The sequence below is a fragment of the Rhinolophus sinicus genome, chromosome 4 (assembly GCF_057876585.1).
Source record: "Rhinolophus sinicus isolate RSI-liver-muscle chromosome 4, RSI-T2T, whole genome shotgun sequence".
Lineage (NCBI taxonomy): Eukaryota > Metazoa > Chordata > Mammalia > Chiroptera > Rhinolophidae > Rhinolophus > Rhinolophus sinicus.
In genome coordinates this window covers 111920453-112208810 of record NC_142504.1, presented here as the reverse complement: position 1 = coordinate 112208810, position 288358 = coordinate 111920453, and the positions used below count along the sequence as shown (strand labels likewise).

At 35.6% G+C, this 288358-nt stretch overlaps 1 protein-coding gene across 5 annotated transcripts; it reads right to left on the bottom strand.

The window, feature by feature from the left end:
• Window positions 1-64074: 64074 nt before the first annotated feature.
• CCDC102B (coiled-coil domain containing 102B) lies at window positions 64075-267652 on the bottom strand. 5 transcript variants are annotated; one of them, XR_016021211.1, is made up of 10 exons: window positions 267422-267647; window positions 237893-238514; window positions 235267-235487; window positions 228888-228996; window positions 207204-207320; window positions 181948-182157; window positions 116019-116186; window positions 95979-96082; window positions 67834-68630; window positions 64075-65643 (listed from the first exon to the last, which is right to left on the bottom strand). XR_016021211.1 is itself a non-coding variant. In XM_019729363.3 (9 exons), exons 2-9 carry the CDS (start codon window positions 238496-238498, stop codon window positions 68627-68629), a joined length of 1539 nt encoding a protein of 512 aa, XP_019584922.3. In that variant the 5' UTR covers window positions 238499-238514; window positions 267422-267647; the 3' UTR covers window positions 67127-68626. The 5 variants fall into 5 exon arrangements, 4 of the variants coding, with proteins under 4 accessions (XP_019584922.3, XP_019584921.3, XP_088654163.1 ...); XM_019729363.3 differs by lacking the exon at window positions 64075-65643 and having other exon boundaries at window positions 67127-68630; XM_019729362.3 differs by lacking the exons at window positions 64075-65643; window positions 67834-68630 and adding an exon at window positions 91466-91984 and having other exon boundaries at window positions 267422-267646.
• Between the last annotated feature and the right edge of the window lie 20706 nt (window positions 267653-288358).

The window sequence follows — 288358 nt, the reverse complement described above, 5'->3', positions numbered from 1 at the left end:
GTGTTATTTGCCAATATTTGCTTTTTATTTTCCAATCCTTGGTAACCCATTCAGATCATGACTGCAATCTAATTGAAAACTTTCCCTTCAAAGAATACGAGAAATATAAAATTTAACTGCTGTATATGTCTAAAAATTTTTTACACATTTCTTTTAATATATTTTCTCTAAATACAATATTTATATTACTGTTAAATCAGAGCTGTGATGCATGTGATTTGAAACAAGCTTTAGTTTAAATATGAGTATTGAAAATTTGAAAATATTTGCATTTGAAAGTTAGTTTAAATTTAAAACTAGCCTTAAGCATCAAAGAAAAAAAAATGCAACAGAATCAGTATTAGCTTGAAATAGGCCATGGATAAGAGTTTACTTCTTCTAAGTTGCTCTTTAGCGTAACGCATAAGGAGTTGGGCTTCTGAGCCAATGCAGTGATAACCTCAGGTCCATAGCTTCTCTGGGAGACCAAAAGAGGCTTCTTGGCAACCAAATGCCCACCACGACTCCATAAGGACTGCTGATCCTTCAAAAATATCGGACATGCCTCAGGAACTATTTACCTTTACTGCTTTCTTGGTCAATTGCGTTGAGATCTCTCCTTCTGCAAGTCGAAACATTCAGAGTCAATGTCTCTGGAATATTCTTCTATAAGCCTGCTTAGGCTTATTCCTTAGAACATCTTGGAGCCAGTGAAACTATGTGTTTTCAACAATTCCAGTTTTTTAAAATTAATTGGCTCACTTACTTTGCATGTATGATTCACTTGAACTATTTTAAGGGTAAAATATATTAATGTTGAATCCTTTAGGTCTAAGCAAAGTGGAAAATCAGAGGTAGAACAATGAGCAAAATTAAATGAAAAATGAAACATGACTCCAAGAGTGTGGAGTGTTTCTTCTCCTCTTTCTCTTCTTCTCCTTCTCCTTTTCTATTCCCTGTTACAGTACTTATTAAAAGAAGTAAAATGTTGTATAACACTCGAAAATATTTACTTAATGCAAAAGAAAGCAGTTAACGACAGAGGAACATAGATGACAGGAAAGGTTTGCCAAACACAAACTAAACTACAAGCCATAAAACCAACTACATATACAATAACATTAAATGTGAATAAATTAAATGATCTAATCCAAAGGCAGAGTTTGCCAGTATAGTTAAAATTAACAATATCTGATTGTATGCTGTCTACAGGAGACACACTGTGAAATTGAAAATACAAATGGATTGAAAGTAAAATGATATAAAAATATACAAGCAAGAAACCACAGGAAACTAGAGTGGCAATACTCATACTAGATAAAATCAACTATAAAACAACAACAAAAATGTTATTAGATATAAAGAAAAGCCACATGAAAAAATTTCATCTAAATATCCATGGGACAAGATGATAAAAATTGAACGTCAGAGCATACCTACGCATAAGTGGAAAATCTTGTTAAAACTCCTAGAATTTGTCTGGAAATGATTCGTCTAAAGATTATCACTGTAATAGGAATATACATGGCTCAAAGGGTTGAATCCAACTTAGAATCTTCTTAATAGTTGTGTGAATTAAGCTGATTCAGGGTAACCAGGGTCGCTGGCCTCTAATGTAGAATGAAACATGATTTAGGCCCTAACAATTGTTTTTATACATTTTTTCTTTGGCAATGTCTGCAGCTTATTAAAAAATCATGCACAAGTTGACAAGAGAGCATGAACAACCCAAGAGAGCCAATAGAGCAAGAGGAATATGATGTTACAAAAGTTTTAAGAGCATAGTTTAAGCCAATTTATAGCAATGTAAAGGAAAATTTGTATAAAAATCTAAAAATTACTGGTAGAATATTAGTTAGTAATAGTTAAGAAAGGAGAAGAAGGAAATCTGAATAACTAAAGTCAGATTCAATTCATAGTCAACAGTATTTCCATATTAAAAACTTCCAACACAGCTGGATTCACTGATGAATTCTATCAGACATCTGCATAAAAGTAATAAAAAATCATATACAAACTCTCAGATTTAGAATGAAAAAAAGAGTAAAATTTCCTCTAAATATTTTATAAGGCTAATCAGCACCTTGAAAAAAAACTTACCAAGGACAGAAAAATAAAAGAAAATCCCAAAGCCAATAAATTTTACGAATGTTCATACAAAAATCTTAGGCAAAATATTAGAGAGTGAAGTGAATGGTAATTCATCATGACCCACTTGGGTGAACACAAGGAATGTGTTAAATAATTAATGCAATTTGCCACATTGCAGATTAAAGCAAAGAAAATCGTATTATCACTTATATACACTTTTAATTGCTTCCTGTTCAGCCCGTTGTTAAGGAAGTAATTCCCACCCTAGGGTTATGGGGATGATGGCCAAACACAGCTGAGAGGGAGGAGGACCACACTATGCAGGGCCACTGGGAGCAAAGGGAGCACCGGGGCTGTGGGAGGTAAATTCTGCAGTGTCAAGAGGGTGCGGTTCCCACCCCCTGGTTCCCACCAGATTTAATTGGCGTCTTGAATAATTCCACGAACTGCCAAGGAACTGACACCCACTCTCCAGGATAGGCAGGAACTGTACTGCTACATTCGTGAAGGAGGGTTGTTTGGCTGGGGGACCCTTTCCTTGAGTGTAGAATGGGGAGGGGACCTTGCTGTTAGGCTGTCAGACACCCTTCTGACTGTACCAGATGGCAACACATAATATGGAACATCAATTTTAGGCCTTGCACCGCAGATATATGAAGACGGATGTTTATACAGAGAGCATACTTAGAGTCCTCTGTTTGTTTAGAGTGAATTTTCTCGTGCTGTGTTACTTTCAGCTGCAGTGTGAATAATCTTATAGCAACCCTACATCACTTAGTTTTATCCTGAAGTGAGTGAGAGGGTCCAAGTAAGGGTTAAGAGAAACATGTTAGGGTACAATAATAAAACCACACTTTGTGGTTGCTTCTTCCCTCTTTGCTCCTCCATCTCCATTTTTAGCCTTTACGACATGTGTCTGGTTTTATCAGTGTTTTCTGTAAAAATTCTTCTCATGAAGCACCTATAACTCATGTAATCTAAAGTGCGTGAAAATGAAAGCAGGCCGGGAAGGCAGACTGTGGTAATTTTGTTTCTCTGACCTGTAGGGAAATGCAGCATTACAACAACACATGTAATGCAGGCAAACCCACAGGCAGGTGTGAGCAAAAGATCGAAGGGGATCAAGTTTGAGTTTTCTCAATTATGCTAAATTGATCTCCTCAGGACACTCACTGCCGTGCCCCCACTCCAAGGCCTCTTCTCTTGACTACTGAGCTGCCTCACACTCATCCTTAAGGTAATCTCGTTTTCCCAGCTCCAAGTTCATTAATAAATTCGGGAGATGTGATTTGGAGGAGGAAGTGCTGGCATTTTCAAGATACTTTAATAATTTATGGGAGAGTGAATAAGACTACTTGAAATTTCTGTTATTTTAGAAGTATGGTACATGTATTAGTATTCCTGAATCCTGCCATTCTGCCTCTTTACCCATTGCTACCAAAAATTAGCTGACCTGAGATTATTAAAGTAGAAATTAATATGAATAGACAATCCTCAGTAAAGCTTATGGGTTGTCGGGGTTTTTAGAATGTTTAAAACATTTTGCCTATTAACCCTTCTAATTCTCTGATTTGTGCAATTTATAACAAAGTAGAGTTACAAAGCTATATTTTTCTGTGATGAAAGGTTGAAAGGTTTCCAAAGATAATATATTTTAATGGACTCCCCCAGTATAAATAGTTCCACTTAAAGGATGAGTTCTCCTTGAACCACAATTTTAAAACTCATCAAAGAATTTATCCATTAAATGCAGTTTTTAATTATTTTGTGTATAAATTCCTTTGATTTAATTCTTTTACAATCATAGACAGATCTTTAATGACTATCTAATTTTGCAAAAGTGAACTAGACTGTTTTTCTTCCATTTAATGGATGTTTTATATCTTCATTTGGAAAATAATTAGATCAGTAATTAAATATTAATATTTAAAATGTTCAGAGGAGTTCCACTGAGGTCTAGAACATGGTTTAATTTTTAAACAAGGACTTTCATATCTACTCTTGAGACAAAGAAGTATTATTCAATTTATTTTTACTGTCTATGAGGAAATTAAAATCACTTTGAGTAATCACCATGTACTGTTTATTTATAAAATATTCTATACCATGAATTGTTATCATGACTGGCAAAGACATATTCAAATATATTGTAGATTATGAGTCTCTGAAATTGCCTTGAATAGGGTGTGAAATGCCAGTTGAGGTTCATATAACATGTCACTATTAATTAGGTGAAAAATTCCTCCTGAGCACTTTATAGTAGGCAAAATAAATGGTTTTCATTAACTAGTAATTAACCTGGCTACAATATGAAGGTCAAAATTTAGTCAATGGCATACAACACTTTACCCACAGGTTTCAAAAGATAAATTTATCAATCTAAATACTCTCTGGATAATGCAGGTAATGGCAGAGGAAGAGTCACAGTAGGTCAGTAAAAGCAACCACAGCAAAATTTCAAATAGAATAGAGTTACATGTTATCTATAATCAGAAGAAAATAAACTTGTATTCACGACTCACTGTGTATCTTGTATTATCCCTTATGTCATTATCTTATTTAATTTTCAATAGAAATGTGAAAGATGATTCTATTACTACCAAGTTTAATCCAAGGAAATAGAGGTCCAAAGATGTCATTTTTCCTGTCACAAAAAACATAATAAGTAGAAAGGGAAATGATTTTTGGTCAGTCTATTGCCAAATTTGCACGTCCTAGTAGCCGGGAAAAAATAATTTAAAAAGAAATAGATGAAAAGACTAGTATATGACTACACAAATAATAGATTGAGCAATGAATAAATTAGCAAAATAGTTAATGTATATATTAATGTATAAGTAGACGACATATTTTTTTCATGACCAGTTTTAAAGAGTGGAAATTATAGTGGTGGACAAATCTAGAAAAACGGTGGAAGAGAGGGAATAAGAGTTAATGCCACAGTATTGCAACTAATTTTTAAAAAGTGAACGTTTGGGCGTTGTATGTAGGATTTAATTTTTTAAATGATGACTATAAATAACCTTAGGGTTAACTGGTTTCTTTATTGAGAATATAGGAAGCATGCGTATTTCTTAGGTTGGAGTAGAATTTTTTCATGATGTCAGTTAAAACATACAATTTTCCATTTTAAAAAAGTTTTTAATTGGGGAAAGAAATTAGAATGGAGGGGTTAGTTGTTTCCTGTAAGGTTAAGAAAGGTACTAAGTGTGTTCACTGATAAGGAGAGAGCTTAAATAATGTGATACCGTGTATGATCTAGCTACATATTCCTCTATCTGTGGGGGAAAGTGATAGCATCTTTAGGACATTATGTGTGTCAGTGCCTATAAGAGAAGCAGGTGTGGCAGCTACAGAAATATTACTCTGAACAGAGATTCAGCCCATATTGGACTATTCACCTTCGGGGTCATAGTATTGAAGTCCTTCAGCATCAATAGGACCAACTGGGCAGAGCATTAATGTTTGGCTATACTAGCACTCAGCATAATTTAAAAAATCAAAATGTAAGAAGTCCAAAATAATCAAAATATCAAAAATTTAAAAGTTGAAGCTAATGAAGATTTTATAAGTTAATTGCAGGCTAATATTTTAAAAGTACTTTGAAAAGTATTTCCTTCAGAAGAAAATAACATTATCCAGATCTCTATAATATATCATTCACAGTGTCAATGGTATAATCCATATTAGAGCTCTCCAGAGAAACAGACCCATAGGAGATATACAGAGGGTGCCAAAAAAATGTATACACATTTTAAGAAGGGAAAAAACTGTATTAAAATTACGCTGATGGTAACCACTTTGAGCACCTCTTGTAATTGCAGAAATCAGACGTGACTTGTATTCATCTTTTGTTATAGGTGTATATTGAGTATTACAATTTTAATACAGTTCTTTCCTTTCTTAAAATGTGTATATGTTTTCTCTATCTGTCTATCTATCTATCTATCTATCTATCTATCTATCTATCTATCTATCATCTATCTATCTATCTATCTATCTATCTATCTATCTATCTATCTATCTATCTATCTATTTGTTATGGGAATTAGCCCATGTGAATATGTATTCAATACGTTTTTAAGATTTGAATCTTCAAATATATATAATTTTCCAATCAGTTATTTACATTTTACCCTTTTAAATTTTACAGCTTAAAACACCAATTATTGGAGGTGTTAAACACATTGTAGCTCTTTCGCTCATGTCATCTCACTGACATGTCCAGGTTACAGTGCCAAATACGTTTTTATCAGGGAGAATGCTAATCTAAGATGAGCTATTTCCTCCTTCTCCTCTTTGCATGTTTTTCATCCTTTACACATGTAAGATGAGTGGAGTGAAGCAACTGTTTGTACGAGTCTTGAGCTACCTGAGGAGGAGGCATTAGGAACCTTGCAGTTCTAAAAAGCAGAGAAGAAATTCTCATTAGCAGGATTGCAGGTTGGGTCCATTACACTTGGAAAAACCTCACTGCTTTTTATTCGTTTATGAGGCAAAAGTAAAGGACATTTAAAGGAGAAACAACCTTTACTGAAACGACAGAGAGGAATGCTTTACAATGTTCCTTAGAAAAATTTACTATCTCCCAACTAGTTAGTTATGTGAAATTAATTATTCACTTGGCAATGACACAGAAGAGAATATATTATGAAGATACAATGTGCACGCCCCATTTTGTTTATCACACACATTTAGAAGCTTTAGAAGCAGAAAGTAATGACCCAGGAATTCGTCAACTAGAGAAAATGCACCCTTGAGAAAACTGTGTTCACCCATTTTAGGAGAGCTGCATAAACATTTCCAATCAGCATTGTTTTTAGTAGTAAAAATCTGGAAACAATCCGAATATTCATCCACTGAAGAATGGGTGAATTTAGTATAGTTAAACAATGGATTAAGCTAAAATAAATAAAGGGTACATCTATCAAAGCCAGGAAACTTCCAATAAATAATTTTAATAAAAAGCATGTTGCAAAATGATCAGACAGTGTAATGCTATATAACTTATGTAAAAATTACTGACAGTATATACTGTTTATAGAAACACATATATGTAAAAATATGTATGCACGTGCATGACCACGAATGGACGAAACATGTTCACTGGGCTTCTCTGGAGAAAGATGGCAGGGAGCGTGAAGGAGGTAGGGTATAATTTCTGCAGTATATCCGTAAAGCTTTTTATAACAGAGGAAAACTATATGAGAATACACATTATAGTAGCTGGATCTGGGTAATCATTATATGGGTTTCTGCGATATTAATCTCTGTACATTTTTTATCTTTGCAGAAGGCTCTTTGGGGAAGGAGAGTTGTAGCTACTAATTAGAGATATTTGCGTCAAATTAGGTCTTTCACAAAGGAAATCAACAACAGGCAACTCTGTTTTATTTTAAATCAACTCTACCTTCCTCCCTGAAAGAAATAATTTTGTTATCTATCAGAACCCCCTAAACTGTCTAAAAAGAAGAGCTATGGATGGTACAGAGATTCCCTGAAAAATATCAGTCTAACCGTTATACTTTTTGACATGAACTGAGTACGTTATGCTGAATGATAATGACAAAATAGTGATCAGTGTGCATCTGTGATTCAATAATACATTCAGGTGCACGTTAATATTTAATCTGATATATATCCTTACTTAAAACTCAAAAATCATAAGTATATTCAAAAACAGTGTAATGTTATTCTTATAAACACAGTCCAAAGGAAATGTTTTCAATGAAGAAGAGCTATTTAGAGCACGGTGCGTTCCCATAAGAGAGTGAAATTCTATAAATTGGAAGAAGAAAACCTACAATAATGGAACTAATAAAATCAGCTTGCCTGTGTAGTGTTGCCTATAGTGAATGAGAATTGAAGCCTTATTTCTCCTGCAAACATATACGTTGAAAATGGGATTACTTAAGAGCTCCCTGCTGCCCTTATTGGAAAGGCAGTTAGAAACCATACAAGTTCCACGTCATACTTATCTCTCATGTCACATTTAATAATATAATCTCAAATCAGGTCCCATAATGAGGCATGATTCTGTGCAGAATAAAGAAGTGTCATTTTAAGAAGATATTCACAATAAGCAAAGTGAAATTGCTCACAGATTCCCAAAGCTGGCTTTATGTGTGTTTTTTACCACTATCAAATAGAGTAGGCAGAGCTCAAGAAATCATCCAGAAGATGCAATCATTGGAAAGAAATAGGCATTTTCTTTGCAGACAAGATAAATTACTTAGAAATTTTATTAATGTGGCTATTCTACCACTGGGATTAACTTATTAATCATAATTTATTTGTATTTTCCGTGTAAACAAAATAATTCACCAGATTAGAATAATAGAATGGAGAAATGGAGAGAAAATAAATGGACAATAAACCAATAATTGGATTTTCCCAGCTGCTTTGACACATTTCTATGGAATAGTTTTGCAGTTAGAGAATATTTAGTAAAAACCCACCAGGAAATTCATAATCACACATAGTTTTTATGAAGTACTTATAATATGCTCTACCTTAGCTTCTAGACTAGAATATTAGATTTGGATGGAATCTCAATCATATCTGGTCATGTCTTTGATATACAGGCAAGGAAACTGAAGTCCACATAAGTCCATGGACTTAGCTATTTGGAAGGGGAGCTGAGAGCAAAAACGCCCCAGGTGTGTGTTCATTCTGGACCACCAGGGAAAGAGAAACAATGGAATAAAGGAACAATACAGCTCCATTAAAAACACACACACAAATAATTGCTGTGTTAGTAATGAGGATATTTTTTATATAACAAGGGAATAAAAGCTCCCATGTCAAATTATCATCTTAGAAAAGTATTTAAAAAAGACTAGCCGTCAGAAACAATCACAGAAGAGTCTTGAAAAGATCGTTCTTTCATTGTGTTTAATAACAATTTATAAAAGCTTTAATGTGAAAATAGTTTTATGCCAAGATTTGTGCTAGTGGTTGAGAATACAAAGATCGATAACACATTCTCTACTTTTAAGGCTGTCAAAAGCTTTTGTGAGAGAGAGCGACATGTAAAAATATAACAAGGGCAATGAGGAAAGTGCTATAATTCAATTTGGTAGAATTGCTATGGAATATTGTATTACAGGTGGAAATCAAGGGAAACTTCACAGGAGAAGTAACCTTTTAGTAGTCTTGAAAATGCTATGTGAAGGTTAAAGCAGAATATAAAGATGGCAGACAAAAGAGTGTTCTGCAAAAAGAGAGAAGAGAGAACAAGTAAGTTCTCTTCATGAGAGACTGTGAATTGGTGATGTGTCAATGGTTTGGGAATGGAGCACAGGCGATGGGAGATAGGACTGGAAACGGACAGGGGCATCACTTCATTAACTGTGTCTGATCCAGGGCACATGTCATTTCAGCCTGACTCCCAACACTGGGCACACAGGAGTGGAGAAGGGAGGCAAGGCTCCTCTTTCGCTTTGAAAATGTTGCCTGCCATATTGAAAATTGGAATTTATATTGTGATTTGGGAAGAAGGGTTGAAGGATTCTGAGCTGCGCAGTTACATGATCAGCTTTGAGTTTCAGAAAGCTGATTCCGGTAGTTTTGATACAGGTGAACTGAAGGGGGGTTCATATTCTAAGCAGAGGAACTCAGTTCTCAGACTGAGTATTTTTCAGTTTCCAGGAAGACTGACAGTGAAAGGGGTGCAGGAAATGTAGGCTATTTCTGCCCCACCCTCTGCACTACATCCCCACCCCCCAAAAAAAACACCTCCTTGTATTGAAGGAGCTACCTTTGCTAACATTCTCTAAGGTGTGTGAAAGAGGTAAAACTAGTTTCCTAAATGGGAAAAGACACTAAATGTTGGAGAAGAGATAAACAGGGGCACTGTCTGTATCAGCTCTGGTACTGAGGAATGTTCCCTCGCTCCCAGCAATGGGACATCCTACTGCGGTGTTAGTGGGATGCCTTTCCTGCCGTGTCAGTGGGTCAGTGCCTCCTGTGAGGCTTCACTTGGCCGTCCATCGGCCACCCCACTAAACCACACTCTCCGACAGAGCTTTGATTATTATGACAGAGCTTTCTATATTATTAAGTTATAGAGCGAAGTATTAGCCATCACGTGCTCATCTTTTGTATTTCTTAATGTGTTCAGAACCAAGGAAGGGGAATGCTATTTTCTGGTCTGTGGGAGCTTCCCACGCCTAGTAAAGAGTAGGTATTCACTAGATTTTTTGCTGAATGGAGATAACACTCAAACTCAAGAAGTGAGAGAAACATGTAATTTGCCTTCAAGTCTCATAAGTTCAGCTATATTTTTAAAACAGTGTGCTTGCAAAAGATGATGATGAGTCTTTTGCAATGGGCTTTGTGAACGTTTATCTCTTCAATATTATGTAGGAGGCAAATTAGGAAAATAATGGACCATGCAAGTTCAGTGGCAAAAATGGCAGGTAATTCAGAGGTTTAAAATGATTACAATCATAAGTGTAGGCAACTAGGAAAACCTACATGTTAAGTGAGAAAGGAGAAAAAAGTGTTGCCAATTTCAGTATAATCCAATCATGGGGTAAACTATGGTCTGTACTTTCACAAAATCTTTTGTGCCTCACCACCCAAAAGATCACTTTTAACCACACCTCGTGTTGCCAACACTGATTTTTAGCATACTCTAAAAGTTCATTTTACTTTCATGGTTGAAAAATTTGGAGGATATTTCTATTCACCCGTAACTGTTATTCACTGTTAGGATGTTTATGGTATTTTAGATGCTTACAGAGACAACTTGTATCACACAAACAATTTGAGGAAGGTTAACAGCAAAACTGAAGTGTTGCTTTTGCCGTAGGCACAAACTTTAAAATCCAGTTATTTTCCTCTTAAATAACACATTTCATTTTCACAACTTTGTTTTTTTTGTGTTGCCTTTTTTTTTTTTTTTTAGAAAATAAAAATGGGTGCTAGGTTGAAATTAAGATTTGTTTTAAGAAAATAACATTCATGGATTCACGGGAACTACATGTCACACTTGACGGATCACATTTTTCATCTATAAGCATGAAAATTCCGTGTGAATTTCCAAAGAATTAATCATTTTTTATGCTCAGTCTAACTCTGAGGTGTACTTTAGTTATCCCAGGTTGCTCTTCTCAGATATGTTTGTCTGCTTCACACACACACACACACACACACATATACACACACACCCTCTGCAGATGCCCTATGGACTGATTTTGGACAACTATTCCTCTTCATTTTCTGCTTCTATAGAATCCATACTGGTGATTTTGGTACTTAGCTTCAAACAGAGATTTTTGTCACTTTTCTGATCTCAAAAAAGGAGGGACATTGTGACAAACAGACTAAATACTAAAATCTAGAATAAATCAAAATGCTCTAAAGTAATACAAATAGGTAAGAACACTTTGTGCTTAAAGAATTAAGTACTATTTGAATGAGAATTACGTTTCAGGCAAAAGCTTCCAACCATGTACATGACTGGATATTTCCAGTAATTTCCTCCTGCTGAGAAGGTTTTCATTATTGTCCATACAATCGAGAAAACAGTTCATGGCTTCCGTTAATATAGGCTGACCAGGTGTCATTCTGTCTCCCCCACACTTACACATCCCCTAATCAGTGTCATTTCATAGAAGTGGCAGATGATCACAACGGTCATATTGAGCTCATAAAGGAGCTTCCTAGTTTAGAGCAGGGGTGTCCAAACTGCGGCCCGCGGGCCAACTGTGGCCCGCAATCCATTTTTTATTGGCCTGCAGCAAATTCCAAAAATATATTTAGTTTACTTAAATAAACCTGGTGAGGCAATACGTACTTCACCTCGAGTGAGTGGCCCGGCTGTTTGTGTATTTTACTGCATATGGTCCTTGGTAAAAAACGTTGAAAAAAGTTTGGACACCCCTGGTTTAGAGTATTGAAATTCTCCAGAATTATCGCATAACCAGATTCCCATTTTTTTTTTCAAATGGCTCAGACTTAGGATGTTTTTCAAGGACTGTTTCCCCTTCACCACTCTCGGGTCCCTGAGGTCTTACCTAAGGTCTTCATGGAAGAGACTGCTGTCTGTGGTACTATAGTCTGTGAAACCATTACCCTGTTAACGGGACACCTTATCAACTCCCAGGATGGTCAGTGTCATGCAGCTTGAATCAAGCACTGTGATGTCACAGCTCAACCTGTTTTTCATTGTGGTTGTTGTTGGTTTTGTTCATTCATTAAGCAAATACATGCTCAGAGTGCTCTGTAGTTCAGTGCACTTGTAGGCACCGGACGGTTTTCCCATGTTATGTAGATGAATTCTGAAATGAAGCCTTGTTTCCTCTGTCATGCCAGAGTGACATTTAAACATTTTAAGACCATAAGCTATATTGTCTCTAAAGCTGGCCCTTAGCTACCCCTCATTTCCTCTTCTACATTGTCACTGTGTGTGTGTGCCTATTCACATGCAGACAAATGACATGGACTTACTCATTGTAAATTTATCTTTCCTTCTAGGCTGTGAGTTATTCCAGAGCATGTACTTTTTATGCCCCAGATTTAATAGTTGTCCAAAAAATGTCTAGGAAAAGAATGAATAACTTCATTTAGTTAAGAATTTAAATATATAAACCTATTTTAATTAAAAATTAGATAAAGTGATATCCTAAAACCGTTAAATTTTTAAAAATCTATTAGATTTATTAGAATTTATATATGTTTCATAGTAATCCATTTTAAAAATGAGTAGAGCTGATTTGCAAATTACACAGGATTGGTCCCTAAAAGACTGATTTCTATAATTCAGTACAACTCATAGTTAATGTGTTTAATTAAGACATCTAGCAAAGTCACCAAAATATGTCCTAGAAAACTATATGAAAGCTTTAGTTTGCATTCCATTAATATTTGAACCGGTACCAGTCAATGGCAGGTGCTGATATGGAAATTAATTTCAAAGGCATCAGAGCTCAGCCTCCAAAACAATAAAATCCCAGATACATAGCACCAGTCATCCTCTTCCTTTTTGTCCAAGAGATGCAAAAAGTCATGGAGTTAAAAGGATAAGAGCCAACTGGAAACTGCGTAAAAAATGATATACCCCAAGTTCTAGCCAATGTTCTTCTTAGGATACAGGTACTCCATGTATTTCCAAGCAATTGCCATTCTCCCCCAACAACAATTCTAATTTAGTGTTAACACTCAGGCATTTTACACAATTGTTAGGTCTTTCTGGTTTAAAATCTCAGCTTAAGTTAATAAGTCCTCACAGGGGGTGGAGGGGAGATAAACATATATTTAGTGTCTCTGATTAGTAGAGACACAAATTAGTCTTAGTCAGGTTTCAGTATGGAGCTCTTAAATTCCTGAAAATGACATATGTTGCATTTTGAGAACCATTATTCTTGAAAGTCTTTAAATGTGTAGCAATTATAGGTAATTAAACTATGACATTCAGTTATAGGAAAACAAATAAATAAAAATTAGGAATTATGTTGGAAAGTAGTTCTGAGATAATCCATTTTATTTCGTTTGGGGGTAATTAATAGTGTAATGCATTGACTATACAGGAGTAAGTTTTCTGTCCCTTTTAACAAGATGAGACAGGGCCATTATCATAAAAAATACTCTTTATAAAAACATCCACACCTCTTCCAGAGAGTTGTGGGCACACATACTCATATACACAGTGTAAGCATGATTCATTTACTTATTTAGTCATTCAAAAATGTTTATGAAGTGCTGAGTCTGGGCCAATAATGGTTTTAGTTACTCAGCAAAAACAGACACACTCTGCTTTCGTGGCATTTACAGTCCGGTAAGCAAGATTGTGGGAGGGATATGTCATAACTTACCTGGTTTTTTTGCTGACACTACAAAACAAAATGCTTCTAGACATCAAGTATCATTCCACATGCCACCACCCTAGGCCATGCTGTAGGTGCACACCAAACTAGCCTTTCTAAAAATATTTTTTCTTAATATATTTGTTAAAAAAATATTTAGCTCCTTTCTTTGATGCTCAGACTAAAATCCCAACTTTGTTATTCTGGTCTTTAAGATCTTTCAAAATCTCATTACCCTCCCTGTCCTCTGACTACTCTCCTTTCTAACCTGTTACCTGTTTCTCCTCCTGTAAAGCACTTAACACCATCAGAAATGATTTCATTTACTAGAATGAGGCTTTTGAAGGCAGAAGCTGGGTTTGTCTTTTTCACCCTCTCCCCCCACCCCAAACACACATATACTTGCCAGCATCTAGGAGAGGATCAGGCAGACAGGTAAGGCTCTATAAATATGCTGACCAAACTCCTACTTTCCAAAACGTTTCCTCCAGGTGGCTAATTGTTGTCCTTGAAAATATTTTGCTGCCTGAACTTTCGTGCTCACTGTAACTGCCTGGAAAACCTATGCAGTGATTCTCACCTTGTTACTTTATTCAGTCTATCAAGTGTTTTCTCAGTCTCTCTCTGAAATCACATCATCTTTAATTAGTATTTCACCATTAATATTATCCCCGCTCATGAAAACTTTCATTGTTTTTTTTTTTTTTTCTTTTTTTTTTCAGTTGTTACTTAAATATGCTCTGGCTTTATCCTTTGTCTGATTATGTTTTGGCTTCCTAACAAGACTATAAGCCCTTAAAGTAGGGATAAGATACCACTTTATTGTAGTATTGAAAACAAAACTAATAGTAATAAAATGATTGCAATATTGTATTTATTGTGTGACTGCTCTATATCAGAGCCATAGGTCGTCTTCAAAATGGATCCCTAAGTGTTTGGCTCATTACATCATAGCATCTTCTAGTTTGTATTTCCTCTTGTCTCAAGTAAATATGTCATAAGGATTGATTTTATTTCCAAATAATATAGCAGAAGACCTATTGACAGTAGAAAAAAGTAGCAGCTAAGAGGTGGCTAAATGGAGTTATATAATAAGAGCTACTTTGGACTATTAGGGCAGGGGACATATTTGCCTCTCATTATGGCACAAGTATCGTGATACCACAATTATTAATGTGAAAGGTGGCTCTGCAGCATTGGCCATTCTGGCCACCAGTTAGTGTGGTCTCCTTGAGGTCTTGGGATTGTGGAACATACTTTTGAAGTTTTCCATTAAATAAAATTTAACATACAAAGAAACAGGTAGTAAAGATTTAGGAGATTACGAACTACAAGGTTGGCAAAACAAAAAACGCGTGCAATGAGCAGTCGTGCAGTCATGAATACCAACGACGACATGCAACAACGGTCACACAATATTGCCAAGTGGGACAACTCACGTCTGGACAGGTTTGATTTGCCAGTTATTTGTTCCTCTCAGCTTCAACCCCCACTTCTCTGTCCTACTTAGTGACACGGGGCCTGGATTCTGCAAACTCAGTCTTTCCTTTGCCTGCTGGCTCCTTGTGTCTGCCTCTAGGGGTCCTCTGGGGAGACTGTGGGCGGAAGGAGGTAGCAAAAGCTTTCTTTTCTTCTTCCGGTTTGTTTTTGTTTTAGCTCTTTTCCTGTGGTGGCTTTTGAGTGCTTCTGAACTATTAGCATCCTGGTGGCGCTAGTCTGCTCTGGGGGCAGCCCCTGCCATGGCAACAACACCCCAGCAGTGGGGCTGTGTTCTCACAGCAGCCATGCCACCACAGGAGACTCAGTGTCTAATAAATTTAGGAGACTCAGGTGTCCAGTAAATCTCCATCTTTGGGTCCTCCTCTAAGTTTCTTAGAATCTTTCTTGTTCAGTTTTGCAAGTTGGTAAAATAGGACCTCTTGGTGGTCTTACTCTCAGAAGCCATTCTTAGAACCGGTTGTTTGTTTGTTTGTTTTAGCCTGCATTCTCAGTCCCCCTGGCGTTGGACTCCCAAACTAGACATTGAAAATGGCGCTTATTTTCCAAACAGTGAGTTAAGAAAGAAACAGCCTGTCACTTGTTCATCCTGTGCCCACATAGCAAATTATGGCATATCTCCTTCTTTTCCTCCTCTCAGTCTCATGAGGCAAAGACAGATTCAAGAAGATCCTGTCTGGGTCTAAAATCTCCTCCCGTCTCTTGCAAATAACAGGATGGTAATTTCTGAGTCCCGTTAATTCATGCATTCTGAATACTTTGTAAAGGGATATTTGTTCAGATTAGTAAATTTAAGAACTTCTTTTAGTACTTTACGTCTTGGAATACAAGGATTAAAGAGAGGGCTTTATATTATAATATAATGTAACATGGGCAGCAATTAAAGAACTAAGTAGCTTTTATCTTCTAATTTTAAAATTGCATTCATGCCAAAAGACTATATTTTTAGTAACTGCTTAGAAGGAGATGCAAAGTAAACAGAACAGAATTCCTGACACAATTTGATGCCAATCAAAGAACAGCATGTAAAATGGCCAGGAGTAAGTCTTTGTGTAGAGAAAGGGTTTCTAGTTACATCTTCCTATTAAAGCTGGCAGAAGATTAATAGTAATTAATTGTTAAACAAGTTCAGGATGACAGAGCACCACCAATGAGGCAAAATATCAGATGTCTTCCAATATTCAGGTACTATGAGGTCATTAGAAGAGTGATAAGGTGCAACCATACAGCGTCCAGTTGTAAAATGGCACATTTGCTGCCTAACTGTGAATCTCAGTGTTCTCATAAGCTAAAACCACTGATACATTTTTATTGCCACTTGTGAATGTGTAAATATGGACTTAGTGTTCAAGTGAACTCTCAAATTACTTACTTCATTACTGATCACTATCATAAAATCATTTTAAGGGATATGAATATAGACTTTCATAAATTGAAAAACTTTAAAAGTAATCAAAATAGCTAATATTTATTGAATTTTCTCTAAGTGTTGCTCAGTATTACAATTGCTTTAAATCTGTAAACACAATTTTCATGAGTATCATTATTGCCCTAGACTTGCAGAAATAAAAAACGGAAGTAAGTTGTCCATGGTTACATTTACTAAGTGGAAGAGCTGAGATTCAATTTCAAATATTCTTATTTATAAAGGTCATGAATTTTCTGCTATACTATCTTCTGCTATACCATTTATGTATTACAGATATTTTAAAAAATAAATTGCAGCATCTATGAAAACAAAACATACTATGTACAATAATTTTGCACTATTTCTGGTAATTGAAATAAGAAGTAAGTTGAAAATAATTTACTCTTGGTGATGGTTTTTAAGACATTAACAAATTCTTTGATACATCTCCCTTCAAGAGGGGGATAATTTCTTTATTCTTAAGTGTAGACTGTACTTAGTGACTTATATGTAGAAAAAGCAAAAATGATAGGATGTCGCTCCTGAGATTAGGTTATAAATAGACTGTGGCTTTCACCTTGAGTGCCCCCTCTCCCTCTCTCGTTCTTTCCCTGGGATCACTAACTCAGAGGGAGCCCATGTAATCTGCAGGAAAGATCCACATGGCAAGGAAATGAAGCATCTGGCTAACAGTTACTTAATTGATCTTGGAAGCAGAACTTCATTAGCAAACTCTGAGGTGTTGAGACTGCAGCTCAGACCTACAGTTTGCAACCTCCTGAGAGGTCCTTAGTGAGATAATCTCCATCTAGATTCCTTAGCCTCATTAACTGAATGAAGTAATAAATGTTTGAGTTCTTTAAAATGTTAAATTTTAAGGCAATTCTTGCACAGCAATGTTCAGTAGTATACTCTGTGTAGAAATTAAGATTTACCTCAACATAAATGAGTTTGTGATTGAATAAATGAATGAATGTATAAATGAAAGCCCAGGTCATTGGAGAGAGTTAGCTTTTAAATTACTAATATGCAGAATGCATTCTTTTTATGAGGATGTTATATAAAGAATATATATCAATATATCTGTTGATTTGTCACAGATATCAGTTATATTTTAATATCTCAGAAGAGATGAGAAGGAATTTAGCAAAGTCTTTTTCTGTGCAGTCACTGTCCACCATCCATTGTTTTGCTTTCCTCAGTTTCCGTTACCGACACTCACTGTGTTCCAAAAATATGAAATAGAAAATCCCAGAAATAAACAATTCAAAAATTTGAATCGCATGCCATTCTGGAGTAGCTTGATGAAATCTCGTGCCATCGTACTCCATTCCACCCTGGACGTGAATCATCCCTTTATACAGCTTATGCACATTGTATACACTACCTGCCTGTTAGTCACTTAGCAGCTGTCGGTTATCAGTGATGCTGGCAATTCAGATTCGCCAAAGAGAAACCATAAAGTGCTTCATTTAAGTGAAAAGGTATGTCTATATAGGAAAAACAAACCATAGTACATGTAGGGTTTGGTACTCTCTAGGGTATCAGGCATCCACTGGGGTTTTTGGAATGTGTCCCCTGAAGATAAGGAGGAACTACTGTATTTCATGTTCACTAACGGGGATGACTAACTAACTTATTGAAGATATAACTTAGGTGACTATTGATGATATAAACTAGTAAATAAGTAATCTGTGTAAAGCTCTGTGCTAGGGACTGAATTGTGTCCCTCTCAAAATTCATATTTTGAAGCCCTAACCCCTCAATGTGATGATCTTTGGATATGGTACCTTTTGGAGGTAACTGGGGTTAGATAAGGTCATGAGAGTGGGAACCTCCTGACAGGAGTTGTGCCCTTATAAGAAGAGGCACCAGAGGGCAGGTTGCTCTCTCTCTCTCTCTCTCTCTCATCCTCCCACTCCCTCTCTGCTATGTGAGGAAAAATTGAGAAGGTGGCTATCTGCAAGCCAGTAAAAGGGTCCTCACCAGAACCGAACAAAGCTGACACCCTGTCTTGAACTTTCAGGATCCAAAACTGAGAGAATAAATGTTTGACGTTTAAGCCACTCAGTCTATGGTGTTTTGTTATAGCAGCCTGAGCTGATTAAGACACTCTAAGCATGATTTTTGACACATAGTAAGTAGATTAAGTGATGTTAGTAGTATTATTAGTAGTATTAACCATTTTAATAGTGGAATTAATATTAGTAGGATTAGCAGTATTAGTATAGAAATAGTAGTAGTAGTATTAATAGTATTAGTAGTAGAATTCGTAGTAGTAGTATCATTATTGTTATTATATGCCATTCCTCCACTAATGGAACAAATTCTGGCAGAAAGATACCGGGGGTGCCAAAGAAACATATACAAGTGGATATTTTGGTCACTGTTGCTGAAGCAGCAGTTCGCCATAATCAGAAATGCCTGCACACTGATGGTAACCACTTTGAGCACCTCTTGTAATTGCAGAAGTCAGACGTGACTTGTATTCATCTTTTGTTATTGGCATATATTATTACAATTTTAATAGTATTTTCCTTTCTTAAAATGTGTATACATATTTGGGGCCCCCTCTGTATATGTCAAATAAGTTATATCCCCTACCTCTCTCACTCAGTTTTTTCCTAAGTTTCATAACTCTGCTGATACATACATTTCCAAAACCTCACTTACCCACATGGCTTGGTCTCTCCAAAGGCTCAGGAAACACCTACTGCTAACCCCCACACCCTCACCCAGTGTATACCTCTTAGTTTGTTTTGTTTTTCTCTATAGAACTGATTAGCATTTGAACGATTATGTGTATGTGTGTTTCATGTCACCCCTCACTAATACATAGAGAATTTTTTGAAGAATCCAGACAGTTTCTCTTTTGTTCACTGCAGTTGCCTCAGTGCCTAGAATGTGCATAGCATCCATTACCAATGTGTAAATTAATAACATCTGGAAGATCTTTAAAATTCTGAACAATCTAGATCTACTTTATTCATTTTTAATGGTTTTACATTTTATGGCTATATATTCATTTATTTACGTATATTAATTTGGGGGTCATTTGTTTTTATTACTAACTTTAACTGAATTGTACAATGTATTTGAGTTGATATTTTCATATTTCAAAGCTGTTTCCTACTTCAGCCTTCCCATTTCTAGTTCGTACTTTCCAGAAACAACTGTTTCAATTTCTTAGCTTTTTCATTTGGTATTTATTTCCATTGTCCCCGATAATTTACTTATATTGATATTTTCATTTAATTTTTCATTTTCAATGTTATCATGAAAAATTGTTATCACACACACACGTACACACACACACACACACACACACACACACACACACAGCACCATTCTATCTACTTGGCAGTTGGTGCTCTGAATTTATGTGACCGAGCAGAATTCTAAAGCTTTTTTCTTACATCAACACATACATTTATATGTATACATGGAGAAATATTTGGGGAAGTGAAATATTTTTCTCCCACTCCCATTAGGTTTTTGATAAGAGGGCAATGAAAAGTAAATCCTTCTAAATCTTCCAGTAGACAGAACATTCAAAGTCAACATCATAGAAAGTCTCTACAGACATTACCTATGACTTTTTTAAATTAGTTTCAGGTGTATACAACAATGTGATAGTTAGACATTTACACCCCTCACAAAGTGATAAGCTGCCCACCCCAGTCTACTATCCCTCTGACATCAATGAGATACCACCTCACCCCAGTCAGAATGGCCATCATTACTACATCAACAAACAACAAGTGCTGGCGAGGATGTGGAGAAAAGGGAACCTTCGTGCACTGTTGGTGGGATTGCAGATTGGTGCAGCCACTATGGAAAACAGTATGGAGGTTCCTCAAAAAACTGCAAATAGAACTACCTTATGACTTATACCTATGACTTATAATATACAGTCCTGGACATGATTTCAAAGAACAAATGTCAAACTCTATCCACATGTCACCCAGTAAGATCCCGGGAAGAACTTAAGGACATGAGGTAAAGATGATGTGATCATGCTGCTTTATCTACACTGTCCATTAAAAGACCGTACCTTTGCAAAACATAAGAGAAGCCTATGTGCCTCATGTTTTTATTCTGTATGTGCAGACCTTGAGTACAGGTGCTATTACCATGCCCATTCTTCTTCTACGTGACTCCTTGATTTTCATATTCATGGAAACTACAAATACTATTATCTTGTATTTGCCATCATTTGGTAACAAAGAAGGCTCAAACAGAAAAAGGACTTTCAAGTATAGCATCTGTCTAACTGATAAAACCTGCCCTGCTTATGATTGTAGCCTTGAAATTATCATTGCATTTGGCACTTCTGACATGGACTGACTGGGTGAATCACTTTTTTTTTTTAACTTGAAGAAATCACTGACTTCCAGGTCAGGTTCACATTCTGACAAGTATAATTGTGTTTTCAAAATGGTAAACTGGCCTTCTTTACATTTTTCTGTAGCTTACCATGGAATCAAACCTTTTATTTGATATACAGTAATTGGAACAAGACAGATGACAGTTGCAACATTTTTTTGTATAGAAATGTGCTGTGTGGGCTCAGTGCCACTCAGCCTCCCACCTGGCTTAGCTATCTCTCCAGCTCACATGCTTCTTTTCTTAATTAGAACTCAAACATGCCGACAGTTTTCCTTGCTGTAAAATTGCCTCTTTCTTTCTTCTTAGTGTGGGCATCTGCATGTTAATTTATTATGAAATAAAATCTTGGACATTTTACTAAAATAGGGTCTCTTTGACAAGGAAATTGCTTGCCTACCCAGCAACATATCATCTCATTATTTCAGGTATCTTAGTTAATAATGATATACCCTTTTGCATTTCTATTGAATATTGAGGGTTTTTTCCCCCTTAATGACAAAATCAAACAAAAGGAAAGATATTTATATTCCTCTCACCTAAATATAGTTTTCATAAACTTGAAATGAGTTAGATGTCAGGAGAGAAAAACACATAGCATCCATTTTCTAGAGTCCTTTAATTTAAGGTAAATGCAGCTGAAAAAGAAAAACAGAAAAATGGTTAAAAACAAAAGTGTATAAGCACATTTTTGTTCATTAGTATTTAGTAAGAAACAGTGACATAACAAAAAAATCTGATTTCTGGCTTAATCATGGAACAATAATAGAAGAACCTTTTGTAAACCAAAAAACTAAATCTAAATAATGTAGCTGAATGCCTTTCGTAGAACTGAAGGCTTTTTTTTTCTCTAGAAGTAATTGCATAACAACATGGAAATGTCAAGTGGTAAATGATATATAAACTCACATGTGGATCAGAGGTTCTTTTTGATGAGACTTAGTCATTAGGTACTTCAATATTGGGTCACATGTTTTCTGAAAACTAGAGTATGTACCTTCCACTAAGATGAATCCTCAAGAAAAGTGATCCTAAACCAAGCTTAAAAACAAAGCATAACCTTTGGAAATGACACCGTTGCTCCACTTTTTAACCCAACTGCAACAGAGAGTGCATTATCTCAATCAATTTTGAGAAGCGGTGACTATAATATCAGCTGCCACCTTGTGAGTTCTTGGGCAGAATGAAGTGTGGGCATCATTTTCAGAACTGGTTTTCGGGAGCACAGATCTGCAAAGCCTAGCTCAGTCCGTAAGTAGAGAAAGGCATTAAATCCAATCAGCTCTCCATCAGTGTCTCTCCTGAGGAAGAAGAACAAGAAACAGGCAAGAGCAGCTTTAAGAAGGCATCTCCACAGCCATAATAACCTCGCAAAATTGGAATGGAATTAATTGATGGACACTTTCAGTCCTAAAGACCAACTGAGAAAAGCTTTTAAAAAAGAGAGGCAACTAAAGTCAGCCCTACTGAAATGGTAGGCATCAGTAAATGTTTGAAGTGCTTAATGTATGCAAACATACTAAAATATCCTTGTTCCTAACAGGAGAAAGGCATATATAATTGTCTTCATTAGGCATAAGAATAATACACCAAATTGATCTGTTTTTCTTGGTCCTCTAAGAAGAAACTGGGGGCATTCAGTATTCTGAGACTTCACAAAGATGACGTTCGGGAGGGATACCCCTGTGTCATTAAATTGATAAAACAGGAAAGTCCTTTTTTTTTTTTTTTTTAGTCATGTTACCCTCCTCATTCTGTATTTCAGTTCAGACTGTGCCAACGATCCGGTTGCATGTCTGGTCTAATGAAACTTGCTTTCAATTAAGTGGCTGGTGACAGCTTGAGAGTCATTGTCCTGTGATGCAGAAAATGACCCACTTTTAAATGGGTTCATGATCAAACATTAATGAGAAAACTAATTGAGAGCAAGCCAGCTTCTATTAGTACTATTGACCATACAATGGTAATTGCCTCCTTCCCACCTTTTGAAATAAAATGCTTCTTTTTAATTTTAGAACACTTAATTCTAAAATCTGCACCTTCCAGAATACTGTCCATTCCATCCCTGTTGTAAATACTAGCTGCTCTACAGTTTTACCCCGACCGACTGAGTTGTGCTCTTCTTCCCTCACACATACACTCACGTCCTTGGGGACCGCCTGCTCTCCACCATGTTGCACAGGTCAGTCTCTTCTGAATCTTTCTAAGTTGACTCTTCTCTGTACTTGCACATCTGCCTCTTTTAGCACCTTCGTGTGTTGGCTTTCCTAAGGAGCAGTACCACAGTTTGACTCCCAGGCTCTCCTTCTGTCCCTTGGATCCAGCCATTTGGCTGCACAGCTACCAGCCTGGAGAAGAAGCTCACACTGCTTCGATATGGCCAGTGTTGATGGCTCTAAGTGTCAGTGTGTTTCTCATTTGCATTAACACCATAAACACACAATGGAAGCTTTTTTATTTTTTTCAAACTTGCCATATTTTATAGATTCAAACATGGTGTTCTCCCAACACACACCCCTTCACCGTTTTCCTTCAAAAGCCTTTTTTAGAGCAAAAGACCTGGTGCGACGGAAAAGGGGTTCTTAGTTGGGCTGCTGGTGCATTTAGGCTGTGTGGAAGAATTTAAGAAGTACAAGGTGGGGCAAAAAAATAAGTAAGAGCCCCCCCTTTTTTTTTTTAGAGCAAATGAACAATGAAAAAACACCCTTCCTTGATTCTATCTAGGATGATATTTGAAAATGCTGTTGTTTAAATGGCATCCTTCACCGAGAGAATTTCTTAGGCTGCGCTGTGCTGAGAATATCAGTATTACAGTAACTCCATTCTTCTGGGTGCCTAAAATACAGCAATCTGACTTTCAAATGGACTTCCTTTCATTAATAGATTTCAAAGTGAAACCAGTGCACATATTTTAATTAAATGCACCACGATGCAAAGTGTTTTAGTATCTGAACTTATGATTTTGCCTTTATAAAAATCATGCATACATGACCTCTGAATCACAGCTATTTTTCAATTCTCACTCTGTATTCCAGAAGCTATCTTCACCAGATGTGTAGTTATTTGCATCATAGAATATATATTCAAGACTAGCTAAAATATGTTAGTAGATCCAAGTCTTACATTTCCTGCTAAATATTTACTTCCTTGGATTTTGGGGTAAGAATAAATAGACTCAGCTCTGATTCTTGGTTGTAAATATCCGATCCCTATTTTGGCTATTGTAAGCAGATAGAATTTATGTTGAGGGTATCAAGATGCTCACAAAATCAGCAGAAAGCTGGAAAATCATGTTCAGAAAATGGGGAAAACCAAACAAACAAGGGACACTGGGATACAGAACCACAGTCATCTCCTGCTTCAGGAAACATCTGAGGGCACTAGTGTTGGCATGCTGGCCCAGCGGCACTCCTGGTGGACATGGTCAATGGGCTTTGGGCACGAGTACCTTTGACTGCAGAGTGTAGATGACGTAGACACAGCCTGGCCACCAGGGGGAGAGAGAGGCGTTACAGTTCATGGCAGAAAAAAAAAGTGGAAAACTCTTCTGTCACTACGTCTGTCTGATATGAGATAACCGCATCTATGAAAGGAGTTTACATGATGGACAGCAAACAGTACACTTCGCCAGTGAATAGTTTCTAAACAATGGGAACCCTCAGGGCTTTCCCCCAAACGATGATACAAATTATATTTCCTGTTCATTGTACACCACGTTAAGAGAGTCCTGGTTATCATCTTTGACAACTCACAGCTTTTCTGTAGATACTCTTCAAATGAGTATTTGAAAATATATGCATGATGAATTTATTTATCTTCAAAAATCTCTGATTCTAGAATAGGAAATTAAAATGATTTCTTGTGGTGATGGGCAGAATAATGCCCACCACCCCATCCCCCAAATGCCTACATTCTAATCTCGGTAACTAGTGATTTCTTACCTGCAAAAGGGACTTTGCAAATGAGATCAATGTTAAGGCCTTCCATAGAGGGAGATTATCCTGGATTATCTGACTTTCCCTCATCAAAGAAAAGTAAACATATAGATGAAATATTTACAGGTCAACTCCATCCTTAATACAAAAACTAGCTTTCATTTGAAAAATCAAATTCCATTTAACAAAAGCTCACTTCAGTATAACTGAGAATAAATCCATAGAAATTTGATGAAATGTACCAAAAGACGATTACCTCCACATGTTTTTCCCACTATAACAAATGTACTGTCTCATGTTTCAAACCAACTTCCACGACATTGAAATAAATAATATTTTTAACACATAGAGGTCTCCATACAGAAACTACAACTTTTTTTCCTCTGTACTGTTTGACCTAATTATACCATTAGTTCGATTGTCTTTTCTAGTTAATTGATTTAAAGGAATTTTAAAAGAGCTCTTATATATAAATTCTGAAGACCAATCCTATTTTCCTCTGAGATACAGAATGCAAAGCACTTCATAGCCTCATATTTTAATAATCTTTTCTTGGAGATGTGATATACATATATAGACACAAGAGCAGACATGATGGCTGTATAGCTCAAACAATTTTAGCCACGAAAACACCATCTGGATCAAGGAAGAGAGTATTTTCAGCATCACGGACCATCCCCCACACTTTCTCTCAATTGCCATGTTTCTCTTCAATAAAGGTACCCACCATCCTGATTTCTAACACCAGGGATGAATTTTGCTGATGTTTGAATTTTGCATATGTCATACATGTTTCCTCTCTCATATCTGTCACCTTCTATGGAATACTGCTTGAGACATCATGTTGTTGTTGCTTGTAGCAGTTTATTTCATTTTTATTGTTATTAGTCTGTTTTATGAATGCACCAAAATGTATTTACCCATTCTACCTTGAAAGGATTTGGTAGTGTCTTCTGCTCTTGCTGTATAGTGTTCTCATTCAGTTATGTCTTTTGGTACATATAACATATATGTGTGTGCATTTGAGACCAGGAGTACAATTGCCGGGTCATAGGGTATGTGTTAGTTCAGGTTTAGAAGATATGGCTGACAGCTTCCTAAAATGGATACAGGAATTTACATTTCAATAGCAGTGCATGTGATTTCCATTACCCATTCCTGAACCGACACATAGATTCTGTCTTTTTAATTTAGTCATTCTTTGGGTTGCATAGTGGTATTTTGTTATGAATTTAACTTACCCAATGGCTGAGTTTGAATACTATTTCTTATTTAAAAGTATTGAGCAAAGATTATTTGATTCAAGCAACATAGTGGGTCACACAAGTCTGAAGAAGGTGCTTCAAGGAAGTCTGCATGTTTGAATTCAACATGGAAGAGTAATTGTACAGTTTGTTTAGTAGATAAAAGTGAATTGAGGTTGAGAGAGGTGCAAGCATCTAAATCCTAGATATTAGGTGGCAGAGTAGTGATAACTGCTGTGAAAAGAAACATAGGCCTGCAAATATATTAATCCATAAGAACTTCTGATGAAACCAACATTTCTAGGGCATAGAATAAATGGAAGGGAGGAATGGAAGAAAAGATTATGGAAGAAGATTCGAGCTACATTGGGAAAAAGACTTAAATGTCATGAGTAAGGAGATGGGGCTCTGTTATTTATGAAATAAATATATGAATTTTGATGTAGTGGTAGATAGCATTGATTACAAAAATTATCATAATAATTAAAACCTGTTAAGATTTCTAAATAACATAGAACACATTTTATGTTCCTGAGTGATTAGATTTATTTCGCTTATTTTTGCCTTACCATGTAACACTCTCGACTTGTAAAAATCTCTGCACGCCCATAAGGAAGACAGATTTAGATACCATTAATGATTAATATTGTTTCAAAATTGAAATCCATGATTCATTGTTTGTACAGAAGTGAGCTCTAATATCATGAATGAATAATAGAAAATATTACACAAAGGAATTCATATTCATTCTATGAATAATACGGTAGACAGCTTTTGGATATGCTGCACAAGTTATTTTTCTAAGAAATCAGTGTGTATACAAAAAGGAAAACTGAGTTGAGGGCAATAGATTAAAATTATGAATGCAATGGAATTTTATGTTTTAAGAACATTTGGGTGAATCCTGCTTCCAGAACCAACATTATTTCACTTCAATTTGTCATGAACCTGGAGTTAGACCATCATGGTTCTAAATGGCTATTTATAGGTTTATGACCTTCACAAATTTATTTAAACCACCTGAGCCTCATTAGTCCTATCTAAAATATCAGAATAGCTCCATATACAGAATTTTCAAAAAATTTAAAGAAGGGATATCTGGTACAGAATAATATTATCACATTAGTTGATGGGTTAGTTTTCTAATTGCCACTTATTTTCTCTGATTCTTCAGGCCACCTCTTGTTCACTTTCAAGTATTTGGGGATTGGCTGAAAGGAAAACAACTGTATGTTTCTACAATGTTAGTGACAGACTTGATACGTTGAAAATTGGGGGCTTTTTATAAAATTCTATAATTTATTTAAGTCTGCCATGGAAACACTGTAAAGTTAAACACATCTGTGGATATTTGCCTGAACTTAGAGGATTTATAAAGTTCTATGCAATCAATGTTTACTCACATCCTTAAAATTCTTGACTAGTCAAGTATAGCTGATGCTTAGTATTATAAATTGATAAACTGACTATAGATTTTCGTTTTAAATTGTCAGTGACAGGGCTCTTTATTTAAAACAAATGTGATGAAATGCTTCTTTTTTTTTAAACCACTGGCTTGTATCAGGCTTAGGATCACATAGGTCTTAATTTTTTTTAAACCAACTTAATCTTTAATAAGTAAAAGTGACTTTTGGTGATACATAGCAATTTTTATTGTTTCCTCATCATTGACACACCTCATTAGGTTTGTTTCTTTTCAATTCTGTAACATGCCTTCTGTGTTGTTCTTCAGACCTTCTTTCTATATTTGCCTCTTCAGAATTTGTATTCTTACTTTACACTACCCTATGCAATCTTTTAGCCACAAATACATTTAATATCTAAATACTGATGACCCTCAAAAACGCACACGACACCCAGTCCTTTCCCCTGACCCCCAGTCTTTATATCTACGTTTTTCATACCTCCACCTGGGCAGAAGAGTCAAGTCTAAATGAGCGTGTCCACAACAGAGAGTATGGCCTTTGCACTTGTTGGTGAACATCTTTACCCAACCTGCACGTTTTCCTGGTTGAGTAAAGGACATCGGTGTACATCATGTGATTCAACATAGAAACCTGTGTGCCACCTTTAACCTACCACTCTCCGCCTTGCCCTGCTCATCGCCATCAGCTTTATTTTGTGAATTACTAAATCCTGGGTGCCTGCCTCATCCATCCACGTCTCTTAGACCTCACTGTGATTCTCCTGGTCTTTACTATACAACCCTTATTGAGACTTTGCAACAGCATCCTGCTCGTTACTTGTATCCCCACCTGGCACTCCACCCATATATCATCCTGTCAGTATCCTAAGTGGCAGTTATTACAGAATTAATCTATGATCACTGTTCTGTTTAAAATCATTTTAAATTTATTGTGAAATATGACTAGTGTACAACACATGGGATAGAGGTAAAGAGCAACAATCAAACAGCTGTGTACCTACCACCCAATCAAGACGTAGAACAGGAAGGGCCGTTTCCAGAACCCGCTCTTCGACATCTTGTTTTCCCCCTCCTTCCCAAAGCACCATCTTGGAACCTAGACCCATGACTTCCGACATTTTCTATCTTTCTTGTTATCCAACGATGCATCCCCAATTAGCACGCTATCAAGTGTTGTGTGTTTTAAACTCCATAAAACTGGAAACATAACATGTTTATCTTCTGAGACACATTTGGCTGTACTTGATATTATGCTTTTGAGTGGGCGATTTCTGTTTTTTCGTCTGTAAAAAGTTGTTTCGTGTTTCGTGCCTGAAATTGTATAGGTTTATTTATTGTGCTCTTTTTAAATTGGTTGGTAGAAAATATTTATATTTTCTTAAAAAATTCTTTGACAGAATATACATGTTTATCTAGTCTTCAGAGTTCTGCCCTGTTCCTAGGTTGTAAAATGCCCTTCTCCCTTAAATTATAAATTTTATCAATTGTGTGGAGACAAGAGCATCTATTGAGTTGATTAAATGGCTTTCCCCTTAATTCTCAATGTACTCTTAACATTTTAAAATTGAATAATTTTAAATAATTTTTGAATAAGCCCTCTATTCTCAAGCCATATTATTTGACTGTACAACTGAATTTATTTGCTAATAATGAATTTAGTAAATTTGCATCTATTGCTTTGAAGTATGTTTATACTTTTCTGTGTTTATGTGTGACTTTGCTGTTGCTCAGTTATTATAATATTTTCTTTTTTTACTGCAGAAAGCTTTTATTCTATATTTTAAGAAAATATTTTCCTATGTGAAAGAGTTTGTTTTGAAGGTAGTGCAGTCAAACAGTTAAGCCTACATTATAAGAAACATTCTAACTCACTAGGCACAAATCCTAGCTTGTTATTTGCTGGCGGTGTAACCTTCAGCCATGAATATGTTAGCGGTATATGTTAATTGTTCCACATGAGGTTTTCTCATTTGCTCATTCTTGAAAGAGCAAGCAAAGCTATAATCTGGCACAATTTAGCCGTGACTCTGTAGCAGTAACATGGCAGAAGTTAAGGCTATGGATAGTGGAGACACAGTGCTTGATTTCAAATCCTGTCTCTGGTAGTTACTGGCTGTGTGATCTTGGGAAGCTCATTGTGCCTCTGCCTCAGTTTCCTCATCTGTAAGATATACAAGATGACAGTGGCCACCTCATAGGATTGCTCTGTAGCTTAAATGAGCTCATAGTTGCAAAGCACGTAAAGTGCTCTTGGTACCTAGAAAGTGCTGTGTAAAGGGTTACTGAATAACTAACAAAGAGGATGCATGGATCCCTTTTCATGTCCCTTGCCTCCTGATCTGTTGATGCCAGCGCCACTTTCTCAAATCCTGACTGGAAAGTAATTTCAAATGTGTGGCGCTTACCTACATGTCAAGTTCTATGGGTACACCCATAGTACAGATTTTGTTTTTTCTGTATCTAGATGAGTTGCTTTCTGATGTTGCTTTTTGTTTTTTAAGTACTTTAGAGGTAAAAATAACTTCTTTCTTAAATGATGCTTTTCTTCTCCTTTCTGCCATTATTTGTCACTGATGCTATTATTTCTGGGTGGTTATTCTCCCCTACTCTTTCTCACTTTCCTCCATGACTGACACAATGAAAGTATCTCGCCCTTCTCCTGACTTGAGTGTTGACAGATACCTTGGTGCTGACGAGCACAGCTGAGTTGGAGAGAGACCCACATGTGTCCTATAAGGCTGCATCTCTGTCCATCTCCATTTTGTTTCCTTCCCAATTTGGGGGAAGGCATCATGGGATGCATTATAATTCTTCATCTCGGTGTTGCTTTCTACTGCGGCATTGAAAACATTGCTTGAATGTTCTGTCACTTTGACCCTTGTGCAAAGCACCTCGACCATGAATAATGCATAGGAAATGCACAGACACGCCGACACTAGCAAAAGGTGTGTAAAATACTGTTTTTTATATCGGTTTCTCATTACAAAGGACTAGGTCTGATGGTGTATGCAGATGAAATTTGTACCTAATATATATGGAAAAGGAAATCTTTATTTCCTAGTAACTAACTGCCATGCTTCGTTTCAACCTGAATATGCACGAGCTGTTGTCAATCACAGTAGCAATATTCTTTGTTATCTGATGTCCTAACTCTCAATAGAGAAATGACATGATCACATGGAGTGTATGGCTCCCGTTGTATAGCCCTGTAACTCACATTGTTATAAACTCATCCTAAGGCTTCTTGACATGTGTTTGATCCCAAGAATAGAAATATAGCACATGAAAAATACCTTGCCTACATTAGGCATTTGCAGTAAGGTATAATTATCTTCCATTGTCTCTTTCGTGAATAAAAATAGGTTCAGCGCATCTATACAATCTCCAGAAATTTCCACTTGTAAAGGTCAGTGAGACAACTGAAGGAGAGGGACTTAGAACAAAAACAAAAACCTTTTTCATAGAGGATAATAATCAAAATTTTCTGTGATGCCAGTGGTTATAGAAAAAAAGAAATCTATTTTGAAAATGAAAAAAAGAGAAACTTCATCATTTCAGTTTTTACATGGTACATTATATTCTCAAGACTTTTACAAAGTGTTTTGCCAAAGTTCATTTTAATCTTTAGTCTAGATTTCAGTATTAGTTTCATCGTTCTGGCCTTTTGGGGCCCTTTCTTCATTCTCAGCCCTAAAAATAGAGTTGTCAGAACAGAGCATCCTTAAGTTATAAAACTATCCTCGGAATCCCCTTGAATGAAACTCTCTCAGGCTGCACCAGGAAGGGAACACTGGGGGCTCCCCCATTACATGTTACAGAGAAGGCATTTGAGTTATCTCTGAGATACATTTGATATTTAGATAGCCATTGCCATTGCTTTTGGTCTGAAATCCAAAAAAAATTATCCCCAAGACTGATGTCAAGAAGCTTACTGCCTATGTTTTCTTCTGAGAGTTTTATGGTTTCAGGTCTTATGTTCAAGTCTTCAATCCATTTTCAGTTAGTTTTTCTATGGGGTAAGATATCCAGTTTCATTCTTCTGCATGTGGCTGTATCTCCAGACATTATGTACTAAGAAGGACACAATATAATTTCAGAATTATTTCTGTCAAAAAAGCATAACTTGAATATAATCATTTTAATTTTGGGATAATTTGTAAATTACTATAATCTGAAAAATATCAATAAGCACAAAAAATGCTTAAGAACTATTTCATACAGGAGCCTTTAAAGACATGTCAATTAAATGCAGTGTTGGATGTCAGTTGGATCCTGAGCTAGGAAAAATGACTGTTGTTGAAGCAGAGAATATACATCTCACAAGAAAAAGGATATCCCATGCCATGACCACAATGCAGTTATCAATTTCAGAAAACGTAACATTGATACAATTACTATGTACCTCACAGTCCATATTTAAATTCCATCAGTTGTTGTAATACTATCTTTTATAGTCACTTTTCAGTCATTTTTAATTTGTAGTAATATACCAGGGGTGCCAAAAAAATGTATATACATGACTAGTATTCATCTTTTGTTATCGGTATATATTGAGTATTACAATTTTAATACAGTTTTTCCTTTCCTAAAATGCATATACATATTTTTGGCAACCTTTTTATATATGAGTAGAGGCATGATGCCTCCAATTTACTCTCATTTGATACTACAGACATTTAATATGTATATATTGTATATGTTTGCGTTTATGTATATGATAGTGTGTGTATAGAGAGAATAATGAACAAAATAGAAATAACTGATGAATTCTGTTAATGTGTATATAAGAGTTCCTTTTATTATACATACAAGTTATCTGTAAGTTTCAAATGATAACAATGTATAAAAGTTCATATTAAAAAATATCAATTTCAACAATATGTAAAAAGAATAATACATCATAACAAGCTGGGTTTGTTCTAAGCAGACAAGGTTGGTTTACCATTTTTACCACAATCAAAGGAATTCACTATGTTAAGAGATTAAAGGAGAAAATAAATTAACACTTTAATATATACTGAAAAGGCTTGTGATCAAATCCAGTAGTCATTCCCAATAGAATTTAGAGCAACTAGGATTCAAATGCAACTTCTAAAGGATAGCTTCAAGTCTAAGGTAAATCTTGTATTTCTTGATGAACTGGTAATTGTTTGAGGAAGACCAAATCGACCAATGTAACAAAGGTCCCAGAAACAGTCACTTGCACGTGTGTGTGCATGTATGTACACATGTTTGACAGTGACATTGGAGGCATGGTAGAGCACTGATGAAAGCATGTTCTTTTCAATAAATTGTGCTATTACAGCTGCTTGTTTTTCTGGGAAAATAACTCTTGACCTTGACTTCACACCATACACAAGTTTAAATTCCAATTGAATTACAGATCTAAACTTGAATGAGAAACAATAAAGCTCTTAAAAGATAATGTAAAAAACTATTTTCATGGCCTTAGATTAGGAAAGTAATTCTTAGGAGAAAAAAAAAGCACTATCCAATTCCAAAAGAGATTGATAACTGTTATAATATCAAATTAAAACTTCTCTTTATCCAAAAGCACCACGTACAGAGTCAAAAGGCAAGCAACAGATTGGGAGAAAATGTTTGCAATTAGTAATCTGTTAAAAAATAAAATAAAAAACACCCACATATCAATAAGAAAGTGATACAAAAAATTAGGAAAATGGGCAGAAGACTTGAAATTACGTTTCATAAAATTATAAAATATATAAAAATGTGCTCAATCCCATCAGTAAACTGGGAAATCAAACTGTACCATAATGATAGAGCACCACAAAAACACCAGGACGGCTAATACTAAAGAGATTGCAAGACTTTGTGCAGAGGCAGAGTAATAGGAACTGTCCTTCGGTGAGTTGGAAAACTGATGGGCCTCATTTTCCAGTGTTAAATATCCATACCGCTGACCCTGCTGTCTCCTGCTTGCTGTACATCCAACAGAAATGTGTGTGCTCACGGACCAAGGGACCTGTACGAGAACTCTCATAGCACAATTATTCCAGAAGTCCAGACTGGGAGCAAATCAAAAAAGCATCAACTGTAGAATATATAAATAAATTGTGATACCGTTATACACTGGGATGCTCTCTAGCAAAATCAATGAAAGAATTCCAGCTACATACAGTGCTGGTTCATTCTTATAGAGATATTGAACAGAAGAAATAACTCCAATGAATATGTAGTGTTTCATTCATGTTTATATGAAGCTCGAAAGATACGAAATGAAAGGCTGGGGATACATACTTAAGTGATACAAATATAAGAAGAAGCCAGCAAGTGATCTCTGTAAAGGCTTAGGAGGGTGACTGTACTCAGCAGGGGCAGGCTGTAATATTCTGGAAGGGAAACGGTATGTAATCTGGACTTGGGTCCTGTGCTAATGACGTTCTCTGTACTAATTGGTTAAGCTGTACATTTTTACTTTGTTTTCCTTTGTTCATGGTATTTGCCCAGTTATAATTTTAATAGTAACAAAAGATTGCCTTAGCATAAAAATTCAAATAAATGCAGAAGCAAAAGAAAGATAAAAATGTTGATTGCAAGTTAGAGTATTTTGATTAAAAATTTAAAAAAAAGAACAAGCTCATAGATGCAGAAAACAGATTGACGATTTTGAGAAGTGGGAGAAATGAGTGTACTTTTTTTTTTAGGTTTAAATCAATTGAATAAAAATTAAAAAACAAAAAACAAAAAACACACAGCCAGCCTCCAGGCCCTGCCCTAGCAAGGCAGTCCAGTAAGCTGTTCATTCAGGGGAAATATCACCTATTTAGTGGGTTAGCGTTTGTAAGTTGGCATATGCCTGTTACCCCCGTCCCCCCATACAAATAAGTAGATAGATAAATAGCATAGCGATACTTAGATAAAATTGACAGTTACGTTTAATTTTAAAGAACAGGAAAAGTAATCTAATGCTCTTCCTATTCCAATTCTGGCTGATCTTTAAAATGGAATTGAAAAGTCAAAATTATAGCTAAAGAACTGATAGAAAACAGAATCATTATGATGTGTATATGAGATGTATGTGCCAGACTGGAATTATGGGCAATAATAGAAATGATTTTTGTTAAGAGAAGGATCGCTAATTATACTTTGAACCCCAAGTCAAAGAAGCTTAAATTTAAGCAAATTTTGATCAATATTTGTAAAAGCTTGTTGACTTAACAAGCTTTTACAAAAACATCAGTTTTCTAGGAGCTAAACTAGAAATTCTCAAAAATGTTTATATTTGTTTTCAAATGTTTTTTCAATAATTATAACTTTAAACAGACACTATTACATTAGATCACATGACTGATTAATAAAGAACACTGTAGATTGCATTTCTAAATGTATACATACTTTCTAGATTGAATTTACAGTAGAAGTTCTTGGTTCATTTAATTAGTTCTTGCGTTGGATTGATATTTATGTTGCATATGTTATGAATTATTATTGATATCAAAATAGCTCAACAGTTTAGAAGGAAAACGTAGAAGCAATGGTTTGTGACAATTTAGACGTTAAATATTTTGAAAATTAATGATTATCTCCTGTTTAGAGTCAAAGAGTAGGGCACGCTTTCCTTGGCTGACTCTGGTCCGTGTCATTGCCTTATGATTGGAAGCCATAATGAACTCCTGTAGGATTTGTAAAAGACGGTGAGGGAAACACAGTATTTATACTTACGCATTTCAGGTTATTCCTCCAACCTCTAGTATATTTCACTAGATATTCATTTAGGTGGAACTTTGGGGTAAGAATTTTTAAGTGAATTAAATAATCTAAATTCAATATATTAATTCCTTTTAAAGGTATTTGATTATATCATTAGTATGGACATAAAAAAACAAAAACAACAACAACAACAACAAAAACCCAACCTCAAATTAATTACTAAAGAAACCAGTTAAGTCTTTTTGGCTATTGCTACAATTCTCAAGATAAAAATGAACTCTGAACACATTTTGAGAAAGGTTCACGTGGGACACTTTTTTCTAGTTTCATCCACAAACATAAGAAATAAGAAATGATCAGAAAAAAAGAAGTTTTTATCCCTGTGTTGAGTGAAGATTTTTCCCAAAATAAAAATAGTGTTTTTATTTCCACTTGAAAAAACAATCTCCATGTCTTTAGTACAAAAATTAAGAGAAAACAAGAAGAGACATTTCAAGGTATCATTTAAACTGCCTAATACAACAGCAACTCCTAAAAGTTAATTTGTATGAAGGGAAAGAAAGAATTTGTCTTGAGTCAATTCCGAGATGTTTCAGCGGAGATGAAAGAATGTCCCTGTCTGAGACGTCACACTTAGAGGATACAGCTCCCTCATTACCTGCATCGCACATCCCAGGAGCAGTGAAATTGTAAGAGGGATGCTTACCTTGGTCTAGAGCAGGGGTGTCCAAACTTTTTTCAACGTTTTTCACCAAGGGCCATATGCGGTAAAATACACAAACAGCCAGGCCACTCACTCGAGGTGAAGTACGTATTGCCTCACCTGGTTTATTTAAGTAAACTAAATATATTTTTGGAATTTAAAAAATGGAATAAAAAATGGATTGCAGGCCGCAGTTGGCCCGCGGGCTGCAGTTTGGGCACCCCTGGTCTAGAGTGAGGGAGTACTTGGTCCATGAGCTCACACATTTCTGTTGGATGCATAACAACGAGGAGACAGCAGGGTCAGCGGTATGGATATTTAACACAGGAAAATGAGGCCCATCAGTTTTCCAACTCATCGAAGGGCAGTTCCTATTACTCTCTGCCTCTGTACGAAGTCTTGCAATCATTTTAGTGTTTGCTGTCCTGGTGTTTTTGTGGTGCTCTCTCATTATGGTAGAGTTTGATTTCGCAGTTTACTGATGGGATTGAGCACATTTTCATATATTTTATGAAATGTAATTTCAAGTCTTCTGCCCATTTTCCTAATTTTTCGTATCACTTTCCTATTGGTATGTGGGTGTTTTCTTTTTATTTGTTAACATATTACTAATTGCAAACATTTCCTCCCAATCGGTAGCTTGCCTTTTGACTCCTCAAAAGACATGAATGGCGTTTATTTTTTCCATGCTTGTATATTCTTTCAAAATCATGGCCATTAACACTACCAAGGTAATAAATGCAAAAAGCTTGCACCTAAAGAGAAGAGGTTTTTTTTAATATAGCAAAATGGATGTGAGATGGTGCTGAGATTTATCTTATTGTTTTGAATTAGTTCTTCAATAATTGTCTAAATCCTTTCATTGCTACTCTTAACCCTATATGGCTGGTATCCCTGTGAGAGGGGAGGCAGACTCAGGGCAGCTGAGGATGGAAGATGGAGGAAGAGATTAGATTGAGGCACGTACAGGCCAGGGACGATGGGGATGGCAGTGACCACCAGAAGCCAGGGGGAGGCAAGGAAGGAGCCTTCCCCAGAGCCATCAGAGAAGGAACCAACCCCGCCGATGTTCTTATCTGAGGCTGCTAACCTCCAGAATGGGGAGACAACACCATCCTGTTGTTTGAAGACATTGGGGTTTGGTACTTTGCCTTTTTCTCCTCGTGGTGTGACATATGAAAGTAACCGAGAACTGACGTGGCAACCACAGGAAACTAATACAACGTATATGCGAAGGTCACACTTGTGAGTGAAAGGGCCTAGTAGGATTGCCCCTTCGCCCTCTTGGTCAGGCAGTAATGACGGGGAGAAAACTGTCCTTGCTCTTTCAGCCCCACCCAAATGCTTATGATTCTGAGCTCCCCACAACTTGAGCAATGTTGTGAGAAGGTTTTGTATTAAGTAGATGCTCTGATATTTGCACCTGTCTGTTCTTGTTCTGAGTTTTGGAGCTACAGGGCACAGATTTGCTACCCATCAACATCACGGCTCTTACACTATTTGAAGGAGCAGGTTCCCTATGCCCTGCATCTTCTCCTCTTCTCAGATACTTGGAATACAAAGGACTAAAATGTTCATAGTCACTTAGTAAAAGATATAACCCACTCCATAGCTATTATAATTGTGTGCACGCACACACACACACACACACACACACACACACACACACACATCTGTCTGCTTTGTAAAGCAGGTTTTTTTGGGGGAAAAAATCCATTCAGTCTTAATAAGCAGTATGGTAAAGTCTGAAGGGACAGCAAGAAGAGGCTTCAGTCGTGAAATCAATTCCTAAAGGATGTTTCCAGTTACAAGGAGCTGCTGCCAGACTGAACAGCGCAGAGTCAAGCTGAAGGAAAGCCTTTGCATAGCCCTCGGTGAGAGTGTCACGGCTTGAACTGAATGAGTTCTGCATAAACACTAATTCAAATTGATTATTATTTGGGTCATAGTTTGGCAAAAAGAAATGCAAAGTCGTATTTACCCTTTCTTTTGCATGGCTGTTTGTTAGAATCTATAAAGAATGAAACTCATTCAAAAATAATCACAACACCCCTAAAACGTCTGGCTATGGAAGTGCCACCAAGGCAAATCAGAGCCACATTCCTTCTCATTGTCCTCAGTGCCAGCAGCTGGTCCTCCGCCGTGTGGCTTGTCCAGATGCAGAAACATAAAGTGTGAATGAGCATTAACTACCAGATGGCGTTTCTTCCCATACTTTTCATGTTTCTGTTTGAGATTCATGACATGTTCTCTCTTACTACATTAATCTCCTGTAAAAGATCTTCCACTTAAGAAGAAAGAGAAACTGTGTTTGTGTGGGGGTTGGATGGATGGATGGATGGATGGATGGATGTGTTTGTGTTTATATAATGAATAGTCAGCTGGACTTCGTTCCGAGCATTTCCCTGTAGGTTTATTTTAGGGCAGTTTGACTTGTGATCCGACCACTGGAGGAATCTGTGGTTGAATGTCACTTGCTCTAATATTTGCCCTGTCTTGCTTTCATACGGTCGCCTACTCCATTCTTAGGTGATGCATTTTGACACTCCATCTGGTGCTAAAAGCCTTCACAGAGCTCATGATAGAACAGTTTGTCTTTTTGGTAGCTGGAAGTCTTGAATAATCCGTGTCTTCCCTTCAATCATTTGAATATTTGTCCCGCATTTTCATAATAGTAGTCAGCCCTTGATAGCAATGCATGAGAATGGTACCTCCAGGGCCTCCACAGCCCTCTGTCCCCCTGGAAACAGCAGTTACCAACCTACCTTGGACACTGTGAGGAAGCCCAGAGACATTGAAGGGGAGGCAGTCAACCAGGTATACACTGTGAGATTTATCCTAACGCTTCATATGTATGGCGTAATGGAAGTTATTTCTCAACTATGTTAGATATGTATTAGCTACAGGAAAAGTATTTGTTTTAGAAGCTTTACTTCTGAACTGGGATTGTAGATTATAATTTAGACTGCTGATGCATATGAGTGACAAACTTCATTCATATGTATGAAACCTGATGTTTTTTGGCTATTTTCTTCTAGTATTAAAATATATGGGATGCATAATGTTTATAACGCTCATTTTTTCTTTAATTCATTGCTTACTTTTAAATTTTAAGACACATTAATCAACTCTTCGAAATCATAAGTTGCAATTTGGGATTTTTTTATAATACACATTGAAATTTATTTTTTCTTATTACCCTTTTCACCTTTGTCCATTGAATCAATTATCACACTGAATCACTATTGTAATATGTTTTGCAAGCACTTGGTTAGGATTTCTTTCTTTTTTTTAATTAAAGTTTATTGGGGTGACAAATGTTAGTAAAGTTTAGGATTTCAATAAATAAGTTGATTATAAAAATGTTGCATGTGAATTTGTTTCTATTTAAAAATTGTTTTAAAACGCTGAAGGTACCCTTATTCTAGTTTAGGTGAATAAAATCAGAGTTTACCTCTTTATGGATTTTATATTTTAACCTTTAACCAAATAAAAGGCTACATGAACTTCCTCAGATTTTAGGTGTTCAATATACAGACAATAATAAAAATAAATCAAAGATCAAATGTATGTTTCAAAAGATAAAGTACATTTATTATTTTATTATGTTTTTTTCTGATTGTAAAATGTAACTTCAGATATGCAGATGGCATAAGTAAAAATCACACTGCTTAGTACCATTCACTGTTAACCTCTATTAATCTTTTAGAACAGTGTTTATTTTAATTGTATACAAACACGTGTGTATCTCTGTCTACATGTAATCAGCACTCTTCTGATCGCTTTAAAAATGTTCAGTTATAGGGCTAAAAGCAGAATTTACTCCAGAAAGCCTAAGACTAGAGATTTTGTACACATCAACCATCAATAATGTGTCTTCAGGTCATTTATTTTCTTTCAATTTCACTCTTGGGATGTTCATCTTAATTTAAAAAAATAATTTTTGTAGTTCATACTTTCAGTGGCTAGATAAACCCAAACATGTACACACAGTAATGTAGACCATCAGTAGCTGAAACCATCTGAATGCACTTCTTGGGGACTCGCTAGTGTCTGTTTAGTTAATGGTAAGTGTGAAGGAGCACTGGCGTCGCTATTATCTCAGGAATCAGGAAGACCTCCTGAGATGAAGCAAGTACTAGAGCCGTGTTTCCTAAACCTATGAATCACAGGGTGATTTTGTTAGAGTGTAGGTTTTGCTTCAGTGGGTCTGGGGTGGGATTGCCGTTCTCACAGCTCTGAGGTGCTATGATGCTGCTGGTTCGGGGACCACATTTTAATAACAAGGTGCTAAAGCGAGAAGGCCTGTTGGGTGGACCCAGGCTAGGCCTGCCATGCTCAGCTCTTCTTTGGCCAATTCATAAAGAAGAAAATTATCCGTGGTCGTAGTTTTATAGGTGTACTATGCATACACAAGTAAATGTGAAGCATAGTGATATTTCCCCATTTTATTACAAGCTATATACCATGTAGTAAGTTGGTGCAGATGACACAGTATGAAACATGGAAGTTAGATGTAGGTTTTATGGCTTTTAAAGGCAGATTGTGTACCCTTATATGCTAATTTTGCTGAATTTTCAAGAAGATGTAGTTTGGATCATAGGAGGTCTAGCAGATGCCCCATCAGTGCTTTTCGTTTATCTGGTACGTCTTCCTGGTGCATAGACAGAACACCACTGGGATCAACACCAGCCTTTCTCCTGAGAGTAACTAGGAATACTTGAAACATTACGTACTATCCTCCACCTTAATGGCATTTGAAAGAATGTAACCTTTGAGCTTATCACAGGCAAGAGTAACTTCTGTAGATTTGCATGCCAGATGCTCAGTTTGGGCAGGACTTAAATCCAGTTATTCACGGCACTCTTCGCTAGAAAACCAAAAGTGATCTCTTGGTTCAAGCACTCACAGGCTAACAGCAGGGAGGTGGCCTCCCAATTTTCTCAATGGACACGAGTCTGAGACTGCTGATAGTTCAGGATCGTAGGGCCTTATTGCAGCCATTTAGTGTGGAAAAAAGTGTGTATAGGTCATTAGACTAGAGGTCAGTGTGCTTGTTAACACGGGTGTTCCGATTTAATATCCATAACAGACATATGGACTTCATTCTTTTTTTCTTTTCTGATGAGGATCGTGGAGTCAGTCAGATTAAGTTACTTGTCCAAACAGCGTGGCAGGAATTAAGAGAGCTAGAACTTGATTCTCTGACTCAATGTTCCATATCACACATGCTTGTGCTTCTGTAAATACATCATTCATTCATTCAATCATTTGCTTGCTTGTCAGATATTTGTTTATTTATCTGTTGGTGTGTATTAAGCGTTGGGGCTTTCCCAATATAATGATTGAACAATCTTTGATGATATAGAGTACCACTAGGGTAGTGGTGTGGTAGTCAGGTTCAGTTAGAAGGAAATTATAGTCTGTAAATCCCAAAGGGATGCCTATCCCCAAATATACACATGTTATAATATATTGTGTCTAGTTAGAATGTGTAGGCTGCTTGGTTAAAGGTTTTCAGATAATCTGTTGAGAGATTCCATCCCTGTGTAAGACATCTAGAATAGCTATTTAGGGAGAAATCATCAGGAAGCTTGTCAGAGTTCCTTGGGCACCAGCTATTAGCCAATGTGGTGAGAAAACCAGGCGCTGTCATCAGAGAGGTACCTCTGTGCCACTCAACCGTATCCTGACATAAATAAAGTGCAGCTGGAACGTGAAGCAAGGGTTGTGTGTGGGTGCCTCGTCATCAGTGTGTTGTCTAAGACTCAGACCAACTCTGCCCCATTTCTACTAGTTTCCTCGGTAACATTTAATGGTGCCGTAGTTAAAATGTGTTCAGTGAAACTTACACCAAGGGGCTATATGCTCATTGTGGAGTTGAGGGGAGGCGAGGGAACACTTTACAGAATCTGATACACAGAAGAAAAAGCAGATACAACTTGAATTCAACCATTCTGACATCTATTGTTATCTAGTAATGAAGATGAATGACAAAGTGAATTTTAGATATTCTATGGCTATCAATTTGAAATGAGTGGAAGAAATAATTCCTTTAAGTCAATTTAGAAAAGAATATTGGATAATAAAATAAGCAATAATATATTTCATATTTTTCATCAGTGCTGCTAAGAAGTCAACTCAAGTGAATGTTGCTACCTGTGGTTTGTGTCTGCACATAGGGATTCAGGCATCTGTTGTTTACAGCCAAGATATTTTTACTCAATATTAACAAAGTTGGTATTTCTTAAAAAATAAATTAGTACAGTTGTAAACATTTCATTTTATACTGCCATATCAGTTTTATACTTCTCAATAGTAAAAAAACACAAAACAAAGCAAATGAAAAAAACTGTCAAAGTGATTTCCAAAAATATTGATTATTTTTCTTACTGCAAAGAAGCACTTGCCTAGGCAATAAAAACTTTTGATTTTTAGTATTAATTCTAATGAGTAAGTAAAGAAATTAGGGCACAAAAGTTCAAAAAGTAATATGTTAGCAAGGAAGCACTGTGTTTAAATAAGGGACTGCAGTGGCTCCTAAAATACCGAGCAACAACGTTATGTATCACTAAAGGCTGTACGATCTCCATTGTATAGCCTAGGAACCCTGTGATGACGGCTGTGTGGTAGGAAATGACTGATCACGTGATAACCTCTCCTCCATTTAGAAACAATGGTTTCATTTACGTAAATATATTTTTCCTACTTTGATGAGATATAATTGACATATAATATTGTGGAAGTTTAAGGTGGACAATGTGATGATTCGATTCATGTATGTACTCTGAAATGATTACCATAGTCACATCAGTGAACCCATCCCAATGGATGTTTCAACTGTCATTAAAACACGGTATTATGGCGTGAGCTAGTCCATTGTGTTCCAGTGGCTATAAAACAATTGTCTCCCAAATTAGTTTCGTAAAACAGCCACTCATTTTGCTCAGAGTCCATCGGTTAGACATTCAAGGAGGAGTCAATAGAATGAGTTGTCTGTGCCTCACAGTGTCCAGGGGCTCACGGAAATGCATGAAACGAAGGCATGGGATAATCTAAAGGCTCACTCATTCAGGAATTTGGTGTCTGGCAGTTGATGCTGGGAAGACTGAAACAGCTGGAAGCAGGGCTGTGTGGGCATCTATCCTTATTCAGTGTAGTCTTATGATCGCTCCAACAAGATGGCTTCAGGCTAGCCAGATACCTTGTATAGTAACTCAGGGCTCCAGGTCACATGTTGCAAAAGAATGGAACCTGTATCTCCTTTTCTAACCTGGTATACCAGCCATACACAATCACTTCCAATGCTTTGTCTTTGTTAAAAGTGAGGTACTTAGGCTGTCCCATATTCCAGGGGTGGGGAGATGGGGGAGTGACTCTATCTCTTTACGAAGGGTGGGTCAGAGATTTTGTGGAATATTTTCCAGCTACCATATATTGTTAGGAGAAAAATTCATCTATAATTACAGAAAACATGGGAACAAAGACATGAAATATTTTTCAGTCTTTGTAACATGTGCTCTTTCACTCCATGGAAAAAGCAAAAGTAATTGCATGACATCACTGACAATCTTCTTGAGTTAAAAGAGAGAGGCAAGTTATTTTGAGAGCAGAAAGCTGTGATTAGATCACACACAGGGAGAGGAATGCATTTCTGTCACTCCCTCCTAATAGGACTTGTGTGGAAGGATGGGTGGGGATCGCCAAATTCTGCCAGAAAATTTTCCAAACATTTCAAGGAAAGCAGAGGCCCGAGAAGTCAGGAGATGTAACAGAACATAATGGCAATTTATTCAGAAACCCTCTGTAACTCCTGCCTTTCTGCCTTTTTTATTCATTGACTTAAAGACTATATATCAATTAATTTGTGGCCTGCAAACTAGATGGGCGTATCTCCTGATCTTCGGTGATAAATTCCCATAAAAATGAGCGAGACACATGTAGCAAGAATTTGTCTCTAAAACCAGACAGGCCTGTAAGTCATTTTCACCTGTCCCAGACTTCACCTTTTCTACGCAGCAGGTGGTCTTAAGTCCAAGTTATGTTCAGGAAAAGATGTAGAAAAGGATATTCGGTCTACATCCTGGTCACTTCAAAGTACGCATGTGCCAACACTCTTTGGTTGATTTATATCTCAAACAAAATAAGCAATAATGTCTGGGAAGGGCCACAAGGAAATGGAAGCTTAAAAATTCAAAAATTGCAAAGGCACTGCAACTAAAACAAAGCTTAAATATAGCTACATGTGCATTTGCACAATTTAAAATATGATAACATCAATTATATGCCTTGGTAAAAGAATAAGAGTTTATATAAGTTAATATCTTCAGACAATTTGTTAAGAACAAATTTCACCTAAAAGTGAAATTCTATTACACAAATATTACAAGTTAGAAAAGGGATGCTTATTTAAATACAATTATCAGTGAAGTATCAGAGCTGTTACATGAATACAGTTTTTTTATTTTTAATTTGCATATATGAACTATTTCTAATGTGTTATATGACCTCTGACATTCTAAATTAAATATCACAGACTTGGGTAATTTGAGTCAGTTTTACTAAAACAATAATGTGTACACATGCAGTGTCCAAATGTGCATCTATATGTCAATTTGCATTATATTTGTTTAAGGGAGTTTAGATTTATAAACAATTCTGTATTTTTTTCTTTTTTATTAAAACATATTTGACAAATAACTGTGTAAATTTCAGGTGTACAGCATTCACACACATTGTATGAGTTCATTTCACACACAAAATAAGTAATAACCTCATAAGTGCTCTGTTGTATAGGTATTAAGTCATGGCAGGAAAAAGAAGGGGCTATTAATGGGGAAATAATCAATAAAGAAATATTGCAAGTGCTGATGGATTACAAGGACCCCGATTTTTAACACATCTAAATCTGTGTAAATTATTTTTCTCCAACCTCCATCTATGTCTGTGAAAACACCCACAGTAGCCCCTCACTTACCTTTGAGTAAAAGTCAAATTTTGGCATATCCTTGCTTTCACCTATGTGAGTTTTTGCAATAATATAGTTAGACCTGACAGAACAATTTTATCAAATATGAAAAAAAAAGAAGAATCTTAAGCAAGGTTGAATAGCCAGTATCCTTTCCACCAGATGAGATTTATTATTTTGTACTTTTCAGGTGCACTGAAACAAAGCAGAAACATAACGACTTTCAGAGAATTCTCTCACCTTGCCCATGGATGAACAGAAGAGTTCATGATGCAAATTCATTCACTTTTGATTGCATTAAGTATTTTCCCCCTGAAAGCAGAACCCTGAAAGCTAGTTTAAAGCCATTAATGATGTCCTGGTTCTAATAACTTTCCCAAGAAAATGTTATAGAATCAATGATTTATTAACAGAATGCAAGGATGAAATCAGTACTCATTGGAATTAATGTAGCTTTTACTTAACACTTCTCCTTTGTCTTGTAAAAAGTTTGGGGATTTGTAGCTACAGGGTCATTTAGGTCAGCACAATTACATGGAGGCAAAAATGAAGCACTGAAATGGAAATATCAAACTAGGGTAGAAAGCCTTAATAGAAAAATTGAACGTGACTTTTAGATTTGTTTACCTCTTCTGTATTATGAAGGTATAAAGGAAGGAGTAAGACAAATGCCAGCTTATTTGTGTAAAGTAGAATTTATCTTCCTTAATTTCCATCTAGTTACGTCTCTACACACACATGTGCACACATACATGTGTTGATACTCATATGTGCAAGAAGTAAAGATCAAAACTGGAAAGAATGAAATTTCCTTCAACAAGTGTAATTTCATAGGGTCATGTCAAGGGCTGATGCGTACGGCACAAAACCACACTCAATTTTGTCTATACTTTTGACTCACCCGCTTTTCAAAATTATTCATTCCCATAATCAAATGATTGCAATAGAACAACAAAACCAAAATACACATGAGAAACACCGAATAGTTAAAACACCTTTACTATGCTCATGTGGACAGTGTGGTTTCATTGAGATGTGGGACTTTTAAAGGGCTAATGGCCGTCACCTTTGATGCGTGAGACTGCACGGAGGGCTTTCACTTCTGAGTTCACAGGGTATTTTTTTAAACCTGTGGAACCATGGATGATTTTGCATTCTATTTTTGCTTTTCTGTGTTTTTGAAATACAATTTTAAAAAGCCATCCCCTAATTCGATTAAGTTTTCTAAGTCTTGGAGAGGTGAGCCATTTCTTTATCCAGGGTGTTTTATGTCTGTCGAAGTCGATCTATACTGTAGAATAGATGAGTCATGGGAAAATGGTCTCGTACACATGTTTTCAGTTTTGTTTCATTTTCAATGAGAAGTTAGATGACTCCTAATGTTGATAATTAAGGAAGAGTGAACGAGCACCAGAGTCCAGTTGAAATAAAGTGGCATTCATGAAATCTGCACAGGTCATTTCATTTGCCCTGGCCTTTTTCTTTCTTACTGATAAACCTTAGACAGTGAGGAACAGATAGTCTCTGTGGTCCCGTTCAGCTGGAATACCCAAAAGTGTGTGATTGTGTTGTATGTAGCCTGCCACTGATACCAGCTGTGCTGTCTCCCCTGCATTTTAGCCCTCAGTGTGCCCGGAGAGGTCTCTGAATTCCTGGGGTCCTCTTCTTTCCTTGTGATCATTCTGATCAGGGTCAGAGCACCTCAGCAGTGATGCCAGAAGATATCCAGGCTATTTTTTTATTGCTTTCAAAAAGATTGCTTACTATTATGGGAAATGAGGGCATGGAGTTGATAGAATGATAGAATTCTATCTCTGAGTTAGAAAAGCATTGTTTATGTGTCTGGATAAGGCTTTTTAAAAAAAAATACAAATCTTCACATTTATGTACATCATTTTCAGACAATCCACACTCCCTATTGTGTCAATGTCACAGATTGAAAAGCATTCTTATTATTGGCTCATCTGTTTCAAGACCTATTATATTCAAAATATAAAGAAGTATAAACCTGATTGTCCAAAAAGGATGTGCAATGTAGTTAAATTTTAGAGATTTTGTATATCAATCCAGTGTGTCTGCAGAAATAACAAAATCACAAGAAGTACTTTTTTTTGTTTCACTAAAATGATGGTGTTTTTAACAGTTGACACATCCTTAGAGGAAGTAGGTGCTGAAGACATGCTGTAATTCCATCTAGTGACACTGTTTCAAATGGAAATGGACTTTGTCTGAGTTCAATATACATAGTGAAGAGTTATTTTACAAACAATTATAACAGGTTCTCAATTAAAATCCTAGTCTGTACTCACTTTCTGAAATTAGATGGCTATCTCAATAAGACATCAAGAACGTTTCAAAATCATCCGTAGTAAGCCAGTCTCCCTCATTGTGCAAACTGGAAAACAGGCTCCAAGACATAACAGCAACTGCCTTAGACAGCTTGTTCCAGGAGTGTGGGTTAGAACTTGTCCAGAGACCTTGCTAGTGCAGTCTCTGCACATACACATACACACACACCACACTTACACTCACACTCACACACACACTCTTCTCCTTGGGTATTTTTCCCATGTTTCATCTGCTTTTTTATCTACTTGCTACATATTTTATCTACATCTATAGCTTTAGTTCCCTATTCAATAAATACATTAAATATATCTAATTATGCTTACAGGATTATGTATTTATCTCTTTACTATTCACCTATTTTCTAAAAGACACATTTGACTTATAGGTTTAATATTTACCAGGAGAGTATCCTTGACAGAAACATCTAAGTCACCTGCAAGTATAAGCTGACATAATATACCCTGGATTTGAATACATATTAAATGTGCATTATATATAACGTACCTGTGCCTGTGTGTATACACATATACACATGAATGCACTCATAGTTATGAATCAACTATGAAGAAGAGTAATAAAAATGCTTGATGAAAGCAAACAGCTCTCTGTATCAAGATACATATTCTTAAATGCTTAAATTAAACTCACACAGATATTTACAGTCTCTTCTACTGACTTAAAACGCTGTAGCCTCACGGCAGAGCTACATGTGCTCTGAGGTGTTACTTGGCTTAGTAGGTTTACTTTACCTGCTTGGACATCCCACAGACCCTGTGGCACTGTCTTCCCCACACAAGAAGGACACACAATGGATTCCCTGGACTTCAGTGCTGAGAGTGAAAATAAAACAAGTGAAGCCCTGTTCACCTCTTCTGTTTTGTTCTATTAAAACTGAGCGTAGCAATGCAAAATACTCTCGGTTCTGTTACCACGCCAGCAGCACAGATCTGAAGGAATCAGGAATTCCATCCCTGGCTGTTCAGAGAGATGGGCAAGATGGTTCTGGGTCCATTCATTTCCAGAAGAAAGGGCAAGAAAAAGCATTGAAAAATGTCAACCTTGCTACTTCCCCAAAGTCAATTACCTTCTCTTGCTGAAACATCCAGAGGGAAGAGGAGGCCTAGAAAAGCATACAGGGCATAGCCTGGCTGCTAGAGAAAGGTATCCAGAAAGATGGTGACAAAGACTTGGCATTCCCTTGCTAAGGAGGACATTGGGGAAGTTATTTATGTGGAACAGTGAAATTCTTTGGTAATAACAAAATGTGGATTCTTTGTGATCCGGCAAAATTAGGAACAATATAAAATGTTAATTGTAATTGGTGTGCTTTAATATTAATTTTAAATGTGCCCAAATGGAAAAAAAAAATATGTCATTGGGGATTTGATAAAGATGAACTCTATGTAATCAAAGGGGATACACATTTGGATACGTCCAAGACTGCTGGTACCTCTCAATATCCATTTTCACTCTCTTCTCACTAATACTGTCCCAGTTTTTATTGCTGTCCTTTGCCACTTGTAGTGAAGACTAGAAGCTCCTTTGTTGCTACATGTGGCCCTGCGCCTAAAATCTGGCCAAAGACATGTCTGCAGTTTTGTCAGGTTTTGTCAGTTGTCCATTTTGTCAGCATCACTTCCGGGATGTCGCCTTAGAATGGGGCACCTTCTTCTTGGGCTTCCAACCCCTGTCTCTGTAAAGCAGGTATATGACACACAGCTCAGTGTCGAGTGCTTATCAGAGAGTATAAAGATGCAGACATTTAGAAACATGGGTTCCTGCCAACAACAGGAAACCACTTATCAGGACTGGACTGCGTCCTAGAGATTCCTTTTCATTGTAGAACAAATGACACTTCTTTCTTGTTTAAGGAGCTTTCTCTTGTCTCTCTCTCTCTGCAGGCAGACATATCCTAATTAGGTGTTATTGTTTACATCTGAAAAGATAAAACAACACTTTGCTCACGGTGACAATTCTCTAACAACACCATAGAAGCATAAGGATAATGTGGTAACAATCTATATTTTTATGGAACCTCAGAATTTTACAGTTAGGGTATATCTCACATATTCAAATTCCAAATTTAGTCACTACGGGGAATTGGCGGATGCATACATTTATGAAAACATAATAAAATTTACAGACTCTGTTTCCTTGGTGAAGAGACTTATCAGAAGGGGGTCGCAACCCAAATCCTAATTTGTGGTGTTAAGTGGATTCACTCTAGCAGGTAAACACCAGTTATCACAACTAGGACTTCTTGAATGTACTAAAAAACCCCAGTCTCCATACCATTGATAATTTCATTTAATTGTCAGTAGCAAATTCCTACAGAAAGAGAGAATTGTCATTCCCTGTAGGTACAGATAACATCTTTGGGTCTCATGTAGAACAAAATACCATTTATTTACATAACTGAGATTAACAAAACAGGATGAATCTTGGGAGAAAACTCTCGGCAGTATTATTTTTATGCCTGCACAGTCCATATAATCATGAGACATAAGATACAATGTAAAAAAATATAGCTTTGAAGCAAATGGGATTGGCTGAGTGATTTATGTAGTTATATGCAATTTGCCTTCTCCTGGTAGAGAACTATTTTGCTTGAAATTTGTTTTGGTTCAAAGCAAAAGATAAAAAGGAACTTTCATATTTGATTACAATGAAATCTCCCTGTATTATATAGTACATTAACCATCATCACTGTGGTTGTTTTTAATACCTAGCACAGAAAATTATTATCTTTGCTGGATCTACAAAGGAGAACAATACAGATGCTCCTTGACTTACAATGGGGATATGTACCAGGAAACCCGTCGTCAGTTGCCAACATAAGCTGAAAAGGCATTTCATACTACACTGTAGAGTACCACTTGTTTACCACTGTGGTCCCCTGGCTGAGACTGGGAGCTGCAGCTCACAGCCACTGCCCGGCCTCAGGAGAGAGTATCACACTGCACATCAGTCCAGGGAAAGATCAAAACTCCAAATTTGAAGTACAGTTTCTACTGAATGTGTAGTGATTGCTTTTGTATCATTGCAAAATCAAAAAGAAGTCTAACGCTTGTAAGTCGGGGACCAGCTGAATTGTGGGTGCATATTTACATTTAATTGACATTATCACCACGCAAGTATTGCTTTTACTAAAACTCTTGTTTTCTCCTTTTAATTACCATGGCTTCTGTGCTATTAGGAAAGTAGGACAGGGAATTAATTACTGGCATACCTCAGAGATACTGTGAGTTGGCTTACAGACCACCACAATAAAGCAAGGAGTAATCTTTTTGCTGGTGGAGGATCTTGTCTTCCATTTGTAAAAAAAAAAAAAAAAAAAAAAAGCAACACCTGTGAAACACAATAAAATGAGGTATACCTGTAATCATTTTAATAAAGTATGACTTTCTTAAAAGATAATTATTAAATGGAAATTATGGCTTATCAGGAAAATATTAGCTTTTCCTCTTGACATTAATTTCAAATTGATTTGTCTTAATAAAAGACAGTTGAAACTTTTCATGTTCTTATGCATTAGATCTACTGTATAATAATTTCCATTCTAAAATTAGATTAGCTTTTTTTTAATCCCCCTAATACCAATTCAAAGGATTTAAAACTACTTAAAGACATGTAAGTAAAACTACTTAAAGACATACGCACATTCAATCTCCTGTATCTTTATATTACTGGATGTTTATGTTTACAGTTGAACTAAAGTAAACTTTCCAGAAAAAACAATGATGGGGCAATAGGCATAATACTTTTTCTGTGGCTCTTGAAAATAAAGTTAATTTAAAAATTTTTGCCAAGTGAAAATCTAAATTCCTTAACTTTCAAAGATTTGTTTCTGGCCATTCCAGTGATTATGAATGCATATCTACATTTAGGGAAAAAAATAATTGTTACATAAAATTAAACACTGACTTTCCAAACCAGTGAAGCATAATATTTAAAGAGAATAAAAATATACACTGATTGTATATCCAACTACATTTGTCTAGTTCTTTACTTTCTTCAACAATATTATTGAGGTAAAATTTACATACCATAAATTTTCCTATTTTAAGAAAAACAATTCAATGATATTTAGTAAATGTATAGAGTCATACAATCATTTCCACGATCTGATTTTATGTACCAACCCAAATAGATAGAAGTAATAAGCCAGCAAGGGAGCTAGATGGTCGGAAGCCCTGTTAAAGCAAAGTATAGTCCTGGAGAGACAAGAAGTAATTCTCACTGGATCAATCAACATTTCTAAATAATTGGAAATATTACTTCAGTTAATGATGCCAACTTTAAAAAAAGAAAAAATTCATTATAAAAAAGTTAGCAAATAAGTTTCATTTAAAGATTAAAATTTTAAAAATGAACAATCAAATGATGGGCTTCGATTTCCAGTTCCTCATGTAAGAATCTTGGAAGCTGCTACTCTATCCTCACAAGTGAAAACCTGCACAGACTGAAAATTCAGTAACTCTTCTTGCATCTGTAAAGAAGGACACAGGTCAAACCAGTGTCCCCAAGATTGAAGAAAGCGTCAGTGTTCACCAGTGATGGGGTAGGAAAACCAGAACTGTAATTGATGAATTGTTGGATGCTCAGTGCAGGTAACTAACTCTGAGAGTTACAAACTCAAGGACATCCCAGTCACTGGAGAGTACCAACAAGATTCTGAGATTTATCTCCAGGAGCTTAACCAAGTTCCCACAGGAAATATTGGAGAAAAATCCCCTTGACCTTCTAGCAGGGAAAGGAAAAAAAAGGAACCATACATTCTGGCCTCAGGGGAAACAACTTATCCGGAGCCTAAGTGACCTGGGGAAGAACTATATGCAAACTCCAGCTCATGCTAGCCACCTTCTCCCCATTAAGGGGAGAAAAATGACCCTGAGAAACGTTATGAAGTTCACAGTCCAGAGGCACAGGCTCACTAATGACGGAGACCTAATCTCAGGACTACAGAACACTTCCCCTCTCCCACCCCTCACCACATCATTACAAGGCTATTTACAGAGTTCCTTTTACCAGTGCATCATGCATGGCTCTCAAGAAAGAAAGTACAAGGCAAACCAAAAGGCAAAAACACAATTTGAAAAGACAGAACAAGCATCAGGTAATTTAAAACAACTGTGATTAATATAGTGTGGATTCTAATGGATAAAGTAGACAGCATCCAAGAACAGAGGGTTGTTTGATCAGAGAGATGAGAGTTCTAAGAAAGAACCAAAAATAAATGCTAGACATCATAATAATAATAATAAAAAGAAACTAACAGAAATGAAGAACGCCTTTGATAAATTGATTAGTAGACTGGACACCATTGAGGAAAGAATCTCTGAGCTAGAGATGATATCAAGTGAATCCTCGTAAACCAAAAAACAAAGAGAACAAAAACTGAAAAAAAAAGAAAATGAAAACAAAACAAAACAATTTGGAATAGAATGTCCAAGGACTGAGGGGTAGCTATAAAATGTGTAACTTACGAGTAATGGGCATACCAGAAGGAGAAGAAAGAGAGAAAGAAACAGAAGAAATGTAGGAGACAATAATGACTGAGAATTTCTCCAAATTAATGTCAGACACCAAACCACAGATCCAGGAAGCTCAAAGAACACCACACAGGCTAAAGGGAAACAAACATTGAAACCCAGAAAATTACACACACCTTAAAGCATAATAAACTTACATAGACAAAAATAGGAAAATACTGATTTTCCGTTATTTAACGTCACATCCCCATTTTAGAATGGTACATTTAATTTTATATAATAAAATTAAACCAAAAATCTTAAAATACTGAACAGTAGCATAATTTAATTAAACTTCACTACTTTTAAATGATCACATTAAAATGGGGATGAATAAGTACCTTTTCTGAGCAGTTTCTCTTCTGGTTTCTTCTTTCAGTGAGACTCCATGGATGTTGATAAATTAAATGGCATTCATGTACTTTTAATTGATTATACTTGAGAGGGTTTTGTGCACCTGGTGAAATTCTAAGCAGCGTTTAAATGATGTGAATCTTCAAGGATATAAATTGACAACCAGCTGCCTCCAAACACTAGTTATTAAACAGACTCTTTTACAGATTCCTAACACTGCCACTCTTACCCAGTTTTTCTGCTTGTCATTTATTCTCTTTATAGTAGATAAAAATAAATTAACACTTCATCTTCTAAATTTGAATGTATAGGCTCTGTCCATGTGTGTCGTGTACTATTTGGATCACCTCTATTTTAACATGTTGCATAAAACATAAACTGAATAGATACATAAGGAATTTAAACAGAATGTTACATATAGCCTCTTCCTCAATTGTATGTGGACAATTTTTGCTATAGTTGTTAATTTTCAAACAGATGAATGTATCTGTGTTTATTTAAATGTGATTATAAGTAGAATCAGAAGATATTTATGTGCCTGCCATCTTGGCTAGATTGGGCAGGGAAATCGCAAAGAGAATTAGAAGTGTAAGTAGTTAGAGGAAAAACAAAATGGACTGCTTTGATATGGGTTGAGTCACAGAGAAAATCTTGAAAAGAAAGACTGGGTGTAACGGGAAAAATAACCTTCAGACAGTTGACCTAGACTGTATACGTGGAAAAAAGATGTCAGAGCATAGAAAAGGAAGAATAAAGGAAGGTGCTGTAGGGTTAGGCTGGTTGTTTGAACACAAAGTAGTGGCAGAAAGCAACCACAAAAGATTGTATTCCTAAGAAAGGAAGGATGGAGTGACTTGATTGAAAGTCAAGGCACAGAAAGGATTTCAAAAGACTATCTTTACCAGCTGAACCTAAGCAAGCAGGTCTCTCTGACTAAAATGTGTGTACTTTTTGGTTCGTAGTGCAGTTTGTATAGCAAGAAAATGGTTTCTTAGACTAAAAATAAAATCTGCATGAAAGATAAAAATAAATTGCACACCTTCTGAATTTGAATTTATAAATTTCATTGTATATCATAGATTATTTAGACATTCCTATATTAAAATGTGAACTGAATGAACCTCTGAGGAGAACTGAGGCAGAGATTGTATTCTTTGTTTTCAGATTTCTCACAGCGACGGTGAGTAGAGAGAGAGTTCTGTGTGAAAGCAGCCCTCATGCTTCCTAACTTAGGGAAACCACGTCTATGTGATTGCTTGCGAGGCTGCCATCCATTACAGGCTTGAAGCTTTTTAGCATTCAATTAGACAGGTATACAAATGAAGGATATGGGAGTGTATTGCCTGATGGCTATTATTGGATGTTCTTATATACCATTCAGGGAAATGATAGAAAAGCAGCGAAATTTCAGAAATGATCTGTTAGGACCTCATGAAAGGAACAGATGGCAGGTACTGCGTGGATTCATACCGACACTTCTGAGCATTGACAGTGACTGCTCAGCTTCAGGTTTTGAGGTAAACAATCATCTAATTACCAAAAATGCCTGCCCATTAAAATAGGAGGATAAAGTGCAATGAGACAGAGCCACCTCATTTTCAGTAACAGCTGCAAAGGCTGATCAAACCAAGCAATGCTAATTAAAAGTGGGAAAGAATACAGCAGTAACAGACAGCAAACAGATTCTATAGGATAACGGCCACTGAAAACTGGACTCCATCTGACAAAGACATGGCCAACAATACCACATACTACAGGAGAAGGGGCGAGAAAGCACTGGCTTTATGAGAACTCATGAAAGGGATGCAGTAGTAGTCTACAAGTGGGAAATTCTTTCAAAGAAAACATTATGTTCATTAGAGGAGAAATTTTGAAGATTCAAACGGAATTTAAACTAGTTAAAGCCAGAATTCCATAAGCAGTGAATGATGTCATCAGAGGTCTCCTCGGATTAGTGGGAAGAGAGCTTCAGGAGAATCACACCGGGGAGTCTGAAGTCTTCAATAAACACCAGTGCGATTCGTACTTCTTAGATTCTCTGAAAGCGCTATTCAAATTATGGCCTCCAAATGGGTCCTGGTCCTTCAACAAGATAAGGAATTTGTGCCAGAATGGACAGCAACTATAGATAGAGCACTAAGTGTAGTGTTGACTTCAGCTTTTTAAAATGACATGTACACACATATAATCGATAGCAAGACGTTTTAGCAGATCCAGATTTTGCCAAAGACAAGTTTCAAAGCAGGTACATTTGTAGTACATCTAGAATTCATTTTGCTGAGTAATGACAGTAATAAATGGTACTAACATAATACTCCCACTAAAATACAGTTTTTATTTTGAAATAGGCCCATTAATAATTTAGATATTATAGCTTTTGTTACTATGAGAATTTATTTCAAGGGCCCTGCCATTTATCTATCTATCTATCTATCTATCTATCTATCTATCTATCTATCTATCTGTTAGAGTCCAGTCAAGAGACAAAAAACCATACCAGTATTTGAACAGGGAATTTAGAAATTCTAAATATAGAATATAGCCATAGAAATAACAGCTGTTTGGGCAATGTAAAAGAAAATGAAATAAATTTTGATATCTCATTAATTTAATTTTATAAGAAAACTTTCACCATAGAATTTAATCATTACCTATGTTTCTAATACTTTTAATTACAAAGATAAACATCATTGTAAAGTAAATACTCAACTTTTCAGAGAAAACCAAGGTGACACCATTTCCAGTACTGTTCCCAGGGTAAAATTTGGTGGTTAACTGATTTACGATTTTTCTGTATGCCATAGGTTGTCCTCTGTGCCGCCATATGTTGAGCTTCACATTTACTGCATGGTATCTCCCAGCCTCGTAGTTGTTTCTCCATGCGCAGTTTGCTTTAGTTGGAAGTAAAGACACTGACAGCAGACCATGCAGATCATTCTGGATGCAGCAATGACATCACTGTAGGCACTCAACTCTCCGTCTATTCTAAAACAACCCATGACTTTCTAACTCAGTCCTTATACTTCTTAATCGCCCCAGATTTTGTACTGGAGCAGATAATTTATTCATAACAGACAACCTTCCACATATTTGTTGTAATAAAACCAGTAAGCCATATAAAATGAGTTTTCTATGACAAGGTTTTCTGACAGAAATATCCATCATGTTTAATTTATCCTCTTAGATTAGAAATTATCAAGTAAAAGTTATGCATATCAAATGAAGTAGAAAACTCTCATTTTAAATATACAGCCATTAATTATCACAGTGTATATATATAATACCTGCTTTTTAACTAAGATGTCTGTAGAATTAGATCACTAGGCTTTCTTTTAAAGTCAGTTACTAAATTAATATACAAATCTGTAACTCAATCTCATGGACTCATTTAAACCACACTTAAGAATGGTGTCCACTATTTCATAATAAAAATAGGAACCCATGGGGTAGCTTCCTTGTTCCAATCCACTTGTCCAAGGCTCACTCTGTGTTTCAGCACCAGTTAAATTATTTACTCTTTATTGATCCTTGTCTGAGTTCATCAGTCCTTAACAATTTACCATCCCCTCACACTTCTTGCAATTATTTTTAGCTTTCGAAAAAGTACCGCGTTTTACTTATCAGACTAGATCACAAACTTTTTAAGTCTAGGGATAATGTTATATGTCACATTGTCCCCCAAGGAACTGTGCTCTATTTGGTTCATATATGGTAACCATTATAGTGCAAAGCCTTGAGCAGGCTCTACCACACAACTAAGCTACAAACTCAGTATGAACAGACCCTTTGATTCCCATACTGACATTCAGAGACACTGTATGAGGGGAGATGCTATCTTTATCGTAGCCAATGAGATATGTTTTTTTGTTTTCACACAGTGATCTATACATAGCTACTGCCACAGGCATTATAAGTGCACTACAGAGAGAGAAACTGCTGTGTGTCAGTAATTATAGTACATGCATCTGAAGAATAGCAGTAGAAAAAGACAAGCATAGAGGTAATTGTCTCTGTGTAATCGAGGCAAAGAACTCCTGTGCTCAGTAATGAATTCTGAGCCTTTAAACAATTTCTGGAACATTCTCATCCGAGAGACTCCTCAAAGCATCCTATTATACACAAATCTGTTACCTTTTCTAAACACAACCAAACTTAGAGTATTATTTTGAACTGCTTTTGATACATGTTAGGTGCTATATAAACAAACATATCAAAGCAACATGTTATTTTACTTTTTACAAAAAAAAAAAAAAAATTCACATAAAACCAAGTTTATTTATGTTAGATATTGGAAATCTAAACCAACCAATAAAGAAAACAAACACAAAATATTTACTGGCTGCCATCATGGCATGGTACCCACTGATCACGCACTGTTGCACTGTGGTTTTCCGGTGGCCATGGCAGCCATGGCAGTATATTTCAAGTCTGCTGCTACAAGTTTGGAAACTTGGAAAAGACATTATAAACATCTGGTTTCTTTTTCCTGAAAAAATATACCAGGGGTGCCAAAAAAATGTATACAAGTGAGCACTTTGCTCAATGTTGCACAAGCAATAGTTTACTGTAATCAGAAGTTTCTGGACACAGATGGGAGCCACTATGAGCACCTCTTGTAATTACAGGAGTCAAACGTGACTTGTATTCATCTTTTGTTGTCAGTATATATTGAGTATTGCAATTTCAATACAGTTTTCCTTTCTTAAAATGTGTATACATTTTATTTTTTTTTGGCATTTTCTGTGTTTTGGGATCAGAAAACAGTAGTGATCTCCAGTTTGAGCTTTGCAGCTTCAAGTTCATGTACCATTTATAGTGACAAAATCTATCACTTTATGGACTTATAAAAAAATTAAAAACCTAATACCTCTCCTGCACTCTGAGAAAACATGTGGGGTATGCCTGCAGGAAATATATAGCTCATAAAATGGACTACATCGCATCCCCAAATAATCTCCTCTCTGCTCTTGGGTCCTATATATACTTCCAGTTGAATGCTGGTAATATTTGTAGATAGCACAAATTGACATTTTTGATATAAAGTCATTATATATTTGTCCATTCTCCACATAAAACTTGCTCCACTTCCTTTACAAACACACACACACACACACACACACACACACACACACACACACAGTACAATTGTGAAATGGGTGAATTATATCTAATGAAGACTTCTCCCTCTTGTTCTCATCACTGTCTCTAAATTCAGTGGTAATAGAGTTCAGGGAAATTCAAACCCTAAATATTTTCTGGACCCTATTTCTAAAACCCGACCATCTCTCACCTAGAGTCGTGTAACCATCTTCTAAATGCATCCCTAGCTTTAAGTTCCCCTACTTTCCTTAAACTCTCATCATGCTAAACTTTTCCAGTCCTCAGTCTGGTATAGCCTAGACTACGTATCATATTTTTCCAATTTCGAGGGTGCACAGAAAGTCAAATGAAAATCAAAATGTGTCTTAGATGTTTAACTGGCCTAAAATATAGGTTAAAGTCAATTTGATACATCGCTCAGTGTTGTCATGTTAGAGTTTTTTGAAATCAGTTGAGTCAGAATTTATTGATGGAGGTAGCAAATACAAACAAGTGTATTGTTTTTTAATTAATCCATCTAAATTAATTATAGCAGGGGTGACTTCCAGCCACACAAGAATTACCTGTTTTCCCTTTTATAAACTTTACGTTGTACTACTGGGACCAAGGTCTAGAGATTGGATAACTTCTTATAACCGAATCACGTCAGTGATATGGGGATAAATTGTTTGTCATTATTAAAGATGTAATACAGCCATGTGAAAAACGGTTGATTTAGAACATTATATATATTTAATCAGAGACATACATATATTTGCTTAACGGGCATTGCAATATGAGGTCAGACAATTAAGTTTGTGAACTCATCCTAGAAAAAGTGCTACGTACCTCATTACTGAATATCACTACAGTCACCTTATAGTCACTACTCTCCTTGGGAAGCTATGCACCGATGTCAGTGTCTTGTCCACCCTGCAAAGCAATTTTGAAACTCTTTTTCTGGAATGGCCATCAGAGCCATCGTCATATTACCCTTGATGTCTTGAATGTCATCAAAATGTCTCCCTTTCAATATTTCCTTTGTCTTTGGGTACAGAAAGAAGTCATTGGGGGCCAGATCAGGTGAGCAGAGAGGGTGTTTCAATACAGTCATTTGTTTACTGGCTAAAAACTCCCTTGCAGACAATGCTGTGTGAGCTGGTGCACTGTCGTGATGCAAGAGCCATGAATTGTGGGTGAAAAGTTCAGGTCATCTAACTTTTTCACGCAGCCTTTTCAGCACTTTGAAACAGTAAATCGATTAACTGTTTTTCCAGTTGGTACAAATTCATAATGAATAATCCCTTTGATATTGAAAAAGGTTAATAACATCGTTGCATCACGTTCGTGAACTTAATTGTCATACCTCGTATAAGGTTGGAGTCTGGTGTTGGTCAGGTATATAATTCTGAAAACTATGAAGAACTAGGGAAAATATATCCTACTTGGGGATATCTGGGATCATGATAATGAGTGGAAATAATGGAAATGTTTACCGTGTTCCTCAATTCCTTCACAGACATTGTTTTCCTCCCAAAGAATATTAGGTGAATCCATAAAGTTCATCTACAGATAAAAATTATGTGTTATACGAGTATTAAATGTTAAAATAATAGTTTAAACTATAATTACTATTTGAGCAATGTGGTTTAATTTCACATGAGTTTAAATATTATCAGACATGTTGCACCACAGCAACGAACTTTAAAGGATAGAGCATCTATTATAAGAAAATAATGAAACATCTTTAAAAAGAAAAGATACCATTAATATTGTAATTACTACTAATTTGTGCTTATTGTTAGAGAAAGGAATTCAAAACCTGAGGAAAATAATCCCCAAATCATTGATTACATCTTCTGCCAAGTGTACCTATATGTGTAATATTTTATGAACTCCTGTCACTGGCTTTTGCACCTTAATTTGAGTTAATCATATTTAAACACAAAGGATAAAACAAAATTCCTTAAGTTACTTCATTTGCTGATTCCACTTACGTCCAAATATATGGTGATGCTTATAACATGATTATTTTGTTGAATTAAATCTCTGGGGAGGAATGTTCTCCGTCACTAAGCAGTTTATACAGACCTGGGTGTGGAGAAAGAACTTCCTAACGGAAAAGGTATGGAGTACATACAAACATCTTGTGCGTAACTGAAAACACACAATTCAGGCCCATAATATTCTGTGCAGATTTCTGTCACAGTTTACTGAAAATTTAAGTTCATATCTATCTTCTTCTTTCACTAGAAGTTCTAACGCGCCAAAATGTGTCACTGTTTGTTCACTGTTCATTCCCTTGTGTCTAGAAAAATATTTGGCTTATCGTAATCAGACAATAAATCACCAAAGAATGAAGGAAGGCTGAATGAATGAATGAATGAATGAAGTGTATCATGATTTATTTGTAATCTACTTGCTTCCCACACATTAAGTGTCCAATAAACGTTATTGGAGTTGACTGACACTTGTATCCAAAATTGAAGACTCCCAGGTTCATTAGAAAATACTGAGCAGGACATCAAAGCACAGCTTTAATTTAGTTTAATTGTTTACTTATTTAATGTTAATTTGAATTTCTTGGGAAAATTTTGCAGTAACAATGTATATTTTTAGTACATGTACATTACCATTGGTGCTATTGAGTTTGATATCTATCACTTATTCCCTTTGTGACATCAATTCGTTCATTTTAATCTCTAATTTGGAAGGCATGACGATTAAAATTGACAGTTCACAAATGTTTTTGAAAGAAGATTTTAGGTGTTGAAATAATTTATATATACATATGTTTTTAAATTTTGCTTTACCGGGTTCCTTTTTTTTTTTAACTCATTTACTTCAGTTGGGAGAATAGACAGTATGTATTTAGAAAATTATGGAACTATATAGATAAATATATATTTCCATAATTTTGATTCATATTAGAGATTAAAATAAGGAACAGAAGATTGTACAAGTTTTATTGTATCTGATCAAAAATTGGATTTCGTACTCATTTCCATTTCCACATATTCTAAACAATATATCTGCAGCCAAATTGTGATTCTGCGCCAAGCAAGTACCGTAGCGCAAAGGTCATCCTGTAGAAATACTAGTGTTTTAACTTCCTCTTCTATGAGTGGGTTAATGCCATGATACAGATGCCTTCCCCGTGTAGGTAAGAGAAGATAAAGGAAACTGTATTGAAATTTTAATGTTTTCTTTGTCACTGGAATAAAATCCATTGACGTGAGGGCTTTTTTTCAAAACTGTTCTATGTGAATAGAAAATACAGACAGGTTATTAACCAAATGTAATTGCCTGTTGATAACAGACTCTTTGAGTCTCTATTGGACCCATATTTAACTTAAAAAAAAAACAACACACGAAAAAAGGCTACCAATTAGGACATCACATTTATAGCGAGTAGGAAAATTATGCGTGGACACTTTAAACAAAAAGGTGACACTTTTATAAAAATAGAACTTATTATTTTGGAATACCAAACTCTTACTTTATATTGTTTAAAAATGAAAGAATGTAATACTTTTTTTTTTTTTTTTTTTTTTTTGGTTCCCTGGTGCCAAAAAGCATGAGGTAACTGAATATGCCCAGGCATCAGATGCTGTAGAATACCTGTCCACAGGTCATGTTGCCCTAATCCTGGTGAATCTGTCCAGACAATTGAGGTGATGACTGTAAAATACAGTGTGTGTGTGTGTGTGTGTGTGTGTGTGTGTGTGTGCAGTGTGTGTGTGTTCTGTGTTCCTAGCAATGAAACGTGCTAATTAGAACACTCAAGGTGAAAACATCATTCATTGGCTTTGTAAATCTGATACTTAATTTTGAAGTCTTACATCCAGAGCATTTTGTGTTCAGTGATGTCATCATATTTGCATTCTGGGTGGAGGTAGGGGAGCTCCCGTGAAGGAGGCAGCAGTGATTAATGGAAGAACACTGACACAAATCAGAGCCCAACTCCTAGCTCTACAGAATGACTTTTTTAAGATAATAGTTTTGAGGGCTTCCCCGCTGGGACAGGCATCCTTCTAAACACATAATAGATATTTACCTCATGAGTTTAGGAAATCATTTAATCTTCCTAAGTATCTAAACACATGTATAACAAAACACTTAGGGGAGAAGTACTCATGAGTCCTGCTCAACATGGTTCTTCTGCTTTTCAGGGTTTTCTTGTTTTTGTTTTTGATTTTTGCATGAAAAAGGGAACTTAACTTGGTCAGTATGATGGGAAAACCCCATATTCAGTAGAGACACTATATCTTTTTTTTCTTCAGATTTTTTTAAATTAAAGTTCCTTGGGGTGACAATGGTTAATACAGTTACATAGGTTTCAAGTGTACAATTCTGTATTACATCATCTATATATCACATTGTGTGTTTACCACCCAGAGTCAGTTTTCCTTCCGTCACCATATATTTGATCCCATTTGCCCTAATCTACCATCCTCTTCACCCCTTACCCTCTGGTAACCACTGAACTATTGTCTATGTCTATGAGTTTTTGTTTCTTTGTTTGTTTGTCTTGTTCCTTTGTTACTTTATATCACACATATCAGTGAAATCATATGGTTCTGGACTTTTTCTGTCTGACTTATTTCGCTTAGCATCATACTCTCAAGATCCATCCATGTTGTCACAAAGGGTATTATTTCATCTTTTATTACCGCCGAATAGCATTCCATTGTGTATATATACCAAACTTCTTTATCCATTCATCTATCAAAGGACATTTTGGTTTCCATGTCTTGGCCACCATAAATAAAGCTGCAATGAACATTGGAGCACATATATCTTTACAGATAAATATTTTCAGATTTTTTGGGTAGATACCCAGGAGAGGGATTGCTGGGTCATACGGTAATTCTATTCGTAATTTTTTGAGGAACATCCACACTGCCTTCCATAACGGCTGCACCAGTCTGCATTCCCACCAACAGTGTATGAGGGTTCCTTTTGCTCCACAGCCTCTCCAACACTTGTTATTATTTGTCTTGTTGATGATACTGTAACCATTCTAACTTGAGTGAGGTGGTATCTCATTGTGGTTGTTATTTGCATTTTTCTGATGGTTAGTGATGTTGAGCATCTTTTCATATGTCTACTGGCCATCTGTATGTTCTCTTTGGAGAAATGAGACACTATCTCGAGAGATCAGCTTGAGATGGTGACTTCTCTTCCAATTGTGCTACTTACTCCATTTATTGTTGCTTCCTTCTGGGCCGAGCATCATGCTTACCATTAGATGAAGTGTGATGAACAAGATAATGGGTCCTTGTTCTCATATATCTAAGAGTCTCCCTGACTTACAACCGGATTAGTAAACTGACACCTGAATTGTTCCTTTGGGACAGACCTTGCAGTATTTTTCTGTCCATCCCATTCAACGAGAAACAAAACAAAACAAAACAAAGCAAAAACTGAAGGCCGCTGCTTTGTCATATGCTCTTTTCACTTTCCATGGGCCAGATCATGAAAAATAAATCTGAGAATTGTTATTTTGGTCAGGTTCAACAAAAAATATATGAATTTCTTAAATATTTTATGTTTGAAATTGGTATCGTTTTCTCAAGCTATAAAAATTATTTATTTCTTAGCATTCATTTGAGCTACATTTTATTGCAAAATCATTTTATGTTATGCTTTCCTTTTGAACTCTAAGTTCAGATTGGTGCAATGTTTTCATTTTCTAAGAGAGATAACAGGGGCTGCGTTTTTGCAGCTGACAGCCTGTGATTTGAACAGATGGGAAAGTAGTCTCTGGTGATATCTAGAGCACCTTTTGGGGCTAGGCAGAATAGCCCCAAGTCTGAAAGGAGTTGGATACAGCTTCTGCCACAGATGATTAGCATTATAATATTCTAGGACTAGGCTGGGTCCAACTGTACACCATTCCAGCCTGCCTATTTTCAGAGGAGGCAGCCCTCCTTCCCTTCCTACAAGCCTGTGGACAGATGCCCGGATCAAACTTAGAAGCCGAATGACCTGGGACCTCCAGCACCTGCCTTCAATGTCCTGTCCCTCCAAAAGCATGGCCGACTATTTTCCCAACACCACCCTGTAACTGCCTTTTGTCCCCTGGTCATGCCTTGTGCATTCTCTCCTCATGTCTTTGCTCATGGTCCCATCTTTTTATCCAAAGCTTGTTGCTGCTGAAGTGCACATCTCACGCTCACATCCTCCCTACATCCCTCCTGGAACTGTTTATCCTACATAGATTATCCTGTTTGGAACTCCTATGACATCCATTCCATGTATGTGACATGCAACTATGTCTCTGTGGTAGCTCTTCTCTTTCTGTCTCGTGGCAGAGCGGCTGCCCTGTGATGGAAACTTACACATCAGTGGATCTCCTCTATTATCAACGAAACTCTTGGGATGCTTCAAATAAGTGTCCAGAGTACGTGACACCACTGATAGTGATTCCAGACAACAAATTTCCAAATCTTTTTGATAAGCCAACTTCATTATTTATGTTTTGCATGTGAGTCTCATGGGAGGGTCAGGTGCAAATTCTCATAGTCAACATAGGGACAGAATCGATGCATGTCTGTTAGTTATACACTAAGACAATACACTTCTTTAAACATTAACAGTAAGAGCTAACATTTATTGAAAAGAGACAATGGGTCAAACTATTCCTCATTTTTAGGGTGAGGAATCTGAAGCTTAATGAAGTTTTAAGTCATTTCTCCAAGTCACACAAGTAAAGGAAGAGTCAGGACTCAAACCCAGGCCAGACTTCCTCCAATTTGCTTCTTCTTAAACATAGTTATCTAGGGAATAAGTATGTTGATCGTTAGAACACAGGGCACCAGGTTTCCCATTAATACTTCAATCCATTAAATCTGTTTACTCAAAATTATGACATTGCATGAGATGGAAACGCATCTGACATAGCATCTAAAATTCAAGATAATTTTTACAATCTTGGCTTTTACTTACTGGTAACATGAAAAACTATTGTAACCCAGTTTTATGGAGGAGGAAACTAAGTCATCACATAGTTAACGAATGTGCATACTGTGACTTCCCTATTGAGATCTTTCCATGATCTGGGCAATTTTTCCAACAAACTGATGTACTGTACTTCCTATTTCTCTGATGCTTCTGCCAACCTTGCTTACCCAGCAATTGTCTCTTCATCCCCAAATGACTAACCAGGTATCATTTTCATTATGGAGTTTTTCCTGAATACTTCCTCTGCAAAAAAAAAAAAAAAAAAAAAAAATGTGCTTTATTTATTTTTCTATTGTCAGCATATAGTAATTTTATAATAATGTCTTTGGGTTAAACATGACCCTGTAATTTCAAAATTATATGTTTCTTTAAAGTTCACATTTTTCTTTTCTTATTTTTCTTATCTTTTTATTTTTATGGCAAAATCTGTCAGCTTTCAAATTTGGATTAAGGCTGTTATTTCCCTTTAAACATTACTAACATTTTATTCAGGGATATATTCCCTTAGTGAGAAAAAGCAGAATTTGGCATAATAACAAGTAGCTGATTCAGCAAGAATGCACCTGGCAAACTGAGTTGATTTTGTTTTATACATACTTTTAGGTTTTCTGCTGTGAAAAGCTGCAATGGGTCACAGAGTAGCTGAAGACAGAAGGCTCATGCAAATTAGATTTTAATTCCTTATAGTATTATATCACCTATGTTGATTGCGTTGATTAGAAGCTTTACATAACATATATCTTGGCTATATAAGTCATGTAAGACCTGTTTTATTTTAATTATCTCCCTATATAAGTTCTTCCATTTGTAGAATTAAAATTAAGAATTAAAAATTAAACCTGCACATATGAGTCAATGATGTAGCCAGGTCATTATAGGCAGTTTATTTTTAAAATAGAAACAGTTTTATAAATATAGAATTAAATTCAATAAGAGATCATGAATGCTTTAAAATATATAGCCATATTCTAGAAGTAAAGACCTTAAAAAAAACATAATCTAGCATAACTACATAAAATGTTTCAAAGATTTTTACCAGCTCTTGGCTGAGATATGAGTGGTAATTGTCCCCAAAATAATCAATAGCAAACTAAAATTGATTGAGTTTCTGCAGTGTCCTAGGAATTATGCCCAAATTTGTACATTTTAAGCATATTTTACTATCAAAATAATTTGATGTAGTAGATATGATATCCTTATTAGAGATATGGAAGTGGAGGTTAAGATTAACTTTTCAAAATCACACATCGTGTATGTAAGAAACCAGGGGAGTTAAGCTCCCAAATCTATACTACATTATGTCCTCAGTTTAGCAGTGAAAATGTAGCACAGTTATTTGACTATTAGAATAAGCTTTAGTTTTTTTATTTTTAAAATTTATTTATTTACTGTTTTTTTCTGTTTATTTTGAATGACTGTGAGAGTGTGGAGAACATTAAGAGGGGTTCACGTTAGTATCGGAAACAGCAGGTCACTCTTTACCATAGTGAAGAGAGGGTTTATATCAGCTGAATGTAACTGGAATATAATTTCACAGTTTTTGCTAAATTCTATTTAAAAAAATTACCTTTATTTAATAAACTACCTTTATTGAATTAACAAACTCCCTTTGTTAAAATCCTATGCTTTTAAACAGATCATATATAAAAATAATAAGGAATGTGAGGTTTTAAAAATAAAATGAAATTTAGTATAAATTAATGCAACACACCAAAGATGAACAATGTAGAGAATAATAAAATGCCATTTATTAAAAATACTAGTCATAAAAATGAAGTCTATGCTGTTTACATTGTAATGGTTAAAATTTCAAGCCAGAAAATCATTTTTCAGTTGTAGTGTTGAAAGAGTGCGTGGATTTGGTATGTTTAAATATTGAATGTAAATTTTGTAGTTTTAAAAGAAAAAGAAAAAACAAAATCCTAGGTTAAGGATCCAAGTCTAATTCTAATGGAGGGTCATTTCTATGACAAGATGTTTGCAATAATTACAAAATATTCTGAATCAGAAGTAGATTTCCTTAATTCAATGGTTACCATGTCACAGGGGCACCTCTCATGGAAATAAAATGCAGCATCCGACGTCCCACTATTCTCCTTCAAATATGGCAACATCCTTGGGGCAGGGCCCAGAGTGGTAGTGTAACAAGTGGATGGGAAATGGACTATGGGAGCTGGGCATAACGGGCTTGAAAGTCAGACCCACTTTGTTCTACCACCCATCTGCCACTGGACAAATTACATCACATGTGTGGAACTGGATTTATCTGCCCACCGATAGTAACCAATAGTAACCTCTCCCCATGAAACCCACCGAGTACCGTGGACAGTGCACAGGAGGAATTAAATGCGGTGGCTATTTAAAAAGTAATAATTCACTGCGTAGTGGTGTGGTTGTGTGATGAGGTCTCCTTGCCTCATACGCACATCGCACCTATGTCAGGTGTGAAGCATACAGAGGACGAAGCTGGTGTCCAGGCAAGTTCTTAATAAGAAGTCCTGTTTCTAAGCCTTGCCATATAAATAAGGTTTTTGTGAGTCTTTCGAGTAGAATATTATAAGTATACAGAGAACCTTATGCTGATATTTGACATATGTAGGTGGAGACAACTTCCAGAAACATCTCTGGGTCAGCTCAACTCAGCATCAAATGATCCAGTGGGAAAGCAGAGAAATGGAATGCATGGTTATCCACTGATTAAGCCATATACATACACACACACAATCAAACACAGAGTCAACCATAGTCTGTTTTTGAAGCAATATAAGAACAGGTTTAAAATTATTTAAATATTATATAAATGTGATATGTCACATGAAACAGGACAGAATATCTCCTCTCCCAAGCAGACTAAATTGAGTATAAACCAATTAAATATGATAATACTATGGTACCTTAGATAAAATAAGATAGAAAAGTGAGATAAAATAATAACAATAAAGTTAATTATTGAGACACTAATATAAACCATTAAACACACAGAAAAAACTCAACATGTAATTGATCACAATACGACCTAAATGCTTAGGCTGTGTGAGGAGAGGGAAACGTTTGTGTGAAAGAATGACATTATTCAACACTCATGATCTACAAACGGTGATCTTGGAAAGGTTGCAATGCCATCGGGCAGATGATGATAGCCGGTTACAATCACAGAATGAACAGCATCCCAGCTTTCTATTCCGTTTTTAAACTTCGCAGGATGACAGTCTCGTAACCAAAGTCATCATCTACAATAAGAGAAAGAAAAAATGAACATTAAGACATGTAAGAAGCAAAAATATTAGCAATAAAGTGGACGGAAATGTCATTTCTTCCCTTTATTGCCTTTATGAGTCAAAGTCAAAGTGAATTTTACTGGAGCTTTAGCATACATATGCTCATAGGAACAACTATTACCCCGATCTAGAAAATGTCCCCCGACTGAGAATCTTACACAAATAACCTGAGACACGGAGACGTTGCTGAATATATTAATTCACAATTGCCATGTTTCCCCAAAAATAAGACCTAGACGGACAATCAGATCTAATGCGTCTTTTGGAGCAAAAATTAATATAAGACCCGGCTTTATGTTACATTATGTTAGATAATACCCGGTCTTATAGTAAAATAAGACCAGGTCTTTATTAATTTTTCCTCCAAAAGACGCATTAGAGCTGATGGGCCGGCTAGGTCTTATTTTCAGGAAAACAAGGTATATAGTTTGTAAATAACTGTATCTAACTTTGGATGTTAACTCTCTCTAAAATCATGTGTCAGACCAGAACATAATCTTACCTCCACATACCAAGAGACCAGTTGAACTGTTTTTTTCTTTTTTTTTCTCGTAAAGACAGGAGTAAAGCTATTAGAACCTGGGCCCAGGCCTCTGACAGCAGCAGAGGCTTCTGGCGGCTTTGCTAGAACGATGCTAATGCAGGGGCAGTCGTGTGGGACTATGGCGGGAGTTTGCTCAGCTACACGTACGCATCTCCATAGGGAACCTCAATGAGTCCTATTTACCTTAACCCTTCAATGACATTTGTGGCCTTTTAGGAACCGCTCTGCTTAATGCTGGTGCCACAAGGTGAGACCGCAGAACAAAGAAGAAGCGGTACAAGGAGGGTATTGCTGGGGTCTCAGTGTCTGTGTGTCCCTAGAAACTCACGTGAGAATCCCGGGCCCAGTGTGGTACTGTTAGAAGGTGGGGCCCACGGGAGGTGATTAGGTCACCAGGGTGGAGCCCTCATGAGTGGGATTAGTGCCCTCAGAAAAGACCCCACAGAGCTTCCCAGGTGCTTCCACCCTGTGAAGATACAGAGAGAAGTCGGCCATCAAAAGAGAACCCTCACCTGGTTATGCTGGCAGGCTGCTCTCAGACTCCCAGACACTACAACTGTGACACATAACTGGTTTTCTTGTTGTTTATAAGCCACCCGGTCTGTGGTAATTTGTTACAGGTAATTTGTATATCTGAAAAGGCTAAGAGAGCTATAGATAGAGGTGGGATTGAACTGATTTTCAGGAATGAAAGCAGAAGGAAAATAAGATGGGATATAATTTGTGCTAGCTGGTCCCTCCCCGCAACCCCTGCCTGCCCTAGGAGAGAAACAAACAAAATCAAGGTAAAGGAAAAATGGTATATTTTTAATGATACTAATGTTTTATCAGTTTTCACCTTTTTTCTTTACTTTTCTTTTGATTAAAGGAAAATCCATATTGTCACTAGGATTTTCTTAACCCTCTAAGTAAATAATATCTTTTGATACAAGAAATCTTAAAATGTACAGGTATTTCTGATGTTAAGGCTATATGTTTTAGACAAAGAAAATACACCTGGGAAAGGGCTCATTAGTAACGCGACTGATCATGGAAGGCTGAATGCGTGAGTTTATAAACATGAACAATGCGATCCTGGGTTCTCCTGGGATGTCCACAAGCTGTTGCTTCCTCTGGTTTGATCCAGGAGGTCTCTGTAGTGGCCTCCCTCTCTCCTTCCTTCCCTCTCCCCCTCTCTCTCTGTCTCCCTCTCTCCCTCCCTCCTCTTCCCTGTTTCTGCCTCTCTGAAAAATAATTTCTGTAGGTTCACTCATGACACAATGTAATTTCCTTACAGATGGAAGCTTGTCGTCTGAAGAAATTAAAACACATTCAGCAGATTCTCACCTGTAATAAAAAGCTGTCAGAATGTCTAACTGCAATAATATACTTAAGGAAATGGATAAAGCATATGTATCTTTTTCCAGTTTAGATATAAGTATCAGGCATAGTTTCTTGTTGTTTACAAGCCACCCAGTCTGTGGTAATTCTACATAATTCTGAACATAAACACCATGTTTCCCTTTATAGAAGAAGAAGCATATTAAGTAAAAACCATCACTTTTCAAAAAAATTTTTTGTGGTGAATGTTTTACTAGTCCTTCAATGAATGTTTTACTTCCCTTAAATTATGTAACCACTTTCAGGGGATTTGGAAATAATTATTTCAGTAAAAGGCTGTAGAGCTCCTGAACATGCATAATTTCCCTTAAGAAAAATTAAATCAGGATTATATAAGTATATCACTACAAATCCATTTGGCCCCAAGGCAGTACGTGGAAGAAGTAAGAATGCAGCAAGCCACAAAAATCAGGTTGGCCTCTAGCTCTGCTTATCCTCAGCAGTCTTCCTTCAGTGACCATTTGGAGGAAGACCAAAGGTGAATAAACAGTCCATGGCCTTGGAAAGATTCAACAATGAAAAGCAGTAGAGTATTTTAGCAAGAACCCCACACCTAGTAAGAAAATGAAGGGGAAGAAATACACTGTATTGAAGGGAAGAGAGGTTACATAGTATCTACGGAATATAGGATTGACCTCGTCTGTGAAGCCAAGTGATTCACAGAAGAAATCAAAATTAGCAGTGAGACAAGTTGATGTGAATGAGAAGTTTGCATTTATCAAATTCTTTGTATGAATGGGAATTTCTCCTTTTCAAACATAGGTCATTTGAAGGGGTTTTTAGAAGCCTGTGGGAATATTTAAGAGGTCATGAGATGTCCTGGTCAAACTATATTCTCAGCCATGATATTCTTTATGTTATTACAAATATTATAAACCATAAAGTAGCCCCAACCATCTCACTATTATCTATGCAATATTCTGACATTTCCTGTTGAGCACGCAACATTGTATGTCATTTTAATCATATTTGCATCCATGTGCTGTTGCCCTGATGCCCACACATACAGTCACACCCAAACATCAATAACCATGTCTGTCTAATGTGTCCCCAGATAGAGTACAGTGTCTGCACCTTGCTAGATGCCAATTATATATTTGTTTATTTGATGAATGGTCACATGATAGATCGAGGGTTAATGCCCTAACAGCCATTGAGATACCTTTTCATGAGGGACTATAGATAACACATGTCATAACGTATTAGCTGCTCCACACTTCAACTCAGAGTTTCTATTTTTAAGGAGTTTCTCTTAAGTTAACAATGAGAAATCAGAACAGAAATTTGTATGCATAGATATTTACTGCAATGATATTTATAATATGTAAAGATTTGACAGCAGAAAAGAGTTTCACAATAGGGGAATGACTTGAGATAATAGTATATTCATACCTTAGAATATTATAAATCCATTAAAATGGTATTTTAAAAATATTTTTAAATAGAAAAATATTCCAAATATAATTTTGGTGGAAAAGTGGGCTCAAATCTGCATAAACATCATAACTGTGGTTATAAATATAGATAGAGTCATGTACTTAGCATATAGGTATATATTTAGTATATGTATGAGACGGAGAGAGGGAGAGTGCGTGTGTATGTCTATGTGTGTGTGAGTGTGTATGTGTGTGTGAATGTGTGTGTATGTGTGTGTGTGAGTGTGTGTATGTGTATGTGTGTGTGATTGTGTGTGTGATTGTGTGTGAGTGTGAGTGTGTGTGAATGTGTGTGTGGGTGTGTGTGTCTGTGTGTGTGTGAGTGTGTATGTGTATGTGTGTATTGTGTGTGTGAGTGTGTGTGTATGTGTGTGTGTGTATAGAAGAAACATTACCAGTCAGGCTGCCTGAATGTGATTCCCACGTAATGAGATTTGCCATGTAACAAGCAAATTACTTACCCTCTTTTCCTCAGTTTCCTCCTTTGTGAAATAGGGAAAATAAAAATAGGGTTGATGTTAGGATTATATGAGTATTTGCTTGAAACAATGCATAACAAAGAGTCACATCCAATTCTTAGCTCTTATGATTATCTAAGTATACACACGTTATATGTACACAAAATGGACCCAGGTACATACACAAACATTCACAAAACTATGTAAAATTGAGAAGAATGCTTTCAGTGAGTAGTTTTGGCTTTTGGATACCTTTTGAGTTTTACTTTACATGTTTTTCTATTTTCTAAGTTTTTCTAGAATGAGCAAATATTGCTTTTATAATGAGAAACCAAAATATTTTGCATGGTGTATAAGAACAGATGGATTGAGTCACATATAATGCATATGTTTAAAACATAATACTGTCTTAAAAACACAGTAGCACTTAAAACAGGGCTCAGTACACAGTATGCATTGCAGGAGGGTTTATTAAATTAATGTAAATGGTAGTTGAGGGATTGGATAATTATTAGTAATTAATTACTTTTATTAGTAATTAAAGTATATTCAACCCAAGAGATTTTCAAGAAAAGAAGTTATAGAAAAAAATTAGGGTTGTAAGAGAAATTAATATCAGTTTAGCCACGTTTGGATTCTATAATTCTTTCTAAGCCTTAAGTATATTTGATAGGCAACATTGGAAAAGCCCACAAAAAGGGAAAGCTAGAAAATCCACAGAAAGTGAAAATAAGTGTTATGGCCAAGTCCAGATTCTAGATAAGCTGGAGAAAATAATATCAGGGCAAAATAGAATAACTTTGTTTTAAGGAGGAAAATCTTTTGAATGATCCTGGAGTAGGGAAGGGAGGGCTGGATATAGGTATACAGAAAGTTTTCTTTAAAAAAGCAAAGAATGTACCAATTCAAGAATTGATGGCTTTATAGACTCTGAAATCAGAAGTAAGGTGGTCACTAAGAAAGGGAGGCTCTGCAGAGAATGCTGATGGCTTCAAGTAATAATACCGGGGGGAGCGGGCTCCATAGTGGCAACGACCTGGGTCTGCTGTGACGTTCCAGTGCAGCAGGCACTAGTCTAAAGGGAGCTGCTATAGAAATGATCATTCAGATATATACATATATATGTCTAATCCGGAGAATTAGAGACAATTGTAGTAAAGACAGCTAATTGTAACTGAAGTTATTGAACAGTCATAGATATGGTAGGAAAATATCTTATAAAAATTTATGGAATTTCAGCTTAATTTTAAGACAATATACTGTAATTAAAAGAAGTTCACAAATATTATACAATATAACAGACTACAATTTAATAACTCACATTCTATATTCCTTAAAGAATGGTCAAATATACTTGGGTGTAAATTGTTTATTTTACATTAGAATTGAAAAGCAATACAAAATCAATGTTTCATTACCCTGCATAATTTTCAATTAGCTTAATCTGGTTACTGTGAAGAGCTAGAGATCCTTACATTCAAGGCTAATTCTCTTATCTTTGGAAATCATTGTGGCTAAAACAAGGGGACGGTATTCCTTTAAATAGATCATACTCCCTGCTTTGACTTTCTAAAACATATTTCTTTTTTTTCAGTTAAAGTTTATTGGTGTGACAATCGTTAGTAAAGTTACATAGGTTTCAGGTGTACAATTCAGGTGTACAATATAGACATCATCTATATATCACATTGTGTGTTCACCAGGCAGAGTCAGTTCTCCTTCCATCACCATGTATTTGACCCCCTTTACCCTCATCTACCACCCCTGCCCCCTACCCTCTGGCAACCATTGAACTATTGTTTATATCTATGACTTTTTGTCTAAAATATATTTCTATGTAAAAACCTAGCAATAAACTAAGATATTACTTGACGGACTGATATTAGTACAGTATTTAGAGGACATAAGTTAAAAGGAATATCATATAAGGCAATAATCCAAATAATAAATTATATTTATCTTTCCACATAAATATACATTTTACCTGCCTCCTATCCTTTAATTCTTTTGACCAAATGCTATTTAATTTTATATGTTAGAAGACTATACGAATGCTGTTATTAAAAAGTGTAGCTGTGTTGTAACTCTGTGAGTTATCTGGCTATACTATAACATAGAAATTATATAAGATTTAATAAACAATGTGATTATTCATTCATGAGGTGATTACATTTTTGTATTGTCTCTTTTCATGAAAATATAGTTAACATACAATGAATATTATATTAGTTTCAGGTGTACAGCATAGTTATTCAACACTTAGGTACCTCAGGATGTGATCACAAAAATTAACAACCAACTATCACTGTATAAAGATATTATATTATTGATTATATTTGCTAAGTTGTACATTATATCCCCATGACTTATTTATTTTATAACTGGAACTGTGTATTTCCTATTCCCCTTCACTTTTTTTGTCCGTCCTCTGTTTCTCTCCCCTCTGGCAATCATCAGTTTGTTCTCTGTATCTACAAGTCTGTTTCTCTTTTATTTGTTTTTTAGATTTCACCTACAAGTGAAATTGTGTGGTATTTATCCTTCTCTGTCGGACTTATTTCACTTCTCATAACACTCTGTAGGTCCATCCATGTTTTTGCAAGTGGCAAGAGTTCAATCTTTTTTGTGGCTGAGTAATATTCCATTGTGTATATGTGTGTACATATGTATATATATATGTGTACACACACACACACACACACATTACTAAATGAATAACCACACTGTCTGTTATAACTGGTACCTACTTTCTATGTTACAGTATGCCAAATATCTCACACAGTTACAATGTAGCTACAATTTTAATAGCATTCTTATAGTCTTAAATCTGTTTCTTAAGACTTTGATAAAACTCACCTATAAAACTCAACTATAAAACTTGGTTTATCTGTTTCAAGGAAGAATAAGGAATCTGATGTATGATTAAAGTATTTAATAATAATTATGAGGTTACTCGTATTTTTTATGTATTAAATATGGAAAATTATTTTGTGGAAAATTTTAAATATCTAAATTTATAATTTTAGGGAGTTAAAGTTTTCCATAATCTTTAACTGTATTTCTTTTTAATGTCAATTATACTGGTAGTTATGTTCTATTTTCAAATGTTTTTAAAGTTACTTTGGTATGTTTCCTCTTTTTGTAGTGATCAATTTTGATAACACACTTTTGATTTGATGAGAAATTTGGGGGATTGTGTGGTTGTCATGAGTGTCTTTTCTCTCCTCCCTCACTCTGCTTTCTAAGAGAGGATTTGGGTTCTTAATACTCTTAGCGGCATACTTTCACTCCTCATGGCCCAGATTTGGATGCAGAGTCAGGCAAAACCCTGGCTGCAGCTACACTGTTGTTTTGTGTTTCTTTTGGCTAATGGAGAGTCTTATTTGTACCACTAAACCTTGCTATGTTTCTTAGTGACTTTTTAGAAATAGGTTTTACTTCTCATTGCTATGTTTAGAGCAGATAAATAATGCATAATCCTACACTATTTTCTTGACAAGGATTGCTTACATCGTCTTATGTCAACAATCATTTTATATATGCATGTAAAAATGATTTTCCCAATAAGATGTTAGTGTAATGTCTAAAACACCATTAAATCACATTTGGTTTATGTTTTTATTCAGCCAGAATCTTAAAAGGATCAGATATATAATTAGACCCCAAACACTTCCATTTTCCTAGATTAATGTGCTCTATAGGCAGCAATTTGGAAACAGTAATTTATTGTGCTGAAACAATAACTCATTTCATGGGATCTGAGTGACCCATAAAAGTTAATGCAATTTTAGAGGTGTCTAGAATAGTCACAAAGAATAGCTAAGAGAAAGTGGGTCACTGTGCAAGCAGACCTCTATATCCCAAAGAATAGTGGTGATAAAAATGATTCAGGAATAGGGACCAAAGAACCACAATAACAAAATAATTCAATTTTGCACATTGCTTCATGCATATAAAAGCAAATAGCTGTGTCTGTGAGTGGTGTCTCATTTTATTTATTTCAAAAAATGTATACCAGTTCTATAAAATTATTTATTACAATGGGCAGTATTAGAACACTTTACTTAAATATTTTTAAAAAGATTCCAAATATATTTTCTCCTTTTATCATGTTACAACCTGAGATAAAGTACAGATGTTTCTAAATCGCACACACACGCGCGCGCATGCTGAGATAAAGTAGGTGAGTGGATTTTCCATGTGACATATGAGTCTACTAATTCAAAAGAGTTACTGTATTTCCTGTCATGCATACTTATACACTCAAAATTTTCCTTTCATTTTTGATAATAAGATAATTAATGGGAAAATTAACACTATAAAGGTTTAATTTTTTGACACATCTTTCTTAACGTTAACTAAAATAGAAGACTTCTTTGTTTATATGAAGTTGGTTTTTAATCGGTTATTTTCACTTGGCTTTAAATCAAAATTTCTTATTTGTAGTGCATGCAAATGTGAGTCATTAATAAGTATAGGGATAAATAAATCCATCCAGTATATAGCTTAAAGAATTCCAATGATGATAAAGCATTCAAAAATGGAATGTCATTCCTTAACATTTATTACAATATAAGAATAATTTTTGTTTTTAATTGTATCTTTGAGTGGTTTAATTTCAGAAGGAACTGCAAAAGGAAAGAAAATGTATGTATGATTGTTTTCAGAATTGTGTTGGAAAAGTGAGAGAACTATTGGTATACGATTATAGGTAAAACAATCCAATATAAGAATTACAGTTTTCTTAAATAATCGGAAGTTTCTGTAAACAGAATAGAATTCTTTGTGAGGTAGTGAGTTCCCTAACACTGGAATGATTTAAGTGCAGGCAATGGTATCAGAGGGATTATTACAACCACATGATCAACAGATTGGTGTCTTCATGGTTTCTTCCAGTTCTAGTTCCCTAGGATGCTTTGCAAATTTTGATTCTCTATTAAGCCTCCAAATGTTGACTTTTAAAACTCCTTCATTTCCTCAGAAATTCAATGAATATTAGTTTAACAACTATGATGTTGCCACATACCATGTGGAAGCACTAGGCATAGAGTGGTAAATAAAATAAAGACATGACTCCTGTCTTCACGATGCTTACAGCAGTAGGAAATATGGACGTTAGACAAAAGCATGTACTGGTTTATCAGTAGGAGGTCGTATCTCGGGATATGACATGAACCAAAACCTCAGGAGCTATGAGATTAAGGGTCAAGTTCTATGTGATCAGGGAATGCCCACTGAGGAAGTAACATTGAAGCTGTCACCTAAAACAAGAGAAAGAAGTCAGGGGAAGAATGATGACCATAATGTCATGCCCATAAAAACAGATGGTGCTAAAGTAGAGTTGTGGGTAGAACTTCGCAGTTTCAGGAAATTAAAAAAAAAAATGCTGCTGAAGCATAAAGAAGGAACCGAGATGAGCATAGAAAACCATTAAGCAGGCTTACATCAGCCTAAGTTTTATAGGTCATTGTAAGGAGTTCAAATATTTATTTTAGTTTAATGAGAAGCTATTAAAAAGTTTTCACCTGGAGAATGACATAATATAAATTGTATTTACGGAAAACCTCTTTAATGTAGAATATGCACTGGAACTGGAGATGTGAGTAGAAAGCTCGTGTAGGAATCCACAGAAAAGACCATGGTAATCTAGACCAGAACAGTAGCCCGGAAGAAGGTGTAAAGTGAAAAGAAGATTTAATCTCATTTTCAGATTCATTGGGGAGTGGATGAAGTAGATGACAAAAACTTGAGTTTCTAAACAAGAAAAAATAGCTGGTATCATATTTATCCAACTGCCTTAAATAATTATTAAAGTGGGGCAAAATGTATAAAAACACATTTGAAAGCATTGGACTATGATACAAATTTTAAGAGAAGGAAAATACATGAAGAGAGACCCATGCTAACCTTGGATTTCTCACTGGGGGAGTTTTTCAAAATGCTGCCCCGAGAAATAGAGCCAGATGGCAAACACTGGTCTCACTATGTGGACAAACAGAGCAAATGAAAAAGCAAGACCAGAAATTCAAGATGTACAGGAAAGGAAAATACTCATAGTTGTGGCTGAGAACGTGGCTCAAGTCTGACTCACATATATAGTCATGTTAATATGAAGTGTGGATAATGAAATATCCAAATTGTCAGTGAAACTGCATTGAGAGGAGGCTGTGGTATTCAGGGAGGAAAAAATGCATGTGTGTGTCTGGTGGAGAAGAAAGAATTAAATTGTATCTTCCATAGTGACAAGTCAACAGATACTGTAAAGCGTGGGGGTGGGGGTGGAAACCACGACAGTTAGAGCTTAGAAGAAAAGATCAAATGAAGCAAATAATATGCCAATAGTCGGGAATACTGTTTATGTCAACAAACTTGAAGGAATAGTTAATTCTATAAAATATGTGCATATTTAACTTTGATTAAAAAACAAAATTTGAGAGTAATATGCTTTGTATAGGTACGGTTTTCAGAACATATTATTTCACAAATGCTTCTAATGACTCTAAAAAAAAAAATCCACTGAATGATGTAGACTTTTAAGAGGTGTGTACCAATAAAATTAATCTACAAAAGAGTGCATATTGTCTTGCAAATCGGAAATTTTAAGGTACTTCTAAAACTTATGCATGGTATAACTTTCCAAATTGGCTCATAATGTGTGAATGTAACAAAATTTGAGAGGTGCACAACAAAACGATGAAATGCAAAATACAGTTAAATTTGCATAACTCAGATTTAAATGGTCATTCTTCTTTTAAGATTTGTAATCAATGTAATGTAAAATGCTATTGACAATGGATACCTTCCTTTTCCACACAACATATTTCTTTTATTCTGAAAAAAAATTTATACTCCAGAAAGTAACTGGCAATAAGAAAACAATTAGAACAGCGTGATGACTGATACTATTTTTCAATATAAATGTAAATAATCACAGAATTCATTTACGTGCTCAAATTTTAGACAGAGAACAGTAAAGACAAAGCATAGGAGAACAGTGGTGGAGATTTTTAACTTGTGGCTTGAGGTAAAAATGACCATTTTAAGTGGTCCAGATGAAGCGAAAATAATAACAACAATAATGATAATAATAATAATAGGAACATGTACGGTGATGGCAGGAGACTAGACTGGGCGGTGAGTATACAATGCAATATACAAATGGTGTATTACAGAATTATGCACCTGAAACTTATATAACATTATTAATCAATGTCACACCCAATACATTTAATTTAAAAAATAAATAATAAAGGAACATAAAATTTTAGAAGGCTGTCATAGCTGATAAACTCCCCAAATACAAATGATCAGAGTGCCAGGCTGTGGGCCTCCATCTTTCACTCCCCCAGTTCTTAAGACAAAGGTCAGTTGAATCATAGAAATAATTCAACAGGAATGATATATTTTCACTTCATATCTTAGCAATGTCCACTTAATATTAGTGCAGATGCACTGTCAACAGGACATAATCAAGGTAAAAATCTATAACATGATATCCAAAGATATATTCCTATTAGGTTCAGTAATTATTGACCTAAAGACTTTCACTCCACATAAATAAAACATAAAAAGAAGGAAGCATAAATGTATTTCATAAATTATTTCTAAACAGAAATAGTGTTTTAAAGAATTTAAATTGTGGAGGTTATGAAAGTTAATATATGTGAAGACATTGTTTCACTGGTTTAATAATTAACAATAAGTAATTTCTTTCACTTCCTTTATTATATTTTCCCAGAGACTCCCTTATGACAATAAGCCATTTGTCAAGTTGCATTTTGATATTGTCTATTCTTTATGTAAGGTTTTGTGGTGTAAGAGGAACTTGTTATTATGTTAATTATAAAGTCAGTGCCAGGGATTATGCCGATGCTTGTGGATATATTTTTTCCAACCTCCATAACAACCATAATATCACTAGTATTACATTTTTAAAGTAATTTTTCCAAGATCTAATAATGGTAACTGATAGAATTAAAATTGAAATTAAACTGAGATTCCACCAATAGAGCCTGTCATGTAAAAAGGAAGGTAAAATAAAGTTATTTCAAAGGGTTACAAGTCAACTATTTATATCAATTAATTATACATACATGAGATTTAAATATGTGTGTTTACCTATTAGAAATGCCTACAATATGTCAGAAAACCATTTAGTTAATTGAGTTTATCTAGAATAGACAATGACTGCATTTTTTGCTGTTCTCTTTTGTAAATTATAATCTTTTAAATAGATAACTTTATATGGAAAGTATTAGTATAAAAATAAACCTTGCTTTTCCCCCAATTTTTATTACTATAAAGGAAAGAATTTAAATATTATCTACCTCACAGCTCACTCCTGTACTTTCCAAGATGGTAGCCATTAGCCACATATGGTCACTGAGCAGTGTGGCTAGTACAAACAGAGATGTGCTGCACTAAGTATAAAATAAATACAAATTGAAAAAAATATATTTCCTTTTTACTGAGATGTAATTGCCGTGACATTAGTTTCAGGTGTACAACATAATGATTCACTATTTGTATATATTGCAAAATGATCACTGTGTAAGTCTAGTTAACACTCGTCACCGTATAGTTACAAAAAAATTTTTTTCTTGTGTTGACAACTTTTAAGATTTACTCTTTTAGCAACTTTCAAATATGCAATACAGCATTATTAACTATGGTCACCATACTGCACATTACATCCCCATGACTTACTGACTTCATGACAAAGTTGGTACCTTTTGATCCTCTTCACCCATTTTGCCCACCCTCTACCAACCACCCTCTCCCTCTGGCAACCACCAGTTTGTTTTCCTTATCTATGAGCTTGTTTAATTTTAAGATTGCACATCTAAGTGAGATCATATGGTATTTGTCTTTCTCTGAGTTATTTCACTTAGCATAATGCCCTTACACTCCGTCCATGTTGTCACAAAAGGCAAGATTTTATTTTTTTATGGCTAAATATAGCCCATGGGGTGTGTGTGTGTGTGTGTATGTGTGTGTGTCTGACATTTTCTTTCTCCATTCATCTATCAATAGACAGGTTGTTTTCCATGTCTGGGCTATTGTCAATAATGTTCCAATGAACATGGGGTGGCAAATAACTTTTCAAATTAGTGTTATCATTTCCTTTGGATAAATACCCAGATGTGGAATTGCTGGATCATATGGTAGTTCTATTTTATATGCTTGGAGGATTCTCCATACTATTTTCCATGGTGGCTGCACCAATTTACATTCCCACCAATAGTGCACAAGGTTTCCCTTTCCTCTATATCCTCTCCAACACTTATTTCTTGTCTTTTTGATAGCAGCCATTCTAACTTGTGTGAGGTCATATCTCATTGTTATTTTGATTTACATTTTCCCTGATTATTAGTGATGTTGAGAATCTTTTAATGTGTCTGTCAGCCAACGGTATATATTCTTTGGAAACATGTCTATTCAGAGTTTTAGTTGGATTGTTTGTTTTTTGCTACTGATTTGTTTGAGTTTACTTTATATACAGAGGGTGCCAAAAAATGATACACATTTTAAGAAAGGAAAAACAAACAAACTGTAATAAGACTGTAATACTCAATATATACTGAAAAAAATGATGAATACAAGTAATGTGTATACATTTATTTGGCAGCCCCAGTATTTTGGATATTAACCGATTATATGATTTGCAAATATTCTCTCCCACTCAGTAGGTTACCTTTTCATTTGTTGTTGATATTCTTTCTGTGCAGAAGTTTTTTAGTTAGATCTAGTCCCCCATTCATTTATTTTTGCTATTGTTGCCTTTGCTTTAGGAGTCAGATCCAAAAAATCAGCACCACAACCAATATCAAGGAGTTACCAGCTATGCTTTCTTTTAGGAGTTTCATGGTTTCAGGACTTACATTAAAATCTTTCAGCCATTTTGAGTTCGTTTTTGTTTGTGGTATTAGATAACGGACCAGTTCATTCTTTTGCATGTCCAATTTTCCCAGCACCATTAATTGAAGAGACTGTCATTTCCTCAATTATACTCATATATTCTTGGCTCCTTTGCTGTAAATTAATTGACCATATGTGTGTGGGTTTATTTCTGGGCTCTTTATTCTATTCCACTGATCTGTGCATCTGTTTTTACTCCAATATCCTGCTATTTTGATTATTACAGCATTGCAATATAGTTTGAAATCAGGAGTGTGTAGCCTCCAGCTTTGACCTTTCTTAAGATTGCTTTGCCTTTTGTGGTTCCATAAAGATTTTAGGGTGTTTTTATTTCCATTTCTGTGAAAAATGTCATTGGAATTTTGATTGGTGTTGGACTGAATCTATAGATTGCTTTGAGTCATATGGACATTTTAACAATATTAATTTTTCCATCCATAAGCATGGAATATCATTCCATTTATTTGTTTATCTTGCATGTCAGAAATGTCGAGCTAAACTATATTATTACAGTTAATTTCATCAACTTCTTTTTTTTTTTAATGTGCCTTGTATCTGCCTCATATTGTATTTCTGTGAATCAATGCTGTTTGAAACTTTAATTTTCAAAGCTGGAAAATGAGTAGAAGAGAGAGTGAATATTTCTTCTGGTCAGCTCCCTGTTTAGAAAGCCCTTCATATTCTGGAGTAATACAAATATGCTGATCTAATCCATTGTAAAAGCCACAGGGAAAATCTTAGAAATGAAAGATTATTCTGTACATTAAATAATTTTTATTTATTTTTAAGATAACATATTACACTGTTTTATTATCAATTATTCTCTATTTGTTATACACTATATTAAATCCCAGGTAACATTTAAATGACCTATAGCAACTACAGCACAATTCCAGACCATAAACAATTGAGAAAACATGTTAGCAGTTACCTATCTTTGCATAACTTTACGACTTTGTGGCTATACAAGACACAAAGTACAGAAGTTGGATTATAATGGATAGTATAGAAATTGTGGTATAAAACATACCACAATCAGGGCCAAGCAGAAAACTTTTAACACATAGGGTCAGAAGTCAGCTATTTATGCCATATATCCCAAAGTAGTTTATATTCTTACTCTTTTTCTTCTCTACCAAGAGTTCCTGGTGGAACAGGAGGAGAGAATTTGGCAGAAAATGGTAGAGAGCAAAGGTATTATAGAAAAGTGGAAACCATTCATTTAGTGATATAAGAGCTGCCAGCAAAATGCACACTCTTCTGAACTAAAGGTCAAAGAGAAATGAAAGTAGGACAGAAAGCAGACAAAGTAGGGATGTATGTGGGACAGAACTAGAGAGAAGGAAACAAAGACCCAGGTGAAGCTAAAGATGGGAAGTCAGGTCCTGGCACTTCCTGACAGGAATTCTGTTCATTCTCCATACCACACAATTATAGCATACTATTTTCCACTGCTGCTGAAACGTTTTAAGATTTTGGCACTGTTTAATAGGTATTTTAATAGGAAGGTGTCGGAGCATTTCAAATATGACTAACTGCCACATTGCTCTAGACCTCATTGCTTGAAAATCAACAGCTGGAACAAATTTTATTCTTATCTCTAGTCCCTATGACTCACTGTCTAAACTGTCAGGCTAACTGTCATTTTTCTTACAAGTTTGAGCTAGTCATGTTTTCTCTATTCTATTAGGATCACATATCATGAATTCTACAAAAAATTCAGTAGGTAATTTGACCTGAGTAAATATATCCTCATATAAGAAAGATTAAATCAACAAAACAATTAACAGGAAAAAATTAACAGCAAGGACATTTGATCAAAGAAAAATATGAGACTAGGAAAGGAAGTCAGAACGTTCAAAGAAAACGTAAATTTTGAAATTGTGCATTTCTAATTCTGTTAGGCATCGCCTACAAGATGCAATGAGAAATGGCCTTTGTGATGGAGACATGAGGCCTTATAAGGAGAGGCTATGTTTAAATGAAAAAGAAAAAAAAAAAAGACTGAAATGAAAAAAAAAAAGCTAATTTAAGAGGAACATAAAAGAAAACCTGTAAAACAGACTTCATAATTGTCTTGAATCAGAGTACTAGCAGCAATAAAAATGTAACAAACTTGAAAAGCTCTCTCACAATTCAGAGGGAAGAAAAAAATCTAAGAGTTTAAAATTATTGGAGAGAATGTTAAATGATACAGAAAAAAAGGAAGCACAAACATATATTGGCATTGCTGAAAGAATAATTCATGATCATGAGGTGGGAAGAAAATACAGAAAAGTAAAAAGATATAAATAAATAATAATTCATCTAAAATCTTCCTGAGCTGAAATATAAAGACTTGAACATACAGACTGAATGTACTTTTCCTAATTATATTCAAGTTACTAACTACATACTTACATTAGGATTTTTCTGTGTACAAAGTTCAAGAATAAGATAAATTTTAGCACTTTGGTAGGAAACAAAAGTATACTTTCAAGGGGAAAACATTAAACTGATGACAGATACCTTTTCTGTAATATCAAGATAATAGAACGGTGTTTGTTGATGGCAAACGTGTTAAGAATTGTCTGTAATCCATGTTCTTCCCTGGTAAAAGCAACAGTGCTTGTTTACTGTTCATGGAGAAAATTACTGAAGTATGTATACCCAATTACTAAGGGAGGAACTAAAACAAAGTGGTCAAAAGCAGGCAGAGCTAGCTCAAAAATGTCAATAAAGATTTAAAACTAAGAATTCAAAATATTTAAATATGCTTTCATTTTATAATTAAAAATACCAAAAACACTGTAAAAATATGTATGTCAAAAAATACCAATTGGTCTAATATGGGTCTAAGTTAATAAATATGAATTAGGAGTATGAGCCTTATTAGAAGTTTACATGTATATAAAATTATGACTATTTAGCTGGAGGGTAAGGATAAAAAAGTGCTCACAGAACTGTCCCCACCCACAAATAGATTTCAATCACCGGAACAGTGACATAAATTTAGGGATTCAAGAATATGGACATTGTAGTATAGATTGCCTGTTTATTAACATCAAAAAATGATTTATCATTGTTTTCAGTCTGAAGCATACCAGTCACAAACCGCGTCAGGGTCAAATAAAATTTACTTAATAAAACTATGAATTTATATCTCCATCTATTTTTACTTGCCTAGTTTCTAGAAGGGCAAGACGAACAAGAGCATTTGTTTTTTCACATGGGGGATATTTAAAACGTAATTGTATTCTTAACATTAATTACAGAGATGTAATTCAGAGATTCAGGATTTTAAAAAGAACTGAAATGATTCTTAGTGGCAACAAAATCGGTACGTGGCACCGAAACCACGTGCAGAGGAAGCGCAGCCGAAGCCCTGCAGGAAAACAGGGACTGGACCGCGACGTCCAGCGCGCACAGCAACGAGGGAAGGCAGCGCACTCATGTTTCATTTATGACATTGTCGTGTTAACATTTTAGACCCTTTTTATAAAAGACAAAACTCTCAGGTTGCCTTAAAGTAACACCCATGTATAGTCGTGTAAAAGAGGCCCAGGAGTGAACGTGGAACAAGGGAAGACGGCAGTTTGAGCGTGGCCCCCCCGCCTGGTCCCTGCCCTGCATCTGCTCTCCCCCCCAGAACCGCACCCCATCTCTGCGATCACACAGCATCGCGGAAACAGATGGGCAGCTCTGAGGGCTGCTTCCCAAGTTGTGATTTCCACCGGAATCGTGGGAGGGAAGACCAGTGTGAGATCACCTGTCGATGGAACTGCGTAGGTGCCGCAGGAACAGATGCAACCCGCCTCCCCGGGGGCCTTGAGTTCCCGGTAGGAAGTCCCAGCTCAGCCACCCATGTCCCTTAGTGGACACTGTGTGCCGCACTGTGGTTCTGACGCCAAACAGCCCCTTCTAACCCTGAGGATCTGGTGAGTTTAGGACATGGCACTGGTTGTGTGCCCGTCTCCAAGGCTCCATGGTGGGGAGAGAGATACCACTGGATACACAGGGGATGCGAGCAGCGAGCTTTCTCCCTGCAAGTGTGTGTCAGCAGTATGTGTCCCGGCATCTCCAACATGACACACTGTTAGAGCAGAAACTGGTGGGCCTTCCAAGACCATCTGGTTTGCTGCAGCTGAGGGATCAGCTGAGGGACTCACATCCTCAAAAGAATAGCGACTGAGGGAACCGAAAAATCATAACCAAAATGATCCACAATGGTACGTGGGTCAGTCGACAGGATAATCCTATGGGGATGAAATGAGAGTGTGAAAAGTACGTTTTGTAACTCACAAAAGTGACATCATAGTATCCTTTTCGATTTAATTCATGGGACCGCCACTTCAAAACAAGAGAAAATCGATGGCCCTAGGCCAATGCTACTGCCAACAGCTAGAAGAAAAATGGCCAAATTGCAAAATCATATTTTTAAAGCCATCTGAAATGTTTAGATGAAACAGAACTAGATGCCACCAGTCCTTTTTTATTGTTTTGTTTTCCTGGAGAAGATGCCAGTTCTGAGGATGGCTTGGCTCAGGCAGAGAACCACTGTTAGGGTTGGGGAGGGGCAGGAAATGTGCCATCCTTTTAGGGACCACAAGGACAGAAGCGACAAACTAGAGACTCGAAGGCCAGCTTTCCAAGACGTTGGTGAATTCTGAGTCTATTTGGGAGCCAAAAGTTCCTGAAAAGAAAAGTCTCCCACAATCCCACTAGAGAACAAGGACCAGAAATACCACAAATCAGAGATGACAGCCTCAGAGAATGCTGAGATGCACCCGAGGGCAGCTCCAATCCTGGGTGAAGCCAGAGGCATGAGAATAGTAAATGTTGAAACCAACAAACAAGACCGTTGTACTGGGGAAGAAACAAGAAAACAACAACAACAACAAACCAGAATGAAAGTAAATATTTACCTATTATCTTCAAAGATGTCAAAAAGGACATTGCATCCGCAATACGCAGATACTTTTCAAAAAACAGAGAACAGGCTTAAAATTAAAGGACTAAAATTTTTACCTCGAATCATGTCATTTTTATTACATTATGAGTGATATACTACAATGAATAGGGAATCAAGCACAAAAGCTAAGGACAAATAATTTAGGAATATTGGAAAATAGATATTCCAAGGTGATGAGTGCTGCCAAAATAGGGATCACTCCAGATTACTTTATCACTTATCGTTGTTCATATGGAATTAATTTATAGAGTAATAAAAGTAGTCTGAAGGAAAAAATAATTAAATGGGCGCATAGAAAATTAAAGAAGAAAATAAAAATGAGAGGCAATGATTTCCATGATTTAGAAATGGATCGTGTTGAGAGAGAAAAATGTATGAAAATAGAAATAACTATGCTCACGCTTTCCTCTCTACCTGGTGTGATGTCCCCAACGTTCAGCCACGACGAGGAGAGCTGCACAGCTACGGGGGCGAGGATGCTCTGGAGATTATTTGATTTCCCATGTCAATGACAGTCTATATTTTCATTCCTAGAAATGAGCAAGGGCCAGGCCAGGCCAGGACCAGAAGGATTTTGCATTTTGGGGGACAATGTGCAGAATGCATGATAGGGCTGCACTCTTGTTTAAAGTCTGTGCAACAGCCCCTCTTGGCATGTGGAGACAAGCCTGTATTTTCAACAGCCTGACTTCAAATCAACTGTCTTAACAGCTCCTTTCTTTCATATATTTTTATTAACCTCTATAACAGCCATGTCATAAGACAGGCAGCCATTATTGAAAACAAGAATAAAGACAGGAAAACTATTTTCTGTGTATATTGCTTCACATTTTACATAAATAAATCTGTGGCACTTTGCAATAAAATATTAACTTTCCCTATTGCAATCTTTTTCTTTAGGTTGTTCAATATAAACTACGCTGTAGTCAATATAAAGTGACTACATTTCTATTTTTAAATATTTATATTTGAACTCAGTTGATTTACCAAATAATGCATAGGGGGTATTTTTAGAACCTTGGTGTTTCTTCATTAATGTAGTTATGAGTTTTAATTCTCATTTAAGGAAAATATTTAGATTTCAATTTTCTTTTTTTCTGAGATTTTTCAAGTATTTATAATTTAAAAAATGTCCTTAAAATGACAGATAATAACATTTAAAGGGAAAACTTCAGATTTTTTTCATTTATTGGTAAATCCCTGTATTTTCCTATCAAAATATTGTGTCCCTGATATAGTTTTTTTTAGTTTAATATACAAGAGTTTCAGGTGCGTGATGTCAACATTATTATTATGAAATTGTTTAGCATAAATGTGAATAATTTTATCAAGAGATTTCAAAAGAGGTAAGAACACATACCCAGCAAGAGACTACAGGTTTAAGTAGTTGAAATTGAGGGCATAATTACAGTCTTAAAATTATCTGTAAGGCATTTCCAAGATTTCTTTAAAAGTGCACTTTGCTTTTTCCACAAAAAATTTACCTTATAAATGTATTTGCTCTGCAGAAAATTGATCTCTAAAAAGTAGAGTGAGATAAACTAATATTTGTTGCATGTTTATTCATGTCAGGTGCTGTGTCAGATGTTTCATTATTTCATCCAATTTTTGAGGGAGTATATGGAGTTCCATTATAAGCAACATGCTCAAAGTCACAGAGCTGATACATAGCAAAGCCCATCTTCTGATTTAGCTGGAGGGATATGGGCACGAGTAAAGGCCAATCAAAAGTTAGTTTTGGGGGTGAATTGTCTGCAAAAAGGGAGGGCGACACCATCTGGGATATTCCTACACATGCACATGGCTCTTTCCATAAATCCGTGGGTTAAATTTCTTCTCCTCTTGAATTAAGTCACATCCTCACAAGGGATGGCCCTGTGAGCTGCTTCGACCAGTAGCATCTGGAGAAAGGGGCTGTGGGAGTCCCCAGAAATCCTCTGGAAAGCCACCACCCACGTGAAGAACCTCCAGACTGACCACTCAATGGTTACACGGCACAAAGGAGAAGCCCAGCCCGTGATGGCCATTCTCAGCCCAGCTGAGGTGCAGAGTCGTGAGGGAGCTCATCTGGGACATTCCAGCGCAGTGACCACTCTATGGAATGTGGCTGCAAGAGTAACCTCGGCCACTTCTATTTAAAGTAGAATGAACACCCAAGAAACCCAGAGAACTGTGATGAGCCATTTGTAAAGGTTTTAGACAATTAAGTATTTGGGTAATTCATCTTGTAGTCATAGATATCTCAAACATACACTGGAAGTGAGGTGCCTGGAAGTGAGGTGCTGCCATAACAAAACCCTAACTTTTGGTTTAGGGACTGGTTTAGGGACCCTGGAGAAGCAGACACGGGAAGCGCTGAAGAGACTGTCAGTCTGGCTGTAAGAAAGTGAGGAGATAGTTAGTGGAGGCTGGAGAAAGGGAGACCCACATGGGCCCTGGGTCAACAATTAGCAGTAGTGTCACGGGTGAGAATATGGAAAACATAAGCATGGAATAAATCTGTGCATCTAACGAAGACGTCCAAGCAAAACGTCAAAGTGTCAAATGTCTTCTTTTAGTTTATGGATGACAAGCAATTGTAAGAGAAAAGTAACTTGAAATATTATTCAATTTTCAAGCACATTTTAGGGGAAATAGAGGAGGTAAAGTTGTCTCCAGGTAAAGATAAAATCAAATTGGCCATAACACAACTAAGAAAGAATTGAGACAGGGCTTAATAGCAGTTCATAGGTAGAGAAAGAATATAAAAATATTAAGAGTATAATGCACACTAACCTGAGAAGCACAAAGAAAAGAGACGTCTGCTTTAAAGGAATATAGATGTGATTTGTGGGTCACGGATGTACCGTGTTTCCCCGAGAATAAGCCCTAGCCGGACAATCAGCTCTACTGTGTCTTTTGGAGCAAAAATTAATATGACCTGGTCTTATTTAATTATAAGACAGTGTCTAATATAATATAATATAATATAATATAATACAATACAATATAATATAATATAATATAATATAATATAATATAATATAATATAATATAATATAATATATATAATATAATATAATGTAATATTATTTAATTATTAAATAGCCAGTCTTATTTTACTATAAGACCAGGTCATATAATATATAATATAATATATAATATAAAATATACCGGGTCTTCTATTAATTTTTGCTCCAAAAGACGCATTTGAGCTGATTGTCCAGCTAGGTCTTATTTTTTGGGAAACAGGGTAGTACATTCCGGTAAGATTCATACAAAACTCTCAAAGATTTAAAGAAAGTTCTACCAGGAAAATCTCCAATAGTGTGTACTAAAATTAACTGAGTTAAAACTGAAAGGAGGCCTCTTTTTCCCCAATATTCTATGGCTAAGATGCAGGAGAAGAGAGCTAACTGACAGCCAGTGTGACCATTTAAAAAAAATTTTTTTTCAGCTTTATTGTGATGAATTGACAAATATTGAATGCAGTCTTTTGATGAAGTCTAGTATTCTGTTTTTGACATTCAATATTATATTAGTTTCAGGTGTACAGCATAGTGATTAGACATGTATATAATTTATGCAGGGATATCCCTAAGTTTAGTAGCTACCTGGCACCATACATAGTTGTTAAAACATTATTGACTATATTCTCTGTGCAGTACTCTACCTACATCCACGTGACTATTTTGCAACTACAAATTTCTACTTCTTAATCCCTGTACCTTTTTCACCTACCCCTCGAACACCTTCCCATCTGGTAACCATCAGTTCTCTGCATCTATGAGTCTATTTTGTTTGTTCTGCAGATTCCACATATAAATGAGATCATATGTTATTTGTTTTTCTCAGTCTGACTTATTTCACTTAGCATAATACCCTCTAGATCCATGCATGTTTTTGCAAATGGTAAGATTTCATTTTTTTAATAGACCAGTAAAATTCCATTGTTTACTCGTATATGTACCAAATATTCTTTATCCACTCATCTATTGACAAACATTTGGGTTGCTTCTATATCTTGACTATTGTAAAAAACATGGCACTGAATATAGAGGTGCACATATCTTTTAAAATTAGTGTTTTGAATTTCTTCAGATAAACACACGGAAGTAGAATTGCTGGGTCATAAGGTAGTTTTATTTTTAATTTTTTGAGAAACCTCCAAACCATTTTCCATAGTGGCTGCACCAACTTACAATCCCACCAACAGTGCATAAGGGTTCCCTTTTCTCCACATCCTCACCAGCACTTGTTTGTTGATTTATTGATGATAGCCATTCTGAGAGGTGTGAGGTGCTTTATCATTTTGGTTTTAATTTGCATTTCTCCGATGATTAGTGACATTGAGCATCATTTCATATGTCCATTGGCCATCTATATGTCCTCTTTGGAGAAATGTCTATTCAGGTCCTCTGCCCATTTTTAAATTGGAGTGTTTTTTTTTTTAAGTGTAAAATTATCTGAGTTCCTTATATATTTTGGATATTAACCCTTTATCAGATGTATCACTGGCAAATAGCTGCTCCTATTTAGTAGGTTGTCTTCTTGTTTTGATGATTTCCTTCAGTCTGCAAACTTTTTACTTTGATGTAGTTCCATTTGTTGTTGTTTTTTTTTCCTTTTGTTTCTCTTGCCTGAGGAGACATATCAAAAAATATTGGTAAGAGCAATGTTAAAGAGCTTACTGCCTATGTTTTCTTCTAGGACATTTATGGTTTCAGGTTTTACGTTTAAGTCCTTAATCCATTTTAAGTTTATTCTTGTATATGGTGTGAGAATGTGGTCTATTTTCATTTTTTGGCATTTATCTATCCAGTTTCCCCAACACCATTTATTGAAGAGACCACCTTTACCCCATTGTATATTCTTTCTACCTTTGTCATAGGTTAGTCGACCAGGTAGATGTAGGTTTATTTCTGGACTCTCTATTATGTTCAGTTGATCTCTGTATCTGTTTTTATGCCAATATCATGCTGTTTTGATTACTTTGGCCTTGTACTATAGTTTGATATCAAGTAGTATGATATCTCCAAATTTGTTTTTTTTCCTCAATATTTCTTTGGCTATTCGAGGTCTTTTTTGGTTTCATATAAACTTCAAGATTATTTGCTATATTTCTGTGAAAAGTGTCATTGGTATTTGATAGGGATTACACTAAATCTGTAGATTGCTTTAGGTAATAAGGACATTTTAATTATATTCTTCCAATCCATGATCATAATATATCGTTACATTTATTTGTATCTTCTTCAATTTCTTTCTTCAGTGGCATAGTTTTCCAAGTACAAGTCTTTTACTTCCTTGGTTAAGTTTATTCCTGGGTATTTTATTCTTTTTGATAAAATTGTAAATGAGATTCTTTTCTTAATTTCTCTTTCTGATAGTTTGTTATTGGTGTAAAAATGCAAATGATATCTGAATACTAACTTTATATCCTGCCTCCTTACTGAATTATTAGTTCTAATAGTTGTGTGTGTGTGTGTGTGTGTGCAATCTTTAGCATTCTCTCCATATAGTATCATGTCATTTGCAAATAAAATTTTACTTCCTCCTTTCCAATTTGGATGCTTTTAATTTCTTTTTCTTATTTGACTGCTGTGGCTAGGACTTGCAATACAATGTTGAATAATAGTGGTGAAAGGAGACATATTTGTCTTATTCCTGATCTTATAGAAAAAGCGTTCAGCTTTTCCCCACTGAGTATGATATCAGTTGTGGATTTGTCATACGGGTACGGTATCTGGACTTTTATTATATTGAGGTATGTACCCTGTACCCCACTTTACTGAGAGGTTTTTTTTTTTATCATAAATGGATGTTGGATTTTGTCAAGTGTGTTTTCTGCATCTATTGAGATGATCATATGATTTTTGTCAATCATTTTGTTTATGTGGTGTACCATGTTAATTGACTTGTGGATATTGAAACAACCTTGCATCCCAGGAATAAATCCCACTTGATCATGGTGTACGATTTTTCTAATGTATTGGTAGATTTGGTTTGCTAATATTTTGTTGAGGATTTTTGCATCTGTGTTTATAAGGATATTGGCCTATAATTATTTTTTGTAGTGTCATTGTATGGTTTTGGTATATGACTATTATTTTGAAGGAAGAGTGACAAGCAGGGATCCAGAGGGTAAAGCTAAAATTCATTTTATTTACACTCTTGGGAACCTGCTGACATTAAAGCAGTATGGGCTTCTCTATTGCATAATGAGAAACTAACTACATGGAGAAAAGGCCCATGACACAGACATCCCAGCCCATCCAGACCTCTCAGTAAAACCATCTTGGACATCCCAGCCCCAGTCACTCTCCCAGTTTGATGTAATCTCAAGAGTGGCCCAGCCAATATCACACACAGCAGAACCAATTTCTCAAGCACAGTCAACCCACAGGATCTTGAATAGTAAAAATCATTGTTCTTTCAGCCACTAAGTTTTGGCATAATTTACTGCACAGCAAGCCATAACTGAAGCAACATTTTTGTTCCCGACATTTGATTGGGTAGTCATTGAAGCAAGTTACAGTCTTAAACCATTACCTATATAAACCAAATGTCCGCTAAGTAAATCCCATTCCTGCAAGAGGATTGATTAATCCGATTCTAGAGCTTTCTTCCACAATCCTGTCTGTTTAACCCACTGCCTTGATTTCCTCTTTTGGTTTTGGAGGGTAGCAGTAGGCCACATCACAGGTCTCATGAGGATTAAATGAGTAAATATATGCGAAGCACCTAGAATAATGCTTTGCATTCATAGCCCCGTAAGTGGCAGCTGTCAACAAGAGTCTGTGTGGAGATCATGGAGGGAGCTACCCCACGTGCCTTCACAATAGTGAAACTCTAGAGCGGACACGGCATAATAAGAATATCAGAGGTCACTCCTTTTTGGCTCTGGGATTGTGAAGAGCAAACATTCCAGAAGAGTTTTTCATTTCCCCTTTATGTGTCTCAGTCTGGAGATGGGTTGTGTACAAGGAATTTCTACAGATGGTAAGTTAGGTGTTGAGGGATAGGGGCAGGCAGACTTTGTTTTCCACTGTATTTGGAATCTTGGGAGGAAGATGCCTCTCATTGCCCCATACCCATATGGGGCAGAGCCACCAAAAAGCGGAGGAACATGGGCCGGCAGGGGGAGGTGCTAATATGGAGTTTCTCGAAGCTGCACTCAGTTCTCATTTGTGGCTGAGATGAGAGCCCATCCTGGGGTCCACACTGAAGGTCCCGGCAGGCGACTCTCTCAGTCTGTTGGTTTGTAGGGGATGGGAAGGGAGACAACTGAGGCTACACCAGAAAGAGCCAAGCTATCAAGAGGAAGGTGAGGCAAAAAGAAGAGGGTTCACCTTTCATTGCGGGAACGCAGCCAAGTACACAGTGACAACATGGACTAGACATTATACAGACTCGTAGACACTCAGCAGTGCGTACTCAGGGGCCAGCATAAGGCCAGCAGCTGGCCACTTTTCCCCCAGTCCTCCAATACCTATTAGGCAGACTTCCCTCCAAGTTAGAGAAAGCAACAGGCAATGGAGGGGCTCAGTGAATGACAAAGACTTTTAGAAAAGGAAGCTTAGTTATCATATAAAAGGAAGCTTTATTCACTACTCAATTAGTAAGCTTTCACTTTTCCCACTAATCAGTGGGGGGATGAGGAAAACCAGGTATGTCACTAAGGACATACCTGACTTCATTTGGAAATAGCTACGTGCATTTATATAGTGTCTTTTTAAAAGTAAATTTCTTTCTTAATAACTAAAATATGAAGCAGTATATTACACCAAACGTTTCAAGGAAATATTCCTCTAAGTACAATTTAATACTTTGTTCATACCACTAAGAGGGAAATCACAGCTTTATTTCAGCCTGATTTGTATCTCGATACCACTTTCCAATGGTTTACTGCAAACTGTCTACCCAGATAAAACTCGAAAGCCCTTTTAGTTTTCCACAGGTGCTTAATGCTTTTCCTTAGCTTTAATCACAATCTACTTACTTTTCTGAGAATATTTATATAAATTAGAGTGACATCTTGGCTTGCCTTTTCAGTCTCCTTACAATACAAATCACATTATTTGACACCTCTGCCCACTTTTGTCTTATATCAAGAATTACATCATGTTTATTGTTACCTCTTTAGGGTGAAAACGTTTTTCACACAACATGTCATCCCACCGCGTAGATAAAAAACACATATGCACAATCTATCAATTACTTAAACAAACCATTACTTTCACTTAAATACTGTGGTTCTCTTTATCAACTACCCAGCAAATTGTATGGTTTACAAGTTTTTCCTCACCGATAATATAATTCTTTCAGCTTTATGTGAAATGTATTCTGGAAGCTCCTTTTGCCTTTCAGAAATTTCATACCTTTTATAACAAAAGTTGTTTCTTAAATGACATTTAAATTGCCTTTACCATAACATACAACATCTATTAAGCAAAAAATAATAAAAGCTAAGAAGTCCATCGATTCAAGTATTGAATATCTGTAAGTTCCTTTCATTAATATTTCTAGTTAACAAAAATATTACTGATATTTAAGAAAATATGAAACAAGATATAAAAAATTTTTAATCTAAGTTCCCAATCTTGAATTCAACATATTTTGTGAAATAATTACCTGTTTTGTAAGTGCCTGAGTTCAATTTCCAAATTTTCATTTGCTTCTTTCTGTTCATCCAGACATCTTTGGAGCTTATGGATCTGATTCAGGAAATCATCAAGCTGAAAGCAAAGTAGAAAAATGCTTGAGTTAAAATGATTAAGATGAGACAATCTTTTGTAAAACAAGCTCTATTCCTTGCATGGTACATTCTTATCATGCGTTAGTTTCATATACGGGGTGCCAAAAAATGTATACCCATGACTTCTGTTCATCTTTTGTTATTGGTATATATTATCACAATTTTAATTTCGTTTTTCCTTTCTTAAAATGTGTGTACAATTTTTTGGCACCGTGTGTGTGTGTGTGTGTGTGTGTGTGTGTGTGTGTGTGTGTGTATATACACACATATGAGAATAATCATTTGTTTTCAACAATAGACTTAATGCATATATTCAAAATAAAATAAACATCTACATGGACTGTAGAATAGTTGGCAAAGTCTTTTCTATCTAAGCCGCTTGCCCGATTTCTACCCCTGCCTCCCTCCCTGTGTGAGTGACGTACTGATCCTGTGCTTATCATTCCCATGACGTTGAAAATGTAGTTTTAATACATACATGTAAATTCATGTAAATATTTAAGTATAAGATACGAGTATATGTGTATATATACATATACATATGCCAAGTGTGTATGTATATAGATAGATAGATAGATAGATAGTATATTGGTGCAAATATTTTTTAAATGTATGGTTATTTTTGTTGTGTTTTACTTAAACAAAACAAATGGGTATATGCTAACACTAGCTTTTTAAACTCAATTGCTAAGACACATCTGTGCTGGCATCTCACTGCGGTGTGTTAGCTGTTTTCCATTATGGCATTACATAAACAAGCCGTGACATTACACTACCCGTCTGCCCTGGAGGATTAAAGTGTTTGCACCCTTATGCTGCTCTGGGCATTCTTGTATGTGTCCCCCGATGCATATGTACAAAATGTTCTCTTGAGACATATCTAGGAGGAGAACTGCCACGTTACCCCTTTTTAATGTTTAATTTTACAAGACAATGCTAAATGTCTCCCCCAAACGTTTTACTAACTTAATCTCTGAAAGGCAGTTAGAAGGGGTCCTGTGTGCCAACACTGATGCCATGAGATACTAAACTTTGCCAATCTCTGAGCAATAACGTTGTTTGGTACCTCTTTATGTTTTCATTGGTGTAATGTTTTTCCTCTTTTGTGCCTATTCAGGTCTTCTGTTCATTCTTCTTTTTGGAGCTATCATTTTTCATCTGTAATTTTTTTGTGACAATCTTGATAATAATTCTTTGTCAGTTATAAGTGTTTGAGGTATCTTCACTAAGTATAGATCAGGTTCATAACTTATTTTTCCATTTAAGAGAGCTTTGGATGAATAATTATTAAATACAATTTATCAATACTTTATATCAATATCGATATTTAGGATGTGTTTAATAATGCGAAAAAATACTTCTCTGCTCAAAGTTTAGAGAAATATTAATTTGTATTTTCAACTAAAATTTGTTAGTTTTGCATTTGTCACTTAAGTCCTCAAACAAGCTGGAGATAGTTTTTACATATGATGTGAAATTAATGCCAATTTTATTTTTTCTATGTAAAAACATTTTAATAGATGCATATATTGAATAAATTGTTTTCCCTATTGATCTGACACATCAATCTGTCATACATTAAAATTCCATATATTCTATGCATAGTTTCTTTTATAAAGACTACTTTGGGGTTAATTTATTTGACTCTTCATACTGAATTACTAGAGCTTTAATCATAAATCTTGACATAACATAGGCAAGCTCCATTCCCCCCAGCTCTTTTTTCTCAGAAGTAGTAAGGATATTCTTGTTTACTCATAATTTTAGAAATAGTATCGTAAATCCCACAAAGAAGCCTATTTGTATTTAGCCTCAAATTTCATTAATTCTATAATAAAGTATATTTGACATCATTTTGATATTTAGTGTTTTTGTCCATGAATATGGTATATTTTAAACTTTGCAGGTCATTCCTAAAGTCACAAGTATATTACTTAATTCATTAGAAGTTTTACACTATACTTTATTTGATTTTTTTTAGGACTTTTATATTTATGGTATTAAAAGGGAAATTTTATAGTTGTTTTTCTAAATTTTGTTTATGGATAGTAATTAGATTCTTATTAATTGAACTAGTATTCTATAAAACTTATGTCTTCCTAAATACTCCTTGTATTCCTAAAAATTACTCTGTATTGTCCTTTTTTTTTTTGACGTAAGTAGTTATTTTAAAATAAGTTCTATTTTATTTTGAAGTGTGACTTTAAGTTTTGAAATCAAACAATTAGGGTCCATTTTGCAGTTTTTCAATTTGTGTCTTAAGGCAAGTTTCTTATCCACAGTCTCAAATCCCTGACCTTTAAAATAGTTGTAATTCCAGTACTTATTTTACAGGCTTGTTGAAAACATGAGATAATATATAGAGAGCATATTGTGTGGCACTGGATATGTAGTGAGGAGCCAATATATGTTAACGAAACTTGTTTTATTAGAAGGATAATGAGAATTAAAGTCTAGGGTGACTCTTGGTACTGCGATGACGGGTGACGCTTCACAGTGAAGGTACCATCATGACGAGGAATGCTAATACAACCAAATGAGCACATACACCTACAATGTGGAAGTCACTTAAAAGGTAGATTATTCAGCAAAAGTAGAAAGGGCAACAACTGACTTCATCTAAGGTGGTAACTAAAATGTAACAGAATCAAAAGTTAGATGTTTCCAACAAGTGCGGTGCACATGAAGGTCTAATCTTATTGAAATGACATTTTCTCTCTATATTAACAAGTTGAAATGTTGCAAGCTTGGTGAGTTGGAGTAGCACATACCTGTCTGCAAGGTGCTCCTTCACCTCGTGGTCCCTAGACGGTATCATGTTTCTGGAAATGCAAGTGTAAGCAACCGACCCTGGCACACTCTGAACAAGCTGAGGTCGTGGCGTTGAACTCCCCTTCTTAGGAAAAATTATCTTCCTCAAGTACTATTAATTGTATTATTCTAACTTAACCATTAAATGTTTTTAAAAGTATTTTCTTCTTTTAAAGAATGTTCCATGGAGTAGGATAGTTTTACTCTCCTCACTCACAATTTTTACTGTCTTCCTCACAATTTTCTTCTCAGCCTGGGTAGAGGATACATGGCATAGAATAGTTTTACTCTCTTCCTCACAATTTCTAGCAACCATATTCCTCTAGGTAAATATTTCAAAATCTTACAGTAATATCCATAATTTTGAAAATCTCAAGCCTCAAGACAAAAATCTTGCCTCTCCTACAGATTATTTTACTACAGTGCCTATGGCACTACAGTAAAATAAAATCAGTAATTTCAATATTTAATAAAACTATAAGGATAATGAAATCTTCCTTACTATGTACAAAGTCAAACTGCTGCTAAAGATGACCCCCAATTCCAGTTCCCTGATCCCTCGGCCAGTATTATAAAGTTAAATCACTTTAAATATTAGAAACAACTTGATAGAGTTAAGTTGCTGCCATTATTTTCCAGGGAGAAAAAACGTTATTTTTCTTCATACACCCATGGAGTAATACCTCTCTATAAACCCTTCTCATCAATTGTTTCTGTCTATGAAATGAACAATTTATTAAAGTCTATCAAAATTGACACCCAAATATGAATTGATTTCTGAGTTTCTAATATATGGACATTTTTAGTAATACCCACATTTTGGAAGCCACAATTTTTACTCGTATACACCTCATAGATTAATTTTATATAAATAGTCCAAGTTTACTTTCTTAGTATAAAACTTCTCCCTTCTCAAACTTGTGCAGGTCTTTGTAGGCCTCACTTTTCTTAGTTTCCTCCTTATATATGTAAATGTTGAAATTAAAAAAAAAAAAGCAGATCTTCTACATTCCTCTAGTTCTATTTTTCCTCATTTGTTAATATATTAGGCTTAGCTTTCATTTTAATCATATTTCACTTGAAGTTATTCAAATCAATAGAGTGATGTCAGCTATTAGATGAATGTTACCAAATTATTTATTAGTGTACAATTATATCCTATATATTACATAAAATATTTCATAAAATTTTAGGCTGAAGATACAGATTGTTTTTTGCTTCTTGTATATAGTCTTAGATATTTTCATTATTTGGGGAGGAGTCAGAATACTCAACATTTATGTCTCATTAAAGATTAATTTTCAGAAATATTACAATCCTATTCTATATGATCAAGGTAAATATTAGAATAAAGTAATGGGCTAATAATGTTTGACTAATATTATTCTAGAACCTCAGATTATTTCACGTTTTCATCTTCTTTCCCAAATATCTTTCCCAAAACAAAACAATACAAAACAAAACACTTATTTGGCATTAGTGTCAGTTCGTAAACGTTTAATTCTTAATAATGTTATCTTTTAAATATTTTTCAATTTATACATTTTCAGTTTTTCTGCCATTTTGGATTTTAATACACCAGTATGGAATATATAATAAATATTTGGAAAGCTTAATCATAGACTATTAGATATTTAAGTAATAGTCTCGTCTAACTATATGAAAAACACCAGAGTTTGAATAGAATATAATACTGAAAATAAATAAAAGTTATTTTAATATAATCAAAATTGGAGTAATCAAAGTATATAAATTTTGTAATGCATCTTGGAGATGTATACCAAAATTCTTAACATTCATATATTTTTATTTATCATGTATTGAAATGTCTGAAAAAACAATCAGAAACATGTACTAACCCTTTTTGTACAAATGTTTTTTATTATGACCATGAAAAAGTCGAGTTGACCTGAATGGTTACTAACAGCATTATATTTAATTTTTGTCCATCACTCTGATAAAACAGTCTGCAGACATTAAAATCTTTATTTAGCTTTTAATAATGCTTTCTGATGTTATTTAACAAAAAATCCTTACAACATTGTAAGTAGTGCATAATATTTCTTATGTAAGATTATAAAGAGACAAAACAAAACCAAACATGCCCAAATACTGGTGGAGGTATTTAGATGGCTTGCTATTTTCTAAATTGGTGGCAAGCTTTTATAAACTTTACAATAAAAAATAAATGAACTTTTAACTTTAAGAGTGGTTTAAGTGCCATGCAAAGTGCTGAAGGTGCAAATAATGATTCAGTCAGTCTCAGAGGGGGCTCAAGGCTTTTGCATTTCACCAAGTTTCTGGGTGACGGTGACGCTGCTGGTCCTTGGAACACACTGAGCAGAAGTCAGCAGCGTTACAAGGCCTGCATGATGGCGCTTCCCTTAGGTTCTCCATCAAGTACTGCTGCTTACCTGTACCAATCTATCCAACTACATTATAGTAGTCACTTTCGGTCTGTATCTCTCACCAGCTATGTAAATGATTCATTTTCTTGAACATCTTTAATGTCCTGACTCACATCTGAGGCCAGACACCATATCTAGTACTGCAACCTGTACCCAAAGAAAGAACACTGATATATATATATATATATATATATATATATATATATATATATATATATATATATATATATATATATTTTTTTTTTTTTTTTTTTTTCCACCAGTTACGTGATTTATGTACGAACTGTCTTGGTCTCTCACTTAAGGGATATTTCTTTTATTCATGTATGTATTTCAAGTGCTTGGAAGAGTGATTGCATGTTAAAAAAAAGAAAGAGAAAGAAAGAAAGAAAGAAAGAAAGAAAGAAAGAAAGAAAGAAAGAAAGAAAGAAAGAAAGAAAGAAAGAAAGAAAGAAAGAAACAGATGCTGCATCAGCTAAGGCAACATGCCCTTCCACTTTTGTTAAAAAATCTTCACCAAAAAAGCAGACATAATTTGTAAAGTTCTATATTATTAGTATCCTAAAACATATATATGCCAGATAAATCCATGTCAGTATTTACTGTGAATACAGAATAATTGCTTTGTCCCTATTGGTATTCTGGTGAGGCCCCAGGGAATCTGGCTAAAATCTATGAAGGTTCCCAAAACTTTGTAATTCAAGAAAAATATATTCAAGACATAACTTATAATCTGATAAAACTGGCAACATGACGAGGTCCCAGCTATAACTTAAGCGTTGGTGATACAGAGACAATGACTTGAACTGAAAAGGAGCTGAGATTTCTGGAAAATATCAATTCCTATCATTGGGGGGAAAAAAAAAGGAAAATGAAATGAAAAGAAAGGCCGGGTAGATGCGGCAGACGACAGCACATAAATTTCATTTTGATTTGTATTATAAATCCATCGCAATCTAACTGGAAACACTTGATAATCAGTTTTGATACAACTTCCCATTAGCCATTGAACAGAACCAATTCCTGTCACAGAAATTGAAGTGACATGTTGAGCGGTGGGCACTCTGGCAAGTCCTTCTGGCCAGTCTGCTGCAGGGCATCTGCTGCCCGGTGTCTGTCATCTTTCCCGCTTGGAATGTGATTAGGCTAATGAGGAATGATGGCACAGAGTCAGTTGAGGTTCCTGCTCACCCATTTCCTAAACCCGGCTCATGTAACCCAACCCAATGCAGCCTTTAGAAGAAATGAGCGGGCATGACAACTTGCCAACTTCAAATAATTAAGAATAATATTTGTACAGCTATTTACCATTGACACTGAAATATTCTAAACAATTTTGTGAAGGATTATACCGCAACATGCTCTTCACCTGGAAAAAAAAATCAGCAAAGTCAGTGCGAACATTTTCCTAAAACTTCTCGGTGATCTCTGATGGAAAGTGGTAGCCTTTTGAGAAATTTGCCAACTATATAGTTTGCTGTACATGATTTCTATTTAGTTTTCAATGTCAGAATCATTTCAAGTCTTTATAATCTCTTACTACTCCCTATGTGGAAATGATTGGATCATTTAAATTTAGTGGCTCCAAGTAATTATTACGTAGATATTCAAAATTAAAATGTGATCTCATTTTGACAGGATATGAAATGTCTTGTAACCCTTGGTGATACGTGTGATTTACCAGAATTATTTGTTTCCTTACTGGCCTTCTTTTTTGTATATATGTCATTGGCTGTCACAAGACTTTCAAGCTTTTGTGAAACTGACTACTAGATTTCTACCAAGTACTTTCCATTTAAAGTAAGTAGCTTTATTGTCTACTGGACAACTGTTAAAATGTTTAAGAAACAGTAAAGAAGCAAGCACTGGATACATGAATTGCTGAAATGAGTTATTGACTTTTGAGGTCTATAAACTCTAATTTTCTAATGAGCTGAGGTAACAATGCAATTGCTGTAGGTATAGGGTTAATACAAGTAATGAGTGTGGCTTAGGTAAATAACTCCATCTGTGAGTTAAATTCTTTAGAACAGAAGGTATAATGTTCGCTTACAATTGAATTGGTTTAATTAGTAATTCTACAAAGAATGACAGAGGTTCAGATTTGAGAGATTCTCTTTTTGATGAAACTATATTTTTGGAAACCTGGAATGAATGGAATGATGACAGTTACATTCCCAATGACTTGAACCAATTATTTCCCAAATTCTTTACTGTCATCTTAGTAACCAAAAACCAGAATAATTTTTCAAGTGGCTATGCTGTAGTGCTAGTGTTTCTTTCCTTTGGGAATACATGTGGGTAACTGTGTGATGAAGCTCAACATTCTTAACCAAAGAAAGTATAAAAACAGGAATAAAAGAATTAGAAAAAATTAATTTGGAGAACTGATACTTTCTGATTAAAATGCTTATGTAAAAACTAGAGTAATAAAGACAAGGTTTTACTGGCATAAGGATACATATTTAAATCAATGGAATAAAACTGTCCAGAGTCCAGAAATAAACTATTACATTTATGATCAATGGGATTTTGGTTTGGGTGCCAATACATTGCAATGGGAAAAGAATAACTTTTTTAACAAATAGTCTTGGGACAACTATAATAGATATCCACAAGCAAAAGATTGAAGCTGAACCTCTGCCTTGCTTCATCTATAAAAATCAACCCAAAATGGACCAGAGATCTAAATATAAGAACTAAAAGTATAAAACACTTAGAGGAAAACAACAGAAGTAAATCTTCATGTCACTGAATCAGGCAATATTCTTTATATACAACACTGAAACCACAAGCAACAAAATAAACAAATTGGACTTCATCAAAATTATTTTTTAAAGCTTTATGCTCCAAATAAACCCGTCAATAAATTGAAAAGACTGTCTACATAATGAGAGAAAATATTTTCAAATCATGTATCTCAGATGGGATTTAGAACACACAAAAGACAAAACTTAAAAAAAAAGTCCCAATTAAAAAATGGGAAGAAGATCTGAATATATACTTCTACCAAGAAAATATACAAGTGGCCAATTAGTACATGAAAACATGATTAGCACCATAAGTCATTAGTGAGATTCAAATGAAAACCACAATGAGATACCACTTCATCCCCATGAGGATGGCAATAATCAAAAGATGGACTCTAACAAGTACTGCTGAGAATGTGGGGAAATTGGAACTCTGACATTGCTTGTGAGAATGTAAAATGGTACAGCCACTTTAAAAACAAGTCTGGCATCCTTAGAAATGTAAGCATGGAGTTCCCATATAATCCAGAAATTCCAAGGGAATTAAAAACATTCTACACAAAAGCTTGTATATGAATGTTCATACTGTGTTTCCCTGAAAATGAGACCTAGCTGGACAATCCGCTCTAATGCATCTTTTGGAGCAAAAATTAACATAAGACTGAGATTATATTATATATTATATTTATTATATTATATTATATATTATATTTATTATATTATATTAATATTATCTTATGTTAATTTTTGCTCCAAAAGATGCATTAGAGCTGATTTTCCTGCTAGGTCTTATTTTCTGGGGAACACGGTAGTAGCTTTACAGCCAAAAAGTGGAAGCAACCCAAATACCAACCAACTGAAGAATGAAGAAAAAATGTGGTATATCCATACAATTGTATATTATTTGGCCATAAAAAGAATGAAATATTGATCCATGATACAATATAGAAGAACCTTGAAAACATTATACTAAGTGAAAGAAGGCAGTCACAAATGGCCCTATCTTCAATGATTCTGTTTATTTGAAATGTCCAAAATAGATAACTCCATAGAGACAGAAAGTAGATTAGTGGTTGTCAAGTGCTGGGGGTAAAAGGAGATTGAGGAATGACTGCTAAGAGTGTATAGTTTCTTTTTGGGAATATGAAAATGCTTTTAAAATTAGATTGTAATTGTTGCGCTAGTCTATGATTTTACTACAAACCACTGAATGAAATCAAACACTTTAACTGGGTGAATTTTACAGTTTATGAATTAGATTTCGATAAGGCTTAAAATAAACAGGGCATGCATTTCAGTTACTATAATATTCATATCTTAAGCCAAATTGAAACCAATTCTTTGTAGACACCCTAAAATTAAGTCAATTGAATATATCCGGTGATTCCAAAGTTCTTAGGATGTTCTCTTAAATAATCACATCACTTGAATCAATATTTCTTTGCTTTATGACTATATAATGAACTTTTAAATGTTCTTTAAAATTGGATGATGAATGGACACTGGTGCCTTAGTAAGTCTAAACAGCATCGGCATTGCTTTAAAATGTATTACCCTAGATAATCTTATATGGTTATTGATATTTATATACAAAGCATCCTATTAAACAGTTTATTCCAGCTCAGAGCTGTTTTCCTGCTCAGTAAATTAGACCAGCATCATGAGCAGTGGAAGTGAAGTGCCTGACATCCTACAATGCTGGTGACTTTTAATTTGTGCCCTGAGGGACTAATACTGAGAATTGGTTCAGGGTACCATAGCAACTGCAGAATCGATACAATGATATATCATGTGGCAAATTTGCAGCTGAGAGAACACTTCAGATTGATGGGTCACCTGGGCAGCAATGTTACCGGTGTTTATGGGGTGGCATCTTGATAAGGAACATTAATTGGTGTTAATTTTATCGAAATCAAAGACAGCTATAGAGTATCTCTTTCCATAGCGTAGAATATTCTCATCAGATGTGTGGCAAAAGGGTGATTAAATTGTAACCAGTGTCTCACAGGGTTTTGATATGGACCTTTACTAAAACTGACTTCAAGTTGCATTAACCTGTGTCATGTGCTAAAGCGTGTGTGCAAAGAATAACAATACCTTGGCTGACATCAAAGAAAGACAAAACATCGTCAAATGATATTAATTTTAATGACAACAGCATTTGTGTTTGATCATCACAAGATGTACATATTTCCACTTGCCTCTTAGAGAAACTGCATAGCAGAGAACACCAATAAAGTACCCAGGGAACAAACAATCTTTCCTTCTGTGTTTTACCCAGTTAACACACAACAGATATCTGCTTTCAGAAGGAAGCTTTTTAGGAGCACTGGGCTTAGGTGCCTCTTTGCCTCTGGATATTGGAATGAATTCCAACATCATGAAACTCAGTGGAAGAAATAAAAGTGGCATTTGTGTCCCAAATTTCAATCTGTTTTCACACATCATGAACCATCTGGCTTAATCTCCAACTAGTACTGAATATGGGTCTAAAAATCCAGTTACTCTTCTTCATCATTTTAACCGAAAGAAAAGGAGATGGCAGAAACATCAGTTAGAGAAATGCAAAGATGAAAGGAGATTACAGTTATAAAACTCTCTTAAAGGAATTTAAACATTAAGAAGAGAATTCAATACAAAATGACTCTATTTTATTTATTATAACTTGATATGGAAACTCGTCCTCAACGCTCTGCATTCTAGCAATTCAGCCCAATTATTAAGCCAGTGACTGCCACACCATAGGCCATTTACAGAGGTGACAATCTACTAGTGAGTCAGAGAAATCTGCTTCCACAAAACACAGGAAACGGCAATTTTGTTAAGAGCCACATGACCGGTCATCATCCACAAAAATGAAATTTTTAAAAAACAGTGAATACTCTCAGTTAATTGATTATAACTAAGGCTCAACCGCTCATTAAAAAAACAATTAGAATTTCCAAATTAGAAAGAGAACCAATGTTATTTCAAAATAAAATTCATGAAAAGAATAAGTAGAAAAGAAACACACAAAAAATCTTCAAAAAGCTGTTCTATAAATAAGCAGATTACGAAAAGTAATACAATAAATACAAACTATGTGAAGGGAAAGCAAGTGATAATTTATGATTGACTAATAAAGCCAAGGATTAAATACTTAATTCCCCACAGAGAAAAGGGAGGACATTATAATTTAATATTTTTTTAAATATAGAAGTGAACCCCTAAGTTTCTAAAAAGGACTTCAATGATGAGAGGGGTAACGCATGACAACAAGAATAAATGTTTCCCTCTACAATACAAGTGGCTGTCTGGAGTACAATTTCCATAATGACAAAAATATATGCAAATTACTTTTCCTGCACCTTCTCCTTCATGAAGATCCTTGGTTCATAGGCCTTCATGTGGGATTCTTCTCTGGGGTAGACCACCGTGTTTCCCCAAAATAAGACCTAGCCGGACAATCAGTTGTAACGCATCTTTTGGAGCAAAAATTAATATAAGACCTGGTATATTATATTATGTTATGTTGTATTGTATTATATTATATTGTATTATATTATATTATATTATATTATATTATAGACTCGGTCTTATAGTAAAATAAGACTGGGTCTTATATTAATTTTTGCTCCAAAAGACGCATTAGAGCTAATGGTCCTGCTAGATCTTATTTTCGGAGAAACACGATATGAGCATAGAACAAAACAAACTAAATCCTTATTTTATTGAATAAGGTTCAAATAGAAAAGCATATAATAAAAAAAAGTATACTCTTCCATTTAAAGAGAAGATACATACTGACTGGTGTATGAATTTTGCATACCTATAAGCATGGCTTTTGGCCACATTGTTAGTTTCAAAGAAACTGAAGGGATGCCAAAAGTGCAATGTTTCTAACAATGTTTCTGAAACAGAAATGGGTCCCTCATTATTTGTTGAATTATATTTAATCTTCTGAGTTCCAAACTTCCTGCATTTGTCTACTATAATTTTAGTAGTGATTTTGTACCTGGACTGATGGCCGTATCTTTCCTGATATCTCTCCACCAGGAAGCTTTAATGTCCTCTGAATAATTTTGATGACTATTATTTGAAATAATCAGCATTTACAGCAGTAACTGAATTGCTTAATATAAGAGAAGAAAGGAATTAACTGCACATTAAGAGAAGTGTTTAAAATATGGTAAAAATATTTAAGTATTTTATTTTACATATTTCCTAGTAAAAATAAGTTTATGATCAACTTAGGTTCTTCCGTATCATCAAGTTAAGCAACTCTGAATAGCAGGAAGGGAATAGTAAATGGAAATGTCATGCTTTACAAAATGTACACAGTATTGAAATATAAAGAAAACATTTCTTTCACTAAATAGTAAGTAGATGAAAGCTGGCAGACTTTTAGTTTAATTTAATTCCAACACATCACTTCCAGTCATAGTGTTAGTGATATTACAAAAGTCAAAGGAGACTTATTAGTGCCGATGGGATAAAGACAGATAACCAATATTTAAAGCACATTCCTTAACATAGAAATCCCATTCTCATCCTCAAACTGAGAAGATAGTAAGCATTCTTTCAGTAGAGCAACATTCAGATTCCAACATTTTAAAATATTTCTCTGCACCTTTCTTTGAACATAATTGTTGCCTACCATCTCAGTCACTGGAACCAACTGTAAACAGTTTTACCTGCCATTTATTTTGTATATCAATACAAAGTCCATATGGTAAAAATGGCCAAAAAAAATCTGAAAATTATTATGAAAGTAATTCTGACCTCACAGACCTCCAGAAAGATTCTCTGGGACCTTCAGAATTGAACACTTCTGGTTTAAAGAATGTTTTCTTAATAGAGTGCATTCCAAGCTGAATGCGCTCATGATATGACTGGTTTACTTTGCATTTGGCTAGAAGTTTCTAGAAACATACCAAAAAACACATTATCTGACATATATCTCCTTCATATAAGTTACATTTAATTCGGAAAGTGCATCATCCAACATGGTAGAGAATGAAGGGCTTCTCATTTAGAATGTCACATAACAATATATGCTGTAAGAGCTACCAGCTTGGAATGCTTCTGTTCATTCTTTTAAGACTATCTGTAAATAGTTTTAGAGATTTATTTTGCTAATATTGCACAAGTTCTAGCACATTTAGCCTCCCAATAAGGAAATATTAGGTAAGTGAATAAACGAAAGCAAACAAACATGCCTTAAATGCATATAAATGAGTCAAGTGAAAAATGGAAGGAAAAATTTGTGAATGCTATTGGCCATCCAACAGGGTAATTACTGCTTTCCTTTACAACACACCCATTTTTTTCCCTCCACACAGGCCAGCACGTGAACCCATTTCATGCAGAGAGGTCAGGGAAAGACCTTGGACATCTATGTGATGCGATAAAGATCATGCAACTCCTTGGAGTTCCTATTTTTCCTACATTTGGGTAAGTGTAATCTCATTTAACTATTAACATCTTAAAATATTTTATATTAAGATGACCAAGGACATTATATTTAATAGAAAGGAAATTGTGATTTAGAAAAAAAGAAACTGTACCCATCAAAGAAATGTTGCATTTCTAAGGGTTACTTGTTCACTCTGTTACTCAAGGAATTTTGTGAAAAACTGCCACCATGATAGGCTACCAGTTACTACTTTTATAAGAAAACTCTACTTACCATATACCTAAATTTAGGAATGTAATTATACTCCTTTTGAATATTTTTATGTAAGCTTTTTTTTCCCCCAAAGACTATATTCTAACAGACAATATGCTGCAAAATATTTAATTTTGTATACTTAGTACTTAAAAGGAAATGCAATTTTGGGGGGTACTATGGATACTGAAATTAAACGCTATAACACTAGAGATGTTTAATTGACTACACATTTAAGAGACTTGTAGCATGTGGGCATTTAAGAGACTTTTAATAGACTTTGTGTAAATGTGAAACGCTCTAGAGAATAAACATTTAAGGGACAGCAAAGAGTTCCCACGTACCCCTGCACCCCCCATCCCCACCTCAGCTACACCAAGTATTTTATTAGCATAGAACGAAGGATAATGGTGACATGAGCAAGGCTGGCAGTCATGAGGGTGGAAATAAGTGGTCACACTTGTGATGTATTAGGAATATAAGACAAAGAAGGTGAAGCTTAATCTTATATGGAGTGAGGGAGGAAGAGACGAGTCAAAATGTCTCCTGAGCAATGGAATAGCTAGAGGAGCAGGTTTAAAGATAAATTTGGGAGTTGTCAGCAGAGAGATGGCATCTAGAGCCACGAGGCTTAACGCCATCCCCATTGGGATGAGTCAGCTTGGTACAGGTAAGTGAAAGGATACTGTGGAGACACTCGCACATGTGGAATTGGAGACGTGAGGAGAAATCAACAAAATTGAGATCAAGAAGGTGAAGGTGAAACCCCAGAAATGCTGATTCTTCTAAGAGCCTGGTGAGTAAATTACTTTCAGAATGGAACTTACTGGCTGTGTCAAATTACTATGATATGTTGAAAAAGATGAACACTCAGAATCGACCGCTGGCCTTAAAAGTGTGGAGTACAGTTGTGACTTTGACAATTTTTCTTTTGGTAAAGAGGTGGTGGTCAGAATACCACTACTGTGATTAGAGAGAGAATGAAGGTTGTGAAGAAGTAAAATTTTGTAATAGGGGCAATGGAATGTGTGCTGAAAGGAAGTTGGTTTATTTTAAACACTTTATATATAAAAATCTTTAAATATACATGTATGTACACACACAGTTTCCCACACTATCCGAATTTAGAGCATTTCTATGAAAACTTTCATAAGCCAAAATGGCGTAAAGCAGAGTAGCCCACTTTCTGAAAGTTCCTGTGTGGGGACTGAGTCCCAGAGAGCAGTTTCCGGGCTCTCGGTCTCACGTGGAAAGGTGCTGGCATCGGTTATTAGATGGCCATCAGCTGTAATCAGATGGCCATTCGCTGTGGTTGGGTTGCCATCAGCTGTTACCAGTTAGCCACTAGCCACTGATATAACTGCTATGGCTACGCTGGCAAGGGGGTTGGTTGGTTGGCAGAGAAGCAGATGGTGGATTGTGGCTAACAAGTGGGGTTAGCAAGTGTGGGTGGAGGACTGCGGATCATGTGGATCCTACTTCCTGTGTCTCGCCCGGCCGCCAGCGAGACTGGGGTGCAGGAAGACCCCTTGTTGGGGTACTGGCAGATGTTTGGATTTGTGTCTCAACCAGCCACCAGCGAGAATATAGTGGTATGACTCCCCTATCTATGGCTCCATTGTTGTTCCTCTTTGGCTTTGCCATAGCCTGCGCTTTTGTGCGGGAGCGGGAGCTGAGGCCCTACATTACATCCTGCTCCACCACTTGGCTTTGAGGAAAGACCTACTTTAGTGGTGTAACAGCTTTGTTTCCCCAGGGAAATTCTCACACGAAAGACCCACATCAGTACCTGTTTTCGCTAACCGCAAGAAATCCAAAGAGGATTCTCACTTTTACAAAGAAAGCAAAGCCAAAAGTTAGACAAGAAAAAGCTCACAAAAGATTGTGGTGTAAGTCATTCCATATAAAGGCCTTAAAACTTCTTGGTTTTACTCACGTCCTATCTCAGCCTACATTTTCTACTCACACACAACTTAAACACGAGTTTTGGCTGAGAAGATGGCTGCATGATGATGGGTTTGGTCTATTCCTAAGTTCTGACGCAGAGCGGAAGTGCTGGACAGTGGAGGTGGCTGGTGAAGTGAAGAGAGAGCAAGGCCATGATACATGATTGTGGGAAATGGTCGCCTTCAAATTATCCATGAACGTGGAATGAGATTATTAGAATGATTTCGATTAGAAATACGGGAACACTGGGTTGCTGGATTTTTACCGTGCTGTTGTGACTATGGTGGCATCATTTTAGACACATCCAAGACAGCTCTACTGAACGCTGGCACTGTAGGGGCATAGTTGGAGCTGGTCCTTGCTCATCTATTGTAGTTAGGGTGTCAGACAATAAATAATTAAAACAAACACGTAATTACAAATGGCCCTCATGCAACTGGAAGGAAAAGAAACAGGGCAAATTGTTTCTAGGAACCCTGTGAATATGACCATCTTGACATTTAGTTACGTTTAAGTACATCTATTTGTGTTTGAATACCCTCTGCTACGATAAAAACCACTTAAGAACACAAATACTAAATATTAAATGAACTGGGAGGTTTTGACAGTTTCGTTCATATCCTGGGTCTGTGCTTAATGCCTGTCTCTGGGTGAACTTGCAGCTGGCCTCTTTCTTTGTTATTTCTTTCTAATTTTACCTGAAACACTTACCACATCTTTTTCATAGATAAATGTGAACTTCAGTTCTTAAAATTAGCAGGGTGTAAATTAATGAGATTTTACCAAAATACATTTAGGTCTAGGAAAGGATTTCTGCGTCCTTCCAAATAAAGACTTGTTTAAAAATCAGCTAATTTAGATAATTAATGTTCTGTGGGTTTAAGCAAAGTGTCTCTCACATTCATCATTGCTGATGATATCAGACTTTTGCAAAGATTCACCTTTTTGACACCAGAATGCATTACAATGTGAGGCCAGAATTAGCTAAGCTGAACAAATAAGGTGATAATTGCTAAGTGTAAAGCCATACTAGCAATGCATTTAGCAAAACACTGAGTTTCCATGTGAACTTACAGCACCCACGAGTATCTTATTCTTTCTGTTTAAGTGATTTTCCATCTCTTGAAATTCTATCAAAAGTAGAAGGCTTATATTAATTTTGCATATTACAATTCTAACAGGTACCAATTATAATGGGGTTCTCAGTGGCTAGCCATTGTATTTTCTACTGGTAAAATCTGTTATCACAAATGTGTGTTCAGTGGAGACCAAAATTATGGATTTGAAACGTAATGGTGGTAGCCTTTTCTCATTAGACCAGTGCTTCTGACATTTGACTGAGCATTAGAATCATCTGAGAAGCTTTTAAATGATACTCATATACAGGCCCCATCCATACAAATTGACTCGAATTCTGGAGATGAGACTTACATATGAGTATTTTAAAATCTTCCAAAGTGTTTCTATATGCAGCTTGGTTAGAAAATCATTGCTTTAGACGTTAACTGGGAATATATGTTATCTATCTTTATTAATCTTATATCTAGAATTGTACTTAGCACCTAAATCAATAAACACTAGTTTAATGAAGAAATCTATGAATTACTTAAAGCATAAATGTCATCTAAAAGGTAGCGATTCTTCTCCTTGCCATAGACCTTTTATTTTGCAATTACTATGAGCTAACTCTCATCCTCTGTAGCCTGGTTTGTGAATTATACGCATTACAGGCTAGGCACTACTTTACCCCTGATTTACATTTCTTTTAACACAAAACTATTCACAATTTTGAAAGTCCACGTATTTATAGAAGCTATTACTAAAAAATAGAGAAAAGTCAAGAGTAAGCATAGAAAATGGGTAATACTGTACATATGAAAAGATATATTATATTCATATCCTTTAACCAAAGAATTCCACTGACAAAACTTTTTTTTCCCAATAAGAAAAGTGGTCTCTACATAAAAGTAGTCATAGTAGAGTCATATTGGGAAAATAAAATCCAAATGACTTTCAATGAGGGAGGATTAATTGATTAAATAAATTTACATCCAAGGAATCAAATAGTACTGCATCACAACATGAAAACTGGTTATATTGACAAAGCAGAGTACATTATTTGCAAACAATGATGGCAATTATGCATAAAAGTACCTAAGTGTTGGAAGTTAATATATTGAAGTAATATAATACCACGGTGCGGTGATAGTTGAATTTTTCCCTTTATTTTTCCTTCTTTATGTGATGTGATATTGTTTCACAAAATTTAAAAGATTCTTTGGCAAAGCTTATCTCATTCTGTCCTTTAGCCTTCCCAAAACTAGTGCTACAGAGCAGAACACCCATTACACATTACTAAGACTAGTAATAGTGTATATTATACACCTTACTTCTACAGACATAAACTTGTGAGCTCAGTTTGCATCTGTTCTAACAACTTTGCTTATTGCATTATATTATTTACTAGACATATTTATTAAAGTGGTCAGTTATTTTGGTATTTAAATGTGGGTACATGAGTATATGTAATGGGTCCTGCACCATGGTATTTGTTTCAATTAAATTTTGTCATTATATGTGATATACAAGATGTGACTATTTTAAATTTAAAAAATCTACTATAGTAAAAAACATTTTGAATTTGTTTGTTACTACAGGAACACTTAATGGTCTATGATGGTCATTAAAACAACAACAAAAATTTAAATTACATGAAATTGGCTCCAGTGCCAAAAGTAGATGGTAAGGAAACTTACTGGAGGTTGGAATGATGGCACCCCATTTGATGGAGTCTTGAAACATCTGGCACATTAGTTTCCCACAATACCCTGGGAGACAGATAACGTACAGAAAGAGGTTGTGGTTTGTAGGAGAAGAGGTATGTAGCTGGTATTTCCTGCTTGCTATTGGTGCATTTGACAAGTATATAAAAGAAAGATAACTCAAAAGAATAGTCGAGTTTTCGAAGCGATATGAAAGGTATTACAGACATTTAAGCAGTACTGTGAGTTCTAGGGTCTGATTTTCATTTTCAAATGGTAAAATATAAAACTAAGAATACCTTTGAACACTAACGGTCAATTAAAGCTGAGCTTTCTGGCAAGGACCGCATCTATGGTGTGGCCATCAAGCCTGTTAAAAGTTCTGCATCTGTTAAGGTCTTTCCCTGTAAATTCTTTAAGCTAAATAAAATGGCACCAGGGAGAAGAAAATGAGATTGTGCGCCTACCAGAATACCTTATAAATTCAAGGGAATGCACATAACGCAGACAGTGGAATGTCTCCAAAAGAATTGTAGATATGACAGTAGACCTGTGGAATTTACTGGAATCAAATAGAAAAAAAAGACTTCTACGTTTTTGTGAAAATTACAGGTGGCATAAAAGAGACTGGTTTCTCAAGATTGGAAATAGTCTTTCATTCCTCCATATGTGCCCATGGCAGGGAGGTGACTGAACACGCTCTCAGCCTCCTGAGAGGGAATCTCCACTGCCATATTCAAATATGGCTATGGTATGTAATAATCATATAATAAAGGACCTCCTGGAGAGGAGAACCAAGGACCACAGGAAACTACAGAACAGACAGCTATTTTCAGGGAGCAGAACCTGGGCCAAATAAAGAAGCATTTTCCACGGGCAGAATAGGAACCCCTTGCAACATCTGCCAAGTTAGATTTCATAAATATTTTGTATTTATTCCTTCCTTTTCTTCAATATATTTTTTGTCAATTGCAGTTGACATATAATATTATTAGGTTCCCTGAGCAGACAGAACCAGTTTAGTCACACAAACAAAGCTTAATTTAGCTTATTTTCCAAGACTAACTTAATCTTGGTCATTTCTTGCTTATGTGAGATCATGGACAGAACTTGAACTATTTCCTAAGGTCAATATGATGTAACCACTAAAAATTCTAACATTGTAACCAATCACTATAAAGAATAAACAGCCCCCCCCCCCCCTCTAGAAGCTGCTTTATAACTGTAAACTCCTGAGCCTCATTCCATGTTGGCTTTGAGTACCCCTGGTTGACAAACTATGTTTTTGGTGCACGCATGATAAATTTTTACAAATTCCTACCTCAGTGATTCATTGGTTCTACTTTGGCTATTTCTGAAACTTTGATAGAAGCTGTAGGACATGCATTAAAAAATACACTGTTTGCACCACAGAAGTGAGCACATTCATTGTCTATGTAACATTTTTCTCTTCCCTGACAGTCATAATTTTTTATTAGTGTTTAAAATGGATCCCAATTAATGGTATATGCGAATAAAGGAGGGACTTGTTTCCTATATGCTATAAAACATTATTTTGAAGTTGTCTAGCATAGGTTGCCTTATAAGGTACCTTGTCTTCTTTTTGGCTGAGCCTCTGTTTTAGTTCTTCTACTCGGAATCTCAGTTTCTTTACTTCGCCTTCATTTGGATCCCCGCGGTTGTTTGCATGAGTCTGCTCTGTTTTCGCCTGGCACTGTCTGCTTAGTTCATGGTGGGCATTTTGAAGGCCCAACAGTTCCTTTCAAAAGAACACAAGGATTCCATTGTTTATAATTTACCGTGATAAAGTCAGACGAGTAGCGACTTCTTTTGACAAAGGAGAAAAGCATTTCAGGAAGAATTCAGACGATGGCTCTCTTCATCTGGAACGCACGCATTTCTGCAATTAACTGTTATGATTATCAGACAACTATAAATGAAGATGAATTTGTACATGGCTAAAACACAATGCAAACTCTTTGTGTTCTTAAGTGAATGATCCATTTTGCATGTTATGGAAATTTAAGTTTGATGTATGTTTTCCAAAAGAGGACATCACATCTCCATAAATGCAGAATATAATAATACTAAGTGCAAGAAGAGCTGTTCATCTGCTAAATCAGCAGAAGGATTAAGAGTTAGCAGACTGTCTGCTTTTAATTATTCTTCTAAGAGAAAGGTTTTGTGTTGCTGTGGTCATGTTATTCCTGACACCCTTCTGAGAGCATGTGGATGCAGCACAGAGACTTGGAGTGAGCGGCCTGTCCTGTGCAGAAGCAGATTTATCATGAAGTGATTGGCTCTTGAATCCATCTTGTTATAATTAACACCATACAAGATATGAATTAACAGGCTACATTAATTGGTCTCAGATTATTAATGTTGCTTCTCATTTTTAGTTAAAATTTTCTGTACGAATTAACTGTACTGTCATTGTAGAAAGCATCTTTATTAAAACTATAAAGAAAAACACTTCTAGTTCCTCATAATAATACTTTAAAAAAAATCCAAGGATATTTAATTTCCTGAAAAATACAAATCAAAACCACAATGAGAAATCACCCCACACCTGTCAGAGTGACTATTATCAAAAAGATCAGAAATAGCAAGTATTGGCGAGGGTGTGGAGAAAAGGGAACCCTTATGCACTGATGTGGGAATGTAAATCGGTGCAGCCATTATGGAAAAGAGTATGTTCTTCAAAAAATGAAACTAGAACTACCACATGATCCAGCAATTCCACTTGTGGGTATTTATCCAAAGGAAATGAAAACACTAACTCGAAAAGATATCTGCACCCCATGTTCATTGCCAAGATATGGAAACAACCTGAATGTCCACTGATGGATGAATGAGTAAAGAAATTGTGATAGATTATATATATATATATATATATATATATATATATATATATATATATATACACACACACACAGTGGAATATTCAGCCATAAAAAAAAATCTGCCATTTGTATGATCTCACTTATATGTGGAATATAAAAACAGAAAACATTTCATAAAGAAAATAGATGGTGGTTACTAGAGGTTGGGGGTAGAGAATAGGGGTGAAATGGGTGAAGATGACCAAAAGTACAAACTTTCAGTTATAAAATAAATAAATTCTGGGGTTATAATCTACAGTATGGTGACTGTAGTTAATAATACAGTATTATATATTGAAAGTTGTTAAGAGAGTCGATCTTAAAAGTTCTCATCACAAGAAAATAAAATTGTAACTGTGTGGTGATGGATGTTAACTAGACTTATTGTGGAGACCATTTCACAAAATATACAAATGTTGAATCATTATGTCATTCGCCTGAAACTAATATAATGTTATACGTCAATGATTAAAAAAAAAAAAAAAAAAAAAGACTAAGCATAAAGGATTGACCAACAGGGCCACAGGAAAGGAGGCTATTGTGATGAGTCAGGTGAAAGTCAAGGGCCTGGCTAAGGAAGTAGCAGCAGAGAACAGAGGTAGTGACCCAGTCAAAGCTATTAAGGGTTAAGAACCCACAGAATTTCTCCATTGGTAGGATGGGGATGGTAAGAAAAGGGATGCAGTTAAGAACAACCCATATTTCTGCTTCAGCCCTGAGTGGTGGTGGAGTCCTTCACCAAATTAGGACGTACCGGAAGAGGAGGGGCTTGGAAGAGGAGACACATTCAGTTTGCAAAAGCTGAGATGTATGTGCTTGTGGAACACCAGGGACAACTCAGTAAGTCACGGAATATTCTAGTCTGTACTGGCTAGGCAGAGAGAAACATGGAAGAACTCGGGTTAGAGGTGAAGTTTGCAGTTTACAGTTATAAAAGTCAGTAAAATTCCACTGAAAAGTAAAAAGAATTGAGGTTACGATCCCAAGATCACCAACCTCAAAGGAATTGAAAGAGAAAAATGAATCCACACTGTTCAAAGGCAGGGCTGCTCCAGAGACGGGAGAACAACAGAGTACTGTGAAATATAACAAGAAATTTAAGAAAATGGAATATAATAAGAAATTCAAGAAAGAAGAAATGACTGACAGTATGAAATGCTTAAGTGAAGTGAAAAGAATCAAAATAGATCTGTTAAATTTAACATTTAGATCATTGTTGCTCTAACCAAAACACTTCAGTGGTTGAGCACAGACAAAGATTAGAGTCCAGTGAGTTGAGAAATATATAGAAAGGAAATAGAGACAAAGAGCATAGGCATTTATTTTAATTCCAGAAGGTTGACTGTAAAGAAAGAGAAAGACACACAAATAACCAGGTAACACAAACTTAAGGAATGAGAGAGACACAATTGTGTTTCTAATGGAGAGAATTACACTTTATCTTGTATCATGGATTTTAAAAAAATGCACATAATCTCTGACCCAGACATTCTATTTCCGAATACACATGCAATTGTGCAAAATGCTGTATATATACGGGGTATTCACTGTAGTGTTTTTTTTTTGTTGTTGTTGATAGGGAATGATTGGATACTAATCTATCATAGGGAGTTAAGTAAAGAACTATTACCATTAAGTATAATACGGCAGCCTTTCTGTATATTGTTATGATAGCTCCACAATATTCTATTAAGTAAAGGAAAATGCAAGAGTGTGAAGCATGTGTTACTATAGGAAAAAAGCTGATGTATAGTGAATTTTAATAAGATATCATTAGTGACCAGCAAGCTCATGGCCTTTGTGAAACTCATAATTCCAACCAGAACACGTAGACATGCTGGGGCGGAGAGAGGGGTGTGGAATGGAGGGCAGGACCCGGTGAGAAGCTGCTGGCCACCACTCTTCTCTCAGGAAGCCAGGGGGTCTCCAATGCGGACCACCACCGCCCCCACCATCCAAAGAATGCACCTCCCAATATCCTTTGACAATGTGAGTGTCAAGAAACTAGGACTTCCCTGGAATCTTGCAGCTGCCCTGCAAACCCCAGCCCCCCAAAGGAGTCAGAATCACAACCACGGTGTTTAAATCTGAAGAATGATGAAGGGAAGCTGGGAACTAGGAGATTTGGCTGGGCAGGCTTGCCGCGGATCCTTCAATGTCCTGACAGCAACATGCGAGCTCATGCCCTCACTGCAGTGTTTTACAGAATTACATCACAAATCACATTTAGAAATGTGAACATATTTTTCATTTCTTCTCTTCAGGATACAGTTTTTCAAAGATGAAGATATATACCTTATTCTTTTACAGAGAAATTAATAGGGAACGGAATTCTATTATTTGGAATGACAATGGAGCATTTAATTAAAGATTTTCTTGATCTGTCACATAAAAATAATTTGCCACCAAAAAAAAAAAAAAGCAGAACTTATTGAAAGAGTTGTAACAAATTTGCAAATTTCTTAGGAATTATGCACCTAGTTAGAACTATTTAAACACATTTTTCTTTTTTAAATTTTGTTTTATTAAATTTATTGGGGTGACAATTGTTAGTAAAATTACATAGATTTCAGGTGTACCATTCTGTATTACATCATCTATAAATCCCATTGTGTGTTCATCACCCAGAGTCAGTTCTCCTTCCATCACCATATATTCGATCCCCCTTACCCTCATCTCCCGCCCCCCACTCTCCGCCCCCCTTACCCTCTGGCAACCACTAAACTATTGTCTGTGTCTATGAGTTTCTGTTTCTCATTTGTTTGTCTTGTTCTTTTGTTGTTTTTGGTTTATATACCACATATCAGTGAAATCACATGGTTCTCTGCTTTTTCTGTCTGACTTGTTTCGCTCAGCATTACTCTCTCAAGATCCATCTATGTTGTCACAAATGTTCCTATATCATCTTTTCTTACCGCCGAATAGTATTCCATTGTGTATATATACCACAACTTCTTTATCCATTCATCTATCGAAGGACATTTTGGTTGTTTCCATGTCTTGGCCACCGTAAACAAAGCTGCAATGAACATTGGAGCACACGTGTCTTTATCTCTAAATGTTTTCAGATTTTTTGGGTAGATACCCAGGAGAGGGATTGCTGGGTCATATGGCAATTCTATTCGTAATTCTTTGAGGAACCTCCACACTGCCTTCCATAACGGCTGCACCAGTCTGCATTCCCACCAACAGTGTATGAGGGTTCCTTTTTCTCCACAGCCTCTCCAACATTTGTTATTATTTGTCTTGTTGATGATAGCCATTCTGACTTATTTAAACACATTTTTGATTTAGCAAAATTACTTCTCTGAAGGTCAGCGCTTAGTCAGTAGGCATGTACAATTCTCTTAGACTGGTTTAAATGGAGTTAAGTAAAAACAACCATTGAGGTGTATATATAGAAAGACAGACAGACAGACAGAAAAGAGGGAGGTAGGAAGGAAGGAAACCTTGTGTCACCCTTGTAGGTAGACCCCTAGCATTCTTGCTCTACTGCTTGACCAATTGCTCTGGGAAGGTCGCCTTATTCTCAGGCCCAGGAGTTGGATACCGTGTTTCCCTGAAAATAAGACCTAGCTGGACCAGTTCTAATGTGTCTTTTAGAGCAAAAATTAATATAAGACCTGGTATATTATATTACATTAATTATGCTGTATTATATTATATTACATTATATTATACTATACTATATCATATTATATTATTTAAGACCCGGTCTTATATTATAGTAAAATAAGACCGGGTCTTATATCAATTTTTGCTCCAAAAGATGCATTAGATCTGATGGTCTGGCTAGGTCTTATTTTCGAGGAAACACGGTATGTATTAGTCAAAGTCTGTTCTCAGCGCATGGTTGCCAAGACTTCAGCAGCACCTGGGAACTCCATCCAAGACCTACTTGGGGCCCAGCAACGTTGGGTTTAAGAAGCTTTCCTAATGTCTCTGATTCAGCATAAAATTTGAGGACCACTAGTATATGCCAAGTGTAGTAAGCTTTACTCTTGCCAGTAACTGTCGTTTAAGAAAGTAGAAGGGAACCAAACTGATCAATGAAATATGAGAAGTCTCCCTGAGTGGGAAGAGATGGTCTAGAATTTTTTTTTTAGCGCTTAAAAATACACAAGGAATATATATGCTGGCGGGTACGGGGTGAGGGTGGCACAACATTCTGGGCCAGTTGGGGCGTCCTGTTTACAGCTGAGGTTTGCTAACCTGGCCTGGCCATGTTTTGTTACTTGAGAAAATATATCATATTTTATCTATATATAGCCAAACATTTTAATTATGTTCACAGGACACCTTTACTTTCTAGAAAGTCTAATAAAGGTGAAAACTGGGTATCACTTTAGGAGAAAAAATATTTTATCAATACAAAGATTTTTCTTTTTTTAATCAGTTTGGAGTGAAAGGAATTAGCCAAATACCTACTATACACTAAATTCTTCACACACCTACTCTCTACTGTTTTTTCTATCTTCCCGATTCAGTCTCCGTTTACACAAATTGCTTATGGCCAACCTAGCTACACTTTTCATTTTATCAGAACAATATACCATGGCTGGCTTTAATCTTCTTTTCAGGCATTATCTTCCAAGGCTTCACAAATTCTTTAACGTTTTAATTCATTAACTCACCACCACCCCCATTTTACTCTCTGGAGAGAGATGGGTTTCTTCTTTAATTCTCAAAAACACATGGTACTTCAGATTACCTGTCAGTGTATAATCCTCCGTAAATCAAAAGCTATACAACCTGACAGTACACACGACTCACAGTCCTTTTATAAGTGGCTATGAATAATATTGGGTCTCGATATAGAAAATAAACATATACAATGTTTATATACAAATATTTTTGATAGGATAATGTTAGTTTCTCAAATAGACTGATTCTCTAATGATGTATAGGATTTGACAGCAGGCTTTACATTTGTATATGGCTGATAAACTCATGTATTAGTTCATGCTCTTCTAAGTAAGGATATTGCTTTCTACCTAGAATTAATTTTTTTAGCTGCTACATAAAGTATTGAGACTTAAACGATTTTGATTGTAGGAAGCTGAAGGGACTAAAATACATTTTCTTATAACTTAAAGTGATACAATGAGAGGCTGGTAAAAATGAATCAAATAAGTTTATGTGTATCTATTTGAAGGAAAAGCAAAATGGCATACAGGAAATATTAAAGTATTATAATACATGTTATTTCTTAACTTCAATCTTTTGCAATTATCATTCAGGTCCTAGTTTAAATATAATTTCTTCTGAGATGCTTTCTTGATTAACCAAATGTAAACAATGATTCATAGTATTATTTTAAAATTATCTTTCATCTGACTTTTTCATTTCCTTCATAGCCTTTATCACAGGTTGAAATTTATACCTATTTATGCATTTAAGGTTCTATTTTCCTACGAGGCAGTCAGTAGACAATGAATGCACCTATATATGAAAAGTAAAAGCAATTTAAAATTGTGTGGGGATGTGAAAATTAACCTAACTAGTTGTCAGGTCTGTAGGAAATTGGACCTCTAATTGTAGAATTTGGGAAATAATACTGAAAATACTGTAAAGACCTTAGAAAGATAGTCAAACCTGTTACTAACAGAAAAGATGTGACCTCGATTTACCTATAAAACATGTGTGTGTGTACACACATGTTTAATTTGCAAGCACCAAATACATCAAACAATTTTTCTAAGGATGATCACTTTTCCAATTTGCCAACACATCATTTAATATTATTTTCTAAAATATTATTAGGTTTTTAAACTAAACTTACCCTTCTTAAATTTTAATTCTATCAATTTTTAATTATCTTAAGTTTAGGATTAACTAAAAAAAAGATTAAAATCCATGACTGTCCACAATTACTTGAAATATGTATTTTTTCCCAGTGTTTAAAATATAAGTAACATTTTAAATACATTTTTAGGGGTAGAAAATTGATAGGATTTTTCAAATGACAAATAAAAAGAATAATCGTGTTGTTTAAAATATGTCCTTTGTGTACACATCACTTACATCATCATAAATTGTTGAATTACTACTAAATGATAAGAGCATAAGATTTATTTATTCTTATATATCAACTGCTATTTATTTTTATTTTGTTCTGGTTAATCTGATAGATCTAAAATACTATCTTCGTGAAAATATATGTGGAGACATGCTTGGGGGAATATTACTTCATATATTTTTTATGGACAGACTTTTATTAGAAAGTAAAAGACAAAGATAACATTGAACGCAAGATGACATGAAGGTGACATATCGGAGGGAGGAAGGCATGGGCATGTGGGAGAGCTTTTAACAAAGTGAAAAATGGAGCGTTAAGTATGGAGGAATGGGTGGGGGAGGAGCAAGGTGATATGGGCAGACTGGGTAAAGATCTTAAAGTCCTGGTATACAGAGATTGAAATTCTAAGTTTTGTTTTAAATGGTGGAAGAGGGGCATGGAAAGTAAAGGAAAACATTGATCAAGAGAGTGAAAGATAGAGTTTCTAAAAGGAAAAGTAACTTCTGTCTCACTTGAATGACAGAAATAGAGAAACCAATAAGGAGAAGATTACAATGAGGCTGAATCAGTTAATATCTTTCCTGCAACTAACAGGAAACAAAACAAAACAAGAACACGTTTCACCTTACATAAAAAAATCCTGGAAGTGACTTCATTAGTTGGTTAATTTAGCAGTTCGAGAACTTCATCAGGGACTGGGCTCTTTCCATATTTCTGCCTTGCAAACTTTGGTAGCCTGTATTGTTTTTCACAAATGTTTGATGCTCCTCTCTAAAAGGGTGATTATGCATCCCCCTGACAAACTAAGGTATGGCCATGTGACTTTCTTTGGGCAATGTAATTAAGTAGAAGGGATGTTGGTTACCTTCGGGCATTTGAAGTGCACTGTTCACTATGCCTTCTTTTTTATGCCTCTGCAATTGTGTTGAAATGAACCCTTTGTACCATTGGGTTCCTGAGTCACTGTGTCATTGGATGGACATGTAGAGTGAACAAGAAATAAACTGTGTTCTTTGAAGCCACTGTGATTTTTCAGGCATATTGTTACTGTAGCATAACCCAGCCTGTTCTAAATGATATACTCTTCTTAGTGTGTGGGTTTTTCTTGAGCTAGAAATCACATGTAGTTATGATAACATCAAGAGGGAAAGGGGAATTCCCTTCTTGTAGGATCTTCTCAACAGTGAAAAAAAGAATTCTAGTATCTTCCCAGAATTCCATTTCACGTTTAAATGGCTAAAATTGTGCCATGTGTTAATGCTTACACCCATCACTGATCAAAAAAGGTAAGCCTACATGACTGGATTAGCTTAAATAGATTCAGGTTATGGGGCTGAAGATAGACCCCCGCCCCCGCCCCCACAGATGAAGGTCAGCAAAGTAAGGTGAAGGGAGAATACATGAAAAATTCGAGTTCCATCAAGAAAGGGACACTGAACAAGGGGACAGACACTGAGAAACCAAGATTGCCTGCTATTCAAAGTACCATTTCTTCATATTTCCTGCCTTCCTTCTTTCATTCCTCCCCTCTATTTCATTCATTCATTGAACAAATATTTGTTAACAAACGTCTATGGACTTGATACTCTAAGCACCAAGGGCATAGATATAAAATCAACCTGCAGTATTGTTTGCAGAGAAAAAAATTAAACCTGGAGAAAGTAGGTACCCATCTTGGAAAAGACTGTGTTAGAGGCATGCTCAAGGGGAGATATATAAAGCAGCTAACAGCATGGAGGAAAGGAAGCAATATTTCCAAGACAAAGGAACAATGAATCTGAAATTCGATGGTTCAGTAAAAATTACTATATGAGGAAGAGAGATTGAGAGAAAGTCTCTCCAGGCAAAAGTATGAGCATATGTGAAGGCCAGAAGTGACGGAGATTGTGGTATATTGTGGAGAGGATTGGACAGTAGAGAGAGAGGGAGAGAGAGGGACAGCGAGCTTGGTATACATAATCATGAACGTATTTAATAATAAAACACTCAAATGAAGTAGAAAGGATTAGTGTCCAAATAAACTATTGAATATATACATATCACCAGACATTATGGAGATTGTTCAGCATAAGAAAAGCATTAACATGGAGATACAGCAATTCTAGTTATATAAAAATAAGTATTGTGCTTTATTCACAAACAACCAATCACAAATTTAAATATCAAATTTAATATCATAGGTTCTCAGACTACGGAAATAGGGCCAGAAACAAGGATTTGCAGTAGAATAAGGATAATTCTCTTGTTTCAGTCCTAATGTAGTAATGTGTTTATTTTATGATCACCTTATGTGCACAATGGGACTTTACCATGTGTAATAACTAGGAGCTATTGATATCGCAAACTGAAGTGAGAGAACAAATGGGAAGACGACACTGGGCATGTCTAGAACAGTTTACTCCAGGGCAGTGACTCAGCATCTGTGTTTAATGCTGCTCTCTGGGAACAAGGCATTGGCTTAGACATCTACTGATAACGTGAGACCACTAATAGAACACTTACTAACATTACCTGGATAGGCCATGCTAGCTTAGGGTCAATGCAGCTCAAATTGAACAATAGATTTCAGCATTTCACCCCAGGAGAATTGACATCCATGATAGTAAAGATTTGTTCCTACTGTATTAACTATAGTAAATAATAGCACCTCCCTCCAAGGACTGTTGTATATATGTATATGTGTGTGTGTGTGTGTGTGTGTGTGTGTGTGTGTGTGTGTGTATATATATATATATATATATATATCATACGATATATACATATATATATGTGTGTGTGTGTTTTATTCATAGCTGCTGCTTATTATTATCACAAGAATATACTGTCCTCACTATACTCTAATCACTGGCTGCACATGGAAGAACATGGAGGAACATGCACAGTAAGCAGTCAATGTATTAATGTCTGTTTAAGTTCTGTAGTGAGTAAATAGAATGTCATTCCACGTATTACATTTTTACTGTTCCCAAAACGTATGTACCATATCAATAGTAAAATAATACATACTCTTTGTCTCCAACCTTAAACAATCTACCTGTTAAAGTGATTTTAAAAACCACCTTTGCCCTTGTGCAGCATTCTGATACACTACAAGTTGCTGGTGGTTAGTGTGAACTAAACAGTCACTGTTTCTACCCTCATAGATGAAGTTTTAGATGTAGGCAACTGAACAACTAATAGGAACAGAGTTTAGTCAGTGCAAGAATATGTGTGATAGGGGCACATTTGAAGGTAACACAAGACAAAAATGAAAGATTTGAAAAGACTTAGATATTAACTAATTGTAAAAGTCAAGGACTTTGCATAAAAAAGAAAGAAAGAAAAATAAACAAAAAAACAAACAGAAACCTTTTTGATTCTATGACCAATTTAAGATATAGCATATCTCTAGTCCCCTTCAAAGTAAAACTTTCTGACAGAATTTTCTGTAGTTGTTTTATCCACGACTCCATCCTCAATTATTTATTTAATTCTATTCATTAGTACTTATTCATGTGATTCCAGAAAACTAGTCTTCTTTCTCAAGGTCACTAATGACCTCTAGAAAGTCAAACACATCACTCACCTACCATATCTCTACCCCAATTGAACTCTCAACAGGGTTCTCTATTTTATAAGGATTATGATCACACACACACACACACACACACACACACACACACAATTCAATTGAATACTGAGGTCTAGAGTTGCATACCCAACTATCTACTTGATATCTACATTTGGATGTCTAATAGACATTATAAATGTAACAAGATTTATTGCACTAATAATTCCAATGACATAGAAAACTTAAACAATGCTTTTCGCTACAAATGCATACAAATATCATTACAACCTGAGAAAGTAAGAAATAGGACAAAGATATAAGCCCTAACATGTAGTGCTTATGTTTTAATGTTCATGTTAGTTCAGTAGATGTGATATTACACCCAAGTGAAAAAGCAAGCTTGCTTCTTCCCATGACAGAGTATAAACAAATTACTCTCACAAAAAAAAAAAAAAAAAAAAAAAAAAAATCACAACTCAAAGACTGGCAAGCCCTGCTATAGAGGAGCTAGGTAACCACCAAGTTGCAAGCTCAACCTAATTGCCAAGTGAAACCTTTGGAATACATGGAACAAACAAACTCCAAATGACTCAAGAGCCTGGAGTTCATGGGCCCACAGAAAAATCAATCTAAGGGCAAAACTAGCTCAAAAACAAAGTTTCAAACCATAACAAGTAATGATTCAATGTGAAGGGGAATAAACAAAAATAGGAAAAGTAGCATCCCAAGAATTTGAGCTACAGAAATCTGAAAATGCTATAAAACAATCATATCATTAAAAGATTAAAGGAACATAAATTATAAGAAAATAACAATACACTGAGACAACAGAAAGCAGATTTGGAAAAGAACCAAGTAGAACTTCTTGAAAAGCCAAATGCAGTTCTAGAAATTAAAAGTTCAACGGATGGATTAAATAGGTTAGACGTTATTGAGGAGGAAACTAATGAACTAAACAACAGATCAGAATTAGATTATATGAAATACAGCAAAGAATTACGAAAAGACTCCAACTATGATAAAGGATTAAAAGACAGATACTGAAGTCCAGGCTTGCATATACACTGTCTACTTGACACGTACACTAGAATATTACTTCACTTCACAAGTCCACAATGACCAGCCCTGAAGTGCAGCCATCACTTTCACCCACATTCCTTTGGCCACGACTTATACATATGGTCACCAATAAGTGAATGGTGACTGGGAAAGCCACACACATATGTGCCCAGGAAGAAGAGGAAGTAGATTCCTCATGTACCCATCTCTGCCAAAAGAACAGCTAAATTCAAACAGTGTGTGTGTGTGTGTGTGTGTGTGTGTGTGTGTGTGTGTGTATTCATGTATATGTATATGAGGTGTGATAAAAAAATACGGTGAATGTTTAAATTAAAATAATATATTACAGTAAAAGACACATTGCTATTAATCTCCCTCAAAATATTCCCCCTCACTTTGAACACACTTATCCCATCGTTCTTGCCACTTTCTGAAGCAGTTCTGGAAGTCCTCTTTTGTGAGCCCCTCTACTTCATCCTCCATCAGGACAATACTGCATGTCACACATTGCTTCTGGTATATGGCAATTTCTGTCAAATAAAAACATTATGGTGTGTCCTCATCCACCTAGTCACTGTATCTGGCACTGTGCGAGTTCTAGCTCTTCCCCAAAGTTAAAATGACCATGAAAGGTAAACGTTTTGAATTGATTCAGGACATCAAGGCAGCCACGACAGCACAACTAAAGACACTCATGAAAGAGGACTTCCAGAACTGCTTCAGAAAGTGGCAAGAATGATGGGATAAGTGTGTTTAAGCGAGGGGTAGTATTTTGAGGGATTAATGGCAATGTGTCTTTTACTGTAATATTTTTTTTAAATTTAAACATTCACCATATTTTATGATTCCATCTCATACACTATGCAAGATTCAGCTAGACCAATGCTTAGAGGCCAATTTATAGTATTAGATACATTTAATAAATAAAATGATTGAAAATAAATTAATTAAATTACAAATCATGCAACTTGGGACAGTTAAGCAGATTTTTAAAAACTGAAAGCAAAACAAAAAGAATTAACAAAAATAAAGAAATGAAGAGAAAACATGTTCCTTTTAAAATTACATATAAAAATGGGTAAAAGTCTAAGAAGATTGATTTGAAAAATGACAGGAGGAAAAAATTAGTAATACCAGGAATGGATGGAGATAGAGTAGATAATTTATAAATGATTTAAGAACCCTAAGAAATATATTATAGCAACATATACAAAGACAAAAGAAATTGAGTTTTTTAAATATACTTTATCAAAAACTGAACTGAGAAAAATTAGAAAAATAGAATGAATGATCATTAAAAAGTTGAACAAAAAAGGCTCAGAAAACATTTGAGATAAGTTTTCCCAAACCTTAGAGGAATCTATAATCTGGCTCCTATATAAAGTATTTCAGAGCATACCCAGCCATCAAGAACATCTATTTAAAACCCAAGCAGTGTGGCAGCACACTGCAGGAAGTAAGTGGGCACGGACACTGGACAGCAGGTTGGCAACGTCCCTCAAATGTGAAGAAAGACATTCACAGCAGTCCCCAGGCCCAAGTGAAAAGAAGTGGAAGAAGCAGGAATGGACCTGCAGAGTCCAGCCACAAGGCTTCTGAGCCTAAGAGGTGACTCTGACCTTCTCCATGAACCCACTGTCAATACAGATCTTATTTGGATTGGCAGAAGGACAGTGGCTGATACTCATTATCTGTACGAATGCAACAATGAATGAGCATAATGCAAGTATTCAGGGCCCTGTTCTATATAACAGGGTTGCCATGGGAGGCCTGAACTTCTTTGTCAAGCAATTGTATGGATTATTTAGATGTTGATACGTAGTGACGACTGGTTATTTCAGAGAACTGAATCAAGAGGAAAGTAAAAGGAAAAATGATCAAGGTCTTCTAACTCTAGACTGGCGTTCAAATGTACCTGGAAATATTAAAGAGAAAAATTACAGGGACTAATCGGCAAGCTTATATATGTTTTTACCTCATATTTATATACGTGTTTGTATATGTACTTAGTGAGTATACCTCACGTGTATCTCATGCACAGATGTAAATTAGTCTGATGAGATAGGCTAAATAAAACTAATGTCCCTTTAGACTCCATTTCATAGCAGGCATTAATCACTAATTAAATCTACAAGTAACAAAGTTCTACAACAGCAGGCAAACCATTTCATCTCTTATAACACATGTCCTGACTGCGTAATATTTAAAGATTTCTAAAGAATTGCAAATATGGCTATTAACCCTGTAGCTAAACCGTAACTGTAAGTTTCAAATGTAATTTAGTATTCGTACAGCCTTCTCTCTCTCTAAAGAACATAAAAATATTAAGTTAAACCCTTAATGGTTAGTCACTAAAATTGTAGATGGAATCACAAGTTCTTTTCTATTTTACAGGCCCCCATGGGGACTTGAAAGAGAGCTCACTGACTCATTCTCAGCGGGGAGTGTATTACTCCTACACAGTTTTTCTTAAAGCCATGCCCACTTAGCCAAGTAGCACTCTATAACTAAAGTTCCCAGCCTTCCCCTACCCACACTCAGCGCTCTGTAATTGCAAAGCTACAAATGTTCAGAGGAAATGTTTTTTTTTGGTTGAAATTGCTTAATATCATTTGATAAATCAGAACTTCCTGAGTCCTCCCTGCAGCCCTTTTATGTGACAGTGGTTCTGCCCACAGCAAACTCTCCTGATGGATAAGGCTATTGCTTTTGCTCATAGTTCTAGGAAATAAATAATTTAAATGAAATGAATAGACTTGTGTGCTGAGTTTACAGACCCGACATCCAAACGATTCCTAGTTTCACTTATGGAAGAGAAAGAGCAGAAAGACCAACAGAGGAGAGAATAAGGGAGCAGTCAGAAAGGCAAATAGAAATAAAACGATAGTAAGTGTTCGCAAACATGAAATTAGGAAATAATCCAGAAGTTAAGATCAAGATATACAAAGAAAGAAAACTCACGGAAAAGGGAACACAACAACCCAAAGAATTTTTTTAAATGAACAAGAATATTCATATAGAAATGGTTAAAATGACAGTCTCGTACATTGCTGAAGGAAAATGTAAATGTATTGCGGTGAATTTTAATTTTACTTTTTATATGTTAATCTTCATTTTTAAAGTATTACAGGAGAGCAAAAAATTCAACATATTTTTGTCCAAGGATGTATGTCTTTCCAAGGGAGTCAATAATTGCCAATAATCCAGAAATGTAGAGAAATATAAAAACTAAATAATGGAGCTTGTCTCTGACAAATAAGCATTCATTAGTGAATTGTGAAAGAATCCTTTTCGTGACTTTTTTGGGAGAGGATAATTTACCAAAATGTAACACCAGTTCTTAAAATCTATCCTATATATCATAACAATTATTCTAGGAAAATACCAAGGTATATATGAAAGTATATTTAGGTTCAAAAATATTCACTCTGTTATTTCTTCTAATAAGTATTGAAAATAATCTATATAATCAGGCCCTCATTGAATAAATTATAATTAGTCCTTAGAGTATAATATTGTATGACTTTAAATTATATGGGAAAAATTTTTATGACACAAAAAAAATGAGGCTAATATAATGGGGAATAAAAATATACAATTTTATGTGCATAATGATTTCAAGTATGTATGTGTACACACAGTAACAAGATGTACAAGAAATAGGGGTTTTCCTCTTGTCCAGTTTTACCTAAGGCATCAACACTGTAAACAAAGGAATTTTAGCTTCCTCTCATCCTAAAACAAACACATAAAATAACTAGAAAGAAAAATAAAAGGGTTGGGATACGGAGAAATCTGGTCCTGGCCATTAGACCCTGCCCCACCTGGGGGGTGTGTAATGGGTGAATGGCCTGATACCTGAGCCCTTTGAGACAACAGGCGTGATACTTGAGCCCTTTGGCCCCGTTTCTCTGCCTTGGGAAAGAGGGGGAGGTTACCTGCCCCACGTGAAGCCAAATCAAGGGGGCTCAGAGAAACCATAACATGTGTCAGCTGTATTGTGGGACAGATGGGTGCCTCACTCACGCTGGGAAAAGTCAAAGCACCCTGCTGCCACAGGGCAGGGAGGTCCTCACTGGTAATTGCCTGCATGTTCAGAATTTGTTCCAATAAGCAGCAGTCATTAGGATGAGTCATGAGTGGGCCCTGCAGAGAGGGGCTGAACTTCACCATTAAGGGGAAAAAAAATACCCCATCTGAAGGACCAGTTGGCTGGGGGAGAAGATGCCAAGGACGCCATGTGAAAGGGGCTGTAGAAGAAGGCAGCGTGGGGAGGTCAGTGGGTAACGGGGAGAGGATCCCAGTGGCAGACACAGCCTTTGAGCATCTAGCGGCCCCTGGAGTCCCAAGGTCTGAACATCCATGCCAGAGCCTAGGACTTTTCCTTTCTTTCCTCTTTTCCAGCCATCTACTCCAGCCCTGAAAAAGCCAGAGGCAGCCTAGTGGGGGCAGGCGTGTGAGAGCAAAGTGGGAATGAGAGACACAGACACTGCCAGTCCCACTGCAGGCTTCCCTGCCTAGGGCCAAACCCAACATATGCAGGGGCTTTGACCCGGATGAGAGACTGAAACTTTGATTATTGATGGCCTGGATTTCTTAGGCACTCATAAATAGACCTTACGTTAACATCTGGTAATAACGCAGACATGCTCTACTATTCCTAGATTTTAAGTTTGAATGAAGGATGGAATTCTTTTTAGGCAGTCAGATGAAGAAAATATAACTGCTTTCTTTCCCATGTGCAACTTGTTGGATTAATCAAACAGTCCAAAGTGTAGACAGTTTTTTTTTTCTATCAATTTAGAATTGAGGTGATTTTTAATTTTACTTTTTATATGTTAATCTTCATTTTTAAAATATTACAGGAGAGCAAGAAATTCAACATATTTTTGTCCAAGGATGTATATCTTTCCAAGGGAGTCAGTAATTGCCAATAATCCAGAAATGTAGAGAAATATAAAAACTAAATAATGGAGCTTGTCTCTGACAAATAAGCATTCATTAGTGAATTGTGAAAGAATCCTTTCAGAAGAATGGAATAAGGTACACTATGGATTTCCAAGGATTAAACATTGATTGCCAAGTAAGTAAAAAGGAATACTCAGTAAGCACAGTGTGTAGGAGTCCAGAAATGGCCATGAGACGAACAAGAGTCTGACCAAGGAGAAAGAAGTGATTAAAACTGCTTTATCTGCCTTGTTTACTTGGCCTCTCTTAAACATGTCTATATTGTCAATGTAGATATAATGTCAATAGATTCAATTTTGATCATTGATTGTGGATTGAATATATTTATTCCATAATTTTAATGAAATTCTGTCCATAATTTTTAAATAAGTAAGATATATTATTGGTTATTTCTGTCCGCGTAAGCCCAGATGTTACACACACCAATACTGTCTAATTGGCTACTGCAATGACAAGAAAAAGTTCGTTCCGGCCTAAAAATGGCGTATTTTTGCCAAGGGCACAAATGCATTTACAAACATAAAAGTCAACGTTAAATGCAATTCTATTAAACAAGAAGGCAATTTCCTTCTAAATTCCTTTCTATGGAATTTTTTTCTTGAAACAGCTATAAAATCAGTAGCACTGGAATTTACTTTGTTATTTTGATGTTATTCTCCAGAAAAAATTTTTCATTCCTTAAAACATATAGCTGTAATCATTACCCAGTAAATAACTGCAAAAGATCAGCTTCATACCTTCTAAAATTCAGATGACTAATTATCTAACATTTTATTAAATTTACTTCAACCTGCTAATATGAGATAAAGTTCATCTTCAGCTTAAAATAAAATTCAGTGAAATAGCTTTCTCTGAGTTATTCATCAATAATAAATGTCATCAATAATAAATGTTACTCAAACACTGTGTAATGAGTAGTCTAGCTGATACCTCCATAAATAAAAGTTTTTAGACTTTTCACTTCAAATTATGATAGTAGAAGACTCTGTTATTACCATGTTTCCCCAAAATAAAACCAGGTCTTATATTAATTTTTGCTCCAAAAGACGCATTAGGGCTTGTGTTCAGGGGATGTTATCCTGAAAAATCATGCTAGGGCTTATTTTCTGGTTAGGTCTTATTTTTGGGGAAACACAGTATGTTGTTGGCATATGTAGTTCGGAAAAAAATATGCATATGGTTGCATACGTAGTTGAGACGGATCCAATCCCCCTGCTCACACGCTTGCAAATAATTAAAGTTGAAAAGGTTTGCTTGAGTTCCTATGTCCAACTCCTCCCATTTCTGTGGATTTTACAGGGTCAGTTCATACAAGGTAACTGAACTAGCCCTGTAGTTGCATCAAACCATTTGGTCCATTAAGACTTGACTTAAGCTGCCAAGTGACATTTTTCCTGCATAATATTGTTTGTCATCTGCATTGATCAAATTAACTGGTCACTTGCCAAATGTCCACTTCACTCTGGCATGCAGAGAAAGATTATGGGAGTGAAAGAATGATTTATTTAATGTCTGAAATTTACTAAATATCTGAAAGAGTTCATATATTCATCCAAATTATATAAATTATACTTAAAAATTACTTAGTCACGCCTTAGGATACCTCCCAAATTAATGAATACTTCCAATTATAGAATAAAAAATTACTAAGAATGGAAACTGAATAATATACGTACATAATTAGATGACAAAAGTACTTCAAAAACTATATTTTAGGTGAAAATGTTTGTGGTTTGTGATGCTAACTAGAAAAAAAGTGAATACATTTAAAAATTTCTATCTACAGGATAGTTATGTACAATTGTGAAACAAAATAGACATGTATGATACATTATAAAATTCAGAAATCTGTTATTAAATTGTTTCTGTGGTATTTCCCTAGATTCTTAGTCATTTAAAGAATATTTTTCATCAGTTATTACTCCCCAAAAAACTGTTTATTTCTTACGGAAGGAGATTATAATCTAGAAGGAAAGACAACGTATTCTAATCACTAAACTACAATGATTAAAAACAAACTGGCTTTATAACAAAAAATGGTACCTAATTGCCAGTGTCATCCATATAAAATTAAAATATAATGCCATTATTTTTTTTAATAAAAATTTTAAAATGTACTAGAAAATGAAAACTACATTTTTATTGTTGGAAAAGAGAATTAGATATATCTGTTGTCTTTAAAGAGAGATATGCATGCCAAATGAGTGAGCCCGGATATAGTTGGAGGAACAAAATATCACATTTTAATGTGTTTAGATATGTCCTGGTATATGTATGTGTACTCCTTAAATATATATCTATCTTTATGTGTGACACACACACACACACACACACACACAAACAGACATATGTATCTATTAACTCTAATACACAAACTATTGATTCTAATACATCATGAATAAAAATATTCATACATTGGGCTTCATTTTTTTACATTGTTAAGGATGAATGAAGATAACATTCTTGAGACTATTGGACTACAGCGATTGAGTCATACATCTTAATCTGAGAAATTCTGCATGGAATTTTTTTTAGAATAGGCTATGCAATCTTATCAACAGGTAAATGTGCTATGTCACACCACGTTATCTCTAGCTCACAGGCTTTGTTTCTCATCCTCAAAAGAATCTCCTTCTGTGTGAAAAGTTGTTTTCTGATCTCCCCACTTTTTTTTCTAACTGATTCTAGAGCCTACTCAATCTAGAGCTCCATTTTAAAGGTCCATTTTTCATCTCCTTAGTAGCAGGAACAAGTTATGATATAACCTCAGAAACCTCTGTATTGGTCCCTTAATAATTAATTCAACATCCCCATGAGGCCAAAGATCTGGTGTGTTTCTTTCAGGGCCATGAATCTGGCACCTAACACAGAAATAATTACAATACTCTTAAGTCAACACATATTGCTATGATTTTTTTCTTCAGAAATTTATCAACCTACATGTATACTTTATTGTACGATTACCACTACTGATAGCATTTTGACCATATTCTACACAGTTTTAAATTATTTATAAAATATAGCATAAAGTATACTAATTATACTGTTTAATAAATTTTTAAAAAGTGGATATGCATATGAACCCACCACCCAGATCAAGATACAAAATGTCACCAACATGGCAGAAGCCACTTGTGTCCCTTCTCCTCACCATATTAAACGCTGGTTTGCCTCCTGTCATGGTAGGTCAATTAGGCCTGTTTGTAAATTTTCTCTAAATGAAACCACATGGACTACATTCTTTTATATCTGTTTCTTTCATTCTACATGATATCTGTGAAGTGCATCCACATTCTTCAGTGCTTTGCTTTGGTTCTTTTTTATTCCTACTGTGTTTCCCTGAAAATAAGACTGTGTCTTATATTAATTTTTGCTCCAAATGATGCATTAGGGCTTATGTTCAGGGGATGTTATCCTGAAAAATCATGCTAGGGCTTATTTTCAGGTTAGATCTTATTTGGGGGAAACACGGTATATAGTTTTTCATCCAAGAAATAACACAACTAATTTAACAATATTATTATTGCCAATGAAAATTTTTATTATTTCTAGATTTGGGCCATTATAAAAAAAATGCTAATCTCTTTCAGAATAATTATTTGATGAATAATTTTCTTTTCTGATACAGTTACATATTTAGGAGGATGATTTGAATATCTACTTCATAGACTTTATTGTATAAATATTTGTTGTTAAATTCTGCTGCATTACGGCCTACATAATTCTGACTGAAAATATTTGAGATTTAATTTTCAATTTTTGAGATTTATTTCTGGAAAATTATTTTGTATTTAGATTTTATTTTAAACAATTATGTTTATGATTGTTCCCTTTGTACACAAAAACCTCATTCTTAGTTTGAAATATAAACACTGATACATGAGTATAGTTACCAATTTTAAGCACAAATCAACATATTTTAACATCTAAAGACTCAGCCTATTTTTATGCCCCATTCTTTCATCTCCAATTTTCTGATATATGCTGATTTAATCTAGGATTATAGATACTAATAATTGTTTTTATAATATAGTTTAAAATTTAGCTTTTATATTTGTTTCACTGTTCAGCATATTTTATTTTCTGTTGGAAACAGCGTATTTATTTCTCTAGAAAATATGGAAACAAGATGCTAGTAACTGTTTGTTAGCCTGATGTCAAATTAAGTAAGTTGCAAGTAGATTTTTTTAATCATCAGAAAAAGTTACCATCTTCCTGCGAGTTCAGTAGGCAATGTGGTACTCAGGCCTCTCCAGAGAAGAGGTGAGAATAATGTAACTGAAGAAGGAGTTACTAACAGGAATATTAATACCAGCAACTATTTATTAAACAAGTAATTGTGTTGGAGTCACATCGCGTGCTTCATTGTCTGACAAGGCTTGCACTGTTAACTCCACATTATGCTTCTGAAAGTAGATGATTCAGGGGTTTCTGTAGGTAGAAAGGGACTTAACAGCTCAGGTTTGTATATGTCGGTACCTGCAAGGTGATGGCTTCCACTATTTCCATTTATGCTGAGCTTGACCAAACAAAGATTGACAGACTGTAAGACATGTGCTTTCACTAGATAAACAAATGAAAAGACCCTTTCAAAGCCCATGTTGAATGTTACATAATTTCAGAGTTTAACTGCACCTGTATTTTCACCTAAACCAATAAGTTCCCAAGACCAGAAGCCAATCATAATAGAATCTAAAGAAAGCCATATTGTACTGATTCACTAATTTATATAAAACCGAAGCATAACTCTCCTTTTCACAAAGCAATCAAGTACATTTAGAGATTAGTGGATATAGTGATATACATGTTCCTACATCCAGAGTACATTTGGCTGTCAATGTAATGATAAAATGCATTTTCTAAGCTAGTCAACAAATATTTGAAATGAAAATAAACTTTGCAACTGTGTATGAAAGCAAATTAACTATAAATTGATCAATTCTACATTACAATTTTCATTAGAATTTGGGAGTTCTTTATAATAATCCTTCCTGTAAAACACTAAATGTAAGGAAGAAAACCGAGTCTTCTTAATATAAGCCCAAAACGTATTTGATTAAAATTTAAAAACTTAGTGTAAAACATAAAAATTCAGTAAATTAGAAAAAGCAGGATATTCATAGACTCATATAAGTCTCCAGAATCAATCAACCATCAATATCATCATCTTCATTATCATATTTGTAAAATATTACACCATGCCTATAAGATCAGGAAAAAGCCTAGGATGCTTGTTTGCAACCGTATTTTTCAGTGTTGCTATATAAATTTTGGGTAAGTCAACATTTTAGAATATTTAAAAGTCACAAATATTAAAAATATGAGGATAAAAGTCAGCATTCTTTGTGTAAGTGTATTAATAATCTCACCCCAAGATTATAAATGGAAAATATGAAAACATATTAGGTCTCAATCTGGTTAAATGTTACAAAATAAGTAAATATAAAACATAGCATTTCTTATAGATCAGAATGACCTGAAAGGAACTATAATAAAAAGGAGATCCAATTAATGTTAGCCAAAAAAGGTATAAAATATCTACAAATAAACTGAATAGGAAATTCATAGGAAGTATATGAACAAAATAAGGAAACTTTCTAAAGGGGTGAAAAAGATGTGGCTAGTGTGACCAGTTACCAATGATGTATAGTGCCAACCTCACAAATTTAATGTCATCCATATCGACGGATTTTTCTTTAGGAAAATAGAACAATAATTTAGAAAATTATCTACTAATATGAGTGTGATAACAGAGCCAATAAAATTTGAAAAAGATACACACTGCAGTCCTTGCTTTGTGAATTAAAATATAGCAAAGTTACAATACTAAGACCAGGTGGTGTTATGGCAGAAAGAGACAAACAGATGAGTTCAAAGAAGGCAAAAACCCAGAAATACGTCTAAAGAGTCATAAGATTTATAAGTTAGTTGTTCATTGCTAGTGAAAGTAAATTGATACTATTTTTTTAGAGACAATGTTGGCAACACAAATATAATGAAAATGAGCCCAATTTTGAACTAGTGACTGCAAAAGAAATAAGGTATGTGCTAAAAACAACCTAAATATCACTTACTGAGCTTCAGTTAAATGCATTATTCTGTACACATCATAATGTATCCATTAAAAACTGTTTTGCGGAATTCAATTATTTTATAAAATGTTTCTTTTAATGTTTGTGATATTTTCCAAATTTTCCACATGAATCCACATCATTTTTGATATAAAAGACCAGTAAGACCTGTTTTTACTATGCTAGACATACTTAGCTAATTTTTTAATATTGACACTTAATATTTGTGGAAGTGTATTAGATTTTTAGTGTAATTTTGAATCTCATTCGTTGAACAGTTGTTTTTGTATAGATTATGTACAAATAGGAGTCTAAATATCAATTACTTGAAACCCAAACCAAACCCAAGAGAATATTTTATACTTTTTAAACTTTGATATCATTTTAGCAACAAAGAAATAATGTCATCTTACTGAGAATAAGGAATTTTCTACTGGTAATGTCTCTTCAGAGCAAACTTCTCTGAAAGGTGTCTGGATTTCTATTGAATCCTGTGAATGTGAAACTACAGTTATTGCTACACGTACAAATAAAGGCGAAATGTCCCAGAGAGAGGAAAATTATTGATTGTGAAGAGGTCTGAAGAGCCTGAGGTCCAATGGGACTGGTCTACCGATATCATTTAGGGAAATTAAAAAAAAAATAAAATAAATAAGAGCCACTTTAGGAGAAGGGATGTGCTTTTTTCCTCTGCACATAACAGGTGAGAAAATGATCAAATGAAAGAAATTACTTGTAAAATGGCCCAGGACAAGAGTGCAAATTCTTGAGGCAACTGATTATGAAATTATACTAGGTAAAAATGATGGGACATAGGAAAGCAGGTCAAAGTTAGAAAATATCCCCAAAGCACACACTTCAACTTGGACATGGACCTGAAATTCAGCCTTATCATTTACGGGTTCTGTCAATACAATAAATATCCAAAATGACACTCCTCTAACGACGAGAAACAGTTTGACTATATCTATGATAAAAAAGGCTGGAGGTAAAATTAATTCACAAAGAATTCTCCAACATGCTTGTGGACTGCACAATAGGAACCAGCTTCCTTCCTCAAATATTTGGTGAGATTTCACATGTACGATGAATTGCTCTATAATCTCATTATTGTTTTCTTAAGACAAAAAGAATAACTATTTAATAATTGAACTGCTTTCCCTTGACCTATGGAATGCTCATGAAAAAAGAATGGTTAGAAATTTTAGCCATAAGAAGGAAGAGGCTTGCAAAATTTCCAGAATAATCAATCCTGAAAATTTAATTTCATAGTATATGTAAGCGTAGATGGAGTTGACATTGGTGACTAAGGTAGGTACGTATACTGCCCATCTGACTTTAGGCGTTGCTTCTTGCAATGTAATCACGTTGACACGTTTTAAATTCTCAACTAATTGTCCCTTGAGGTATGTGATGTTTTACAGTTCCTTAAATTTCTCATAACATTTAGCACAATTTTTCAACATAGTATAGGATTGAAGGACATAATTTTGATAGACTTATATTTTCCCAAGTATTAAAAAAGTCCTATCTAAATGTTATTTTTTAAATAAGTTTTTCTTTTAATAATGATTGGGGGAAAGAGACACATATGTAAAGATGTCATGTGGTTTCTCTCACAGATCATAGAGGTTTTCTTTCTCTATTCTTGCACCATATTCTACCTCTCTTTTCTCTTTACTGAGAGTCTACTTATAGTTTTAGTATTTGAAGTATAATCTCATGATTATATGGAGAAATTATGAAATATCAAGGTTAAAAAGCATTCAAGAAAATCAGCTGTTGTGTGTTTAAGAGATTTTCTATGTATAAATAACCATATGCAAAAAGAATCACTTTTTCTTCTGTGGATAAATGAGAAAATACCCCTCCCCCAAAAAAGATGGCGTCCAACAGCTGGCCTGTAATATTTAAAAAAAAAAAAAAGGTGTTCAGTAGTTGAATTTTATTTTACACCTCACTAATAAAATGTCTAAATATAAATCAAATTGCCAACATAATTGCTTATAAAATCACCAAGGATTCATAGTTAGTTGCTTTATATCAGCTTGAGTATTTTTTTATATAATTTGTATAGAGAGTGGCTCGACACTTGCATAGATTTGAGGCTAAAGCAGTTAAAAATGCAATGGGTTCAATGTTTCTGGATTTTGCACAATAGTGCAAGCAGACCTGTGACTATTTTTGTGTTACGAAAATAATTAGTCAGCGTTTAAAAACCTAGTTCCAAACAATAAGCACCTTTGCCATAATTTTGAAGTCTTCTTTCTGAAACAATGTTCTCTGTGAAAGAAAATATGTTATTTATGCAAAAATTAAAGGGCTGAAAGAATCATTATATATTTGTGAAAGCTAGCAATTTAATGTTGTTAAAAATAGTAAATAAGTGTTTAAAGACACTGTATATTAAATAGGGTAGCCAAAATCAGCTTTAAGCATCCCAGACTGATATCAGATACCATGCCTTTGGTTGCTCAGCTTAGTACATTATTTTCTGCTTCGATCTAAAGCAGACACACTGTTGAACAAACAAGTATGTCAGCCTTGGGAGTAGTGTGGGTTAACCCCAGACAACTACATCCTACAATATCATGATCGCAGTGAAGAAAACAAAAACGATTTACTATTTTGTGGCTGCGTAACCATTTATGTATTGCCCTGGATTGTATTTCACCTTATCTTCTAGTTTGCTTTGTATTCAGAATTAGACATGGCCTCAAATAACAGGTTTGTTTTCAATTACATGGCTATTATATAAAAACACTAGAAGAGCTCTGCTGATCAAACAAGGAACAAAATGCAATCCTTAAATTACTGCAACATTCCATTATGTATCTGGCCTGGCTATTTAAGGATTAAGGACTCCATGCTCACTGCAGCAAAATGCAAATCAGGAAGGAGATGCAGGGATGTGAATGTTTTACCACTAGACCACCTCCTGCCCAGATCTCACTAAAAGAACATTAGAAATCTGCTGCCTGTATATGTAATCCTTTCTAAATGAAAGCATCCCGTGAGGAATGAATTCATAAATATACTATATGAAATGGCAAATACATGTTCCTTTTCCTTTACTACTGTAGATCTTTAAAAGTTAACTATAACCTTGAAACAAAGAGAAAACATTTTTGTTCAAAGAGCTAAGAAAACTACACAAAGAAGAAAGATAATTGCTTTAAAAAAGTAGAGCAAAAACTCACCATGTCATTACTTTTTAATTAAATTTGAATAGAATCATTAAAGAATCCCTAAAATCTTCATCGTGAACATTCAGTTAAACTTATAGTAATATGTATTATGTCATTAATATCTAATTTTTTCCATGCATCTTTCTGAAATCAAAGGTCAATTTACTAAAAATGTATTAATTTGTTCAGAAATATTTACTGAGCACCTATTATGTCAACTCTGTACTGGGATTTTAAGGGCCCGAAGAAATAACAAACCTTTTCCCAATAGTTCAGAGCCAGTTGAGATAGACGGATTTGAACAGATAGAAATCAAAATGTTAGAGAAGCTGGTTTACTTGCAAGGCAATAATGGAATTCGTAAAATTGGTGGACACACAGAAGCACATGTGTCCAGCGCACTCAGAGAAGTGTGTAGACATGCTGCTCCAGGATCCCCACTGGGAGCTCAGAAGGTGGGGTGTGTCCTGCCTGCAGATCAGAGGACAGAGGCAGGGACACACATGCCTGCTTCCTGCTGCCAAAAATATCCATCAGATCACTTCCTCCTGCTTCTGTGATCAAAGGAGCTCACCTGGAAACAGGAAGCAAGGATCAATAGTCCAGGCCCCAGATTCCAACGTCATCTTTGAAGAAAAAAGTTCAGGATGCAGTTCCAAAATTGAGTGTTGGTATTTTTTGTTTTGTTTTCTTTTTTTTTTTTTTTTAAGAAAAGAGATACCTTCCTAAGTATTATTCTAACACTTCTACTGACTTTCACCTTGTGACTGAAGACGTGCTTTACATGCATGTTGTAACACCTTGGCCTGGGGCTCTGGACATTTGTTTTTATCAGGTACCTTTGCAGGAGACAAGATGGTGCAGGCACACTTTCAGTGCTATGTTGAAGGGGACAGAAAAAGGGGAGAAAGATGGAGGGAGAGTGACAGGAAAAACAGTTTTACAGTGGATACCCATATATTTTAATAATGGGAGCAGTAAAAGTTCACAGTATTGACTTTTTTTATAGAAGTATTTTTATATATGTATATATGAATGTAATTTCATTAGATAATTGCTGGGGACGGGGGAGACCACATGGATGAATGTGTGAAAAAGGGAGATTGCAAGGAAGTAGAACTGCACATAAATCTGCAAAGTAACAATGAGTGAAAACCAAGCCCATAAAACAACAGTAAGATGGAGAAATGGTTTGGAAAATACTTTTGCAGGCACACTTTCAGGTCTACATACCAGGGATAGAATTGAGTATGAAAAATTGGAGCTAATCAAAACGAGTTTGATTAAAATCTCATTAAGAATAAATTTTGATAAAAGGTTTTTAAATGAGTTATTATTATTCCTAAAGACAGTATTCTCCCTGAAAGTAATGTTTTTGTATTCCAGATTTCACTGTGTTTTTCTTGAACACTACTACCTTGAGTTAACCAAATATTTGTTTTCAGATTCATATATATATATATATATATATATATGTGTGTGTGTGTGTGTGTGTGTGTATATATTCTACATGTATATTCTACATATATAATATATATTATATATGATATATATGATATATATCATACATATATATTGTGTGTGTATATATATATATATATATATATATATATATATCATATGTATCATATATATATACACACACACACTGTGTTTCCCCGAAAATAAGACCTAGCTGGATAACCAGTTCTAATGCGTCTTTTGGAACAAAAATTAATATAAGACCCAGTCTTATTTTGGGGGAAACATGATAGATAGATAGATAGATGATAGATAGGTAGATAGCTCACAATAAAATCACCTTTAGTTTATTTACCCCTTGAGTCAAATTTGGAGAGTCATATTCACAGCAAAACATTTTTCAACACAGCACCTATGATCCAGGATACAAGCACTACCCTAGGTACCTACTACTAAAATTATTACAGATTCCACACGTGCTGTATTTAACTTCCTAAAGTGTTTCAGGTTAGACAATTTTATTCAAAAAAGAATGACCAGGCATATTGCGTTTGGAAAATAATAATATCAGTACATTATGAATTACTTCTGGGCTAGAGGCTCTTCTATGTTATTAACAAAGGTGAAATCATCTAATTCTGTCAACAATCCTGGTAACTGTGATATTGCCATTTTACAGATGAGGAAACGGAGGTAAAAACAAGTTCAATATTCCCAAAGGTACACTGCACACATGTGGGAAGACTAGGGAGGAAAAAATAAAAGTACATGAGACAATTGGAATACACGCACATAAATAATTTTAAAGACTATAAGAATAGGTAATTCTCTAAGCATATCATTTCCCCAAGTTTGGCACTGAAACATAAATATCAGTTGTTTTACTGACAAGGTATGGACAAATATCTTTAAACGAAGAATTATGTAAGATAAAAATCATGAATATTTATGCTACTTCTAATTTATAGAAGTTCTTGTTCTTTATATTTTGATTTATTTCATCTAAAAATAAATTCCTAGTTATATTCTTCCCGTAGGCAATAAGTGATATCCAAAGTACTTGAAAAATAAAGAAATAAGTGCTCTTTAAAGATTTACTACTAATATTGCATCTCTGTTTACTATTGAAATACAGTCAGTTTATGATTACCATAGCAATAAATATGCTAAATATTTTTCATTTGCTGGTATATTTTATGAAACTCTCTCTTTCTGACAGCTTAAAAGGAACCTAAATTTCTCATTCTCAAATTCAATAAGGAAAATAGCCAAGCCTAACGGATGTTTACATGATGTAAGATTTGCTGAAAAGTAATGAAATTCTATTTCAAGGCTATATAATTTGCTCTTACCAGAAGAAATATGTATATGTTACACTTTTTTTTTTAGCCTTGGTTAACTAAGTAATTTTATAACTATTGATAATGGGGGCACTAACATTTTTGATGATTATATACTTCTCACATTGGTAGATTAAAAAGGAAAGACCATCAAAAAAAGTCCCGTAATAAAATTGATAATTCAGAAAAAAAAAAAGATTATAGTTTAAAGTACTGAGAATAGCTTTTGTCAACCTGTATGTTGGAAAAAATCAAGACCCTGAAAAATAACACCCCAAAACAAAAAAAGTGAAATTTGTGGCACATATTTTATCACTGTATATATTGTGGTAACTCAGATACACTATTGAGTCCAAAACAAATAGTATTTGGACAACTACTCTGTACTAGGTCCTGTATAGTTATGAACAAAACATAGGAATTAACCTTATAGAGCTAGCGGTTGCTGATAGGAAATCGGGCGGGGTGGGGAAGGAAGAAAAAGAAGACACTACTTTTGAGTGTCTCACAGACACTACTGTGAGAGAGGCAGGGATCCATGCTCGGTCCAGATTTATATCTGAGAAAGGGCAAGGACACTTGAGCAGACCACTTCCCTGATGCCCAGCTCACAGTGGCTGCCTAAGATTGATGACCAATCAGAACATCAGGGAATAGAGGGATGAACTAAAGTCAAGGGGTAATAAGATATTGAGATGAACCCTCGGACATTAACCAGTACCTCAAACACCCCAAATCTGATTAGATTAACATGATCTCATAATCTAAAGGCCTAACAGAAGGAAAGGCTTGCTCATTTCTAGACATTAAAAAAAAAAAAAAAAAAAAAAGTTAAATCTAAAGTATTTATTGTGCTATGAAACTTATCCAGCTTTCAACAAAAGATTATGAGCTATCTCAAATGTCAAGAAGACAATCTGGGGAGAAAGCAGTCATCAGAGCCTGACTCAGCTGTGATACAGTTGTAGGAAGTGTCAGACAGAGATCACTAGTAGACGCGCAAGTCATGGAAAGAGTCATGAATCTGAAGATAAGTCATTGAAAGTTAACCAAATTGAAACAGTAAGATAAAAGAAAGTGGAAAAACAGAACAGAGTATCCAAGAGGTATAGGAAAGTATCAAACAGTGGAAAACCACACCAAAGTGTCAGTGGAGCCCATGTGGGGGTAGTAACCAGGTACCCCCCATCTCTGTGTCACGATACCAGGAAAGGCCCAGCGGTGGGCTGAACTCCTCCCCATGCCCAGCAGTACCAAGGAGTCTCACCCAGGGGTTAGAAAGGCTGAGTGGGGAAATGGGACTTTCATCAAAACCTGAAAGTCCCAAGGTGTGTACCCTTTCACCTCCTGGGGTGGTGTCAGGAAAAGCCAGATAAAGCAACAGCTTTAAATGAGCTCCAGAGTCTCATAACATACCACCCCAAGTTCAGATTTCAATAGAAAACCACTCATTATACCACAAACCTGGAAAATCTCAACTTGAATGAGAAAAGATCATCAGCAGATATCAGTACTGGGATGCCACAGATGTTAGGCATATCTGACAGGGATTTTAAAGATACCGTCATAAAAATACTTCAAACAAGCAATTACAAACACTTGAAACAAACAAAAGTAGAAACTCTCAGTAAGAAATAGAAACTCTCAATAAGGAAATAAAAGATATAAGAAGCATCAAATAGAAATTTTAGAAGTGAAAAGTAAAATAACCAAAATATATATTTTTTTTAATCAATGGATTGGGCTCAATAGCAGAATAGAGAAGATGGGGGTGGCGGAGGGAGAATCATTGCATTTGAAGAAGAAGAATATAAATTTCCCAAGGAATAACTGATAGAAAATAGACTGGAAAATATGAAGAGTCTCTGGGACTTGTGGAACTAGTACAAAAGGTTTAACACTCCTCTCAGTGGAGTCCTGTATAAGAGGAGCAAGATATCAGGGCTGAAAAAGCAGTAGAAGGAATAATAACAGTCATCAGTTTATAGATTCAAGAAGGTGAGAAGACACCAAGATACCCTCAAAGCAATTCATGTCATGACACATCATAGAGAAACTCCTGGTAATTAAAGACAAAGAGAAAATCTTAAAAGCAGCCAGAGTCAATAACCACTTACCTATAGGTGGAAAAAAAATCAGATGACAGCAGGTATCTGATAAGAAACCATTAAATGTGATAGGATAGGGTTAAACATTTTTCAAGAGCTGAGGGGAAAAATTGTCAGTCCAGAATTCTGTATCAAGCAAAACTATCCTTCAGGAATGAGTAGGAAATGAAGACATTTTCACATGAAAGAAAACTGAGAATTTGTCAGCAGCAGACCTATGCTAAAACACTGGCTAAGGGAACTTCTCTAAAAAGAAAGATGATGAAAGAAGGAATCTTGAAACATGAAGAAAGAAAAAAATAAAAGGTAAAAATCAAAGACTTTCCTTCTTCACTTGAGTTTTCTAAATTATGCTTGATATTTAGGCAAAGATCATAATTCTTTCTGATACGGTCCTCAAGGTATGTAGGGGAAATACGTAGTAAGATAGTTCTATCAGAGATGGAGAAAAGTACAGATGTAAAGGAGGTTTCTATACCAGTTGAACTGATTAAATAGTGATGCCTGTAGCCTGTGTTATGTATACATAAGATGATTTCACTAGACGTGCCCAGTTTTCTCCAAATCAGGTAGTTCCCATTTCTTTAAATTCTTCTCATATGTGTACTGTTCGACTTTTCATGTTTGTCAATCTACTGTGTTTCCCCGAAAATAAGACCTAGTCGGTCAATCAGCTCTCATGTGTCTTTTGGAGCAAAAATTAATATGACCCAGTCTTATTTTACTATAGACTGGGTCTTATCTAACATAAGACTAGGTCTTATATTAATTTTTGATCCAAAAGATGCATTGGAGCTGATTAGGCTAGGTCTTATTTTTGGGGAAACACGGTAGTAAGTGTGGAAAGGTATTGAATATCATTTGAATGTCCCAGATGACCAGGACAGTTGGGCATCTTTTCAGGCGTTGATTCGAGTTTCCTCTCATGCAAATGCCTGTTCAATATTCCACTTTCCAAAACATGGTGAAAGGGTGTTTAGTGCCTCGATGTGTGAATGCACTACTAGCTCTAGGACCTGAAAAAGAAGTTTGGGATTATTAAATAGAATTTGCATGAAGTTCACGGGTCCCTGAACACAAGATTACTGTACATCAAGGTGGAGTCCACAGGAGCATTGATTTTCCTGATGAAACTAATGTTATTTCCAGGTTACACGTCCCTATTGGTGAATGCATTATTTTTGTCCTGTGCAAATTATAGTCCAACCCATGATTAATGATCCTGAAGTAAATGAAGTAGTGGAAGCCCTGAACAGCCATGGTAAATGGCCTCTGCTTATGAATTAAAAGGCAAATATTGTTAGACTGGTTAGAAAAGCAGGTCCTAAGTACATGCTATCTCCAAGAAAGTCACATTAAATATAAAGAGGTAGGTTTTGGTTTTTAAAAAAGAAGAGGATAGAGAAAGAATGTCAGGATACAACTGAGCAAAGGAAAATGGTTCAGCTATATTCCTTTCATCCATATACAATTGTTGTGGTCTCAAAATTTGTACCGCCCCAAAAAATCGTACATTGAAGCTCTAACTCCTAATGTTCTGGTATTTGGAGAAGAGGCCTTTGGAAGGTAATTTTATTTAAATTTTAAAAAGTAAAAACAAACAAAATAATATGTCATTAGAGTGATGGGATCGGTGTCCTTATAAGAAAAGGAAGATATGCCCCCGCTTCCTGTTTTCCCTCCTCTTCTCCTTTCTCTCCCCCATCCCTCTGTCTCTACTTAGTCTCCCTCTAAACCATTCTAATGTGTAAGGCTAACACCTAGTTTCTTTACATTTACAACTGCTTGGCTCCTGGGAGCTCTCCATTACCTCCTGACTTGTTTAAGTCATAGCACTCTCTTCACATCTTCCAAGCTGGCTATTCTCACACCAGACTGGGAGTTTCCTGCAAAACTGCGAGCTCCCTGAGGGTAAGACTGAGTCTCAATCATTGCCAGTCGTGACATTGCAGAAGTGTAGTGCCTGATGTATGTAGCAAGTGACTATATAAGGACACGTGAATAAAGGAGTGAATCAACGAATCTATGCCTTAAAAGTAGAATGAATAGTTTAGATTCCTGTGTAATAGGAAAAGGGGAGTCATACAATGTCTTTGGAGGGGGGGGAACAGCTGCTGAGGTCAGTGTGTAGCAACCATTGGAAGCCAACCTAGAGACTGCTACAGTACATGGCCAGGATTACTGATGGCAAAATAATGGAAACTTGGGTGATGATATCAGACATATTCATAAGGAAAACATCAACAGGATTTGAATGGCATCCCTTATTTACTTGACTCTAAGCTCCATGAAGGCAATAGTCTTGTTGGATTTACTACGGTATATCCAATGCCTAGCCAGGACCTAAACATAAGTGGTCAATATATAATTACTGAACATCGACTAGGAGAATGGATTGACTGGAAGATGGATAAAATAATAATCAGTAAGTCAATTAAAAAATCAATATTCGAACATAGGCAGTGATATAAACTGATGGTATAATAACTAAAATGTTTTGAGTACAAAATAAAGGAGAATATTACTGCAACCCAAAATCATGATTTGTCTGGAAATAGAAATAAAAAGTGGATGCCATTTTGAGGTGTTGGTAGGTCATCCAAGATCATTCACTCCTTGGATAGTTGCAGGTAGAAGGCTGAAGAAGCATAAGATAACCGAATACACAGATTTGTGAGGTGCCACGCAGAGTTCAGAGCTAAATCCAAGAGACTCCAGAGAGTACATGGAGCAAAGCTTTGCTTTTTAAAACCGTATCACAAAACCAAGGAAACTTATTGCCTCAGCTTAATTAAAAGAAAATAAAGTGAAGCAAATCAAAGGATGGAATACATTTTAGAATATATTAGAAAATATTACCTTTCTTAGGATGACATTTCTAAATACCAGTTTGGCTGCTCTTTGGAAAAGTAAGAACTAATTCCCCAGGATCCATTAGCAAAAACATCTAGTGAAAAAATGTTTACTTTATAAGACATATACTCAATACACAAAAATAGTATCTGCAGTGAAATGTTCAGAGATCTTACATCTTATGAAATTTAAAAATAAATTTACAGAGTCCCACAAAGGATGAATATATAAAAGCACATATAATTCTATTCAGATCCATAAAGTGGTATGTTAGTTGGTATCAAGTTATATACCCTTTTGGAGAACTTGAATTACAATAACATTTCTACAAAAATGATATTTTTATATGTGCACATATAAAATCACAGGCACAGAATATTCAATATAAAAAAAGCTACTATACAGTTGGTAGAATGAGAAAGTATAAAGATGAATTTAAAGCCTCCTATTGATTTCAAATAATTTTGTTGGCAGCATAGGTTGATTATTTTATAGGTACATTCTAAATTTTTACACTGAATGATATCTCCCAAATTCCTATAAATTTAATTATACTCGTACACTCAGAAAGTACTATATAAAAGAATATTACTGTAAATTCATTTTAAAGACATGTAATGTTTTGTCTTATTACCAAAGGAAAGTATGATTTTATATCTAAGATAGAAAATTCTAATACCATATGTAATGTAGTTTGAGACATAATATCACCATTGTTTCCATGTTAATGTGAATAATTTTGTATAGAAAGCAATTTCATATGAAAAATAATCACTTATTTCATACTTTAAGAGTCCTGAGAAAATAAATACAAATTTACATTTATTATGCATGTCTGTGTGGCAATTTAACACATTCATTTAAGTTAACATTAAAATGCATTTGTTTTACAACATTAATAAAGTAGTAATACATTTGTTTTCTAATATTTCAAACCCAGATTTAAAAACAAAACAAAATAAAACAAACATTCACATCTTAAAAAGCAATGGGATGTTTTTGTTACTTGGCTTAGTTCAGTGAGGTGAAGTTTGCAAAAGGAAAATGGTTTGTCATCATGTTTTCCTCCCCTAATGGAAAATATGGTCTTGTATTCCTGTGATGAGTGGCAGGTGAGGGTCAGTGTCGAGGAGAAAACCCAAAGTCAGACACTTCTGCCAAGATCCAGGGCTGTCACAGCATTCATTACTGAAGGACCCGTAACTCAATTAGCTTGTCACTCTGAAGATGTTTCAAAAACTCAATCAAATCCATGAGAACATTTCCCATTTCAATAAAAACTTTAAAATTACAAAAAACACACACGTCTAAATAAAACTTCTATTATGTATTATATTCAAATATGGAATGTTGGGGCTAGAGACATGGAAGGAGGAATTCTTTCCTCCATAAGCAGCCAACTGGAATCCATACAGCTTCTACAGGAAACCTAACATGTATAGCCTATTGCACAAAATGAATTAACTGGGAATACACAACACAAATGTACAGTTTTTATTTTAGTCATATAAAAAAGCAGACTTTACGGAGTCCAAACTTGAAGACTATTTCTCTTTGAGCTTACATGTATTACCTCCATTATTCTGGATATAGACACGCTTCTCAAGTAGCTATGAAAGCGTTACAGATGTAGAATTCACACTTCCAAAATAGTACTACAGTATGAAAAATGTTACATGCATTTAGCTCTATTGTACAACAGCTTAAATTTACTGAGGATTGGTTTTCCAAAGAAATGATTTCCTGTTCTCAGAGACAATAATTCTAACCTGCCAATAGAGGGCGTATAAAGTGTGCAAATGCAGACGCATTAAGAGATTTAGCAGCAAGACAAATTGTCCTTCGTCTATGTGGACGCTCATGGTTTACCTTTAGCACAAAGTGACTGAGGGGCCACGACTTAATCTTTTCAGTTACATAAAACATAAAAGAAAGAAAATTAATACTGCTGTTTCCAGCATAGAGGGGCAGAGTGTAGCAGAATAAATGGAGAGAACTGGTAGACATGAAGAAGCAAAAATAGAAGGAAACACACTTGACTACTAGAAAAGTAATGACTGTATTTAAGTCCTCCAATTTACTGAAACACACTTCATTGACTTTCCTACATGTGAGGGTCAAAGGGGAATCAAATGTATGGTGACAGAAGAACTGACTCTGGGTGGTGAACGCACAATGCAATACACAGATGATGGATTATAGAATGTACACTTAAAACCTACATAATTTTACTAACCAATGTCACCCCAATAAATTTAATTAAAAAATAAAGTAAAATGGAAAGCAATCACTTGTCTGCCGCCCTGTGCATTCTTCTGAATACAGATTTTCATGCATTGTTTTCTTAAGCTGAGGTATACTGTGTGGTTGTCTGTCTCTACTCTCCCTGTGAAGTAAGCTCATTTAAAAATACTGTTGATTTTCAACAATTAATAATGTAGCACCGTTTGCTTTAAGAATAAGTTTCTAAGTTGACATTTGCTTTACAAACAAGTGATTTTTCTGATTCCAAATTCAAAGCCCTGTGCTATAGGGCACTGCTTTTCTGATGGAAAAGGAGAGACAGAGATAAGTCTGACTTTGCAGGAGTCATCTTGTGTTACATAAACGTAAACTGATCTCAAGTAGAGACTCAGGAACGTATGCTATGCGGCTACAATATTTTCACAACATACAAAAGGAAGATATGGAAATGTTGGTCACTAATATTAACATCTCTGTAGATAAATTATAAAGGCTTTTCTCTTATCAGCAACCTTTGGAAATGCTGAGCTTTAACAAATGGTTACTGTGGGAGGGCGGATGGTAACTCAAGCATGAAAAAAATGCTGAAGGAACGCGAATTTCTGAATTCCTTAATCAGAAGTGAATTCCAGCAACCTGCACATCATGCTCATAGAAATGGCCAGACTGCTATCTGGGTCCAGTCTCCTCCAACAATGGCATGAACATGTCAAATCCTAATTAGTTTTGGTAGGAAAGATGTCATTCAAATTATTTTTCTCCTGTATGAGTGCTGTTGGCAGAGCCCATTTAACGTTTCTAAATATGAAGTCTTCCCTTTGTAAATCAGACTCTTAACAATGGTTCTACAGGTGTGTTGTAAATTCATAAATATTAAATTATGTAACATATGCAGAATGCTTAGCACAAAATATAGAAAATAATGGATATCTGAAAATGTGCTCTTCCTATTTTTTCCTTTCTTCCACGTGATTATTATTTTTGTATTACCCAAATGTAAATTTGAATTTCTTATAGTCACGCCTACAAAAAGGAATAAATTAAGATTCGTATATTAATTTTTTAAACTAAATATAACTGCATACACTACTTGAGAGTAATCTAGCTAACCATGTTTAGTGCTATAGATACTGCCTAGAGCATTGTCATTAGTTTTTAGATAAGTGAAAATGTGAAATAAAACTGTGAGAGTTTTATTCTTTATTTGAACAGCTGGGAAGATAGTCCCATAGGTCAGCATTTCCTGGAGACGTGGTGTCACTGCTATCAAGCAGCACATCATGTGGCCTCTGTCATTGAAGTGACTGCACTCGAGCATTGCTTCCATACTGAGAAAGTATGTGACACCGCAAATAGTCAAGTGAAGAATGAGAAAGATGAAGCAATGCAGTAGCAGGTCAAACATAGGCACTAATTACTTATTCATTTCACTAATTCCACAACAGCAAATAAAGGTATACAAAACAAGATTTTTTACACAAAAATAATGAGTCCAATCGGTCTAAGCGAAGCATAAAATAGATCCCCAAATAAGCTTTCTAATTGCTTGCTTCATTCTATTTCTTTCTTAGGACAGGAAAATTAGTCATTTAAACAAAAATCAATTCCTAAATTTAAACATGACTTCCCTTTGGTAAAGACTATTACCCAGGAAATGGAATTCTCCTTTCTCATATAAAGTGTTACATACTCGTAAATATAACAGTCTCTCTCGTGACATTTATTGTGGCCACTAAATAGATATTTACTCTAAACTCATGTGATATTTCATCTAACTTTTAATGTAGTGTTAGATGCATTTAAGTATATGAGAGCTGTGAAACACATACTGAAATGAACACCCGCCAACCCACAACAGACTTTAGAACTAGAACGTTATCAGTACTGTTATGTCCACCTGGGTGTTTGGCTCACCTCCCATTTGTCTGCCTTCTCCCCAAAGTAAACACAAACCCGAACTTTATGCTTACTATCTTTCATATTTTTAAACACCAATTTATCCCATGCCTATATTAGATGTTACTAACTATAATATACACACACATATGTGTATATATATATATATATATATATATATATATATATATATATATATATAGTTTGGATCTTTGTCTTTGATATTTGTAAGAACAGAATTATTCTGGGTATGGTACTCAGACTTGTTTTTTTCTCTCAACGTTATGTTTCTAAGATTCACTGACGTGTCTCATGCAGCTCTACTTTACTCATTTTCATTCCTTTAAAATATCCCATTGTGTGTCTGTATCAAAATGTATTCGTCCACTGTCTTTTATGGGAGTTTGGATTGCGTGTGTTTTGCTACTTCATATGGTCTTTCTACGTCTTCAGTCTACATGGACAAGAGTGTCAGTATGAGTTGATGTTTCGTGCTAGGGTGGTTGACCGCTGAGTAATGCAAACTCAAGCAAGATAACGCCAAACTTTTTCCAAAGTGGTTACATCAACTTAGCTTCCCAACAACAACATATAGTAGTTTTTGTTGACGCAAATCCTTGATGGTACTTGGCATGACCAAGCTGTAGAATTTTTGCCAAGTAGTGATGATAACGCTGTATTCTCACTGGGGTTGCTTAGGGCTTAACATTGCCCGTTACTTATCCAATAAACTTTGGCTTCAGCACACTCCAGTCCAGCTTCTCTCCTCACTACAGCTCCTAAACTCGGGCTTGTCACCAAGTTTGATCAAGCAGTAAAGCACCCCCACCACCATCAGTTCATTCTGAGAACTTGACTTCTTTCTTCCTGGTTCACTTATCCCAGAGAGAGATATCAACTCTACAATCTATTTCTGCCCATTCTTGCCAATTTTCAACATGTTTTAATTACTTACTAGATTGTCGAAATTTTGAAGAGTAAAATTAGTGGTGATTAAAGAGGAGCATGCAATTCGCCATCTTTAAAATTTATGTAATGTAGCAAAAATCACTTCATGGGTCATGGAGAAGAACAAAAATCAACTCGCCCATCTCCTAATCCAATCCATCTCCTATAGAGTGGTATAATATGGAAGAATTTGTTTTTAAAGTTCACATACGTCTATGGAAACTGATGTAAAATAAATTAAATGATAGGAATCAGTATCTTCCTCTGACCAAAACCCAGAACTCCAGTAAATTCCTAAAGAAATCACGTGCACGTGCCATGTTGTTTTTACAAGCAGGAAAATACCTGCTGATTTTATAGGGTAAAAAAGGGAAAACATTAAATACTTGTTTTATTATAGACATATTTAATTTTTTCAAAATGGGTGAGTAAGGAGACTTACAATCACTCTTGTTTTAAAAGATTTTACACTTTGCCGGTGAAATATATTAAGTGATGTATTCATTACGTGAACAACTGAAAATCAGAGGTCTGCTTACCACTCAATTTTAATTTCTCAAGATGGACTCTGAATCCTTAGCTAGAATCAAACAGTCAACTGCTTCCCAAATACTCTGTCTGAATTCTCATTTCTGCTTCTTTCTCTGTATTGTAAATTATTGTCCCAGGATCCTCTTCCCCTCATCTGTGTTTAATGAGGTTCTATTCATCCCCCTAAGACAGCAAAATTGCATCCCCCACAAAATCTTGCATCTCACTCTTTTGATGCCCATTCCTTCCACACCATGTTTGAACCCTACACTATCAATCTCTCCATCTGACTAATTCCCTGAAAAAGTTAACTCTCGCCTGCACATGTTTACATTTCCAGGACTAAGATAGTCCCTTCACTTAGTTGATATGATGTTTTCCATAATACATTTTACTACGTGGAAGCCTATAAATAACTTGACTAACTTATCTTTTATGTCTATGCCTGGTCATCAGCATGTTTAATTTTCACATGCAAACATACTCCTAAGAAAGCAGGTTTATTCTCTTAGGTGATTAACACATCTCTCCTGTAATAAATTAGCAAACCTAGAATTTGTTGCTATATTTGTGAACCTCTGAGGTTTATGCATAATGATTTTTCAGAAAGTGAACAGGCTGCAACTTTGGGGTTATTTCTTCCTTCACATCCAACACACTTCTATACTTTTTTAAAAAGTATAATCTATATACTGGAGGTGTTGGCTTCTGATGGGAGAAGGGTTCTTCGCTCACTGTAGCAGGAGGCAAAGAGGAAAGTGGGTGAAGTCACATCATAAACTTGGGAGATGAAAAGATGACTAAGTACTTAGTATTCTGTTTCATGGAGGAAACAGAATACCTATCCTCACAGAAACCAAGCATGGCCCTGCCTCATAGTATTAGTACTTGCTGCTTCTTCCACACGAAACCTCCCTTCCCTGGGTACGTGCATGGGTCCCTCCCTCCCTCACATCTATACTCAGTGCCAGGTGCTTTCCCTAACCCTCCTGTCCAAAAAGCACAGTAACAATAGTCATTTCCTACCCCGCATAACTTGTTTTAGTTTTCATTGACTTATCACCACCTGGCATACTAACGACTCTTTATTTGTGGACGACAATCTGTGTAAGAAAAAGGTCTCTGCATGTTTTGTTCACAGTAACCAGTGCCTGGCTTGTAGGTGCTCAGTAAATCCATGTAAAAAGACCTATGTTGATTCTGGTAGTGGTGGTGGGGACCCAGGGGGGCGGGAAGACAGAGCAGGCACATCAGAGGTTTCAGAAGAGTTGAAAGATTTGGAATGAAAAGGGGTGAGAGTGCAAAAGCAGGATGGCCAGAGAGCTGAGGCCATTTGCAGACCCATTTGTGGACTCCTGAGGATGCAGTGTCATGAATTCATGGTAACAGCATTTTCCATCTTTCATTAATTTCTCCAGATGTATTTCAGTTATTTGGCCCAGCATGGAAAAGGCCAGATAGTGAAGAAAATAACAAAAATATAACACAAGATAGCATATGTTACATATTAGCAAATAAAAGAGAAATAGCATATTGAACAATAAGGCTTCAATAAAGCTTGTAGAGTGGGTAAAATTAAAGGAGTGCCTGAAAGGGAATTATCTGTCTTAGTACAACAGACGGGGGGGGATTGGGAATCTAGACTTAAGGGGAAAAAAAATAAACAGGTGCAAAGCAATTACCCTATATATCAACAATGTGTTTCAATTGTAATTCTAATTTATTTTCATTATTGTTATCATGGAAAAAATGTGTTAACTTCTTTCATATTGTCATATGACATTTCAGAAACCATGAATTTCTAATTAATTAGCTTACGCGCACACGCACAGGCACTAATTAATCAAAAAGAAGTTAAGACATGTCAAGTTCCCCTTCTTGAAGAATGAGAAAAATAAGTATGTGTGGAGTTGTGGGGGTGGCGGGGAAAACTTGCAGAGGAAAGGCTAGAAAATTGAATTTATCTATTACTTAAGAGGAAACCACTTTAGCAAATACATCACACTTAGTTTCCTGGCTTTTATATGAACAATGGGGAAATGTGAAATGAACACAGAGCAAGACAACTACTGGATCCACTACAAAATAAAGAGACATAACCACATCTCTTTCTCTCCATGTCCTTATTTTGAAGATGAAGGGTTAATTAGATGCTCCCTAAGATAATTATAATGCACGTGCAGACATTATATTTGGGGCCGTGTAAGTAAGTTTAGGAATACTGCAAATATGAGCTTCAAATTCTAGTCAGAGGCTCTAACTTTAAGTCTTTTTACTTTGATTATTCTATGACTTGGTCACCTGTATCAAGAAATGCAAGCGATGGGTAACTAATTAGATGAGACAGCTGTTCCAGAAATTGTAGGCCATTCATAGTCCTCTGTCTAATGTGATGCAAGAATACATCACCCCAAGTTGGTGGAGAAATAAATGCTTCACTCCCCATAAAAATGTCACAACCATACTCACTGCTTAGCCCAAATTCTTTTGAAAATTAACGTTAAGGCATTTCGATATTATGGTTAAATAATACTGTGATTTTTGTCCTGGAACATACATTATATATCCAATTCTCCATTCCTATAAAAATACAGCATCTTGTGTATTGTAAGACCTTTGCTGGTCCGTGGGCATTATTATTGTAGAAAGTAATGTACAGAAACAAAATTACTGAAGCATGATTGCAGCCACAAATAACACAATTTTCCTGGAAATGGTGTGTGATTACACAGTCCACTTTGGGATAGAAATCTTCATCCTCGTAGTTAAATTAGTTTTAAGAAATCATATTGAAGTATAATTGAACAGCTATTTTACATTCACAGCTCTTATTTTATGTTCATAACTCAGGGAATGCGAACCAGAATACCCAAAATGTAATTTTGCCATGCCTCAAATAATCAAAACCTGGTTTTGATCGATTATGTGAAAAATTGAGAAATTCTTCTACCGTACTTAGCGATACACAATCTGTAATTTATAGATTGAGATGACAGAAAATTATTTCAAATGATATTAAAAGATGTCAGATCAATTTATGTCTACATATATTTATGGGCGTGCGAGTGTATGTCTGAGGATGTGGTCGCATAGCCGTGAACATGAATATGTGCTGCTAAGTAGAAAACGGAGGCTCAGCCTTACAGGTCTTGTTGAGTACACGGGTACGTGCGGGAGAGATCACGTATGCATCAGTGCAGGAAAAGGCCTAAAAGCACAGCACAAGATGAACAGCGGTTTTGTCCAGGTGGTGGAACAATAGATGAGCTTCAGGGTCGTTTCAATAGATTTTCATTTTTGCGTTTGCTGTAATTTTGGAATATGAAAAATAATGAAGCTACAAAGAAAAGTTACAAAGTACTGAGCAGCGAAAGATATGTAAAATTAACCAAGCCACTAAACCAAAAACTCAATGAAATATATTAGAAAAGAACAAAAATAGGAAAATGAATACACAGTGTATGTGAGAGAAGTAGAAAATGAATTGATCATTTTAGGGAAAGCCTGTCTTTAAAAACGCTCCCCTCCACCCCCCAAAGCCAACAACAATACGCAAGGTCAATTGTTTTAATGTCTCAGATCAGAAAATGCAGTGGCAATAGCAAGCCACAATTACAAAATCAACATTTGAAAGCACAATTCTTAAAGGATCCTATCATAGGAACAAAGTGTATGGGCACGCTCTCCTGGGAATAAACAAGGGCAAATTGTTTTATTGCTGTTCTACAAGAGATTTTCCACAACATTGATGAGGGATACCTGGAGGTTACATTGTAATAGCATGCTTCAGTAACCAACACTATTAAAAACAGTTCCAATCCATTATCTACTGGAAATCAACACACTATAAAATACTTTGCCAACCAGCAAAACAAAGTCAGGTCAAGTGAACTAGGTGGCTAACTTTGACATGAGTCTTTGTTAATTGGGGAATTTCAATTGTCGATAAGAAATTCTTTGTTTTGCAGCATAGACGTAGGTGGATAAAGGAAGATTGCTTCTAAAATTGTGATTTGCTCATGATAAGCTCTGTGACTAAGGGCAAGTTTCCTAACCTTGCTAGAACTCTTATTTCACATCTAATATTCATCGTGCAGTTATTATTAATATGATTAATATTAGATGATTGGATCTACATAATATACTAATTCAATAGCTGGTGTTCAGTAAACTGTTAAAGGAATGGCAGCTTTCATTTATGTGCATGACTTAAAATGTCTGTTTTGTTCTACTTTTTGAATGAATCCATGTCATGATGTTACAAAAAATCCCTCCCCCCCAAATTTTATTTACCATAGCTATAAAATAAACAGGAAAATGTGCTCTGACTGCAGAAACAGTCTAGAACTGAGTAAAGTGCCACAAGGGCATTCAATAAAAGTATGAGAAGTGACCACAAAATTATTTGCACAAGGATGTAGATAATTACCCACCCAGCAATACAACAGTTAGCATAGTCAATTAAAAATCAACTTAATATGTATTTTGATTCTATCAGAAACTTTATAAGTCAATACGTACATAGACTCTTAAAGTTGAAATACTATTATTTGGTACAAAAATCTGTCCCCACAAAGTCAAGATATCTCTAATGGAAATAGAAGTTGCCTTCTGGCTTTTAAATATTATGTCTACAGAATCATTTCATGCCTACGGAGTTCACTCCACTGTGAATGTATAGTTATTTTAACAAATAGTAAGTGACCTTTTTCAGTATGAGCTGGCAAGTTTCAGGGTCTTCTATTATTGTAAGAGGCAAGATAATGAATGACATTATCCTTGTTTTAAGTAACCCCATACCATTGGGACAGAGGAAAAATATGTACTACAAATGTTTAATGTATAATGTATTTAAAATCAAGACACAGTACATAGAGGAGATATGAAATTTTTCCTTCCACAAAACATCCTATTAAGTATAAAAATCCTGTTATATTTGTTAAAAACAAATTCTTAAAAACAAAAACAAACAAAACGGTCAGTTCCTCCATACTTTTCACTTACCTTACAATATCATTACGCATTACATTTTAATGTTTTTTGCATATAGTCCATGATTTCTCAGAAATATTCATGCTTTCTACTGAGTCATCAACAAGTATGTCACTAAGCATCTATGTATATATTAAAACTCACTTAAAACAGTGACTTAAATAGCAAAGAGGCCTCCATTCACTGTCAAGTACTATAGTGACCAAGGAGTTTTGCCACCTTGTGATTCAATATAAGGAACAAATATATAAGTGGGAACTGGCTGACTTAGAGCAAACAGACATTTTAAAATTTATTATTCTTATACCTTGATTATTATAAGATGTTTGGGAACAATGAATTTAGATTCAGCTTTCACCAGGTACTCTAAGTCTTGGTCCCCATCTTCAATAAATAAGATAAATCCTAATTTAATTAACAAGTTAAATATTTCTGATTTGGCTGTCAAATAAATATTTAATTATTTGACTAAATAAACGTGCTTTAAATTTCTGAGTTCTTTGACTGTTCATCTCACCATAGTAATAAATGAATTTCCTCCTTTGTTTCCCTCACCTCTCCAACACCTACTTGAAAAGTCGTATGTTTTCCTAAATAAAGGTTAGCTATTAATAATAGGTGCATGTTCCTGAATTTTATTTCTTCTATTAAAATACATATCATATATTATATATGTAAATATATATTACATATGTAAATATAATATAATCAACGCTAAGTGTTTGGCACAGTAACTGGTGTTACAATTTGATGTAAAAGAGGATCGCAGATATTTCCTCTCTTTACCTAAGTTTCAGAATTTATTTGTTAAATATGATTATAATACTTTGGTCAGAAGAGTTGACTCTTAATAGTTGCTCTCACCTGGCTGAATCATTAATCCCTTGAAAATAAGGTTCACATTGGGAAATACACTGATCTCTGAAGTAAGTTTACTTCTGGTGAATTTAATCACCTGTGCTTTCTAGTTTCAGTAAAGGCACATCGTTAACTACTAATGCCAAAGCAATGACCAGATTCATAATGTAATGTGATAAAGTTGCATTGCATACATTGATTCCAGCCCTTTAGCTTGTTTGTTTGTTTTAAGTGCCTTGTATACATTTTTTGTTATTATAAAGGCCAGTGCATTATCCTGCTTTAAATACTGGCTTATCTACAAAGCTCGTTTTCAAATGTCTATATGAAATAAATAATAGTTAGGCTTTTCTCCAAGCTCGTAAAGACAAAGAAAATTCTCATGTATTGAGAAATGTGATCACTCCTAATGAGAATTCATTAACTTGTATATCACAAGCTTTTCTGAAATTTTCTAGAGCAAATGTATATATAATCAAAGAGTGAGTAAGCATTTCATGTAATAGACCGTGAAATAATGTTAGCTTTCATAAGATTTTCCCTATGTGCAAATGATTCATTAATGTAAATAAATAGTCTGAGCATAAAGACAGAGTCACAAAGTCAGGATACTTTGGGCTGTCGAGAACAAAAGAAAAACAAGTATGACAAGTATGTTCTCTGCTTTACTTGTAACACATTTGAGAATTCAAGCATTTAACAAATACACACTTCCAAATAACACATATTTATGATAATAAAGGCTTACTATCTAAAATTATATTTCATATGCCACGCACGTGTCCAATAAATCATGATTACATATACTTAAGAAGACATTATGCCTCTGTGTAGATGTCTGATTTCACTATTCTTCCCAAATATTTCTAAATCCCCTTAATACTTAGTGTCATCTAACGTTTTTCTTTCTCTATTTTCCAGAGATCATAATATCTAAAAGATGGAACACTGAAAAAATGGGTGTTGGAATTTTGACCTGGAAAATATGGAAAACAAACTTAAATCAGGTTATGTTAGAAATGATGTTGTCAATGTAACTGAATAGACATAATTTATAGTAGGCAAAAAAATACATCAGAATTGGCAGGCCCATATGTTCAAATGATTCATTATTACTCATGGGTTTATGTGCCTTAATGGAGTGAATTATCTCATAATGCCACTTAATCATAAACTATTAAGAGTCTCCATGAGTGCATTGGGTTAATTTCATTCGAGTTTTAATCTGTTAAAAAGGAAAGAAAAAATAGATGAGACATTTCACTGAAATGCCAAAAGAAAACAAATAAAAAAATATGTATTATTTGTGACATCTACTATCTATTCTAACTTTGTATAACTTATTTTATTCTAGCAGTAACTTCTAGCATGTATGTGTTTTCTATAGTAAAAACAGCTTTCCTTTCCACTAAAAAATTAAAAATAGCCTTTATTTTAGCCATCGAATGGAAACTCTGAGTAAAGATGGCAAGTTCTTGGGTTATAAACTTGACTTTATAGATATATCTGAATCAACAGGTTATCTTCATCAAGAATAATCTTTAGTAGAGTATAAATATGTTGTTTTCCCCTTAATTTATGACAAGAGTATGTAAAAAGTACCCCTGAAAGAGTAGTAAAAATAGATAGCATTTAAAAATATAGAGAGAGATATCTAATAATACACAGTCTTTTCCTTTTTAAAAAGGTTAATCAACAGAACTAAGGTCCCCAAAATGAGAATAACCAAAGGCAACAACACTTGATAGGCAAAAACATTTGTTACTTCACATCTGTACACTCAAGAGTATCAATTACTTACTGGGGTGACGTATGTTGGTTAATATCTGTATATAATGAGGAGTAGGATTAATTGCTGATTTGTGTTATTCCAGTTTAAATATAGCTTCCTCCTTTAAAGAGAACATATCCATGCTATAAGAGAAGACTACTTTTGAAAACAAATTTCAAAAATTATTAAAGATTTTCATTCCTTATTTAAAAGATACATCTAGTCAGTTCATCATAGAAACCAAGAAAGCTAAATTTATCAGACAATTTTCTAATGATCAAAAAACAAGAACAAAATTTTCAGCCTCCTCAAAGCTTGCCAACAACTATCTTAGTAAGTAAGTCATCTTAATTTAAAATTTGCAACTTAAAGCATCTCCTAAATTATTTCCCGCTACACCAAAACATTCAGTTAAATTACCTCTCTACTCTAAGAATAGAGCCTGCATAGTTGGTCAGTTCCTGCTGATGAAGAATGTGGGCACAGCAGAAATCAGCTGTTTTGGTGACAATTCTTCATCAGTAATAACTAAACATAGGTGAAAGGACATTTATCTAGTGACATGTGAAAAAACTCATTGCCTCATTTAAAAAGACTGATTTTAGTTGCAATGTATAAATAGCTCTCTCTGGCTGTCAAATGTTCCTTTAGAATACACTGGTAGTAAGAAATAGCATTCTTACGAATTTGGTTTGTTTCACTTGTTCTGCTTGTTATGTAATGTTTTTTTTTTAAATTCAAAATTAAGGAATTAGAAGAGTTTCAGCTAATGACAAGTATCCTAATTATATTTATATTGTCATATTGTAAGAATCACAACACATGAGCTTCTGCTATAATTTGCTATGATTGTAATAAAGCCTGACACTGTATAATACAACAGTGAGTTTTCAAACTGATATTCAGTTCCACTAACTCATTACAGAATATTCTTGAACAATCTAAGGGAATTAGAGCTCCACAATGAACAATTATACACATACTCATCAAGTATTTTGCCCATAAGTCTTCAAATTCATGAAGGACCGCCCCAATATCAAGGTCCTATTGATTTGGCTACAGATCCCATCAAGATTATCTACTTTCCCAAGAAAGTCAAATGTTACCAGTTAAAATGTTAAGATATCTGGAAATATTTTATGGAGAAAATGAAAATTATACATTATATCTAAAATTAAGAATTCTCTAGAAACTTTGGAAAAAATTAGAAATGATAGGTACAAATAAATTCATTTCCTTAAAATTTGACTTCAAATTGTGAACAAACAAGCAAGAAGATATATGAGAGCTCCCTTTGTTAAATGTTTCTGGCCAGGTTATGGAGTAATCATTCAGAGGTATGGTGGGTTGACCCCTGGAGTCAGCCAATCCTGCATCCAAACCTAGTTCTTCACTGGCAAGCTTTGGGTCTTCCTTCTACCTCAATTTTCTCCTTTGAAAAATGGAAATGGTAAAAGAACAATCTCTTCAGGAGATTTTTGTGAGGAGTAAATAAAATAATACTTTTAAAGTGCTTAACATGGAGTTGAGAAAATCATAATTACTCAACATACTTTGGACAGGAATACACAATAAAAAATGAATGTGCACTACATTTTCAGTTGAAAATAGTGAAATAGATACCACTTCTACAAATAAAACTCAGCATCTGTTCTCAAGATGCCATTGAACTTACTTGTATGTCCTTCAAGAGCAGAAAAGAGATTTACAAAAAGGAACTATTGTGTATCATTTGTCACTAAAGTGGAAGGGATTATAAAGTCCACTTAAAGAAGGCCCTCTATTTACTCATGAAGAAATAAGACCAAGAGTGGTTTACTGACCAATAGGTTTCAAAGTGAGGGCAGGTCTGGAACAAAGGTTTTTGATGTCTTAGAATAGTGTTAATTTTTTTCCTCCCCAAACCATATTACCTTAAATCTAATCCTGAACTAAACCTTTTTGGAAAAGAATAGCTTTAGTCTTTAGAATTCGTTTTTTCCAGAGGACTGTGTTAAGTGGAATTAAAAACAAAACAAAACACTAATCCAGTGAATACAATAAAATTAATTGTATGTTCCAAGATTGCATTTTAAGGTTGTCCAGGTGTCTTTCTCTATAATCTTTTCCAAATAAGCAATCCAAAACTACACTGTGGTATACAAAATTTGACACGTGGTTATTGTAAAGCAAAGTACTGCTTCTTCATTCAAAATGACTTATATGCCTATACAAATAATCATTCAAAGAGAAATTAAAAATTTAAGACGTTTATAGATTAGTAATGAGCCATTTTATATAAGTTCATATTTAAATGTCAAAATATCATACAAAAAGAAGCGACATAGAAAAAGCCTAGACTAGATGCACAGAAATACTGGTAGGTTATGTAATGCCAACACTGAATAAGAACCCCATAAACGTGAAATGGACTCACAATTCTCCATAATTGGTCAAAAATCCACTGACATGATCTACAGAGCTGGGATCTGAGTTAGAAGGAGCTGACACAGGTCCATACATCAGCTCAACAAACAGTTCAGGAAACAATCACTGAATGTACACTCTGTGATAGGTACACACATATTAATTGGAACGTAAAGATCACTAGCTATTCACCAAAATGCCTTTGTCTTGTTCCTGGACACACAACTAGATGACATTTCCCAGTTTCCCTGATAGTTAGCTATAGTCATGTGACTCCATTTTAGCCAATGGTTATGGATGAGAATGTTTCAGGACACTTCCATGCTTGATCATAAAGTGCTTCTACACATATCCTTCTGCTATCATCTTCTGCTAGATAGAAGCCACACACAAATGCAAGGCCCTAGGACAGTATATCTCAAACCTTCCTGCCCATTAATACCATCCTTAAGGAGCCTTTTTAGACATTTTATTCCCTAATTTCCTTCCCCGTGAAATTTTAATACTCTGGATATACTATATATATGTTTACATACTGTGGCCTTTTTTGGGGGGACCACAGACTATTATAATTTCTCAAATTGTTTTCACCCTTGCCCCCTTAAAAAATCTATTTTACCCCTGTGGATGATATGGCCCATGTTGAGAATGCACGCCCAGGAGAATCATGAAATGGCAGAATGCAAGGTTTCAGCATCCAAGTTAGACGACTAGGAGCACAATATAAATTCCAGTATGTTGACTCATTACACATTTTGGGTCCAATGCGTTATAGCAGTTTAGTCTGTCCTAAGAAATATGAATGTTTTAAAATGTGTTTATAGAAAGTTTAATCATATGTTTTGCCTGTTTAGCTAAAGAATCCAATAGTTGGCAAAAGTCAAGAGCAAACCGTAAAGCCCCTACTATTCAAAACAAAACAAACAAAATTCCCTAGATAATGCACTAGTGACTTACAGATGATATTCCCCTTTAAAAGATAAAGTCTACTCACAAGGTCGTTAGGATGTTAGTGTATCCATTCAATCACAGACCTCTCTCCAAAACAGACATAAGAGTGGGGTAATGAGGGGCTTAATTACTAAATAACCTCATTAATCTCACCGTCCTTGGAGCTGTCTCTCTAGAAAACTACTCATCATTTTATAGGATATCCAAAGGCCAGATATTTCTTACTTTGCACACATAGCATAAAGCATAATAATAAAAATATTCTGCAGTCCAAATAGTCCACTTTCATGTTTCCACAAAAGTACAAAAGCTTATCAAAATGAAATAAAGTTAGAACCCTCAAAGTTCACATTTACATTAATTAGTTTTCAAATGTAAAATGTAACATTTTACATAATTATGTAATGCAAAATAACTTATTTTAAAATTTTAAATTGTATGATATAAACACAATGAATGCTGCCTGAATATAAATTGCCCTCTGATATATTTAATTAGGTAATATAAATTCTTATTACTTTCAACAATTAAATTTCTGTTGTTTCCTTCCAACCGTTTTAATTTTTCAAATATATAAGCAACTGAAGGTTCAGTTGAAATTCTGTCAAGTAATGACAATTTATGCCCTTTTTTTTTTAATTGGAAGAGAGGGATGGCAGATTTCCCAATTCATCTATTATGGCTTCATGAGTGTGAAAAACAACCAGCTTAATAGCATGTGTCACTTAAGGGACCAGACTTATTGAATAAAAGCAATTTCTTCAAGTATACAGTAGTGGTATTAGATTAAAAGAAGCAGAATAAAAATCTTTTTCCTATTACACAAAAGTGGTGTCAGAGTAAAATAAGCATTAAAAAAATCTCTAACCAAGAATTTGTATTATGACTAAGAAACTTGATACTCTTAAAAAAATAAAATTGTAAAACCTACTTACATATCAAGGTGTCCGAATTATTGAAATGTAAAAAAAAAAGCACTAAATGTATTGATCATGCCTCTAAATGAGATGTGGTACAAAGTAAAATCAGAATAATTGAAGGGTTCTCTAGCAGCGGAAATGAGATAAACTTTTCAAATAAATCACTTGTTCATTTGAAATAAATGTCTGTGCATCTACAATTGCTATGGTACCTTGTGTGTCCTATAAATTACTTGGCATTGCACCTTAATAATATTTAATTCTTAGTCAGGCTTTCCTAATGCAACATCCCTACATTTAACCTAAGAGCCATTTGTGAAAATAGAAAATTACAGTATCCACCCAAAATGCGAATTCCTGGCGATTTTCAAAGGAAATCCCCCTGTCGCTGCTACATTTGGACCCTTCCATTTACCCAATGTGCCAGTGATGGCACGTGGCTTCCATGATGCCTTCACATAGATTTAGCAAGTTATTCCCCAGCAGACACAGAGTGGGGGAACAGAGCCCATGACACGAAGAATGTGGCACAACCTTCGTTTCAGCCCTGGTTCAGGTAACCTTCAGCAGAACCCAACCTGCAGGGCCACATGTAACAAACATGAACGCGTGGCTCGTTCACTCATGCATCACTGTTCTGCCACGGTGCCATTCACGGATTCTCTTCCTTGTGACGTTTACTATTAATGATTTATCGTATACCAAATTAGTAAGGGAGTAAGTCAGGAAGTTCTGCCTTAACTAGCATCCTTAGAACACCTGCTCTAAAGAATAGCCTATAAAAAAGGTTGATACATCTTACATACTTATCTAGTTGTTAGTCAAAGTATCTGGGCCCCTTAGAGACGGCTTTGCCCTATGGTTGCCTATAGACCTTTCCAGCAAGGTCCGTGATGATCAAAATCCCATTCTTTGAAACTTCTAATGACAGAAGAAAAAGGAGAGAACAACAAAGTGAAAAACATACACCAAAGAATCTAATGCTGCTATAGATGGTAGCGTGATTACTGTTTTGATTTGTACGACTGTGTGGTAATTATAGCAATACATTTTGCCATAATATTAAAGATATGAGTAGGGTCAATTTGGTGATTTGAGATATATTACCTGCACGGTCACACATACAATTTGTTCACTTTTCATAGCCAAATTGCGTTCCATATAATCCACCTCTACTTGGTCTAAAAACGGTAGACTAAGGAAATTTTATCAAATTATTAGAAACTCATTCTCTCAGATACTAAGAGACTCTGGAGGTGTTTGAGAATTTAAAATCAGATGAAGTTGATGAAATGGACCCGTTAACTTAAAGAAATTGTTAAGCAAGATGGAAAAGACTTTAGGTTGAGACACTGACTTAACCACTGCACTGTTTTCAATGCTTAACAGACTCGGGTCTTCCGGTGTTTCTGCCCTGCAGAGGGGGAAACTGAAGCTTCCAGGAGTCCGCCAGCAGGGACTTCCCGAAAAGCCATTTTTTGTCCCCAGTAAAACCAATGCAAATGTAGTCTGTTGAAAAACTCAGCAGAAGGATAAAATTGTTCCATTTCAGGTAGAAAACTCTTTATACAGACTATCTATCCATTTGCTCAAAACGGAATTTTTTAGTTCTGAGAGATACTGAAGGTTGAAATGAAGGCTTTACTAGCTTTGACACCCAGCTGTGTGGAAGTTCGGAAAGAAAAGGCCTCTGATGGGCCCTATTTTCTGCTCCAATTTTTAAAACTTCTGTTCTAATCCAAAAAAAGTGGACATGGAGTTTGTAGGTGTGAAAAATATATAACTTTATATCTACTAATCTTTAGTTGTGATGATTTAAAATATATTTGATTTAAACCCTAAATAACTCATTGGGCACAAATGCCTAATCTTCCAGCTGATCTGTTTTATTGCTCCCGTCACCACCACCTGAAGACACCTGTCCTGCTACTTCATCATGACCTCCAGCCCTTCACCCTATAATTTCTCCACCACTTACTACTATTGAGCTTAGAAACCACGATTCATCATTTCAACTACTTTCTTGTCCTACAATAACCTATTGCTCCCCTCTACTCAAAATCCACCTGCCCAAAAATATATCAGTTTTACTGTTGAAAGAAAAAGATCCCAGCATCCCCATGTCTGGTCTTCCTCCCATCTTATTGCAATAGAAGAGGTGACCCCCTCCTATTGCAGCCAATTCAGAAAACCTGAATTATTGTTTCTCTTTTCTGCCATAATTTCAAACTCTACCTCCTTACTCATCAGCGTTAAAAAGGTTCACGTCCCTAATAAAAATAAAAAAATTACTCCACTACCCAATATAATCATTATTCTCATTTTGTGAAATTTCCCAGTCAAGTATTTTAAATAGTCTTTAACAGTTTCTTCATTCTCTTCCCCTTTCCCTCCAATCTATTCCTGTTCCATTGCAATCTGGCTTCTGTCCCCTGTTACCATTCTGAAAAGCTCTCTACAACTAGCTCATCAACTCCCATGTCACTAACTGTTGAAACAGATATGTAAAAAAGGCAGTGCCACAAAGACAGTCATTATATAATGAGATTTAATAAGTCATTTATGGAAATGCTGGCAATCATAGTCATTATGGAAATATTTTCATACTACCTTTGGTATTCATGACTTGTAATGTACGTGAAATAACACTCAGACATTTACTATCTTTAAGTCAACTGAACAATTATGTCTATTGTAGTTGTTCTAAAAGATAATTATTTTCAACTTAGCTCCTATCTCCTTTAAAATTATACTGTTTTTTAATATTAGATAGCGAAGAACAAATAGAACATTTAAAATCTGTTTTGCCCTAATGTATGTTTTTAAAATAATTATACATGTTTGGTCTCATAATCTGATTCAGCAATTCTGGTCCAAAGAAACAAACAAAGAAACAAACAAAAAACATTTTAAAAAGCAGATGCACACATAATTTTAAATATGGAACCATATTTGATGAAACAGTTTAAAATTTTTCTTTAAATATATTTATATTCTTTTGTTAGTTACCTTTCCATGTTAGATTTAGAAATTTTCCTAGCCCTTACACGTGTAAAACTAATCTACACTGATAGTTATTATTATAGCCAATATTTAAGAAAATACCATGAAATATTCCTGTACTGTCTTTCTCACCACATGTTAGCAAAAACCATAATATATCCATCTTGGCTTTCTTTCTTTTCATCCTGATTTTTCATCCAATTTTAACAATATTTTGATAATATATTATGCCTGTCAATGAAAACTCTAAAATTAATTTGTAAATGTCATATCAATCAGAATATTTCTGAGGATTTGTTTATAAAAAGCAATGTGTGAAGTAATATGTCGGTGTATTATTAATCCAGTCTTTAAAAAACGTCTCCTAGATTTTGTGTAGCTAACACAACCCCAAACAACTGAACGATTCGAACGAATAGGTGTCCCCAGTAATGATGCACCCCGATTTAACTGCTCACCAGTGGGCTTTGAGGTAGGGGGATGCCAACTGATTGGGAGGTATGTTTAAGGAGCGCTGAGGTATCTTCCAGACACACATTGGCCCCACTACGTAAACATCACTGCTGCTTATGTGAATTAGCAATCAAATGTAAATACTACAAATACAAGATGAAATACTTGATGCAATAGCCTGGGGAAGTAGTGACACATAATAGATGCTCATCAAACAATAACAGAGATGCTACCAACAATATAAAAGGGAAAAAAGCAACTCAAAGGAGGAAAAAGCGCCTGGAGGAAGCTTACCTGAGAGGAGGTTCAGAGGGAGGAGGAAAACAGCTACTTGCTTCATCAATGCTCTTCCACACCCATCTGCACTTCACTTCCAAGGCTATTTATGGGTGTTCTGGCGGGTGTGGCATTGTAATTGTTAAAATCAAAAACAAATGGAGGCTCATACATTCCACGCAGACAAAACCAAGTCAGTCATGCAAACAAAGTGTAATTCAGCCCTCAGTGCTAGATGAAGCTGACCTGACTCATTTTTTGCTGATGCCTCTGGAAATCATGAGGAAAACTTACACTGTTTCCCAAAATGGATAAGAGGTAACCACTAGTGTCCTATCCTTTAAGGAAATTCTAATATAGCCAATCACTGTGAAGAATAAACAGGCCCCGCCTCCTTGCTCTAGAAGCTGCCCTGTAACTATATACCCGAGCCTCATTCCATGTTTGCTCTGAGTGCTCCTGGTTTGTAAACTGTCATTTGGTGTGCGCACGATAAACTTTTACCGCCGTGTTTCCCTGAAAATAAGACCTAGCAGGACCATCAGCTCTAATGTGTCTTTTGGAGCAAAAATTAATATAAGACACGGTTTATTTTACTATAAAATAAGACCGGGTCTTTAATTTCATATCATATCATATATCATATCATATCATATCATATCATATCAATATAATACCGGGTATTATATTAATTTTTGCTCCAAAAGATGCATTAGAGCTGATTGTCTGGCTAGGTCTTATTTTCGGGGAAATAGGGTAATTCCTACTTTGGTGATTCATTGGTTTTACTTTTGCTATATCTGAACTGTTGACTTTTGCTATGTCTGAACTGTGTGGTTACATATTCTTAGGTTAGCTATGCACTGAGCAGAAGGGCAGGGTCTCATTTTGAAGTCATTCATTGTCATCATTTGGGGAAGATACTTGCTAGGTGAGAAGGAAGAAACAGGTGAAATGAACTTCAGTTTGGTGAAACCTTGGTTGTCTGGGCCGTTGGGATGGGGGAGACCTATGAAAGTGCATCCAGGATATAGGAATGAGAGGGGTAGTTGCTGGATGCATGCAAATTTGGGCTTTCCCCCCCTTTTGGGCTTGCAGTGGTACTATACCCTGGCTACGCATTACAATCACATGGGCATGAGGGTGGGGCAGGGAGTGGGGGTGGGAACAGTGGGTGTGGAGGGGAGTGAGGCTTGGGGGAGGGAGCCTGGAGGGTAAAGGGGGCGTGTCAAAAATAATGATACCCTGCAGCAGGCCGGACTGATTTAATCAAGCTGTCTGCTGTGTGGCATCTGAGTATTCCTGATTCTTGCCATGTGATTAACACTTGAGAAACACTGGCATCAGAGAGGTGTTGTTACAACTCAGTTAAGTTAAAGGGTGCGGGGTGGTCAAGAGAAGAATTTCTTTCTCTGCTGCTTGAGAAGTATCTTCTGTGGACTAGCCTGGGCCAGCATGCAGATGGCAGTGGGAACTCAGTAAGAGGGCAAGGCTCGGGGACGTGGATGGGTAGTCAGGTGACCTACCTGCTTCCTCTCACAGGGATGTTTTTTCTCCCATTTGAAAACCTGTGAATCCAGCCTGTTTTGATTTGCACTTTTATTGAGGTCTCCAACCACATCTGGGTGTGTAAGGAAAACGTGGGGAGAGTCAGGAGAAAAACGTGGGGAGAGTCAGGTACTTCCTGTCTTTATCATCTCAGATTTATCAAGTTTGGCCTACCACATTGTCAGACACATCTCGCATATTTGGTATGTAGCTCTACAAGTCTGTGTGTAAAAAGAGAAAAAAATGTAGTGTGTGTGTGTGTGTGTGTGTGTGTGTGTGTGTGTGTGTGTGTTTGTGCATATTTCTATTGTGTGCACATATATGGCAAACAAAATGGTTGGGCATATTCTTACATAACTGGTGTCACCCTGCCCATTTTCTACTTGAAGTGAGATTATTTTCAGGTTGTATCCCAATAACAATAACTGATTATAGCGTAGAACATTTGGAATAAAAAAAGAGAAAGATACAGAGCAAAACATAGCCATTCTTAGGTAAAGCAGTAATGAACAAGTATTTTACAGAGGATGCTAACAGAAAGCTTCCAAAATAATAATTTGACACAGACTTGCTAATTAAAGAGACTAAGCTGTATCATTAGCATACACAGAAAAGAATCTGAATCAATGAATCAAGTACTTAAAACAAGTATAATTTCAGTGTAAATAATTTGGACAGAGAGGAACAACAGGCTCCAAAGAGAAAGCAACTAGAAAAGGTCACACCATGACAATTCCTTTTGCTACACTGGTATAGCCACCAGATGCTTCAAGGGGAGTAGTTAGGAGATTACTTTAGATGACGCCATGCCTGCTTTTTTTATGCTTTCCCCACCATGTCCACAGCACATGAACCTTTGCTGAGCATGTCTCCTCCCTCGTCTCACCAGCAGTCATCACATCCTTCCTGGGAATTCTGTCACCAACCCAAGGACTTGTGAGGTAGCCGACGCAGATGGTAGCATCTCAGAACCTCGGCTTTCTTCCAAGTATCTCTGCCCCAAAGCCACTGCTCTTCCCCGTCCCAAGATAATTTAAATGATCTCATAGAAAGGAAAATTCATGCTTTTCAAGAAACTTGCTTTCCCCCAAGAAGTACAAACCTTACCGGAGGTAAATGAGTCCTTGTTCTTACTCACCTGGTGTGGGATGCTCTTCGATGGCTCTTTTCCAGGTAGCGCTCTACTTTCATCTTTCTGATCTCAATCTGAACCTTCCTTTCCCAGGAGGAAGCAACGACATGAATCTACTAATTTGCAGCATTTAGCAGAGTTGCCATCATCGACTGTCGGTGTTTTGATCTGAGTGCAGGCTTCATGAGGGCAGCTCTTACACTGCGTGTCTCGCCAGGCTTATGCCCCATATCTACACTGGGTGTGTCTGAAACACACAGCAACTCGGCTATCTCCACATCTATTCCAGATCCCTTCTAGTTTACCCTCTTGGAATGCTAACCATCTACGTTTTCCTGAGTCTTTAGAGCTCCAGATAAGATTTAGATGCCGGAAAAGAGAGGCACTCAAACGAGGCCTGGACTTGGAGCTGATTTCGGTGGGAAAAGAGGCCATGAGGAGTTATGGAGCCAGCAGGCCTCGTCCTAGGGAAGACCTCCTTGTCCCCTGCTTGCATCTAACGTGGGATGGGCATGGAGGCAGTCGCTAGCAAAGGGGCATCCACCCCCAGCGCTTCCTGATACCTTCCCAGAAGGAACCCACTCTTTAGTTAGACCCGTTCCCTGCCTCTACCAGGAGTCATTCCTGTACAGCCAATGTAGTCTGGTCCCCCAATCCTTCCAAATCGCCTGACTCCGTGTGTCACATACCTTACTGGTATTTATCCACCTTCTGATACCTACAATCAAACTCTGAAAACACGGTATTCAGTGTTTGTTGAATAAAGTATGAGACAAACAAGAGTAGACACAACTGACTTTAAGTGAATTTTCTTGTCCCTACAATAGATGAGATAACTTGCACCTTTTACAAAATTAGGTCTTAACAGTCTTCTTTTGTTCTTTGTAAATTATGCGTTATAAACATTTGTGAAATAAGTAATGCAGTGGATTGCAACATTGGAAAACTCATACTGCCTACATCACAGAAAAACTCTGAAAATCCTTTTATATCATTTTGAAAAGAATTCTTAATTTATACTTCCTTTACAACTATTAAAACTAAAAACTGACTGAAATTGATTTTTTTCTTTAAATGTATTACACGCTAGAAAGCAAAAGGTGGGTAAGACAAATCTAATAAGAAGGAAAGAGGTATTTCTCATATGGTAAAAGTTAGGCTAATAAGCAGTGATTCATACAAATATAAAGACTAGAAAACTTTACAACTCAGAGAATTATCTGGAGAGAAGAGCACATTGGGTTTAAAAATTAGTAAATCCAAATTATCTTTCTTTTTTTTTCCTATATGGTACATCCAGCCAAAGGACATAGTATTAATTATGAGATGCTCATTAATATGGGGGAAAAAAAAACCACACAAAAACACTCCATCTACATAAGCCCAAATAGTTTCTTTGAGAGAAACTAGATTAATTCTATCTGGCGTAAGGTAGGATAATTAGTTTTAACTGTATTAAGGTAAAATTATTCTAGTAATGGCGACCCCGACGGCTAATTATTCCTCCGTAAGTTACTAGCAGCTCCTCCACACCTGCCCAACCTCGGCATAGCAGACCTCTCACCTGTCACTGCTCTTTCCCACAATGTCAAAGACATGCCACGAACACAGCCACCAACCTGCCCCCAGCACAAAGAGAACCAGATTTTCAAACATCAGTGTAGTAAATTGGAAAATAAATCTCATTTGTGATATTTATTCAAATTTACTATGAAGTGTATAAAACACCCTTGAAAATAATTAATATGAAATTACAATTAACAAAAGATATTTATCCTAATCAATGTTCTCCCTAAAGATACACATGTACAAACACACACACACACACACACACACACACACACACACACACTTCAATAAAGCCAAGTCAGAAATAACCTGAAGTCATTTACAGTTATTGCAAAGGGTATAACAATGTATTTAGGGAACAATGGTATTGATTTGTGATTTTCCAAATTTTAGTACACGTAAAATTCACCTAGATACTTATTTTAAAATATATGCATTCCTAGTTCCCAAGTTACATGCCTACTAATTCAGAATTTTTATTTTAAGGTAGAGATAGAACCATTTTCCAACTTGAAGAAACACTGCTCTAGGAGATAAGAACATCTAATTTATTTTTAAATTCCTTCTCTTCACCATGTAAATTCTACAGAACATACATGGAATAAACTCCTTTCAGAATAATAGAAAAGAAACTGAATGTGAAATATGAATGTGATTTGTAATTATTCTTTCTTGATTGACTTCCTAATCATTTGCACTAGAATAGAACCACCCTCACAAAAGAAAAAAAAAGGAACGCTGTAATAGAAAATTAAATCAAAGTTGGTTAAAAGCAAAGAGATGATTTTTGTTAGTTACTGATGTATTGATGCTTCCTCTCCTTTGTTTTCCTAGAATTTACAGAGAATTAGAAAGGCTGCCAAATGCTGTGGGGATTTAAACTCCATTAAATTAAGCATAACAAAATGATAGGGAAACAGAAAGTGATGGCCAGTAGCAGAAAAATATGAAATGAAAAAATCTCTCAATTATGTCAACAACCATATTAAATTTAACTGTGTGAATTAAAAAGAAATAAATTCAGCATGTGGAAAGAGTACACTAAGCTGTATCAGGAGGCAACAGCTATTTTAGTGAAAATAAACAAATTCTAAAGAAATATTGCATTGTCCTCATGGACACAATTTATGTCTTTATTTAAACCTAGTAGCTATGTTTTGGAAAATGTAATAGGTTCATGGAATTTGGATCCTGGAAGAATCTTGGCTACTTATTCCAAGCTCTTCTTTGAAAAATTAGGAAACTAAAGCACAAGGAGTATTACTTGGCTAAGATCGTTCAAAGATTGAGCATGGACCCAGGATAAGTTTCGTTCTTCCATTCTCTAATCTCTGGTCCCATTTTCCTGTTATATATGAGTGGAATCATACATTTAGCAGTTACCACTCTCTTTAAATAAAAATGTGGCATGCTCTCTGCAGCCTCTTTTATAACGGCACTGGTTCCATACGTGAGGGCTCCACTTTAGACCTAACCACCTCCCAAAGATCTCACCTTTAATCACCATCACATTAGGGATGAGGTTTCAATACATGAATTTTGGAGGGACACAAGCATTCAGCTCTCAGTACTCCCAAAACTTATCTACAAATTCAATATAGTCTCTATAAAAATCCCTGTGGCAATTTGTGCAGAAATGAAAAAGTTGATGGCCAAATTCATATGAAGTTTCAATGGCGCTGAATATCCAAAATTATATTGAAAAAGAACAAGAAGTTGGAGAATTCACGTTTCCTGATTTCAAAACTTACTACAAAGTTATTAATCAAGACAATGTGACACTGGCATAGTGGTAAATGTGGCAACAAATGGGATAGATTGAGAGTCCAGAAATAAACCCATAGTCTATGAATAACTGATTTTCAATAAAGGTGCCCAGGCTATTCAATAGGGGAAAACAGTCTCTTCAACAAATGGTGCTGGGGCAACAGGATATCCACATGGAAAATAATGAAGTTGAACCCCTATCTTACACCATATAGAAAAATTTACTCAAAATGGATCAATGATCCTAATATAACAGATAAAACTATAAAAGTCTTAGAAGAAAGCATAGGGATGAATCTTCATAACCTTGGATTTACCAATGGATTCTTAGAAATGAAACCTTAAAATCACAAGCAACAAAAGAAAGGATAGATAAAAACCATGTGCATCAGACGACATAATCAAGAAAGTGAAAAGACAATCTAAAGAATGGCGGAATATGTATGCAAATCATATATCTGATAAGGGTTTAGTACCCAGAATATAAAAATAACTCTTACAACTCAACAGCAAAAAGGCAAACAACCCTATTACAAATAAGCACAGGGTTTGAATAGATATTTCTCCGAAGAAGATATATAAGTGGCCAACAGCACATCAAAAGTGTTATCATCATCATCAGATATGAAGGAAATGCAAATGGAAATCACAATAAGATACGAATTCACACCCATTAGGATAGGTATAATTTTAAAAAGACACAAAACCAGAAAAGGACAAGTGTTGCTGAGGATATGGAGCAATAGGAACTCTGATACATTGTGTTGGGAATGTAATGGTCCAGGCAATGTGGAAAAAATTGTGTTGGTCCCTCCAAAAGTTAAACATAGGACTACCATACGACCCAGAAAATTTTATAATTTATAATACTGAAAAACGGGTACTCAAATAAATACGTGTTCATGCCTGTTCATAATAGCACTATTCAAAAGAGCCAAAAGATGGAAACCACCCAAGATGCATCAGTGCATGAATGGATGAAAAATCCATAGTGACTGTCTCAGATCTATTAAAGTTAGTTGAGTTTGTCACTAATCTTACAGTAGCATTTTCAATTTGAATTTCAGTTATTTTAAAGAAATATTATAACCACATCCTTTTGTCATTTTAAATGAGAAACTAAATATTATTTTTATCGCTGCTTTAATCAAGCTAATATAAATCAACTGATAACAGATATGTGAACTGCCAATCATTTTATAATAATATAGTGGATTATTAGTAGGATGCTAGTTATATCAAACATAAAATAATATAATTTCATATCTGAATGACAATTTATATTATAAAATTCCATAAAGTTCTAATTATGTAAAAGGTAAGTGACATAAAGTGTCAAAATTTGCATCTTCATTTTAATTGGCTATGGGATCAAGTATCATTTATCTGATACACAGGAATGAGATATTAAAGGGTAATATAAGCCTCTAATAACCTCATAGACTTTGGTACCCTCTAACATTTGCCTCGTAATGGGAAAAAAAAGGAGAGTATCAAAATTAAAGCTAAATCAAAATATACAATGAAATTTAAATAATGAAAATGGAAGCATAAATACATACATTTATGTATTCATTTAGCATACATTTATGAAAATGTGCCAAACACTGTAGTAGGGTCTGAGAGTTAATATTCATAATTTTAATTTAACAAGACATGACAGCATTTGGTGTTTTAGCAAAAGGAAGTGAAACCCCACCCAGCAATATTTACTCCTAGAAATAATGGTTCATATATACAAAATCATATTTGCATACCTTTGCTCCAGTGGGGAATCGCAAAACAAGAAGAAAAAGAAAACTCTCAGTTTAGAATAAAATTTGTAAAAATCTGTTCGCTGTATGTGTGCATGCAAGCACGTGCATGTGTGTGTATTGCAGAGTGCGTGAGAGCAATCATATTATATTAGAGTAAATACCACCCAATTTTGCAGTATATTGATTTATTTCTATCTAGTGAGGAACTTTAAGTAAATACCTTCCTTATGACATTAATAAATGATACTTAAGAGTGGGTCTGCTAACTTCAGAAATTCTTAAGCAAAAGAATACTGTTCTGCTCAACCCATACAATCCCATTCACTTCTGTTTAAATGCATACAAAACCATGGATGTGTTTCTAAATTTTATTAAGAAACTAAATTATCAATTCCAAAGACATCTAGCCTACTATTTTGCTACAAACAAAATATTCTTCAAAATCAATTATTTTCATTTTTATAAACTAAATATAACATATTGTACATGCAAAAAGGTTTAATTTTCCATATAGCTGAAAGTCTCCATAGTAATATAAATTTTTACTAATAGGTATATTGAAAATTTAAATTTCTAGTATACATCATAACAAAATATGTAAAAAAAGTAAAAGAAAAACATGAAATGATCCCATATTATTTTATATTTAAATTATTGCTACTTTATAACAGTAAAATAATAGATATAATTAATTTTTATTCTTATGTAATAATTTTATGAGTGAAAAAGGATTTGGAAGAAAAATAATGAGTGGAGAAAACTTAATAAAACCATAGGTTTGCCTGCTAAATCACTGAATGGAAATAAAATATATTTGAAGACAAAGTTCTAAACAAATTAAATATAATGTCATTTACTGACAGTAAAACAAATTCATTAGGAATTGGCTTTGATGGCCTTTCCACTTTCAGATTAATTCATCATTTTCCTGAGACACATCAATTACCACTCTGTCACAATAATTTTCTGAAAATGACCCATTATGTGACCTGAATGAAGGGATTCAGTTGCCAGAATGATTTAAGAAAACAAGCTTCCAGAGCATTTCATGAGGTGCATGTTGACGAGTTCACGGGGCTTAACCCAACAGAACACTGACGACTTTCCCTAGGAACTTTTCACTTTAAAAAGGGAATCTCTGCCTTTCAATTCATAGTGCAATTTAAAATGTGAATCTTGACATCTTGACCTTCTGTGGGGATGTCTAGGGCACAAGGATTTTGACCTGCAGCTACTCCGTGATAAGAGATTATTTTGATTCGTGTAGTGAGTCTGAATTCTTAATGCCACCAAAAAGATAAACACTTAAAGAATAGTCTTCTGACTGATGTGCATGCCCATTGATTTTGCCAGACATTCCAGAATCTTCCCAGTGTCCAAGTTCTGTCTATTCTAGGCTGAAGAACAACATTGGTTCCAAAGAGCCCAGCTGTGAGTTCCATGTACCCTGTTGACAGGACATGCCAATTGGCACAAATGCCAGCTCCAGACAGGCCCCAATTAGCCCTCAGATTTCCTAACTGACATACTTTGCTGTCATGACATTTTGATACAACTAGAAAGGCATAAAAAGGAAATAGAATAAATTACTTCTTTATCTGTGTTCCCATTCTACTTTATTCTTAGCAATCATCACAATGTATTATTGATGATAATGTACTTGTATATCTTCCTATGTGGGCTCTAAGCACATGGTGGGCAGGACTGATGAGTCACCAGTCTTCACAAGGCCAGCATTTAGGGCAGTGACTGACACGGAGTATAACATAAGTAAGTGCTTGCTCTGGCTGAGTGAATCACAGGGAAACAGATATTTTGATGATCAAAACTTGTTTCTTAATTGAAATAATTCTATGGTTTCACAAGAAGAAATCTGTAAAAAGTTGTCTGTATATTTATCGTGTATGTGTGTGTTTGTGTGTGTCAGAATCAAATACAGTACTATGGATGGTTATGAATCCATGTAATAGTAAATTATGACTATGACATTCAACTTTAGGTATCTGTATTGCCAAGTCATGAAACACTATTGCAATTTTATCTTGCATTTGCAATAAATCCCTAGAATCACAAAAAATAAGGAAAAGTGAGATGGATTTCAATTTTTCTGGACATTTAGTGTTTAGAGTTCATATGAGTATGAACTACTTATATAACTCAAAAATATGAACTTATCAGACTCACTATTAACTCACTGTTAAAGGCATTGAGTGAAAACACATAATTGTGCATTAAAACACTATAGGTTCATTAAGGTAATAAATAGAAACAAGATGTACATGTTTTGCAGCATACTGACACTAGAACACATAAATTACAACTTCCACTAAGAGAATATTTTTAAAAATCTACAAACTACTTATCAAAAAAATCCCAGCGGGAACAGTAACTATGTCTATTGGCTTTAGGATAAAACAATTCCAAATGACCCAAGTTTCCTGAAGTCAAATTTGAATTTGATTCTAGTTTTAACATTTATGTCACAGCCTATTAAAACCTATTTGCATTCATTTGACTCAAAAATAATTTCCTGAAACTAAAAAGGAGCCAAAGTAGAGTGTACTTCAGCTGAATCTAAATGTTTACGCAGATACCATAGTACTTACCACTGCCATCGACACATGCAATTGTAAGGTCACTCCAACGAATGGAGAAATACACTCATTTAAAATAAGATCAATTATTTGGACAACACTGAGACAAAGCTGTAACAGGAAACCCAAAACACAAAGGTCCATCCCTCACTGCATTTCGTTCTTCTTATGGAAAATCTTGAAATTGTCAGATTTGTTTTATTCTAACATTATCTTATGAAATTTGTCATACTCTGTTTTCCCATACATGAACATTATTTTGTGTTACAATAAGAAAAAGAGCAAGTCATCAGAGTGAAAGGAAGTATTCAGATTTGGAGGTCTGTACAAATTAAAACAGTATCCACCTCCACACTAGGAAGGGACTCTACCGGGAAAACATTTGCCTCCGACGGGCACCCATACCTTGTTTTTTTCCTGCAGTTCAATTTGTGATGTCTTGAAATCAGGACCTTGAGAGCTTGCACTTAATCTGTCTTTCCTCTTGAGGAGCTCTTCCATTTCTTTCACCTGGACCTTTAGCCTTCTATTTTCTCTCTCCAATCCTTGTTTTTCTGTTTCAAGTATTTCTTTCTTGTCCCGTTCTGATGTATTTTCAGCCTGCAGTTTCTCTAGCTAAACAGAAAAGACAAAGAAGCAGCATATAGCATTTATAATTGCTAAAAGGCCAGGCACACAGCAGAGTTCTCCACTAAGCAAGGTTCACGGGTATGTCCATTTTCACACTTACTGAAAAGAAAACTATTTGTCTGAAAAGCTGAGAGAAACACAAGTGTCCTACGACCAGGCCATGACCTGCATTAATACACTGTTCCTCTTGGTTCATTTGACTATCTCAGTACCCATATGGACTATATTTGTCAAATATGTTCAGTGAAAAACTGATGCTATTTTGCCAACAATCTTCACTCAACTGATGAACATTTATCAGTTGAGAAAGCACAAAATCATTCCACGGGTGATTTTGATTGGATGGGTATAGCCCAGGTATTCTTTCACTATTCATTTATTTATTTCCTATACCTCAACTTCCAGGCACTATGCAAATCACTGCGATTAAAGACAAGTGACTGTAATAAAATATTATAAATTCTGTGGTTCACATACTATAAAACATAATCGAAGTCACATGAGTGAGTGGCCAAATTGATTTTCAGCGAATAGAGGTTGGCAAACCATGGCCAGAGAGCCAAATCTGGCCCCCCTATTTTAGTATGTTCCATAGTAATGGTGTCCTTTTTCTAATAGCTGAAAAAAGGTCAAAAGAATATTATTTCTGACACGTTAACATTATTTAAATTAAAAATTTCAGCTTCACAGGTAATGTTGTATTGGAACACAGCCATGCTCATTTGTTTACATGTTACTTCTGGCTGCTTTCACACTGTGATGGAGAGTTGAGCTGTGGGGACAGAGGCCATAGGGCCAGTAAAGGGGAAAATATTTCCTACCCAGGCCCTTTCAGAAAACGTTTGCGCACCTCTGCCTTTTTTGTTCTGAATTTTAATCCTGAGCCCTGAGTTCTACTTCTGACTTCATCAATTATTCTTATGAAGCTCTGGCAGGTAACTTCATCTGTGCAGTGTGGACAATTTATTTTCCAATCTTACAAGATTTGTGAGAAGTGAAATGAATTCAATTGATAGAAAGCCCTTCGTATCTAAATCCACGACTCAGATTAGGAAGCTTGTGGTGATACAATTTCCGACAAAGAATTCTGTATGCGTTTATCCCATTTGGGCACATGTATATCTAAATGGCAAAGACACTGGTGACATTACTCTGTAGAGTGAAGCCGCTCTTAGTAGAAAAGCTAGCAGAACCCAGTCCTGGTTCTGTCACTTACTCATTGGTTGACTCTGGACAAGATACTCTGTCTGTGCCTCTGTTTTCTTAACAAAATTAGAATGAGAACTCTAGACTCACCAAATCTGTGGTATTGTAAGGACATAATGAGCTCCATTACTCAAAATGTTTTGGAAACTATGTAACATGATTAAAATATGAAGCATTTTAAAATTATTTGTTAAGGATGAAAATTCCCTTTTTTTATATCGTTAGTTTTAAGTGACTGGATTGCAAAGTGTTAAATAGTATTATATGATTATAAATTATTTTTCATTATATTTTAAATACCAAAAGAAAAATCAACTTAGCATTAAGAAAAATGTTAGACTTCAATAATATCTTTGAACATGAGTTTTTATTTTAAAAAGTCTAAAAAATGATTTCTCATATACATATAATTTTACCATTATTGTAGAAAATGTTCTGTTCCCAAATCTAAGAGAGGCTCTGGCTTATAAAAAAGAGAAAACCCAAATTATACTCTTGGCACTAGACCTTGTTTATCAATTAAACATAATAAACTAAGGAATTGAATTTTAGGTAATGTGGTTTGACATTTGGGGGTGCCTGTTTGGGGATATGAGGTGAAAAAAGTATTTCACAGTCTGATTTAGAACATGATATTACTTTAATTATTAAGATTAATGGTTAAACTTTTGACTGTCATCACATCCCATATCAGAATGAAAATAATAAAGTTGTAATAAAAAGTCATCGAAGAAAAATGAAAAACTTTTCATGTCTTTCCACTGTGTTCATTTAATCATTATACTACATGTAGACGAGGATAATATAAGAAAAATTATAGTCAATCTCACTCATAAATATAGTAGAAAAAATATTAACCAAATACAAGTATTAAAATCAGTGAATAAAAAAATTGATTTGTCATAGGAATGAAAGGTATACGATAACATTAGATTATCTATTATGCAAATCAGTACACTAAACCCCGTACTAGGAAAAAAAAATCAAATCAATTATGTGGTTAAAGTCACATAAAAAACAGTTGCTACAACTCCATTCATGATTATAGGGAAAAACATTTTGGCACTAGAAATCAAAGTGGATTTTGTAAACCTGACAGATTTAGCAAAATTATGGAACAAATATTTTGTTAGAAGTGTTTTAATTCATTAATTTTAATTTACTTTATTGCTTTCCATTTCTACAAGACTCATTGGGTAAGTTATATTTTTATGGTGAAAATTCATTTTATGTAAGATTTTATTTTTGTTAGTGTCATCTCTTCATAGTGTTTGCATATTTTGTAAATCTCTTCTCTATCGAAAGCTGCATCCCTTTTTTATTACTAGTATTTTCTAATTAATTTTGCCTGAAATTCACTTGGGTTTTTGTTGTTGTTGTTGTTTTTGTTGTTTTTTATAAAACAACTCTGGCTTTGCTGACAATCTCTATTAATTTTCTTTTTGTATTTTATTGATGCCTAATATTTTCTTTCTTTCCCTCTTTCTACATTCATTTTTTTTCTCTCTGCTAGAATATTAGCTCATTAATTTTGGGGGGAGTGTCTCTGTTATTTTGTTATTCTGGATATTCCAAGAAGCAACTCTACACTGGGATTAAAAATGCAATAAATGTGTTAGGGGGATGCATCTGAGAGAAAATGAAGAGGCAGTCAGGACTGACAAAGCAGTCAGGACAGACTTGGAGTGAGTGCGAGACACGGAAGGAAGGGAGGCTGAGTGTTATTGCACATCGGTGCTATCCAAGGAAAGTTCGGGAATGCCATGGAAGAGCTTGAGTCAAAGTCGCTAGTGAGGAACACTGCACTTCCCAGAAACAAGGAGCCCTTCTCCTGCTGTGGGAAGCCTGGTCTCAAAGCCTGATTTCAGAATACAGCAGCTGGCAATCTGGATTAATTCCCCTCCCTGTAAGTGAGATTTGAGAAGCAGGGGGGACTGTTTCCTAGTACAATCATTGATGTCACAAATACCCCCTAAATTTTGCAGCATTCCTCAAGATTTCTGTGTCTTTATCTTTCAGTCTTAAATTCCATTAAATTTCTTTCTCTGACCTGTGAGTTACTTATATGTGTTTCCAATACCCAAATAAATGATTTCTTCATGTTACTTTCTGTAATCAAGGCTATCATAAATGACCATCTATTGTCAGAAAATAGTACCCTTTCAGAATCACACAGTTTAGAACAAGACCACAGATTAAATCTCTCTCTCTCAATGCAGCCTCCAAAATCATAAAGGAAAAGAAATAAAATGATCCATTCTACAAACATGAGTAAGAGACTTACTGTAATAGAAACCTTGATTCACATGTAAGAGGGAACATAAATAAATAAACAAACAAACAACGGAGAAAAAAGAAAAGAAATATAGGAAGCAGCAGAGTGTTCACTAGAGACAACATGGGAGCAGTCACATGGGAATTGTCCAGATGAGGAGACACAAACCAGGGCGGGCAACCTCCACAAGTCACATCACCCGACAGAGGGAAATGCTGAGAACAGAGCTGAGACCTGCAGGTTCAGAACACTAGCTACTATAAGAAATGTCATACAGGAGTTTATAAAATACAGGGGATTCGAGTTTTCAGTCTTGGGGTGGTACCACTAATGAAAGAAGGGGTGCCATTTGCATATTTCAAGGTAAAGGGAGATAGTAAAGCAAGAAGTTGATATTAAGGCCGCTATCAAAAAACATCAGAAGATAGATTGATCTACATTCTTCTCCCCAAGAGTCTGAATTAAAATCCAACAACCCAACCCCTTCACTGTATCAACAAAAGGGGACACTCTGGAACTAAGAAATTAAGTATACAACACACACTCTGGATTATTCCACCTTCCTGCATAGAACTGCTTGTCATTGTGTATTCTTGCTCATCTACGAAAAACCCTACCCACTTTATCACAAATATATATAAAAAGAAATGCAACATCCATACAAAACTACTAGAAGTAGAAAATAAAATGAGAATCAAAACTTTTCAGCTGCTGAATATGCTGCTCTTAAAACCACATGACAAAGAAAAACGACACCACCACACTCCCACATGAATTAGATTAAGTACAAAAGAGAAAAATCAGTAAACCCTAAAACTGGATGCACCTGGACTTAACAAATTGTACATCAGTTACATAACCCAGGATAAAGCTTTTTAAGTGATTTTTTAACATGGAACTCTCATTTACTATCCAGTGGGATGTATTCTCAGAACAAGAAGGATTGCACTCAAATTTTATACTTCACTCAAGAGGATTATTGTGGATAGTAACACTGAGTTGTAAGTTGTAACAATTCTATGTATATTTGAAGGTATCGTAAATAATTATATGCATCAACATTATTAGGGAACACAATTTCAAAGAGAGACAAATAAACAATTTTAAAATTGGGACAATCACTTTGGAAATTGCTTTGGCAGTTTTCTAAAACAAAAATAACTTTTATGCCTATATGATGAACCAATTATTCCAGTCCTAGAGAAATAAATTCCACTCCAAAGATTAATAAAAACATGACCACATAACTACATTAAAAGCTTTATTTATTATACTCAAAACTTGAAAACAAACAACAAACCAAACAAAAAAACAAATCTTCATCAACAAGAGAATGGATAAACCACTTCCAGCACATTCACACAATGAAGCACTATTATATTGTTGCTAAATAAGAAGGAACACACCATTATTGATTAAAAAATAAAAACAAAACACACACACAAAACAAAATATGATGAACAAAAGGCTGGCACAATTGAGTATTTATGATGTGTTTCCACATGAGGTTCTAGAATAGGCAAAAATATTCTATGGTGCTCTAATATAGGGAATTGACTGGGAAGGGGCATTAGTAATCTTGAGAACTGTTCAAGGTCATGGAAATACTCCCCATCTTGGTATGAATGCACATTATACAGATGCTGGCATATCTCATGATGCATGGACCAGTATCACTCAATATCTGCGCATTATGTTGTGAGGAAATTACACCTAACTAGAAAAGGTCAGCAATAAATACTTAATGCTAAATTCAAATGGGAAATTTGAAATAGGAATGTGAATGTAGTTTTCTATCTCTGTCCACTGAAAGAACGTGGCAGAAATTATACTGCCAGGGAAACGAACATGCCCAGCACGCAATTCTTTCCAATACGATAAACCTGGTCTTTGAGAAATGTTTGACTCCAGTCCTGCAATAAGCATGTACACAATAAACCCAGAATGTAATCATGTCTGAAAACAATTAAGCACTCAGTGATTAATGGAAAAATGTCACAAGGACACCAGTCCCAGCTTCAAAGGGTTCCAAGTGGCTAAACTGGGAACAATTCAAACATCAAAAATGAAAACAGTATCAATTTATAATGCAACGAATAAAAACAAATTCACGAGTCTATAATATAACCAAAGAGAGGAAAAAAGACAAAGAGAAAAAACATTTTTAAAACGATTCTTTTTTTTTTTCTGCAGAAAAATGACAGTTTAAAAATGTAAAGGGATAGTAGAATTAGAACTTTTGCAACCACCCATTATAATAATTAAAATCAGTTCAAATAGATATTATCAATAGGTGCCAAAATCATTAGATAAAAGGTTTTGGAAAACAGGATACTGTGAGGATGTCAGAGAATTATCCCAAAGATCGCTTACTAATTTCAAAGTGAATATTATATTGGAAAAACTTGGCAGGCCAGGCCCGAACCAAGTGACTGCATTCAGCGTCACTAATAGTAGAACGATACGGCATTTTGTTCATCTTGATGTGAAGCATAAGGAATCATCTAGTCACATCTGATGCGGTGCTACTGGTATCAGTTAGGTAGAAGCCAGGGACACTGCTACACATCTTACAACTCACAGGACAGCACCCCACCCCATGCCAACAGTGCTGAGATTGAGAAATCCTGATCTAGACGTGCCTTCCTGTTGACAGGAAGTACAGGACATGGGAGAATAATGGATACCATGGTTAATCAGTTAGACACATCCAAATGTGGTACATTCTGCCACAGAACTGATCTGGTTTTCTAAAACATCAATTTATGAGAAAGTAATGGGTGAATCTGTTCTAGACTAAAAAAAGTGATTAAAAAGATGTCACACCTTATGAATTAAAAAAAACTAGATTGGATGAAAACAAATAGATATAAAAGATATTCTTGGAAAAACAGAGGTTATTTGAATATGAACCAGATATCTATTGTAATAATTTATTAATTTCTTAGGTTTGATAGTTGTGGTTGTACAGGAAAACACCCTTATTCTAAAGAGATGCATGGAAAGCATTTATGAAAGAGAGTCACGATGAATTCAACTGGTGTTCAAATAGTACATGAATGACAGAGTTTAATCTTAAAACATAAAAGATAGGGTTGAATATAAAAATTAATAAACAGAATGAGATCTATGATAATATCACTTATAAAACTTTAAAATTTACATTTTTCAAGAACATATATAAAGAATAGATACATACTACAAAAGCTGCCTATGAAGGGAATGGGGTTAGGGGAGGGATATTTAGATAACAGAAAATGAACGAATAAGGACAAAGAGCAGAGAAGCTTGGTAGAGACCCATGGTGACAATGTGCCACGAACTAAGGCATGTTGCATAATATAGTTCTCTGCATCTGAGTACAAACATAAGTAAACACATCCGTATATCAAAATATAAATATCACTGAATGCTTGAGTGCCATGACATAATTTAAAGAGATAATTGTATTTAAAAAAAGAAACTGGAAAATATGGTTGACTCTGGCAAAGAAATTAAAAGTGAGAGAGGATGAAATCTGTTTTCTTCCAACATTCAAATTAAGAGAGTTGTGGCCCCAGAAAACAGACCTCATGGATGTGATTCTGCTACTTGGACAATTACTGGTCGGATGGCAGCAGTGATGCCCTCCCTGGTGGCAGCGGGGGAGAAACTATCTCCCTCGTGGTGTGTAGGATAAAGTGGGGGGAAGCATGAAGTTGAAGAGGAAATGTTTTATGTAGTAGCTTGGCATTTAAATAATACAGAGGCGATGGTAATTATGTGGATTTTAAACTTGGCTGGATGTTATTAAATGACTTGAAAGCCATTAAAAAAAAATGACTAACAGGCTCAGGTCAGCCAACTTTCAAATCAGAGAATGTTATTAAGGCTGGAAGTTGTCCCTTACAGTGTTTAAAGAAGCTTATCTCCTGAATCCAGAGGGCAGATGGAGTGTGCGCAGGGCCAGGAATTGACCTACGTGAAAGAGCCGCAGAGGAGACAGAATGCTTAGTATTGACACATCTACTGAGCTAAGGCAGGGCCCCGACAGGAAAGGAATAGGACTTTGAAAACTGGTAAGAGCTTCTCTCAGTAGATGGGCTTGCCCACCTTGCAGCAATGCCCAATCCTAGTGGGACTGATGAAATGAGTGCCTCAGAGACTGTACAGATACAATCGACCTGTGTGGCCCTTGGAAACATCAGACAAATGATGGGTGATGATGGACAACTGTAAATATAACCAAGGGGTAACCCAATCTCACCTTCTTTTTCCAGAGGTTATATCTTTTCTGGATCTCAAATGACCCTGAGTTTCTGCAGAACATCTCATTGGTTCATTACATTGAAGACATCATGCCAATTAGACCTGAAGTGACCAGTACTCTGAGTGCCCTAGTCAGTCATAAGCATGGCAGAGAGTAGCAAATTCACCCCACACAAGCTGCCATTCCGATGAAATGTGTAGGGGCCAGTTTTCTGGAGCATACAGAATCATCACCCCTAATGTGTGAGACAAGTTACAGCACTAAGAAAGAGGCAGATTGCTCGGCCAGCCTCTTTTTTGGACACTGGATATGCTGCACCTGGAAATAAAGTTCTGACCCATGGGGTTGCTTGAAAGCATGGCATTTTTTGAGTAGGGCCTAGAGCAAGAGAGGGAGCGGCAGTTCCAAGCTCTAGTGCAGGAATTCCTGCCACTTATTGTACTTGACTCAGAAAACCCAGTAGAACTATGGAGCATGTGTTGTAGATAAGCAGCTCTGTGGAGACTGGCAAACCTCAAGGCAAGAGTCACTAAATAGACCCCTAATGTTCTCAACAAGACAATGTTTTCTGCAGAAGGGAACCAATTTTCATTTGAAAACCAGCTCCTCATACGCTAAAATCAGTTCAGTAGAGAATGAGCTCCTGACATTGGGGCATAAAGTGACTACCTGGAACGGCCCATCACAGCCTGGGTACTAAAACATTACCCAGTTATAAAATCAGGCAGACTTAACAGCAATTCTGCATATAATGGAAATAGTATGTTTAGGATCAGGCCCAACATGTGCAGAGAACAACAGTAAATCACACAGAAAGGTGGACCAAACCTTGAAGTCACAGATCTATATTCCATGGAGGCCTCTGCTCACACCTATATCTTCATGGGGAGTATCATTCAATGAGAACTCGGGTGTGATCCATGAGTGGGCCATCTTGCTTTGTTAGCATGAGGTTAAAAATGGAAAAGTCCCAAATGCATGTGTGCCCTGAAGAGGCCCAGCCCTAGAGGGCATCACAGTGGAGGTCTTAGGCAGCCTGAAGACATCAAAGAAGTGCAAGGTCCTGGCATCAGCACTTAAATGGAAAGGAACTTCTGAAGCTACCTTACTACACACCTACTCGGTGGTGGCCCTGAAGGGTGTTGGTGAGAAAACAGTTGCTCCCAGTACTTGGAGAAAACACACTGGCCATCAACACTGAAGGAAGGGATGAGAGACCTAAGGTCTGGATGTCCACAAAGGACTGGAAAGTGGTGAATCACTTGGCTTCTTGGCCAGGAGCCTTCGCAGAGCAAGACTGGGAGACTAAAGACAAAGGTCTGTGGAAGAGGCAAGGGAAGAACCTATGGATTGGGCACAAAAATGTGTGACTTTTGCCATATCTGCCACTTTCCACCACAGAAGAAGCATTTAGCAACAAATTGGGCAGAACGAAGCATTCAGTCAACATCAGCCATTCTCGGTCCTTCACCAGCCCAGGGCTTAAATAATGGACGATAATTGAGTTGTTATAATATCAGGTCGGAGGTTACGTGCAGTCCAATGGTAACGGCTTCCTCTCAGCAAAGCGGATCTAGCCATTCCTGGGCTGAATGGATGCCTGATCTATGAGACTCTGAGAACCACCATTTGGTGACAATACACCAGACTCTTTCCATAGTGGACAACATGTAGTTTTTACTAGAATTGGAAAGGACTCTAAATTTGTCTTCTCTTTTCTTGTCTCTGCAAGCACCATGATCTGAAGGATTACAGAGAAAATGGTTTACTAACATGGATTCCTGCAAAACGTCACCTGCAACCTTGGGCACATTTAACAGCACAGGGGAGAAAAACAGTGGATGCATTGCCAGAGGATGCACTAGACCTCCAAACAATAATCCCAAGTCAACGACTAGCCTGAAAAAGTGAGAATGGTTTGTTGAAAGACATTTGTGTTTTCCAACCTGAGGGAGACACTCTACAGAGATGGGGCATGGTCGCCAACTTGTGGCACATGCATTAGACCAATGGTCAATGTATGGGGCTGTGTCCCAGTACACTGAATATCTATATGTCCAGGAACCATCAGATAAAAGTAGTCTTGGTTCTTCTTACCATTTTTTCCAGTGTCTCACCATTATTCCCAATGCTTGCAGAAGTGTATTCATACTCTGGCAGCGATAGATTAAACATCTAGGTGAAACATGCTTTTCCACTGTGCATTATAAATATATTATGATTTTGAGATGTTTCAATGTTTTCAGTCACTTGGTCAGGTTAAAAGTTTAAGATGCTTGACAAAAATATTGTTCTGAGCTTTGATAGCAACATTAGAGATGTGCTTAAGTGCAGCCTTATATCTATAGTTTGTTTTCTCTTCTAGAAGAGGAAGAATATTTCTCTAAGTGTGAGGCAGCTAAAAGGATCGATTACTCAAATATCTCAGTGAGCCAAAGTCCAACATGAACATTTGTCCAAATTCAAAAAACAAATGTCAATGGCTATGGATCGATTACTTGAGAATCTTCAATTCACCTGACCTTTTTACTGAAAAATTCTTAGACATTTATGGTAGAGGAAAGAATTTCCCAAAAGATTTGACAAAGGTCAAAGTACAGACTCAAGGATTATTTGAAATTTAGTCCGATAATTATTTATGATCAGAATTCAAAATCACAAGGAAATTTTTAAGTGGCTCTCTATCTAGAACCAGGCAAATTTCCTTTGAGTTTCTTAATATACTTGTATTTACCTCAACTCTCTACCTCACATTTCCCCACCTCCCCACAAAATAACAGAGATGGGAGAAAGAAGGACCCCCTTCCCTCTCTCTTTAGAGGTAGTGAAAGTGTCAAATTAAGGAAGAGTTTCAAACAACAATGGTTTCTACTAAACTTGGATTAATGTATAAGACTTACATGAAGGTCTGGATCTGATTCAGAAGAAGAGGAAAAGAATGGAAACATTTAAAGGCCGGAAGCCTTTTAAAAATTGTTCAGGATTGTGGGATAACCTTACAAAAGTCACTGGTACAAAAAAAAAAACAAAAAAATTATAAAGACTTGAAATCTAAATGTCAGGAAAATGACTAGCTTCTGTGAGGAGATTATTAAAGGAAAATAGAACCAGATCAGAGACTTGCTTAGAAACATGTCACTAAAGTCATTGCAAGGAAAGACTCTGGATGCACTGATGCCTGTCATTTCCCATTTTATTTCTCTGTCTACGGGACATGAATTTACATTGAGTGATAATAATTGTCTTGTTTATTTGCATTCTTACCCAAGTGGCTCAGTTTCAAATTTCCTAAAGTGCAGCAAAGCAAAACCTGCTACTGTAATGCAAATAATCATTCTTAAGGATGTTTGATGATTTTTCAGTTGTTGGAATGATATTCACGGTGAAAATATCTTAATTTTTTGAAGAGGAAATGTTCATATAATCATGTATTGTATCATCATTGAGCCATATCACATAGCTATTTTTGCTCGATTTGTATATTTTTGCTTAATATTCTAGCATAGGAGAGTTATGTTCCAAAAAAATGCAAAAAAATAAGTTCAAAACAATAAATGACAAAGTCTTAAAACAGTTGATTTTTGATGGTATAAGGCAGCATCATGTAGTGGTTAGGGAGTAAGGTTTAATTCTAACGCTGCCATTTACTAGTTGTGAAGCCTTGGGCACATTCCTTAAACTTTTTTATATATAATAAAATATATATATTAAATATAATATATATATATTATATATATATAATGTTTTATATATAAAATAATGTTTTCCTTAGAGAGCTCATGGGCTGATTAAATGAAATAAAATATATTAGGAGCTTATAAGGCATGTGGAAACTACAAACTTTCCAGAAACATTTGTAAATATTAGCTATAAATATCTAGTGACACTCAATCTGAAAGAAAACAGAGACATGTATTTTAATAGCCACGTGTGCACCTTCTATTACTTAATATTTAAGGCAAGGATGTATACGTTAAATGAGTTTTCTTTTTCCTCTCTCTTTTTGACTGCTTTTTCATCGTATCCTTGTTCACCTCCAAATGACATCTTCCATTTTTTGTAAGCCATTCTCCATTGGTTGGTAAAATAATTTGGAAGAATTGTTTTGATTTATTACCTGCCTGATTTATTTCTTTAGTAAAGCAATTACTGTTGTGATTACAAGAAAGCCTGAAGTAAAAGATGCAAATATAAACTAAAGAGAATTTTTCTCTACGATTCTTGAATCCTTGCAAATACACAGGGGGCAAAAGCCTCAGGCTATAAGACTCATATAATTCCAGAATAAGGGTTTTGAACTTGAACAGATCAATATTGGGGGGGAAAAAAACACACAATATGGTCCATCATATTTTAAAAAATAACTTTCCCTATAGCCACCTGTGATTACCAGGATTAAACATAAATATAAGCAAAGTTACTATTCATATCTTTATAGAAGTTATCTAATTAACAGCAGTTCCACTGCTGCAATATTTAAAATACAGATGAATTTCTAAAAATATTCAAGAGAACCATCTTACTCCAGTAAAGAACTCACTGAATTCAATGAGAAGTTCAGAGGTCACTGAATTTCTTCAATTAACTCCTCAAAGAGGTATTATGTGAAAATGAGGCTTGTCTTATAACTTAGGTGCCCAGCCACTAGTTTCTTAATATTCTTGTCTCTTAAAACATTTTACTCACCAATCTGTATTAGTGGGCACATGTGAAACCAGTATGTTTGCAACATATTAAATATAGTCAAATACAGAACACATCAAAGCGTACTGTACATGAATATCCAGTTATGCCCTCGCTATGTTTTGATTGGATTGGATTTTTTTCTTTCAGCTTCATAGTAGGTTGAAATAGAAAGCTCTCTTCCCTTGGATCGGCATTTGATCTTTCTCCTCATCCAGTCAATCGACAGCCATTTGCTGGGCACCTGCTATGAGCCTAACAGACTTAAGAACTCCCCCATCTGAACTGACATGCCGCTTCTTTACCTGTTGTGACACATTCACGGTAACCTGGGACTTTGGCAGCAGAAGTGAAGTGTGATTGCTTTCAGTTCAAGGCGCGTGTTCCCAGAGGTCTCTGCTCGTACGAAGACACGTTTTGTAAGGGAAACATTTGAGGATAATAGGAAAGTTCTAAATCCAATGCCTCTAAAACAAAACTATTTATCTTTATTGGAAACTTTAACCCTTTTTAAATGCAACTCTAACTGTTTTAGTAAAACAGTTTTGAATTTAAAGCATTGACAGTAATTGATAATGATATGATGTAAAAGTATAAATAGCCTATTAATATAAAATTGCTAAGCTGACTTGTTGCCCCCACGGAAAGCCATAAACAGGATCTTGAAGGATTTGGACAGAACTAATGGGCCAAAGGGCCAGGAAAAGTCCCAAATGCATGTGTGCCCTGAAGAGGCCCAGCCTTGGAGGGCATCGCAGTGGAGGCCTTAGGCAGCCTGAAGACATGAAAGAAATGCAAGGTCCCTGGTATCAGCACTTAAATGTAAAGGAACTTCTGAAGGAGAGAGTTGGGCGGATCCCAAGACAGACTAATATTTGACCGTTTTAATTAATGCGGCTCTTTTATTCCCCACTCAGAACACAACCTTCAGGAGGTGGTTCCCTAGCCAATAAAAGACAGTAAGGAACTTATGGTGGAAGAAAAATTTTTTAAAATCTCAGATTGCAATTATATCATCAATCTAACTTAGCTAGAAGGGTTTTGCAAAGACCTGGCCACCAGGAAAAGCTACTACTGGCAGGATAGCTCAGCTAAGGAGGATTTTTACTTTTTGTTTTTCAAAATTTTGCTTGTTTGTTTCAGGTGTACAGCATAGGGTTAGACATTTATATAATTCACGACGTGATTCACCCTAATAAGTCTAGTACCCACCTGGCACTATACCATATTACCATATCACTGACTATATTCCCTATGCTGTGCTTTACATCCCCATGACTATTTTGCAACTACCAATTTGTACTTCTTAATCCCTTCACCAGGGATTTTTTTCATCCAGCTCCCCAATCCCCCTCCCATCTAGTAACCATCACTTGGTTCTCTGTATCTTTGAGTCTGTTTCTGTTTTGTTTATTTTGTTCTTTAGATTCCACATATAAGTGAGATCATATTGTATTTGTCTTTTTCTGTCTGACTTACTATTATTATTACTTAGCATAATACCCTCTAAGTCCATCCATATTGTCACAAGATTTCATTCTTTTTTACGGCCGAGTAATATTCCATTGTATACATGTACCACCTCTTCTTTATCCAGTCTGTTGATGGGCACTTGGGTTGCTTCCATATTTTGGCTATTGTGAATAATGCTGCAGTAAACATGGGGATGCATATATTTGTTTGAATCAGTGTTTTGGATTCCCTTGGATAAATACCCAAAAGTGGAATTGCTGGATCATATGGCAGTTCTATTTTTAAGTTTTTGAGGAACCTCCATACTGTTTTCCATGGTGGCTGCACCAATTTATAATCCCAGCAACAGTACACAAGGGCATCCTCACCAACACTTGTTTGTTGATTTATTGATCACTGCCATTCTGACAGGTGTGAGGTAATATCTCACTGTGGTTCTAATTTGCATTTCTCTGATGATTAGTGACATTGAGCATCTTTTCATGCATCTGTTGGCTGTCCATATGTACTAGCTAAGAAGTTTTTAAATACTTTATTCTACACTATATAATTCCAAACATTTTTTGAAAAAAATAATCTGTTACTCAAGGCACTTAATACTTCCTGGATAAAGGATCACAGGCTTTCATCTAATGTTCAAGTTTATATTTATCAGTTTTCTGTAAACACAGGACAAGTCACAGTTTTAGTCTTGGATAATTGGACTATTTAGACTTATATTTGTCTAAATGACTAGAACATGCATCCATGTGTGACAGTTTGATTTTCACTTTTCCCAGAATATTATTTTTCTCTCATGGTTTACTCATGTCAAATATCATTTTATAGATTCTGTCTCCTGAGTTTTGTCAATCTGAACTCAGAATCTGTCAGAAGGCTTAATTCTGTATCACTAACCCTCTTTCAAAATTAACCTGCTTGTAACAATCAATATCCTATTTCAAAATTATATAACCTTTCTGAAACGTCCATAGTATTCTCAGTAATTTGTAACACGTCTCTTTGCTAGACCATGTAAAGTCATTAAAAGGTATGAAATAGAAGAAATTTAAATCACTCCTGTTCAACACCTATTGTGGCAATCTCAGAAAATTAAATTATGACGACACTGGATTTCTAATTATACAACACTCTTCTCATCAAAGATGACAGTGTGTAGGTAAATACAATCTCAGGTCTCTATCTAAAATTTCCAACATGGTTAACTCTTCCCACATCATGCACATCTGCTGGGCAGCTCCAATCCAGCTGAAAACATGCACTTAACTATGGTTTTTGATGACTCCTTCACTGAGGGCAGTACTCTGGGGGCAGGTCCATTTCTACGTCACACATCATTGAACTACTAGTTCTTAGCACCGTAGGTCCTATACAATAGTTGCAGAATTAAAGACTGCATTTATATTTTATTTATTTTTTTTTTTGAGAATGTTTTCTTTGTTAAACAAAACATTTTTCTGCCCTTTGTAGTTTTCCCCACCTTGCCCTAAAAAGTCTGGTAATGAATTGCTCCGCATTAGACTATGTTGCTCTTCTAGTGATCAAAACATTCCCCTAAATCAACATAATTCCTGATATCTATACTTGTGTAAGAGGAAAAATGTTTTCACTTCAATGTCAATATCCCCGCATTAAAAATAAATAAATAACCTTATTCCCCTACTCAACAGAAACGCTCTAAAATTGCTACAGCTCAGACCACCCTTTTAATTACATGTATTCCTGCTAATATCGCAGCCTCTTTCTGTGTCGCCAGCTACTCCCTTTTCACAGACAGTTCTCACCTACCTTTGCTCTTTACCTGGCTAGCTGCTATCCATCTTTCTTGACATCTTTCCTATATACTTGCATGGATCACTGTACATCACCTATCAAAGTACACAACACACTGTAGTTAACTGTGTGGGTTGGTTGGTTTTCCTCCACGGCCCTCACTCCATCACCCTCCTGAAGCCTCAGTGCTGAGCACACTGGAGAAGGTTGATAAATATTCAGGGAACAAATGATTGAGTAAGATAATGAATGAATGAGCGTACAAACTTTTCATGTTTATTGTCTTGTTTTGCTTTTCAGTTCACTATTGCTGCATTTGGCTGATGCAGAGAGGGTCCAGTTGGTTCTCACATGCAGAAAAGTTCCCTCTTTCAATCCCAATCAATAATGCAATTTCCGAATGTGGGGCGGGGGAAGACGTAACAAAATGTTTATGTTTTATCTTGCATAAGCCAAACAAAGCGGACTACTTATATAATCACTAAATTTAACATTTTACCCATCTGGCCTTTTTTTCTCAATTAGGAAGCAGCATTTTAAAATTGAATGAATGTAGACATTCTGGAAGGGAGGAAAAAACCCCAAATGAATACATTTGGTCCCTTCCATTTAAATCCTGTTGTATTCAATTAGGATTAGGAAGAAAAATAATTAGTCATGTCAAAAGCATTTTCTTATACCATGTGGAGGGATTTTAATCGTAATGAAGTTTATCAGAAGTAACGTGTGCCGGTGAGGGAACGCTGAGCTAGAGCTGGCGGAGCCTAGTCAGGATAGTTCACTGACATCGAAGGGAATCTGAGAAACGAGGGATTGGAACATGCTCTTTGCAGCTCAAGATCTACATGGCTTTCAGCTATGTAATCAGCAAAGTTTTGCCTAAGCATCAATGCATGTGGAGATCTATGCGCGATTCTAGAAGTATTCTGAACTCTTTACGGGACATAACAGAATTATGTACTGTGTTACTAATCTCTAAAACTCTGGATGGTCAGTCCGATATAGCATATCCTAAATGAAATTTCACTGACAAGGGAGAAACATGTATTTATTCAGTGCCTTCTACACACAATGCACAATTTTTAGCACTTTCTGAATACAAATGAGTGACTCATTTGGATAAGGAATCACTTAAACACCATTTTACAGGTAATCAAAGAGGCTCACAAAACCTATATCATTGCTAGGAGGTCAGTGAGCAAGATAGTGCCAGGATAAGACCTTGGGATCTCGTGGATCCCAAAAATAGAAATAAAATGAGGGATGCATGTTTTCAGAGGCGTATGTGGAAAAGGTGGAATTTATCACACAAATTGAGACGATTTGATTTTTAATTCAATTTTTGTTTTGAGACAATCATAGATACTTAAGCAATTGTAAGAACTAATTAGGATTCATCTCACACTCCCTTTACCCTGTTTTCTCCAACGGTAACATCTTGCAACTCTATCATGACTAGATATCAACAATGATAGAGTCAAATACAGGCCATTTCCATCATGACCAGGAGGCATCCCTGGCCATTTCACAGCCACACCTACTCCTCAATCCCTGGTAAACACTCATCTTTTCTCCATTTCTACAACTTTGTCACTTCAATAATGTTGTATAAATAGAATCACTTGGGATTCCATCATCTTTTGGGATTGCCATTTTTCAACATAGTTCCCTAGAAATCCATCCAGATTATTACACGGATCGAGAGTTTGTCCCATTTTATTGCTGAGGGGGACGCCGAGATATAGGTGTTCAGGCTTGTTTAATTGTTCACCCATAAAAGTCATCAGTGTCATCTTCAAGTGTTGGCATTGACAAATAAAACTACTTTAAAGATTCATGTATAGGTTTTGTGTGAATATAAGTTTTGATTTCTCTGAGAGAAAGGCCCAGGAGTGTAATTCCTTGGTTACATGATAGTTGCTATTTGGGAACCTGCCAGACTGTTTCCAATGTGACTTTATTATTTACATTCCCTCTAGAAAGAGATGATTGATGCAGGAGCTCTGCAATCCCCCCAGCATCGATCGCTGTTGTCACTATTTCTAATTGAGCCATTCTGATAAGTGCGCAGTTAAATCTCGTTCGAGTTTTTAATTTGCATTTCCCTGATGGCTAATATGTTGAATATCTTTTCATGTGCTTATTTGCTGGAGACAAATTACCTTAGTTTTCCTTCATCTGAAAATGTCCTGAAGGATAGAGCATTTGGAGTTGACAGTCGTTTGACAACTTGGACAATTGTGTGCCACTTCTTTCTGGCCTCCCTGGTTTCTGATGAGATATTCGCTGTCATTTGGATTGTTTTGTTCTCTATAGGTCAGGTGTGATTTCCTTCTCGGTGCCGTCGAGATTATTTTCTTAACTTTCCGTAAGTTTAACTGATGTGCATTAATGTGAATATCTTTGACTTCACACTGTTTGCAGTTTACTAAGCTTCTTGACTGTATATTTGACCCTTTTCCTAAATCTAGAAAATTTTCACCCATTATTTCTTTGAGTACTATACTGCCGCCTGCTACCTCACCCTTCATACTGGCCTCCAACAGCACAACTGTTTGATTTTTCTGTTATCATATAACAGGCCCCTATCTCAACCACTGGTTAACAAAGGCTCTATTTCTTTCTTTCTTTCTTTCTTTTTTTCTGGACTATTTTTTACTGTCATTCAGATGGAACAATTTCTATTGCTCTGTCTTTAAGGTTACTGATTCTTTCCTCTGTCCCCTCCATTTATTTTTCCTTTTTTAATACAGTTGTTCTGTTTTTCAGTCCTAACTTTTCCATTTATTTCTTCTTTGTATTTTCCATTTCTCTACTTAGAATTTCTATTTTTTTCATTGGTTTCAAGGATGTTCATGATTGCTCCTTAAAGCATTTTTATGATGGCCACTTTAAAATCCTTGCCAGGTAATTAAAACATCTCTTTCATTTGGTGGTTGGTATCTATAGACTGTCTTCTTTCATTCACTTTTAAGATATTCTGGTTCCTGATCCGATGAGTAATATTCAATTGTATCCTGGATATTTTAACTATTATGTTATGAGACTACGGAACTATATAAACATTCTATTTTAGATGGGTTCCTCTGACACTGTTCTGGAAGGTGAAAGGGCAGCACTTTCTTATTTACTTCCAGCTGGAGTAATACACCTGGGAGTGAAGAAATCCAGGTTCCCCACTAGACCTGCATTGATACCCAACTGGTTACTGGTGGGTGAGGACAGGAGTTCCAATACCCACTCAGCCTCCAAGCTGGGAGAGGGTGGAGGTGGAAATACCGGCTCCTGTGGGTTTCCAGACACCACCAGGGCCTGGGGCCTTCTTACGGCCAAACAGAGAGGAAAGTCCTGCTCCAACTCAGCCTTCTCTGCCACCACATCAGCAGGGAGGACTGCTCACCTCTTCTGTACCCTGGCAAGGGCGCAAGTCCAGTCTTTGCACTCAGCTTTGTGAATGGGGGCTTGACGTGGGGCACTGTTTATTTGTTTTTATTGTTTGTTTGTTTTTTCTGTGATTTTGAATTAGAGCAGTTATTATCTAACAGCTTTCTGGGCAAGCAGACTTGGGTGGTTTTTGTTTGTTTGTTTTTATCTGTGACTGTTGGTATTTAAATGTTGTTCGCTTCTTCAGCTCCAATTCTGGGAAATATGTGGCAAAAACAAACTTCAGGAACCTCATCACTATGTCACTTTTTATGTCCCAAGTCACCTAAGTGGTATGTCTCCTCTCTTCAACTTTGAGAGTCTTTCTATGTTTACTTTATGTATAGAAAATGTTCAGAGTTTTAAGTGTACTTACTGGGTTAAGTAGTTAAAAGTTTGTCTATTCCACCTCTCAAAGTACAAAAGGAATAGCAGGAAATGTGTGAATAAGTGTGCAGACAAAAGACTAAACCATAAATAAGAAATAAGAAAATAAGAAATCAACATTCCTAAGAATTTGAAACTGAAATGTTGGTGTAGTTTTTAGGATAATACAAGAATGAAATAATTAGTTTCTCTTGGAAAACATTTACTCCAAAAATTTTGGCCTAAAATATGTAAAAGGAGTATTTCCTGATTATGAGTTTGCTTTCAAGCAGCAGCCAGATTGTAGAAAGAAATCATGATTTCCTGATTCAAAATACCAGTTGATTTCCATTCTAAATAAGCGTCTCATTTCCAGTTCGAGGGACCTTGATCTTAAATATGGAGAAAAGATCAAATGTCTCCATTACGCATATGCATATATGCAGATATTGAAACATTCATTTATTAAGTGACTCCGGGCTCAAAGAACTCACTCATTACACATTAACCAGATGAGTCAATTATTTAAATACCCGGGGGCCTTTTTGTCAGGGCTGCACTTTACGTTTCTTTGACCAATATGATTTCCAAAATGGAAAAATCATCATCAAATTACATCTGAAGAGATTGGACAGATTAAGAAATCAGCAGAACGCACTTTCAAGAGAAAATAATACTCTTATCAAATTGGTGGGTGTTAGCAACAGTTTTTAAGTTGTCCACCATACATGGCGATCAGCAATGGTTAAAAAAATTGCAATGTCTGGTACTCAAACACTATTTTATTTTTCCAATTCCAATAAAATTCCTTGAGAATCTATCAAATTTCTGGAGTCACTGCTTCGGAAACCCACATGATGACAAAAAAGCATGTTAGCAATGTCACATACTAAATGCTGGCTGCATTTGGTTTCTGGGTTTGTAACTCATTAGTGGATTGGCCTTTGGTAAGTTGCCTATCTTGCTTAACAACCTGAGCTTCCGTGAGCACCTCTGAGAAGCTAAAACTAAATAGGATCCCCGGTAAAAGAATATTTCAATAATGTTTGAGATTATTCTCTAATCTTGACCAAGGTGAGTTCACTAAGGTTAAGGTTCCTTTAAATGTGACTAAAGATACGCAGATCACAAGAGTGTCAAAATGTTAAATGAGATCTAATATCGCAGTGGCCCAGCACTATCTATGCAAGTTCTCAGTGAGTGGTAATTATAATAAACACTGTATCTATTAAAATGGCAAACCAATAAAACATGTATAAGTTTAGATCAATAAAATGCCAATTATAATAGCATTTTTAACCTATCATCTAGGCACACACTAAAAATAACAATATCTACTGTTGTCCATATAATAACGAAATGAGTATATTTATATACTACAAGCAAGTAAAAATGTAAATTGACACAATTTTTCTAATGTACAATTTGGCAATGTGTATAAAAGGTTTTTAAAATAAAAATTCTCTTGACCAAACCATATCATTTCTAGGAATTTTCCCTAAGCCATTTTAAATCCAAAGATTTATGTGCACATGCATACTTAGTGCAATGTTGATTACATATCTAAAAATAAACAGATTTTTAAAAATAAGTTATCTTTTTAATTAAAGTATAATGCATATATTACATAGAAAAAAACCTTTAAGATTCCACAAAAAAATGATAGAAATAAATGAATTCAGTAATTTTGCAGGATACAAAATCAATACACAAAAATTGTTGTGTTTGAATTCACTAATAAGGAACTACCAGAAAGAGAAATGAAGAAAACAATTCTATTTACAATTTTATCAAAAAGAATAAAATACCTAGAAATAAATTTAACCAAGGAGATGAAAGATCTGTACTCTGAAAACTACAAGACATTAAGGAAAATTATAGAAAAAGACACAAATATTCTATGCTCATAAGCTGGAATAGTTAATACTGTTATAACATCCATATAATACTGTTATGACATCTTATTTTCCCAGAAAATAAGACTGAGCCAGACCATCAGCTCTAATGCTTCTTTTGGAGCAAAAATTAAAATAAGACCTGGTATTATATATTATATTACATTACATTACATTACATTATACCCGATCTTATATTAAGACCAGGTCTTATATTAATTTTTGCTCCAAACGACGCATTAGAGCTGATTGTCCGGCTAGGTCTTATTTTCGAGGGAAACACGGTACTACACAGGGCAATCTACAGATAGATTCAATACAGTCCTTATTGTGGCATTTTTCATGGAAATAGGATAAATCACTCCAAAATTAGTATGACCCTACAGAGCCAAAGCAATCTTGGGAAAGAAGAACAAGTCTAGAGGTATCACACTCCTGATTTCAAACTGTACTACAAAGCAATAATAACCAAAACAGTGTGGTATCGGCAAAGAACTGTCACATAGATAGATAGAACAGACTACAGAACCCAGAAATAAACCCACACATATATGATCAATTAATTTACAACAAAGGAGCTAAGAAAATATATTGGGGGAAAAGACAGTTTCTTCAATAAATGGTGTTGGGAAGACTGGTCAGCAACAGACAAAAGAATAAAACTAGACCACTGTCTTACACCACACACAAAAATTAATGCAAAATTGATTAAAGACTTGAATGTAAGACCTGAAACCATAAAACTCTTAGGAGAAAACAGGCAGTAAGCTGCTTGACATAGGTACTGGTGATTATTTTTTTAATCTGACACCATAAATAAAAGTAACGAAAGCAAACAAGTGGAACTACATCGAACTAAAAAGTTTCTACACAGCTAAGAAAGCCATCAATAAAATAAAATGGCAACCTACTGAATGAAATAAAATATTCACAAATCATATGTCTGTTAAGGGGTTAACATTCAAAATATAGTATAAGAACACGTATGTTTCAACAGCAAAAACAAACCATTTGATTTAAAAATGGGCAGAATTTCTGAATAGACACTTTTGCAAAGAAGACATACAGCTGCCCAACATGTACGTGGAAAAGATGCTCAACATCACTAAACGTCAGGGAAATGAAGTCACAGCCATAATGTTTATCATCTCATACCTGTTAGAATGGCTACTATCAAAAACACAAGAAATAAAAAATGTTGGCAGGGATGTGGAGAAAAGGGAATCCTTGTGCACTGTTGATGGGAATGTAAATTGGTGCAGCCACTATGGAAAATAGTATGAAGGGTCTTCAAAAAACTTAAAAATAGGACTAACATGTGATCCAGCAATTCCACTTCTGGGTATTTATAAAAACAAAACAAAAATACTAACTCAAAAAGATATATGCAACACTATGTTCATTGCAGCACTATTTACAGTAGCCAAGATATGGAAACAACCTGTGTCCATTCATGGAGGAATAGATAAAGAAATTTATATGTATAATGGAATATTATTCAGCCATAAAGAATGAAATTTTGTCATTTGCAACAACAATAATAGACTTGACGGTATTATGCTAAGTGAAATAAGTCAGACAGAGAAGACAAATATTGTACAAACTTACATGCGGAATCTGAAAAAAAATAACTCATAGGCTGGGGTGGAGGGTGGGAGAAGTGGGTAAAGGGGGTACTAAATTATAAAAAAAGTTATGATACGATTTTAAGACCTAAACATAGCCAGTGTCAAAAAAACAAAATAATGCAAAAAAAGTGGTTATCTGTCTTCTTCCAAAGTAAGGAGGTAGCTTCTATCCTACTTTAAAATTTAAATATACACATATGCTCACATATAAAACTCTCTCTCTCTCTCTCTCACACACACACACATTCACTGTTTCTCTAAGAATCTGTCCCAATATGTGTTTCTTTTGAACAAAGCCTTCTTTCTGCAATTTCATGCAATTGAATTTACAATTCAAGCGCACATAGCAAAAGGCATGGCCAATTCATGTCTACATTTGCTTTCAACATTCAGTGCTTTGTTAAAATTTGTTAACTCGAAAGATCATGTGTCATAGTATTTGAATGTCTTCTGGGAGATGGCCTTAGGTGGGTGAAATGTCTATATCCTAATATAAGGAACACAACTGAGCTCTATGGATATGAAATAGCTTAGTCCAGGCCACATAACTAATGAATGAGTCGCAGGACTTTTTATTAACTCTAACTTAAAAAGATGCATATCAGAGCTCCCATATTGCTGTGGCTCCCAATGTATCCTGAGAATGATGATAGAAGATGATACCTTTGGCTCTCAAGGAGAGTTATCATAGACCAGCATAAGTGCTTTCCTGTTTTTGTCTGTAACTGCTCAATAAGTTTTTATACCACATGTTCTGCAATGCTTCATCAAAGACGCTTCCCAGATCTCAGGACCAAGGAAAAGTGGCCCTACCCTGATGGTTTGATTCTTGTTAGAAAACAAAAGATAAAATAGCCATCATCATTTTCCCTGACTTAACTGCTCAGAGGAGTTATTTGCAACCGTCTTTCTCGTCATGGATCTCAACTGAACTCAGCACCTCTTCTGTGACTCAGAGTAGAAGAGGTGGCAAGGGATGGCGGTGATGCAGTTGGGACAACACAGGGAGAGCTAATTCTCCTAAACAGCTTAGCTCATTCCCAACAGTAAAGCCTTCTGCCTCAGACAAGTTTTCTACAATAGGTAATCTTTACAAAACTCCTGTGTGATAACTATTATTATTCTTATTTCCACTATTCCTGTCTGTAAACTGAGACTCACAGAGGCTTAAGGAGTTGATCTGAATAAAGGAATCCATAAGTGAGGGAACCGCTTCTGGCTCCAAAATCTGTGCATTTTCCATCGTGCTATGTTCATCTGATGTAAAAATACTGTGGTGTGAGTTGAGGACTTAGAGTTTTCTAAGGAAGAAACCATCTAATACAAATTGCTTTCGTCCCAGCCCGTATGTTCACTAACTTAGTTCCATTTGCTGAAATGTTCCTACACGTTTGTATCCAGGACATCCTGCAGGCTTACCTGGTACGAAAATACATAATTCATGATTTCCCACTTGTAATGGACTAACAGAATTTTCTAAGAAGTGCAAAGAATTCAATCTCCCCTCCTATCTCTAAAGATGGTAATTCTTACTTTATCAACAAGACACAGAAAACAGAGTTTACAATCTGTGAAAATTAATTTGTTGGTGGAAGTAAGAGTGCAAAATAGATGTTTCCACTATTTTAGTGGTTATAGCTAAGAAATAAATTAACTGTAACACAACTCGGCTTACCCTGCCTGTTGCTCACTGCCAGCAGCAGAAACTACCTGCAATACATCTTGTACTGGTCCTGACAATATCTTAGCACATCAGATCCAGCAGCTGATTGAACTTTTAATAAATTATTTAGTCACATTAAGACTTGTACTGGATACGAGGGTGGTTTTTTAGTCAAATATTTTGTCTTTCTAATGTTCAGATAATTTAGATCTAGTGAAAAGCCAACACTACCCCACAGCATTTAAAATCACATATAAACCAATCACATTATTTGATTTTCAATAGCATTCTTCTTCATCAAGTACCAAAGTTGCCTCAGTTATAGCTCTTAGAATAGTACATCACTTAATAATCTTCAGCTATGTTTTAGTATTATACTCTTTATCCAGTATCTTACCTCTGCTCTTAACTCATAGATCAGTCTATCCTTGCTGTTTTGGGATTTTGTTCCTTCCTTTATATCTCCTGACATTTCTTCTATTGCATTTTTATGTAGACCATGAAGAACGTTAAACTGAAAAAAAAAAATTAAAATTATAATTACATGATGCAATAAAGGCTGGTTTCAGGATAATCCACATTAGTGTTTCATTTTGCTATTAGTTTTTTGTTGTTTTTGTTTTTAAAGGTGGATTCTGGCAGGTATTGTGGTTGCTCTTGTAATTATTGAGGTTGAACCACTTACTCTTATAGTTGAAAACTCCCAAGTTGTTAGAAAACAAACCAGCAATTCCCATAAATCCAAATTCATCAATTGAAAACTGGGCAAAAGTCAGTTACTTCCATAGACTCCTGATAAGTGACCAATTGGATCCCGATCTTTCAGTCGTGAATATTAGTACCGCAGTACTCATTGTAATCCTACCTATGCCTACTTTCTATGAAGTATAAAGAGTATATAGATTGTAACAGAGACAAACTAGAGTAATATACATACATATAATGCTGGAGCTGGGAAAATATATGTAGAACATCTATAAACGATGCCAATAAATTGCCATAGGAAACTACTTCAGAAAAACAGGATAAGTAAACTGTGGTCCACCCAGACAATGGAATGCTATTCAACATTGAAAGGAAATAAGCTATCAAGCCATGAAAAAGACATGGAGGAAACTTAAAAACATATTATTAAGTGAAAGAAGCCAATATGAAAAGGCTACATACTGTATGATTTTAGCAATATGATACTCTGGAAAAGGCAAAACTATGGAGGCAATAAAAATATCAGTGGTTTTCAGGGGATGGGGAAAAGCAGGGATGACTAGGTGCAGCACAGGGGACTTTTAGGGCAGTGAAACTTTTGTATGCTACTGTAATGGTGAATACACAACATAACCCCACAGAATGTGCAACACCAAAGGTGAACCTCAAGGTAAACTATGGGATTTGGGTGATAATGGCGTGTCAATTCAGGTTCATCAGTTGTAACAAACATACCACTCTGGTGGAGGACAGTGATAAAGGGAAGGTTATGTATGAGTGAGGTCAGAGGGCTTATGGGAAATCCATGTATCTTCCGTTCAATTTTTCTGTGAATCTAAAACTGCTAAAATATAAAGTCTATAAAAAGAAACATACGAAAGTGAGAAAAATCCTATAAGCAAATAGTGATTTCCCCTCATAGCTGTTATAATTAAAAGCTTTCGTAAGAACCATGAAATTGGATAAATATATAAATAGGTAGATACATACACATATGCTGTTTTTTATTAAATTCATTGGGGTGACATTGGTTAATAAAATTATGTAAGTTTCACGTGTACAATTCTGTAATACATCATCTATGTATTGCATTTTCTGTTCACCACTCAGAGTCAGTACTCCTGTTGCCATGTATTTGACCCCCTTTTCTATCTTCCTCATTCCCCCCTTTCCCTCCAGTAACCACTAAACTATTGTGTCTGAGTTTTCGTTCATTTGTTTCTCTTTTTCATTTGTTGTTTTCTGTTTTATATTCCACATATGAGTGAAATCATATAGATCCCAACTTCCTGTCTGACTTATTTGCTTAGCATGATAATCTCTAGATCCATCCATGTTGTCACAAATGGCAGTATTTCATCTTTTCTTAAAATGGCCAAGTAACATTCCATCGTATACATGTACCACATCTTCTTTATCCAATCATCTATCGAAGGACACTTTGGTTATTTCCATGTCTTGGCCACCATGAATAATGCTGCAGTGAACATATGGGTATATATATCTTTATGGATAGATATTTTCAGATTTTTTGGGTAGATATCCAGAAGAGGGTTTGCTGGGTCATGTGGTAATCATAATCTTAATATTGTTAATAGAAATATTAAACATATACTAGTCTCCAGGAATAGGACTTGATGTATATTTCCTTAATTAATGCTAATAGTAATCCTGTGTACAAGTATTATTATTATTACCCCTACCTTAAAGTAAACTGTATTTTTACTAGACTTAAGCAATCTTCCCAAATTCACAAAGCTAATAAGTGGAGGTAGCAAATTTTAAGAACAATCTTGTCAAACTCTTTACCTAAGTTCTTCATCATAAAACAATATTGTATCTTCAATTATAGAGCTAAAACACATTGTAATAATTTTCTGAAAGTTAGAAAGCTTATAGGAATAGATAACAGAGGGAGCATAACAAACGATAACATAGTCCCAAACTACTAGAAACGGATTACAGTGGAGGTAGGGGCTGTTCTGCCAACTGCAGAGAGGCTTCATGTTCAGTCAGTGCTGTGGGGAGCGTACCATGGAAGGCGAGGGAAAACAGAACATAAGGCCATGGAGTGCACAGGTAGTCTATCTAAGCATGTTCCACTCCACTTTCATGTAAGGTAAATAGACTGCGTTAATCTCTGACCAAAATAAAATAAAAATCACTTGTCTGAAAAAAATAACACATTGCAAGGGTAATAGGAAAGCAACAGGTTTTGCTTTGGGTTCACCAGCGTAAAATCCAACCCATTCTGGTAATTGAATGTTCCTAGCTTAACTTCTGTTAATTCTCAGGGAATTAGATCAATTGATAAATCCTTCCATTGTCAATAGAACTTCCTATCAACCGTATCACTCAAGTGAGAGAGGAGAGAGGCAAACAAATTTTCATTCACAACAATTGGTGAGGGAATCCACACCAATTAACTGAAATAATACCATTTTCATTCATCACTGTGAGTGGCAAACCAAGGACCTCTGGGCATATGAAGAACCAAGGATGTGGGGAAAAAAAAAAAAGCTAAGATTTAAGAAATAGAATGTCTGATAACAAACAAAAAACAGAAAAATGGTACAATTTAAGGCATGAAAGAGAATGTTATTTTAATGAGTCTAATATTAAACTATCTTCAAGAAAAATGAATATATGTTGCATTCGTAAATTAAGGACAGAGCAGTTTCAAAATTTTAATGAATAAGAAAGGATAATCTTCTAGAAAAATTTTTAAATGTGTCTAGTCATCCTTCCTTTAAAAAAATTTGCAAAGACATTGGAAGATAGCATTGAATGTTGGAATGTGCCAAAGCTCAGCCCTTGTCTCTGCTCTCTCCGTGCATTCACTCCTCTGTACACATGGTGCTGCATACTACAGAACGCTGAAAATCTCCGACTTTCTAGTTCCATCCTGTAGTTCTCCCCTGAACTTTGGACCCATGATCCAACTGCCCACTTATCACCCCTGTAGGCATCCCAAACTTAACACATTGGAAAGACAAGGTAAGAATGTCTCCCTTCAACCTGTTTCTCTGCCTGTCATTGTCGTCTCAATAAATATCAACTCTATCCTTCCTTCAGCTCAGGTCAAATATATTGGATTTATTCTTACTCCTTTCTTTCTCTAACATGCCACATATACACTAAAAAACAAATTAATTCAATCGAGCCTTCAAAATATGTAATAAATCCAACCACTTTGCTCTACCTACACCTGTACTTCCCTGATTGAAAATCACCATGGTCTTCCACGTCAGTTATTTTAATGTCCGCCACACTCTCTTTCTCTCCAATTGGCTATTCTCAGAATAGCAACCAAATCAAGCTTTTAAAAAAGTAATTCAGATCATTGAACTCTATTGCCCAAATATTTCCAGTGGCTTCGCCATCCATGCAGAGCGTCAGTCACAGCCATTGTCATCTGCTTGCTCCTCTAACTGCTCAGTGCTCATCCCTTATTCCTCCCCCTGTTCTGCTCTAGCCACTCGGCCCTCGCACTGTTCCTACACACTCCAGGCAGGTAAGCACAAAAAGAAAATAAAAGCAATAAATGAAATAGTGTACAGTTAAGGTATTTAAAACAATATAACTGGAAAAATCTTTAGATGTTTATAATACGCAACAAAAATATGTATATGAAATATGTATGTATATATATATTATGACTGTAAGGCTTCAAATGTTAAAAAAGTTTCTTTTGCATTGAATTATTTTAACAATTATTACAGGTACATGCTTGCTTAAAATGGGACAAAATAGCACATATTGTGATAAGTGATTATTAAAAATAAACTAATCATTTACTGGAAATGCATCTCTTAATGAGATGAACAGATACACTTTTTTCCATTAGGTTGTGTATCCATGGATGAAATTACTTATTGATAGAATGAAATAGGAATTATCTTTAGTTTTATTTATTCCTTCTTAAATGTAGGCACTGAGAAAGTTGATCACACGTTGATAAAAATGGGAAAATGTTTTGTTACAACAGAGTCATCATTTGTGTGGTTTTTTAATCTTCCTAAATATATGGCAATGAGACATTTTGATCTTATATCAAAATTAACTTTTATTATCTATAAACTGACTAATCCATTAGGCCTTGTGCCAGTGTTTTTTACGAAAAAAAATTTTAAAAATGTAGAAACCACCTGAAATGAGAAAAGTTTTGTGACCCATTAATTAGTTGGCTTCTCAACACCAATATTTCAAAATATCTGTCTATTTGGTAATTCTGAGTTTTTCCTACTCTGGCAAAATGTTCTAAAATAACACTGAGGAAGGGAAATAAGTGTGCTTTTCATTTGAGAAGTGGATGGTGGGTAATTTGGGAAAAGAGAACTTGTTTGCAATGTATTTCCTTAGGTAGATCAAATTTTGAAGACCAGATATGGAAGCTGAGTACCTGGAGTTGAAAACCATGTAAATATTCCTGGAAATTGTGAAAAGGTGGCAGTGGTGTGGTGTTGGTAATTATTTCAATGTTTGCAAATCTCTCCAGAAAAATAGGCAGAGCAATGAGAATAACCGTATCAAAAATCTGTGGATACCGACAGCGAAATCAGGTGACACGTTTCCCCTGTAAACCCTAAGATACAAGTAGGTTAAGACAATCCATTCACAGCTTCAACAACTGCAGAATATCAGCACCTGTTTGCAAAAACTGAAGGGAAGCAATACGCCTGGAGAAGAGGAGAACCCCAAATTGACTATAGACATTCCCTGAAAGTGTGTCAGGTCTATGTGAAACTCACAGAGTTTTACACATTCTGATTGGTAAGTGAATGCAATAGGGCCATAGTGAAATCTGAAGAACTGCAACAGTCTGTATCTTATATACTCTTAAAAAATAACAGGCAAAACTTCCTTCAAAACACACCCTACATTGAAAAGGAAATGCTGAGACTAGAATCTGTATTGAAAGGAAGAGTGGCAATAAAAGCAGAAAAATCCTTTTAGGAAGACAGCCAGGAATTTTTGGAAAAGACAGGGACACAATTTAGAGCACTTCACACAAATATTAAGTAGTGAGCTCTAGAGCAGTGAAGCTAGAAAATGCTTCTGGATCCACCCACTGTCTATTGTAAGTACAAGAAAATTAAATCTATGTAAGAATGAGCGACAGAAAAGGATCTAGTTAATCACGTGTAATGTTGTTACAAGGAGAAAAGAATAAGGAGCAGAATAGTGTTCTTTCAGACAATGAAAGTACCTACAGATAATGAGAACATTCTAGAAATACATGTCCACTAGAGAAATAGAAAAAATCAATTTTTTTCAATGTGACCTAAACAAAAGTAATAAAATTATAAATAATATGAAAGAAAGAGCAACACAACCAAGAATTAGAAAAACCTAAAATTAGAAAAACCTATAGGTCCTAGGAAAGAATTAGATATTAATTTTTTTCTTCCTTTCAGAATAAGCTAGTAGGAACACAAGAGTAAATAAATGCAACAGATAATGTCCTACAAGATAATAAGGTCAGCAGGAAAAAAAAAAAAGGATTCTAAAAATCCAAAGGTAATGAAGACAAAACATTCAAAAAATACCAGAAACTAGGATAAACGGAGGAGAGTAACAAAGATGATTCAACATATTTATAAATTTTCCAATTCTTTCTACTGAAATTGCCTAGAAATAATGATAATCCCCACAGCAATGTACATACCTATTCAAAGATTGGGGTCTTGAGGGATGTCCCCCTATAAGAACCCAGGACTCTGAAGAAATAGCTTATTCCAGGTCTAAAAAAGGATAATCCTCGTATAGCTTGTCATACCATAGAGTAAGCAAACCATAAAAGATTGCTAGAGTTGTTATCAAATGTTCTCAGTAGACAATATAAAGAATATTCTGCCCTCTAACTATAGTACTTTTTGAATATCAGTAAAGATAATAGCTACAGTAGATTAAAGCACATCCAATAAGTTTAAATTCATAAATTCAAATGATTCTAAAAAAACTAATTTGATGAACACTAGGGAATGCTAGTGATCCAATTCATTATTTTATACATTGATAAAGAAAGAATATAATGTACATGTCATGCGAGGCTGACTTTTTTCTTTTATATGTGGTCATGAGGGTGTAGGAGAATATGAATGGTGGTTCATCAAGAGTTATAGCCCGTCATAAAATTATAAATAAACCATATTAAAAAAAACACCCCTATTGTGTCTAGTGAAAATTACTTAAAAGAACATTTTGAATCTCACCATTTTGTAATATGTACTACCAACTTTCCCAGTTGCATTAAAGTTCAGGCTCAGTAGTTGCTTCAATAATCCAAGGCTGATAGCGGATTTCTGTCCACAGAAATCATTTTTGCTAATAACTGATTTCTGTCCAGAGTTTCTCAAAGGCCAAGGGAAAGCCAATGCGAGTCCCTCCAAAATAATTTATTACTCTTAACAGATTTACCCACAAGGATATCACGATGGACAGTAGAGGACTAATCATGGCTTACAGAGAACATTCATCTGAGAAATTTAATTTGCGTTTCATCAAGAAGTTAACTAAGCGTCTATTTTAAATAAAATAATACATTCAATAAGGGAAAACAAAGGAGTGTAGCTCTTTATGTAGGAATTTATCAACTATATAACATATATTTAGAGAGAGGTGTATAAAAACTTGTTTGATCAATAGGAAAAATTACTTTGTACAATGATTGACAAACAGGTAATTCAATCACTTTCCTTTATTCCATTTTTAATCTGGAAATATTGCTTTTTCCCCCTCTTAACTTTTGCATTAACCATGTCTAACAACTTCAAATACTAAATTAACAACAACAAAAACCATTTTATTTCTTAGTCACAGGCTCCAAAAATAATGTCTAGCATTTTATACAAGCATAACTAACAGCACAGTGGTCAAAAAGATACTGGGAAAAGATCAGGAAAGCTGTGGTCTAGAATTGCTTTTGCTAAAGCCGTTCTATGCAACTGAACAACCAGACTTTTAGACCACTGTTACTTTACTTCCCATAGAGGGAGGAAGATAAATTAGATTTTTATTCTAAGTAACTTTCCAATGTGAATATTATGTGACAGTGAGAGACTGAAATTATATCTCTTGGTAAATTAGCAAGAGGAACAATGATTAACAGCTTAGAGACTATGTACAAATAAAAGGTCACACAAAAGAGGGTAATGCTCTTTGTTCTTCCGGTTCAGAAAAAAATACCTTTAATAAAAGTAAAACAACATTATTTAAGATAGTATGACTTATCAAAACATTCACAGAATATATGTGAAACATATTCTAAATAAAAATTAACTTTTTTTAAAGGGAAACAAGATGGAAAACCATACCCAGGTTACCTAGGTTTACTCCTATGTTATCTTCTGGAAGTTTTATAGTTTTGTGTTTTACATTGAGGTATGTGATCCATTTTAAGTTAATTTTGGAGAAGGGTGTAAGGTCTGTGTCTAAATCCATCTTTTTGCATGTGGAGGTCCAGTTGTCCTAGCACCACTTGCTGAAGAGACCATCTTTGCTCCATTGTGTTGCTTTTACTCCTTTGTCAAAGATCAGTGGACTATATTTATGTGTGTCTGTTTCTGGGCTCTGATCTGTTCCATCGATCTATTTGTGTGTTCTGTCCCCAGCACCACACTGCCTTTATTACTGAAGCCTTATAGTAAGTCTTGAAGCCTGGTAGTGTCAGCCTTCGAACTTTGTTCTTGCCCTTCAGGATTGTGTTGGCTACTCTGCGTCTTCTGTCTCTCCACATAAACTTAGGAATCAGTTCGCCAATATCCACGAAACACCTTGCAGGGGTTGGTTATCACTTGAATTGCATTGAATCTATAGATCAAGTTGGGAAGAATTGACGTCCTGACAATATTGAAATTTCCTACCCATGAATAGAGCATCTTCAAGACATATTTTTTAATGTGATACTATTTTAATTATTGCTTCTAAGCCCTTTAAATAGAGCATATTGTTCTCTAAGTTCACAAACACACACGAGTACACAGATGTGCACGCGCACACACACACACACACAGCCTCAAGTCCTTTCGCTGACAAAAAACATGAAATATTAGAACATCAAAGTTCTTGGGGGGAAAATGTGTTCTAGATTTTTGCTTTTAGATAAACAGAGTTTTTAAAGGATTAGCATAGTTTAATTCTTAATTAAATATTGCCTGAAGCTGCATGTAATTACTATAGGATAAAACTAGTAAAACTCATGTTGGAATATATTTAATTCGAGCTAAAGTATGTATTTAACTACAGCAAGTAAAAAATTAGTGCCAACTTTGGTAAAAAGGAAAGACGATCTTACATTTCTGCAAATCCTTAGAAATGTAAATGTTTTCTTTATTTTCTGACTTAGTCCTCTATTAAAGATTAGGTAGCGGATTGCTTGTCTGTCAAAACCAAAGTATTCATTTAAGAAAGAACAGTATTTGAAAATGTTTATCTCTTGCTTCAGACATGCATAAAACAGCTAAATGTTAATATTATATTTTTCTTATGGGAAAGAGGAAATTATACCTCCTAATATTTTTATCTAAATGAGGTTTTCACTTTAAAAAATGTTTATGTTCTTTATTGAGTTGTGACAGGAATAGCTAGTAGGATAGCAGATTACAGAAACTCTATTCAAAAATCTACAAAAATTGAAAAAAGACAGTAATAAAATTTCATTTATTTGTAGTGTCTAGAATAGGCAAATCTATAGCATTAAATTAGATTAGTGATTACCTCAAGCTGTGCGGGTGGGAGGAAAGTGAAAAGTGAATGCCAATGGATACAAAGTTTCTTTTTGGACTGATGAAATGTTCTAAAGTTGATTATGGTAATGATTGCACTATGAATATATTAAAAACTACTGACTTGCATTCTTTAAATGGATTAATTGTATAGTATGTGAATTAAATCTCAGTAAAGCTGTTAAAAATATGTAAACAGCAAAGATTGTTTTAATCAAAAGAATTACAGCAATCATGCCTTTTAATTTAATTTTAAATCTCAAAGAGCTTCTGTTAGGGGCACTAATCAAACAATCTGAAGCACAAATGAGCTTTCACCTTTAATTTGTATAATTGGCACCCCTATTTTAGGAAGAATCAAAAAGCCTACTCACTTCTCTCTGTATTTCATAATTCAACATTAAGATTGTCGTTCAAAGGTAATTTGAGAAATTTCACACTTCCCAAACTCTCTTTCTCTCTGTCAATATTAAAATGGCGGTGAAATTTATGATTTGAGTTTAATTAAATGCATATGATGCTATTCACTTTTTATATAAATAAGTTACTCTTGGAAATACTCCATCTTCCATAATTTTTCACTGATTTGGTGACTTGAAATTTGTTCATGCATTCCTACTCTCCCCTAACATATGGCGTTCTTGAAATCTTTGGAGATCAGAGGCTGACCTGTGCAAATCTTTTCCACAACCAAATAGCTGACAAAACCACTTTTCTCCTTGGGACTTTGTGCCTTTTTGTGTAAATAATGCAATATCTTAGAATCAGCAAAAGCCATCTATATAGGAGGTGGAGTGGGGGGAAACAAAACAATGAAAAACAGGCCAAAAGTAGTCTAATCCTGAGGCAACTTTCTGCTTCCCTTGCTCTAAGACATTCACTATCCACCTTCATTAAGTCCATTTGCAAGTATGTACCGACAACTTCTCACTAAGCCAGACCCTGGGGTAGTGGAGAAGCCCCAAGGGGTCTCTGCCCTCAAGTGGATTACTTTCAGGGAAGCTGATAAAAAGCCAACAAGCACGCAGTGATGCCATAACTGGATCCCAGGCATGTGCAGAGTTATGCGGAAGAGCTCCAAGGAGGAATTTTGGAGGTTGAGTCAAGGGAAGGCAGAGGAATATGAGTAAATTCAGGTTTTATGAAGCCTGAATTTTCTACAATTTGGGGACTAAGCCAAATTAGGAGTGAAAGTAAATATTTATTTAAAATATTGATTTAAATAGTTATTTTAAATAAATTTAAATATTTATTTTAAATATATACATTTAAATCTTATAAAATCAATGATCACAAAAAAATTCACAAATTTTAGAAATCTGTCAAATACCATATCACAAAATCTTGAAAAATATAGGAATTAATAGCAACAACTACTAACCAATAACTAACAATTAGATTTTTTCCCTTGCTTTCTGACTGCATATCAATTTTAGTATGACAGTGACTTTGTAATATCGTTTTCATAGACAGGGTTTAGCGTTTCTTCCAGAATAGTAGATCATTTTTTGGTTAATGAAATTGGGATAAATAATTCCACAACATAACACAGGCCTAGTTGCTGTTTGGAATAGTCACTCTTTGAAGTTTGTACCCCACCAATATAGGTATTCTAAAAAATGATCTTTCATGTGATTTCATTTAAACATATGGTACATTATCAAATATGCTTCTAAGATTTCCATATCGACTAAGTATACATATAAACAAATCCAAAAATATATTCTACCATATACAAACTGTATGTATCCTCAACACAATTTGGCGCGACCCAAAATAGTTCCACAAGTACTCCGTGTCCAGCAGAGAAGAGATCAAGGGGACTGGACAGAAAGTCAGAGAGGAAAGAGACAGAGGTTTAAACAAATGTGTCTCAATTATCTTACTTTTCCAGACATATTTACATCTTGCCAGGACCTCTGCCAACCGCCAGAGAGGGGTCTGGAACTCAAACTCCTTCGGACTCTCTGTAGGTCCACCTGTGCCAAGGAGGAAGCACGCCCTGTGTCCTCGGTACAACTGGACATGGTTTACTTCCAAACCTAAATCACCAAACACCAAGTACCTTTTTTTAGCACAATCTTTTCTCTATAATACATACATAAATTATTTCTAAGTCAATCTACTAATCGATACCAAAAGTTAGTTAAGTAAAATATGTGTGGCATTTCCTAATTGATGTTACTAATTAGGCGTACATGCGGCTATTTCAGAGGAATAACACAACTGGCAACAGAAGAAAAAAACGTTAAGCAGAAAAAAGCCAGGACTTGCAGTGAGTAGCTCTGGACTAGATAGATAGATAGATAGATAGATAGATAGATAGATAGATAGATACATAGATAGATAGATATTTTCACCATAAGGAGTTGGCTGACATGATTATGAAGGCTTTCCATTCCCAAGATCTACAGTCTGTAACTGGAAACCCAGGAGAGCCAGTGAAAATGCCTGAGAACCAGAAAAGCTGCTGGTGTAGTTCCAGTCTGAGTCCGATGGCTCAAGACCCAGGAAAAGCTGATGTTTCAGTTCAAGTCCAAAGGAACTAAAAATCTGATGTCCCAGATTGAAGACAGCCAGGCAGGAGGAATTCCCTCTTATTTGTGCAAATGTCACACGTTTTGTTCCATGCAGGCCTTCGACTGGTTAGATGAGGCCCACCCACACTAGGCAGGGCAATCTGCTTTACTCAATCTGTCAGTTCAAGTGTAATCTCATCCAGAAATACCCTCAGAGAAACACCCTGAATAATATTTAACCAAATATGTGGGCATCTCATGGCCCAGTCAAATTGAAGCATAAAATTAACGATCATAGTTGGTTTGGGGGGACCTCACGGTCCCTCCTCCTGGGCTCTGTGATCTGATGCTTTAGATCAGATTTGGGGTGCACATCAGAATCATGAGCTTCTAAAAACCCAGTTCTATGAGATGCACCCCTAATCAATTAAATCAAAATCTTCAAAGAGAGACCCAGACACACGCATCCATACACACACACACACACACACACACACACACACACACACACACACACGTTTCCAGGTGAATCTAATGGATTCTGTTAATTCAGTACAACTGCATTGAAAGATCATTTACTATTTTTTTAAATAATATTCAGACTACCCTGTGAAAACCCTCATGAGATTCCATCAGCATCTCAGTTTGTCTGCCTTAGAAGATGTTTTATGATGAATATAGAATTATGTCTTCCATTGGCTTTGATCATAACTTCAGAACTATATTACAAAGGAAAATTGCCTCGAGTGACAGTTATACATTCTAAAACGCATTTCAAAGAATACTGTGTTCCAGTATGTCATCTGCACCTCTTCAGTCCTCCCATACGATCCTTATAAAAATACCAGCTTAATGAGCCTTCTGTGTTTGTGATTTCTTATCTCTCATGAGAAGTACTGACACCAATCCAATGCACCGCATCCCTGGGGAGGTGTTGGTGAGGCTCTGAGACTTCACCACACCCTCAGCCTCTTCTCCTGAGAGCAGCTACACTGAGTTCCTTGCACGTCACGTACCGGGCTTTGAGCTGCCTTTTGAGCACAGTCCTGTATGCCTCATTCAAATGCTGCTGTCTAGAGGGTGGCCAGTGACCTATGAAACAGTCTGAGACAGGAACGCACATCAGCAGGGGGTAATAAGTAGGAGACTGAAAAAAACACAGAAAGCTGCACCTGGGTGCTTATAGCAGCGTTAGTCATAGCTGTCAGAAGACAGAAACACTAAGATGTCCTTCAGCAGGTGATGGAGAAATAACCTGGGGTCCGTCCAGACCATGGGATGTCATTCAACACTAAAAACAATGAGCTACCGAAGCCATGACTAGACAGGGAAGAAACTGAAATGCATGTTACTACGTGAAAGAAGACAATATTAAAAGGTTATATATGACATGCTTCCAATCATATAATATTCTGGAAGAGGAAAATCTATAGAGACAGTAAACAGATCAGTGTTTTCCACGGGGTCAGGGGAGCAAAGAGGGACGAACAGGCAGAGCACAGAAGATTTTTAGGACAGTAAAAATACTATGTATGTTAACATAATAATGGATACATATCGCTATACTTTTGTCCAAATCGATAGAACGTAGCCACCAAGAGTGAACCTTAAGGTAAATGATGGACTTCAGATGATTATTATGTGTCAGTGGAGGTTATTCTTGGTAAATAATGTACCATTCTGTTGAGTGACGTTGACAATGGGGGAGGCTTATATGTGTAGGGGCAGGAGGCATAGGGGAAAGCTCCACTATGGAGAACTATAGAGGGTCCTCAAAAAATTAAAATGGAACTATCATGTGATCCGGCAATCCCACTTCTGGGTACATATCCAGAATAGTTCAAGTCAGGGTCTCCTAGACATTATCTGCAGCCTCATGCCCATCACAGCATTGCCCACGGGAGCCAAAATGTGGAAACCACCCAAATATCCACTGACAGATGAATGCGTGAAGAAAATGTGGTATAGACATGCAACAGAAGGTCATTCAAGCTTAAAAGGAAGGAAATCCTGCCCCTGGCAACAACATGGATGACCTTGAGGACATTGCATTAAGTGAAATAAGTCAGGCACAGAAAGACACATACTGTATCTTTCCACTTATGTGAGGTACGTAAAACAGTCACATTCATAGATGCAGAGAAGAGAATGGAGGTTGTGATGGGCTGGGGGGATGGGAAATGGGGATTTATTTTTAAATGGGTATAAAGTCTCTTATGCAAGATGAGTAGGTTCTGGAGATCTGCTGTACAAGACAGTGCCTGTAGTTAATATTATGGTATTGTGCACTTTAAAATATGTGAAGGGGATAGACGTCATGGTAAATGTTCTTACCACAAAATGCGCGCGCGCACACACACACACACACACACACACACACAGAAGAACACGAGGGGATTTTTGGAGGTGATCAATACGTTTAGCACCTTGCTTGTGGTGATGGCATCACAGGTGTATGCGTATGCCCAACGTCAGCAAAATGTGTACATTAAGTGTGTGCAATTTTTTGTATATTAAATATACTTCAATGAAGCGAAAATTTCATTAGCAATACTTGGAATTTCCTAAAAAATATGCCACCTCCCAATCCCCAAAACGTAATGAACTCCTAACTCCAGCGTTCTTGTATTTAAATTATGTATTTGGGGGAACAAAAAGGATTTTATATAGCAACAAATGATATGTAAATACAAAAAAGATTAGACACTTTTAAATTTCTCATTCCAGATTTTTTATATCATGGAGAAATTTTTAAATGGTATACTACACATCCCTTTTTTATATACATTCCTGTTTTATTTATTTATTTGTTTGTTTATTTATTTATTTTTAATTAACGTTTACTGGGGTGACAATTATTAGTAAAGTTACATAGATTTCAGGTGTACAATTCTGTATTACATCATCTATAAATCCCATTGTGTGTTCACCACCCAGAGTCAGTTCTCCTTCCATCACCTTATATTTGTTCCCCTTTACCCTCATCTACCACCGGGGGTGGTATACATTCCTGTTTTAAATCCGATTTTTTTTTTCCTCAGTAGTAGACTATCAATACCTTTGGTGAGGGTGTGATGAACATACTCTTAAGAAAAAGAAGGCAGATGCCTTGGTCCAATCGCCTTTCTGATACAAAAACTGCTCCTGCAGGAAAAACAAAACAAAACAAAACAAAACAAGAAACCTAATGCTATTTACTAAAAGGAGGACCCTTATCTCCACAATGGTCTTAACTGCTATTCCCGCATAGTGATTTCTTATAGGGGGAAAAAAAAAGGAGAATCTTTGTTCCTGAGTCCTCATTACTGGACAATAACCTGCCAGCTAGGATATAAAATAAAGATGTTTCCCAGATCAAATGCCCCCTACTACTATGTGGAACCATTGCTACTGTGTAATTCATTTTGAGACCTTATTATTCATTTCTTTTTAACCTTTTATAATTATTCTCAAATTATTAATTTCTATAGATGAATTAAATATCAGCTGAATTATTTGTGTTATATTTTAAATGTTATAATAGTATTGCTTAACTTAAATAGATGTTAAAACATCTGCTTTCAGCCTATCTTTTTCTTTACCATTTTATGTTTCTACAAGTAACGCGTATTCTGAATGGCCTAGTTTTCTTTCATAATTCTTATAATAGTCTTTGAGTTGAGTAAGTCATCTCAGTGTTCTGAGGGTTATCTTGGCAATGTCTATAAATTCTTTTCTATTAGTTCAATTAATTCTGACGTACGTAATTTAGTGCCTATATTATTCTGAATTGCATTTGTTTAAAAAGATCTTGAAGACACTTCTATCAGCAGAGTGGGGTCCCATATGTTCACTGTTCTTCTCTATTTTCAGAATTCTAACATGGTATTTTATCAGCCTTCCTCTTTGGCCTGATCAGCTCATTTGTGTTTTCCAAAGAACAAGCTGTACATATTTTCATGATGGCTAGGATGTGAGGGGTGAAGGGTCACTCGAGCGTCCTGAAAAATCTAAAATCTTGAGGGATGTAGAGCCTCATCGAGCTAAGAAAGGACAAGCCTGGGATTCCAGCGAGTCTCCTTTCACAACAGCCACAACCGCCATTCAGAAACAGAAGCACAGGAGCTGGAGAAAGAAGTGTTGGCAACCACAGATGACAACCCCCTTTATTCAGCACCGGGCAGAGGGAGGGGCTAGAGCAGATGTGACCCATATTTTCATCAAGCTGACAGTTGAATGGGAAAGGCATGCAGTAAACAAGCAGAGACATTACTGCACATCTTGGTGAGGGAGGTCTCTTAAAATCTTGCACATTTCTTTAAGGGAAAATAGCGAAGGAAGATATGTTTGGATTGAAACCATTCCTCTTTAGAAAGTGATGTGTAAACTGAGGTTAATGGCAAAATGTGACTGGCCAGTAGAAGGTGAAAGAGCTATATATGGGTGATTGTTCTAGAAGAAAACAGGATGGGCCTAAAGGTGTTGGTCAGGCTTCTTCCGAGAAACAGAACCAGTAAGATATACTCGTATATATATATATATACATATATATAAAGAGAGAGAGAGACGAAGGTTTATTATAAGAATCGACTCATGACGTTACTCAGAAGTCCTGAGATCTGTAGATCTGTAGTCTGCAAGCTGGAGACCCAGGAAAGCCCGTGGTGTAATTCAGTCTGAATCTGAAGGCCTGAGAACCAGGTGAGGCAATGGAGGAAGGTCCAGTCCAAGCCAAAGACCTGAGAATCACAGACGATGGGATAAGCTCAGTCCAAGTCAGAGAACCAGGAGTGGCGATGTCTGTGTTTGCCAACACTTCTTTCTCCAGCTCCTATGCTGGTGTTTCCGAACGGGCTGTGGCTGTTGTGGAAGCCTAAGCACCAGGAGTGGCGATGTGTGAGGGCAGGAAGAGATGGATGTCCCAGCTCAGGCAGAGCGATGTGCCCTGGCTTTGACCTTCTGGTCTATTCCTGCCCTCAGAGACTGGACGATGCCCACCTGCATTGGTGAAGGTGACTTTCTTTATGGTAGTCTACCCATTCAAATGCTAATCTCTTCCTGAGACACCTTCAAAGACAACTCAGAATGACTGTTTTACCAGCTATTTGGACATCCCCCTTGGCTTACTCAAGTTGACACATAAAATTAATGATCACAAGTCCAGCCTCTGTCAACTTTGCACCCACACATATTTCCTTAAACCATACTTAATATTCAAATATAAACAATAACAAGGTCATAATTCCGCCTAACTTGATACAACTATCTGCATACAACTGAAAAAGCATTATTTCCTGAGAGAGAGAGAGAGAGAGAGAGAGAGAGAGAGAGAGAGAGAGAGAGAGAGAGAGAGAGAACAAATGTATTCACAACAAGATAAGGAGGAAATACTCGTGACAGCCACAGTGCTCACTTTTGTAACTGGTCACTGGGCGTAGCTACCTTCCTCTACTGTCCACTCTGTATTCCTTTTGCATTCAGCAAGGCCTTCAGCTGGTCATAGTTCTTTACCTTCATTCTTGAAGGCTTGGCCCATTACTAACCTTGCTGCATTGGGTGGTTGTAGTTTTTCATGGACCGTCTTCACAGGCCATGATAATACTCAGAGAAGCCGTAAGGGACAACGCTTCCTCACATCCACAGTGGAGGAGCAGTCCAATTTCCTGTAAGGATCGGTCACCCCAGCTGGCACAGAAACTCCTTTCTTGGCCTGTTGATTCGAAGGCACAAGGAGTCCCAACCAGCCAGGTGGCAGTCTTAACTTCCAGTTCAGTGGACTCATTGTTGCGTCACCTGGTAGAAATACCTTCCCTCTGGAACTAAGACCTGTAGACCAGCAGACTAATGTCTCGAGAACAGAAAGCCAACATTTTGCTAGAGAGTCACTAGGGATAATAGTGATGGGTACCAGTCCCATTCCCACCCCTAGTGTCCTGGACCTGTGGATCCTGGCTATGGGACAAAGAACACTGCATATCAGATGCTGACTCCGAGCATATAGACTTCTGGAGAACTCTGCCGCATCTCTGCCAGGTATTGCCACCTAACCCGTGCTGTGCCTGGTCTTCGAAAGGCCTTTTCATCATTCTGTCAACTCAGTGGCTTCGGGACAGTGGTAAGATCAGTGAACTTGATGAGCAAAGACCAGCTGCTCCATTTCTTTCACTGAGAAATGAGGGCCTTGATCAGAAGCGACGCTGGATAGAGTATCATGATGACAGATAAAGCATCCTGCAAGTCTGCGGATGGTAGGGGAGGCAAATCTGTATTTAGTGTAAGTGTCTTTTCCATGATGGAAGCACCAATGTAATCAACCTGCCACCACATAGCTGGCTGGTCACGTTGGAGAATGGTGTCATAGCAAGGGCCCAGTGTTGGTTTTTGCTGCTGCAGACTGGGGTTGAGCAGGACAAAGTTTGGTTGATGTGATGAAATGAATGAAGCCAGTAGAGCTGGAGGTTAGTGTGAACAGGGAGAATGACAAAGAGGGGACAGAGGAGGCACTGAGATGTGAAATGCTCCGCTGTATTAGAACACAGGAAGCCTCCCTGTAGCTCCTCCAGAGTGACTCGGGAGGCTTGCTGGTAGGTGAAGGAGACTGGGGGAGTGAACTCTTGGAAGTATGACCTCAGTCTCCAGCTGGTTAAAGGAGGAGCAGGCGGAGAGAAGTCACGCATGTTCAAGGACCCTCTCTGATGTATGCAGAATAGCTCCCATATGACATAATCATTTTTTAAAAGCAAAGGTATCAGCGTGGAATTTTAGCAACATGTAACTCACAATTCTAACCTTTCTATTTCCCCCAAATCAGAAAGGTGCTTGGAGGCATCTGAGATAAGGCTTCAGTGTAAGGTATAAGTACCATAAAGCCTGCATCTCTATAAATATTTACTATACATTTTTATTAAAAAAAAAAACACTGTAAATTATAAACTACTAGAAGCATTGCTGTTGTCACAAAACAAAGATCAATTTCTTAATAAAATCCTTAAAAAGATACCAGGTAAAAGCACAACATTTTTGAAGAAAGATTAAAAAGTTACATTTCATTTTTCAGCTTGAAACCAATTTTTAAGTGTTAGCAGTGTCCTCCACAAACAGTAAAGAATAGCTTCCTTTATGGAAAGAACCAGTCATTTATTGTTAAAGCAACATACAAATATTATTTGTAATCAGGATCACTTACATGAACATTTGATTTTCTAGATCGTGAGATTTCATACAAAATGATCATTTCAGCACGCTTGAAATTTATAATCTAATCCCAAATCAATATTAACAGACGTGCAAAGGAACAATAGAATTAGTATGAAATTCAGCATGGGGATACCATTTTGAATGTAATCATCTCTACTACTCATTGTCTTGGTCACATTCTAAATATGTATTAGATTTACAATTAAATTCTTCTATTTACTCGTCTCTAAATGCCAGTGATTTGAGAATTATTTCCCTCTAAAGCACACCAGACTTTCAAATACATTTTTTTAAAATCTTGGCCTATTAAGCACATCTGTTTCCAACTCTAAAAATTACTAATCTTTCTATCAGCAGTTCTTAGCCAGGAATGCATTTGCTTGTAACAGTTTTAGCATCTAAAAAAGAATTACACTGGTATTCAAAACTTTTTCTATAGTAGATGAAGAGCCACAGTAAAGTGAAGGTCATTTTCAGAATATTTGAAATGTGAAATAAGAAAGAATTCGTATGAAATTCCAAAAGATTCATTAAGACACAATTTTTGATTGTCAATCAACTGTATAGGAACCTTGAATATTTTACTCTCATAATTACTCTACGTTGCCATTTCTAAATGTAGCGTAAAGATCTTGTCCTGTTACCATCTATTATAAAACAATTAAACAAAGCATATGTAAATAATTACATGTGACTAAGAATTTTTATTTATTCAGTTTTAAATATTATTAAACATTTCATAATATTTTATAAAAATAACTTAATATGTGTGTACCACATCAAAAAGTTTCTAAGAATATCACAAATTCCTTCTTAGGAAGTAGAAAGAGATATTATAAAAAAATAATAATACCCATATAAATAATTCAAGCAATGTTTTTCTTTATCTCTGATTAAGTTAACTTTCCGTCATTTACAATTAAAACTCTTTCATTTATTGTCACTTTCATTCATTGTTCAAATTCAGAGTTTATCTAACTAAAACAAGCACTCAAAAGTTTAAATAATTGAACAGATTTTCCACAGAAATTTTGAACTTTGCACTGTTCCAACAACGCTATCCTCATTTTAGCCAGTAAAAGGATCACATACATATGAACATACTTCTGTATGGGAATCAAAATGTAGATCCAACTTACGCTTTAAAATGTTACACTGGTTTTACTTTTTCTCATCAATGGAGCTTTGTTCAGCAACTCAAAATACACACTTTCCTATGATACCAAAAATTTCATCTTTGAACAGAAAACATTAAACATTTAAAAATATCCATATTGCTATTGCTTTGTAAACCAGCTCAAAACCATGACTTTTCCAGAACAGTTGCTACACAAATGTTCAATTAGTTGTGTGAAAGGAAGTTACGGGACTAACATTATCAAGTCTGCACTACCCACTGGTGGCAAGATACAGTAAAAGCATGTTTCTTCTCAAATTAAGGCCATTCTATCCTAAATATTAGCTTTCTCAATTAAATTGGGAGCCCATTACATTATAGGGAACCTACACATACCTTCTAAGCATAACATGATTTTTGTTGTGAACTACTTTTCCTGCATAAAATTAACTTACTGTAAATGTTCACACCCAGAGACATCACATTCAGTTAGCTACCTGTCAATATAAACACGGAGTCCACATGAGTCCATATGTACACACACTATATCCATCCAAAAGTCTATGCCAGAAACAAAACGACTCTGACAATCTCACATGAAACCCTAGGGGAGAAATTAAGGGAATCTAGCTCATTAGCTTCGTTTAATTTACCCCTCATTGAGAAATGTTCTCGGACTAACCTTGAGTGGTTCTCAGTGAAATGACTTTTCTTTACAAATGATTTTTAAGCAGGGGATATTTGTTTAAGAATATTAGAAAACGCTGTTCTTCTTTTTGAATCTCAGAGGTCCTCAGGGTGAACATAGCTGACTATTTTTGGACTTGTGCATGATAATTACTGTGCTCTCTGGCCATTGGGGTGCCTGTATATGATGCACAACTAAGCATATGCTGGCGACTAAGGTTCTGGAACACTCCATCGTATGAATTCAGCAACCTTAAATTAATGCCCCTAAACTTTATCACTTGCTAGAAACAAACCTGAAGCAACATTCATATGAGGTTTCATTAACAAGGAAGAGTATCACGTACCAAGTTAACAACTGATGGAAGAGTGCTTTAGAGTAAGGCATGATTACATAATTGACTTAGATACTCAGTTTCTTGAGGCGTCTGTCAGCATACATATGGTTTGTATAAGTGCGTATGTGTGTGTATATCTGTATATAAACACTCATATCTTGCATATGCATCAACTAAGTGTTCAGTCATTTGAGAATATTTAGCTTGTTATTTTTGCTCAGAATTTTTCTTCAATTTGCTCATCACTCTGTCCCCCGTACTTACCTAGCACAATGCTTTAGTACACCGGATATGTACAATTAATATTGTTTAAATAATGAATATTAAAAATAATTGGAAGGGAAATGTTTCATGACAGAACGTTATTCATGCAAATGCAAAAGAAAAAACATAAAGGGAAGTGGCTGACCCTGAATGACGATAAGGCCAATATGGAAAGAACCTAAATACACTTGAGATTATCGATATTTTCAGACTGCTTTACAAAAGAATAAGATGAAATTATTTATTGTAGATGTTGTGAGATAATGACATCTTCAGCAGCCCTCTCGCGTGTGCCTGATGTGAATAGCTAATTGTGTCATGTGGCTGATTGTTAAAAATGTGTTATTTCGAACAAGACTGTTTATGACCTGAGCGGGACTGAGTCCACTAGTGACACTTGAGTTCCCATATGCCTCTTACAGAGGAAATTCAATGTTTTAACCTCCTTTCCTCTTGTCTATGGAGCCTTCTGCCTCTGCCCACATGGTTACACACTGGACAGAGAAAACCCCAGTTTCATTTATTCCTTTATATTGCATGTCTCCGTACCTCGTTTACGTTTTTTGGCTTGGATTCTTTCAGGTCTTCATACTTCTGTTTCCATAAAGATACAGCTGACTCCAGTCGTTCTATTTCTTTTTCCAAAGATGAGCGCATTCTAAAGAAATAAAAGCAGAATAGACTTACAGTTTCAAGATAATTTTAAGAATGTATTCAATTTGAGCTGTGCTATTTCCCAACTTTTTTATATTTATATATGACCATTGTAATGACAGAAAATCTTTCACAGCTTAATAAAATTTTAAAACATTCGATAAAAGTTGGTTTAATTTGTTATTCTGTCAATTAGCTTTATAGTAGGTTAAACATATTTCATTTAGCTTTGCACATATCAAAATAATTGACTTTCTCCTGCTTTCTCCTATATTTTAATTTATTGGAGCTACATGCGTAGAATATGGGAATGTTTCCTTCTCAGGAATTGAAAGAATTTAAAGGAAAAGGTATATATAAAATATATTAACAATTTTTATTAAAGGATATTGATTACATTTGTGTATTGAAGCATACATTAATAAATTTTCTCCTTGAAATTAATTTTGAGAATTATTTTATTTATAAATAGAATAATGTAAAAATTATACTTGAAATTTTGAAAAATGTCCAGACTTTTAAATTTACAAGTTCAAAGTCATATTTGTTGAAAAATCAATGCCAGCTTTTAACGTTATATTTTAATAAATTAAATGATACTGTTAGCCAGAAGAGCTCACATTAGCATAAAAGTGACTTATTCTTACTGTAGAATAAATGCTAACCCTTAAAAAGGTCATCAAAATTACTGAGGTAACTGTTCCTTCTAGGATGTTATAGGAAGTTCAAGGAGAATATTTCAAACTAGATATTCATTAAACTTTTAATCTTAGTTAAATATAAATATAGATACGTTATAAAGATATAATTATATCTAGATTATATCTAGACTTTGCATATGTATTCCAAGTTAGTTCACAAAATAAAAATAATGTAATGTTTTCAAAATGTATAAAATGAATACTATTTGTATTTCTTATTTAAGGCAAATTAGCATATTTATCCTCTTAGTATGTATCTTAAATAAAACAACATAATTATTACTTTACTGAAAGAAAATTTGTATTTTTATTATATAAAAAGGTACAATTTACTCAGAGAGGTGAGAGGACAGGCAATTCATAAAAGTTAATGAATGTTTGAATATTTTCTAGTATAGTCTCATCAAAAAAGTTTTGTGAAAAAAAACAGTTTTGTGACTATGCAAGCAAGCATTAAGACATTGCACATTTAAATGTATGCAGCAGAGGGCACTCTTTAAATCCTTAATTTTCTGGGCTAATCAATTTATTCTACGTTTCAGAGAGTTTTCCATAATTGATTATTTAAATGGTTAAATATGTAATAAAATTTTAAACTATCATCATACTATTTGAACTACAAGAAGGCAAAGAAAAAACTAATTTTACACTAAAGGATGTTGCATATTTTATATACAATTCTTTTAACAAAACTAAGACAAAGCTCAGCAAAAATATAGCATGTTAATATGATGATGTAAACCTTTAAAAATCAAATTGCTAAAATATATAAAATTTTCAGAATATAGAGTGTGAGCCAAAATAATTTATAGGGAAAGTATGATTATATTTCTATGCAATCTGCTGATACTTTAAACTTTCATGATCCCATAATAATAGGGCATAAAATTTAGACATTGAAACAGGAAGATTGAACAAAATATTACTCAGGGATAAAAATTCCTGAAATATTAATATCCAAGAATAAATATAAATAATTTATAAACTATGTGAAAATTCATTGTAAAATATCTAATCAATATTTTCTTAAAGGCTTTTAAATGTCAAATATTTTTACCAGAGAAAAATAATCAACTTATAATAACATTTAGATATTCATTTTTCTATTAGTCCAAAATGTAAACCAAGTATGACACTATGAATAATAAAAATTTTTACAAATGTACTTTCAATGAACAACACATTTCCATGGTCTAATTGAATTCCCAGCTATTTATAATTAAAATCTTTCAGCATCTCTTCATTTTCAGGACCTCTCAGCAAATAGCCAAAGCTATATATAGTTAATTTAATTAGAAAAGAGCTATATATAAAGAACCCTGTTAAGCTTGGAGAGGTCCAGGAGGACCATTGACCAAGGCTTGGAGGTGATGCATCCAGCTCACTTTCCACAGAACTGGTTGTGGGAAGACCCCACTGCTGTCACCTTCACTGCCTGTTGCCTGTACACTCTTCTGGTATCAATTAAGTGCTTGACAAACAAAAATATCCATATTAGCTCATTTAAACAGAAGAGGATATTAATCGTTGAAAGAATGTCTGGGAGAGCCAGATAAGCAAAGGGGAAACCCAGGAAGCCAGAAACAACAAACATGAAGTCATTGAAATCTTCCCATCAGCACCCAGTGAGGCCCCCATTAGGGTACAGACAGCACAACATGACCTCAGTGCCAAGTGGAGACATAGAATGGTGTCAACAGAGACCGGAGCCCACTACTTCCTCTGGAAATAAGATATAGCTGCCACCATTGCCTTCCTCTTCACCAGGATGAATTCTGGGTGCTCTCTTCCTTGCAGCACTAGCTTCTGCTAAAAAGACCAGGTGGCTACCACCGAACAGCTACTCCCAGATCTAACGTCTGCACTCCAATTGTAAGGGAGATCGAGGATCTTGAAAAGAGGTCTGCACTCCCATGTTCATTACAGAATTGTTTACAATACCCAAGATTTGGAAGCAACTTAAGTGTCAGTGGACAGATGAATAAAGAAAATTATATATAGTAGAAAAATTGTTCAGCCATAAAAAAGAAGGAAATCCTGCCACTTGTGACAACATGGATGAACTTAGAGGACATTGTGCTAAGTGGAATAAGCCAAAGAAAGACAAATACTGTACGATATCCCTTATATGTGGAATCTGAAAAGTTGAACTTATAGAATCAGATCATAGAAGAATGGTTGCCAGATGCAGGGCAGGTGGGGAAAGTCAAAGGTGTTTCTCAAAGGGTATAAACTCTCACTTATAATATGAGGAAGGTCTTGGAATCTAATGCACAGCATGGTGACTATAGTTGACAGTACTGTATTATATACATAAAATTTGCTAACAGGGTAGCTCATAAGTGCTGTCTTCACACAAATAATAACTTTGTAGATGGTAAATGTGTTAATTAGCGTCATTGTGATAATCATTTCACAACATATATGTACATCAAAACATCACATTGTACATCTTAAACATATACTAACTTTATTCATCAATTATACCTCAATAAAGCTGAATCAATACATAAATGCCACAAATTACTTTTTTTAAATGCAAAGATTTACTGCATTAGTAACAGTAAATAAATTATTAAAGTAGTCCTTACTTTCAAATTTTTAACAATATTACATTAAATAATATTAACCAGGTTTGCATGCCAATTTGTTCATTGTTTGAGAAACACACACACACACACACTTATGGATTTTTAACTAATGCTTATCTTTGAAGCATTTTTACTTTTCTGTACCCTCTTACTAAGATTTTTAAATCTCATTTTATTAAGAAAAAATTCAATATTTAATGATGCAAAGCAAAATAATTAAAGCATTCTACTCTTTTTACACATAAAACAAATTAAGAAAATAAAACTGAAAGGGAGAACTGAAGCTCAGCTTAAATGGAAGCAAACGTTTTCTAAGAGATACAGGTACCATCTACAGTTTAATTTGGGAACTAATTCTAAATGTTAAAACAGTTCATCAACATATTTCACCTCATCATCTGCCTTACTTGAGGTTTGATATTGCCAAAGTTTTTAAATGTTTAGGTACACCTAAGTTTCTGAGAGGGTCAGGTCTCCCGCCCTCACCTCAAATTTTCTACCTGGGAAATCTTTACCTAAGAGATCAGAAATATACAAGTTCTCAGTACCCGAGGAGCTTGCAGATGCTAGCTAATTACACAGAAACCTGAACAGCACTCTGATTCAAATAATGTAATACAGTTTAGTGTATTCGGGGAGGAGGTTCCAGTCTGTGCCAATGGCGGAGGTGATGCCCTGAGCTCTCTCGGCTGATTCCAGCGCTCCAGTCAAGAGCATTTTCCCACTGGCTGGGAACACAGAAAAAACCACATTCACATCTTCTCAACCCCAGCCAACCCACTGCTGAGATTCCAGGAGGAGGAATTTATATGATTAGACAGATTTATAGTAACAGTATATTCTATATCCTTGGGAAACATTCTCTGGTGATATAAAAAGACTGTACAATTGCCCCAAGCGTATCGCATGCTAATGATGATTCATGGACACATAACACCCACGGGATGATTTCTTAAAGCGGAGAATGAGAAGACCGAATACAATCAGAGACCTCTGTTCCCCTTCTCCTTGGCCTACGGTTTCTAGACTGAAGTTGTTGACAACTGGAGAATTTACTTCTATGGAGGTTGTTAATTTATTCCAAGGAAGTCACATATACATGAATGTGTACATGTGTATGAGCGAGAGAATACGGATACATGTGCATATCATTAAAATAGGCACCTTGGGGAGTTTATCTCTAGGAAAGAACAATTTCATGTTGTTCCAATTACATTATGTCAGTGAAGTAACTGTGTGTGTGGATTTGAGAGAAGTCCACAGCCACTAAAAAAGTTAATTCCTTCAAGAAATAAAACACAAGAGTTTAGAATTTGACTGAAACCTACAGTTCCAGATAAAGTTAATTGTTCATATGGGTCCAGACCTAAAAATTAATTCAATGTTATTCCCTTTGCTACTAATATTGATTGACTCTATTGCAAATCTATACTTGATGGTAGAATAATAAATATTTGTTCTATGCATAGATGATTGTATTATAACAATCTATTCATATAGTGAGGTATAGACAAAGAATCTGAAAAAGGAGTGGCACAAATAAAATTGAGAGGAACTAATGAAAAACTTCTGGCTGACAGAAAAGGAATGGCAGATAAAAAATGTATAGTATTTGTGCAATATTTGTGAGCACACAGATCACTGTTTCAATCCATTTAAACCACGGAAATTGAAGCCATTATATAATATATAATTATATTCATATATACATATATTATATAATACTCCCTTTTTTTTTGTTGTGCCTATTTTGAGTCTTATAACTAAAGAGATAGAAAAATGTCTTCAAATTGGGGGACCACATTTTAAAGTGCATCAAATATTCTATAACTATTCCCTCAAATAGGAATAAAAAAGCATATTGAGTAATTCATACTAGAGGTCACTTTCCCAGACATTGTTGTGTTTGATCCTTATAAGAATTCAGTGAAGACGCCAGGGCAGATTGCATTTCCCAAAGATGGCTCCCACAATGGTCCCATCCTACATGCTCTTATTATAACATGACCTTGACATTCCTCCCTTTGAGGGTGCCCCTCTTCCTTGAACCCAAGTCAGCCTTTGAGACTGTCTCCACCACAGCAGAAGGGATGCTATGTGACTGTTGAGACAAGATCATTAAAACACCATATATTTCTCTCTGTACCTGTAAGATGTTCACTTGCCACCTAGCCACTACACTGTGAGGAGGCCAAGAAGCCACACGGGTAGGCCACACGCAGGGGTTACCACTGAGGCCCAAGAGGAGAGCCAAGATCAGCTGCCAAATTTGGAAGTGAGTGAGGCTTCAGATGACTCCAGCCCCCAGACAGCTTTTGAGCTACCCACCCCATTGGAAGCCACACATAGCAAAGCCATTCTCAAGAGTCATGAACAGATACATAGGATTATTGTTTCAATAACCATTGTTTGGGAAGTTCTGTCACAAAACAATAGAAAACTGGAATGTAAGCATCGCTATCCATAGTTTTACAAAAGAGAAAATAGCACACTCGTGGCGAAGCCAATATAATATAGCTGGAATATATCAGAACCAGCATGAATAGCCAAGTTATTTCATCTTAAGTCTGGTGTTTCTTCCCTAGATACCAAAAATGGTCAATACCTCACAAAATTGTGATTTGTCTTTATTAATATTAACATATTTTCATTTTATTGACTCACTGAAGTCTATAATACTGTAAAAAACAGAGAATACACTGGCTATTTTAACCATATTATATTAATAATTCAAATATAATTAAGGCGAATCTACTGGAGATGACAAAAGGTTATGATAAAAGAATAATAATGAATAAATTATAAATTACTCTTTAAAATTTAAAAAAGTGAGTATATATCAAACTCATGTTTTAAGTATTAGAACATAATGACTAATCATGGATAAAATGCATTACCAAATGGCCAGTTTTCTAGACTTAACACTTTTAAGAAGTTTGAAAATCAGACTTGGTTAAGTGAAGGCAGTGATTTAGCACTTACTCTCTTTCTTTGCATAAGATTTTTTGGAACTCATCCAATTGCACCTGCAAAGCTGAAATTTCAGGCACTTCATTCTCTGAAGGCAGATTTAGTGCTTGCAGTCTTAATCCAGCTTTCATCGCACAGTTTTCAGAACCACTGTTCTTGAATAAATCAGGACAATCCAAGTTGAGTTTCATTTCTTCATTTAATCTTAATGGGTCAAGAATCAAACCTTCTCCCTAAAAGGAAAAGAATAAAACAATTATTGTTGAATTTTTAAATCTCTCAATAGGAAAGTCATTAAGAACATTTCAGTATTTTTGAAAAGAAACAAATGTTATGATTCAGGATCAAATTCATTATTTTCACTTCTTTATCATTCTCTAATAGTGTCATATGACCAAACTTTAACTTGCATTCTTGAACCATTTTTATCCCTATGTTCTACCTTATTATAATAAAGTTCATTTCTCAAAAAGTCTGCTTTAACTTTAAGTCTTCTTTTTTCTAATGACAGCTAAAAATAGCCACACATAAACTTGAACAGCTGTAAAGAGTTATTTAATGAGTTTATGAATTTCTCTTTAAAGTTTATTTTGTCACAAGACACTTGAGAGTTTCAAAGTAAAGCCAACTGGTTCTTTTTTAAACATCTTTGGAGGACAGATAGAAAGAATTTTCAAGGAATTCTTGAATGTTTTAATAGGCTTGTTTATTGAACTATTTTTTAGATCACTAGCTAAATCTCAAATAAAATTTAATGGGACATTTTAATATAAATGAACATCATGTATCAGAGCAACACACTGCATCAAAATCTTATATCATAATTCCAAACCTTCACCAACCTCATGCTATAGATATTTGTCTATAATTTAAATTTGCCCTAATTTATGGGTTATAAGATAAAGCCAAGTTCAAATAAAATCTTATTTATTTAAAAAATAGTACAAGGATGTTAGGTTACTACTATGACTTTTCATTCTCTCAAAATTTAATAGGGTTATTATGTATATTATTTTGAAAAATAAAAAGTAAGATGTGTTATTATCCTTGGAATATACTGTGATAAGGCAATCCATTCATATATAAGTATCTTTTTTATTAGTCTTAGAGTTGGCAGGGGGACTGGTAAAAATAAAAACAACTACTTGAAACATCTTCAATAGCCTATACTTATTTCACTACCATCGCAAGGAATTTTAACTATGAGTGTGTTTCTTTCCTAAAAAAACAAACTTTTAATAAATACCTACTATGTATGATCTGTTCTTGACACTGAGGATACAAAGAAATTCCAAATAAAGTCACAAGATATTGATAATTTCTCAGAAAAATTTATGTGGAGCATCTTTCACATTTTCAAATGTAGTATCTATTACTTGTAATAATAAATAATTTGTACATTCAGAGAAACTATGTAAGCTATATGCCTTCATTTCCATCACTACATTGAAATGCATACATAAATACAATTGAATTTTGAGAATGTTTAGCATTTTCCCAAACATATACACAATGGGACTAACAGACTAGATGTCATATTTAAAAAAAAAAAAATTAAACAAACCTGGAAGACTGAATAAGCATAAGTAATTTAGATTATTGCAATTTTTAAAATTTTTTCATTTAGAATGAAATTTAGGTTATATTTACCATAACTTCCATATATCATGCAAAGGCTTAAAATTTTAGAGCAATTTTATGTTTTTAGAGATAGAATTACATAGAATGGAATAACAATATAAACTGATCCTGTGAAAAGAGAAAAGTTTCCCAAAGTATGGGTGTTAATAATATTTACCAAGTTAAAGAAAGGGAAGTGATTCATTGATAAATATCTATATGAACTGCTGGACTAAATAAAAGATTTTAAAAGTTTATGTTGTGCAGAATTTTCAGGAATTTCAAGATTCTAAGTATACCAAGAAATTCCAAGAGTATGAAGCATTGCTTAAAGGTATCTGCCTGTGGTTCCCATTTTACAGGAATTCACTGTGACGCCACAATTCCAAACCACAGTAAATGCTCACACAATAATTCATTATTACTGACATAATTAGGATAAATGGAGAGAAATCTCTCCAAATATTTTCTTTTCCCATAAAAAAATGCTGGGTTAATTTTTGCTAAAAAATACTTTTAAGATCACTAATATGGGTTGAATTTTGTCCCCTCAAAATTATGTCCTCTCAAAATTCCTATGCCCCCTCAAAATTCCTCCAGGACCTCAGAGTGTGACTGTATTTGGGGACAGGGTCCTCCAAGAGGTCATTTAGTTAAAATGAAGTGATTAGGATGGGCCTCACGACGGAACACTTAGAAGAAGAGGAATCTAGGGCACAGACACATACAGAGAAAAGACTCTGTGAAGACACAAGGAGACGACGGCCATCTCTAAGTCAATGAGAGGCCTCAGAAGAAACCAACCCTGCTGACACCTTGATCTCAGACTTCCAGCCTCTAGAACTGTGGGAAAATTAATTCCTGATGCTGAAGCCACCCAGTCGGTAGTACTGAGTTATGGCAGGACATGCAAACACAGTCACTACCGGATTTATAATTCTCCCCTTTCTCTCCATCTCTATATAGGGCATTTCAATAAACCACAATTTCTGGATTCCTCTGAGGGTTTTTTCCTTACCTTACTATTTGTGTTCTCCTTTGTAGGAAATTCTCTTTTCACAAAACACTCTCTGATAGACTCACATGTTTGGGAATCAACTTGAAATTGATCCCTTTGTGCATAGGACATTTCTATGAAACCAGGACGCTTCCGGTCCTGGGTCACACTAGCTTCTGACACCTCCTTTTGACGTGGCAAACTCTGCTTCTTTCTCAGTGCACTCAATTCTTTCATTGTCATCTCTAACTTTATTCTGAGTTGTCTTCCTTCCTCCCTGGCACTGTTCCTTTCGGCTCGAACTTTACTCCACTTTTCTCTCCAGTTGGCAGTGCAGTCTGACCACCAGCGCATGGTCTTCTCCATTTGAGCCGCTCGGGCCTTGACTTCTTCAAGTTCCCGCAGGCGAAGTTCTTCACAAATATCCCATTCGGTGGCGTTGCTTGAGCGAGCACAGTAGTTGTGAGTGGCATGTGACCGTAGCCCACCAAGTGGCAAACAGGAATTACAGGTATCGCGGGGGCATGAGGCAGACGCTACCATGTCACAAGGTGGTTTAACTGATGACGGCTGCATCTGGAAGATCTGTGTTTCCTCAATTAACCGGTAAATGGAATCTAAATTCATACTTATCTTTTCAGGCCTAAGAAAAACCAGAAAACATAATTAATATTTGAATTTTCTGTGCAATTCTAAGAGCAAGGCTTGCATTTAAAAAAAAGAGTGGATGAGAACAATGCATCTTTTCAATAGTGCATATTTACTTTTCCAGCATAGCTAAAAATATAAGGAATTTATGATTTGAAATTATCCCCAAGGAAACAGGAATTGCTCGTATTGAATCTTGCCAAACAAACCAAAATAAAAATATAAAGATGCAGTTGTGGATAACGTATGATATGATGAATTCATCTTAACAAATCTAATTCTATTCATGTAATATTTATTTTAACATACATCATCCATTCACAACTCAATGGTCCCCATTTCCCCTGTTAACTAAAGAACAGTTTGTTCAGGTTGAATGCAGAATCTATTGATCTCTTAGAGGATAAGCCCCTGCCCCAGTCCCAGAGACTCAATCATGATTGGTCTAAATCTTTCATGATGACTTCCACATTTTATTGAACACTCACTGGTCTCAAGGAAGCATATGACCTGGTTCTACTCATGAAAGGTGAGGGAAAGGCTGCTGGGAAAGTTTCCAGTCTACAAAAATTTAAAAACATCAGAATGAAAACCGCTTTTTCCTCTGCTTTCTTCTTGCCTGAAAAAAGACATGGTTCTGAAAGAAGGTGGGTGTAACAGCCACCTGTAACATTTAAAATGGTGGGACAGAAAGATGAAAAGAATTTAATTATTGAGTTATACATGAAACCTAGAATGAATACCTCTGATTTCCTTGCTCTATAAGAATAATTACCTACATTCACTTAAAGCGATGGTCATTGAGTTTTCTGTTACTTGTAGTCAAAAGGATATCTAACTATTAACAATACATGAATTAACTCCTACTATGGTTAACATTATGTTAAGTTATAAAAGTAAAATATTTTGAATAACACATGGTCCTGGTCCTTAAAGATTTTATAGGCCAGAGAATGAGAAAAGCATATATAAGAAAAAATACATAATTCACAGTATAAAACTATATTTATTCATCATTTTTCTTCAGTACATATTATGTGTCAAGTCCTAGGGGGCAGACAAGGTGCTCTAAGAGCCCAGCTAAGGAAGTGATGAACTGTCTTTTAGAAATGAAGCGTCTTCATGGCATAGATAACACTGAACAGAGTCTGAGCAATTTCAAAGCTTTGTAGAGAAATTAAAAATAGCTTTCAATATAAAATAGCAAAAGACAAATTAATTGATAAGTGTAAACACTTCTTAATCAAAACACATGTCTATTACTTACTCAGTATAGCAACACTGCTATATTGAGGATATAGCAATTAGAATCTTTAAAATAAATGCTTAAAATGAATAAATTCTGTGTTTCTGCAAGGTTACCCATTTTTATTATCAAGTAAGATCTCCTGGTGTAAATAACATTTTCTGTGCATGACATTAATTCCTCTCATTTTTTTTCATTTGCTTGTATCTAGTTACAGATCATAAACTGTCTCTTTGTGAACCATCCATTTAATCAACTGAAGGGGTTTCATTATACCACCGACTTACAAAATAAGTCTCTGTTCAGCAAAAAATATGACTATATAATATTAAATGTATATCACTTTCAGTTGTAGAAAAAAATAACACATTTTAACAAGTGTTTTGTAGAGGTGCCAAACAAATTCACTCCTCACTGTAATACTTATTACAATAGTATGGGTTCATGGTTGTAATTACTTTTGTTAGCATTGGTATATGTTCAATCATATCTTAACTAATGCTGATTTGGAGCGATTGTTCCCTTCATTTACCGTAATTTAGAGGGCAATGAGAATATAACCAACTACATTTCTTGGATAATTAGTAAACCAAGACCAATATTAAAAAAGAAAAGAACAAAAGGAACTTTTAATTAAAAACACACCAATTATTATATATATGTTTATATACATATTCATTATTCACTATTTAATGAATCATTCTTTTTAGTTGAAATTCCAAAATGAAGACAGAAAATTTATTTCAGCATATTAAATTTACATTTATCCTTGCTATTTTTCAAAATAAATCAGTACCATAAAATTGTAATGTCTTTTAAAATGTCTCATTAACTTTTATTTCACTAGTGTTTTGAAGACTATATAATTGGATTCTGGTACATTGAGATCTTGCCTACCAATTAACTATGTATTTTTTCACATCTGACTAAACAAAATGGAGTTAGGTTTAATCATTCAGTCCTTGAACTTGAATAGTATTTCCTATTCTAAAGTGTTTCTCAAGCAAGTATAACAGGATATTTAATCCTCATGTGTATTTATTACATCATTAGTTTTCCCTATACATACATGTGTACACTTCATGTTTTATTTTAGATGACTGTAGAAGTATTTGTCACTGGTTGTAGCACAAAGCCTTTGATGTATGAAGAAATATTTTAATGCTATTGACTCTTTAGTTTCTTGATCTAATTTCTGCATTGTTCTCACCAAAAAAAATGGAGGAGGGACCATGAGGACACTCTAGGGGGTGATGGATATGTTTATCACCTTGATTACAGTGCCGGTTTCATGGGTACATGCTTATGTCCAAACTTATCAAATTGTATACATTAAATACATGAAGGGTTCTGTATCAATCACACCTCAGGGAAGCTTTTAAAATATGTTCATACAGTCAGGAGACCATGATTACACCAAGTACTTTTGAACATAGTACATAACCAAATAAAAAAAAAAATTGATAGCTACACATGTATAGGTAATATTACTAACCATACTGTTTCTCACTAAACAGGAGGTTAATGTGTAAGACAGTGGGCCCCCGACTCTATAGGTTCAAGTTCTGTCTGAGCCACTTTCTAAACAGATGATACTGGACAAATTCTACACAAACTGCCTTTGACTCTATCCTTATTTATAAAAAGAGACGGGCTGCAGACTGGCTGGCCCATGCTGTCTCTTAGGCACGGTGACAGTTTTCCTCAGTCCTATACAAGTCACTAATATATCACCTTGGCATATTGTATTAATTTTTTTCAGTTTCTTTTCTCTCTTTTGAAAGAGAAATGGTGGTATACTTAAAAAAAAAACAGGGAAAGCACTAGAGAAACGAAATTTACAAAAAAGTTCTGAATTTCATTTAATAAAAGTGCCATCTCCATTTTATATCATATTAACGTTATTCAGTGAAGCACTCAGTGCTATTGTCTCCATCCAAGAGATGAGGACCTAGGGCTGAGGGTTCTAATGGAAGCAGCGTGAGTCATACACAGTCTTCAAAGGGCCCGACCCATTTTGGGAATGAAGGACATTTGAAAACAGAGCCACTGCCTCACCATATCAAAAATCTATAGCTTCAACCTATGTGTTTTCACTATAGGGAGATCATCTTTTAGACTATTTCATAAATATATTTGGCAGACTTCCATTCTGAATATTTTTATGCTCAACTATCTCCCAATAAATCACACTACAGTTAGTCAAATGGCCCTGACATTGTGCTTTGAGTGAATTCAATCTCCTCATCACAGCTTAAGGAACTGCTAAGTCTGGGGCTTGTCCATCCCTCTAAACACCTCTCTGCCATGCTGCCCCAATGCCACATGCGTCCACCACCCTGTTGGGTCTACTGCGGACACAAACCTCGCCTCAGCAATATCCCTCATGCAGCTTCACCGCTGTGCGGTAGCACCGTCTTTTCTCTCCGCACACCCACTCCCCCGGCTCCACCTCCTTCAGGCCGAGCCAGTGGGACCTATCCCTGACTCTCCTCCATCGCTTAGAGGCCCTACATCTGAGCAGAAAATCCAACTTTGGCCTCCTCTGTGACAGTGAACATGGCTTCTGCTATCCTGGGACCTTGTTACTAACCAAAAGCAATAAATCAAATGAACAATCATCAATTTCAATTGTCTTTGAAAGAAATAATCAGTGTATTTTGATTCAACACATACCTATAGAGTTAGTTACAGAAGTTTCTCAGAAGTGAGGCTTATGTATATTATCTGAAGAATAAAGTGGACCAGAAATAAAAGCATTTTTGGCAAAAGTTACACTATCAGGGAAAAATAAAATAAGGACGAAAGGGATTTTTGTTTTATTGTTTATAGTCATTGCTTTCCATTAACTTATATGAAATTAATTCTAAATGAAACTCTTTTTAGATTTTTTTTTTCTCCTAAGAAGTGCAGGACCTCTAGAACATACACAATAATGTTAATAAAAGCCATAAGCAAGGAGAAAATAAATGAATACAGATTCAAAACATAATGCTAAGGAACAGCTGTTACTACAGATATGACACCATCCACTCTGATAAAAAGGGGTGGGGGGAAGGATCAATTTTTAATATTCAGGAAAGTAAAACATCATATTGTATTTTAAAATGTGGCCTGTCAAGCATGGATAAAGGATTGGTATAAAACCATACATTTTGTATGGGTCTAAAACAGAAAAAAATAATGTATTTTTAGGGATGCTTTGTAAGAAAACATGAACTATTAAAAGTGAAAACTGCAGTTGTGACAGTGATGTAGGTGAAACCATTCTAGTGAATGGCTATATGACCTCATTTCTATATAGTTCCAGTTTTGCCCATGGTTAAGTACTATATTTAAAAATACATACACTTTGGCAAATGATACAAAGAGTTAGAGTCTACATTTGTTACTGTGAATGTGAGAAATTTGAATCATACAGAGGCAGGAAATACTTGCACAAAGAAGGCAACTAAATAATGTAAAATAAATTTGTACATGTTGCCTGTATCTTAAAGCTTAGATACTTCATTTTCCAAAAGCACTGTAGTATCAGACAAGCATAAATGCAAACATTTAAAACCAAATATATTTGTTTGAAAGAATCATTACTAAATTATCAATTGTGTTATCTGATCAGATAGAAATTATCTTTACTTTAAAGAATTGGCATGGATTTCAGATGATAAATCCTGCCTATTTTTAGCTGACTCTTCACTGCTTCCTATCTCTTTAACCTCTTACTCTTACCTAGTATAGTTGAAGCTGTGTATTACTGTTTCAAATCAATGTAATGTCTTTTCTGTAGTTTAGGTTTTCAGTAAGTAAAACGTTATTTGAGAAAAAGATTTTTCTTAGTTAATACTCAATGATAAAAATTAACTTCATTTCTTTTAAAATAAACTGTTTCAGAATACTATCTCCAAATCATATCTTGATATTACTGCTCCATTCTCAGACAATAGCAACATTTTCTGTGTGTTTGAAGAAGAAAAATCTACCTTATAGGTCAGAGGTATAAAGCGATTCATCATACTTCTTTGGAATATGAATAAAGGAATAAAGAAAGATCCAAAATCCACAATCCACAATCCACAATCCATTTTATAAAGTGCCAATGTATAATTTGTAATGAGCCTTGGAAAAATAAAATTTCTCTTCTTTGGCAGGCCGATCATCTTGAAGCTGTTAGAGTGCTTTTCCTGCCAAGTACAAATTTAGGTTCAGATAATCTAGAATTTCTTGGAGGATATAACATAATTTAACTACTCTTGTGGAGTTCTTGGGGCTGCCAATAGGTTCAAGAAAATTCTGCCTAAAAATATTCCTCAAATGTCTCATTCAGTGAACAAATATTAAGATATAATGGCAGTTTATCTAATATCTGAGTTCACAGCTTAAGTATATTTCTTCCATATATATATGTGTGTGTGTGTGTATACACACACACACACACACACACACACACACACACTGTGTTTCCCCGAAAATAAGACCTAGCCAGACCATCAGCTCTAATGCATATTTTGCAGCAAAAATTAATATACAACCCAGTCATATATTATATTATATTATTTAAGACACAGACTTTTATATTATATTACACCCAGTATTATATTATATTATATTATATTATATTATATTATATTATATTATATTATATTATATTATAGTAATTAAATTACATAAGACCCGGTCTTATATTATATAAGACCGGGTCTTAGATTATAGTAAAATAAGACTGGGTCTTATATTAACTTTTGTTCCAAAAGACACATTAGAGCTGATTATCCGGCTAGGTCTTATTTTGGGGGAAACATGATATACGTTTATATATATATATCTATATAGCTATATCTATATCTATATATATTCTATGCTACTTAATACCTATTTGTTTGGAAGCCTGACATTTGTTCAATTCCTGAGCATTCCTTAATATTTATGTTTATTTCAAAGTTTCAGTTAACAAACCAAAAACTATTGCAATATTCCAATGCAATTTAATCCAATTTAATAATGCCAAATAAATAAGCCAAAACATTCGTTGAGACCTTGAGCCAAAAGTGAAATTAGTATTAGCTGTGGTGGAATTATAGGGCCCCATCAAATCTTATTTTCATATAAAATAATCTTGCTACTATTCCAGGTGGCGAACAGAATGCATATTTTATTGGAAAGAACACTGTGAAAACCTGGTCATGTCAAAGATCCCACCACTTTTCAAAGTTGGACAGGTGACCTTGATATCACAGGGATTATTCATTATGAATCTGAACCAACTGGATAAACAGATAACCAATTTTATTATTTGGAAGTGTTGAAAAGGCTGTGTGAAAAAGTGAGACGAAAACAATCTGAACTTTTCGCCAACAATTTGTGGCTCTTGCATCACAACAATGCACCAGCTCACACAGCACTGTCTGCAAGGGAGTTTTTAGCCAGTATACAAATAACTGTATTGGAACAGCCTCCCTACTCACCTGATCTGGCCCCCAGTGAGTTCTTTCTTTACCTGAAGATAAAGGAAATATTGAAAGGAAGACATTCTGAAGACATTTAAGACATGAAGGGTGATACAATGACAGCTCTGACGGCCATTCCAGAAAAGAGTTCCAAAATTGCTTTGCAGGGTCGACTTGGCGCTGGCATCAGTGCATAGCTTCCTAAGCAGAGTACTTAGAAGGTGACAGTGATATTCAGCAATGTGGTATGAAGCACTTTTTCTAGGGTGAGTTCGTGAATTTAATTGTCCAATGGGTATAAAAATAATTTTCTATAATTTTATAGAATTTAAATAATATAGAGGACAGTGTAACTGTTCCCATAGATATTTGTTAAAAAGATATTAAAATAAAGTCAAGAGCACATAGCCAATAAATCGAAGTTACAATTATCTTTAATTTACAATATGAGAGCAAATGACTCTATGAAACAATTCCTATTTCAGCTCCACTACAAACCAGGTGGTGCTGAGAGGGGGTATGCATTTTTTTTAAAGTTATTTGTTAAAATTACAGATTTTACTTAATATCAAATTCATCAACATTTTTCAATATTTATGTTCATTTCAGAGTTTCAGTGAACAAAATCACAAACTATCCCAATTTCCCTATGCATTTCCTCAGCAGAATTCCTAAGCTATGTACCCTACTCACACTTGCTCTTAAAGAATTCTTCCCAGATCTGGTTATACTTTGTACTGAACAAGAGAAAGTCCTTTTATGTCAGTATGGTTCAGTAATATTTTCTCACACCCATCTGATGGAATGTGCAAAGCTTCCAAACTACTTTATGTTAGGTCTCTGGAAAGTTTTCACAGGCTTACTAATTAAGTTTGGAGAACACAGCCCAAATGGTTGCCATATTGACTTTCGAAAAGCAGTTATAAAATTTTTTAACAACAACAAAAAATTCACTTTCCCAGTAGTACATTATTTACATTAATAATCCAAATTGGCTAAAATGTATCCCCCATCAAAAAACTAACAGAAAAAATTGGAATCAGAAGCAGCAGTTTACAATGTATTTAGACTTTTGTGAGCCATACTTATGCAGCTTTCATTCACCCTACTTGCTGAAGCAGAGTGATATTCATATAAAGTATGTATGAGTTGATATTGTTTAAGTTTTATTTATTATATATGATCTGGAATTTAATTATCAGTATAAAGAGCTATGACCACCTTGGTGGCAGAGATTAAAATTCACCCTTTTGAATTATGAATCAAAGAAAACTCTATAAAAGGCCCAACCACCCCAAATCACAAGATTTCTGGTTCATCAAATGTGATAGAGAAAATCTAGAAACGATGGGGCAAGATAGGTGTTTTCCTGGGCAAGAGAAAGGCCAGATTTAAGGAGCCTACAGCCCCTGGAGTTCAAGAGGCTACTTGGAAGCCCTTAGATTTGCAGCTATTCTTTGTCAAGGGCTACTGAGGGCCTAGGACCCAAAATATTTGCCACAGTCATCTTCAGAAGTTTCAAAAATACCTCCCCAAGAAATTGTGTAAGAATGTCATCCTCATCTTGATGGTCAAGAAAAGCAATATTTTAAATATAGAAGTTAGTATTTAATTTATTTATTCAGTCTAATCATTATACACTGCCATGATAAAATAATTTAACCTGAGCTAAGGGGCAATAGATAATTCTGTGCATAATTAACATGGCCAAGGTGGTATATTAGTTTCCTATCACTGCTGTAGCAAATAACTACAAACTTAATGGCTTAAAATAATAAATGTATTATCTGACATTTCTGAAGCTCAGAAGCCCAAAATAAATCCCTCTGGACTAAAAATCAAGGTGTAGGCAGGATTGGTTTCTTCTAGAGGCTTTGAGGGGAAAATCCATTATCTGGTCTCTAAATCGCCTGCATTCCTTGGCTCAAGAGCCCTTCACCACATCACTCCAACCCTTTCCTCCCATCACCACACATCCTACTGCTAACACTGATCTGCCTCTCGTTCTCCGTAAGGTCTCTTGTGATGACAGTGGACCCTCCCGGATAATCCAGGGTCCTCTCCCATCTCAAAATGCTAAGCTTAATCACACCTGCAAAATCTCTTTTACTGTACACAGAAACGTGTTACGGGTTCCAGAGATTAGCATGTGAGCCTCTCTCCGGGTTAGCATTCAGGCTACAACAGGTGACATAGTGAAAGGACACTGGACTTTGAAACCACATGGATATGACTTCAAATTCTTGCTTTCTCATTTACCATCTTGCGACCTTAGAAACTTAATTAAACTATGTGAAGAAGTTTTATCGTCTATAAAATGGGAATATTAATTGTTTTGTGAAACGGTGGTTTCAGGGTATCACATGAATTTTCCCTCTCTCTTGGATCATTCCCTTCAGCATACCAACTGACTGTCATTACCACCTTCCCCACCAAGTAATGTTCCATTTCCCCACTCCCATGACAAAAGACACAGTTTATCTAACGTTGTTGTTTATTTTCACTGCTTTCATTTCCTTGCATCCCATTCTCTCCTCAACCCAGTTCCACTGGAAATCTGGACACTCCGTTCCACCGAAATCCCACTTGCCAAGGTCACGAATGACCTCGGTATTGCCAAACCAGATGCTCCTTTTTTATCCTCTCCTAACTTGACCTCAGCCGTATTCAAGAGTTGAAAATCCTTTGCTCTTCAAACACATTTGTTTGCCTTATCACCACACTCTTCCAATTATTCTGCTGCCTCCTGCTTCTTGGTCTCCTTTGTTTCTCCCCTCTGCTCCTTTCTAAATATTGGAGATTCCGAAGCTTGATGACACTAAGTCTTTGCCACTGACTGCCAAGTTCATATCTCTAGTCCTTTAAACCTCCCTGAGCTCTCGACTCGCATAGGGCAGTAGTTTTTCCAAATCTCCATTTGGAGTTCTGATAGGAATCTCCCCCTCTACTTCATCAAATTGACCAAATTGAACGCTTCATCCCCAGCCCTTTGCAATTTTATTTTCCCATTGTTAACATTACAGTAAATGGCATAACCATCCATCCAACACTCAAGTCAAAAACACAGTTTCTCTCTGACCCACATTGAGTCAACAAGTGCCATCATCTCAGTCCTTCAAATTATTTCCAAGATACATGCACTTCTTTCCACTTCCATTGCCTCTGTCCCATAGAAATAGCCACCACACCTGTCAACATCACCGCTATTGAAATACCTACTAATACTTCTCTCTCTGTGTATTTGGTATACAGCAGCCAAAGAATCTTTTCAAATTTTTAAATAAGAATACATAACTCCCTAATTAAAACTTATCAACGCCTCCCTCTTACAGTTAGAATAACATTAAAATGTTTAACCACCGTCTCACTTTCACATGGGCTGGCACCAGCCTCCTTCCCTGACCTTGATTCTTACCCTCCCATTCCTTCTATTCCCTTCCCTTCTTGCTCTAGTGCTGCTGAATTTCCACAGGGTCATTCCCACCTTAGGATCTTGGGAGTAGCACGCTCTTCCCTCAGATCCTTGGATTTCAAGGTGTTCTCCTGCTCTGAGTATTTAAGTGTTAAGAGGCATTGAAGGTTTAAACTAAGAGGATAAAATGCTAACAGTAGAATTTCAAACATCAACGTTCAGATGTAATAACTCTTTACAACTGCATGATGTATCTATTATAAAGGTACTTTTAATGTGCATTTTGCATGATGCTTACAGAAGTTCTGTTGGGTAGCTGTGGATGCCTGGACAAATGTCAGAAAACTTGCTAAGTGGCAGACACAGGGCTTAAGTCAGATCTTTCATCTTCAAGTTCAGAGCTATGGCCCCTTTACCCAATCTTTTGTTTCACAAATATTCAGGATAAGTGCCAGCAGCCTGACCCACACATCACAGCAAAGTGTGTGGTCTCCTGGCCACTTAACTTAGGAAGTGAGGGCTGAGGTAAAGAATTAGTTTCAACCCCCAACACCATCCAGAAGGCCACAGAACTCAGCAGCCAATACCACCTTCTAGAGCCTCTTATAAAAGAAAAACCTCAAGGCCAGGAAACTGGGCGAAGAAGAAGGCGGTGGCACCAAAGCTCCTCGCCCTGTTCTCACACGCTTGGCCTCAGAAAATGCTCGTTTGGAGCCCAGCTCTCCTCCATGCACATACGCTGCTTGTTCAAAAGAAGGAAATTAAGGAATCAGGTGTTGATACCCTTAAAGTGCCTTGCCCAGGTCACCTCAAAAAACATATACCACACACATATACATGTGTCTGTATATGCACATATATACGAGTGTGTATATACACAATATATATACACACATACACACAGTACACACATATATATTTTCAGCCTAGTTGTATGTGATCTTAATATTATTTAGCAGATTGAGAAAAACTTTTGTGTATATATAGGAATGATGGCAGTACTTGGAAAAAAATAATTCCTCTATGTCAAATCACTTTTCTGTTTGATCCATTTTCATTACAATTATATAGGAACAAACAAAGACTTAAGAGGAAATCATAGTTACGTTCAATATGTTTTGGATATGAACTTCTATGTACCATTGTTTTAAAGGTTCATGTCACATGCTTATAAAGTCTTTTTTCAGGTTCAAAAAATATAAAATGTCTCCATAGAATATCAAGTCCTCAATAAGCGTTCATTTCACTGAAAACCATAAATTCATAATAACTACTATACATTAATATTATATTTTTACATCCAAATCATGCATGCTTATTAAGCATGATTTATGCTGTGATAAAAAAAAGACCAGGACTTGGACATTAAAAGACTAGAGATTTAAAAATTGTTTGACAGATTTGGTGTAGAGTAAGTTGTGTGGTTGAAATAGTTCACTGAAAATTTACTCTCAGTAAATACTAAATAATAAGATAAGGAAATTTTATAGATTTACCAAAAATACGAACAATTCTTCCAAAATAAAGTAAAATTTAAGAGGAAGAAAAGTTGTTGACTCTGAATTAACATTAACCAGGCTGATGTTCAGTGCCCTTCAATGCCACCGAGTCATCTCCAACTCTGTATTTGTGGCATTTGGAGTCAAAATGAGAAAACTTCTTGGTATTGGTCAGAACCTACCCATCATTGATGTATGTTGAACTCCAAACTGAAACTTTTGGTTTGTGACTTAGTCTACTCTCGCTAAAAGAGCCCCGAAAGAAGCAGCTCAAGAGAGTTCTTGCACATCAAATACAGAAAATTAAAAAAAACAGTTTAACATATTAAATTATAAACATATGGATGGAATTTCCTTTAAATTACTCTTGAGTCTAAACCTTAAGGGTAAAGAATTTAACAAAACGTTTGCAGTTTCTGTAACACAAAACATTTGAATAGTTAGTCAGGGACTTCAACTACCCCAAAGACAAATGAGATTTCCACTCCAATATTGAGTAAACTGAACCTCTCTCCTACTATTTTAAAATATCTGTACCCTAACAATTAAAATATCAATGTTTACTATGCACTTTTGTAATAAATAATACTGAATCTACATATTAGAGAGTAAAGAGGTTTGTATTAGTTTTTGCATTCTGGAGCCAGGAAAAGTGAGAAACCAAGAGAAAAATGCAAAATAAGAAAGGTATATATTTTAAAACAGTAGTTCTCTCATACTTTGACCTATCTTTGCTCGCCTAAACTATAGCAATCTTTTTCAAATGATTATGCTTTTGACTAGTAAGTACTTCATAGTATATGGGCACCTAAAAGCAGGGGAGATTGAAAAATTATGCACCAAATTGGGGCATTTTTATGCTCAAGTCCTTTGCCGTCTCAATGGTGAATTCCTTTTTTTGGTATCAACCTCAAAACTATCAGATTTTGCAAAAGTGACTGAAATTAGCTTATGAAAGAATGAGACTTCCATCTTGCTAGCACTCTCTCTATTGCGCCTTCTCTTGGTTACTCTGATGAAACCAAGAGCCGTGTCAACGAGCTTTCCTCTGGAGAGGTTTGCGTGACAAGGAACTGAGGGAGGCCTCTGGCCAACAGCTCGTGGGAAGTTACATCTTGCCCAGGAGCATGTGAGAGAGCTCGGCAGTGGGCCACCCCAAGTGCAGCCCAAAGCCCACTGCAGCCCTGGCTGACACTTTAATTGCAGCCCTTTAAGAGACCTGTGGCCAGAGGACATATGATTCCTACCTGAGAAACTCTGAGATAATAAGTGCTGTTTTAAGCCACTACATTTTGGCAGAATTTGTTATGCAGCAATGCAGTAACACAAAATATGATTACTAAAATCACCTTCTCAAATGATCGATTATTGTCATCCATTACGATTTTGTGTAACTTTACACAAATGTACATGTACTTAAGAAATGAAATATTAAAATTTACCAATTGAAATCAGGATCAATGGGAAAAGTAAAGGCTATAAAACGAGGAAACAGGAGCCAGTAAATCTCAATCCAAATGCCAATCAGAGGATTAAGAGTAAATTAATTTGATGGTGTTTCTTCAGATAATATCAAAATATAAAGGGTCCTTGGCACTGAAAATATGCTGTATTCAAGGGAATGAATATAAGAAATATTATATTTATTATTTAATTTAGACATGTTGACATAAATAAAATGGGCTGGTCTTTTTGAAAGTTATCACAAGAGATACCCCCGTGCCATTAGTTTATAGGAAGAACATTATGTAACCAACCCAGAAAGGGAGGAAACCGTCGCAAACCGAGCAAATGAGGTATATGATCACGTTGATAGCCACAAATGAACAAAATTACCCTTTATCCTTTTTTTGTCCATTGTACTTAAACTAACTGAAGTCCACATACAACTATAGCGTCCATAGACAGCTTCAGTTTATTAACCACTCCAATAAATTGTTGCGCTTAGTTTGACAACAGAGAAAAGATTCTTTACAGATGACTTTAAAATAGCTACAAGACTGCAGTCTTCACCAAAAATGTGAATCGTCAGAAAAATGCATTTACAGTTTCTGCTGATATTTAGGAAATCAAAGACCAACAAGGCAGAAATATCCTGGGTTTCCATTAGTATGTTTTAGCCTTTTGAAATAGTAATCGTTAACAGGAAATAGAAATTGACATGCAACAATGCCTTTATCGACTTAAAATGAGAAAATGAGAATGGGGTACAGATTCATGTTCCTAAAATGTGTTGCGAGAGTACATGACTACTTATAATTACAAAAATTTGAAGTTGCTATACTCTATGGTACACTTAAGTCAATACATTCGATTTTCCTTTCTAGTGATAAGTAAAAATGGGCATGCTCATTTTTACATTTTGATATTCTAATAAATTTATGTATTGAAAAGTATTCTTTTTTAAAGGGCAACATATTGTTTTGCTTTTGGAAAAGTAAAAAGTGACTACTAATTATTTAGATTTTTACTTTCCATTTTTGAATGCAAAGTACAGCAGTCTGAGCAAAGCTTTCTATTCAACAGGCCTTTATTTAAGTTCAGTAGTGCTTATTTTCCACACAGAAATCAGCATTGAAATCTCTTAAATTCTTCAGTTTCATCAATCAAATCACAAATATTAAGTAAATATTCATTGCTGAATGAATGAATAAATGAATGAGTGATAGATATTTAAGACAAAAGTCTTTAAAATCCAGCAAAGATTGTTTTAAAATAATTTATAAAGACGATAATTTCATACCAGGAAGTGATAACAATTTTTCATAAACTTTTCCAGATAAAATGAGTGAACACACTGTAACTCATTTTATTTAATTCTAATAAATCATTTGATGAAATGTGTATATGTGACATACAATTAAAAATTTAGCTTTTTCCCCCCTCTAATAGTGTCTCTTTAATACAAGGGAACATACCACGATGCACTAGTCGACTCATCCTTTAGTTATCCAACCACCCAGATTAAATTCTCCAGATGTTTCTTTGTCTTATGAAATTAATGCTCATTGAAACAATCACCTTCAGATTATCAGAATTTCATTATCAACTATACATCTCTTGACAGAAATGAAGGCATGAGGCTCAGCAAAACAAATGGTTTGCAAAGCCCTTAACAAGTCTTCTGACAAGCTGTCAATTGTCCTGCTTGTACACACACACACACACACACACACACACACACACACACACACACAATGATCATTTGCTTCAAAAAAATAAACAGTTATCTTTCTTGTCTTTATAAAAATGTTAAATTTAAATAGATAACTAACAAAACTCTCTTAGCCTGCTTCAAAATAATGAGTATTAAAAACACAAAGATAATTGGTCTTGGGGGAAAAAAAAAAAACAAAACCCAACCCCAACCAATTCCCCCATCATCTTTGAACATATTTATTTCCATTTCCAAAAATTCAGGACACATAAGAATAGAATCAAGACAATTATTTTGCTATTCAAATGCTAAAATTAAAATGGAAAATGTGAAAAAGAAAGTAACTAATATTTTGGAAGAAGTCTAAATTCAAATGTTGAGTTCCGCTTGTTCATTATGTTTATGAAAGCCAGATCTCCTTTTAAATTTCTAACAATCTTTGGCAGCATATAAGATCTGACCTCAGAGTCCCAAGTCTCCCACTGAGTCCTGTTGCATAAACTCTAGAAAACAAACCCATATTCAAATTTCTTTTAGGCTTTAAGATTGTTTGTTCCATTACAAATCAAAAGAATTCTCAGACATCTATAATCATAAGTCAATTAAGCATTTTATAAAAGTAATGATAAACTGAAGTAAAAAAAATGGAAAAAACACATGTAACGTTTTATAAGAGCAGATTGAACCTACTAGTAAAAGAAATGGAAAATAACATATATATATATATATATATATATATATATATATATATATATATATTTTTTTTTTTTTTTTTTTTTTTTTTCTATACAGCGAGGAGTGAGTGTTCTGATTACCTTGGGGACTGTTCTGGCTTAAATACAACTCTGAGCTTCCCCCCCACCCCCCCACAGCGTTAAAAAAAAATAAGAAAAAAACAAGCACATCTTGTTAATCATACCAGAAGTTAACTTGAATACAAAAACATTTTCTTTCCCATTTTATTATACATTAAAGTCAGACCAACTAATCCTTTCTCTATTTACTGCTGCTTTTAGCCATTATTACTGATTTCAGAATAGCTAATAGCTCTTCAGAGAAAATTTCTGTAATTTCTTTTGTTGCTCCACAAAGTGAGAAGGAAACAGGAAACAGAGTATAGTGAAAAGGGATTTGATTTACCTTCTGACCAGGTGTGAGACCTTGGAGAAGTTAATTTTTCCCAGACTCGGTTTTAACGACAAACCTGGCGTGAGAATACCTACCTCATGAGTTTGCTTTGGGAATGCAATGCTACAATATATATAAAAATCCAGGCACAAGGTAAACATTCAACAAATGGTAGCTATTATTTTATGACTGATTCCTTTCACTACATAAAATTCCCTTTCTGTACATCATGAATCTGTGGCTGAAATTAAAATACACACTATAAAACCAATGTTCACACATTTCTAATTACTAGTACCAAATCTTTAGTGAAGTAGAGGATATTATCCCGAGAATCAGCTCTTTGAACAATTTATTCTATTTTCTATCCCTTCATTGGGCAATGACCTATCTGCTAAAATGAAATTGAGGGAAACTGAGATTAATAAAATTCAGAAAGCAAAGCACTTAAAGAGAAAACAAAGAACACGATATAGGAATATAAACAATCCAACTTCCAAATTATCTGAAGCTATGGAAACAATGAAATGATAAATTGAAGTAAACAACTCATACTGCTTTTTTCTTGGTTGCTGTCCAAATAGGATGAGCATTTCAGAGACCATACAAACAGTCTAGTATTTTGCTCTGACCGTGTCACCAACTCTTAGCTTGCACTTAACAGTATATGACGCACACAGTCTAGATAAAAAGATGCAGATCCCATGCCTATAAAAATATGTTGGTGCCAAAACTATTTGAAAACCAAAATAGAGTTCAATTTTTTAATTTGTCTGTGCGTCTATGCATGTGTAATAGAGACGGAGAGTGGTTAATCAGGAGAGAAATGAGGGGTCTACACTAAGCTTCGCCGTCAGTTTGCTCCTCCCTCATCTGTGGCCCCATGCTCTGGTTAATTACTTTATTCTGGATTTATGACACAGCCTCATCATTTTAATATATCTGTTTCTACCACCAGTCCATGAGCTCCTTAGGGCAGAACCTGCATCTTATTTCTATCTGAGTCCTCACAGTGACTAGACTACAGAAGACACTCAATTAATGAATCTAGAGACAACTAAACCTACCATTCAATTAAAAGAGTTGACAACTCCCCAAATTCAAATGCATGAAATTATGTTTATGAATGTCCACTGTGCCATAAAAAAATAATCTGATTTCATTAATTTGGAATCCTCAGGCTTGTTGTAAATGATAACTGTGTTTATGTATGTGTTTATGTGGAAATGGAAAGTATACATTTTGCTGCTTCGGGCAGTTTAAGGAGAGCCCTTTACATTTGTCATTCTATAAATAACTCTAGCTTTCCTCCATTTTTTTCCTATTTATAAAATTCACCATCATCCTTTCAGCTTGTGTAAACATAAATGTAGACTTCCCTTATTCATTTTTCATCCTCCAATCGATGACCAAATTTTGTTCATTTTACCCTCAGAGAAGTATTTATCTCTGCTCACTTTTCTCCAACTCAGCCACCTTAGTCCAGGTAAGGTCAGCTCTCTCTTAGCTCACTGAAACAGATTTCCACTGTTCCCCCTTCCAATACTATTTACCTCTCAACAACTAGAGAGGTTTTTAAACTATATTTTTAACTTATTTTGTCTTTACTGCAACCCTTTCAATTGCTTTCAGATTATTCTTAGGATTAATTTCCAAGTCCTTATTACAGCTGCGCTAGTCTTATCCACCAGCCTCCTCCCCTCTCTTTTCCTTTTCTTTCCATTTCTGTATCTCCAAGTTGCCTCTGCTTGGACACCCGGATAGATCACTTTTGATTCTCGCTTAGATTTTAGTCTTGAATTACCAAAATAATTCACCTTCCTTTGGGTGACAATACTCTATTCCTCTGTGTTAATCCTTCAGAAGGAATGATTCCTCCTCTATGAAAGATGTAGAAGTACCAGCTTGAACTAACATATGTATGCTTCATATTTTAAATAGAAAATTCTTGAATATTCATTAGAGTTGATTTCTTTTTCTTCCTCTTGATTTAGTCAAAACATCAACCTACTCAACTTATTATACTCAACATCTGAAAGACATTACTTTCTTAAGATATTTAATGCTAACATATAGACAAGCTATTCAAATTCATTATTATGTTCTTTAAAAAACTTCCCTTTTGTATCATTTAAACTAAACCACCACATGAAAGTTGTTTTCTAATGCTTTATAACTTCCATAATCCAGTGATCACATAGAGCCACAATTTCTAAATGATTATAAAGCACAAAAGACCTAAAAAGAAAATTTCTTCAGAAATAAATGCTTTAAGTTTTAAATTTTTGTCACAAAACACATTTTTTTAAATTTAACACTTTGTTCCTGAAGTAGAACAAAGACCACTTGACATATGAATGCAGTGTGGACCTTTCAGATATTTTCAATAAACTTATTAAAATAGATTTTTCCATTAAAATACTGAAACCTCTTAATGGAATGATGAGAAAGAAGCTGATTTTCCTCTCTGTAAACCCAACTATGACTTACCGCTTTTACAATCTCCTTATTTTCAACAATAGAGTATTTAAAAAAGAAAAGATTAAGCACCAATCAAGTAGTGATGAAAATCTAACACCATAAGTATATTTATGCTTATACCTCATGGGAGTTTTACCTTATTCGTGTTGGTAGGAGAATCTTACATTGATTTCCAATATGGATAACTTAAAAGTTACCCGCATTTGGTGACAGAATCTTTTTCCCATTTAAGTGAACATAACATACTCAGTGCATTAAGTGCAAACTCAGTCTAACACTCCTCTCCAGCTCGAGCCATTCACTTTTAACTCAGCTTCTCTCCCGACCTGTGACAGATTGCTGTCCTTCATGCTTTATGAAAGCCCCTAAATCATCACCTGTCATTTCTGCTATATGTCCACGCTCAGGTCTTCCAGAAAACCTTCTAACTTTCAATCACTTAACACCTTGGCTATCCTTTCCAAAACTCCCTATTTCTTAAAACCTCCCCTGCCTGCCTAAATTGCTCCCCTTTTTAAAGTTTCCATTGTATTGACACAACAGGAAACTGTTTTCTTGCAAGTTTCCATGGAAGCTACTTGATATATATAGTTTTACATTTAGTCTTTCTTATTAAGAAAATTCTTCAAAATAGAGTCTTTCTTTTTAAAAAAAATCACTAAATTTACAAATACCCAGAGAATATCCTGTGTTCAGGAAGCATTAAGACACATTAACAACAGAGATTTTATTTCTAGATTAATGCAGATATGGGGAAATTTTTTCTAATGTCATTGTGCAAATTGTTATGGCTGCATTTTCATTTTATTAATAATTAGAAGTCATATGTGTGATGCATAGCTACCTCTAAACAGGACTTTATCACCTGCTGAATATGTTTATGCAAATAATTGCCCATTTATGAAATCGCTTCATTGAGGCTTACAAATAACTTCCTTGGTTTAAAAAAAAAAAGGAATCAAATCCATGTGAAAAACACTGCTATCTCTTGCCAAATTTTTGGTCCTATTAGGTTTTTGTTTACTTTTTGCATTTTTTTAAACCAAGGTCCCTTGTACATAATGCACCCTATTCCAAGAAGAACAGTCTTGCATATCTCCCTGTAGCTCTAAAGTTGACTGAAAAATTGTTATAAAAACTAAACTACACAACCAAAAACATGTAATGGTAAACGTATAGTATTAAAAGATAAACTAAGGCATAGTAACAATTTTAAGAGTTTATCTGAGCAAGAATCCATTGAAATCTGGCAGTGCCGAAGCAGAAGTGGTTGGCAGCACTCACTCCCAGGAGCTCAGGAGAGACTTTCACAGAGGAAAGACAGAAGCAAAGCAAGGAAATGATTGATCAACTAGAGCTTAACGCCTGGCTGACTGTGAGTGGTTGTCCTTAAGCTTTCCAATTTCATAACCTTGAGCCATTCACAGGCTTAGATTTTGGTGCACTCACCCATGCCATGGCACAACAGCCACCTCAGTCTCATGGCCTCCTTCATTAATTCATTTTACGATAGTAATTTTCAAAAAGTTAAAGTACCATGTACATTTCCATTTGTCTTTACTTCTGTTTTCATCCAGTTTAGGGTTTTAAAACCATTTCAACAACTCATGAAACAAAGTTAAAATAAAAGACACACAAACCAGCAAAGGCATGTAAAACAATGTATTTTGATGACTGTTTTATTAAAAACATACACATGAATAAACAATAAGGCCTATGCATTTCTTCATGTTGCTAAAGTAGAATAAGAATAAACATCTCTTAGTTTTGGGCCTTGAATATTCACTCAGCAAATATTTATTGAATTTCTACTATGTGCCAGGCCCTGTTGCAGGGTTGAAGGTGCATCAATGAATAAATCAATTTAAACATCTGTCCTTGTGGAGCTTTACACTGATTACAAGTGAAATCTGACTCATAGAAATTCAAATGTATTATTTATTTTTCTCCAAAGATGCACTTGTAGCAAATTATCTAGATGTTTTCCCATTACTCAATGGAACAAAAAATTTTGTTATGAAAGAATCAAAGCAAATTATTTAGAACAAGTTGGAAGAACTGGAAATAATATTCTAGAACTGCATAAACTATAACACAAACAAAACTAACCCCATTTTTGTAGTTTAATCACGTATTCCTGATTAATCTCCTAAATATAAATATTTACACATGTTCAACTCTTCATCCTTTATGAAAAACCTCTGGGATGAGAGTGAACTGAACTTTCTAAAAGTTTTCAAAAATATTTTAAACAGGAAACCAGCTGCTTCCACCCACCCATGGCAATGTGTTTAAAGTGCAATACTGCCCGGCTTCATCTTAGTCCTTGAATCCCCCAAATTACCGCAGGTCAAATTCAGTCCTTGAATTATATGCCTTTAAAAATGAGACTGCAGATGACATTGAGAAAATAAAATTATTAGTGAATATGGACTTACCCACGTTTCATAATTATGTTTTTTCTTAAAATACATGATTAATCTATTTTGAAATCACAAGGCTACCTACCTCTTAATAGAAAAAGCGTAAGTTTCAGAAAATACCTGGTGCCTCTTACAACATGAACGGAAAAAAATATAAAAGGAAAATGCAAAATTGATTCTGTGTATAATTAAAACTATATTCATTTATAGTACTATATTCATTTAAAATGTTATAAGGATATTGAATCAATTATTTTCTCTGGCTAAGGAACATTTTAACATTCTGAAAAGTTGAAAATAATATAGAAAAAACAAAAGAAGAACAATGGAATTGTTCAAAACTGAACATTCTTAATTATGTAACTACATAAGGAGAAATATTCATGTATACATACATGTCACCACAAATTATCAGAACTGCAACTAATAATATATTGATGTTTAGACAAAATGATGACTGCTTATCTTAGTCACTGGCATTAGATTTATAGCCTTGTTATATTTCTAAGGACTGTACTAAGATTAATATCAATCATGTATTTCATTCTTTGTTTTCAATTTTAATGTAAAATAAAACAAGTATAATAATTTTCAGATATATTATTTGGAGGAAAATAACTACCCCAGAAAAACACATATGGTGGTTATGCAATACCTAAGTTACTCCTTATAATAATGAGATCCAAAATCTTGATTTCACTGGGAATATTTTATTTATAAGGTTTTGCAATCTTAAATAAAGGACATGAAATATTTAAAAATGTAAATGTTTATATGTAAATATTTAATGTAATTAACTGCAAATATTTAAAGATGTAACTGATTTGATGATCAGTTACTATACTTGCTAGTGAAATTTTTCCCTGTCCATACTTTCTCCATTTTAGACGAAATGTATTATGAATAGTAATTTTTTTAGACGTAGAGTCTCTCACCTTCTCCAATCATCTTTTTAAGTGTTGATATTTCTGGGTTTGGCAAAAGAGAAAATAACACTAAAAAGAAAAGCAATTTAACTATATAAAGCAGAGTTCTTAACACAATTGCTAATCGATCTGGTGTCGGTTTTCCTCTTTGTTTTTATTGTAGGCAGAGTGTTTTATTTCCTTAGTAAAGGAATTGAATTGAAAATGTCAAACAAACAAACAAACAAACAAACAAAACCAGGAAGTGAATAGCTAGTGTTTATATTTCTCTAAATATCTGGCTTTCCAGGCCCTAAAATAGAAAATGTAAGACATGTGCAATGAAAACTGCAAAAAGTTGAAGACCAGATTACTCATACATTCCTGAAAACTTGCTTTGTTTTTATTTATCCTCACAATTGCATAAATATTTTGTTTCCAACTCTTCCCCAAGTAATCCTTATAATGCCACAATTATAAATCTTCCTCTAAAACTCTGTTTTATTTTTTCTTTTCCTATGATGTCCCAGATTTGTATCTTTCATTTAATTTATATTTTTTTTAAAAAAACGAAACAAAAAATACTAGGAAATGTGTGGATTCCTAGAATTGGGTTTCATCGTTGCCTACTTCACGCCAATTAGGTTTTCTTTAATTACAGCGAGGAGAGAACACATTAGTATCAGTTATTTCCACAGGTTGTCACATTTTTCATACTTCTCAGTAACAATATAACATAAATATAGTGATAAAACAATATCAAAATAGTGCAGGAGAAGCCAGAGAATTCTGAGTTCAGAATCAGAACACCTGAGGTAAATCTGTCCCTTGGAAAGGTCACTCAGACACATACTTTCATTTAATATAAGGAGGTGAGTCAAATGCCTTAAATATGACCTATGGTTGCTATGATACCACCCTGTCATTGTTTATATTTGCGAATATTATAGCCTGTGCTATCTACTATGCTAGCCACTATTCAGATGGAGCTAGTGAGCTCTTGAAATGAGGGCAGTCTGAATTGAGATGTACAGTAAATGTAAATTTGGCACAGCACAGAAAATAACAATTTAAAAGAGCTCATTAATAATTTTATGTGGATGATATTTTGGAATGATAATAATTTTAATAAGCTGAGTTAAGTAAAATGGTATTAAAATTAATTTCACATTTATATTTAAACTTTTTAAGTGACTTTAGATTGTAAATGTTGTTTGAATTGTATTTCTACTGGACAGCTCTACTCTAGAGCATGCACAAAATTTAAGTTCTTTCTTTATAGATATTTTCACAGAATAGCAGACTATGTTTTGTTTTTTTGAAAACTATGTCCAGTGTTTTGGGGCAATATTTCTGTCTCTACAGAGGTTTGCTATCTATATTTTAATTAAGATGATTACTGATAACATTATTTACAAATATACTTGGAAAATGCATTTTACTGATAATGGAGATACACACCAAAGCAGTCCTGCCTGCCATTCAAACATAACGGAATAGGACATTGTCATTCTGTCACATGGCCACACAATGCAGAAGAGGTGATGCTGCAGTCATCACACTAAAATAACATGGACATCATTCAGAACACTGGATATGACTGTCCTCTTTCCTACTTAATCGATTTCTACCTCTCTCCTGCATCGTCCCCATCAGCAAATGGGTGTGCTGCATGTAATGCCTTTGACCTTAGAAATCCTATGTGCTCCAATGTTCATTGCAGCTTTATTTATGGTGGCCAAGACATGGAAACAACCAAAATGTCTTTCAATAGATGACTGGATAAAGAAGATGTAGTAGATATACACAATGGAATGTTATTTTGCCATGAGAAAAGATGAAACAGTACCATTTGCAACAACATGGATGGATCTTGAGATTATAATGCTAAGCGAAATAAGTCAAACAGAAAAAGTCGAGAACCATATGATTTCACTGATATGTGGGATATAAAACTGAAAACAACAAGAGAACAAGACAAACAAATGAAGAAACAAAAACTCATAGACACAGACAATAGTTTAGTAGTTACCAGAGGGTAAGGGGAAGGTGGGCTCTAGAAGAGAGTAAACAGGGTCAAATATATGGCGATGGAAAGAGAACTGACTCTGGGTGGTGAACACACAATGTGAGATACAGATGATGTATTACAGAATTGTACACCTGAAATCTATGTAACTTTATTAACAATTGTCACCCCGATAAACTTTAATTAAAAAAAAAAATCATTATCATGCTCCTCAGCCAGGGCCATCCCACCTATAACACACCAGAATTGCCACAATCAATGCTTTCAACCCACACAATCATATGTTTTCTAAGTTAAGCTTTGTTATTAAGAAAAGAGTAGAGAAGCTTGGGCAGCATCATAGAAAGGGATAAGAGCAACCCTAAGAAACATGTCCCTGACCCAACTCAGTCTTGCCATTGACTATGCTCACCAGAAGGTTCTGAACTAAAGATGGATGAAGCGTATCTGAGCCCTTAGGACATCCCTGTGATTACTCTAGCTCCAAATTAGGAACAGCTTGCACATAGAACCTTCCAGAACGGCATTAAACGCCAATGGATTGCCTGGTGCTTCTACATTTCCCTCTCCTCTCCTTTTCCACCAAGTGTTATCCTCATTCCACTAAGCACTTGTAATTCACACTCTTCGTTCGTGAGCTATAGTTTCATCTCATCCCGAAGATGAGCAAAGAAAAGATAGGAATCCATGAATATACACTGAATATTAAAGCCATTTGATCTCTTGAGGCCCTCATAAATTCAAGTGTTGACATATGCCTTCATAATCCTAAATTCACTAAAGGAGTAAATGAACGATTATATGAAAACCCCTCAGAACTATTTCCACATAAAAACTAGTCTAAAGTTATCTCAGGCTTTTTTTCATTGAACATTGCTGCTTTGCCTCACACTACATTTCCAAAGTGTTACTGCATCTTAGAAACGCTCATCAGCCAATGACTGATGGGCTCACTTCTGTTTTTTTGTTTTGTTTTGTTTTGTTTGTTTTTGAAGCTTTAGTTCCACAAATTAAAAGCAGACATATGACAAGATACCATTTGTAGGTTCTGCAACAAACATGTTTCCTACTCAATATAATGGATATCTCTGACTTTAGCTGTCAAAAAAACAAACAACAACAAAAAAACTTCTATCAGAAGTTTAACATAAAATATTTTTATATCTTTGCTACATATAACAGCAATTCTTAGCAAATACCATTGCATATAAATCACTCAGATAATATTTAGATATATGAGGTCTGACAATTAGGTTCACGAAATTATCCTATAAAAAGTGCTACATATGTCATTGCTGAATATCACTGTGGTCACCTTCGAGATACCCCCATTGGGAAGCTATGCATTGACGCCAGAGCCTAGTCCACCCTTCTAAGCAATTTTGGAACACTTTCTGGAATGGCCATCAAAGCTGTCATCGTATTACACTTGATGTCCTGAATGTCATCAAAATGTCTTCCTTTCAATATTTCCTTTATCTTCAGGTAAAGAAAGAAGTCATTGAGGGCCATATCACGTGAACAGGGCGGGTGTTCCAATACAGTTATTTGTTTACTGGCTAAAAACTCCCTCACAGACAGTGCTGTGTGAGCTGGTGATTGTCGCGATGCAAGAGCCATGAATTGTTGGCGAAAAGTTCAGGTCGTCTAACTTTTTCATGCAGCCTTTTCAGCACTTCCAAATAGTAAACTTGGTTAACTGTCCAGTTTGTACAAATTTATAACGAATAATCCCTCTGATATCAAAATGGGTTAGCAACATCGTTGCAACAAGTTCAGGAACTTAATTGTCAGACCATGTATAATAATATTAATAATCCTCTGCAAGGCTTTGGTTTCGATAGAATGGCCTTGAACACAACCCATCTGCTTTTCTTTGATGAGCTGACTTCCCCCAATACAATATCCAGTTTTCCTATTTACAACCAATGTCTCAAACTCACAATCAATCAAAATCAAGCATCTACAACTGGTCAGGACACTGAGGACAGAGCACTGGGTATACAAAAGGCCCTCTAAGGAATACAGTCTTGAAATACAGCAAGACCTGTGCAATTAAAATGTCATAAGGTCAGTGACCAAACATCTAAAATGACAACAAATTTATTGTTTTAGTAATGATAAATTTAGAAAATGGATCTTTCCATTTCAATAATCCTCATCTGTTTGGGTGCATGGCAAAAAAGCATTAGTCCAGTAAAACCTACTTAAATGACAGTAAGCTTCTAAAACAGTAGATCGTACATTTTGCTAAAATGGCAGCATAGATACTATATTCACATATACATATCTAAATAATATGAATACATATATTCAAAAAATCTTATGAGATAATTTTATGTAACTGAAAACAATGAAAAACAGAAAAAAATAAAATGAGTACTATTCTAGATACTAGTCCTATTCTATTTAGAGAGAAAGTGAAATAGCATGTTTAAAGTTGGGCTGTATGAGGGGGAAAGTTTTAATAACTAGGATCTATTCTTTTTACTGTGGATATACTGTAGTAACATTATTAGCAGCATATATTTTATAAATGCTCTTCACCCACTGAAATAAAGCCTAGATGATACTTTTCTTTGATAATAATTTTTTCCCCATAATTTTAAGAAAGTGTGGTCACTAAGCATTCATTCATATCACACATCAAGAAGAAACAAAGGAAACCCATGTGTTCCCAGTATTATTGCCAGTCACCTCACATATTTCATTTCTGGTACTATCGATAAAAATCAGTGATTAAATTTTCTGAGACATCAAAGCTGTCTTCTTTGAATACAACATTCAAGAAAATGAGAGAGAAAGAAAAGCATAAGAGTTGAATGTCAGCGCAGCCTGTTTAAATGTAAAAAGCTTATTTTCAGTATCAATTTCTCTTTCTATCCCCAAAGGAGAGTGGACCACCTGAGAGAATTGCGATTAGCCTGGATTTGCAGATGTTGGAATTGATCTTGGCCCATTTTCTCACTGCCTCCTCCCTGCACTCTGTTACCCCAACGCCCATTCCAAACCATCCTGCTTAATTTAGGCCGGATTGACATTCCTAAAATACCAGTGCAACATAGTGGAAATAGCTCCGGAGCCAGACAGACATTGTTTGAAATCCTGGCTTCAGCACTTACTCTCTCCGCAGCTTTCAATAAATCATTTCATGTTTCTGTATATCAGATTCCTTCATGTGTAAAAGGAAGACACTTTGCAAAATGAAATTCATTTTATTGCACGACTTTCAAAATTGTACTCATGTATGTAAATTATCTTGCACATAGGAAACATGATTATGTGCCGGCAGGGTGATGACAATGAAGATGATGATTACTCAGGAGGCGGAGGAGGAAAGGGAAACAAGACTCCATCTCTTCAGAAGTTTACAATTGCCCCCATTGTATCAGACAGAGGACAAAATCTCTCTGTGCATTTTCAGATGCTCCATGACTTTGCTCTCTTCATGGAGCTCAATGTCTGCTCCTCACAAAGGTGTGTCTTTCCTGCCTCAATGAGGCAGGGTACCCACCTCTCCTTCTCTGCTTTGTCTTAATTCATGCCTCAACACCCTTTGCTTCAACTACTACAAAGTAGAAGAGTCTTTTTGCTTTTCAGCAACTATCCACGTTCCACTGATTTTTCATGGCTAAGTTCAGAAAGCCAGACTTTTCTTTCAAGCCTTCTCTAAAATCTTTCTAAAAAGGGAATTTTTGAAGATTTCCACATTATGGCAGAATTCAATTGACCTTGTAATATCAGCATAAGGGGCAGGATACTTCTTCAACTAGAAGTGGCCTGAGATCATTTTCAATTTTAAAGAATTACTGCCATTATGTTTGTGACTCTAATAATTGGATGAAACCCTCCATAAATTTCAAGACCACACCCATAGTGAGGCACCAAGAAGCTATGTCCCATGATCAATCAGTTACTGAATCCAATGAAAACAAATGAAGAATGCAAAAGAGAAACCATTACATGATCTGTTATTTCACAAGAAAACTATTTTTAATGTTTTGAATGAAAAGTAATTCATATCAAACATTTCTTTCTAGATATCATTCAAATACACACACGGATATTTTAAATTGATATTGCAAAATCACACAAAACATAAATATATTGTATCACTAGCTTTTTGAGATTTCTTTGTAATCTAATGCTTATATCAAAATATGGATAAAAGTGAGAATTCAAGAACATTTAATGTAGATGTGAGGATATTTGACTATAAAATGATTAACAACAAAACATTTAACCAGAAGTCGTAACAACACCCTATCCCACAAAGTATCAGCAAAAGGGTGTTTACATGATTTTACAAAGTAGAAAAATTAGTGTTTATGTAAATGAAAATATCAAGAAATATCATTGTGTATTTCAATACCATATGTTCCTTACATGTTTCTAATTACGTTTTTAAGAACATCTTCCTTATATTTCTATTTAATAGACACCCACTCAACATTTATTGTATCATTTATCTTTGCAGGAAACATAAGCAAATACTGCCCAATGGTTTCCGGAGCTCTCTTTTTCTTCAGTTCTGTAAGCACTGTCTATAGAGTTAAGCATCCGTTTCCTTTTTATTATGCACAGGATCTCATTATTTTATTCTATGTCCCTATCTCCTCCCTACCACCCAGGTAACTTACATAAAGAAATCAATATTACTGCTAAGTCTGAAGTATGCTTTTCAGTTAACAATGGCAGGAATTCAGCATGAAAACAGCTCTAAGTACATGAAGCGTAACGTATGGGGGTTTGCATAACAATTTTACTTTTTTCTTACTCTAACAATATAGATTACTTCAAACACATTGACTAACTTAGATCCACTTGGAACCACCAAACAAGGTTTTACTATCCACATATCATATTGCTGTCTTAATTTAGAGTGAAATTCTTACCTGAGTTTTGTTTAGTATACAGTTTTTTTTTTAAAGACAGGAAATATATGACAAGCTGTCAGGATAAATAATGCCAACAGTGGGAAATGGAAGAGGGAGGGAAGAAATCAAATCCACTTTAAGCAGAAACTCCAAATCCCCCTGTTTCCCAGACCTACAGTAGTTTTGTTCTGCATCTTACAAGTAACTGTCCTTCTCTCTGCTCCGAGAACAACACATGCTCTGCCCCAGCAGGAAAATATAAAAATTAAGTAGAAAACCACAAGGTTATTAAGCATCTTACCCTCTGGGCTTGCTGGGCTGCTCTAGCGGCTCAGTGTTACAGACACATGCATAAACAACAGAATTTCCTGCATCCTTTTCTCATCTGTGGAGCTCTGGGGTCCTGGCCAACAGGATTATTTCCAGCATTAAGGCCACTCCACACTAACTCGAACAAGATTCCCATTGGTTGTGAAGTTTTATCAAAACCAATACCACAACACCCTCTGTGGATCACAAGTGAGCTAACCAAAATGAAATCATTTCAGTGTTCCCTAACAAAGCATGGTTAGCCAACATGTTGCATACAACCCATTGGAAACGATGTACTGTGGATGAAAAAGAAAACACCCCGCCCCTTCATCCACAAGTTTGTTCAGTGTTTAATAACAATAGGCATAACTTGTAATAGTAATAGAAACAGAAAAACGGCAAAGCAAAAAAAAAGAAAACAACAAAAAAAACACAAAAACAAAACAAAAAACTGAAAAAGTGTCTATCTGCCACGATCCCAAAATCACAGGGACAAAAGAAAGTATCATCGTTTTTCTCATGATTTTTAGTATACTGCCCCCCTGAAAAAGAAAAAAAAATATATTTAATGAAACCTCTGATTTCAGTCATGCTGGCAGGATCTGGAAGCTGCAGGCTCCGCAGCCCCCAGCCAGAGCTGTCTGGCCCCTTTCCTTGGGGGGGGGAAAACACGGCCTGACTTTCCAGTGACATGACACAGCTGTCAGGAAGTGTTCTGATGGAGGAGTGATGGTAGACCACATAAAAGACAGCTTCTCTGGTTGAAACGAACAGCACAGAATGCCCAAAGAGGAAGAGAGGGCAGAAGAGACACAATCACTACACTCCTTATTAATAGCATGAAAGCAGCATGTGAAAGTCAGGGAGTTCATGTCTTAAAATTATTGTCTTCTTCCTCCCTTCTCAATTTGGAGGATTATTCTTAGCTGAACAACGTCTGCATCTTCTCTTTCTGCTTCACAGCATCTTTTCCTCCTTACTTTGGAGACGGAGACCACTCTCCCGTAGAAAGTGAATCCACTGAGGTTTCCTGTCCCCCATCTTCTCAGGGAATAGGATCGCCTGACATTCTCTCTCCTCTTTCTTTGAACTCTGCCTTTTGTCTGGATGTTCCCATGATATTTTAAACACCATAAATTCTTCAATTTCATTTATGTCAATCAATTTCACTTTCAATTCGCTCATTTTCCTTGTAGGAACCATACTCCCCGCCTCTCCAAATTATTCAGAGCTCTCTCCAACTAAGAATCCAAATAATCTGCCACCTACTCCCTTTAAGGCAGCAACGTGACTGTCTCTGAAAACACACCCATGTACACACAGACACACGCACTCATGTACGTGCATATTTTGTTTTCTTTTCAGTGGAGAGCGTCCTCTCAGTCCTCACTCTACTTGCCATCTACACAGCCTCTGATGCTGTTCACAATCCTGCTGACATGAAGATTCTGTTCTCCTATCCGAGCACAACGCTCACCAGGGCTTCCTGCTCCCTGCCACCACCTCCCCGCTCCCTGTGGTGTGGCCTCTCTTCCCTCCAACGCCTCGTGTACATCAGGTATGCGCTCATGTAAATGTATGATCTCCCTGGATAATGGCACCCATTATCATGGCTACAAGGATCATCTTTCTTGGCCGAGGACTCCAAATTATCAACATTTGGATCCAATCCTCTTCTGAGTCTCCAACACTCATGTGCATCAGCACACTAGAAAATACCACACATATGTCATCAACATATTTAAAACTGAAATCATCGTTTCTCTGTGAACTTGCTGTGTTGTTTATCTCAATCATGCCAACCAGGCTTATGGTTTACTAACAAAAATCCTGGAAGCCTTCCTTGACTCCTTTTCGATTCTGTATCCAACCCAGCATCACTGCCTTTTGATTTTCCTTCAATACTATGCCCAGTTCAGGCAACCATCATAATCTGGATTTCTATGTCCCCCTAAGGTATCTACCTGCCCTCATGCAGGTAGTTCCTCTACATCTTCAGCAAGAGTGACAGCGGGCTATTTCCAGGACTCACGCAAATTCAGATCTCTGAAGATTTTAACCCCTTATCAAATCTCTTCTTCACAATGTATTTGCCAGAATTCAACGGTTCTGGATTATGTTTTCTGTCTTGTGGACCATGCCATGTACTTACTCCGTCGTTTATTACTTCCCTTTCCTTTCAAGGTGGAATACCAACAAGCAACAATCGCTGGTCCTGGTGTCACCCCACATCCTTTGTCAGGGCGACCCCATGTGTTTTGTGCCCTCTTTTGTCAGACGCATTGTTGCAGGTTGAATTGCAAACCCTAAAAAGCCCTGGTGCCTGTGTATGTGACCTTATTTGGAAACAGGGTCTTTGCAGATGTAACCCAGTTAAAAGGAAGTCGCAGTGAATTAGGGTGGGCCTTAACCCAGTGGCCAGTGTCCTCACAAGAAGAGGGAAATTCAGATCCAGAAACACAGGAGAGGACACCGTGGGAAGATATAGGTAGAGATTGGAGTGTTACATATATGAACCAGGGATTGCTGGGAACCACCACAGTCCAGGAAGAGGCCAGGAAGGTTACTCTCTCTCTTTAGAGGTTATGGTCCCGCTGACAACTTGACTTGGGAGTTCTAGTGGGGGGATCCAGAACTGTGAGACAATAAATACCTATTGTTTTAATCACCAAGTTTGTGGTGATTCGTTATGGAACACTAGCAAATACAGTCATATACATAAATTCCCAACGATATATGGCCGGCCCAAAACAGTATATCAAGTATCTGGATCTCTATTTGTAACAGTCTAATGAGAACATTCACAGGGAGCCATTTGAATCATTAATAATCTTCAAATGCCAAATCTCATATTTCTTCCAAAACCTTTACTATAACTTGTATTCTCAACCTTAAGTGACGATACTACCATCCATCCAGGCTGTCAAGCTAGCAACCTTTTTGTTATTCCTGAGCCCTCACACCTTTTTATCCTTCAAATATGATAGCTTGCATTTGTAATAAAACCTGAAAGAATTGTCCGTTCCTCTGTCTTCATTTCCTCCCATCTCTTGAACCTACACCAATCAGATTTTTGTTTCACCACATCAATTTTTTACAGGCAGGTGTATAAATCACTGATCAGTAAAATCGGGACATATATATATGGAGAACACTGTCTCAACAGAAGCTTTGTCAAATTAAGGTTCTTTTTCACCCCCACAACTCCACTTTCTTAGGGTCAGAAAGTAGAGTAGGTGTCCTGCTTTGTCCTTATTACTAAGTCTGGATCACAAATGCTGTTGACTGACAGTGTGGGACCTACCAGTGTCATGGAAACAAAGTTATTCAGTGTCTCCATCTTAGTTCAGAGTAACTGCCACCATGGCCACTCACTCTCTCTCTCTGCCCACCCCCTTTTACACACACACACACACACACACACACACACACGTACAAAACTCTTCATTACCTTAACACTACATATCCCATAACAAGTAATAGGAGCATAAGAAAAGAGAACAGAAAATTCAGCCTTGGAGTTTTCATACCTTGTTGGCCAGTTGCCAGCATCACAAGGCACTGAGCACACATCAATATGGGCTGATTTTTGTGTGCATGTGTGGATTCCAATTTCATTGTACATCTCAAGTCCTCCCTGTGAATTCTACTGTTTGCTAACCTGGAATCATTTCTCTGCCTCCTCCCCACAAAAATAAATTTTATTTTTATTTGGGACAACAATATGAACAGTTAAAAAAAAAAAAAAAAAAAGCTTATATTATTATACCAAGACCCCGATGACAAATACACTTCGCTCCATGGCACAGTTTTGCTGGTGATACATAAGTGGAAGCCTAATGAGCGTTTGTGGAAAGTTCTGTCTTCCTGATATGGATGCCACTACATTGTTTCACTTTTTTCTTCTTCCTCCTCCTTGAACAAGGCTGGGAGGCTGAACATAGAGAAGAATTCCTTAACTGATCGTAGGGTCACGACTCAGACGGAAACCACACTGGGAATGGCAGGAGGAGCCAGGACCACGGTTGCCAGCATGCAGGCTTTTCGTGATGTGAGGAAAAGACAACTTGATCTGGTTACACCACTGTCATCACATTTCTCTTGTGGCCTTTATATTAGATTGGGACCCACAGGCCAACAGAAAGTTGTAACAGGATCTAACTGCAGAAACAATGGGGAATACATATTAATCAGAACTGATGTTACCCCAGATCCTTTTCCATCATTCCAGAAGAAACTATGTGAGATTGCAAACTCCCACAGCAAACCTGATCCAGTTTGACAGCTATCTCTCACCGTGTCTATGAGGCTTTTCCTGATTCCCACAGAAAGAGTGAACACTACAGCCAAAGGTTATAGCTGTGCACTTATTTACACGTCTGTTTCCTCAACAAACTCAATTTCTTAAGGAGATAATATTGTATTTTTCTTTGAATGTTTTGCAAATAAGCCAAAAAACTAATGGATAAGTGAATAAGGTATAAATGGATAAAGGGATGGATGAATGGCCGTTCTATGAAAACATTAGAGAAAACAAAATTAATGAGTACTCTGGAATTGCACAAATTGCGGAAAAAATAAACTAGAAAGGTATACCTTTAAAACACTGAATGGCGACTTTGACATCTATGGTGATTTTAAAATTTCTACTAATTTTTGTCCTACTTTTATAAATTGAAAGAATTAATAGCACCAATACCACACATGTGTGTCTCATTGACAAAATAAGAGAAACAGAAATACAGACAAAGTAAGACAGACAGAAAAGATTTTCTGTGGACTTAACTACTTGCATCAGTTGTACCATTAAATCTTAATTGCAACAATTTCAATGGCTTTAACAATATTTGGAGAATTATTCTAAAGCAGCATATAACTGTTGTAGCCATTACTTTAACAAGTATTTATGTAGAACTAACTACAATATCTACAAAATGGTTAAAAGGATATTTTCATATTCTAAAAATGAAAATTAAGCAAATGTAGGCATGACCCAGCGTGATGACATGCCTTTTTTTCTACTCGCTAAGTGCTCACTTTGTAGTCATGACCTTGTTCCAGGACCCAACACTTAGGCCCTGACAAAAACAACTAGACCTATCACTTATGCTTTAAGAAGTATATGATAAGTTTCTCTCTGTGAGATTTTCTGAAATTATAATGCGTTTATCTTTGTGAGTCTTTGAACGATTCAGGAACTTCCCTTGGGAATACCGACCTATGGGAAAATGGCACAGAGACAAACACTTTCTTTTTAAATAATCAGAAACATTTTATATACTCAGGATTAAAAGTTTAGCTATTGGATTTTGACCAAGCTCATAGCAGAGTAAATGGTTAAGTGTTCTTTCCCTGGTTAATAACGGTGTAATGTACGTCATGTTTCAGAAGGATTTCTCAAACTCAGCACTGCTGACATTTGGCCGAAATAACTTTGTTACCTGGGGCTGTCTTGTGCATTGCAGGGTGTTTAGCAGAATTCCGGGCCTTTACCCCCTAGATACCAGCAGCACACTCTAGCTGTGACAATCAGAAATGTTTCCAGACATTGCCAAGTGTCTCTTAGAGGGTAAAACGGCTATCAGTTGAGATCCATTGTTTGGAGTGATGGGTTAGTGGAAAGATGAGACTAAGACATGGCTTAACTCTGCTAGTACCCATATTAGCTTTGTTATCCAGCTGTGGTCCTGGAAAAAGTGACTCCATCATTCCAAGCCTGATTTCCCCATACACTGCATATAGAGTCAGGAAATTAGGCTAGATAATCTTGAAGGCCTATCTTACTAAAATATTAAGTCTCTCTCTCTCTCTCTCTCTCTCTCTCTCTCTCTCTCTCTCTCTCTCTCTCCACACTTTCAAACATAATCATTGATGTAGTCTGTATACATTAAGATATCAAATACATAAGGAATAAAAACAAAAATGTTATATAACCCATTTCTAATGCAGTGAACCTATTTCTAACTCAGTTTTACAGTGCTATAATGATTTTTTCTTGGTAACTTCAACTCCAGGATTACCACATACACAGAAACAAAAAAACCTTCTCCTTGATATGTCTAAATTGATAAGGCCAAGCATTGTTTTCTCTCAAAACGAAAACAAAAACAAAACATGACTCAACATTCATTACATGAATGAAAAGTACTTTTTCCTCTCAGGAACTATGTTAAATCCAGTTTCACTTGTTGACCAAACTGAAGGAAAACAGTTCACATAGAGAAAAATGAATTTTACTAAGATAATTCAGCAAACATATCTCATTTCTGAATCCTTAAACTATGACTGTGGGACAACCTTGCTAAATAACCTCATTCAAAACAGAACTAATCCTCCTCAATGCATAATTGTTCTGATTCATGTTAATAAATATAGCAATAGTAAGCAACTACTTGCGAAGCTTTATAAATAATTTTTTTCTACCTAACACGGGATTCACTATTTTCAAACTTTGCTGCTTTTTGATAATCTATGCTTTGGAATTCTTGTAAAAATGAATTACCCGCACGCTGTGAAAGTAAAAGATGCTATTTCCTTAGATTATAAGGGTTTGCCATATTTTCGTAATAAATCCCAGCTATGAACAAACTGAAATAAAAATTATCCAGACAGCAATGCTTCATAGCATAATCTACTGTTTCAAAGAAAATCTGGATCAAGTCCTAGGAACCGTGGTTTGATCTTGACTCCAACCTGCTGCCTGAGTTAGACGGTACGTTAACGGCACTGCAGGAAAAGTTGAGACATAAAAACGTATACATGTAAGCAATTATTTTTCTCATGTTATAAGGATCTCTATAAATGGCAAAACATACTCTTTCATAAAAACAGTACCAAGCCTACCATAACTATGAGTCACAAACTCTTAAAGTACTGTATTCAATTAGCCTTTAAATTGTTGTATAGCAGGCACTATTATCACAGCAATCTCTTAATAAACACTTAAAAGTCAGAGTCAATTTGAGACAGTAGAAAATTATCATGATATTGGTGAATTCAAATCTCTTTTATTTCACACTTTAGAAAATAAGAGAGTTAAAATGCATCTCTGAACTGTGAGAGGGGAATACACCTCTGGTCCAGACTGAGCTTGACTTGAGAGTATTAAACTCTAATGTTAAAGCAAAAGACACACAAAAACATCCACTTAATTTAAATAAAAGTTAAAGAAGTAGTACCATTAGCTAATTAAATAAAGGAACTAATATTTTCATTGCATATCTCCCACTTCCCAGGCAGAATTTTTATTGACTTCAACAATATATGGGAGAGGAGGAAAAAGAAAAAGGACTTGATGTTCATATTTGAAAAAAAGAAAAAAGAAAAAAAAAAAAAAAAATATATATATATATATATATATATATTCTTTTGGTTATTCCCACATAATGACGTCATAAAGATATATACATTGATTTTTTAAATGAATTTTAAAATGTCCCAAATCAATAAAAATAGAAACTTTGCTGATGAGCCAAATAAAAATGTATAATTTCATCTAAGTCCTAGAAGTACAAAAGTAAAATTAGGCCTATAAATATTATTAAACATCTTTCCAAAAGAATTCAATGATGGTAATGTGTTTGGTAGGTTAGTATAAGAATAGAACTGCAATTTTTTTTCTTTAAATATAAGTTGCATTCTTATTGGTTCGAACTAATGAAAATTTATCTTTGTGGTTAAATGACAGAAATGAACACAAGATAGCTATAATAAAGGTAGCTGCTGTAGCTACAATCTCCGGTTGATTTCTAGAAACCCTCAAAAATACCCCAATGACTATTATTCTATTTGTATCTCTGATATCTTAAAAATTGAAATTAATGTATATTATCATTTTAATTAAAATAGTCTACAAGGGATCAGCAATACATGTTATTATTAAAAATTTTTAAATACCCACAACCCAATACTTTTGGCTTCTGCTTATTCCCAAATCTTTACACAGGCCAAGATTAGATAATGTTCTAGGCAATTTGAAAAAATAACAAAATAATATTTTAATATTTTGACAGTATAGTCAGAATTATCCTAAGAAATTATTTTTTCACATTGGCTTTCAAAATGTTTTTAAAGTAATGTCCTTTATTTTAAGAAACATATATATATGTTTCTTAAAATAATATATATATACGCGCGCGCGCGCGCACACACACACACACACACACACACACACACAATACAGAAGTCATGCACATCAAAAGTGGAACTTGTCCCAATAATGCTTGGAGAATGGACTGGATACCTGCCCACTTGGAAACTCTCCTCTCATCTAATTTCCTCCAACGATGGCCCTTGGAGGTCATCCATTAACTCCCAGACTCTAAGGAGCACTTGGGGAAACAGCTAATATAATAAAAGCATTATTTTACAGATAAAGAATCTTGGCTTCAGTGAGAAAAAAAAATTGTATGTTCACATTTTTTTTCTGTCCACCTACCCACTCCTTCTTTATTAATTTTCTGGGAATTCAAATATTTTGGTTTAAAAATAATATTTACTACCTAAGTAGTAGATGTTTGTTTGAAAGCGACTAGAAAATATAAATAAGACTATGATCCACAATCCCCAGGAGCAGACATGTAGTCAAGACATCCTGTTATGTACCATTCACAACACTGTTAGCTAACTACCTCAGATGACAACTAGGTCAGTTAAGCTTCTTTACCATGGTGGGAGATGCAAGGTACACTAGTCTGAATGTGTTATCCTGCACACCTAAAACTTTTCTTTGGCAAAAAAAAAAAAGAAAGAAATACTAATGCTATAACAGTGAGGAAGCTTGAAAACATTATGCTAAGTAAAAGAAGACAGGAAAAAAACAACTTATTGTTTGAGTCCATTTACATGAGATGTCCAGAATTGTAAAACACAGAGTCAGAAAGTAGATTATCGTTTCCATCCAGTTGACCTTGTAAGGAAATGGGAAGTGACTGCTAAAGGGCGCAGGGTTTCTTTCCTGGTTTTCTTTTACCTTGGATGAGGAAAATGTTCTAATGCTGATTGTGACGTGATGATGGTTGTACAACTCTGTGAATAAACTACAGCCACTGAATTTATACACTTTAAATGGATCAACTGTATGGCAGGGGAATAGTATCTCAAAAAGGCCGTTTTATTTAAAAAACCAGCCCATGTGTGAGGCTCTAGCTTGTCTAGGTTATCAGAGCACCGTGCAGTCAATGGCAAGGCTCTGGACAATTACTAACGTAACCGCTCTCTAGAGTCAGCTGTATTATTACTGAATTTTTCTGCCCCCCACCGCATGATTTGCTGCTTCTCTACTTTAGTAGCCTCCATTTTTGATTATGCAGTTGTCCATAAATTACATTTAGTATGAACCCACAGTGTAAGTACATGGATTCACTTATAAAATATGTTCCTGTACTATTACGCCAATATGTGACATGTTATTAAACTACTATGAAAACACAAATGGAAGAAAAATGAGATTTTTAAAATGTAAGTAACTCTTTATGAGTCTCTTTATACTTTCCAATTGCCTTGAGCAATCCAGCCACATAGTATGTGGAGAAGTCATAATTCCTAGGATGCACTGCTGGTAGGTTTCCTATTGTTATGCTCGCTTATAATTCTTTTCTGATGAGGACAAGACTTTTCATAATTTCCAGCTACTGTGCCAGCTCACACACCTACATAAAGACACAAATAACATGTGTGTGCACAAAAATTTCCTGCCAGAGTACATTTTTGTGATTTGCAGTCTTTGTTTACCAAAGTATTGGGGTTGGGAGCAAGGTATTAGGGAACATTTGTCGACTTCATAGAAAAACACTGTCTAGTTCTCTGGGTGGTATATGTCATTTAACAGGAATATTTAAAGCATCTTTGTACTGTTACTAAAAATAACCTCTATCACATTTAGGGTAAGTCAGATACTCATCCTATCTCCCTTATAATTGATTGTCTTCAGTGCTTCAAATCTGTGGCCCTGGATTTTCTGTTTTTGCTTTGTTCTGGTGTTTTCCTGAGTTTTCTCCATTTTCATCTTTGCACTGACAAATTTGGAAAGGATGATGCCTTGAGTGCCAAAACTAGAAATGACTCGGTCTTTTTTTGTTTATTACTTATTTAAAAAGAAAAAAAAGGATTTGGACTATGGTCTATGATGTCTAAAATCCTGCCCATCTCTGATTTAGTCACACATGATGAGACAGCAAACTAAAACTGGGTACATCTCACACCAAATGGTGGCAGCTACTCAATTATAAATAAAAGATTATCAGAAGTAAAAAAAAAAAAAAAAAAAAGGCTTTCTTGGCAATCAGATTCATACAAAAGTGCTATATATTCAATATGAACTCATAAAGAGTAAATAAGTTGATTAAAAAAGCAAAGACAAAACTTAGATAGAGCTAGATTATATTATATATGGAATATTGATCAAGAAAATTTCTTTGCTGACAAAGATTTTTGACCCTGTAATCGATAACTTTTGTCGCTAAAAGAAATATGCTAGGACAGTAAGGCAAATAGGGAGGAAAACATTGATTATTTCAAGATCTCAGAATACATCAAACTACCATGAAGTTGTTTTTCTATTATTAGAACATAGGTACAAATATCTTGATTTTTTGTCTCTTATTTCCTTGCCAGAAAGTGCTGCCTCACTTGTTAAATTTATTGGCCAGTGGTTTAATATACCCTCATACAATCCATAGATTTACATATATTTTAATATATATATATAACATAATGTACATATATTATCAAATATTTTACATGATATATTAAAAATAAATGGGTCAGTGGTAATATTTTAAGTGACAAGTATGAGTGATATTTATTATATAGTCAATATATATTAAAAATTATAGAATAAAGTATATTTTTAATTGACATCTATTGGAATTATTGGATAGAGAGAACAGGATAGAAGTTAGACTTTGAGTGTACCTTGTCTAGTAGATTTGACTTTGGGACCATGTAAAATTAAATTAAAAAGCAATCAATCTCTAACACTCCAAAATAAAATGAAACCAGTCCACTTACATGTATATCCAGTCAGTGGCATAACCACATAGTGATTAACTAGTTATTTAAATCATGATAACTTGACCAAAAAAATGCAAACATTTTAAACTATTTTCAATGATCCTGTTCTTGGAGGTAGTGTTGACAATGTTCAGACTGTTGTGTGTATGTGGTGGATAAAATGAATGAGATAAGCAATCTGTGATATGTTAGTGTTATCATTTCTAGTGTCTTCAAGAATCACGATTTATCTATGTGAAATTATATAGTTTATTATATATATACATAGCCTAGCTCTGTTAAATAAAAAGACCTAGGAATAATGGCAGCCCTGTTAGCAAAGATTACCCTCAACACACAAAAAAATGGTCTTCAACTACATTTCCCATTCTAAGAAACCAGAATTAAAACTGGAACGATTTAAGGATGAATAAAAATAATAACTTCAATGTTGCCTGTTGGAGCATGCTAGTGAATCAGCTGCCAAATTTTAAGTTTTGGAGTGTTTTAATGTTTCCTCTTTTTTTCATTAGATTTTTAAACTACTAAAATGGTCACTGTTACTTGAGCCTTTAACAAATAATAACTACTTTGGGGGGAAAAAGTGTGTATTTTTCCAAACTTTTTTTTTCTCTTAAGCAAACAAAATTTCACTCATGGGCAAAATTCATGACTGAATTTATAAATATAGTATTTTACTAGAATAATTATGGTTTACTATTATTGTTATTGTTAAAAGAAAGAAATGGATGTTTGAAGAAGAGATTATTTAGTCAAAACCAAGTATGTGCTGAAGTGAAAATCAGTTATGGCATCTTAATGTTTTTCCACAAAACTATTTTAAAACCAGTCAACATCAAACATGCTTATTTTCCAGATAACCATCTTTAAAATGAAAGAATTTTTTAATTCTCTCAAAATCTTTACCCTTAATGATAGTCAATAAATATGCTTTATTTTATATACTTGAAAAATAGTTTTTATTAGTAAAAATTGTATTCAATTTTAAGAAATGATATATTATTTTAATCAAAGCTGCTGAAAAACAGTTGTACTTTAGCATTAATTTACTATGAAGATACATTTGTATTAGGATGCTATGTAGCAAGGGTTTTTAGTCATTTAATTTTATTTTGAATTTCAGTAGATACATTTATATAAAAAACTTTATGGAAAAAATTAAGATATAGACGATTAATTTTAAAAGCATTTATTTGGGTAAATTGTATCTGCTCTTCACCACATCTGAAGTAAACTAATTTCTTGGATCCTGCAGGACATATCAAATTAACCTTCCCTTTCTCCCTGGCCCCGGTCCAATGTTACTAGTACTTCATTCTGCCTCACTCTGATGACTTTGGAGTGCAAATTATTTACAGCTGTAGTCACCCTCTAACACGAAAACAATGAGCAGGTTTATAATTTAAGGGAGAAACTCAATCCGATTCCTTTGTCTTGGCATTGTTTTCTAGTTCTGAAGAGATTACTTCCAAGAATGACAATATATTACTTTGGAAGAAGTCCTTATAGCTAAATGATACATTTTTGAGTGCATGCTGATATTGATTCAACCCTTTTCTTCAATTTGTAATTTTTCGTTTTGATTCGTCCTTTCATAGGCCATGTCCAAGGAATCAAAATTCTGTCACATTTATTTGCCCTTTTCCCCCTTACCAGAAAGCTTTAACTTCCTTGTCCAGACTCATCCCAGTTTGGGTCTCTCTTTTTTTTTTTTTTTTTTTTACATATATTCTTCATCTGCTTTATAGCCTTTCTTCCAGAAAGTGTTCTGTTAAACTACGGAGCTTTCTGGGAATGTGTACTATCTCTCCCAAAGAAAAAGGTTAAACCTATTCTTTTAATTGTCTATTTAGAATGATCGAGACGAATGTGGCTATACTCCATTGTTAACATTACTTATTTCCTTGGACTAGACAAATCATTTCTAAATCTCAATTTCCAAATAAACATAAAATTAATATATCGATTATGTAAATCATTTATCAAGAGATAGTATAGCTCAATGAATAATAAACAACTTATTAAATAGTTCAGCTTTATTTTACAAAATTAGGAACAAATTACCCAGTTTCTTGGCAGTCCAGATTTTGCCCAAGCCTGTAAAATATAAAGCAAATGGAAAGTTGGCCATAATGCTGTGGAGAGAGCCAAGCCAGACAGTTTGGGTCAAAAAGTAAAATGTGTACCCAGTGCTTAAATATTAGAAGTTATTCACAGCTGCAGATAATTTGTGCTCTACACGTTCTAAGAATATGGTGCTGACTACAGCTTTGTCCTAATTATCTGGTTTGGCTGCCTATGTTGACCAGCTTCTTAGGCTTATTTCCAACTTTCCGTTTCACCTTGTGCTGGCAACAAAAAAGATTTCAGTAAATAAATCCATTTGAGTGAATAAATCTTCATTGTGTCGAATGGTACTAGATTGTGTACAAGGCTCTGGCGGGCTGTGACTTTGATAGTCGAGCCAAGGCGTTCAAATTTGGGGTCGAGAACTCTTGGATCTATGGCTGATGTCAGGGGAGAAGAATTTGATTCTGCTCCTCATTACATCTGATTGTGTACCTTGTTACATTAATCGCTAACCTTGGAGATGTGGAGAACTGAAACAACAAAAATCAAAACAACTGTACGACAAAACAGTAATTTGAAAGCATTATCAAACAGGACAGACCTATTTACCTTAAGAGGCTCTGACCAGACATTTAAGAACTAAGGATCTTGAGAATTCTTATTTCCAAATGATATGCGTGCATGTGTGTGCGTGTGTGTGTGTTTATATTTCATAGTAACAACTCAGATGTGCAGAAATGTAAATTTCCCTCTTGTGAATCAGCTCCATTTCTAGGTGATCTCAATTTTGACCCCTACTTCCACTAACGGCAGAAAGCTCTAATTTTTCCCAATTCAAGGTAACTCAGTCACTTCCATATTGGAAACTGAGATTTTGTTGGTAGATATCCAAATGTTTTCATGGTCACATGTCTGCATAACTCCAAAGCTCTTGCTCCCCTGACACCACCCCTCCTCATTCTATAGAGTAAGTGATCCCACAACCCCTGTTCTACAAGCTCACCCCATGTGACACAGTAACACAAGCACTAAAAAAAAAAAAAGAAAAAAAAAAGAAAATGGATTCAAGATGTCTCCAAACCTCCTTTGCTTTTCCCTAGGACTCACCTGAGTCCCAGGGAGCAAGAGGTAAGGAGAGGTGCGTGACTGTCATTCATCCTGAGCTGGAGATGTGAGCCCCTAATGCCTGAGCCATCTTTAGTCATTGCTGTCTTGTGACATACTACATCCTGATGATGTTAAGGTGTTGGGACACCTCAGTGGCTGTCACTAGTCCCTTATGGCTGCTCAGTGTGGCTTGTCATACTTTCTGCATTTTCTCATTCTGATACAGGTGTCTTCTAAAGACTTCCTCTCCCCGTTACAGGCTGGGGAATTCTGGGATGCCTTGACCACACACCCTGGAGTATATCAAATTCTAAGAGCTATCCTCAGGACCATCTGCATAAACAGCATCCTTTAGCCACTGATCATTTAACCAGACTGTCTGTTTTGCCTCTTGCAATCTGCAAAGCCAGGCACAAATGCCTTAATCTGTGACTCTTCCAATCTATCGCCTCCCTACTCAGAGGCTTTCTTAATCCACAGCATCGATACCAGTCTAGGTGGCCTCAGAACCATCTCTTCTTACGTAGGGACTAAAACTTTTCTTTGTTCATAGTAAAGCAATAAGTATTTTACAATATCAAGTATTTTTCCTTTGGTAGTGTAAAACTCTACACTCAGTAGTCTGAGCTTGGCTATCAATTTTTAAAACTTAGCTTTTAAGAATCACAGATAATCTTTTCTGCTTTCTGCAAAGCCTGAATTATATGAATCAAAATACATTTGGCTTTCCAACATCATCACAACTTTGCAGGTGAGAAAAACTTTACAAAATTACATAGATTTCTTCATAAAAGAACATATCAAACATCCCTTTAAGAACAACATACACAGAAAGGAACTGCTTTTCACTGAACAGTGAGGGAAGAATTGGAGCAAAAGGAATTGTCAAAAGTATGTCAGGATTTTTTTGGAAGACTATGACCAAGCTTAGTTTCTGTGGCAGGCTGAGTTATTGGCCACAATTCTTTATTCCCCTGTAATAGTATGTATCACAATCATGCTGTGGCCGCATGGAGGCAGAGCACATTTCCCCAGTTCACTGACAGTGGGCTTCACCATGCAACTTGCTTTGGCCAGTGGAATACGGGAGGAAGTAGCACTCTGCCACTTTTGAGCCTCAGTCTTCAGATGCATCAGGTTATTTCTTCCTGTGCTTCTGTCATTGCTACAGAAAGGGCTTTACCCTGGTAGCTGCTGCAATGGCAGCCTGAGCCCCAGAATAATGAACCAAGGATTATAACTGAGCCCAACCACCGGTGGGGATCTAAGCACAGTCGGACCTGCATTCTCTTCTGGAAGAAACCACAGCAGAGCTTAGCCAAGATCAGCTGACACACAGATGCATAAGAAATGAACACTACTTGCTGTATGCTACTGAGACGTGGTGGTGTGTGTTAGGCAGCAGTAGTTGACTCATACTGTTCGGAATGGAGAAATACGGGTATTATTTTCCGTGTACTGTGTCAACTAGTAGAGATTTAAAAGCAAAAGAAATTGAGGAAATCATGACATTCAATAAGAGATTTCTTGTCTTTTAGTAAAATAATCAGGCAGTCTCCCGAGGTTATTCAGAGGAGCCAGTATAGTCAACTAGTCCAATCTTCCATTAAATATAGAAATGTTCTTATTCAAATTGCAGGCAAGGGTCCTATGGCCTCTGCTTTCAACTTCCTATCCTAAGCTACCACTCTTCATCATCTCTAAACCCAACCATCTCCCAGCATCCACTCTGGTCACTACCTACTCTTTTCTAGTCTGTTCCTTGTGGTAATATGTTTAATGCAAATATGACCATATGGCTCCATAGCTTAAAATCCTTCAACGTTTTCCCATTTGCTTTAGGAGAAAGACCAAACTGTTTAGCATGTCCTACAAGGATCAACATAATCAGGCCCCATTCTACCTCTCCAGCCTCAGTTCTTAAACGCAGCCAAGCTCCACGCAGACCAGCCATAACAATTACCATCCGTTCCGGGACCAGAATTTGCCTCCTTTTCACTCACAACCTTCACGTACCACTAGTCAGTTTGCCTAATGCCCAATGAGATCTGCAATCCTACCCTGAGAGTCTGCCTTCCGGTGCCAAACCCTTAGTTTGGGTCCTTACTGAAAACAGAGCCTGAGACAAAAGTTTGGGTGCAGTTAGGTTAAGTGGGGTGATGGGGTGATTCCAGGAGCAAGAATAGGAATAGAGAGAGTGAGAGACATAAAAGGGAAACTACAGTGAGCTATGAACTAAATTGTGTCCCTCGAAAATTCCTATGTTGAAGCCCTAACCGACTGTGTGATACCATGTGGAGATAAAGTCTTGGGGAAGTAATGAGATTTAGATGAGGTCATGAAGGCAGGACCCTTATGATGGGATCAGTGCCCTTAGAAGAGGAGACATCAGGGAACTTGCTTCCTCTTTGTCTCCACCATGTGAGGACACAGTGCGAAGGCCGCCGTCTGCAGGCCAAGAAGAGGACCCTCCCCAGGCAACCTGATCAGCCGGCACCAAGGTGTCTCCCCAGCCTCCAAAACTATGAAAACTAAGTTCTTGTTGAAGCCACCCAGTCCACAGTATTTTGTTATGACAACCTGAGTGGACAACACAAGGTGCTGACAAATTTTTAATTATTGAAAATCTGGTAGGTTTTTAATAGTAATACCGGGGGAAGGGGGAGGGGTGCCAAAAAATATGTATACACATGACTTGTACTCATCTTTCGGTATCGGCATATATTGAGTATTACAAGTTTAACACAGTTTTTTCCTTTCTTAAAAAGTGTATACATTTTTTTGGATCCCTGTGTATGTTTTTCTCTTTGGTTGAAGATTTTTATGTTTTGTGAAAGACATCCTACCCTGCCATGCAGAGGTGCTATCTATCTACTAAAAGGTGTTTTAGTTTGGCTTTTTAGGTGTCTGTGGTAATCTACCCAGATTTTTTTTAAGATGTGAGGTGGGAGTCCAATTTCATTTCTTCCCTATGGGTATTCAAATCACTCTGGTATTACCTCCTTCCACTCTCCCGCCACAGACACACAGATTCATTTGCAGACCACTCCACAGTAATCTAGTTATAATGTAAGCCTGACCAGGTGGTTCTCTTGCTTAAAAGCCTTCAATGGTCCCCCCCCATTATTTATCAAATAAAGTCCAAGTTCCTTGGCATTTCACATACTGTTGATTATAGAGACAGCTCCCAGCATATCCTTCCAATTCCTTACTCTCTCAGCACACTAAATTACTTTATTTCCCAAATATAAAGTTATTTTCTCAAGGTATTTACCCTTGACTTATAAGAGTAACCTTCTAATGACATAGACTCTGCACAGCTAAAGAGGAAAAAAAAATAAGAAGCCAATTTAAGAGTTAATATTTACAGGACTGAAGTATAAAACCAGAAACTCAGAAGGAGAATTTCAGATGTAAATTTCTGCCTATTGAGATAAAAGTGGCAAGATTGTATTTTTCTTAAGATCAAAGAAGGTATTGGACTATCACTAGTAGTTCTGAGGCATACCATCACTGTTCCTCAGCAATCGTACGGCTGGGGACTTTGTCATTCCTTTGTGCAATCCCAGTATGGTTTGGATTAGAAAGGAAACATATCACATTGGATAACACACTGTTTAAGATTCCTTTCTGAGAAAAAGTTAATAAATCTTCCAACAGCCCTTTGAAATTTTTTTTTTATTAGAATAGGATACCCAGCTGAAAATACTTAGGGTGTTTTTTTTTTTAGTAATCTTCAAATACTTTATCTCCTCTTCAGGTGATGAATTGTATTCAGACATAGTTAAAGTAAGGGTAACTCTAAGGATCCAGAAATTATGCAAAGTTTGATCCTTTCGAAAGAAGCTCTTAACATGAGAGTAATATACTGAGTGACTGGTATCCAAGCTTACATCTGGATTCCATTTCTGAGGATTAGGACAAGATGTCATACATTTATACGTATATATTTTAATTTGCTGTAAGTTAGTAAAAACATTAAAGATTTACTCTCTGCTGTGTTAGATAATTCACACGACTATAAACAATATGGTTGAGTGAATGACAGAAATACAGAGGAATTGTTTTAGCATCTTAAGGAAGCCCCATAAACGGCACCCTTCATCTCCACCCAAGTTCTGAACATAATAAACATCAGGTTAGGATCAAGGCCTTTGGAAGACAAACCATCATCTCTTTTTCTCACAAAAGTAAGTTGCAGGAGGGAGCACACGGTAGGGGGTAAAATAAGCTATCTGACCTGCCACTTAGAGCTCCTCACAAAAGAAGCTTGACCACCAGTATTCCCTAGGAGACCTGGTCCCTCCACCATCCCACTCCCCCCAAGCATATGGCAGGGTCAAAAGAAAAGAGAGTGTGAGTGGCCTGTGGTCAACCTTGTTCCCAAGGAGGGAAGCTGAACCAAGCACAGCCCGTTTCTTCTCAATTTCCCGCAAGTGCGTCTCTCCCACTCCCACCCCTTGGAGAGTGACTGAGAAGGTAGAGAGGCCAGGAGTGTGGAAGGAAAGTCTCTCCTCCCGACTCCAAAGGTGGGCCAGGATAGGTCTTTCGCAGCACTGCTCAGCTTTCTGTTCTCTTAGCTCACGGGGCCACCCCAAGGTGCACAGGGCTCTGGCTGATCTTCTGAGGAAGGAAAACAAATATCCATCAATGTGCTGCCTCGGCCTTCAATGGGTCGCACCCCAATGCCGCCTACTGCTCCCGTGGACAGACTTCCGAGTCCATGTGCTGGTTACAGCTGCTGCATAACTAACCAACCACTCCAAACACAGTGGTATACATGGCTTTTGAATGCTCACAGAGTGACACAGTGCAGACATCTCATCTCCGCTCACTTCTCCAGGCCAGCTGGACAGCTGGGGAACCCGGATAGGTGGGGACTCACCTGGAGGCGTCCTCACACATACCTGGTGAAATGACACTGCGCGGCAGAAGCCGCTGGACTGGAGCTCAGCTGGTGCCATTGGCCGGGGCACCTCACAGCGTCACTCCATGTGATCTGAGCTTCTTCCCGGCATGGAGACCTCCGTGTGCTTGGATGTCTTACACAGAAGCTCAAGGCTCCAAGACAAGTGTCTCGAGAGAACCAGGTGAAACCGTACGGCTTTTCCTGACTTAGGCCCATAATTTTGGGACTTCACTTGTGATGCATTCTGTTCTTTACAAGTAAGTGACTAAAAAGGTCCAGATTCAAGAGGAGGGAACGTAAAGCCCCAACTCTCCTGAGAGAGCCATCAAAGTATTTTCTGACATGTTGTAAAACCTCCACAGTTCAATCATTGTTTGTGTTGATTTTGTCTCATAAGGATCCAAAATTAGTCAGAAACGAATATACTAACTTCAAGACAAGTCTGCCACCAAGGCTGAAAATTACCCCTCCATTCTATTTCCTGTGCAAAGTGTGTCCAGTTACGTAATTCAACAGAGCATATCAGAAGATGTTCAATGAGATTAAATGACAGCAATAAGATATTCCAATAATAAAATTCCAACAGCACAGAAAGGTTCCTTAGGTTGAATACAGTTTCTCATTAATAAAATTCCCAGTAAGAAATTAAATGCAAATACTATAAGTTTTCAAGTTCAGAGACTTCAAAGGAATTAAATTCCAAAGTAAAAATTTCTTGCACTTTTAAGTTAAAAGTTCAAAGAAATCAATGCTTCCCCAATGTCTTTTTCTGCTCAGTTTTAGCTAAAAGCATCCTTACAAACTGGAGAGACCTGAGCTTTTCTCTGCAGCAGCAGCAGGGAGGAGAATTGTTCCCTGAAGTGACAAAAGTCCCTGCAGCCCTCAAAACTGGCGTTAATTCCATCCCAGGTCTTCCGTCAGCCTCTGCAAAGATCTCAGGAGTACAGATATTTGAAAGGACACAGCTCCAAAGCCCTTATCAAAGGCTGTTATTAAAATCGAAGGCCGTGATCCATTAGAGAAAGAAAACAGAGACAAGGCAGGTTCTGAGGCTCCGAGTGAATCCCGGGGCTCAGCCTGGCGTCCGTGCGCATTTGCACCCATGTGGTGTCTGGACTGCACCGACAAGATATGTGCACTGACTACAGGCTTCCCGAGAGCTCGAGGCAGAAGTTCCAAGAGATATTTCTAATGTACTTCTGGTCATGTAGTCAGGCCAGGGTGTCTAACCCATGGTGTCAGCTGAAAACCACAAGCAAACAGACTAATCCTAATGTTCGGAATATACCCAGCACTTTATAAATTCTATGATCTTTATCGTGGTCAAGGGTCAAAGTGAGACATCCAGGCCTCCCCAGAAATAAAGGAAGAGCTCTCACAGACCAGCTGTAAATTTCCTTAATCCTACACAGCCTCCCTCTTAAAGCATTACAACATTATCACTACACTGTCCTTTTACCAGCAGATTTAGAAAACAAAGCAATCTGCAGCCCCTAAAGCAGTTAAGGGACACAATTCTGTTCATCTTACCTAATACTCAGTGATGCCAAAGGACATGGCAGAAACTCAGTAGCATCGATGGAAGGAGGGTAGATGGAGAAAATTACTGCTTTCAGCTCTACCAGAAAACCCACCAATCTGTGGAGGTGGGTTTAAACTTCAACTTATGGTAAGGATAAATTAGCCATGAAGAAGGTAATTCTGCCATGATGTCTGTCTTATAGCCAGGCATAAATCACTGGTGTCAGGGAGTGGCCTATGGAATTGAATGGTCTGTTGTGGGTTGAATGGTGTCTCCAAAAAGATATACTAAAGTCTGAACCCCTG

Bases quoted from the DNA above. Each gene is read 5' to 3' on its own strand.
- CCDC102B (XM_019729362.3), bottom strand. From the start codon at position 238,498: ATGAATTTAGATTCCATTTACCGGTTAATTGAGGAAACACAGATCTTC. The intron at 207,321-228,887 runs GTACGGAGACAT...TTTTTTTTTCAG, and splicing joins AGCCAAAAAACGTAAACGAG to TTTAACGTTCTTCATGGTCT. The intron at 96,083-116,018 runs GTACCTTATAAG...CTTTGCTTTCAG, and splicing joins TCAGCCAAAAAGAAGACAAG to CTTGATGATTTCCTGAATCA.